This window comes from Dendrobates tinctorius, unplaced genomic scaffold, assembly GCF_039654945.1.
Source record: "Dendrobates tinctorius isolate UK_male_01 unplaced genomic scaffold, ASM3965494v1 ptg000016l, whole genome shotgun sequence".
NCBI classification, from domain to species: Eukaryota; Metazoa; Chordata; class Amphibia; order Anura; family Dendrobatidae; genus Dendrobates; species Dendrobates tinctorius.
Genome location: NW_027361684.1, coordinates 5,117,409 through 5,362,475, shown reverse-complemented (window position 1 = coordinate 5,362,475; position 245,067 = coordinate 5,117,409). Strand labels below are relative to the sequence as shown.

Below are 245,067 nucleotides of genomic sequence, written 5' to 3'. Positions count from 1 at the left end.
GGCATGCCAGGCATGTCTCACTCCACAAGAAGAAACATTACGCCTTAGATTCTTGATAAAGAGATACTGAGTGTGCCCGTGTATGAAAAAAGTAACATGGCAAATATCTGAGTTTGTAATGTGGATCCTACAGGGATCAGTGATGGTTGCAAGCTTCATTATGGCACTATACCAGTTAGATGCAGGGCACTGCAGGACGCCATATTGTTAAATACTGTTTTAAATAGGGCGCAGGATTTCTTTCGTCATATGAAACACTGGAATGCACTATCGGTTGTCTACTTATGACAATCCCCTTTTAGTTAGAAGGCCTTTCTGACGATAATCTGAATACAGGGTGTTTCAATACAGGGATCACCAAAGATCAGCTCTGAAAACCTGGCTGCAAATGTTGAATTCATATACGGCACCCCTATAGGATAAATGATGCATTACACATTATTATAGGCTGTATCTGTAGGGTATAACATGGATGGAGATCACAGCGTATTTTTCCCTCTGGAGGGAAATATATATGCAGTTGTGCTTAAAAGTTTACATACCCCAGAAGAATTTTTGCTTTCTTGGCCTTTTTCAGAGAATATGAATGATAACCCCCAAACTTTTTCTCCACTCATGGTTAGTGGTTAGGTGAAGCCATTTATTGTCAAACTACTGTGTTTTCACTTTTTAATTTCATTTCAGTAAGGCTTTATTTGAAAATTTGAAATTATAAATACATAGCTGCTTGAAAGTATTCTCCCACACAGGGAAAATTCAAATTTTAATTACAGAAAGAAAAAAAAGAACAAATGCAAATCTAACATGGGGGAAGACAAGACAGAGACAATGGAAGGATAAGACAAAGGGAAGCAAACAGTGAATCTACAGTATGTATTGTGTCAGCACTTTTTAAATCACAATAACAATACAAAACATCTAAATCACCCTGAACAAAAGTTTAGATACCCTGGTAATTTTGGCCTGATAACATGCACAAAGTTGACATAAATGGGTTTGAATGGTTACTAAAGGTAACATCCTCACCTGTGACCTGTTTGCTTGTAATCAGTGTGTGTGCATAAAAGCTGAGTGAGTTTCTGGGATCCAGACAGATTCTTGCATCTTTCATCCAGCCACTGACATTACTGGATTGTGAGTCATGGGGAAAGCAATAGAACTGTCAATGGATCTACAGGAAAAGGTAGTTGAACTGTAAAAAACAGGAAAGGGATACAAAAAGATATCCAAGGAATTGATGCCAGTCAGCAGCGTTTAAACTGTGATCAGGGGCTCTGTAAAAACAAAACCAGTGTCGGGTAGACAAACAAAAATTTTGTCCACAACTGCCAGGAAAATTGTTTGGGATGCAAAGAAAAACCCACAAATATCATCAGCTGAAATACTGGACTATCTGAAAACTAGCCGTGTGGCTGTTTCAAGATGCACAATAAGGAGCCACTAGAAAAAAAATGGGTTGCATGGTCGAGTCGACAGAAGAAAGTCATTAGTGCGCAAATGCCACAAAGTATGTCGCCTACAATACGCAAAACAGCACAGAGACAAGCCTCAAAACTTCTGGAACAAGGTAATTTGGAGTGATGAGACCAAAATTGAACTCATTGCCCACAACCATAAACGCTACATTTGGAGAGAGGTCAACAAGGCCTACGATGAAAGGAACACCATTCCTACTGTAAAGCACGGAGGTGGATCGCTGATGTTTTGGGGATGTGTGAGCTACAAAGGCACAGGAAACTTGGTTCAAGTTGAAGGAAAGATGAATGCAGCACATTATCAGCAAATACTTGAGACAAATTTGCAATCATCAGCCGGGAAGCTGCGCATGGGACATACTTGGACGTTCCAACATGACAACAATCCAAAACATAAGGCCAAATCGACCTGTTATTGGCTACAGCAGAACAAAGTAAAGGTTCTAGAGTGGCCATCTCAGTCTCCTGACCTCAATATCATTGAGCCACTCTGGGACGATTTCAAGCGCGCAGTTCATGCTAGACAGCCCAGGAATTTACAGGAACTGGAGGATTTTTGCCAAGAAGAGTGGGAAGATTTACTGTTTGAGAAAATAAAGAACCTCATCCACAACTACCACAAAAGACTTCAAGCTGTCACTGATGTTATAGGGGGCAATACGCAATATTATGAAATGGAACTTTTGATCAGGGTCATTTGGATGTTTTGGGTTGTCATTATGATTTAAAAAGAGGAAACACAGTAGTTTGACAATAAATGGCTTCACTCAACCACTAACCATGAGTGCAGAAAAAGTTTTGGTGTTATCATTCATATTCTCTGAAAAAAGGCCAAGAAAGCAAAAATTTTGCCAGGGTATGTAAACTTTTGAGTAGAACTGTATGCATGTCCTGAACCTATACTAAAGGGTTGTCCACTACTTTCATATTGATTACTTAGCCTTAGTATATATCAGATTGGTGGGGGTATGAGAGTTTGCACCCCCACCGATTAGTTGTACCGCTTCCAGTGGGAGTCAGATGTGAAGAGCAGAACAACACAGTATGCCTCCACTACAGGAGGCCATCAATATAAAAGTACTGGACAACCCCTTCAAGTAAGTTTCCATAAAGCTTACGAAAGGTTAGTCCTTACATATGGAAAACTCACAAAAAGTTGCCTAGTAACCCTCTGCTAATTTATTAAAAGCAATGCTCAAAGAATACTATCAATCTAAGATCTAATATGGGCCTTTTTCAATGGGAAGAATAAACTTTGAATTTACGTAAGAAACAGATTCAAGTTTCCAAATTCTCACACGGCAGACCTGTGTATCTAGAGAAAAACAGGGTGTATTTCACTGCAAGCAGCACCAGGAATGACCATACTGTATATGTGAGATAATACGATGTAACGTGATAAAATACATGTAATCTGGATTGTATTTGAGACAATATTGTCATAAATAAATAAGCCGATAATATGCAATAAAATGGAGCTTCATAACACAAAAATGTGATAAACGAAGAGAACAGAATGAGTAGAAATCAACTTCAGAGACTAAAGTAACAGTAAGTGCACGTCCCTGATCTGTCCTCTTCCATTATACCCACATATCTAAAAGGAGTAAAACCAATATGACAATATTATGGTCGCCGTTACAGTTCCCAGGAGCTTAGACAATTGCCGTGATAGAAGTGACTGCAGCGCCGTCCCACAGCTCAGTTCACTGAAACAAGATACAATCAGAGGGTGACGGAGATGGAAGCAGGGTGAGTGACAGAAGCACCACCCCCGATGACGATCCTTTTCAGGGCGGTGACAGAAGGTGTTGGGCAGCTCTGCGGTCACTTCTTTCTGCTTCTATCAATGCAAAACTAATAAAACAGATATATATATATTTATACAGGGCGTTATAGGAACTAGATCACCCCTTTAAAGAGAACTTGTCATCAAGATATTATACTCAAAACTAATGGCATAAATGTAAAGGTGCTTTAATGCTGAATAAATCGTTACCTTTCTTTTAGAAATCCATTTTGTTGTTTTAGAGAAATCCATAGATGACATTGTATGCTAATCAGTTGTAAATGCAGTGGCGCAGGCAGTGCACTTACAGCTCTCCTGCCTCTCTTCCTGCTCCCCGCCTTCTGTCTCTAAGGCCGGGATCACACATACGAGAACGTCGGATGAGTCTCGCATCTCAATACCCGGCACTGCCGCTGGCACTCAGGAGCGGAGCATGCGGCTGCATGTCTTTCTATGCAGCCGCATGCTCCGGTCCCGAGTGCCGGTGGCAGTGTCGGGTATTAAGATGCGAAACTCATCTGAGTTTCTCGTATGTGTGATCCCGGTCTAATGCAGTTTTTCCCTTCTGCGTTAGAAGCTCCGGCAGTTTGTCCTTGAGCCTTTCTGCTTTGTTTCCTTCCAGCTTCTCCCCACTTTCCTCTCCATGCAGATTAGCGTAATTTCATCCATTAATGCAGGAAGATTTGTAGACATATTTGAGCAATTTTTGAGAGTAGAAGATCAGCACGAGACATAAAGTGATTGTAATTTGGAAAAGAGACAGTTTCTGTAATAAGGGACGTTACAAAGTTTATTATTTTCACTTACACTGATGATTTCTCAAAACAAAAAAAAAAAAACAATTAAAAATGTAGTGACTATTAAAATACACATTCACAAGCAGCATGGTGGCTCAGTGGTTAGCACTGCAGCGCTGGAGTCCAGGGTTCAAATCCCACCAAGGACAATATTTACAAGGAGTTTGTATGTTCTCCCCATGTTTGTGTGGGTTCTCTCCGGGTTCTCCGGTTTCCTCCCACATTCCAAAAACATACTGATAGGGAATTTAGATTGTGAGCCCCATCGGGGACAGTGATGATAATGTGTGCAAACGGTAAAGCGCTGCGGTACATGTTAGCGCTATATTAAAAAAAATAAAGATTATTATTACAAGCAATAATATTACTATGACCCTGACTGGAGGACATCATTCTGGACAGGAGATCCCTGTTGCCTGAGTTTTTGCTGTCCAGACCAGAAGCGGTGAATAAGAAGCAGGAGGGGCAGTGCAAATAGGACTAAATCTGAAGATCAACGGTCCAGCCGGTCAGTATTCAGTAGACTAGCATCTTTATCCAAACCACCAGTGTGCCTGCACCAGGATAAGGTTAGGTGTGTTGGGGTTTGTTCACACTGAGATTTTGTTACGACGTTTTTGGAGCAGAAACTGAGTGAAAACAAATCCTCCTCAATAAATCAAGATGATAAAAAAAACATAATAACATTTTTTTTTTTTTAGGAAAACATCTCAATTTATTCAGCATCAAGTATGAGCACCACTTGCAGAAATCCTTATAACTATACACCATGGCTGCTATCAATGATGTGATTAATGGCTGCTTGAGGAATGTTCTGCCAAGGGGAATGCACTTGAGCAAATCATCAAGATTCCCTGCTGGCAGCTCCCTTTACAGTTTCACCAATGATGTCCCAGATGTGCTCGATGGGAGACAAGTTCAGAGACGTTGTAGACTGCTCACAATAAAACAAAACACGCAGCCTGACGTTACCGTGCTGAAAAATGACTCCTGGGACACTTTGGAGAAATGGCCGCACCACTGGTTCACAGACCAAATATAACACAAGAGCTGTTGGCCTCAATGGACTGAAGACTAGAGGGCTCTGGCTACCATATATTATGCCACCCCATGCCAATACAAGCAACGCATTAGACCTTTTCATGGCATTGTCCACTAGGTATCCAGATCAATTTCCGGCTATCATTGCGTCTAAATCAAAAGCGGGACTTACAGTGGCGTGTAAAAGTTTGTGCACCCCTGGTCAAAATTACTGTTATTGTTAACAGTTCCTTTGTATTTTAGGCAAAAAAATATAAATATTGTAATTTTTTACATATTAAAAATTACAAAAAGGAAAATGAACCGACGAAGCCCATTATAGTTGATGGAGCAAAACATGATATTAGCAAATCCACAAAGATTCTCAGCATCGGATGTTATACTATAGGTCTGGACAAGACACGGGATGATTGTAATCTGCCGTGTTATCATCATCCTGATAGCAGCCGAGACGTGTCCGTGCGCAGGTTTGTTCATGGCGCTCATACTCAATGCTGAATTCATCGATGTTTGCAGAAACTTATTTCCATTTTTCCTTCATATGCAGATTATTCCCAGGTCTATCCATCCTGTGATTTCCATCCATCTAGGACTTCTCCTTCTTGGTGTTGTAATTTCAATGCTGAAGAGCAAATTTCGAGAATAAGCTTCTAATGGCCATCGTATTCCAATACAGGTTCTCAGCTTAATTTACTATGACTCTACCACCAAGGTCAAGTATAAATGGATGTAGGATTTTGGGCAAAAAACATCTAGGCATGCAAGTTAGAATTCTATAACCACACAATAATTAATGTAAAGGCGTAGTCAGACGGCCATATAAATCGGACCAAGATCAGAACGCAGTGCTCAGACTGGCCTCGGCTCTCTCAACCCGAGTGTGACAGCGGCATAGAAATACCGTATATGAAGCCGTCACGCTAGGGTTGGGAGAGCCACCGATCAGTCCGAGATTCAGCCATCCATATATGAACCTTTATGTTCGGACCAACCATGGACAGCCTGCCTCTGAACTAGCCGTCTCACATATGCCTAGGAAACTGTTAGTTTGGGTCAGGAGACCCACGGTCAGTCCAGTCCAGGCATTGCAGATGGTATAAAGATCGTGAAACATGAGACGTCTGAATTCAATACCTTAAAAGAAAACAAATCTATTTCACAGAGCCATGTCAGACCTGATCCCTTCTGTCTGTGAAATCAGGAGTCTGGGGCTTATAGCTTTTCCGCTGAGAAAGTCAATATGGTGGCACAGGCTGGTCAACCACAGCAACAATCACAGCTCTAATGGATGTCAAAGGGGGGTTGTCCTCAGCTCTGAAGTCCATCAATAAAGCAATGTACCTTGTAGGAGGATCATCAAAGAAATCAATACACTTAATTTTCATGTGAACATAAGGAATGTTTTCTCCAGACTTACGCAGCAGATGTTTAAGCTAAAGGTTTGGCTCCTCTTAGCCCAAGAGCCCATAAATGGACCTTTTCTTACTTTCATACAGATTTTGGATACTGCAGACTTTCTCTGAATTGGCACTGCATTATTCTCATGCTTCAGATTAACCACACTCCTGCTGCAACTTATATTTAGGGCAGAAATGGGTTTAATGATTTTTACAATTGCTTATATAAGAATCTAGCCTCCCAGTACAGTACGTACCTGCACACGCAACCTCCGATTCTCACAAGACCTCCTTCTCTACTCCCCTCTTCCCACAATCACATACACTGGAAAAATCTTGTATCTCCCCTATTCTTGTACTCTCCACCCCAACATATCAGACTCTCGCCTACCATGGAAACCTTCAAAAGGAACCTGAAGACCTACCTCTTCTGACAAGGTTACAACCTGCAGTAACCACCGATCCATCAAACCGCTGCACAACCAGCTCTACCCTCACCTACTGGATCCTCACCCATCCCTTGTAGATTGTGAGCCCTCACGGGCAGGGTCCTCTCTCATCCTGTACCAGTCATGACTTGTATTGTTTAAGATTACGGTACTTTTTTTTAATTATGTACACCCCTCCTCACATGTAAAGCGCCATGGAATAAATGGCGCTATAATACTAATAAATAAGTGAACATATAAAAAAAAAAAAATGGCTATTTGTATGACAAGTAAAATTTGTTGTGCAATGTCTGAGTATACCGATATCCCAAATGGGTTGGAAAACCACTGTTTGGGCTCAGGGCAGGGCTTGGAAGGGAAGGCGCGCCACTTGAATTTTAAAGTGCAAAATTGCGTGATAAAGAGAGCAGATGCCATGTCACTTTTGCAAAGCCCCTACTGTGCCGAAACAAGCTTGAACCACCAGGTGCTTAACAGAAGTTTATAACCTGGAGCCATAAAAATAAATATATTTTTTCACATAAAAATGTTTTTAGCCCCAATTTTTTTTTAAAGAATGTGACAACATTGCAGAAATAGCCCTGACCAAATTTTCAAACCATTTGTGGTATTTGAATGCAGAGTTGTGGGATTATCGTTTTTTGATCCCACCATTACAGACAATGAAAAGTTGTTAATGGCTAATAAATTGCTCAGTAGCACAGATGAACCATCAGAGCACGCTAACCTACATGAGTTGATAATTTTACATAGTTATCTAATCTATTCTAGAGCTTTTGTTAAAGTAGTTTTTGAAACGTCAGAATATAATGCTCGGCATTTGCTTACAACTTGCAGGACATATTGCTTTTGTTCTTCATCTTTTGTCAGAAGGTCGTTAAAGTCGGTTACTTCCTACCTCTTTTAATTTTTCTTTCCTAACTTTTGGATTTACAACCCTAGCGTGCTCTGATGGTTCATCTGTGCTACTGAGCAATTTATTGGCCATTAACAACTTTTCATTGTCTGTAATGGTGGGATCAAAAAACGATAATCCCACCAACTCTGCATTCAAATACCACAAATGGTTCGAAAATTTGGTCAGGGCTATTTCTGCAATGTTGTTGTCACATTCTTTATAGTCTAACAGACTATGCAAAATACCTAAATCTTAAAATACCTCAATTTGGATTTTTTCAAACTTTGAGCGACGAGCGGCACGGGTTAACGTCGTTTGATCGAGCTCAAATTTTGGCTATCTCAATATCTGGAAAGGCGAATCATTTTGTGTGGTCCAGACGGACAAAATTCCGACATCGAGTTTTTGCGGTCACCCTAGTGGACACTGCAGAGCGAAAATTGTAAAACTGCCACTGTAGTGCCCAGCTCATGCTTCTGGAGTCATGGATGTCTTTTTCGGGGCACGAAGCAAATTTGCTTTTCCAGAGCCTATGTAACATGGAAGCCCTCGGTATTTCCGTTAACAGATGACGGACATGAGTGGGGACTTGCTTTTTTTTTTTTTAGATACTGAGTTGAAGATTTTATTGGGAACATTTTATATTGGCGTTTCCATTTAAATCTGAGTGACGCAATTCAGGTGAAACCCCCAAAGGATCCATTCACTATAATGAGGTGGCAGAGTTACTCTAGACTCCATATGGAATCTTTTCAGCATAGTCCTTTTCAAAAGTGCACAAAACTGGTTTACCGCGCTTTTATGCAACCGGACAGATACCGTACCTGGCAGTGAGAGCCAGGTGTCAGCTGTGATGTACACTAAAAACCTGACAGCAATTGAGCGGACAGAGCTCCTGTGCACACAAAACTGCCATGATGTATCAATACATCATAGGTTGGGAAATCCTTCCCTTCCATGACGCATGGATACGTCTAAGGTAGTGAAGAGATTAATTTGCAAAATTCAAGGCGGTAGTTACTGGCATCTGATGGTCTCTGTGCTTTTCACTGGCACAGTCAAAAATAACCTAATTTGCCAAAGAATTAGGTGAATCTTTAGGGGTCTGAAGTTCCTTAAGTAGGAACATAGCATACTATGCAGGTGTAGAGTATATCCCCATGGGGCTTGTAAGAATCACTGAACAGATTGTTTTGGCTTCTGGAATAGGTTCTACAATTGCAAAGCTTTCTCAGTCCAATCGCTGTGGTATCCACAGAAAAGATATAGGTACGGTAAACCAATGATGTCTGGACATGTGGATCCAACCTTGAATAGAAAGATTGTGTGAGGGTAAAATCAATCAGGAATGGGGAATAGACACCTTTAGTAGAGTTTATCATCAAGGATTGGGCAAGTAACAAGACCAAAAAGACCCAAAACACAGCATGAGCCCATGTAGGATACATATGCCAAAGAAAGTGAGTAAGGCCACTTTCACACTTCAGTCTTTTTGCATCAGTCACAATCCGTCGTTTTTAGAAAAAAAAACGGATCCAGAAAATTATTTTGCTGGATTGTTTTTTTTCTCATTGACTTGTATTAGCGACAGATTGTGACGGATGGCCGCACGTTTCGTCCATCATACAACGGATCCGTCAGAAAATCAGTGTCCGTTGGCCAATGGATTCCATTTTTTCAACCGAGCATGCCCAGGAGAATTTCCATTCCTTTAATTTAACCCCAAAAGCCGTTCTGGCACAGAAAAGTCTCATCATATTCCTTTAAAATTCCTGTAGTGGCTACTGCGACGGATCCGTCGAAAAAACGGATCCAATGAATTAGTTTTTTTTACAATCTGCACTGGATCCGTTTTTTCACACTTTGACAGATGGTGACTGATGGCAAAAAGACTGAAGTTTTAAAGAGGCCTTGGGGGGGGGGGGGGGGGGGGGGTTGCATCAGAAGACCTGGCCTCCAGACACTGACCTTGCCCCCCCTCCCAAAAAAAAAAGTTCAGGCTACGGGGTTCAAACTGTAAAGAAGAAGAAGGAAAAAAAAGCAACCAAAAAGTATCCACGGATTTAAGAAAAATGCAAATCTGCAGAAAGAGGTAATTAAATCAATAAGACCAGCCAGGTTCATAGTGTTGGACGTCCCATTTACAAGACAGATTTGCGCATTGCTGGACAAAGGGCACCAGACTGACCCCACTGATGGACATGGGGCTCGCTTGGTTTACATTAGTCATCTTAACAGGAAAGAAGGACACTGGACCAGTTTTAATCTCTGGATTAGAACATCGAGCAACTCTACCTTGTTGCTGCTTTCCCCTTTTGTATAACTTTATTTAAATTTAAGTATATACATATAGCTAGGAATCAATATACTCCGGTCACAGAACTAGCAGCTGAAGATTTTACTAAGCCATAGAGGTCCATACTTGTATGAGGTCGGTATGAGGAGACATCGCTGTAGATTAGCAGTCGGACATATTACTGCATATCTCAGACTTTGCTCTGGATTAACATTTAGTGGAATCATCTGACAAAATACCAGTAACTTCAGTAGCCTATAACAGATTTAATTCAGGGAGGATTACATAACTTTTATAAGTTACTAACAGAACCCAAGTGGAAAGATTCATTTAAAAAGTAACGCTCTAGTCAAATTAATTATTAGGGATGAGTCTTTGAATTCCATTAAAAAGAGTGTTCCTGAAAGGCAGATCCATCCAGCGTGCTTCAGTACACATGCACCATGCCGTATAAGAAAGTCCAGAACAGGACGTACGTAAAGAGGCCCCCGATAAGCCCCCCGGTAAAAAGAGGCCTCCTCGATTTAAAGTATTTGTTCCACCTGCGTCCAGACTTTAGCACCAGCAGCAAGGAGAGGAGGAAAGAGGCAAGGAAGTAGAAGATGAATCCGTACAGGCCTGTGAGGCCTAGAATCCCAGCCGTGGCTCCAGATAGGGCAGAAACCGAGGTTCTGCAGTAGTCGAGGACGGCAGCATTCCCCCTCACTGCGGCTTCACTGATGAACTGCGGACCTTCTCGCTTCAGACCGACTGCAGCCATTGCTGCCAGTGTATGAAGTCCAGCTACAGCTGTGCAAGGAAAGAAGAAAGGATTAGCGCCTTGTCATTAGAAGGAATAGACCACGGCCATGGAGAAATTACTTCAGTACCAAGCTCAAGTTTACATACAGGAAAGCATAGGTCGTCTGCTATGTCCAGCTAAAAGGACAGACCCCGTTGGCAACAACATCAACTGGAGCCCAAAGTTTGACAGTTTGCATGCCTTTTGCCTTATTTAAAGGGGTTGTCCGGTGTTAAGGGACTTTGTCAGGCACTCTGCATCATGATGGCCAAACATTTATATACACCGTCCATTTGCTTGTTTTCCATCTATTCCTTTACATGGGCAGAACTGTCAATCAAAAAGTGGGGGAGGTGGGTTAGAAAAAAAGGGAAAAAACAAAACACATGGGAAGGTGCACTTAAATGTTTGGCCTCTCCATGATGCACCAAGCGAATAGGCTTATGCTTATGCTGACAGATTCTCCTTAACCCCCAAGGGTGGTTTGCACGTTCATGACCGGGCCAATTTTTACAATTCTGACCACTGTCCCTTTATGAGGTAATAACTCTGGAACGCTTCCATGGATCCCGGAGATTCAGACATTGTTTTCTCGTGACATATTGTACTTCATGATAGAGGTTTTTATGCCCTTAAATCACAGAGATACGACACACAAAAAAAACATAATAACTAACATTTCCCACATGTTTACTTTACATCAGCACAATTTTGGAACCAAAATTTTTATTTGTTAGGAAGTTATAAGGGTTAAAAGTTGACCAGCGATTTCTCATTTTTACAACACCATTTTATTTTTAGGACCACATCACATTTGAAGCCACTTTGAGGGGTCTATATGATAGAAAATACCCAAAAGTGACACCATTCTAAAAACTGCACCCCTTAAGGTGCTCAAAACCACATTCAAGAAGTTTATTAACCCTTCAGGTGCTTCACAGGAATTTTTTGAATATTTAAAAAAAAAAAAAAAAATAATGAACATTTAACTTTTTTCACAAAAAAAATACTTAAGGTTCAAATTTTTATTTTACCAAGTGTAAAAGGAGAAATTGGACTGCAAAAGTTATTGTGCAATTTGTCCTGAGTACGCTGATACCTGATATGTCGGGGGAAACCAATGTTTCGGCGCATGGCAGAGCTCAGAAGGGAAGGAGCGCCGTTTGACTTTTTCAATGCAAAATTGGCTGGAATTCAGATCGGACGCCATGTCACATTTCGAGAGCCCTGATGTACCTAAACAGTGGAAACCCCCCACAAGTGACCCCATTTTGGAAACTAGACCCCCCAAAGAACTTATCTAGATATGTGGTGAGAACTTTGAACCCCCAAGGGCTTCACAGAAGTTTATAACGTACAGCTGTACAATTAAAAATTCATATTTTTTTCCACAAAAATGATCTTTTCACCCCCAATTTTTATTTTCCCAAGGGTAACAGGACCCCAAAAGTTATTGTGCAATTTGTCTTGAGTACGCCGATACCCCATATATGGGTGTAAACGACTATTTGGGCGTATGGCAGACTTCGGAAGGGAAGCAGCGCCATTTGACGTTTTTGGCTGGAATTGAGATCGGACACCATGTCGCGTTTGGAAAGCCCCTGATGTACCTAAACAGTGGAAACCCCCACAAGTGACACCATTTTGGAAACTAGACCCCCTAAGGAACTTATCTAGATGTGTGGTGAGCACTTTGAACCCCCCAGTGCTTCACAGAATTTTATAACGACTGGGCGTGAAAATAAAAATATTGTATTTTTTCAACAAACATCTTTTAGTCCCCATTTTTTTTTTTTTTATTTTCCCTAGGGTAACAGGAGAAATTGGACCCCAAAAGTTGTTGTCCAATTTGTCCCGAGTACGCTGACACCCCATATGTGGGAGAAAACTACTGTATGGACACACGTCGGGGCTCGGAAGGGAAGTAGTGACGTTTTGGAATGCAGACTTTGATGGAATGGTCTGCGGGTGTCATGTTGCCTTTGGAGAGCCCCTAATGTACCTAAACAGTGGAAACCGCCACAAATGACCCCATTTTGGAAACTAGACCCCCTAAGGAACTTATCTAGATGTGTGGTGAGCACTTTGAACCCCAGGGGCTTCACAGAAGTTTATAACGCCCGGGCGTGAAAATAAAAAAAATCGTATTTTTTCCACAAACATGATCATTTATTCCCCAATTTTTTTATTTTCCCAAGGGTACCAGGAGAAAATGGACCCTAAAGTTGTTGTCCAATTTGTCCTGAGTACACTGATATCTCATATGTGGGAGAAAACTACTGTATGGACACACGTCGGGGATCGGAAGGGAAGTAGTGACGTTTTGGAATGCAGACTTTGATGGAATGGTCTGCGGGTGTCATGTTGCCTTTGGAGAGCCCCTAATGTACCTAAACAGTGGAAACCGCCACAAATGACCCCATTTTGGAAACTAGACCCCCTAAGGAACTTATCTAGATGTGTGGTGAGCACTTTGAACCCCAGGGGCTTCACAGAAGTTTATAACGCCCGGGCGTGAAAATAAAAAAAATCGTATTTTTTCCACAAACATGATCATTTATTCCCCAATTTTTTTATTTTCCCAAGGGTACCAGGAGAAAATGGACCCTAAAGTTGTTGTCCAATTTGTCCTGAGTACACTGATACCCCATATGTGGGAGAAAACTACTGTATAGGCACACGTCGGGGCTCGGAAGGGAAGTAGTGACGTTTTGGAATGCAGACTTTGATGGAATGGTCTGCAGGTGACATGTTGCCTTTGGAGAGCCCCTGATGTACCTAAACAGTGGAAACCCCCCCCCCCCCCAAATGACACCATTTTGGAAACTAGACCCCCTAAGAAACTTATCTAGATGTGTGCTGAGCACTTTGAACCCCCAAGGACTTCACAAAGGTTTATAACGCCCAGGCGTGAAAATAAAAAGATCATTTTTTTCCCACATAAATGATATTTTTGCTCCCAATTTTTAATTTTCCTAAGGGTAACAGGAGCAATAGGACACCAAAAGTTGTTTTGCAATTTGTCCTGGAGTAGGCGGATACCCCATATGTGGGGGTAAAACACTGTTTGGGCGCATGGCAGAGCTTGGAAGGGAAGGAGCACCATTTGACTTATTCAACGCAGAATTGGCTGGAATTGAGATCAGACGCCATGTTGCGTTTGGAGAGCACCTGATGTGCCCAAACAGTGGAAACCCCCAATTCTAACTCTAACCCTAATCTCAGCCCTAGCCCTAACCCTAATGGGAAAATGGAAATAAATATATTTTTTTATTTTATTATTTTTCTCTAACTAAGGGGGTGATAACGGGGGGTTTGATTTACTATTTATGGCGGTTTTTATGTTTGGCAGCTGTCACACGCTAAAAGACGCTTTTTATTGTAAGAATAGTTTTTGCATCATCACATTTTGAGAGCTATAATTTTTCCATGTTTTGACCAACTGAGTAATGTGAGGTCTTATTTTTTGCGGGACAAGTTGACGTTTTTATCGGTACCATTTTCGGGCATGTGACATTTTCTGATCGCTTTTTATTCCGATTTTTGGGATGCAAAATGAACAAAACCAGCGTTTCATGAATTTCTTTTGGGGGGTGCGCTTACACCGTTCCACCTGCGGTAAAATTGATAAAGCAGTATAATTCTTCGGGTCAGTACGGTTACAGCGATACCTCGTTTAGGTTTTTTTTATGTTTTGGCGCTTTTATGCAATAAAAACAATTTTATATAAAAAAATAATTATTTTTGCATCGCTTTATTCTGTGAGCTATAACATTTTTATTTTTTTCTCTGATGACGCAGTATGCCGGCTCGTTTTTTTGCGGGACAATATGACGTTTTCAGCGGTACCATGGATATTTATATGCGTCTTTTTGATTGCGCGTTATTGCACTTTTTGTTCGGCGGTATGATAAAACATTTTTTGCTTCGTTTTTTAATTTTTTTTTAAGGGGTTTGCTAAAGGGGTTAACTAATGGGACAGTTTTATAGGGCAGGTCGTTACGGACGCGGCGATACCAAATATGTGTACTTTTATTGTTTTTTTTATTATTTCCAAAAAACGAATTAGGGAAATTTTTTTTTTTTTTTTTTTTAAATTTATTTAGCGATTTTTTTAAAATTATTTTTACACTTTTTTTTTTTTTAAACTTTATTAGGTTGTCCCGGGGGGAACATCGCTGTCCTTTGACAGATCGCTGATCTGTCACATCACAGATCACTGTGACAGATCAGCGATCTGTCACAGGCATAGACACAGACTTCCTCATGCCTGCGCTTTGCAGGCACTGAGGAAGCTAGCTCCCTGCAGGCCCCCTGAAGGTCCCCGTCGCCATCTTGGATTCGGGGACCTACAGGGAAGGAAACCCTCGCAGCAGCGCTGCACATTGCTTCCCTGAGCCGCCCACAGCAGCGCACAGAGGGAGCCCCCTCCCTGCCGATGCTTCCCTTTAACCCCCGGTACACCGCGATCGTGTTTGATAGGGTGTGCAAGGGGTTAACGTGTCGGGGGCGGTCCGTGACCGTCCCTGACACTGTGCCGGGTGTCAGCTGTGATAATCAGCTGACACCCGGCCGCGATCAGCGGCGTTCACCACGTGGGCGCTGCTGATCGCTGTGACGTACTATCCCGTCCCTGGGAATTAAGTCCCAGGGCACATGGACGGGATAGTACATCACATGGCAGTAAGGGGCTAAGCTACCAGACTTGCAGTCTTGTGAATCCTCAGACTGCGTGCTGTGAGGATACTCTGATGTCAGGTCATGTGACCACAAGCGTTTGATATGCAATCTTGGCCACAGTTAGACTAGACTTGCGTGGCCTTGATCAAAGCAAGTATATGGAGGGAGGCTTGAAACAGTCTAGTCGGAATGTGGCCAAAAGTATGCAAATAGCTACCCGCTCCACGCAACTGAGAATCCTCACACCACGCATGGTGCACCATGTTAGAATTCACAAGTCTACTTTCAGAGCAACTGCAGACTTGTAGCATAAAACCAGACAACCTATTAAAAGTCAAATTGATCCATCGGGGCACTTCTTAATCCTGTTTCTCAAATGTTTCAGCCCTACTAGTCTCATGAACAAGGTGTAAGATGTGGTGCTAATCCAGCCTTAGAAAAATAGATGCTCTTTTCCAAAGAGACCCACACTCGCTCACAGATCTACTAGTGAGACTAGACTTAAGGTACTGTCACACTTAGCGATGTACCAGCGATCCCGACCAGCGATATGACGCGGTCAGGATCGCTGGTGCATCGCTAAGTGGTCGCTAGTGAGCTGCCACACAGGCAGATCTCACCAGTGACATCGCTGGGGTCGTGGGTCGCTACTTACCTGTCACACCAGGCGATCCTGCGTCCTCCCGCCCGGCTCCACGTGTCGCTCGTCGTCACAGCAGGAAGCGCCGAAGGAAGCTGACGACGAGAAACAGTCCTGGACGTTATCACGCGATCAGCGATAATCAGCGGGGGAGCGGGTCGTAGGTAAGTATCAGACACAGCGATATCGCTAGCAATAGCGCTATAACGTCACAGGTTATAGCGATATTGCTAGCGACATCGCTTAGTGTGACAGTACCTTAAGGGGGTAGAGGATTGCAAACCGGAGCTGTCACCAGATTTCACAAAACAAAGCGCGCACATTAAAGGGAACCCATCAGATAAACTTCCTGTGTTGGGAGTCCAGCTGTTCGCAAAACGCTCATTTTATTATTGGGCAACAAAAACTTCAAAAATGATTATACAGACATTCCGACATGGATTTTCAGAGTAATGACACAGCCTCAGTGTAAGAGGGATACATCCCATGTATTCGACATAAAGGAAGGCCACATACACATTCTGTTCAAACTGTCAGGTATTGGTACTCCTAGACTCAAAGGGTGTGCAAGAAGTGCAAGGGCTGCCAAAAACTAGAAAGAGGGACTGCAATACACCCTGGAAGTAGAGGAAGGATCAGAAAACATTTTTCCCACATTTTTAAAGGAGTGGGACTCCTAGACTGGTAAACCATATGCACAAAGCACAAGGGCTGAAAAAACGCTACACTATTTTTCATTGATGACCTACCCTCCCGATAAGTCATTAGTGTCCGATTAATTCTGACACCCCTGAAGATGAACTGTTTTGTGTCGCAGCAGCCATCCCGAAATACTCACTTGCCGAGCTGCTCTGTCTACTGATGGAGGCCGAGGCAGGGTACTACACAACCGTCTCCTATTGATTTTAATAGCAGGCAGATGTGCAGTACCGGGCCGCGGCCTCCATCAGTAGACAGAGCAGCTCAGCAAGTGAGTATTTTGGGCCGGCTGCTGTGACACAAACAGCTGATCAGTAGTAGTGCCAGGTATCGGACCCTGATCAATGAAATTTTGATGACCAATACTGAGCATGTCATCAATGTAAAAGTAGCCCCTTTCTGACCTCGGGCGCAATAGCACTGCTTTGATGAGGGTTCTGGCGTTGTGCCCGCATCAAAGCTGGGACATGTCAGCTGTTTTAAACAGCTGACATGTGCCCGCAATCACGATCCATCAGCGCCTATTAACTAGTTAAATGTCACTGTCAAACACTGACAGCGGCATTTAACGAGTGCTTCCGGCCACCAGAGGTCTCAGAGTCCTCTATGATTGTTGATGCCGGATTGCTATGAGCACCAACCCAGTGGTCAGCGCTCATAGCAATGCTGTAATTCTGCTACATATAGGCGATCTGCTCATCGCCTCTATGTAGCAGAGCTGATCAAGCTATAGCAGCGTCTAGCCTCCCATGGAGGCTATTGAAGAATGCCAAAATTAAAAAATATGGAAAAAAAAAAAAAAAAAAAATAGATTAAATCACCCCCTTTTTGCCCCATTCAAAACAAAGTATAACCCCCCTAAAAAAAAAAACCCACACATACACATTTGGTATCGCCACGTTCAAAATCGCCCTATCAATAAAATAAGAGGATTAACCCGATCGCTAAACGGTGTAGCGAGAAAAAAAATCAAAACGCCAGAATTAAGTTTTTTTGGTCGCCACGACATTACAATAAAATGCAATAACGGACGATCAAAAGATGGTATCTGCACATAAATGGTATCATTAAAAATGTCAGCTCAGCACGCAAAAAAAAAAAAAAAAAAAAAAAAAAAAAAATCCTCAACCAACCCCAGATCACGAAAAATGGAGATGCTATCAGTATTGGAAAGTGGCGCAATTTATTTATTTTTTTTTTAAAGCAAACTTTGGGATTTTATTTCTCACCACTTAATTAAAAAAGAACCTAGACATGTTTGGTGTCTATGAACGCGTAATGACCTGGAGAATGATAATGGCAGGTCAGTTTTAGCATTTAGTGACTCTAGCAAAAAAGCCAAACAAAAAACATGTGTGAGATTTCATTTTTATTTGCAATTTCACCGCACTAGGAATTTTTTCCCGTTTTTGTGTACACAACATGGTAAAACCAATGAGGTCTTTCAAAACTACAACTCAACCCACAAAAAATAAGCCCTCACATGGCCATATTGACAGAAAAATAAAAAAAGTTATGGCTCTGGGAAGAAGGGGAGCAAAAAACAAAAGCGCAAAACTGAAAAAAGCTGGGGTCATTAAGGGGTTAAGAGCAAGGGTCACATGATGACCCTCTAAAAATCATGAGCAAAGTATTTGGGCATCACTACTCACGATCTCATATCCCTCTACAGGGCGAGAGGCCAGAATCAATAAATGGAAATGTAAAGAGCTTCTTGGAATGTCAGAGTGTAGGATCATTTGCCTCCTGGGACTCTACGTGGTGGGAGGAAGTTTAGGTGAGGATTTTGTTGTCCAGACTTTTAGCTAGAGAGTCTGGACCGAGAGGAAGACAAGGTGGTGCTGGGAGACACTGGAAGCTTTATCTGCTATCAAACCAACCACCTGTACGCACTGTTCTGGCTTCAAGGGTGCTGTCCTGCACAGTGAGACAGGAAGCTAGGTCTCATGGATGAGAATGTTTGTTGTGCTCCTAAAGCAGGCACAGTTTCATCTGGCCCATGGCCTTGGCCTCTGCGTGCTCCATCAGCAGCACATCCACTACCTCCGTACGTGACCACACGCCTTGGACATTTTAAATTAGGTATATAATATATGCCTAAAAACGTTGCAGTATGAAAAGGGAAAAGATAATACGTAGCCCTGAAAATGATTTGTTGTTAGGTTGCAGCAGTATACCCATAGAAGGGCTGTAAGGCAATAAACCCTGCCTATACGCCTCTAATCCAAAATTACCCCTCCTCCACCAGCTATCCCTACACTGAATGCAGGGGATAGCAGTTCAACTTGAGAAAGGACGGTACACAGCTGCCCTGAAAAGGACTTTTGCTTTATGGTGCAGCAGTGGTACAAGTACTGCCTCTATACCGGCTCCAATCCAAGCTCTCCTGCCAAGCCCAACTCTCCCTGATCTGCTTCCAGAGGAGCGTGTGCCGAGTACAAAGTCTTATACAAGACGCAAAGGGCGAGACAACCACAGTAATGCCAGTCAGTAGCCAAAGTGGCTACAACATTACCGGGTATGGCAGGCAATCGCTGAATAGTTATCGGCCAACAGTCACAAAACATGCTGGCCGGGGACTTGTGCATGGCACTCGAGCACCTGCTATACTCCATCGAATACTGAGCAGTGCCGGGCACCCCGATGCTGGATCGGGTAACGATCGCTCAGCACTAGCCTTTAGCAGCTTCTCCAGGTTGTATCGTGCAGTGTAAGCAGCTCTGATGGTGAGGAGCCCCCTGGTCCCTGCAGTAAGACCTCCACGTCCCCTCCATCTGGAGTGACAGCTCTGGCATCCAACCAGGAGCCCACTATAGCCGCCATCCCCAGGGTACACGCCTGCCCGGAGGGGGAGGAAGCCCGGGCGTGCTATTCTTCCTTCACCGCACAGCGCCACGCTAGTCCAGCGGCCGGATCCGGCATTACATCGCCATTTACGGGTAGAACTCGGGCTATAATACCACATGCAACCCATAGTCAGGAGGGCGCTGCTTTTCACATGTGATTCTCATGCTCGATCGCTGCCTGTCCCTTTAATTTCCCCCTTCCTGTGGCCTAATCCCACGACACATCCCCGCCGGTGACACAGGGGACTAATATGTGCACCAGGTAACGTGCGCGCTCTGCCGCCCAGTATACAGCACCTCTGCGGAGGATGCCACACCGTCTGCTGCGCCCTCAGCCTCCTGGTACCGACCGCTCCGGAGCACCAGCCGAACACTACAGCGCGAGCTCCGCCATATTCAGAAGTGACTGGAAATGACCTTTCACCCCGGAAGCTCTTTTACACGACAATGAAGCATTTACCAGCGGCCATATTTGTTGATGGCAGCGTGTTCTAATTTACATAATGAAACGAAATACATGTAGAAATATCCGGGCCGTGTCTAACGAGGTCCCTCCCCACTTATAATCACATTATATCGGGGTGTGGTGTAGACGTAGAGCGGGCGCGAAACTACTGATGGGCGTGGTTCTCAAGCTGCTACCTTGAGCACGTGACTTTTAGCAGAGGGGCGTGGCTAGTCGGATAAGGGCGTGTTGGTCATTAATATTCATGAGCTGGGCGGGTGCGGGTGCGAGGCCCGGGCCGCTTTGTCCAGTTGTGGGTGGTGGCGACGAGTTGCGGAGCGGCCGCGAGGATGTCGTTCATCCCCGGACAGCCGGTCACTGCCGTCGTGGTGAGTTGCACTTTTCCTGCCCGGTGCAGTTTAGTTCGTGAGTGGAGCACAAGTGTCCGGTAACGAGTTCTTGGGGGACTTTCACCTGCAGGATGGCCCCTGGTGATGTCACACGGGCACCGGGGCTCTCCTGGAAAGCTGCTGCTCCTTTCTGCTCTGCACATTGCATTGAGCAGAGAGGGTCAGGTCACTTCTGTGTCTCCTCCTTGTGATACTTGGGTTTTTGTTTTTTTGGCAGCAAAGTTATAAGGAAAGAAATGCCAAAGTTTCTGTCACGAAACAAGAACGCATATAACTTGCTTTGAGTGCAGACGGAGTTTTGTGCCCTGCGGATTTTTCCGTGCAGAATGGAAGAAAACCGCAGGTCAAATGACCTGCATTTTTCCTGCCGATTTCTTCCATTTTTCACGCGGTTTTCATGTGGTTTTTGTGCGGTTTTCCATTGCAGTTTTCCCCCTGCGGATTTGGTGACAGGAGAGATAGAAAACCGCACAAAAGAAGTAAGGCTGTGTGCACACGCTGCGGATTATGTGCGGATTCTGTAAAATCCGCAGGTGAAACCGCAGGTCAAAAGACCTGCGGTTTTACCTGCGGATTGCTCTGCGGTTTTGCCCTGCGGTTTTTCATCTCCTCAATGGAGGAGATGGCAAACCGCAGCAGAATCCGCAGAAAGAATTGACATGTCAATTCTGTCTGCGGATTGAAAACCGCAGATAATCCGCGTGGAAAATTCCGCACCGTCTGCACTGCGGTTTTTGATTCCCATAGGGAATCATGGTACTGTTCACCGCAGCAAAAACTGCTGCGGGTCCGCAGCGGCCAAAACCGCTGCGGAACCGCAGCAAAATCTGCAGCGTGTGCACACAGCCTTACATGCTGCGGATTTTGTACCGCGGAAAAATCCGCAGCGTCTGCACAGCGTTTTTTTTTTCCATTCATTTTAAAGGTACTGTACATCACAATGCGGATATGCAACGTTTCTGCGCGGTAAAATCCGCTGCGGAAACGCTGCAAATCTGCATCGTGTGCACATGGCCTAAAGATGTTGTGTGCGGGGGGGAGGGGCGCGTGTATTAACCCTTTCCCACAGCAGACAATTTTTGTTTTCGTTCTTTACCTTGAGCCACTTTTTTTTTTTGCCCCCCCCCTTCGAAATAGCCGTATAAGGCTGGTTTCACATTAGCGTTTTTTAGCGCAGCGTGCGCGTCCATGCGCATGCGCCATGCTCCCCTATGTTTAACATGGGGGCGCATGGTCTAGCGTTTGTGTGCGTTTTCGTGCGCATAGGTTTTTTTTTTGTTGTGCGTCTAGGCACGCCGGACGCAACCTGTTGCATTTTTGGTCCCTCTAACCTGTGTCAAAAAAACGCATGCGCATGTAATGCACACGGAATGCGCCAAAAAAATCATAGTAGTCTATGGGAACGCAGGCGTGCGCATGGATATGCGCACGCCTGCGTTTAAAATCGCATGTGTTGTAAGAGTTAACATGGCTAGAAACTGGTTAAACTGCATGCGCCTAAAAAAGCAACTGCATGATGCATTAAAAACGCTGATGTGAAAGTAGCCTAAGTTGTCATTTTGAATGTCCCCATTCGTATTACCATATAATGTACTAAAAACTGGAGGTAAAAATCAAAATGATGTAAAGTGTTGGAAAAAAAAAAGTTGCGCCGTTGGTTTTGAGATTTTGTTTTGATGGCATTTTATTGTAAAAAATGACCCAGCGACATGATTCCTTCATTCTTCCAATGTTGCATGACCGCCTTACTGAAAGAGCGGCTACCGGGAGAAAATGAAAATATCTCCTCTTGGGAGCCGCCGGCTTTCAGTCAGGGGAGCGGCCGCTGTAAACACGCCCACACACTTTGACAGCTCATGGCGCAATGAATCTGTCCGGAGCGAGCTGTCAATGTGCCTGGCCACTCACAGTATAGTGATTGATGCTGTGAGCGGTGACTGTAGCCGCTCCGTGCACACACCCATGACTGAAAGCCGGCGGCTCTGGGAGAAGATAAGTGAATTTTTCTTCTGGTACCCACACTTTCAGCAATGTTACCGGGCAGCATTGGAACGCTATTTACCTTAAGGCCGGGGTCAGATGCAACAAACTCGGATGAGTCTCGCACGTCAGTACCCGGCACTCGGATCAGAGCGTTCAGCTTCATGTATTTCTATGCAGCTGAACGCTCCGATCCGAGTTTCGGGTATTGACGTGCGAGACTCATCCAAGCTTCTCTAGCTGCAGGTTAAATCACTTTCTGAGGTTACAGGTTCCATTAAAAAAAAAAAAAAATTGTTTCAATTTTCTGAGACTAATAGCTATTTTTTATTTTTCTATTGATGGAGTTGTGTTGACTTGTTTTCCTGGTGGTGAGCTGACATTTTCATTTTTACTATTTTGGGGTACACTTGATGTTTTGCTTTTTTTTCTTAAGTTTTTTGAGAACAGGTGTAGTGATTACAAAAATAAACAAGTAAAAAATAGTCCTGGGTTTGACAGATCTGTGTGGTGACTGTTTGTTCTGTGCCCCATGAGGGTGCCCGCTGCCAAGCACAAGTATTGCAGTGATATTCTCCATAGCAGCATTTACCATTGCACAGAAGCTGCAGTTTATGCAAGTGTGACAATCCCACAGAGAATAAAGGGTGCATAAATGCTGTGGATCTCCATCTCACCTCTTTTATCAGCGTACACTGTGGATATTTTTTGAAGCATGTGCACAAGATTTATTATGGCGCTTTTACATTTTGTTGGTCCTGTCAGGGGGGGTTTACGTCTGCCCCAACTCCCAAAACAGGATTCAGGCGTGTGCGCCTACGGGGCCATAAACAATGTGTCCGTGCGCTCAAATGTTCATCATTTTCAAGTGGACACCCGGATGCAGTCTACTATGTGTGAGCGTCCACCTCCAGTAGCCTTATATCCCCGACAATGATGAAACGTGAATGGTGGGTCCTAGGTTATCAACGGTGCATAGAGGTGTTAACTGTCATGGAAATATGCATCTAATAAAAAAAAAAAAACTCTTAGTGGCCAGTCTGACAATTGCAAGATTACTATTTTTTTTTTTTTTTTAATTGTGTGATATAAAAAATGTTTCAGATATACTGTACAGCTAACACAGAAACCCGATTGAAATAGGTCATTTTCTGATGATGGCTTCACTTTAAAACCAGATTGGACAAGCCAAGTCCCATTAATTATGAAGTTAATGCAACTTTTTACATTACTTTTTGTTTTCTAAAACTCGTTTGTCTTCATAAGCCATAGATTTCTGGTTTAGTCCTTCAAGGCTCGAGATGGATACCTGTTTTTTCATCTGCTTATCACAGTAGCTCTACATAGACCTTCACAGTACCTAAAGGCTGTCATCCTTTGCATTTCTTAGACTTCTCCTGTGTTGTCCCCGTACTCTGGAATGCTCTTCTTCAGGACACAGACTTGGTTCTCATATTTTTAGTTCTGATCCGCACAAGTATATTGTTTCCTTGTGCGCATGGCTTGATAGCTCTTTGGGATATACATAAAGGATACATTAATGTATCCTATTGATAGTGGTGCACGTTGCATTGGAGTAAGGTTCTGTTCACATCTGTGCCACATGTGGTGGGAGCTAAAAATCTACAGAGCTTTTCCCACCGAGTAAAGGAATAGACCTCATGACCCAGTGCTGGTGGACACTATTGTAAGTCATTGGGGTCTGGCGGTCGTATGCTCAGCAATATTTTCATGAAAAATCCAGAAGAGGACAATCGCCAGATTAGACGTCTTTAGCGTGTATCCCTATAAAGTTTCTTCTATAAAATTGCAACATTAGAACTGATTGTAAACTGAGCAATAACTTCTAATGCAGCTAAGATCTGGTTCCCAAGATATCCCATCGCCTTCCACTGTGGAAACTGGAGATAGCCGAGGTGTGTTGGACGTTCCTATCACAGCTGCATTCCTGAGAGTCTCCGTCAGTTCCTGCCTGAGTCATCCCAGACTTTGACAGCCGCATTTATATAGTTCTTGACGTGTTAGAACACTGTACAGTATGGCTTCTTGTAAATATAGTGAGCGTTAAGGCTGATTCATACGGTAAGAGAAAAGGAAGGGCCTGTCAGCTATCAAATCTGCTTGGAAAACTCCTTCAGAGAGAGATGTGCCCTTCACAGCGACTCTGCTAGAAGGCTATGTTCACACTTTGCGTTTTTGTTGCATTTCTTTTAATGCAAAATGTAAAGGGAATCTGTCACCCTTTTTTTGGACTATCAGCTGCCGGCATTAACATCAGGGGCTTATCTGTAATGCTGTAGATAAGCCCCTGATGTAACCTGAAAGATAAGAAAAACACGTTAGATTATACTCACCGGAGCATATTTCGCCGCAGAAAGAAATGACAGACAACCAGTGTAAACGATAATTTAACTTTTTATTTAAAAAATTTTTTTTTGTAAACTGTTTTTAAAGTTAAAAAAACTTTTTTAATAAAGGTTTGAAACCATAAAAATGGTCATTTTTATTAAAATACACACATAAATTGGTGTAGTGTGGGGTGGAAATACTGCTGGAGGGGCTGCGGGACACTTCGACACTGGGAGTGTGGAGAGAGGACTGGGATCGTGGTGGGGAAGGAACAGTTAGAGGTGAAGGTGTGGAAAAAGCTAGAGAATGGGTGGACATGTGGGAGGCAGAAGAGGTGGTGGGTGGTGGAGTGGAGGGTTGGGCAGGGACTGTAGGAGCAGATGATGTTGTGGGGAAGGAGTTTGGTACTGGGGAGGTTGCTGGTACTGGGGAGGTGGATGGTATGTAATAGGAGGGGGAGGATGGAATGTGGCTGGAGGGGGTGCAGGTGGAGGAACTACTGGGGTGGGAGGAGGAGGTTGGGAGGTAACCTGCTGTAGAGCACCGTGGCACGAATGCATTACATGCATCTGCTGGGTAGGAGAGAGCGTTTCCATGCGCTCCACAACAGACCTGAAAAAGGTGTGGTTTGGCGAAGATCTTGCTTCTGAATGCATGGTTTGCAGAAGTGTCTTCACCTCCAGAATGCTGGAGTTGATCTGCTGAAAGCCTGCGGAGATTTGCATGAAATAAAAAGTGTACCAAAATTTAACTTAAATATTATACTTACACTCTGGTGACCGCCGCGTTGCTGTCGCCGACGACCCTGGGAGGCACTGCGAGACCTCTTGGCCGAGCACCAGATTGGGAAGACTAGAGAAGAAAAGAAAAAAATGTATATGTTTGGATGTTGGCATTTGTTTGCTGTGTGTGGTCTGCAGAACATTGTTTTCTATGTGTTGTGTGTAGTGTGATGTTGTGTTTCTGCGTTTGATGAAAAAATCTTACCAATTGTGAGCCCACTCCAGGTGTCTGTCCACCCCTTCCTTCTTCTAGGAGCTCCTCTTCAGCTTGTGATTCCTGTTTTGAAATAAAAGGCAATGAATAGACATATAATAATCTTTATTTTTATATAGCGCTAACATATTCCGCAGCGCTTTACATTTTGCACACATTATCATCACTGTCCCTGATGAGGCTCACAATCTAAATATATTACAGAGATGATGGATTTTGGAAATAAAAACTTACCGTCAAACGCTGACGATGCGAGGGAGGGCTCCCAGAAGAAGATGTGCTGTCATGTTGCTGGCCAGACTCCATGGCTGTGGGTGGTGGTGCTGCTGCTGCTGCCAGTGCTGCTGCTGCATCTCTTGGGCGGCTGTTGAATAAAGAGAAACAAAGGGCCAATGAATATCTTGATATTCCATGGCCCTAGTTTTGAGGAATGGGGGATTTGATAATTACCGTCTCTCATCTGCTGGTGGACTCCCCTCCCGTTGTTCAGCATGTTCCCTTTGCTGCTCCATTTGGGGTGGTGATGGTGCTGCAGTGGTCTCCTGCCTTCTCCTGCGCCTGGTTCCTGTCTTGGGTGGCATGTTGGGTGTGGCTGAGGGTCCCACTGTCATGCTTTTATATATGTGTGCTGTGGGCAGAGCTACTTGGCATGCTCAGACCCAAAAAACCGGATCCGGCGCATTGCGGCGCTCATAGACTTTCATTGTGTGAAAAAGCCGGAAGCGCCGGAGCCGGTGGGTCCGGCTTTTTTGCCGGAGACAAAAAACGTTACAGTTGCCGTTTTTTCCAGACGCCGGTTTGCGACACATTGCCGGATCCGGCGAAAACCGGACGAAACGCATGGCCATCCGGCGCAAATGCAAGTCAATGGGGGGGAAACCGGATCCGGCATTGCATTTCGCCGGATCCGGTTTTTGTCAAAAGAGCCGGATCGCGAAAACCTGATGTGTGAAAGAGGCCTTACGCAGAACCCTCCCTAATTCTTTACTATATGGGCTACATAAAGTTTGTTCTGGTGGACTCAAGCCATCCTTGCTTTACTCGAGCCAGCCTTGCCGCCACTTATTCATCAGTGTTTGATGCAGGGAAAATGCCTGGTAAGGCTTCTTTCACACTTCAGTCTTTTGGTGTCAGTCAAAATCCGCCCTTTTGAGAAAAAAACGGATCCTTTTTTTTTTTTTTTTTGAGCGGAATCCATTTTTTTTCTCAGACATGCATTGGGGACGGATTGTGATGGATGGCTGTCCGTTTCATCCGTCATTTGACGGATCCGTCGGAATTTCAGCGTCCGTCGTCTGGCTACAACGGACATGGTAACGTTTTTTGTGTGCGTCGAAAAGGCGGACGGTGACGGATCCGTCGCCGTCAATCCTCTGCTAGAATGGACACCTATGGGTGGCGGATCCGTTGCCGTTCGTCATATGACGGAATCCAGTGACTGATTCCGCTTTTGTAATCTGAGAATGCCTGGAAGAGTCTCTCTCACACACACACACGTTACTCACTCTCACTGTCACACTCTCACTCACACATCAGTTTTTTACAATCAGTCACAATCCGTCAAAGTTTGAAAAAAAAGGATCCTGCGCAGATTGTGAAAAACTGATGCAACGGATCAGTTTTTTTACGGATCCATCGTAGCAGCTGTAGGGGTTAAATTAAAGGAATAGAAATTATTGTGGGCATGCTCAGTTTTAAAATACGGAATCTGTCAACGGATTCCGTCTTTTGACGGACAGCGACGGATCCTGCGCCTATAGGCTCCAATGTAGCCAACGACGGATGGCGCTGGATCCGTCGCTGTCCGACTTTTCGACATACACAAAAAACATTACTTTGTCCGTTGTATCCGGCCGACGGACAAAGATTTTGACAGATCCGTCGGAAGACGGATGAAATGTGCTGCCATCCGTCACAAACTGTCGCTAATACAAGTCTATGAGAAAAAAACAGATCCAGCACAATCATTTGCTGGATCCGTTTTTTTTGACAAAACGACGGATTGTGACTGATGGCAAAAAACTGATGTGTGAAAGAGGCCTAAGGCCTCTTTCACACTTCCGTTTTTGACCATCAGTCAAAATCCGACAGGTTTTGAAAAGAACGGATCCGCCATTTTTTTTTTTTGCGGATCCATTTTTTTCCCCCATTGACTTGCATTACTGGCGGATCTTGACGGATGGCCATCCGTTGGAGCCGTTTTTGTGAGGATCCGCCAAATTTTTTGCGGCCGCCGGCATGCCTGGACGGACCTTGCAACGTTTTTTTTGTAGCTGGATCCGTATTTTCCAGTGCGCATGTCCGGAGAAAGGAAGTCAGGGAGAAAATTAACCCTGAAATCCTTTCTGGCAGACGAAAAAATTCTCTCTCATCTACTGTTCGCTGAGGGTGTCAGGCATATTCACACTGTGCCCATTTAACAGACAAAACCTAAGACAGAAATAAAATGAGCATATACCGTGCGATAAATAGTAATAGCACATATAAATAACATAACAAACACTGTTTTTTGATCCAAAAAGTGTAAAAGCCATTCCACCGCAACAAGGTTGGGACAGTCCTATCCTCGAATATTAAAACCGTACCTTGTGTCAGAAGACCTCAATGTAGCTGGGGGGCAGCAGGACCAAGGCCCAACTGTTTAGGCACCCAGCCATGGGAAGCTATGTCAATGAAATGCAAAGCTCAAAAAAGGGGGTGCCCTGTGTAACAAAGTACAAGAAACCACATCAAAACCAAATAAATGAGCCGGAGCATAAGTTGGTTTACATGCAATGTATAAGAGCATGTTCACACTGTGGCCATTTAACAGAAAAACCTAAGATAGAAAGAAAATGGGCATATACCCTGCTGTAAGTAAAAGTCTTTATTTAGATGTAGTATTTACTTACATCAGGGCATATGCTCGTTTTGTTTCTGTCTTAAGGGGGTTTTACACTAAGCGATATCGCTAGCAATATCGCTAAAACGTCACTGGTTTTGTGACGTTATAGCGATATTGCTAGCGATATCGCTAAGTGTGATACTTACCAACGACCGGCTCCCCCGCTGTCCATCGCTGATCGCGCGAGAATGTCCGGCTCCATTTCTCGTCGGGCGCTTCCTGCTGAGACTTCCTGCTGTGATGTCCAGCGACGCGTGGAGGCGGGCGGGAGGACGTCAGGATCGCTGTGTGTGAAAGGTGAGTATCGTGCGCTGCGTCGCTGCTGCATCGCTGTGAGATCTTTCTGTATGAAAGCTCACTAGCGATCATTTAGCGATGAACCAGCTATCCTGACCTGGTCGGATCGCTGGTTGGATCGCTGGTGCATCGCTAAATGTAAAAGGGCCTTTAGGTTTTATCCAATACAATAAGCCAGTCGCCCAAAGTGCCTCATTCTGAGTGGGGTTTACTGATTGAGATATAGAAGAGAGGGACATTTTTGTCCCATTTTGTTCTGAAACTGACACAACTCTGATGGATGTGGGTCACGGACTTTCCGAGCAGTGAGAATGGCCTGATCTCTCTGCAGTGTTTGTCTGGGTGGATTTGTTTATTCTCATCGCCCATGGTTACCTCTCCATAGGTCTGAGCTGTACCTCAGTCACTCCTCTGAGGTAGAGAGCTGTTCAATTTTTTTCCCCATGTATGATTATAATAAACGATGCATGTGGGGATTTTTGTTCTTTTCATCTTTTAACAAAAGGTTTTAGTATCTATATTTTACATGGAATATATATTGTCTAATCGTCTTTGCAGTTTATGCAGCCAATTTTACTTGTACATTGGTTTATAGTATTACCTACGCTTTATGCTTCCAGAATTTCTTGCACTTAAGATGGATTAGTACATAATGACTTATTAGGCCAAGATCACACACTGCATGTTCTAAGAGCTCAGCCATGTACCCCTAGCCTTTCCTCCGCCTCTTCTTCACTGTCCTGTGTCTGGCTGTAAGATAACTGTCTGCAGCACAAGCCTCCTCCTCCTACTGCTTAGAAGTCTTTTATCACATTCAGCAGCAACAGATTGATCAATCCGGATCATGCAGAAAATCCTGCAAGAACAATAGTGTGTATTTTAAACATCCATTTTTAGGGCTGGTGTTCCTTTTTCAAGGCTTTAAAAAAAAAAAAAGAACTGGCCATCATTTTTTTTTTTTTTTTTTTTTTTAAGAAGTGTGTGAAGACAGTCCAACACTTTGGACTAGCTTTTATCAGCAGAATGAATGGGCACCAGCTTTTTTACTGCTTCTTCAGGCACATCTCCCTACACACCACAGTATCTTACACAGCAGCTCAAATTTAGGTTATCGGTGTAAAATACAGATCCTTTTTTTTTTTTTTTTTTTTTTTTTTTAATAAATAAGCCATCCTTGAGTTGGCGTAGCTACAGTCATATGTAAAAGTTTGGGCACCCCTATTAATGTTAACCTTTTTTCTTTATAACAATTTTGGTTTTTGCAACAGCTATTTCAGTTTCATATATCTAATAACTGATGGACTCAGTTATATTTCTGGATTCAAATGAGGTTTATTGTACTAACAGAAAATGTGCAATCTGCATTTAAACAAAATTTGACCGGTGCAAAAGTATGGGCACCCTTACCATTTTCTTGATTTGAACACTCCTAACTACTTTTTACTGACTTCCTGAAGCACTAAATTGGTTTTGTAACCTCATTGAGCTTTGAACTTCATAGCCAGGTGTATCAAATCATGAGAAAAGGTATTTAAGGTGGCCACTTGCAAGTAGTTCTCCTATTTGATTCTCCTATGAAGAGTGGCATCATGGGCTCCTCAAAACAACTCTCAAATGATCTGAAAACAAAGATTATTCAACATAGCTTTTCAGGGGAAGGATACAAAAAGTTGTCTCAGAGATTTAACCTGTCAGTTTCCACTGTGAGGAACATAGTAAGGAAATGGAAGAACACAGGTACAGTTCTTGTTAAGCCCAGAAGTGGCAGGCCAAGAAAAATATCAGAAAGGCAGAGAAGAAGAATGGTGAGAACAGTCAAGGACAATCCACAGACCACCTCCAAAGACCTGCAGCATCATCTTGCTTCAGATGGTGTCACTGTGCATCGGTCAACAATACAGCGCACTTTGCACAAGGAGAAGCTGTATGGGAGAGTGATGCGAAAGAAGCCGTTTCTGCAAGCACGCCACAAACAGAGTCGCCTGAGGTATGCAAAAGCACATTTGGACAAGCCAGTTACATTTTGGAAGAAGGTCCTGTGGACTGATGAAACAAAGATTGAGTTGTTTGGTCATACAAAAAGGCGTTATGCATGCGCTGTATTGTTGACCGATGCACAGTGACACCATCTGCAGCAAGATGATGCTGCAGGGCTTTGGAGGTGGTCTGTGGATTGTCCTTGACTGTTCTCACCATTCTTCTTCTCTGCCTTTCTGATATTTTTCTTGGCCTGCCACTTCTGAGCTTAACAAGAACTGTACCTGTGTTCTTCCATTTCCTTACTATGTTCCTCACAGTGGAAACTGACAGGTTAAATCTCTGAGACAACTTTTTGTATCCTTCCCCCTGAAAAGCTATGTTGAATAATCTTTGTTTTCAGATCATTTGAGAGTTGTTTTGAGGAGCCCATGATGCCACTCTTCATAGGAGAATCAAATAGGAGAACTACTTGCAAGTGGCCACCTTAAATACCTTTTCTCATGATTTGATACACCTGGCTATGAAGTTCAAAGCTCAATGAGGTTACAAAACCAATTTAGTGCTTCAGGAAGTCAGTAAAAAGTAGTTAGGAGTGTTCAAATCAAGAAAATGATAAGGGTGCCCATACTTTTGCACCGGTCAAATTTTGTTTAAATGCAGATTGCACATTTTCTGTTAGTACAATAAACCTCATTTGAATCCAGAAATATAACTGAGTCCATCAGTTATTAGATATATGAAACTGAAATAGCTGTTGCAAAAACCAAAATTGTTATAAAGAAAAAAGGTTAACATTAATAGGGGTGCCCAAACTTTTACATATGACTGTAAGTGTCTTCTTGGTATATGCACCAAAATTTATCATATGGCACTCCCTTGTCTGAAGTTGGCCATACATATTAGATAGCTGTCGATCAGCTGCCAGCTATCTCCTCCATACACAGGCCGAGAGTCCCTGTGTTCACATCGCTCTTTCCAATCAACAGGCGGTGGTTTATCTTGTTGCTGAGCAGAAGATTAAATTCCAACTGTGCAATCCTTATGTTCCCAAATGTAATTTGTCAGGGGGATTTTACCTAATGTGTATTGGGGCCTTAAAGGGATTTTCCCCCAAGAAAAAGTTGATTTTCATCAATAGATCTTAGAATAATAATAATTTCCACAATTGGATGTGTTTAAATAAAATGTTCCTGTGCTGAGATAATCTTATAGATGTGCCCCTGCTGTGTACTGTGTAATGTCTGTGTCTGGCCGTACACGGAGAGCAATAGAGAATATACAGACATTACAGCATGGGATCGCAGTGCTGTACTAACAGATCACTCAGTGCACACAGGCTGCCATATTTGTCAGCAGCGCGTGTCCTATTTACACAGGACGATGCATTACCAAGAACAATGATTTTTTTTTTTTGCACAACACAAAAGATCATTACACCCAATGAAAGATCGTTTTGCTTATTTATCAGGTTATTAGCAGCCTGACACTAAGGCTATGTTCCAATGATGAGCTTTTGGTGAGTTTTTAATGTTGCAGATATTCTGCACCCATTAAGTAAAATAGGTTACTTGCATTTTTTGGAAAATACGCAGCGTAAAAAAAACTCACCAAAAACTCATCATGGGAACATAGCCTAAACGATTATTGTGGCAGGAGCGCTCTTAGGAACCGCTCGTTCACCATAATCTTACAGCTTTAGAATAATTTTTCTGTCTCGCACTTGTCACCAGGATCCCTCTTGTCATTCCTCTCCGTATGAGATCATCCTCTTCACAATACAGTCATTTAGCTAAAAGGCTTGGCCAGGTCCTAAGAACAGAACGGTAGCAGTCTGTGCGCCGTCCAGCAGTTTAATATATGCCGTATCCTGTACTGACAGATGCTATCTATACTACAAAGTGCTGATTTTCTTTTTCTCTTTTCTTAAAGCAAAGAGTTGAAATCCATAAGCTGTGTCAAGGGGAGAACCTGATCCTGGGGTTCAGTATTGGAGGAGGTATAGATCAAGACCCCAGCCAGAACCCATTTTCGGAGGACAAGACAGATAAGGTGAAGATCTGGTACCGTAACCGTGGCTGTTTTTTAAAGGGGTTGTCCGGGCTTTTCACATAATCTCAGTACATATCTGGGCTGCAGAATTATGACAATAAGTAATTTAATTTACTTTCTGTCACTAGTTTGCACGGTTTTCTAGATATTCTGAACAGAACGTCCAAGGGGGGGGTTGTTATGGCATTGAAATGAGAACTAGTCGTAACCTCCTACTCTACTCCAAACATGCCCTCTATAGCAACAACCCCACCCTCCATAGCTACAGGCCCTCCCCGTCCACATGAAGAAGCCCTCATCACACAGTAACAAATCCTCCCCCTCTAGCAGCCTCACTGCAGAGAGCAGAACCACCCAGCTGCTCCTCCCCCAGACACAGGCTGAACAGTGATCTATGGAAAGTGAAACTAGTGAGGAGGGAAAATCATCCTGTATTCTGGGACAGTCTACTCCCATCAGTATTTGTGTCATTAGAGACACAGTGCTCACACATATACTGAACCAAATCTGCTGCTGTGTGAAGACATCAGTGACATCTCATTCACACAGCAGAGGCTTTGTCACACAACAGATTACATCAGTGACTGCCATCCCCTGTGCAGATTAGAAGCTGCAGACCCCCATCACTGGCCATCACACAGTCTGTTCTCACTGCTGCCAGCAGCCTGGGACAGTGAGGGAAGGAATTACTGATAATGAGTTATGTATTGTAGTAATCATGGAGTGGCCCAGACTACAGGACGATTTTCCCTCCTCACTAGTTTCACTTTCCATAGATCACTGTTCAGCGTTAGTGATGGAAAGTTCGGCTCTTTTTGGTGATCCGGCTCATTCGGCTCCGCTCACCATAAAGAGCCGGCTCTTTTTTTAAAATAGAAATCCGTTTTCCACAGTTATTGTTCTACGTCTTTGCCTGTGAAGTGAGGGCCTCATTCTCCCCCCTGTGTGACGCAGTGTAGACTGTTATTCAGCATTGCTGCTTCCTCAGATTGTCAGCTCTTGTGATCAGGCCCCGACTCCTCCTCGGTTGTAGTCTTAACATGTATTGTGGCATTTTTTGTTAATCTCCTTTGTGAATTAGTAAGTGCTGAGATATGTGTTGGTGCACCTGATGCAAACGCAGGTCCGTGCATCCCTATGTTAAGTATAGGGATCTAATCTGGATCAGGATGCATCAGGATTGCTACACATCACAACGCACCGTACCAAAACACTAGTGGGCTGTATCATACCATGCTGGGCTGTATTATACCATGCTGGGGGGCTATATACCAAGCTGTGCTGTATTATACTATGCTGGGGGGGGGCTTTATACCATGCTGGGCTGTATCATACCATGCTGGGAGGGCTATATACCATGCTGGGGGGCTATATACCATGCTGGGCTGTATTATACCATGCTGGGCTGTATTATACCATGCTGGGGGGGCTATATACCATGCTGGGCTGTATCATACCATGCTGGGGGGCTATATACCATGCTGGGGGGGCTATATACCATGCTGGGCTGTATTATACCATGCTGGGGGGGGCTATATACCATGCTGGGCTGTATCATACCATGCTGGGGGGCTATATACCATGCTGGGCTTTATTATACCATGCTGGGGGGGCTATATACTAAGCTGTGCTGTATTATACCATGCTGGGGGGGGGCTATATACCATGCTGGGGGGCTGTATTATACCATGCTGGGGGGCTGTATTATGCCATGCTGGGGGGCTGTATTATACCATGCTGGGGGGCTACATACCTTGCTGGGCTGTATTATACCATGCTGGGGGGGGGCTATTATACCATGCTGGGGGGCTGTATTATACCATGCTGGGGGGCTGTATTATACCATGCTGGGGGGCTGTATTATGCCATGCTGGGGGGCTGTATTATACCATGCTGGGCTGTATTATACCATGCTGGGGGGGCTATATACCATGCTGGGCTGTATCATACCATGCTGGGGGGCTATATACCATGCTGGGCTGTATTATACCATGCTGGGGGGGCTATATACCATGCTGGGCTGTATTATACCATGCTGGGGGGGCTATATACCATGCTGGGGGGGCTATATACCATGCTGGGCTGTATTATACCATGCTGGGGGGGCTATATACCATGCTGGGCTGTATTATACCATGCTGGGGGGGCTATATACCATGCTGGGCTGTATTATACCATGCTGGGGGGGCTATATACCATGCTGAGCTGTATTATACCATGCTGGGGGGCTATATACCATGCTGGGCTGTATTATACCATGCTGGGGGGCTATATACCATGCTGGGCTGTATTATACCATGCTGGGGGGGCTATATACCATGCTGGGCTGTATCATACCATGCTGGGGGGCTATATACTATGCTGGGCTGTATTATACCATGCTGGGGGGCTATATACCATGCTGGGCTGTATTATACCATGCTGGGGGGGCTATATACCATGCTGGGCTGTATTATACCATCTTGGGGGGGCTATATACCATGCTGGGCTGTATTATACCATGCTGGGGGGCTATATACCATGCTGAGCTGTATTATACCATGCTGGGGGCTATATACCATGCTGGGCTGTATTATACCATGCTGGGGGGCTATATACCATGCTGGGCTGTATCATACCATGCTGGGGGGCTATATACCATGCTGGGCTGTATTATACCATGCTGGGGGACTATATACCATGCTGGGCTGTATTATACCATGCTGGGGGGGCTATATACCATGCTGGGCTGTATTATACCATGCTGGGGGGCTATATACCATGCTGGGCTGTATTATACCATGCTGGGGGGGCTATATACCATGCTGGGCTGTATCATACCATGCTGGGGGGGATATATACCATGCTGGGCTGTATCATACCATGCTGGGGGGGCTATATACCATGCTGGGCTGTATTATACCATGCTGGGGGGGCTATATACCATGCTGGGCTGTATTATACCATGCTGGGGGGGCTATATACCATGCTGGGCTGTATTATACCATGCTGGGGGGCTATATACCATGCTGGGCTGTATTATACCATGCTGGGGGGGCTATATACCATGCTGGGCTGTATTATACCATGCTGGGCTGTATTGTACCATGCTGGGGGGGCTATATACCATGCTGGGGGGCTATAAACCATGCTGGGCTGTATTATACCATGCTGGGTTGTATTATACCATTCTGGGAGGGCCATATACCATGCTGGGCTGTATTATACCATGGTGGGTTGTACACCATGTGTTGCTGGGCTAAAGACTATGCGGCTGTGTTATATACCATGGGGGTACATTTTACATTATATTCTATAAGGGGAGGCTGTGTTATATAATATGGGGGGGCTACATTATATTCTATGGGGAGGTGGGCTGTATTATATTCTATTTGGGGCTACATTATATTCTATAGGGGGGCTGTATTATATTATATTCTATGGGGGCTGCATTATATTCTATGGAGGGGCTACATTATACTATATAAGGGGCTGCATTATATCCTATGAGGGGGTTGCCATATATTCTATGGAGGGGCTGCATTATACTATATGGGGGGACTGCATTATATTCTATGGGGGGGATACATTATATTCTATACAGATATTATATCTAGCCCTGCATAGACTCAATATTAGATAACAAATAGCAAATAACTTTGTTGCCCTATGAAGGGGGGGGGCGAAAAATTTCTTGCACAGGGGCCCACTACAGTCTATGTCCGCTCCTGCACTAGTGTGAACGCAGCCCCACTCATGCAGCCCCTAACCAGGAGCCCCCATACATGCTCCCAATACATTTTATTATCATTACCACAGCATAGCACAGGGCACAAGCCCTTCTAGTGAGGCGGGAAAGATCACTGTATGACAGAGCAGCATAGTCTATATTATGTCTGCAGACTGGTCCCATACAGCACATCCCTCGCTTCCGAGCATGCTCAGTGCCGCAAAACGGATCCCTGCACATGGAAGCACATGGATCCGTGTTGTCCTGGATCCGTGCTCCATAGAGCTCCATTTCAATTCCAGACGTGTAGCCGCGGATCCGTGCGTCTCCCTGTGCCTGCGTGTTTTTCAGATGACACAAAACTGCAACAAGTTGCGTTTTTGTGCATCTGATAAAATATGCAGACATGCGGATCTGTGGGAAAACGGTGACATCTGGATGCACACGCAAGTCCCATCCGTCACCACTGATAGTCAGTGGAGACGAAGACGAATCCGTGTGCAGCCATTTTCACACGGATTGCAAAATATGCAAGTGTGAGACCAGCTTACCCTATATAATGATTGGGGCTGGACCGAGATCTCTCCAAAGGTTTTACCTAAAATCACTTTATATTACTTCCCCTACCCTTAGGGCTGATACTCACTAGCGAGAGACTCTGACGATTCTTGTGCGAGTCTCACGCATGAAAACTTGGCACTGCCGCCGTCACTCGGACTGGAGCGTGCGGCTGCATAGAAATACATGTAACCGCACGCTCCGGTCCGAGTGCTGGTGGCAGTGCCAGGTTTTCATGTGTGAGACTTGCACAAGAATCACGTGCGTCTCTCACAAGTGAGTGTAAGCCGTTGGCAGCAACAACTCCCGTCGTGTATCCTCCTCCCTGCAGTGTTGTCCTGAATCCTCCTGGCCCTGCGTTCAACAGGATCGTTACATAGCAGCACTAACGCTGTAACGGATGAGTTAACGCACCCATTGGCCGCAATGATACTAACGCATCCAAAATCGGCCTGATGCGTTACTTCATGACGCACCCACAAATGCTGCAGACCGCGATCCAGGGGGCGTCATGAAGTAACGCATCATGCCGATTTTGGATGCGTTAGTATCATTGCGGCCAATGGGTGCGTTAACTCATTGTTACAGCGTTAGTGCCGCTATGTAACGATCCCATTGAACGCAGGGCCATAAACGCAATGTGAACCTGGCCTAACACTATGAGATGATCTACCAAACAATGTGCGGAGTCTCTCCTCCTACACATACTATATACTGTATGTATACGCCATGGATGAGGAGCCAGTAAAGAGTATCTTTATTTGGGACTAAAGATAACGCACAGGTCATTGCAGATGATGATGATGATGACAAACAATGTGCTGCGTCCCTCCTCTTACACAGTCACACACCATATATGCCATGGAGGAACTGGCAGGATATATTTGGGACTGAAGGGTTAACTCACGTGCATTTATCCACAGCTCCTCCTCTCCTGACCGCTCCTCCTCTCCTGACCGCTCCTCCCCCAGATGAGTCACAGTCAGGATTCAGTGCTTCCAGGCACCAGAAAAAAAACAAACTGCTCATTCACCCTGCAGAGCCGACTCATTTCGTTCACAGCAGGGAGCCGGCTCTTTGTATCGGATCGTTCACGAACGACACATCACTATTCAGCGTGTGTCTGGGGGAGGAGCAGCTGGGTGGCCTGCTCTCTGCACTGAGGCTGCTAGAGGGGGAGGATTTGTTACTGTGTGATGAGGGCTTCTTCATGTGGACGGGGAGGGCCTGTAGCTATGGAGGGTGGGGTTGTTGCTATAGAGGGCATGTTTGGAGAAGAGTAGGAAGTTACGACCAGTTCTCATTTCAATGCCATAACACACCCCGCCTTGGACGTTCTGTTCAGAATATCTAGAAAACCGTGCAAACTAGTGACAAAGTAAATTACTTATTGCCATAATTCTGCAGCCCAGATATGTACTGAGATGTGAAAAGCCCGGACAACCCCTTTAAGTTTTAGGTGGTGACTATTTAATTAGCCTCTTTTACAACATGTCCTGGCCTGTTCTAAAGCCTTTCTCTTCATCGGTATGATGCATTTATGCACTGCCTTTAATTCGGCACACATTGTACACAGATTATGTTTTGCGTTTCCATCGGTGTCTTACACTTCATAGGGGTGACGCATGACACGTGAAGTACTTTTACAGCAGACTTTTATTTTTCACACATGGAATGCCAGCCCAACTCTCCCGCAGTTGCATCCACATATTATGGATCCCTTCAATATAGATAACTGATCTCCAGTCCAATAAATCCATTAATGTGTATAGAAGAGGTAATTCTCTAGAGTGACATGATCACCTGAGAGCTCCCAGCCCTGTCCCTACAAAGCCTACCTTCCTGAGTATGTCCCCCATGCAGCTGACAATATCTTATGTGTGAAAGCAGTATTTTGTGCTTTGCAGAATAAAGTATGTCACTTCTTTCCGCGTTTTTTTTTCCAGCATTTTTCACCAATTGAAAGTAATGGATGGTGAAAAAATGCTGAAAAAACGCAGGTATCAGGTTTTGCTGCGCTTTTTGTGCCAAAACTTTATGAAGTAGCATATAATTTTTTTTGTCACTAAAGTTTATCAGCATGCACAAGAGACAAATGTATCATGACAAAAATGCAAGAAAAAACGAGCAAAACCTGCTTTTTTCTGCAGCTTCTTTACTGCCTAGAGAGCAGATTTTGCTGCTGAAAAAAAAGTTGAAAGAATGCTATGTGTGAACATAGCCTAATGGTGAAATAATGCTTACAGTTCCCCTTCCAATAAAAAAAAAAATAGTTGCTACTTTTCTGTAATGTTCCTGAATGAAGAATTTAACATATAACTCAATGGGTTTCTTGCTTTGAATCCTAGGGCATCTATGTGACGCGAGTGAGTGAAGGAGGACCTGCAGAGGTGGCTGGTCTTCAAATGGGAGACAAAATCATGCAGGTAAGTAGATCATTATTCTGCTGCATCTGCAATAAAGTGTAACCTCCCCAGACGCCGCCCTGAACACCAATGTCTGCTTCTCTCCGGACAACCCATCAAGTAGTTTGGTTCTGCAATAATCGGCACGTCCCTGTCTCTTGTAGGTGAATGGATGGGACATGACCATGGTGACACATGATCAGGCTCGAAAACGTCTCACTAAGAAGAATGAGGAAGTTGTCCGGCTTCTAGTGACCAGGAAATCCCTGCAGGAGACTGTGAGGCAGTCTATGAGGCCATGAAGACCGCTCTGCTACATGGAGCTCGTCATCCTCTAGGTTCCACTAAAGAAGAAGTGATGGGCAATCTTGTATGTATGAGTCGTTGCTGGTCTGAAGATCCCCAAGATCCAGCGTCGGCACATGTTAGTTTGCCTCTCGCCAAGTGATCTGTTCCTATATACATGCTTTACAGGCCGTGTCCTCCTATAATCACTACGTCCAATGCCACAGGCACTCCTAGGTTTCTATAACTCCATTCCTTTCGGTGGACAGTGACCATGCATTATACATTAGTGAGAATGGGGAACTAGAGTCCCTCTATCCCAACTAGACCTTAGCTGCCAGTCCACCATTAACCTCACTTTTTATGATGTCAGACTTAAAGATGCCTTAATTGTTGGTTATAGACTAGAAGGGTGTGGTATATAGCCATTTATTAGCATTTGCCATCAGTCTCGTCTACATGGTTAAAATGTTTCTCCTCCTGTCATATGTTTTTAAAGAGGACCTGTCCGCTTCAGAGATGCCTCTTGTAGTAAATCCTGGAGCCCCTTTTCTTGGAACTCTTTAAGTTGTGCCATTCCCCTGTTATTCCTCTTGTATTAATAAAATGGCAAGCGGGTGTCGCCATCCTGCTTGCCATTGGGGTGTGCCCCTACTCATTTTGGCACTGATAATCTAGTGCTGTAAGTGTCCACTTTGTGGGCAAACAGAATGGTAACAAGCAGTTGTCTATCTGACTTTGTATTTCCCGGAGGAATGGAGCAACGCAGAGCTCTCGGAAAGGTTGCCCCCCTGTTGGCACTTCCTGGGCCATACAAGTATTTACTAAAGCAGAGCTGGCAGATCTTATTAAAGCTATTCTTTTACTAATCCTGGTACTATAAAGAAGTAAGTCCTTTACTAGAAAACGTTGTTGCTACACACAAAGGTGTAAAAACAAATGCAATCCTAGCCCATAGCCGTACATTCACACCTGGTACTACTCTACACTAAAATTATAGATTTTTGTTTGCCATCTTGTCCTAGTCGAACCTCCATTTCCAATTTTAAAGGGGGTCAACACAGAATGACTGTTCAAACCAAGCTCATGGCACCTGCTTGTTTTTCCTCTACCTTCCCCCTTCTCCGGTTTTATAATGCCAAAGCTGTCAAGGAAGAGGTGGGTGGAGATTGAGGGGAAAACAAACAAAATTGGGAAGGTGAATATGAATGATTGACTATTGCATGGTGCCTGGTTTGAACAGTCATTCTGTGCATACAGTCCCTTTAACATTAATTCCACGTTACCACCATAGACCTGTTATGTATGAATGTAAATGCTTAGCTTCACTATGACCAATTATTATCTTACAAAAAGGACCTAGATGGCCCTGACTGATGCTAAATGTTACCCCGTCTGCACAGCTGGCGGCACAAGGGACGGTCTATAACCTCTGTACACGTATACCAAAGACTAACGCCAATCTTCTGCTAATTGTAGTTTATCGTTCTGCCATCACAAAGTAATATTTTGATAATTACGGTTTTGCATAACTTCATGAATTGATCAGGGCATAGTAATATACTAGAACCATTTTATTATTGTATTCCCGTCACCATGTTTATCTGTTTGATTTGTATATTTCTTGCAAAAATTTATAGATTTAATCGGAAAAACTGAACATTCCTCTTTGAAAGCTTTTTTGTGTTTTTTTTTTTTGTCTAATCTGCAAATTTAACACTGAGCCAAAATGTGAATGTACCCTAAAACAAGTGTGTGACCATGCCTTTTCATAACCAGGGGACACGAGAGGATGTTCTGATAGAGGTTTCTGTGGCTGGGGCCTAAATCCTCCAAGAAATCAGCATTTTTTTTTCATGCCATCGTTGATTTTGGTGCTGAATTTAGCCTTGGATGCCTCTCTATTATACATTGCATGAATAAAATCCACTGTAAACTTCCACACCAACAGATGGGGAACATCAGGTAAATTCCTCTTCAAGGATCCGTTTTTAAAAAATCAAGCTCTGAAAGGTATGACCACATGCATCAAATTTCCTGCAGAAAATTTTCTGCAGCAAATGCACAGTGCTTTTTTTGCAGGAAAAAATAAATACAAAAATAGAGTTCCCAGGAAAAAACTCTGAATATTTTTTTTACCCCTATTTTAGACAGCCACAAAACGTGGTGGGATTGCTTTACAAACACAGGCAATCCCCGCATGTTTCGTGGCTAACAACCGCGAAACATGCAGCCGCAGGGACTCGAACATCTCACTCGAGCACCCGCAATACTCTGTGCGTACCCGAGCACACATTGCAAACTCGAATAATGAGCACTGGCGCTGATTTAAAAATCTGCAGCACAAGTCCGTTTCAGCTTCAGATTTTACATGCACAAGTTTAGATGAAAAAGTTGCAGCATTCTCATCCGTTGGGAATATGCACGTAGGGCGAAAGCCGCCTCCAGCATCATCCTAGATCTGAAACGCAGGATCCATCCAATCTATAGTGTCCCTACTCTAATTCCCGTTCCCCCCACAGACTCTGTATACAACCTCATACAGCAGGCCATGGAGTATATGTTGCAAAGGTTGCGCACACACACCAATGTAACCTTACACTACACTGTGTGCCAACTGTACGTAATGTGCCAAAAGCAGGATAGCAGAAAACCACAGATGATATAGGAAAGCTTGTTTTCCTTTTTATGGCAGGAAATATTCTGTATACAACCCACAATGTTCATTAGGAAGTGTGAATGATGGTGTGCATACACATTATGGCTCCATACCGTAGCGTTAAACTTTCCTCAATGGTTTTCAATGCATTCTTGAATGCCATGATGAGTTCTGCACCCATACTTGCCTGGCACAAATCCTACCTGTGATACATGGAGATTTTTAGATATTGACAATTGCAGACTGAGATTGAATAAATCAACTTGGGTTTTCGACTGCAACGCTGCCGTTTTAACAATGTTGTTCCAAAGTCTGTGCGTAGCCCAGGACTAAGCCCAAGCCCTCACTATAAGGCTATGTTTCCACGTTAAGGAAACCCTGCGGAGAGGACGCAGCTCCACCCAAAGCGCTGCCCCCTTTTTCCACGCGCTGTGATTCCGCATATGTTCATTGAACACTTGCAGAATCACCGCGTCCAATACATATTTATGTTGCGGAGACTGAGCGTCTCTGCAAGATAAATGGACATGCTGCAGTCTATAAAGATGGGCCGCATGTCCAGTTAAGCAGGTCTGGCGCCTGCGTGTTTGTACGAATAGTGGAGATGGGATTTCATAAAATCCCCTCCACTATGCTGTAACATCTGGACGCTGCGGCTTTACGCAGCGTCCAATCCGCAGCGTTTCCTGAACGTGGAAACATGCCCTAAGAAACGTCTAATACAAGAAGTGGGCGCTCTAATGCCCTTAGTTACAGAGGACATGAGCTCTCATCTCTGGCAGTGTCATTACAAACATTTCTAGTAGCTATCCTCTTATAGTGCGGAAAGCTCTGGCAATCATAAGCAGGCATCCTCGTACAACCACCACCACAGCTTAGAACAGGCTACTCCTTTGTGAGACATAGGACACTTATCTCTTCACTGTAGAGTGATGACCTTTTCTGGAGCACAGCAGACCCGAGTGTGATTAACTTAACAGCTTTTTTTTTTTTTTTCCCTCTAGCAGTCAATGTGGAGTAGGAGCAGTAGAGCAGATTTGGCAACATTACACTTTCTTTGACCATGCAAATTTGACAATGTGTATTTGGCCTTGCCAGTAAAGCTCATTTGAATTTAAGGGAAGAGCAATTTGATGTGTTTGTAATCAGAATTCACTTCTGCAGTACTGCTCCTCCTCACACACTGACTGTCAGAGATGAGAGCTGAAAGCTAATCACACTCAGGTCTGCTATGCCCCAGCATACGTCATCACTGCAGTGAGGAGAGCTTACTTTGGATTTGATCATCTCTCCCTAGTGTGTTGTTGCCTGCTTATGATTGGTCAGTGTCAGATTTAGGCAGAAGTACACTCCCCCAGTGAAATCTCTCTGGTAATGTCCACTGGGATTTAAGAAAAAAAACCAACTGTTTAGGTGCCAATACTTTGATTTCTAGTATCTCTGCAACATAGAGGCAAAATTTAAAAAATATATATATATTTTGTTCCGCAGCGCCTATTACGTTGTTTCCCGTTCACCATTAAAAATTTGGCGAAAAAGACTGCTTTAAGTGAACTTTTTCCCCTTACATTCCAAGAACCTGAAATAGTCAATGATTTGAAGAACAGGTTTCTTTGCAACTTGCCCAATTTCATGCAATGTGAAATTAGTTTTGTATGTTTGTATATACCGTATCTTTGACTTTCACAGTGCCTTTGATTCTTGCTTAACGGACCTTATCCACAAAATGCCTAATGAATGAACACTCTCAGACCAAAAAAATAGCCATGTTGGCCTTAGCAATTTTTTTAGTGGTTCATAGAAAATGATGAACTCAAAAGGAGAGAGAAAATAAAGGGAACTTCAGATTTGCTGCAGCTTTTTCCATTGCAAATTCTGCAGCAGAGGGTAGGTTCATATTGGGTTTTTTAATCCATGTTCTGGATCAGATTCTGATCAAAGATATCCTGTAACCTTGTAAAAATTGGCCAGGCTTTACTCTTGTCGTATTCCTGCTGCTTCCCGAGTGTTCTATATAGCCACACACTCATGGCCGGAAGTGTTGCTTAAAACAAAGTTGTTTACCCACTATTTTCGAGCCGTATGGCAGGTTTATTGAATAAGGGGGTGGAGAGCATACACGGGTAAACTAAAACCAAGTGCAAAAACTGGCCACTTTTGACCTGGTGACTGGTTCTCTTCAATACGACATGTTTTTATTTTATTTTTTAATGGGGAAAATGCTGCTATTGTACAATAGTGCATTACTGTTTTTTAAGTTTCAAATTTGGGCACTAAAGTAGTCAGGTTTCTGTTGCATCTTTCTTTTTCTGCCAGAAAAATCCTTGTGAAGAACTGTTGCTAGGCCCGGGGCTTCTCAAACCTTTTCTACTGGGGCCTTACCACGCGGATGACTAGTTTTATCCATAGAGTAACGACACCCCCGCTAAGCTCTGCTTCAGCAGCGGTAGGACACAGCGGGCGGCCCGAACATTGCTTAGTGGCTGTGTACTGCCGTTTTCCATCATTCTCCACTGTTCGGTGGGGGGGTTGACCCATAACAATCTCGTATTGACCTCTCTCCACTCACAGATCAGTAATATTTCAGTCTTGGGCCACTTCCAAAACCACTAGGTGGCTTCTCACAGTCCGAGAAGGGCTGGTGTATAGGACACCAGACAAGATGCTTCCGGGGGTTATACGGTTGACTAGCTCTCAATGGCCTGTCCTCACCCGCTGTCGCCTATGGCAAGATTGTCACTGGAGGTGTGGAAGACTACGCTTAGGTATTGCCTTTTGAGCACCTCCTTTAGTTGTCAGCGAACGACATGAGAATACTTATTTTTCTAATACTGTTCATTTAGTATTCCAGTATATCCAGGCATACACGGCGCGCTTCTCTTGTACAGACGTGTACACCTGCCATATAGACAGTGATCATGCTACGGCGGTAACAAAGCTATAATACGGTGTAATGAGCGGCCCGCACTGTGTGACACTCCTTCCTACAATAAGTCAGCTTATCAGCAGATGTGACTTTTTTTCTCGTCGATGGGTTTTCCGTTTTCTATTTGTATAGTGTACAGATGAAACCACTTATTCATGGACACTGTAAATGATGATACTTCTTGAAATGCACTAATTTTGCACTCCTCATCGCTGACCAAACATGTGCCGGGCTCACAATGTGTTAGGCCTAACTAGTAGCTTTTATACTGTTTGTACACATGTCAAATAAATTAAAAACCTGGATTTGTTGTGCATTTTGCTCTTTTTTTCTAATCTAATTCTAATGTTGGATTATCTTTAAAACTAACGTCTAGAAAGCACAGTCTCGTCACCCTCATCGCTCTCGTCAGAATTACTTTTTATCGTCCGTACCAACGTAATCTATACAGGAATTGTCCTGATTATCATTTTCTGTAACTTAACAGCCACTGTTTTTGATAGTGTTCCTTTTCATCAGCAGTCTGCCAGCACTATACGTGCTGGAACTAACCTTTCCTCACTTCCCAGCATGCATTGATTTGGCTATTGTCCTATTCCTTGCTTAATCCAAACAAAGGGGCAAATTCATCAAGGCTTTTGAGCCAGTAAACAAAATGTAAAAACTTTAAAAAGATGCAACAGTGAGTAGTGGAATAATTTAGCAATTTTAGCCAACTTTTTGCCAGTTTGACTAGGGTGGGATGGGGGTGTAGTCAGATTCATCTTTGCCTAGATTTGCATTTCTGGCGCAGCGCATGGAGGCGCACGCCAGTTAATGAATTTGGCACCTCTAGTAAGGGGTGTGCAATGCTTAATAAATTTGGCTGCATTTTGGCGAGATTGGCATAGTGTGAATGTGCACAACCAGTCTTGATGAGTTGGGCCCCATAGTGTTGTTCAACATAAGTGACTTTTTATCCTTCAATGGTTGTAGTTTAGGTTACCAGCCACCTCTGCAGTCTGTCAGCAGTGGCTGGTCTCCTAAGGAGCATAGGGCTCACACGCTTTTTATTATAATACTGGCTGCATAGCGAACTCCTCCAAAGAAAAACATCCCCTGCTTGCAATTTAAGATAAAACAAAATGGTCTTGATTACTTATAGAAGCTTGTAGCATAGAAAAAAAAAACTTAAGACAAATGGTTAATACAACGGTGGCACCGAGAAGACGGGAGTACACAGACCTAATCAACAAAAAAAAAAAAAAGTAAAAACAGACTAAAATAGATATAGGACTGGAAAGATCAATAATCATGTATAATGTTGTTGCATAAGTATATTCAACTAAGTCAATAAATGTGAATGCAGTAATGGATATCAGAGTATAAAGTATACCCACATGAGGTGTCTTATAGAGGTTATACAACAATGGGATCCTGTATGTGCATAGTCAAATATGCCGCACTTCTGCAGATACCAATAATAACCAAGGTAAGACGTAACGAAAGCACACAATAGATCCCACTATTTAATATAAAACATCTAGATACACACAGAAAATTCCATAAGTAAAAATAGCACATCAAAGTACAGAGAATGCATGAAAATTAAACATAATACCTATGCAGTCTGGTCTGTGTGGCACCCACCCCGACGTGCGTTTCAGTATTACACCTTAGTCAGGGGGGACGAACCGGAATACATACATTTTGTACTCTGATATCCGTTACTGTATTCACATTTATTGACTTTGTTGTTGCATATGTATATTCAACTACCTTATATACATTATTGATCTTTTCAGTTCTATCTAGTCTTTTTTTTTTTTTTTTTTTTTTACCTTTTTTTTGTTGATTATTTCTGTGTAGTGTGTGCACCTGTCTTCTCAGTGCCCCCACTGTACCAACCATTTGTCTTAATAAAAGGTTTTTTATATGCTACTGGCTTTCATAATTATTCAAGATTTTTTTTTTTTTTTAAATTAATTTGGTTGTGGTGTCTTTTCTGAATAGTCTTCACAATAAGACATGCCCGGGAAATATATGTATAGTTTATAACTTAGTGATAAGCGAGCACGCCGAAGTAAAGGCCCCGTCACACATAGCGATCTCGCTCGCGAGATCGCTGCTGAGTCACAATTTTTGTGACACAACAGCGATCTCACCAGCGAGATCGCTGTGTGTGACAGCGATCAGCGACCGCCCCCCCTGCCGAGATCGCTGCAGGAAAGGCCAGGACATTTTTTTTGGTCGCTGGTCTCCCGCTGGCCACCACGCATCGCTACGTGTGACAGGCGGGAGACCAGCGAACTGCTGGTAACTAATGTACACATTGGGTATCCAAGGGACGCGTGTTCCTTGGATACCCAATGTGTACATTAGTTAGCAGCTTCCTGCATCAGCGCGCTGGTTACTAACGTGCACAGCGACGCTGGGCGTCGCTGTGCTGATCGCTGGTGAAGCTGTCTGTCTGACAGCTCACCAGCAATCACATAGCGATTCACCAGCGATCCTGACAGATTGATATCGTTGTCAGGATCGCTGGTGAGTCGCTATGTGTGACTCCAGCCTTACTCTATTAGCACACAAGCATGCGCTAACACCTTATCCGCTCGCTCATCACTATTATAATGAATTTCAGTCGGACATATACATTTTGATCTATACATATCATCTGCAATAGTTCAGGTTTGTTGTGCAATTACAAATTAGGAGAGAGCACAGTTCAGATTTGCACTGGAACCATGGAACTGGTCTGAACTGTGAATCATCAGGAGCGCAATGCTCCCAGGAGGCAGGGGAACAGTGCGCTCCTGAAGGTACATGTTAGCAGTTTGTCAGGATTCATATGGTGTCACATGGATTAACAACTGCTCCTTAGAACTGCGTGTAGACGTCTCAGCGCTCGGCATGGGGTCTTACTGTCAGGATAAGTTTTAATGAATTTGCAGCTGAAAAGAAGAATTGGAGGCGGCACTCAATAGCTGCATATAAGGCTAAAATCCCTTGTGATGTCACTCTATGGCGTGTAAAATAAAAATGCAGACTAGTCCAGCTACAGTGTGGAATAAGAGATCGAAATAAGGTTTATATAACCAAACAAAGTTGACCTCCAGACACGTATATGAATGTTTGAATTTAAGAAATATAACAGTAAATAGGTTTCAATGGTTTGAAAAGCAAAACTTTGGTTAATAAATTTGGCAATTTCATTTACAATCTGGATTGAGAGGTATTTGATGTAACAAAAGAATTCTTATAGTAAAATAGCATTTCCCCCTTCTGAAAAGTGCAAGTTTCCATTCTAGTATCAGTCATCTACTCATTGGCCTCTTTTGAAGTTAAAAAAAAAAATACAACCTATAAGATCTACTGCGGCATCGTCCAGGTATTTTAACCTATAAAAACTCATAATATATGTTATAATAAAACTTTTTTTTTTTTTTATTTAGATGTCTGCTCATTGTATGATTTGGACTTCAGGGGTGGCCTTAATTATTGATTGACAGCCTTTACAGTGGCTTATAGAGAATAGTGATGAGCAAACGTACTTGTTAAGGTGTTATCATGCTCGGGTGCTAACCGAGTGACTTTGGCGTGCTTGAAAAATATGTTCATGTCCCGCGGCTGCACGTCTCACGGCTGTTCAACAACCGCATCACGCGCACGGATTACCTGTTTGTTAGGCAATCCCTGCATGTACTGCGGCTATCGAACAGCTGCGAGACATGCAGCCGCGAGGACTCGAGGATATTTTTTTGAGCACGCCAAAGACACTTGGTTAACAAACTAGCATGCTCGCTCTGTAATAATAGAAAACTGTCAATCACTATGACCACCCACTGGACTCTGCCAAGCTATACATTGATCTGTCCAGCTGAAACACTATCTTCAGGCTGTGTGCACACGTTGTGTTTTTTTTTTTGTGTGTGTTTTCCCGCTGCGGAAAACGCACAAAAACCCCGCATCCCATGCAATCCTATGGGATTCCGCAATGCTGTGCTAATGCTGCGAATTTTCCGCTGCTGAATCACATAGTGGAAAAATTCGCAGCATGCTCATTCTTTTTGCAGAATTGCAGCGATTCCACCGCCATAGGGTTGCATTGAAACGCTCACTTTACGCATGGTGGGCATAGCCACATGCGTAAAGTGAGCGCTCAATGTGCGGATGGTACCCGGGGTCTGGAGGAGAGGAGACTCTCCTCCAGGACCTGGGTACCATAATCCTGTAAAGAAGAGAATAAAAATAAAAAATAGACTCACCCTCTGGTGGCCCCCGGAGTCCTTCCCGCCTCTCACCACGCTTTCGGCATCTTCTGGTCCCAGTAATCTCAGTCATCTCAGGTCCTTTGCGCAAAGCATTACTGGAACCGGAAGATGCCGGGAGCGCCACAGAGCAGATCAGGGGCCCGTCGGAAGGTGAGAACAACAATATCTTTTATTTTTTTCTATTTTTTTTTTTTAACATCCTATCTTTTACTATTGATGCTCCTATGCTTGACAAGTGTGACCAACCTGTAAGTAACATTTCCAAGCGATGCTTGGAATGCGCAAGCATTCCGCAAGCCAAAAACGCTTGTTTTTCGCGGGAAAAACGTATGCGAATTCACATGTTTTACCCGCGGCAGGAGTTGCGGAAATTTCCGCATTTCCGAACGTGTGCACATAGATTGAATCTTAAGGCTATCATTGTGGCCACCCCTTGGAATTTTTTTTTTTTTTTTTTTTTTTTACAGAGAGGAAATGGTAGGATGATCCATCATACAGCACAGCATATTTGTCGGCTTCTCGGAGGTCCTGTGGATATGATATGAGAGAAGGGATTTTGAGGTTAACTGCAATCATTGGTTTTTAGTGGAGGTGGGCTATGTGCAGATGGAGATTTGGGTATTGGCTACAAAAATCACTTAAACTGCTAGCCAGATTTGTTCTATTCCTTTTAAATCTTAATCCTTGCCTCGTGGAGAAAAAGGATCTCACTTCTTTGGAGAGGTTTCGGACAGAATCTGCTCCAAACTAAGGAGTCTCCAAATCAAAGGCGGCAAACAACACTATAGGGAAGGGAAAAAAAAAGTAGCCTTATTTTGATTGCCTCCAAATAATTCCAGCAGTATGACATTAGGCTGCATTTACACTGGCAGGTTAGGCCTCTTTCACACTTCCGTTTTTGACAATCAGTCAAGATCTGCCAATTTTTTAAAAAAACGGATCCGCCCTTTTTCTTTGCGGATCTGTTTTTTTTCCCCATTGACTTTAATTATTGGCGGATCCTGACTGATTGCCGTCCGTTGCATCCGTTTTTGTGAGGATCCGCCACAATGTTAGTGTCCGTCAACATCCTCAAAGATTTCCAAACGGACCTTGCAACGTTTTTTTGGCCAGTGGATCCTCCAGACACTGAATTAACCCCAAATTCTGTCTGGGTGCCGGACAAAAAAAAAAATCTCTCTCTCTCGTTCCTTTACATTTCCTCATTTTCAGGATCCGTCTAAAAACGGATCCTGTGCCATCCATTCACATCAGTTGAGAACGGATCCGCTTGTCTGCCTTTTTGGCGGATTTTAACTGATGCAAATAACTGAAGTGTGAAAGAGGCCTTAGCGGCAAGGATGGTTCCTGACAAGTGACTAGTCAAAGGCTGCGTTCACACACAACAGTCACGCTGTGCCTTTGCACAATCATGGAAACTGCTGTTTCACCTGCAAGACTGAGCGATTGTGAAGGGAAACCGTACAAAGACTTTGGCGGCACAAGAGTACTAGGTATAAAAGCCACAACATGACTTGTGAGTGAACGCAGCCCGGCAAGATGGTTAAAATGATCATTTGTAGAATGAAATGATTTTCAAGCTTGCTTAATAATAATTGTTCCGGGCATCACTTCAGTTTTTGCAGAGCGTGCTACCGAGAACAATAGCAGTCTAGATAGGAGGACCGCGTCTGTGCACATAAAGAGGCAAGTAAATGACTGCTGCACGGAGTCTATGTAGCCGATCAGTGGTCGTTTAACGCCGCTCGTTGATTAGTAGGTATGTCCATAGGCTGGCTACACACTTTGTGTTGCAAGCAATGTGATAGAAAGTCACACCAAACAATGTAGGAGCTCAAAAGTATCCATCACAATCCAAGTTTGGTTCAGTAGAATCGTTCCATCTTGGGAAGGTCCACACGCCCGGATTTCCTTACCCATATTATAGCTTACAATTTGCAGCCAGACTGCGTGTCTTGGGACCTGAACAGCGTCATATCTAACCCTGTGGTCATGTAAACCTTCCCTTATTTTTCCAATCACTCATGATTTGTTATATAAGTCACTGGATATAGAGGCTGGTGTGGAATTCAAGTTTTTTCTCAAGTCTTATATAAGTTAAGGCACAACAATCAAGAATAAAAAAAGAAAAAAAAATCCCTTGTAGAAATGGAAAGAGCAACTTGTCCTCTCTTCATTGAACAGGTTGGTATCCTTGTGGCTTTCTGTACAAGCAGTAGTGCTGAGTTATAAATACGATGTCAAAAATAATAGAGAACAGGCCCAAACCAAACTTTGTGGGGTCTCCAAATATTAACTTCCATTCATCTGTTGAAAGAAAAGGGGAAGAATTTTATTGTGACGCGATAGTGTGCTCCTATACAAGGCGCTGTTCACATCCACGTCACAGGCGCCGCTGCAAATTCCATGATACAACAAATATCGCAGAGCGTGGTACGTTCATTTATAAAGAGAAGTCACACTGCAGGTTAAATGGAGCCTAACCGATAGCACTTGAAACTATGAACAGTGCAAGAAGAAAAACGCAAGGTGAAGCGCGGAGAGAAGTGACAAATCCTTATACAATGTCGCATTGGTCAGCGGTAATGTGGTATCTGAATTACGGCTGCAATATGAATGAAGCAAACTTCTGTAAAAAGCAAATCAAGACAGCAAAGATTGAGACAGAGAGACTCATTGCCAGAGAAAGTAAAAATAATCCCAAAATATTCTTTAACTACATAAATAGTAAGAAACTAAAAAATGATAGTGTTGGTCCCCTTAAAAATAGTCTGGGTGAAATGGTGGATGAGGATGAGATAAAAGCCAATATGCTAAATGACTTTTTTTCTACAGTATTTACACAAGAAAATCCCATGACGGATAACATGATCAGTGATAAAAATTATCCATTAAATGTCACCTGCTTAACCCAGCAGGAAGTACGGCGGCGTCTAAAAATCACTATAATTGACAAATCCCCGGGCCCGGATGGGATAAACCCCCGAGTACTGCAGGAATTAAGTACAGTCATAGATAGACCATTATTTTTAATCTTTAAAGATTCCATAATAACAGGGTCTGTACCACAGGACTGGCGTATAGCAAATGTGGTGCCAATATTCAAGAAGGGGACAAAAACTGAACTTGGAAATTATAGGCCAGTAAGTTTAACCTCAACTGTGGGTAAAATCCTGGAGGGTTTTCTAAGAGATACTATACTGGAGTATCTGGAGAAGAATAACCTCATGACCCAATATCAACATGGGTTTACAAGGGACCGTTCCTGTCAGACTAATCTGATAAGCTTTTATGGAGAGGTAAGTTCCGGACTGGACCAAGGGAATGCAGTGGATGTGGTGTACATGGACTTTTCAAAAGCTTTTGATACGGTGCCACACAAAAGGTTGATACATAAAATGAGAACAATGAGGATAGGGGAAAATATGTGTAAGTGGGTTAAGAGCTGGCTCAGGGATAGGAAACAAAGGGTGGTTATTAATGGAGCACACTCGGACTGGGTCACGGTTAGCAGTGGGGTACCACAGGGGTCAGTATTGGGCCCACTTCTTATTAATGACCTGGTAGGGGGCATAGAGAGTAGAATTTCAATATTTGCAGATGACACTAAACTCTGCAGGGTAATCAATACAGAGGAGGACAATTTAATATTACAGGAAGACTATGTAAACTAGAAGCTTGGGCTGATAAATGGAAAATGAGCTTTAATGGGGATAAATGTAAGGTCATGCACTTGGGTAGAACGAACAAGATGTATAATTATGTGCTTAATTGTAAAACACTGGGCAAAACTGTCACTGAAAAAGACCTGGGTGTATGGGTGGACGACAAACTCACATTTAGTGGCCAGTGTCAGGCAGCTGCTGCAAAGGCAAATAAAATAATGGGATGCATTAAAAGAGGCATAGATGTTCATGAGGAGAACATAATTTTATCTCTATATAAGTCACTAGTGCGACCACACTTAGAATACTGTGTGCAGTTCTGGTCTCCGGTGTATAAGAAAGACATAGCTGAACTGGAGCGGGTGCAAAGAAGAGCGACCAAGGTTATTAGGGAACTGGGGGGTCTGCAATACCAAGATAGGTTATTACACTTGGGGTTATTTGGAAAAACGAAGGCTTAGGGGTGATCTTATTACAATGTATAAATATATGCAGGGACAATACCAAGACCTTTCTAATGATCTTTTCTCGTTCGCCTTATTGGGGGACACAGAGACCATGGGTGTATGCTGCTGCCACTAGGAGGCTGACACTATGCACAAAAAAAGGTTAGCCCCTCCTCCGCCGTATACACCCCACCGACCGGCAGGAAGTTCCTCAGTTTAGCTTACTGTCAGTAGGAGGTGGACACGGGTCTTTGATTAGACCCATATCTACCTCGATGTGCGTCGTTTCTTTTCAGGTTTTTCCGGAGGGATACAGTGTGAATAGTCACATCTGTAGTCCCACAAATAGACTATGAGTACGGCGTGTACTGCCACCCCGTATCCTCATAAGTCTACAGCAGGACCAAGACCCCTAACATGGATGTGGCGTTCCAGATGGTCCTCGCTCCCCGTCTCCCACCCACTCGCCTACCAGAGCCGGTCGGTCGGTTGAGGCGCAGGATACTCTCCTTGAAACAGTACGCTGGATGAAACGGATCAGGAGGGTAAGTATGAGACCTGAGTCCCATTCTCCCCTGCGGGTTCCACGCCAGGCCACTCCATGGATTCTTCGGCAGCGGTCGCTGTGACAGTGCTGCGACGCCTCCAGGCGGCCGCTGCAGCTATTTAGGCCCTGGCTGGTTATCGGACAGCTCTTCCCCCCCCCCCCCCCTCTGCCGGGTCCTAGCTGTCCTCAGTAGCAGCCACCGCGGCGGTTCTGCGACGCCTCCGCGCCGCCCTGTGCTGACAGGCGGCCGCCTCTTCTAATCCAGCCCCCGGCTTCATCTGGGGCCTTGTCCGGCGTCGCGGCCACGCCCCCCTTCTCCATTCTCGGGCGGGCTCCCCTCCCGCCCGCTCTAAGCCCGCCCACGGCCTTCTCCCCTCAGGTTGAGCGTCCCGGAGGCGGCGCCGTCCCTCCCACCCTACCATCTTAGCGGGCGGCACCATTTTTATCATCGGCGCCTAGCCCCGCCTACCTCCCTCCTCTGCATCTGCAGGAAAGCGCGCGCTTCCTGCTCGGCTCCTCTCTGGCTGCCGCCATTTTCGCAGCCTGTCAGCCGGACGCTGTTCCCTCAGCCGTGCCCCTGCAAGCCGGACGAACCGTGCATCTCCATTTATTGGAAGCTGCGATAGGACACCGGACCGTGAGTAGCTCTGCATACTGCAGACTGACACCCTCCTCTGCCTCCTGTCCCCAACCTTCCGGCAAGGCTTCAGTGACTGTCCGTCAGTATGTCTAATTCTAAGTCTGACCGCGCTCGTCCCCCTGCCTCCTCTGGCACCTTAGTCAAGTACTTTGCGTGCTCTTCTTGCAATCGCAAACTTCCCTCAGGTCAGTCCACTCCCCTCTGCCTGGATTGTAGCAATCCAATCCAGCCCGACGCCGCTCAGGAGCCATCCATAGCCCCAGTGGTGAGTGAGCCCCCCATGCCGGGCTGGGCCTCCTCTCTATCACAGTCAGTGGCAGACCTCACCAAGGTGTCTCAGTCCCTAGTAGCCGTTCTGGACAAGTTGCCCTTGGGAGCTTCGGCGGGACCCAGCACGTCTCAGGACGTCCCATCTGAGCCAGCCAGCGGCAGTCGCAAGAGGCCCAGGCAGAACCTCCAGGCGGAGTCCTCCCCTCGTCCTACCTCACCCCATAGTCCCCAGCAGTCTCCCTCTCAGGCCTCCTCTCCCGAGTCAGGCGAAGCGCTTTCGGAATCGGAAGGGGTCTTAGAGCTGGATTCGGACCAGGATGCGAACATGAAGGTTACGGTGCAAAACCTCATTGCCGCGATTCACCATACCTTTGACATCGCTGACGCCCCTGCGAAATCCTCAGATCAGGAGGTTTCGTTCAGACGGGCGGAAACACCATGCAGGGTGTTTCCCTTCCATTCTGAGTTTGGAAAGATTTTTACAAAGGAGAGAGCAGATCCGACCAGACGCTTTCAAAGAGGAAAGCGTCTCGGCGTACTGTACCCGTTTGCTAAAGAGCTCACGGACAACTGGGCCGCTTCTCCCTCGGTGGACCCTCCCGCGTCCAGACTTTCTAATAATACGGTCCTTCCGCTGTCAGGTGTGGCGTCTCTAAAAGATTCTAATGATAGGATCATAGAATCTCTAGCAAAATCTGCCTTCGAAGCGGCATCAGCAGCGGTATGTCCAGTCTTTGCTTCTTCTTGGGCAGCAAAGGCCATATCCACTTGGGCAGACGACCTTCGGCAGGGCATTCTGGATAAGGTACGACCAGAGCATTTGGCCGATCTCGCCAATCAGATTTCCCATGTGGGGGATTATCTGCTTTCTGCCTCCCTGGATGCCACATCTTGCGCAGTTCAGGCGTCAAGTAACATCGTGGCAATCCGACGTACAATTTGGCTCAAGGCCTGGCAGGCGGACTTGTCCTCTAAAAAGTCTCTGACCAATCTGCCTTTTCAGGGAGTGCGTCTCTTCGGATCACAATTGGATCAGATTATTAAGGACGCTACCGGAGGTACGAGTTCTCTTCTCCCCTCCAAGCCTCGCAGACCTCCTCCAAGGCGTCAGTTTCGTCCCTTTCGGACTTTCCGCCGTTTCAATACGGCGGAAAACCCTTCCAACCAGCAAAGGCCACAGGCACGTCAGGAAAGAAAGAAGGTTTCCTTCAGGCCCACTCCGTCCTGGCGGTCCCACTCTTCCCAGGGAAGACCGTCCAGATCTAGATCTGGACGGTCTACATCCGCATGACTACCATCGGTCTCCCGTGGGTCCCTTCCAATTGGGAGGTCGACTTCTTTTCTTCAGCGACGTCTGGCTCGCCTCAGTAGAGAACGCTTGGGTCAGAGAGGTTGTATCAACAGGATACAAAATAGAGTTCATTTCTCTTCCACGGGATCGCTTCTTCCAATCCCGTCCGCCGAGGGATCCGGCCTTGGTCCCGGGGTTCTGTTCGGCCATCACCTCTCTTCTCAGTTCCGGGGTGATTGTGCCCGTTCCCGAATCGGAACGCTTCACAGGGTTTTATTCAAACCTGTTTGTGGTGCCGAAAAAGGACGGGGCAGTTCGGCCCATTTTGGATCTCAAGTTACTCAACAAGAGAGTTCGCCTTCGCCACTTCCGGATGGAGTCTGTACGCTCGGTAATTGCTTCCATGGAGGAGCAGGAATTCATGGGTTCCATAGACATCCAAGATGCCTATCTACATGTGCCCATATTTCCCGGACATCAGAAGTTCCTGCGGTTTGCGATTCACCACGAACATTACCAGTTCGTCGCGCTTCCTTTCGGGCTCGCCACCGCTCCCAGAGTCTTCACGAAGATTATGGCGGCGTTGATGGCCTTGTTGAGGATCAGAGGTCTCGTTCTTTTTCCGTACCTCGACGATATCCTGATCAAGGCTCCCTCCTTTCAACAGGCCCGCCTAATTGTGGCGATCGTTCTAGACACCCTGTCCAGTTTTGGGTGGATCGTCAACCGGAAAAAGTCCTGTCTGGTCCCTACTCAACGCCTTGTGTTTCTGGGCCTTCTGTTCGACACTCGTCGGTCAAGGGTATTTCTCCCACAAGACAAGATCCTTTCCCTGCAGCAGGGCGTGCGATCATTACAGATCACACGATTTCCATCCCTCAGGACAGCCATGAGGGTCCTGGGGAAGATGGTGGCGGCGATAGAGGCAGTTCCCTTTGCCCAATTTCACGCCAGGCCACTCCAGCAGGCCATTTTGTCCAGGTGGAACGGGTCGGCTCTGTCTCTGGATCGTCCGGTTCGCCTTTCATGCCGGATCAAGCGGTCTCTCAACTGGTGGTTGACGTCTCCCCTCATTCTCTTGGGGCGGTCTTTTCTTCCCGTTCACTGGCAGATTGTCACTACGGACGCCAGCCTCATCGGCTGGGGTGCAGTGTTCCGCAATCACACTGTTCAGGGTCGATGGTCGACTCAGGAATCAGCTCTGCAGATCAATGTCCTAGAGATACGAGCGATCCATCTAGCTCTCGTCCACTGGGAAAGGCGCCTCAAGGGCCTGCCTGTCAGGATTCAGACAGACAATGCCACAGCGGTGGCGTATATCAACCGCCAAGGGGGGACACGGAGTGTCTCAGCTCTGGCGGAAGTGTCCAGAATTCTTCAATGGGCAGAGACCTTTGTTCCAATGATTTCCGCGGTTCACATTCCCGGCGTGGACAACTGGGCCGCCGATTTCCTCAGCCGCGAGGGTCTCGCGGCAGGGGAATGGTCCCTACATCCGGAGGTGTTTCATCTGCTCTGCCGTCGGTGGGGAACTCCGGATGTAGACCTCATGGCATCTCGCCTCAACAGGAAAGTCCCACAATTCGTGTCCAGGTCTCGGGACCCTCTGGCAGTGGGCGCCGACGCTCTGGCCGTCCCTTGGTCACAGTTCGAGCTCCCCTACCTGTTCCCTCCTCTGCCTCTTCTTCCCAAGTTGTTGAAGAAAATCAAAGCAGAGGGGATTCCAGTCATCCTCATCGCCCCGAATTGGCCCAGAAGGTCTTGGTTCGCGGACATTGTCAACCTTCTCGCGGACGCCCCCTGGAAGCTTCCCGACAGGGCAGATCTGCTGTCTCAAGGCCCGATTTGCCACCCCAATTCTCGGTCGCTCAATTTAACGGCGTGGCTGTTGAGACCGAGGTTTTGAGACGGGCAGGATTCTCTGATCGGGTGATTCATACCATGATCCGCGCCAGAAAGCCTTCTTCTTCGAAGATCTATTACCGTACTTGGAAAGCCTATTTCTCCTGGTGTGAGACCAATGACATCGCGCCCTTGGTTTTTTCGCTCCCTTCTATTCTGGCGTTTCTGCAGGCAGGGCTGGATGCGGGGCTTGCTCTCAGTTCCTTGAAGGGTAAAGTTTCGGCACTGTCCATTTTATTTCAGCAAACGCTGGCCTCCCGGCCCCAGGTCAAAACCTTCCTCCAGGGTGTGGCTCACACGGTTCCTCCGTACCGAGCGCCCGTGGATCCTTGGGATCTTAATTTGGTTCTTCAGGTTCTGCAGGGTCCTCCTTTTGAACCTCTCAGGGACGTTTCCCTTTCCCTCCTTTCTTGGAAAGTGGCCTTTCTGGTGGCCATTACCTCCATCCGGCGCGTGTCGGAATTAGCAGCACTTTCTTGCCGCTCTCCTTTTTTGGTCCTTCATCAGGACAAGGTAGTTCTGCGGCCTCCGCCCTCTTTTCTTCCGAAGGTGGTATCTTCGTTTCACCTCAATGAGGACATTGTTCTGCCATCCTTCTGCCCGAGCCCAGCTCACCCTCGGGAGCGGTCCTTGAACAAGCTGGACCTAGTCAGGGCATTGAGAGTCTATCTAGCCCGGACGACTTCCTTGCGGAAGTCAGACTCTCTGTTCATCATTCCTGACGGGGCGAGGAAAGGTCACCCAGCCTCAAAGGCCACTATTGCGCGCTGGATCAGATCGGCAATTTTGGAGGCATACCGGGTCAAGCATCGAGTGGCCCCTCCAGGGGTCAGAGCGCACTCTACCTGGGCGGTGGGTGCCTCCTGGGCGATGCGCCAGAGCTTCCGCGCTGCAGCTTTGCAAGGCTGCAACGTGGTCATCGGTTCACACCTTTGTGAAATTCTACAGGGTCCACACCTACGCTTCGGCGGACGCCAGCCTAGGTAGAAGGATTCTGCAGGCTGCGGTGGCGAGTCCACTGGCCTGATGGAAGTTTGTTTCCCACCCCAGGGACTGCTTTGGGACGTCCCATGGTCTCTGTGTCCCCCAATAAGGCGAACGAGAAAACAGGATTTTTTGGGTTGCTTACCGTAAAATCTGTTTCTCGGAGCCTTCATTGGGGGACACAGCACCCTCCCATGTTCTACAACTCCTGTTCTTATGTTTGTCGGTTTGTTACAGTTGAGTTGTTTGTTCTGTTCTCAATCTATTCTGTTACTTCTCCTACTGCTTTCTGACTAACTGAGGAACTTCCTGCCGGTCGGTGGGGTGTATACGGCGGAGGAGGGGCTAACCTTTTTTTGTGCATAGTGTCAGCCTCCTAGTGGCAGCAGCATACACCCATGGTCTCTGTGTCCCCCAATGAAGGCTCCGAGAAACAGATTTTACGGTAAGCAACCCAAAAAATCCTGTTTTTACTCTTAGACCTGTGACGGGGACAAGGGGGCATCCTCTACGTCTGGAGGAAAGAAGGTTTAAGCATAATCACAGACGCAGATTCTTTACTATAAGAGCAGTGAGACTATGGAACTCTCTGCCATATGATATTGTAATGAGTGATTCCCTACTAAAATTTAAGAAGGGACTGGATGCCTTTCTTGAAAAGTATATTACAGGGTATATACACTAGTTTCCTTAATATTCCTTGATCCAGGGAACTAGTCTGATTGCTGTAAGTGGAGAATGTGTGAAGCTTACAGTTTGCCACATGGTTTTTTTTTGCCTTCCTCTGGATCAACATGTTAGGGCAGGTTAGGATAGGATATGGGTTGAACTAGATGGACTTAAAGTCTTCCTTCAACCTTAAAAACTATGTTACTATGTAACTTAAGGACCCCATACACATTAGAAAACATCAGCTGAGTATGCCAATAGTTTAATGGGTAGGGGAGGCCTCCCGACCCTTCTATGACAATTGATGTTGGGGAGATAAGGAGCTCAGTCTCTCCTTTTGTTATCGGTAAGATAAGCCGCCAGCAGGATAGTCTGGCAGAAAACACAGGAGCGCTCCGGTGTACGGGGGAGCCGGGAAAGCCATCGTTGGGCCGACAGCTATCTATTGTGTATGGGGCCCCTTAGATCATGAATTAATTTCTCCATCTCCACAGCATTTGCGATCAGATTCTCTCATGCGAGAGAGGATGGGAGCACAGAGCACTGACACTCGGCTCACGCTTGCAGAAGAGCAGGAGCCAAGTGTCATTAGTCCATCGGATGTTATATGCTAACGTAGCTCCGGCCTGAGTGGCTCCTTCACTTCCAGTCAATAATGTCATCCGCTATCCAGCCTGGAGACAAGGCTTCCCCTGCCACATAGGCACAGCTTGATCAGTAAGACTTGCTAACAAGAGGTGAGGGTGGGCTCAGAAAAGATGAGGCAGCAGGACAGCGGGGCAAGTACTGGCAGAGAAACTAGCACCATGTATCACAGAATATGTGGTTCTTGGATCCAGAAGATGAGGGGACAGGTAGCGGCACACCGGGCGATGATCACCCCAAGAAGCAGTGAAGCACCAGGGAAAGCTAAAAAGAAACCCATGAGACACATCAGAGGGAGTTCTGCCTAATGATAGTATGATTTCTGAAAGAAACCATTTGGCATCGGACATCTCCTTTAGGCTGTAATACGACACACAACCTTTAGAACGCAGTGGTGCTGTTTTCAGAAGAATGCAGCCATGTTTCTTCTAACCCTGTTTAACCCATTTTAAGATTATGAAAGGCCCCTACCTGAATAATCACAACGGATTAATGTGTAACCAAAATTCCTTTCAATGCTAAGAGATAACCTGAAGAATAATAAAGTATAATTTGTCTCGCTGGGAGGAAGGCTTGGGTCTTCGAGTACAGAATAAAAGCACTGGGCTTGTGTCATGCTGCAGAGCTGCGATCCATACTGCAGCATTACATGAGATCACTCAGAGGACAGGGTCCAGATCACCGACACTACAATGAGATTCTTCATGCTTACCGTTATTATAGGACTGTAGAAACATCTGGATGATACTGAAGCTGCCACCTGTAAAATCCAGCAGCACATTTCCAATGCTCCAGCCCTCTGTGCTTTTCCGACGGAAATTCATGTAAGCCTGAGGAATACAACAAAAGATTAGAGTTGAGCAAAAATACTTGTACCACCTCGGTAGAACGGCCACCTCGGTAGTCATTGGCAGCCAATCCAAAGCCCTGCAAACCTCCTGTCTGCCAGCATCTCTGGCGCCTCTTCTGACTCGTAGACCTGGTGTAATGCAAGATGTCACACCGAGCCAATAATAAGCAAGACATCAAATCGGGGTGCTTGTGTAATAACAGGATACTAATGGCATCACTGCAGCCACTTAACAAGTGGTCCTTACAAGCCATCGTAATAAGTCCTACCCCAAAATGACGATCTGCCTTTGACCAGTCTGTCCAGTACTTGTCTCATTGTCTCACTGTAGGTTTGAAAAGTATAGGCACATTGACATGGGAGCACCTATATATATATGAGCTTTACCATGTGATAACAGCTGATTTCAGATGATCCAGACCCTAGAGATCATGTAATTTGCCAGTAACATGGCTTTTGGGTCAACATATTTGGACACTTATCTCTCCGCTGACTGCCCCATACACGAACATTTGACTTGGCTGAGTGTTCATAGGTTTCCAATGGGGAGAGTGGAGTGTCTACCAGACACCTACAATGATGGCTTATCTCCTGGGAGAACATAGGGATTGAGTATTTAAATCCAACATGCCCGATCCCTCTCTTCCGAGAAGATCTGCCAGTGTCAGTGTCTCTAGGAAGCCCCATGCACATTAGATGATCATCTGGCTCCACCAACTTTAACCCAATGTTTATGGGTGTCTTTTAGATAATAAGACCGACTATTTTCCAAGATCGCTGGATTTCAAAAGTAAAATTTGCCTTATCGTAGTTCTTACAAAGATGGATGACAGTAATTTCGAAGTCACATCTTACCATTGATATAGTCATACTAGATACTCAACTAAAAGTTTTAAGAACTTGACACTGTTGACAACGCCCAGCTATTTTGTATCATCTGCACTAAGACTACCATTTCTATGGGTAACCTCTATACCTAATTACTGGACAGCAATGTTAGACTGGATCATTTGATCGGTAGGTTACCTGCGGAAAGTATTTCATCAGTGTGATCGCCAGTTTTATATAGGAAAAGCAGAATAAGAACTGGAGCCAGGTCACTTTTCCAGCCACGGCCACAAACAACATGGAAAAGGCAAACAGCCAGGCAACGATCAGAACGATAACCGCTACCTTAGAGACCTTCTGGGCGCCTCGCTGCAAAAATCACAGAAGGATGGAATAAGAACGCCATTTGTGCAGAGCAATGTATTACATACGGGTAGGAGGATTATTGGTAGGAGACATGGTTTAGTAGATAGATTCTTCTTATACACTAGCGTGGCGTCATGTAGAGACCTTTTACAATGTAAGTCTATGGAGCATCGGGACCAAGCTGCAGAGACGTACATTGTAAAAGCGACTTCCGAGCCACACAAAAACCCCTTTGTGATCTGGCAAGTCCAAATTGCAGTCATGCAAGTGTGTAGTGGACCGACGCATCGCAGCTGGACATTGGAGCTGGAGCACGTCTCCATGTAGTCATTTCATGTATGAAACATTTTTTTCCTAATCCCGGTTACTCTTGAGCCTCTCGGTTATATAACCAATGGTAGCGTATTCACTTTTAGATCACGTTAGGCTATATATAAACACATTTATGATGCTGGACCTGCTCAGCTGTCTCAGTAACATTTAACTGGACACCGAAAAATCTGTAGTAACCAGTTGACAAAGAAATTTCAAGTACGTCGGCTAAAATTCATCTCGTCCTGCTTACGTCATAAATACAGCACTGAATTATCGTAACCAGTGTTAGGAGCACCGCGTGCAAGCTAAAGAATACATCGTTGGCATCTACCGGGATTACACCGTTGGGGTAGATCTGGAGAAACTGCTCCTGTAACAAAATAAATACACATCTAGTATTGTGGCTGTAACTGTACATGAGAAATAAATGAACGACACAGAACACGTACCCTGACAAACGGGATCCAGAACAGGCAGACGTTGAAGACACTATATGCAATAAAGCCCGTCAGATTTAATGCCAAGAAGTCGAAGCTCAGACCCACGACACTTAAAGAAGCAGAAAGACATCACAAAATAATATTATATACACTGCTCAAAAAAATAAAGGGAACACTTAAACAACAAAATATAACTCCAAGCAAATCAAACTTCTGTGAAATCAAACTGTCCACTTAGGAAGCAACACGGATTGACAATCAATTTCACATGCTGTTGTGCAAATGGAATAGACAACAGATGGAAATTATTGGCAATTATCAAGACACCCTCAATAAAGGAGTGGTTCTGAAGGTGGGGACCACAGACACACATCTCAGTACCAATGCTTTCTGGCTGATGTTTTGGTCACTTTTGAATGTTGGTTGTGCTTTCACACTCGTGGTAGCATGAGACGGACTCTACAACCCACACAAGTGGCTCAGGTAGTGCAGCTCATCCAGGATGGCACATCAATGAGAGCTGTGGCGAGAAGGTTTGCCGTATTTGTCAGAGGCTGGAAGTGCTACCAGGAGACAGGCCAGTACACCAGGAGACCTGGAGGGGGCCGTAGGAGGGCAACAACCCAGTAGCAGGACCGCTACCTCTGCCTTTGTGCAAGGAGGAACAGGAGGAGCACTGCCAGAGCCCTGCAAAATGGCCTCCAGCAGGCCACAAATGTGCATGTGTCTGCACAAACTGTTAGAAACCGACTCCATGAGGATGGTCTGAGTGCCCGATGTCCACAGATTTGGGTTGTGCTCACAGCCCAACACTGTGCAGGACGCTTGGCACTTGCCACAGAACACCAGGATGGGCAAATTCGCCACTGGCTGCCTGTGCTCTTCACTAGGGTGACCGGATCTCATATGGGGGAAAAATGTCAGAATCTTGTTCGTCTGGACCCCACAAAACGATTCCCCTTTCCAGATATTGAGAAAGCCAAAATTTGAGCTCGATCAAACGACGTTAACCCGTGCCGCTCGTCGCTCAAAGTTTGAAAAAATCCAAATTGAGGTATTTTAAGATTTAGGTATTTTGCATAGTCTGTTAGACTATAAAGAATGTGACAACAACATTGCAGAAATAGCCCTGACCAAATTTTCGAACCATTTGTGGTATTTGAATGCAGAGTTGGTGGGATTATGGCTAATAAATTGCTCAGTAGCACAGATGAACCATCAGAGCACGCTAGGGTTGTAAATCCAAAAGTTAGGAAAGAAAAAATAAAAGAGGTAGGAAGTAACCGACTTTAACGACCTGACAAAAGATGAAGAACAAAAGCAATATGTCCTGCAAGTTGTAAGCAAATGCCGAGCATTATATTCTGACGTTTCAAAAACTACTTTAACAAAAGCTCTAGAATAGATTAGATAACTATGTAAAATTATCAACTCATGTAGGTTAGCGTGCTCTGATGGTTCATCTGTGCTACTGAGCAATTTATTAGCCATTAACAACTTTTCATTGTCTGTAATGGTGGGATCAAAAAACGATAATCCCACCAACTCTGCATTCAAATACCACAAATGGTTCGAAAATTTGGTCAGGGCTATTTCTGCAATGTTGTTGTCACATTCTTTATAGTCTAACAGACTATGCAAAATACCTAAATCTTAAAATACCTCAATTTGGATTTTTTCAAACTTTGAGCGACGAGCGGCACGGGTTAACGTCCGTTTGATCGAGCTCAAATTTTGGCTATCTCAATATCTGGAAAGGGGAATCGTTTTGTGGGGTCCAGACGGACAAAATTCCGACATCGATTTTTTGCGGTCACCCTACTCTTCACAGATGAAAGCAGGTTCACACTGAGCACATGTGACAGACGTGACAGAGTCTGGAGATGCCGTGGAGAGCAATCTGCTGCCTGCAACATCCTTCAGCATGACCGATTTGGCAGTGGGTCAGTAATGGTGTGGGGTGGCCTTTCTTTGGAGGGCCGCACAGTGTTGGGCTGTGAGCACAACCCCCATCTGTGGACGTCGGGCACTTTCCTGAAAGCGGCGATACCATAAGTAAGTGTATTTTTTTTTTTTTAAAGATGTATTACTTTTAAATGGGGGGAAAAGGGAGATGATTTGAAGTTTTATATTTTTTTAATTTTATAACAACTTTCTTTTACTTTCCACTATATGTGTTAGTCCCCTTAAGTGACTTGACCTTGCAACTGTCTGATCGCGTGTACAATACACAGCAATACCACAGTATTGCTGCATACAGTAAATATCACGGTCTCTTCTGAAGCCCTGACATCTCCATAATGACAAGCATGGGCGTCTTCAACAGACCCACAGCTGTCATAACACAGTCATCCTGCCATCACGTAAAATAAAATTAAGTGCAGCCATGCCGCCGCAAAGCTTATGATGCTGTCAGAGTTGGAAAGCAGCATTTAACAGGTTAACAATCATGAGCAGCACTCCGCAGCACTCGCAATTGTAAGGGGCCAGTCCTTGCTGTACCACAAAGCCATCACCTGCTCAGTATAGGGTGAGCTCCACCCCATGAGCCCAATCCAACAAACTCGCTACAGACTTCCACCATACATTTATCGAGGAAGTCGGTACGGGGTTAATCAACAAGAAAATGTAAAAAAAAATAAAAAATCTTGGGTTTTATGTAGCGTCCATGCACGCGACACAGAGACAAGTTTCTGGGGCAGGCTTCGGTACAAGAGAGATAGACATATTGTAAGTAGATCATCACCTTTTCCTTCTAAAGTTTGTAAAAACTTGCGGGTAGAAAGACACAGACCAGGCCAGGAAATATATCCAGCCAATAATCTGCTCGATGACTTCCACTGCCTGGCTGTGGATCACCAGGAACCGTATCCTTGGTCTGGAAACAAAAGAGAAGACAAGAGGTTACATTGTTATTGACATGGGGGGGGAATCAGCGGCATCTCCATGAGGGGATCACACATGACCCAATTCTGAAATATCAGCTGTTGGGTGGCTCAGGGCAATGATGTTGCTCAGTCCGGCAAAGACGTCAATTGTGGCTAAGAAGAGGACAGCCGAGGATCATCGGGTCATAGCTCTTCCGTGCTGGCAAGAAATCCACAAATCTGACCAAAATCTGTACTTTCAATAAATTGGATCCGTCACCAAATTTCACGTTACAAACGCCATACATTAATCTTAGACCTGATAAGGCTGTTTGTTAGGCAATCCCTGCACGTGTTGTGGCTGTCGAACAACCACGAGACATGCAGCCGCAGGGACTCAAACATATTATTCGAGCATGCTCAGATAACACCTTATCCCAGTACATTCACTCATCACTAGTTATCAACATAAGAACCGAATGGTGCAAATAGGTCTCAAAAAATATAACACTTATTAAAGTGATAGATACATAATAAAAACAGGAATTCAAAACAAAAACAAGAAAAACCCCAATGGAGGACCACATGAATGAATACATATGCTGCAAACCAATATATAGCTAAATAGTTAGCCTTCCCAAAGCAAAGTGCCGATAAAGTAGCTGTGAATTCTGCCAAAACAAAACTGTCCAAAATGAATATGTGGGGCATAAGGTGAGTGTATATGTATGCGAAAATCCTCTCTAAGCTTACAAAGAAATGCAAAAGTATAGGACATAGGTCCTCAAGTGGTGGGGACTATAAAAAGTATGATATAAGTACAGTACTTACATAGATAGTAAGAACATGTGGTTCTGCCCCCGACCACATCAGGTCTCAGAGATCCATATAATAATACTAATAATAATGTATGCAGCTATTAATGTGAAATCTGGTGACCAACCTACTTTAAATAATAATTTCTAAAGAAATATTGTCATGGAAAAGACTCACTTTGGGAATGTAACAATACCTATGGGACTCTAATGTTATTATGGAGGTTGTCTCATAATTGTTCTCCAGGGGCACACTGCTCCTTTGCCTCCTGGTTTTCTGGTTGCTGCGTGTGGGGCACTACTGAAGACTGGCATCATGGCTGCACAGCTGCCCAAACGGTGTCCTCTCCAATGGCGGCGTTCCTCTGCAGCATTAGTGGATAGCAGAAATCCGATAGTCAACTTCAGAGCAGCGCTTACAAGCCCTAAAACACAGAGCTTGCAGGTGCTGGACTCTTTGCCTAGGAAAATCGGCCACCTCTAACAGACTGTGGAGGTGGCCAGTAACCCAGCCAACGAGCAGTATGCTATAGAATTAAAAGCTTCTCATCTTTACAAGGAGTTTGCGGTTTTACCCTTTTAACTAGATGACATTAGCCCTTTAATATGGAGTGTGCCACTGTTTTTCGGAAATTAATTTTTATTTAGAAACAGCAGATGTATTTGCAGTCCATGTTTCCAAGTGTCAGCTTAGCCTTACCCAATGCAGGCCTTTCAGCACCCTATCTACCAGTTCCAGGTATGGATGTCACCTAGTCGGAAATCCGAACTTATAGATTAGTACTTTATTAGATATTATTTTGTGAAAATACTATAAGGGTGAACTTTAAGCCAACAGGGGGCATTAAATGACTGCATATACTTTAATAGGTGCACTCACCTATTAGTGTGGGAATTATTGCTCTGCAGATAAGCGGTAACCTGCCCCACATCTTCTGCGATCGCCCCGAAAACAGAATGATCAGAATTTGCCAACAAGATAATCTGAAAGAAAAGAGAAACGGAGAAAATGTAGACGAGATTTACACAGCAACAAAATGTCCTTACATGGTAGTTTGGGACGGGTACACTATAGGGGCACATACGGGAACGCATATGATATAGGAGCACATACATAAGAGGCCGGATATTATACAGGGACACATAAGTGACCAGATGTTATATATGAGCACCTACGGGACCTGATACCCTATAGGAGCACCTACGGGACCTGATACCCTATAGGAGCACCTACGGGACCTGATACACCATAGGAGCAGTTTGGTTAGTGGTGCCTCTTGCTTACTGGTGTTGAAGCCTCTGTGGCCTTTCAGAAATGGTGTGTATATACTGACAGCCCATATAACACTTACATTGCACAAAGGGGACGTCCTTTCACTAAGCATGTGACTTATGAAGATAACTGCTTGCACCAGAAGTTTTTAGGGGCTTCATCGCAAAAGGGGTGAATACATATGTACATGCCATTTTTTTTTTTATTATTTGATCTCAAATTTAATTTCTGCCTATATTTTTCTAACCTCACTTCACCAACTTAGACTATTTAGTGCTGAGGCATCACACACAAATCTGATTACAAAAATATTTAAACCCAGGTTGTATTGTAACAAAATAGGTAAAAAGAAAAGGGGGTGAACACTTTCACAAGCTACTGTATTAGTGGGGCCCCCATAGATCAGACATTTACTAGATATCCAATGTAGCCCTACTGTTCTGAAAGCTATGGACAGATTTCCATTCCCTAAAAGGCAGTTCACATTATGATCTTAAAGTGGTTCTCAAGTACAAACAGATAAGTCTGCGGTCAATCTGCGTGACCTGTGCGCACTGTGGGGATTCTTCGGTTTCCAGCCCGGGACCGGAGGGTAGGTGAGACTTATACATACCCCCCGGCCAGTGGGCGCAGGCTCGCTCTCCATACACTTGCACTGAGCGATGCTGCGCACTGTCTAGTGTTGGGACCGGCCAGATGGGGGGTGTCGATTAAATGGCCCGGCCTCCATACAAGTGTATGTATGCTGTACTTCAATTATGCTTCCGAGTCACCATTTTTATGAAAGGCTTTTTTTTTTTTTTTTTTTTTTAAGTGCAATAAAGTTAAATATAAAAATTTTTTCTCTTTCATAAAGGTGGTCGATAGTCCAGGTGCTCTACTTCTGGATCCATGGAGCAGCACCTTTGAATAATTTGCTGTGCGTTTTCCAAGTGTAGTCACTCGGTGGATGGTAGCATCGCAATGTGAACAGGTCCTTACACCTTTTTCATATACTGCAGTCTGTGATGTTACTTACTCATGTGAGTCTAGAAATGCGAAACTTGGATAATCCTGGAAACAAATTCTAGAATCTGCTTTATCATTTCAAGGTGCATCATCTACGCATCTCACTGGTAGTTTATGTACAGTTTTTCCATCTTCTCACATTTGATGGTGAACAACGTGTTAACAATGATATGCACAAATGAGAAGTGAGAGACCACATGGCTGCATCATCAGCGATCGGTCTCGGCAGTTTCCATGCTCAGCACTTTCGCTTGCATTGGCTTTTTTTTTTTCAATAGGGGTACAACACATACAGCTTGTGACAATCCCGGACGTCATCATCCCCGCATCACAGGTTCAGCTCTGTTCACACTCACATTAGGTAATTACCATGATGAAGCAGAACAACAAAATTACAGACGTGCTTTATTCCTCATGATGGACCCCAACAGAGTTCATTATAGCGAGGTCCATCACGTTTCCGTCATGTTGCCCATCCTCTTATGGGACACACTAGAGCAGTGTATATACAGAAGCCCCAAAAGCCATTGTGATCAGAACCTGAAGATTCCCCGAGCAGCACTAAATAATTGTCTATCAGTTCCTAGTATTGGCACTAAATGTCGCTCTATAAAGGAAGTCCAGTAATGGGTAAACGGCACATAATAAATGTGGTAAAGAAACAGAACAAAGATAAAATGTTGCTCTTTTTCCTTCCTGTTTCAGTCTGGTATCATACTGTGCTTAGCAAATACCTAAGGCCTCTTTCACACATCCGTCTGTCACCATCAGTCAAAATCTGCCGTTTTGCAAAAAAAAACCGGATCCGCCATTTTTCTTGGCGGATCCGTTTTTCTTCCCATTGACTTGCATTATCGGCGGATCTTGATGGATGGTCATCCGTATGATACGATTTTTCACGGATCCGCCTAAATTTTGGCGTCCGCTGAATGACTGGACGGACACTGAAACGTTTTTTTTTGCTGGCCGGGTCTGCATTTGCCCGGAAGAATTGCCTTTGCCGGAAATGTAACCCTAAATCTCGTTTCTCGCTCTCTCTCCTTTTTCCAGGCACGGGTTCCTTTAAAATTCAACCTTACACGGATCCATCAACACAACAATCCGGTGCCACCCGTTTCTTTCAATCCACCTACGGATCCGTTTTCTGCCATTTTAGCGGATTTAGACTGAGCTGAAAAACGGATGTGTGAAACAGGCCTAACATATTGTCAGGCAAAAAAAATATATATATATCAATTACATTTGGTTTAGGGGATGAGTCAGCTGAATATGCTGCACTACATACCCTCCGATCGACACCGGGCTGGGGAGAGCTCCCTTCAGGAACATAGAAGACTAAGAATATGGCTCCGCGCCACTTATTCATCACTCCTATTCTATCCTATATAATAAGGGTTTTGGTGCTGCTTTGTTCACATTTCCGGCTTGTTTGTTGCCTTACAAAAGATGACTTATTCCACAGATCAACCTACAATAAAGCGGCTTGGCACTGACCGGTAAGAGTGCCGGCAGACGGGGATGCCAAAGTCCCCTATGTGACCACCGCTCCCATTCACTGCTCATGGTCATGCACGCACTCTACCACTTTCATACACCGATGGTAGTAAATGGCAAAAGTAGTTACTACAACAGCCACATCAGGGACTTTGAGACCCTTGTTCTCATGATCTCTGTACTTCCCCAATGTATGGCCCCCAGTAATCAAACTATCATTTGTTAGAGGGTCTGCTTGGGTCTTTTACATTGATGGCCTATCCTTAGGATCTGTCATCAATATCTGATCAGTGGGGGAGTGACATCCGGCACCCCCAACAATCAGCCGTTCCCAGTGCCGATACTCAGTCTCAGCTCCGTCAACAGTATAGTGGCCACGGCTGGATAATGCACATCTGCTTCCTATTGATTTTCAGATTTATCGCTTATCGATATGATAGCTAAAGGGGTTGTACGGGATTTTAACATGGATGGCTCATCCTTACTATAGATCATATATCTGATCACTGGATAAATGTTAATAGCTATAAATGTCAACAACTATCCTGTGGTTAGGTGATGAATGTTGCTTAGGGGATATCCCTATAAAACATTATTTATAACCCATCCACAGGATAGATAATAAATGTATGATCGCTGCTGAGCCCCCAACCGATTAAACAAGTCGTAGTGAGCATGTGCGACCAGCGCACATACAGACAGCACATGACGCAGTGGTCGCACATGCTCACTCATTCAGGGAACTTTGGGATCTCATAATCAGTGGGGGTGCCAGAGTACTTTACCCACCCTGTGGAAAGGTGATACTTGTTACTTATGGGACAACCCATTAAAGTAGGCAGGTGCATTAAGATAAATGGGAGTCACGACAAACTTTATAATTTTGAGAGCATCGGTAAATTCAGACACACCAGAGGAGTTTTATCAAAGCAGATTTCCAAATGCACAGTACGCATCCTCTGAATAATGAGAACTGGAATCTGACTGGTTCCTCTAGGATACAATTCTCTCCATGTGTTTGGCAATAAACCCCATAACCGCTGACCCTTCCCGTACGTCTGCACATCACTTACTTCTGCCGGAAGACGGACAACCGTGTTGTTCTTTGAGGAATACGTAATGTTGAAAGTAAAAAGAACCGTTTCATTCAATGGAGAACTGTAAAAATAAAAAATGCTGACATAAAATATCGCTGCGTGCAAAGTTTACGAGCAAAACTATTCAAGCCATCACTATAGTCTGTCTAATAACCCAATCGTTCAAGCAGTGCCCAATACCCAGCGCTCCAGCGAGGGATACTGCCTCTCTAGGTCCCTCACTGGGACAACACATCGGTCTCCTCCAATTAAAAAAATTACTTCATTAAAAGGACTATAATTCATCCCGGCATCTCTATAGATGGATTACATCTGACCACTGCAGTGAGCAGAAGGTTACAAGATTGTGAGGCGCCTCGTGGTCGCCAGTCAGCTGTGATTTTTAAGGAGTAAGATAATATAGATTTTTTAAAAAAATTTGCAGATTTTGGCTTGAGATACACAAGTGTAAAGGTAAAATAACTCTCCCTGTTATCCCTCCTAAAAAAGAAACAACGGACATGAAAACAAAACAAATCTACCACAAAATGTTCCCAGTAAAGTTCTGCATAATAATAATAATTCACAGATCACTCACTCTACAGTAAGGCTCAGGTTTTTCACGCTCCCATTTTCTATGGTCACAACATCTGGGATAGTAATCGTGCTCTCAGCATGGAGCGCGGCCGATGATGGGGGGCTGTCAGCACCTGCAACTCAACAACACGTTCTCAGCGCCACCGTCCAGCAATGACACAATCTGCAGCTATAGGGGGCTGATTCAGGACTACTCACCGACAAATACTAATAACCTGAGTAAGAAGAGGGCGAGTATCATAGACTTTGGATTTCGGCTCACCTCCATGGCTGTACGGCTTGTTCTGAGCTGTGGAGAAGAAATCACCATCACACAGTATTAGAAGCGGACCCCTGACACCCCACCTTCATCTCTACGTCCCCGCTGCTTCTAGAAGACGCTTACATTACAGTGATTCATACTGGACTTAAAGGGGTTGTCCATTACTGGATAACATTTTACCAATGGGCTCAGAGGGGTGGGTAAAAAAAAAAAAAAAAAAAGACTGATCTCCCAGACTAGCGTCACGTCCCACCACTGGAATCAACATCCGGCTACGGAATCACATGAGCGCTGCAGGCAATCATTCGTCGTTGATCAGCTGCACCAGTCACATTTCGTTCGGACCAGGTCCCGGTATCAGCACCCGGCAGATCAAGGCAAGTGCCAAGGCCCACTTGATACAGATTCCCACTGGTAACCTACAACGTACATCCATCATCATCTGTGCACATTACATGTATGAAGCGACTTCAGGGGCTGAGGCTGCTCCAGGCAACGCGGCTTCAGGGGTTGAGGCTGCTCCAGGCAGCCCGGCGTCAGGGGCTGAGCCTGCTCCAGGCAGCCCGGCTTCAGGGGCTGAGCCTGCTCCAGGCAGCCCGGCTTCAGGGGCTGAGCCTGCTCCAGGCAGCGCGGCTTCAGGGGCTGAGCCTGCTCCAGGCAGCGCGGCTTCAGGGGCTGAGCCTGCTCCAGGCAGCGCGGCTTCAGGGGCTGAGGCTGCTCCAGGCAGCGCGGCTTCAGGGGCTGAGGCTGCTCCAGGCAGCGCGGCTTCAGGGGCTGAGGCTGCTCCAGGCAGCGCGGCTTCAGGGGCTGAGGCTGCTCCAGGCAGCGCGGCTTCAGGGGCTGAGGCTGCTCCAGGCAGCGCGGCTTCCGGGGCTGAGGCTGCTCCAGGCAGCGCGGCTTCCGGGGCTGAGGCTGCTCCAGGCAGCGCGGCTTCCGGGGCTGAGGCTGCTCCAGGCAGCGCGGCTTCCGGGGCTGAGGCTGCTCCAGGCAGCGCGGCTTCCGGGGCTGAGGCTGCTCCAGGCAGCGCGGCTTCCGGGGCTGAGGCTGCTCCAGGCAGCGCGGCTTCCGGGGCTGAGGCTGCTCCAGGCAGCGCGGCTTCCGGGGCTGAGCCTGCACCAGGCAGCGCGGCTTCAGGGGCTGAGCCTGCACCAGGCAACGCGGCTTCAGGGGCTGAGCCTGCTCCAGGCAACGCGGCTTCAGGGGCTGAGCCTGCTCCAGGCAGTCCGGCTTCAGGGGCTGAGCCTGCTCCAGGCAGCCCGGCTTCAGGGGCTGAGCCTGCTCCAGGCAGCCCGGCTTCAGGGGCTGAGCCTGCTCCAGGCAGCCCGGCTTCAGGGGCTGAGCCTGCTCCAGGCAGCCCGGCTTCAGGGGCTGAGCCTGCTCCAGGCAGCCCGGCTTCAGGGGCTGAGCCTGCTCCAGGCAGCCCGGCTTCAGGGGCTGAGCCTGCTCCAGGCAGCCCGGCTTCAGGGGCTGAGCCTGCTCCAGGCAGCCCGGCTTCAGGGGCTGAGCCTGCTCCAGGCAGCCCGGCTTCAGGGGCTGAGCCTGCTCCAGGCAGCCCGGCTTCAGGGGCTGAGCCTGCTCCAGGCAACGCGGCTTCAGAGCTGAGCCTGCTCCAGGCAGCGCGGCTTCAGGGACTGAGCCTGCACCAGGCAACACGGCTTCAGTCCCACCAAGGACAACATCTGCAAGGAGTTTGTATGTTCTCCCCGTGTTTGCGTGGGTTTCCTCCGGGTACTCCGGTTTCCTCCCACATTCTAAAGACATACTAATAGGGAATTTAGATTGTGAGCCCCATCGGGGACAGTGATGATAATGTGTGCAAACTGTAAAGCGCTGCGGAATATGTTAGCGCTATATAAAAATAAAGATTATTATTATTCAGAGCTGAGCCTGCTCCAGGCAGCGCGGCTTCAGGGATGAGCCTGCTCCAGGCAGCGCAGCTTCAGGGGCTAAGGCTGCTCCAGGCAGCGCGGCTGGTGGCCGAGTTATGCAACCAGCATCAGTAGTAGCGAGCTTTGATCACAGCAATTTATATAATAATAATAATAATTTTTATTTATATAGCGCCAACATATTCCGCAGCACTTTACAATTAAGCGGGGACATGTACAGACAATAAATTCAATACAAGTTAAGACAATTCAAACAGTGACATTAGGAGTGAGGTCCCTGCTCGCAAGCTTACAATCTACAAGGAAATGGGGGGACACAGTAGGTGAGAAATGCTTGTTAATTCAGGTCTGGCAATTATAATAGGGATTTTCATATAAAGCTGCATGATCCGGTCATCAGCCCGTGTGTTTAAGTGCAATAGACAAGTATCAAGTGCAGTTATCATGTGCATGAAGGGTGTGGAGACAGATGAATAGTAGGGTGCAGATTCAGAATAATATTTGGAAGGAGGGAACAGGGCAAAGTTAGCTTGCTGAGTAGTTGATGTGATAGGCTTCTTTGAAGAGATGGGTTTTCAAAGCGCGCATGAATAGGTCAGGGCTAGGTATCAGTCTGATCATCTGGGGAAGTGCATTCCAGAGAGCTGGAGCAGCACGAGAGAAGTCTTGGAGACGGAGGTGCGAGGTTCGGATTACGGGGGATGTTAGTCTTAGGTCATTTGTAGAACGGAGGGCACGTGTAGGGCGATAGACAGAGATGAGAGAGGAGATATAAGGCGGTGCAGAACAGTGGAGAGCTTTGTGGGTGAGAGAGATGAGTTTATACTGGACCCTGTAGCGAATAGGTAGCCAGTGTAATGACTGGCACAAGATGGAGGCATCGGTGAAGCGGCTGGACAGAAATATGACCCTGGCTGCCGCATTCAAGATGGATTGGAGAGGAGAAAGTTTGGTAAGAGGGAGACCGATCAGAAGAGAGTTGCAGTAGTCCAGACGAGAATGAATAAGAGCGACAGTAAGAGTCTTAGCAGTTTCAAAGGTGAGAAAAGGTCGGATTCTGGAGATGTTTTTAAGATGCAGGTGACAAGAGCGACTGAGTGATCGGATGTACGGAGTAAAGGAAAGTTCAGTGTCGAATATGACCCCAAGACAGCGGGCATGCTGCTTGGGAGTTATGGTTGAACCCTCCAGGGTTATTTCGATGTTAGGTAGAGTGAGGCTAGTAGAGGGGAGAAACACAAGAAGTTCAGTTTTAGAGAGATTTAGTTTCAGATAGAGGGAGGACATGATGCTAGAGACAGCAGACAGACAATCCTTGGTATTTTGAATTAGGGTAGGGGTGATGTCAGGGGAAGAAGTGTATAATTGGGTGTCATCAGCATAGAGATGATACTGGAACCCAAATCTGCTGATTGTTTGTCCAATAGGGGCAGTGTATAAAGAGAAGAGGAGGGGGCCTAGGACTGAGCCCTGCGGGACCCCGATAGTAAGGGGACGAGAAGAGGAAGAGGAGCCGGAAAAAGATACAGTGAAGGAGCGGTCAGAGAGGTAGGAGGAGAACCAGGAGAGGGCTGTGTCCTTGAGGCCTATAGAGCGGAGCATAGTGAGGAGGAGCTGGTGATCCACAGTGTCAAATGCGGCAGAGAGATCCAGGAGAATCAGCAGGGAGCAATGACCTTTCGATTTAGCTGTTATTAAATCATTAGAGACTTTAGTGAGGGCAGTTTCAGTAGAGTGTAAAGAGCGGAAACCAGATTGTAAGGGGTCGAGAAGAGAGTTATCCGAGAGATAGCGGATTAGACGGGAGTGGACCAGGCGTTCCAGGAGTTTAGAGATGAAGGGAAGGTTAGAGACAGGTCTGTAGTTAGCAGTGCAGTTCTGGTCCAGGGATGGCTTTTTAAGTAAAGGGGTTATGATGGCATGTTTAAATGAGGAGGGAAATATACCTGAAGAAAGAGAGAGGTTAAATATTTTAGTCAGGTGAGTGGTGACCACTGGTGAGAGACTGCAGGAGCTGTGAAGGAATAGGGTCACTGTTGCAGGTTGTAGGCCGAGCAGAAGCGAGGAGCTTGGAAACTTCTTCTTCTGAAACAGGCTCAAAGATGTCTAGTGAGCTTGAGGTGCGGCAGGGAAGGGGATCCAGGCACTGAGGAGATAGGGCTGAGATATCCTGATGGATGTGGTTGATTTTTTCTAGGAAATAAGTGGCCAGATCCTCACCGCTGAGGTTGGTGATGGGGGCCTGTACTTTAGGTTTCAGGAGGGAGTTTAAGGTTTCAAAAAGTCGTCTTGGGTTGTTGGATAGTGAGGTGATGAGGGTGGTGAAGTAGGATTGTTTGGCCAGATGAAGGGCAGAGTTATAGGTTTTGAGCATGAACTTATAGTGGATGAAGTCTTCTGCTAAGAGAGATTTTCTCCACTGCCGCTCTGCACACCTCGAGCAGCGCTGAAGAGAGCGTGTTTGCGTTGTGTGCCAGGGCTGCCGTTGTCTGTGTCGGGTCTTTCTGCGTATAGAAGGTGCTGCTTCATCTAGGGCATTCTTCAGTGTATTATTGAAGTGTGACAATGCTATGTCTGGACAGGAGAGGGTGGAGATGGGGGCTAAAGATGTGTGGAGATTTAAGTCAATAGTGACACTGGCATTTAAAGAAGCCCTCCTCCCATCAAAGCTTTTATCCTGTTAGTATATCACAATCATCACATTATATATCACTGTGTACTTACAATTGCTCATTTGGTCTTTCTACCCACCTAATTCTTTTCTCTGCTCTATGTAGAAACAGGAAGTCTCTTGTCCCTGCCTTTATCATTCCCCTCTTCACCTCCTGACCTCAGCCCCCCATAGACTGCGCCCTGTCACTATGGCGGCGGCCATGCACTCACTGTGTCCAGGACACTGACCTGCTCGCCCTCCCGTCCAGCTGTTTCTCAGCAGACCGGCCGCTCCATACACCCCCCGAGTTCCTCAATTGTCAGTAAGCCCCGCCTTCTTCCTTGTTTACCTCGTGACACAGCAGCAGAGGAGGAGCCGGGCTCAGTACTGGCCTTCCGACGCCATTTTTATGAAGTCCCTTTTTTTTCTGTAATTGCATGGTTGAGCTTCAGGAAAATGGCGCCTGTAACCGGGGACAGCGAAGTTTAGTGACGTTCTGGTAATAGTGGGTTGAGCCGCTGTCAGTGTCTGTCTGCCCAGTGCCTTGTGATCCTACAGATGGAGCTCGGGAAGGACTGCGTGGTTCTGGGCATTGATGTGGGCACCAGTTCTGTGAAGGCCGTGTTACTGGAGCCCGCATCCCGGGAGGTGCTGCACGGCCAGAGCCGGGACACGGGAGCCGGGCTGGAGGGCGAGTGTGGAGCCCAGGTGAGGCCGGAGGCGCCAGGGCTTGCTGGGAGTTATAGTCCTTCAGCTGCTGGAGGGTGACAGGTTTATGCATGGCTGTGTTAGGACGTTGCTCCATATGTGACCTGTAACTTGGCCTTCATAGTGCTTTTGCTCAGTGACATGCAAATCTAGCTCTATACAATCTTTTTTTTACTTGGCTTGGTGCATTTTGGGCACAAGATTAAAAATATGGAATTTGTTTCATTAGGTTTTGCTCCGTGTGCCTTTAAAGACTCTTTTTTTTCCCTACACGTTCACCTTTGATGGGGTCTGTGCTCATATATCAGCTGCGAGGAGCCCAGAAAAGGACACATAGGAGTGACAGTCTCCTGCCAGAATGAGCTCGCTGGAGGATTTTCCGTTAACTCATTCTGCAGCTATCAACGTTAAATGGTGCAACATTTGTAATGACTTTAGCAAAGAATATCCGCATTTAGAGTGCGACCGCTGTTTTTAATTTTTACTTCATAAATCAATAATACACATGAAAATAAACAACTTGGTAATTTATATTATCACAGACAATTTGCTTCTTTCTCCTCCTGGACTGGTCTTTTACTCTCAATTCATGGGTAAAATCTGCATTCAATGAAGACAGATTTTCCCATTACTGAGATAGGAGACGACTGTTGGTGCTTTTAAACCTCTATGGAGAAATGAGGCGTTAGAGGCCGACGCAGACATTCTGCTGCAAGCGCTTCTGAAACCACAGTTACAGTTTTCCATAGAATGCTATGAGCACCAACTGTCATCTCAGTAATGGGAAAGTCTGTATGTATTGATGACAGATGTTACCCTTAAATTGAGATCTAGATTATCAATTTGCAGGCATTGTGTTTTGGGGCACTGCCCCTTGTCTGCAAACTGAGATTCTGGCTTGGCTTTTATCCTAAATCATGTGGCAGGACTCGTTAAAGGGTCGACATTGACTTTTAGGATTGCTACTTCCAATAGGTGGCGCTAGAGTTCTCGTCCTCTCTGAAGAGACACTTTGCATCTGGATATTGAGAATTTTGAGAATGAATGATCAGTCTAGGAGAATGGAAATTGTATCATCAAAGAGGAAGAGGACTAGAACTCTAGCGCCACCTATTGGAAGTAGCAATCCTAACAGTCATTATCGCCCCTTGTCACATGACTTAGGCTAACGGCCAAAACAGAATCTCAATTTGTAGATATTGAATTTTGTGGTATTTCCCTTCTTCAGCACAAAGTTCTGATTTGGCTAGGTGAGAGGCTCTGGACTGGATTCCAAGGGGTAACGTTTCTCCTTGTGAAGAGACTTATAAGTCATGCAAGCTCCTCTGCTAAATTACATATGCAAATCGTCTATTTAGATAGAAAGAAAACTAGGACTCTAGTGCCACCTATTCGAATCAGCGATCCTAAACTTTAATTTCCCAGAGGAGCATACATGGCTTATAAGTCTCCTCACTTTGATATGCCAAACTTAGCTTGTGACTCTCCACAAGGTGAAACATTATACTGTGTACTCGAGTATAAGCCGAGACACCTAATTTTGCCACGGAAAACTTGGTAAGCTTATTGACTTGAGTATAAGCCGGGTATGCATTGTCCCATCATCCCTGTCTTGGTATGCGTGGTTCCCCCCGTCGCTGTCCTTGTATCCATGGCTCCTTATCCCCTAACATGTATGCAGGGTTCCTATAAAAAAAATACCATCCTACTTACCTTCCAGCGCGCCCGTCGCTGCATCTCATTCCGGCGCCAGCAGCTCTTCCTGCCGAGCGATAACGTGGCCCCGTGAATATGGGAGTGGAGAGGCGTGAATATTCATTACCTTAGTGAGCGGGGCCAGAAGAGCTGCTGGCGCCGGAACGAACGAGATGCAGCGAGGGCGCACAGGGAAGGTGAGTAGGATGTGTGCTGGAAGCCGGCGGCTGTGGGGGTCTCTGTGCGCGCTATAAGAGAAGTGAATATTCATTTTTTTAGCAGCGGCACAGCTACAGCCGCCGGCTCCTGCCTCTGTGACCTGCCGCTCCCCCGCCAGCTTGTGGGACCAGGCCCGGATTGGCAATATAACTAACCGGGCATTTTCCCGCTGGGCCGCTGTCGCGTGGGCCGCGGGCGGCAGCGCCCGATCATCTGGCCGCTTGCCAGCTGCTGCGGCCACTGTTGCTCCTGCCGCCGGCCCTCTGCGGCGGTGATAGTTTCAAGTTCCTCCCGCACTGCAGGGAGATAAGCCGCCTCGCCCCCCCCCGCCCCTCTCGCCCCCCCCGCCCCTCTCGCCCCCCCCGCCCCTCTCGCCCCCCCCGCCCCTCCCGCCCCCCTCGCCCCCCCCGCCCCCCTCGCCCCCCCCGCCCCCCTCGCCCCCCCCCGCCCCCCTCGCCCCCCCCGCCCCCCTCGCCCCCCCCGCCCCCCTCGCCCCCCCCGCCCCCCTCGCCCCCCTCGCCCCCCTCGCCCCTCTCGCCCCTCCCGCCCCTCTCGCCCCCCTCGCCCCTCTCGCCCCCCTCGCCCCCCTCGCCCCCCCCGCCCCCCTCGCCCCCCCCGCCCCTCTCGCCCCCCCCGCCCCTCTCGCCCCCCCCGCCCCCCTCGCCCCCCCCGCCCCCCTCGCCCCCCCCGCCCCCCTCGCCCCCCCCGCCCCCCCCGCCCCTCTCGCCCCCCCCGCCCCTCTCGCCCCCCCCGCCCCCCCCGCCCCTCTCGCCCCCCCCGCCCCTCTCGCCCCTCTCGCCCCCCCCGCCCCTCTCGCCCCCCCCGCCCCTCTCGCCCCCCCCGCCCCTCTCGCCCCCCTCGCCCCTCTCGCCCCCCTCGCCCCTCCCGCCCCTCTCGCCCCTCCCGCCCCTCTCGCCCCTCTCGCCCCTCCCGCCCCTCCCGCCCCTCTCGCCCCTCCCGCCCCTCTCGCCCCAGCATGAGACCCCCTCCCCCCAGCCACTCACAGCATCGCACTCGCTTGCCTGCTCGCTCTGTTCGCAGGACCTGTGATGAGGTCACAGGAGGGGAGGAGTCAGGGGGGTCACATGATCAGCAGGAGCCTTTGTCCAGACCCCCGATCATGTCACCCCTGACTCCGCCCATCCTGTGACCTCATCACAGGTCCTGTGCGCTCAGCCTTGCCTCTACCGTCTGCAAGACTCTACTTTGCTGTTGTCATGGTGCTGGTTGAGGTATGTATGTGTGGGGTCAGGATTTACAGTGTGGATGTAGCAGAGCTGTGTGTGTACGAGGTGTACGGAGCGGAGCCGTGAGTGTACGAGGTGTACGGAGCGGAGCAGTGTGTACGAGGTGTACGGAGAGGAGCCGCGCGTGTATGAGGTGTACGGAGTGGAGCCGTGTGTACGAGATGTACAGAGCGGAGCCGTGTGTGTGTACGAGGTGTACGGAGCAGAGCCGTGTGTGTGTACGGTACGGAGCGGAGCCATGAGTGTACGAGGTGTACGGAGCGGAGCAGTGTGTACGAGGTGTATGGAGCGGAGCAATGTGTACGAGGTGTACGGAGCGGAGCCGTGTGTGTACGAGGTGTACGGAGCGGAGCAGTGTGTACGAGGTGTATGGAGCGGAGAAGTGTGTACGAGGTGCAAGGAGCGGAGCAGTGTGTACGAGGTGTACGGAGTGGAGCCATGTGTACGAGATGTACAGAGCGGAGCCGTGTGTGTGTACGAGGTGTACGGAGCGGAGCAGTGTGTACGAGGTGTACGGAGCGGAGCAGTGTGTACGAGGTGTACGGAGAGGAGCCGCGCGTGTACGAGGTGTACGGAGTGGAGCCGTGTGTACGAGGTGTACGGAGTGGAGCCGTGTGTGTGTACGAGGTGTACAGAGCAGAGCCGTGTGTGTGTACGAGGTGTACAGAGCAGAGCCGTGTGTGTGTACGAGGTGTACGGAGCGGAGCCGTGTGTGTGTACGAGGTGTACGGAGCGGAGCAGTGTGTACGAGGTGTACGGAGAGGAGCCGCGCGTGTACGAGGTGTACGGAGTGGAGCCGTGTGTACGAGATGTACGGAGCGGAGCCGTGTGTGTGTACGAGGTGTACGGAGCGGAGCCGTGAGTGTACGAGGTGTACGGAGCGGAGCAGTGTGTACGAGGTGTATGGAGTGGAGCAATGTGTACGAGGTGTATGGAGCGGAGCAATGTGTACGAGGTGTATGGAGCGGAGCAATGTGTACGAGGTGTATGGAGCGGAGCAATGTGTACGAGGTGTATGGAGCGGAGCAATGTGTACGAGGTGTATGGAGCGGAGCAATGTGTACGAGGTGTACGGAGCGGAGCAGTGTGTACGAGGTGTACGGAGCGGAGCAGTGTGTACGAGGTGTACGGAGTGGAGCCGTGTGTACGAGATGTACAGAGCGGAGCCGTGAGTGTACGAGGTGTACGGAGCGGAGCAGTGTGTACGAGGTGTATGGAGCGGAGCCGTGAGTGTACGAGGTGTATGGAGCGGAGCAATGTGTACGAGGTGTATGGAGCGGAGGAGTGTGTACGAGGTGTACGGAGCGGAGCAGTGTGTACGAGGTGTACGGAGAGGAGCCGCGCGTGTACGAGGTGTACGGAGAGGAGCCGTGTGTACGAGATGTACGGAGCGGAGCCGTGTGTGTGTACGAGGTGTACGGAGAGGAGCCGTGTGTGTGTACGAGGTGTACGGAGCGGAGCCGTGTGTGTGTACGAGGTGGAGCCGCGCGTGTACGGAGCGGAGCCGTGTGTACGAGGTGTACGGAGCGGAGCCGTGTGTACGAGGTGTACGGAGAGGAGCCGTGCGTGTACGAGGTGTACGGAGAGGAGCCGTGCGTGTACGAGGTGTACGGAGAGGAGCCGCGCGTGTACGAGGTGTACGGAGAGGAGCCGCGCGTGTACGAGGTGTACGGAGAGGAGCCGCGCGTGTACGAGGTGTACGGAGAGGAGCTGTGTGTGTGTACGAGGTGTACGGAACGGAGCCGTGTGTGTGTACGAGGTGTACGGAGAGGAGCCGTGTGTACGAGGTGTACGGAGAGGAGCCGCGCGTGTACGAGGTGTACGGAGAGGAGCCGCGCGTGTACGAGGTGTACGGAGAGGAGCCGTGTGTACGAGGTGTACGGAGAGGAGCCGTGTGTACGAGATGTACGGAGCGGAGCCGTGTGTTTGTACGAGGTGTACGGAGAGGAGCCGCGCATGTACGAGGTGTACGGAGCGGAGCCGCGCGTGTATGAGGTGTATGGAGAGGAGCCACGCGTGTACGAGGTGGACGGAGTGGAGCCGTGTGTATGGAGTGGAGCCATATGTGTACGGGATGTACGGAGCGGAGCCAAGTGTGTACAAAGCATACAAAGCGGGCTTTTCCCACGGACACAGGAGTACACGGCGGAGCCCCGAGGAGCATTTTAAAACACACACATGACGTTCCACCGGAAGTGATGTGCTGGAAGCTGACCGGAAATGAGATAATTTCTTGAGGAGATTGTGACGGAACCAGGAATGCTTCAGATCCATCACCGTGTCCTCCTCCGACAGCGCAGACAGCAGGATCGCCTTGGAATCGGGGATGCCGGCCATGTGAGCGGATCATGATAGGTCCTGCACCGGGAGGCTCAGGTGGGCACTACAATGGGAGCCGGGCTGCTATAGTATCTTTGTAGAATCTTTCTTTATTTCTTTCTCTCTTTTTCTTTCTTTCTCTGTTCTGTCTTTCCCTCATTTTCTTTCTCTCTCTGTTCTTTCTTTCTCTCTCTGTTCTTTCTTTCTCTAATCTTTCTTTTTTCTCTCTCTGTTCTTTCTTCCCCTCTTTCTTTCTTTTTCTTTCCTCTCTGTTCTTTCTTTTCTTTACTTCTTTCTTTCTCTCTCTGTTCTTTCTCTGTCTTTCCCCTCTTTCTTTCTCTCTCTGTTCTTTCTCTGTCTCTCACTGTTCTTTCTTTGTAGCTCACTGTTCTTTCTTTCCCCTTTCTTTCTCGCTCTCTCTGTTTTCTTTTTTCTCTCTCTCTCTGTTTTCTCTCTTCCTTAGTGCCAGTCAGTGTGCCCATAATGCCAGCCACTGTGCCCTCAGTACCAGTCAGTGTGATCAGCAGTGCTAAATGGGTGCGATTAGGTGTGGACATGGGTGTGACTAGTTGTGAAATGGGTGTGACTGGGCGTGGCCAAAATTTGCAGCGGCGCGCTATGCGCGCCGCAGTCTTTGTTCATCTTTCCCTTCTTCAAAAGTTGGGAGGTATGATAGGGGCAGCTATGACAAGGGGGTCTGGTTGCCCAATGGATAGCAGTTCTGCCAGGAATTCTGTAATCATGCATACAAAAGGGGACAGAGATTTGGGAGGAGTACTGTACCTAAAAGCAATAAATAGGACTGAGCTGAAATACTGGGCACAGCTGTGACTACATGTTATATAGTTGTGTTAATCTCCTCTCACTTCTTGTAAACTACAAGTGTACAAAGATATTATATAGTCACCATGTGACTAGTGGGCCTGTGTAACTTCAAATGCCAGGGCTGAATTTTAGTCCCAGTCCGGCCCTGTGTGGGACAATTGACTCATGGAGAAGCCGAGGGGGGGCGTTTTCAGCACAAAAAAGTGTGCTGAAAAACTCGGCTTATACACGAGTATATACGGTACCTTAGACACCAATCTAGCAGCAGAAAGAAACACATCTCTCTGATAAGGTATATTACAAAGTTTCTTATTTTCATGTGTACTAATGATTTATGAAAATAAATTAAAATGACGTTTACGCTTTGGGAAGATTTCTTTAATACCTTAAAGTTGGCCGACCTCTTTATCCTACAGTAGGTTGTGTGCAAATTTAGGTAAATGACAGGGGGGTGGTCCGCTTCTTGCCGGAGACAGGTCCGTCCGTCAGTCCACCTTCCCTACACAACTATAATTTGCTTTTTATACATCTACAATTTTGGGTTTCTTTATACAGTAAAATCCCCGTTTGGATTGCAGCCCAAACACAGACCGTAAAATAGGGTTCTGTGAGCGCCCCCATTACTGTCCCAAAGTCACCGCGGAAACTACCTGCGCCAGCATCTAGGATTCAACATCAGGATTGTCTGCAGCAAATCAGCCGTGTGAGCGCATGCCCATAGCGATCACCTGCAGCAATCATTATGGCACGTCTCCTCAGTATACCAGAAAAGTAAAGTGTGGGAAAATGACTTTAATTTTAGTCAGAGGCAGACACGTTGTTATCAGATTTGGGGCAGCTTACAAATGACAAAGATGTTCTGCAGGAGCTGGGCTACGTGGCCTAATCTAAATTGATAGCATAATAATTAACATTGACATTACTTTATCTGCAGGGAGCGGAGATCAGACAAACACGACCTTTGTCAATTAAAATAATTAAAAAGAACCTGTCACCCCCACAAACACAGATACCGGGGTAATCTGCTGCTGGTGAATAGTGTTTAATGCTGTGCAGCCAGCTTACTGGGGAAGCGGCTACAGGGAGAAAAGGAAGTTTTATTCTCCCTGCAGCCACTCGTCTCCAGTCTTCGGGGCGGTGTAGGGAGCGGATAGAGTCACTGATCACTATACAGTGAGAGCGGCTGTGATCAGTGACTGCAACCGCTCCCTACACCGCCTCGATGACTGGAAGCGAGCGGCTGCAGGGGGGATATAATTTCATTTTGTCCCTTTATACGCTGCTTCGATACCTGGCTAAACAGGATGTAAATGCTATTTACAGTATCTGAAGGTAAATGCCTCTTTTGGAGGTGACAGGTTCCCTTTAAAAATAATAATGATTAGTTGATCTGTCTTAAATTGGACAGTTTTAGGGTTCCCGGCTAGCACAAAATACAACCATAAGGGTATGTGCACACGGGACAATTCTGGAAAAGAAAAAAAAGTACTTATCTGTTCATACCCCTACTATGATGGCGTGCTGTGACTGTCTGTGTGCACACATGTCACATGTATGTGTGGCTTACCATCACTGTAGGGACTGATGGAGACAGTAAGAGCTGTGGGGTACAAATAAGTATTTTTTTATTTTATCATCTTTCTGGCACTTACCATAACCATTTTTTATTTTATTTTTTTTAGATCCTGCACAACCTCTCTAAAATTGTCACTGTTTTACCTTTTCGTTTCAGGGAAAAGAACAAGATGTCTGTCGGATAATTCGTGCTCTAAATGATTGCTTGACGGCTCTACCCAGAGAAAGGCTTCGAAAAGTCTCGCGAATCGGCGTGGCTGGGCAAATGCACGGAGTGTTATTTTGGAAAAATGGTGAAGGTGAAAAAATTAGTTTTTCTCAGCTTAAAGGATTATTCCATAGGTTGAGATAATTTCCTGGACTGAGTAGTTGCCCCCCCTCTCCCCCAACGATCCTGAAATCCAGGAATAGGCCCCCTGTCATGAATGAATGAAGGGGCGAATTCTCCACCTCCGCTCTTTTCATTCTCGTTGGGACGGCTGGATAAAGCGGACTACAAGGCATCCCATAGACAATGGATGAAGTGGAGGTCGAGCTTGTGCTCCTCCTCTCCACCCACAATGGGGCTCAGGGTTCTGGGTTGTTGGAAGTGTTCGATAGGGGATTATTTTTGATTTTGGGAATAATCCTCTAGGAACCTGTGAAATGTTAGTGGATGTGTTAAGTTCTGAAGCACCGGCCTCCTCTGCAATCAGGAAGGGCTTTATGTATCTTTTTTATTATTAGGATGTCATTGGATTAACAGTGAAAATCTCAGGGTCTTTGAGCCAAAAGAAGTGAGCCGACTAGTCACCTGGGAAGATGGACGATGCTCTACAGACTTCTTATCCTCCTTACCGCAGCCGCAGTCCCATCTGAACGTGGCATCAGGCTTCGGCTGCGCTACTATATTCTGGTATTTAAAGAACAGGTAAAATATAACGTTAAGGCGGAAAATATGCTAAATTGAAAAATGTGTCAAAAAGCAATAATTATTTCCATAAGAATGTGAATTGGAACCGTTTAAAGAAACAACAAAAACTTGGAGTGTATACACACATTGTAAAAAATAGATATATAAAAAAAATCTATATTAAATAGTAATACAATTATAGTTAAACGAAATAGACAGAAAAGGGCATATGACCCCAGTAAAAGCACATGGGATCCAAGGCATATAATGAGATAGTAACTAACATCATGGTAGTAAGAAAAAAAAAAAAGGGCATTTTAAGTCATAAAAGTATTACTGCATTTTTTGTCAGCCACATGTAATTGAAAAAAACCTTTAAAACTGGTGTAATGTAATAATCGTGCTGATGCTACTGCGCAGAATTAGAAAACCTATCATGAAAAAGATTCCCCTATGCTGTCATAGTGACAAGACTCATAATCAGGGGAAGCCATGCCTTTAAATGCTTTAGTGCTTACCCATAATGAGAGTGAGGAAATGCTTAGGAGCCGAGCGCACCCCCTTGACGCGCGTTCGTTTGCTTTGTCAAAAAGGGAATCAAGCGTCAGGCTTCAGCTGCACTACGATATTCTGGTATTTAAAGAACAGGTAAAATGTAAAGTTAAGGCGGAAAATATGCAAAATTGAAAAATGTGTCAAAAGGCAATAATTATTTCCATAAGAATGAGAATTAGAACCATAGTTGTTGCAGCTGGCAAATTTTTGATTATAGGCTTGTAAACATGCTTATTGAGTGCGGTAAAGTAATCTTTTTCTGGGTAATTGGTGATTGACTATAGTGAAAGTCTACCTGCCCTTACACAAAACCTGTAGGAAAGCTAGGGCCTGCTGACCTCATCGGTTTCATCCAGTTAAAACTGCTTTACTTGCACATACGACCAGATTGTCATACTCTATAACTTGCCGTTCACACGTTTTGAAATGGCAATTCCTTCTAATCAGTATGCTGTCAGCACTATGGGTGCAGGAACTTTCTTTCCCCTCATTTGCCAGTATGAATTCCTAAATTAACTATCTGAAGTGGACTGCAGCTAAGGCTGATTTCACACTAGCGTTTTTTTACGCTGCGCTGCGTGCGTGCGCATACATGCGCAGTGCGCCCCTATGTTTAACATGGGTGCGCATTGTCTAGCGTTTGTATGCATTTTTGTGCGCATGCGTTTTTTTGCAGTGTGCGCCTATGGACATGCGCACGTCAGCGTTTAAAAATGCATGCGTTTTTAAAGTCAAACTGGTTAAAAGGCATGCGCAACAAATAAGCAAACGCATGCAAAACGCTTGATGCGTTTTTTGTATGCGTTTGGACTGCGCACGCAGCGCAAAAAAACGCTAGTGCGAAAGTAGCCTAACACATGCATTTTAAAGTCAGTGATCTAAACCATTCCTGGGATATCAGAATAGCAAAATCTGCAAACAAAAATCTGAAATAATTTCTTTGTGTAATGACTTCTGGGATTACGGTACTTTTTTTTTTTTTTTTTTTTTTTTTTATCCTCATAGACTTACCCGAGTTTATGATAACCTAGTGTATTACCCACTCACTGCAGGTCAAGCGCTGCTACTCCTGACATGGTAACAGTCAATTAGTATCTAATTCTTTCCTGGGACTTGTTGTACTGGTAAGTTATGAGTATGCACCAAATTGCTTGACTTGCACATGTTTTTATATGGACTACAATAAAGGAAACTTGTAACTTGCAGAATTTGGATCTGGTCCCTTGGAATTCTCCTGGGAATCTGATTTGCTGCTGCAGCCAATCACTGGGCTCAGCAGCTCGTGCTGTCTTCATCAGAGTCTCCTCCGAGCCCAGTGATTGGCTGCAGCGTTCATACTCGCCGTAGTCCTGATGTCACTACTGCAGCCTGTCTACAAAGACAGGAGCAGCAGAGAGACAGCGCTGGGCCTGGAGGAATCTATAACACCTGAGTTCATTATTTTAGGATGGGGACGTAATACTTATTGCCAAAAAAAACCAAAACATTTTAATGCTTTCATATACAGTTGTGGCCAAAAGTATTGACACCCCTGAAATTCTGTCAGATAATACTCCGTTTCTTCCTGTAAATGATTGCAAACACAAATTCTTTGGTATTATTATCTTCATTTAATTTGTCTTAAATGAAAAAACACAAAAGAGAATGAAGCAAAAAGCAAAACATTGATCATTTCACACAAAACTCCAAAAATGGGAGAGACAAAAGTATTGGCACCCTCAGCCTAATACTTTAACTGCGACCAACCGCTTCCGGTAACCATCAATGAGTTTCTTACAATGCTCTGCTGGAATTTTAGACCATTCTTCTTTGGCAAACTGCTCCAGGTCCCTGATATTTGAAGGGTGCCTTCTCCAAACTGACATTTTTAGATCTCTCCACAGGTGTTCTATGGGATTCAGGTCTGGACTCATTGCTGGCCACCTTAGAAGTCTCCAGTGCTTTCTCTCAAGCCATTTTCTAGTGGTTTTTGTAGTGTGTTTTGGGTCATTGTCCTGCTGGAAGACCCCATGACCTCTGAGGGAGACCCAGCTTTCTCACACTGGGCCCTACATTATGCTGCAAAATTTGTTGGTAGTCTTCAGACTTCATAACGCCATGCACACGGTCAAGCAGTCCAGTGCCAGAGGCAGCAAAGCAACCCCAAAACATCAGGGAACCTCCGCCATGTTTGACTGTAGGGACCGTGTTCTTTTCTTTGAATGCCTCTTTTTTTCTCCTGTAAACTTTATGTTGATGCCTTTGCCCAAAAAGCTCTACTTTTGTCTCATCTGACCAGAGAAGATTCTTCCAAAACGTTTTAGGCTTTGTCAGGTAAGTTTTGGCAAACTCCAGCCTGGCTTTTTTATGTCTCTGGGTAAGAAGTGGGGTCTTCCTGGGTCTCCTACCATACAGTCCCTTTTCATTCAGACGCCGACGGATAGTATGGGTTGACACTGTTGTACCCTCGGACTGCAGGGCAGCTTGAACTTGTTTGGATGTTAGTCAAGGTTCTTTATCCAACATCTGCACAATCTTGCGTTGAAATCTCTTGTCAATATTTCTTTTCCGTCCACATCTAGGGAAGTTAGCCACAGTGCCATGGGCTTTAAACTTCTTGATGACACTGCGCACGGTAGACACAGGAACATTCAGGTCTTTGGAGATGGACTTGTAGCCTTGAGATTGCTCATGCTTCCTCACAATTTGGTTTCTCAAGTCCTCAGACAGTTCTTTGGTCTTCTTTCTTATCTCCATGCTCAATGTGGTACACACAAGGACACAGGACAGAGGTTGAGTCAACTTTAATCCATGTCAACCGGCTGCAAGTGTGATTTAGTTATTGCCAACACCTGTTAGGCACCACAGGTAAGTTACAGGTGCTGTTAATTACACAAATTAGAGAAGCATCACATGATTTTTCGCACAGTGCCAATACTTTTGTCCACCCTCTTTTTTATGTTTGGTGTGGAATTATATCCAATTTGGCTTTAGGACAATTCTTTTTGTGTTTTTTCATTTAAGACCAATTAAATGAAGATAATAATACCAAAGAATTTGTGTTTGCAATCATTTTCAGGAAGAAACTGAGTATTATCTGACAGAATTGCAGGGGTGTCAATACTTTTGGCCACAACTGTATATTGGATTGTGTAACTTGAACTGAACCAGAAAATTGACTAATGTGCATGGGAGTCTCCTGACTCTCACATGACCGGTAATGTCCGGGGAGAGAAGCATGTTAGATAAGTCCCAGTACTTGTCTTCCTACAGGAGATGATGTGCCACATTTAGGCTAGTTTCACACTAGCGTTTTTGAGCGCAGCGACGGCCTGCGCACGGCCGCCGCTGAGCCCCGCCCCCCGCCGGTAGCTCCGCCTACCGGCGCATGACGCTGCATGCGCCCTGCGTCCCCTATCTTTATCACTGGGGGCGCAGGCCGTGCGCAGTATGCGTTTGGCGGCGCATGCGTCCTTTTGACGGTGCGCCGACCTGCGCCAAACGCAACCTGCTGCAGTTTGGTTGCGCCGGCGCACCGTCAAAAAGGCGCATGCGCCGCCAAACGCATACTGCGCATGGCCTGCGCCCCCAGTGATGAAGATAGGGGACGCAGGGCGCATGCAGCGTCATGCGCCGGTAGGCGGAGCTACCGGTGGAGGCGGGGCTTAGCGGCGGCTGTGCGCAGGCCGTCGCTGTGCTCAAAAGCGCAAATGTGAAACTAGCCTCAGTGATGAGTGATGAGTGCCAGTGCTCGTTATTCGAGTTTGCCCAGGGTGCTCGGGTATGCACCGTGTATCACAGGTGCTCAAGTGACATCTCCGAGTCCCCTTCGGTCGCAAACACGTGCAATCCCCACTTGTTTTGTGGCTGTCTAACAGATGCGAAACATGCAGCCACGGGGACTCGAACATGTCTCTTGAGCACCCGTGATACTTGGTACATACCGGAGCACCCTGGACAAACTTGAGTAACGAGCACTTGTTCTCATCACTAGCCACAATGTCTTGTTGCTTCACTTTTCACATTGAAAACACATGCATGCTCGTCCAAACATGAGAGTTCATGTGTATGGAGGTCAGGAGACATAGCTATCAGCCCACCACAATTTTAGGTTTATGGCCAACTTTTCTGGAAGTTTTTCCTAGTTCAATAGGATCCCAAGAACATATGCTTGGTCACTCTCCAAGAAAGTACCTTTCCCTGGAAAAGGACGACAAAGCTGTTGGTTGGTGTTGTCTTAAGGTTGGCTCATCTCCTGACTTGTCCCTTCATGTGTTGTACAGGCCTGACTTCCTTCAGCAATATGATGCTGCTGGTACAATCCAGGACTACGTGGTCTCCATGCTGTGCGGCCTCCAGAGACCGGTGATGTCGGTGCAGAATGCCGCTAGTTGGGGCTATTTTAATACCAGGACCAAAACCTGGAACACAGATATGTAAGTAGCGTCTCGTATCTTGTGAGTTTTCCTCTGACCGGTTCCTGTGTTTGTAGACTTCCATTTACAACACCTCTCGGAGTGTGATTATACAGCAGGCAGCCATCCTCGCAGGTCGGGTAATGCCGGAGATTGTATGTGCTACTAACAGTAAAGTACACAGGACAAATTAGGTTAATCTTTGAAATCAATCATGGCATTGATGCTAATTAAGAAAACATCTTATATGAGCAGTGCAGCTTGTAGAAATGGTACTGTGGGATACTTGGGAAAATAATACTGCTATTCAAACAGAAAGGACGTTCTAGAGGTAAAACCAAATGGTATGACAGTGCCGGAGCGAGGACAAGAATAACAATGTGTGTGCACTTATTATGACCAAGGTGTAACCCACCATGCGATTGTGTGACCCCCAGCCATCTTTTTTTTTTTTTTTAATTCGTTTATTGAACTTCAGGACATAAAAAAAATGTACAACATACAATTGGCCTATGGTAATAAACATTTTCCACAGAGCATACATGTTTCCGTCCATTATAGAATATAGAACCAAGAAATTGCACAATATTCTTCACAAAGGGCAGTTGACTATATATCATAAAACATGTATAACAAACAAATTACATAAGCCCTTAACATTATTCGGATAAGGAAATCTAATCAGAAATTCCTAAACTACGACTACCACTACATCAACCTATACTATTCCGCAGCCTAGTATCCTGCAGCATACTATCTCCTATGTGATGTCTCAACCTTGCAGGGTAAGATGAGAGGAGTTCCACCTCCCCCAAATCTTTTCAAATTTACCCGGGCATCCCCTATTTTGGTATAACGTGCGCTCGTATGGAACAATCGAATTCACCAAGTCAATCCAAATTCTAAGGGAGGGGGATAAAGTTCCCATCCACCGTAATGCTAATACCTTCCGTGCCATAAATAACGTCTCACGCAGGAAGACCCCCTTATATCGATCCCAGATCTCCTCATCCCATACCCCAAACAAGCAGACCAGCGGCTCTAGAGGGACCAGGGCCTGTACTAGGGATGACAGTAATGACGTAACCTCTTTCCAGTAATGCAGGACAGTGGGACACTGCCATACCATATGAATAAAATCTGCGTCTGGCGAGTGGCACCGTAAACATTCTGATGATTGGAATCGACCCATCCTAAAAAGTCGTGTCGGAGTCAAGTACGACTGATTAATTATATATAATTGTATCATTCTGTTGTTAACAGATGGTGATACTCCAATCGGGGACTCCAAAATCTCTTCCCACTCCTCGTCCTGTGTATTAGGGATGAGCCGTTCCCACTTTCTCTTGATAGAACTTATGGCAGATTCTGCTCCCGCTGATAGCATGTATGTGTATAAAGAGGAGATGAGACCCTGAGGGCCCTGCGATTTAAGGATTCCTATCAGAGGTAGAGATGAAATAGTACGGCCTACACCTTTTTATCTCACATGAGATTGAAGAGCTGATCTCAGTTGTAAATAGCGGGAAAATTGGGATCTTGGGATATCATGCGTAGTCTGTAATTGCTCAAAGGACCTCAAAGTTCCCCGATCATACAAGTTCCCCATCGATGAAACGTCATGCTGAATCCAAAATTCAGTGGACGGGTGGTTTAGCAATTCTGGAAAATAATCATTATTCCACAGGGGCATTTCGGCTATAAAATCTCCAAACCCAGACACCTTTCTTGATTTGCCTCCATGTTAATCGTGCCAATCGGAGCAAGGGCAGCAGAGGAGGGGCATTAGTTCTTTCTAACTCTAGGAAACCCAGTGGGCAATCAGTTTGTGCAGCATGAAGCAGGTGACTTTCAGAGTTGGGAATGTAGCTACCCGGCATCCAGTTACTTAAAGCTTTAGCTTGCCCAGCCAGATAATACAGGAAAAAATTCGGTAGCGCCGCTCCACCCCCCTTTTTGGGTCTTTGCAAGGTGGCCAATTTAAGTTTGGGCCTAGTTTTCCCCCATATAAAAGATGTGATCTGGGAGTTGAGATTCACAAAGAAAGATCTGGGCACCATCACAGCACTGTGCTGAAGGGAGTAGCTAAGCTTGGGAAGTAATATCATTTTAATCAAGTTAATGCGTCCGGCTACAGACAACGGAAATTTGCTCCAGGATGCAAGTTTAACTTTAACTAATTCCAGCAGTGGGTAGACATTAATTTGTAAATCAAACGCACTATCACGGGATATGTAGACACCCAGATATTTAAAATTGGATACAATAGACAGTGAGGAGAGAGCCCCTAGCTGCGGCATCGGGGCATGAGAAAGGGGTAACAGAGCCGACTTCTCTCAATTTATATATATATAAGCCTCAATATTTGCTGAATCTATCTATAAGGGCTATCACTTGCGGCAAAGTTTCTTCCGCTTCATCCAGGAATACCACCATATCGTCAGCATATAGACCTATAGTGTCCACCCGACCCGCTACATCAATTCCCTTAATACCAGGGGAAGACCTTATACGTATTGCTAGTGCCTCAATCGCAAGAGCGAAGGGCAGGGGAGAGGGGGCAACCCTGACGACTCCCCCTTTGTAATGGAAAAGACTCAGATATAGAGTTATTTACAATGATGCGGGCCTTGGGTTTCATATATAGTATTTTGATCCATTTTATAAGTTTATCACCAAAGCCATATCTTTGCAAGCACGTGGAGAGAAAAGTCCACTCGAGAGTCAAAAGCCTTGGCGGCATCTAACGATGCCAACGCCCATTTGATGTCGGGCATTAGCGAGCTATATTGGACTATTGACTGAACCCATCTGATATTAATGGAGGTGCTCTTACCAGGCATGAAACTCGTTTGATCAGGATATACAAGGTTCAATATAATTGAGTTCAGCTTGGTAGCTAGGATCTTAGTAAAAATTTTATAGTCCACATTCACTAATGAAATAGGACGGTAAGATCCACATTCCAAGGAATCCTTTCCCTCCTTCCCAAGCATTATGATATTAGCCTCATAAAAGGAATCAGGCATAGACTTCCCTTCCCAAATTCCCTGAAATACCTTCACCAAAAGTGGTATCAGTATATCCTGGTATTTCCTATACAATTCAATGGGAAAACCCATCTGGTCCAGGGGCCCTCCCAGACGCCATGTCCTCTATAGCATTTTCTATCTCTTCCGCGGCGAATGCAGCGTCCATAAGGGCTCGCTGTTCAGGATCTAATGTAGGGAATGCCACATCTGATAAATAGTCCAGGCATCCCAAATTATCAGTCACTTTTAGATTCATATAGTGACCTGTAATAGTCATAAAAACAACCAAGTATCTCCACGGTCGAAGACACCAGTAAACCATCCGCCTTACAAATCTGCAGTATTGTATTGGAGGTATTATGTTCGCGCACCAAATAGGCCAAAAACTTACTTGCCTGGTTTCCCAGTTCAAAATAAGATTGACGGGTGAAAAATAATTTACGTTTAGATTTAGTGTCTATGTGCTGGGCGTACAACCTCTGGGCAGCCAACCACTCAATCCTATTGCCACTAGTTTGGTTAGATATATATGTAGCCTCTGAGTCTTTCAATCGTCGCTCCATTTCCTCATCCTCCCTTGAGGTCACCCGCTTAATATAAGAGATCGTGGAGGACAGGCAACCCCTCAAGTATGCCTTAAGGGCATCCCAAAATGAATTAATGTCTTGAGGTTCCGGATGAGACTAGATGAAACAATGCAATTGATCAATCGTTCTATCGGGGGGGTACTATTAACTTCAACCAGAAAGGATTCAACTTCCAGACTATCCCTTTGTTTAATTGTCCATATTTAAGTTTAAGGATTACCGGACTATGGTCTGAGATCCCCCTAGTGCCATGCTCTGTTATCCACCCACATCGCCAGACCGCTGGAACCAAATATGTAATCTATGTGCGACAGAGAGCATTTAGTGGACGAGTGACAGGTATATATATTCTCTAAACTCAGGGTGACGCATCCTGCACAAGTCCAGCCACCCGCCCTCCCCCATAAACAGTGACAGCAAAGTTGTAGTCAGCGAAGGGGCCCCCCCAGTCACTCCATCATCCAATCTCAATTTATCAAGGCAGTTGTTCATAACCATATTGAAATCTCTCATACAAATAACATCCGCATCTGGATAATCCAGGGCAAAACTCATTGCCCTCTGAAGAAGGGACATACTAGCCGGAGGGGGGGTTATAGACACACAGAATTACATATTCCCTGGCGTTTATCAGTGCATGCACAAAAACAAAGCGACCCTCAGGGTCCCTCCAAGTCTCCCTGGCTTCCCATCTAACGTCTCTATGTACCAACAATGAAACCCCTCTCGAGTAGCTGGTATGGAATGCGTGAACAGACCATTGTACCCAAGGCTTCTGCACACACCGAACTGTATTCCTGGTCAAGTGCGTCTCCACCAGGGCCACAATGTGAGGGTGATAATGTCGGACCTGCGAGAAAACATTAATCTTTTTCCGGGGAGTTTTTATACCCCTCACATTCCATGTCGTACAGATCAACTCAGACCCCATGTTTTACTCCGCTCAATATGGGGCACAACATTACCCAGGTAGAATTTAGAGACATCACTTAAAGATGAAAATTGTCGTTGGCTGCGAATCTTACCTAAAAAAAACACATAAAACCACAGCAAAGAAAAAACAAAGTAAATAAGCAACAAACAGTATGGGAGCAGAGTCCTGTACTCCTGTCACGAAGCAAACAAGGGGATACCATCACTGAGCACAATGTCCGGTATTGTTGGTAATTGGACGCATGCGGATAGAGCTCCAATCAGACCATTGATGCAAAGGTATTGACTAGCAATATATGCACTAGGATTCCTTTGCAGCAGACCCCTTGTGGGACCGTAGCCACTCAGTCGCCTCCGCCGGATCCGTGAAAAACAGGGTGGAACCCTCATGAACCACTCGAAGCCTGGCCGGATAAATCATTGAGTACATATCATTCCTCGCCCGGAGGCTCTTTTTAACCTCCATGAACTGTGCCCGTTGTTTCTGGAGTTCCATGGAGAAGTCTGGGAAAATCGAGATCGTGGCGTTGTTGAACTTAATGGGGCTTTTCTGCCGTGCCAAATGCAGAGCTACATCCCTGTCCCTGCAGTTAAGGAGACGTGCCAAAAAAGGTCTAGGTGGGGCTCCAGGAGGAAGAAGCCTAGTGGGGACTCTGTGGGCCCGCTCCACCGCAAATGTTGGAGAGAATTCGTCTCCCAAAGTAGTTTTGAGCCAATCTTCCAGAAATTGCTCCGGGTGTTGACCCTCCGAATGTTCCGGGAGCCCAATAATTCGGATATTATTCCGACGCATTCTGTTCTCCAGGTCGACCGCTTTTTGCCTCCATGCATGCCATCTTCGTTAACTTGGCTTCCATAGGTGTGATGGTATCCTCTACCTGGGACACCCGTGTCTCCACCTCCATAATGCAACAAATATGAACCTAGCACTCAACTTAAAGGTATTTGTAAGGCGATTTATTGTAGTACACGAAAAAAGACGTTTCGGTCAATGTGACCTTCTTCAGTTACGTGTGGTATATAGATTGTGTAGAGCTTATAGGCATCTGTCAGAAAGGACGATGGTGCTTTAGGTATTGAGGAGAATGATCTCTCTAAGGTAATGAGCTTGTCAGTATATAGGAGAGGGGCAAACGTGTGTGTGGACACCGCATCTGGAGGCACGTTTGCCACTCTCCTATATACTGACAAGCTCATTACCTTAGAGAGATCATTCTCCTCAATGCCTAAAGCACCATCGTCCTTTCTGATAGATGCCTATAAGCTCTACACAATCTATATACCACACGTAACTGAAGAAGGTCACATTGACCGAAATGTCTTTTTTCGTGTACTACAATAAACCGCCTTACAAATACCTTTAAGTTGAGTGCTAGGTTCATATTTGTTGCTTTAACGGTTTGGGAACCTAACCTTAGCACCATCTTGAGTTGTGCTCACGGTGTTCTTTCTATCCACCTCCATAATGTGGCCCCTCATGGCTTGCATATCTTGTCGGAGGCGTCCCACCTCAGTGTGCACGTCCTCAATCTTCCCAGTCAGGGATGTCCTGGTTAAGGAGATGGCCTATATGAGTTGTTCAGATGCCTGTTTAAGGGTTAACTCCTCTTGCTCACTCTCCTCCTCGCCTCCAGAAGAGCGGCTTTTACGCTGAGCCTGTGAGGGGTTATTTTTAAGGGGTCTTGAGACGTCAGAATGATCTATTCTAGCATATTCTTTCAGCCGCTCCTGTCCCCTTAGAGCGGCTCATTTTAACAGCAATATGGCACAGCTGGTTATTAAGAACAGTACACTGGGGACCTTTATTATAGGCGCAGCAGGGCTCTCATACAGTGGCAGCAGAGCCCCAAAGGTGACACAGATCTGCACGGTCACGCAGGGAAACAATGTCCGGCTCCAAGCTGCAAACAAGGGCCCTTATAACCCGGGGGGAGGGGGAAGACCACAGCGCCCCACAATACAGCAGCTAGGAAGGGACCTAGGCCCTTAAAGTAATAGCACCAGCAGGCTAGATGACGTAGCAAAGAGGAGGAACGCGGGGCCCAATCTTTCAGGGCACTCACCGCTTATCCTCCTCAGTCCTTGAAGGATATGCGCTCACCCGTCCTTCAGCGCTGCAGCAATGGGGACCAGCACCGCGTCTCAGAGGCAGCGCGTGTGCTTCAAGAATGGCTGCCGCCTCTGCAGGTCCCGCCGGCCGTCCCAGCTTTCAACCGCCGCCAGCACACAGGAGCCCAGCAGCGCTCTCCCATGGGGGTCCAGGAGTGCCCGGCACAAACACCAGGAAGTTAGCTAAAATGTCAGTGAGGGAGCGCGGGGCTCATTTTCCAGAGCTCTCACCACGTCTCCCCTTCTTGTGCCTCCTGAGAAAAGACACGCCGCTCCAGCGGCTCCACGGGGCTAGGATCTGCAAGTCTGTGCCTCCTTCCTGTTGGAGTGCACAGCTAAGATGGCCGCCATCCTCCTCAGGTCCCGCGTCCCCGCCGGTGCCCCCAGTGCCTGGCTCACCGAAGCTGCGGATCACGTCCCCCCCCCGGGCACCGGATGACTCCTAAGGTCAAGGAGAATAAGGTGCGTGGGGTTAAATGCCAGTGAGATTGCTAGAATGGCAGAATGAATAGTAGGATGCGAGGAGCTCCATCTCAGCGCGTCCTGGCTCACTACATCGCCACGCCCCACCCCCAGCCATCTTTGACACACCCATGAAGGAGGAATAAATCACATAGAAACACATGGACATATATTATAACTTCTAAGTACCAGGAGTAAGACATGACTGTGGTGTTATTTGGAGGATGAAGAAGGTAGGGTGTCCAGCTGCTCTAGTGTAGAGAAGACTTGTCTGCAGCGGGGAGGACATTACTGGGGAGAAGCTGCTGCTGGTGAGGAGTTTTATAGAGAAACCATTTATATGGGAGTTCATGTCAGGAGACGCCAGCATCAGCCGGTAATGATGGATGAGAGCAGCCAAATTTTGGGTGCAAACCATCAAAGCGGAGACCCACATAGAAAAATTGGCTCAATAGCCCTTTAAATCGCTGCCTGTGGAGCTTCCTGTTGGTGCTATGTCTGTTCAGGATCCAGGCATCTGTAAAAACCACAAAGTAATTATTATACTACACGTGTGAGTGTGTATATATTATAGTTGCATCTGTAATCCCTATCATGACATCAGTAATAAGAACTGACAACATGGAGGGAGTTTAGTTCCTGATGTCAGGGTTATAGACCATGTGAAATACTACATACGTGCAGAGCAGAAACAAAGGATGGCGAAGAAGATAATGAGGAACGGCAGATCAGCGATCACCGCTCTCGGGGCGTTCTGGACATGTTCCATCCATTCTTGTAGATCAGACGACAAAGTTCTCCGGATCCCTACAACAAACAGTATTCATGTTACCATTAGGCCTGGGCCGCACTGAGACTTTTATCCGTCCTGTGACTGATTTGTACCTTTGGAGGTAAAGCTGCCGTCCACAGGAATACACTGAACTGTGTGCGATCTTGCGGACATGTGACTGAGGACAAGCTCAGTGTCAGCCACACCTTAAGATCTTAGCATAGCTAGCATACTGCAGGTGGGAAAAATAAATAGTTTAAAGCCAAGAGCCCGGTGTAAAAGCTACTTCCCAGAATGCCAAAAAAGAAACACAAATGCGAATATCAGTAGCAATCAAAATTTTTAACCATATACAAACCGGTAAACCAAATAGACCTGTGCAAAGCTGCATAATTCTTCTAGTATTAAATATTAATGATTAATTGTATAATAAATAAGTTAACGGGAACATTTATTATAATGCGTGTAGAAAATTTAATCGAAGGATTGGGAATTTAACTTTCATTTATTAAGTGTAAGTATGTTTATTGTATTAAGCATCTATACTAGGGGGCACAACCTGCGGCATGGGGGCCATTTGCAGTCAGCCATGACATTCTGAGTGGCCACCAGACACTTCCATGAGTGTGGCTCCCTCTTTTGTATTTTAGGCTGTGTGCCCACGTTGCGTTTTTTTAAGCGTTTCCGCAGCGCTTTTAGACAAGCGTTTCTGCTGCGGAAACGATTAAGAAAAGCATCTAATGTAATAGAATGGAAAACGCACATGTTGTGCTAATGGTGCGTTTTTTTCCCCTGCGGAAACGCTTAGCGGAAAAAAGCGCAGCATGTTCATTAATTGTGCGGAATCGCACGCGATTCCGCATACATGCACTGTAATTGCAAAAACGCATAGGAAAACGCATGTCAAAACGCTTGACAATCGCGTCAAAAACGCGTGTCAAAAAGCGCATGCGTTTTCCCTGGCAAGGGCATGCGTTTCTGCTGAGGAAAAAAAACGCTGGAAAAACGCTACGTGGGCACATAGCCTTACATTGGATTAACCATAACTCTCAAATGTAAATAGCATCCTGTGGTCTTTTTTTTTTTTCTTTTTAAAGCTGCCATAGCAGGAGATAAGGGTCCATATTCTCCAGAGAACTGGAATGGAAAATGAAACCCCCGCTTATCAGATAGTTATGACATATACTGTCTTTATGTCTTAAATGAGATTACCCCTTAACATTTTATCAATGTCTTTGTGACTGGTACAATCTGGCAATGCCCTCAGACCTCAAAAAAAGTTGTGCACCCCTGCACTGTAGACTTTAGGGGACATCCATCAAGTACTTTACTCTATAAAACTGATATTAAACAGTTAAAACATTTTTGTCATCACCTATACCACGTTCCAAATTATTATATATATTGGATTTAATTGTCAAAAATATTCAATTTTGTGGTTTTCAAATAAACTCATGGATGGTCTTGTGTCCCAGGGCTCTGGATCACTGAACTCCATCTCAACTAACACCTGTGATAATTAGTTTGCCAGATGAGCCCAATTAAAGGAAAACTAAGAAGGACGTTCTACATTATTAAGTAGGCCACAGGTTTCATGCAATATGGGAAAGAAAAAAAGACCTCTCTACTGATGAAAAGCGTCAAATAGTTCAATGCCTTAGACAAGGTATGAAAACAGATATTTCTCCTTCGTCTCATTGGGGGACACAGATACTGTGGGTGTATGCTTCTGCCGCTAGGAGGCTGACACTGAGTGGAAAAAAAGAGGTTAGCTCCTCCTCTGCAGTATACACCCTCTCCCCTATTGCGGGCGGAAATCAGTTTTTTGCTTAGTGTCCTATGGAGGCACACACAGTCTGGATCTCTCCAGACTTTTTCTAGTTTACTATGAAGATGAGACAGGGGCAACGGACCCTATTGAAAGGGTCCGATCTCCCCAAACCATCAACGGGCGAGCACGCGTTGAGTATCGCCTCCGCTTATACTTTCCCGCACCGAGGGACATATCTGGGACTTTTCCCAGACTTCTATTTTTATTTGTTATTTTATGAAGATAAGACAGGGCAACGCATCCTATTGAAAGGATCCGATTTCCCCAAGCTATCAACGGGCGAGTACATGCGAGTATCCCTCCACGTATCCTTTCCCGCCAGACTTAGCACTGTCCACCCCTAGGTATTGAAACCATGGGCTTGCACAGAGGCACAAGACTAGTCTGTGCGGCCCACACTGCTCCACCAATGCTGGACGGCGGTGCTGCAAGGCGGCGGACGGTCCCTCTCCTCACCCCCTGAAGGGGTTAGATGGAGTTAGGGTGCCTGCACCGTCCTATCTTTTATCAAAGACCCCCTCACATACCTGCGCTCAGGCTGAGAGGATCATCGGTGAGGAGAGGGTCGGGGAGGGCTCCTGCGAAGATTTCGGGCTGGAGCCCACAGCTCGGCGACCACTAGCCCTGCAAGAGAAGGGCTGGATCGTCAGGAGGCAGCCTGGGACAGGGCCGCGCCGGTCAGTAGCGCCATTTTTTGGTACCGCGCCCCCCCCCCCCCCCCCCCCCCGGTCGGGTAGGAGAAAAATTGAGGCCGCGGCTTCGGCCGGAGCTAGGCCGCAGCCGGAAGTTCCACCCAGCATGTCCGAAAAAGCAAAGACGCACGTTCTTTTACGCTGCATGCATCTCTTGTCGGGCTGCGTTTCTGCGGGCGCAGAGCAAGCTTTTATGCGAAGCCTGGGAATCCAAACGCACCCAGGAGTGCCCTCCCCGGCGACCGCGACCAAGGTGTCAAATCCTCCGGAGTGGGCCCGATCACTGTCACAGTACATGGCGTCGCTTATGGACAGTGTCTCGGCGCCTTTAGAGGGAACCTCCACCTCACAGGAGCCTCCGGCCTGCAGGGGCCACTCCCACTCCAGGCAGACCCGGGGGAAATGAATCCACACGGTGTCGCCCAGTCCATCCAGTGCCTTCGGCATCCGTAAGTTCTGCTTCTCGCTCCCCGTCACCAGTGGTTGATAGCAAGCAGACCTCAGATTGCGACTCAGACGAGCCCCTTGACCTGGACACTCCAGGGTCACGTGAAGCAGTGGACAGCCTCATAGAAGCCGTCAATCAAACCCTGGGGATTGAGGATGATCCCGCAGCGGCTACGGGTTATAAAGTGGCATTTAAATGAGTGAAGCGGCCGCACAGAATTTTTTCCTCTCACCCTGAGTTTGAGGACATAGTGCAGCGGCACAGAGAACGTCCAGACCGGCATTTTCTCGGGTTAAAAGGCACTCCAAAAGAGGTATCCGTTTGCTCCGGACCTCCGTAAACAATGGATGGAATCCCCGATAGTGGATCCTCCAGTTTCACGCCTGGCCACTAAGACCCTGTTATCTGTCCCTAGGGTTTGCTCGATTAAAGATTCCACGGACTGCTTTATTGAGAGCCTAGCTCGTTCAGTATATGAGGCGTCAGGGTCTGCACTCGCTCCCTCGTTCGCAGCAATTGGGTAGCTAAGGCCATGTTATCATAGTCAGAAACATTAAACAAGGTCGCGCAGGAGCAGGATCTACCTGCAGAGATCTCGGAGGTCGCAGGTCAGATGGCGATAGCCGGAGACTATGTAATGCATGCGTCTTTGGATGCGGCCAATTGTTCAGCAGTTGCTGCCGCTAATGTAATCTCTATCTGAACAGCCCAATGGTTGAGGACATGGCGGGCCGATTCTACTTCCAAGAAGTCCTTGTCTTCCCTGCCTTATCAGTGCGGCCGCCTATTTGGAGAAAAGTTGGATCAACTTATCTCCGACTCCACAGGAGAAAATAGCGGGTTTCTCCCTCAACAGAAGGTTAAACTGCTTTTTCGTCACCCGGTTCAGGCACGTTTTCGGGCCTTTCGCAGTGCCACCGGCCATTCTAGGCCGAGCATGACTGCATTCGTCAGGGGGCGGCCGCTAAGCAGCCTGAGCCTGGTCCGGGACCCAAATAGGAGACCGGTCCAGAGTCATGCGTTAAAAGACTCCGGGTGGACTACGGGGCCCAATTCCGCCACCTCAGGCCGCCCCAACCAGGATAGGGAGCGTCAGGTCTCAAATAGAGCCAACCCACTGGGGAGAATGTGTGCTCAACAGGCCAGATCGAGGGACCCAGATCCTAGAGATCATCGGCCAAATGACTCGAGGTCTTTACCAGACGACACCAGCAAGGTGGGCGGCCGCCTACTCTGTTTTCGCCACGTCTGGCCCAACATCGCTCACGACGTATGGGTAAAAGAATTGGTGTCCTCAGGTTACAAAATAGAATTTGAAAGCCACAGAACAGAGGAAAAAATCCTCCAATATTTGAGAAAAAAACAAAAACAGGCAGAGATGCTTACCTGTATAGACAGGCCTCAATACAAATGCACTATCAGGGTGCAGCGGACCCAAGTAAAATGGCAACTGCACAGGTGCAATCATACCTAATGAAACAGCCAGCCTACAATCAGGGATTGGCCGTGTGGCACACCAGTGCAAAAAAATAATCCATATGTGGCAGTGTTCACACAGGGAATGCAGAGCATATGGTTCACAGCCTCTAAGTAACACCATATGGGGGGCTGCCCAGTGCTAACTATAATGCATCCCGTGTGAACAGAGGCCACAGTTTACAGAAACATTTGGGCCCAACTGCACCCTGAAAAGATAAAAAATGCACAAAAACATATCAATATATGTAAGGTATTGGTTAATATTATGGCCATAATACGTAAGCTGGCAAACTAACGTCAAAGTTCCTTGTACTTGCCAGTCCTACTCTAACATGAAAACCACAGAACAGAGGAAAAAATCCTCCAATATTTGAGAAAAAAAACAAAAACAGGCAGAGATGCTTACCTGTATAGACAGGCCTCAATACAAATGCACTATCAGGGTGCAGACTCCGGGTAGCCTACGGGGCCCAATTCTGCCACCTCTGGCCGCCCCAACCATGATAGGAGCGTCAGGCCTCATATAGAGCCAACCCACTGGGGAGAATGCGTGCTCAACAGGCCAGATCGAGGGACCCAGATCCTAAGGATCATCGGCCAAATGACTCGAGGTCTTTACCAGACGACACCAGCAAGGTGGGCGGCCGCCTACTCTGTTTTCGCCACGTCTGGGCCAACATCGCTCACGACGCATGGGTAAAAGAATTGGTGTCCTCAGGTTACAAAATAGAATTTGTCAGATACCCGCCAAGGTGGTTTTTTCTTTCCCGACTTCCCAGGGTGGATACCCAGGTAAGGGCTCTATTGGGAGCCATCAAGTCGCTCTTGCACAACGGAGTCAATGTTCCAGTGCCGGAACACGGAAGAGCTCAGGGGTTCTATTTCTACCATTTTGCGGTTCCCAAAAAGGACGGGTCTGTCAGGCCTGTTTTGGACCTGAAGCTTCTGAACAAATTCATCAGGATCAGACATTTCTGGATGGAGTCTCTCCGTTCAGTCATATCGGCCATGGAGCAGTGAGAATACTTGGCCTCAATAGACAACCAGGACGCATTCCTGCATATTCCCATTTTTTCCTCATCAGAGGTTTCTACGCTTCGCCATCAGCGTTCAACATTTTCAGTTCATAGCGCTACCTTTCGGGCTAGCCACAGCTCCCAGAGTGTTCACAAAGGTTATGGCAATTGTCATGGCCACACTGCATTCTCGAGGCATAGTCGTCTTGCCTTATCTGGATGACCTCTTGGTCAAGGGCCGGTCAATACGGGCATGTGAGGAAGGTGGCAACATCACGCTAGATACTCTTGCCTCTTAGATGGTTGGTCAATACAAAGAAATCATCCCTTGTGCCAGCTCAGAGGATCTCCTTCCTAGGAATGATCTTCGACACTTGCCGATGGTTGGTAATTCTTCCTCAGGGAAAGGCGCTAGTCTCCGGCAGGGAGTCCGGACACTACGCCAACCAGTCCCTCCTACCACCCGATCTGGGATGAAGATCCTAGGGAAAATGGTGGCAGCAATGGAAGCGATACCATTCGTCCAGTTCCATCTTCACCCCCTGCAGCACGCCTCGTGTCAGCCTGGGACAAGAATCCTTTCACGCTCGATCGGCGGTTCCAACTGTCCTCTCAAGTCAGGCAGTCGCTTGGATGGTGGATAACCAGTTCCCTCTCTGGCCTAGGGGAAACCTTTCCCTCCAGGTCATGGGCTGATAATGACAATCGACGCCAGTCTCCTCGGTTGGGGAGCGGTGTTTCGCCACCACACAACCCAGGAACGGTGGTCGCCACAGGAGGCATGCCTCCCGATCAGCTTATTGGAGATACGAGCAATTCGGCTAGCTCTACAGAAGTTTCATCACTTTCTAGCAGGCCACCCCATCCGGATTCCATCGGACAACACCACGGCGGTGGTTTACATAATTCTTCAGGGGGGCACCTGCAGCAGAACAGCCATGCGCGAGGTGGGGCACGTTCTTCAGTGGGCCGAAGCAAACCACTCGGTGATTTTGGCTGTCCACATCCCTGACGTGGAAAATTGGGCGGCAGACTTCCTCAGCCGGCAGGGTCTTGCATCCAGAGAGTGGTCTCTACATCCCGAAGTTCTTCAGCAGATTTGTCAACTGTGGGGATCTCCGGATGTGGACCTGATGGCTTCCAGAGTGAATGCCAAGGTGCCCACATATGTCGCTCGGGCCAGGGACCCACAGGCATTCGCGGTGGACGCGCTGGTTCTGCCATGGAACCAGTTTCGCCTCCCATATCTATTTCCCCCACTGCCACTACTCCCGAGAGTCAGCAAAGGGATCAAGATGGAAGGGGGGCCGGCGATTCTGCTGGCCCCAGACTGGCCCCGTCAAGCATGGTACGCAGATCTAATGCAGCTGCTGGCCGACGTTCCTGGGCGCCTGCTAGAGCGCCCAGATCTACCGTCTCGAGGGCCGATGTGCCACCTGAACTCAGGGACCCCATGTTTGACGGCAGGGCCGTTGAATCTTGGATTCTAACCCAGGCAGGGTTCGGGAGCAAGGTGGTCGCTACAATTATTAGCACCCGAAGGCCTGCTTCAGCATGAATTTACCACCACACCTGGAAGGTGTTCTTTGCTTGATGTCGAGGCGCGGTGTTTCTCCGCTGAGATTCTCGATCCCCGACATCTTGGCTTTTTCTCCAGTCGGGCTTAGAGAGCCCGGATAGCTCAGTCGGTAGAGCATTAGACTCGGGCTTGGCCCCAGGTTCCCTCAGGAGACAAATATCGGCCTTATCCGTCCTGTTCCAGCGCAGAATTGCTACCAATTTGCAGCTGAAGACTTTTCATTCAGGGAGTCTCCCACTAGGTACCTCCCTATAAGGCACCTATGGACGCCTGGGACCTTAACATGGTCCTAAGTGTTCTGCAGGAAGCTCCATTTGAACCGCTTCAGAATATCTCTTTGAGGTACCTTACCTGGAAAGTGGTGTTCCTAGTGGCCATCACTTCCATCAGGCGGGCTTCAGAGCTGGTGGCCCTATCCTGTCGAGCTCCGTTCCTCACTCTCCATAAGGATAAGGTGGTGCTCAGACCAGCCCCTCCTTTTCTGCCGAAAGTTGTGTACTCTTTTCACATTAATGAAGATGTTGTTTTGCCTTCATTTTGTCCAGCACCGGTGCGCCATGTGGAAAAGGCTCTTCACACTTTAGACCTGGTAAGAGCCCTCCGGAGGTACGTGTCGCAGACGGCACCCTTTCGTCAGATGGACACACTGTTCGTGCTCCCCGAAGGGCGCAGGAAGGGACTCGCTGCCTCAAAATCGACCATAGCCAGATGGATTCGTTGGACGATTCAGGAGTCCTACCACATTAGAGGCACGCCGATTCCAGCAGGGATCGGAGCGCACTCTACCCGGGCAGGGGGCACCTTTTTGGGCGCTTCGGCACCAGGCTTCGACGGAACAGGTTTGCAAGGCAGCAACCTGGTCCAGCCTGCACGAATTTGCCGAACATTATAATATCCATGCTCAGGCCTCGGCAATTGCGAGCCTGGGTAGAAGGATTCTCCAAGCAACGGTGGTGCACCTTTAAACGAGGTGCATGTAGCTTGGAGCGGTGAGTCAATCTCCCACCCAGGGACTGCTTTAGGACGTCCCACAGTATCTGTGTCCCCCAATGAGATGAAGGAGAAACATGGATTTTTTTGAGTACTCACCGTAAAATACTTTTCTCCGAGACGCTCATTGGGGGACACATCACCCACCCTATTAGCCAGTTGGCTCTTGTTTTAAGTGGATATGTGTTTACCTATTTGATATAAGGGTGGTGTTTCCCTTTGGACATGTTGTACCTGTATTAAGGCTGATTTGTTGTTCTACTGCTTTGGCACCAAACTGATTTCCGCCCGCAATAGGGGCGAGGGTGTATACTGCGGAGGAGGAGCTAACCTCTTTTTTTCACTTAGTGTCAGCCTCCTAGCGGCAGAAGCATACACCCACAGTATCTGTGTCCCCCAATGAGCGTCTCGGAGAAAAGTATTTTACGGTGAGTACTCAGAAAAATCCATGTTTCACAGAAACGTACTGTGAATAGATTTGTGGTTGATACACAGCACAGACGGGTTTGTGCAGATAAAGGTATAATGAGGAAGGTTTCTGCCAGACAAATTAATCGGATTAAGAGAGCAGCTGCTGCAATACCATTGCAAAGCAGCAAACCTGTGTTTGAAGCTGCTGGTTCCTTTGGAGTCATATCAACCTTAAGATGTAGGATCCTCCAGAGACTTGTAGTTGTGCACAGAAAACTAATTTTGAAACAGTGTTGTTTACTGACGAGTACCATGCTACCCTGGATGGTCCAGATGGATGGAGTAGTGGATGGCCATCATGTCTCAACAAGACTGCAATGTTAGCAAGGAGGTGGCAGTCATGTTTTGGGCCGGAATCATGGGGAGAGAGTTGATGGGCCCTTTTAGGGTTCCTGAAGGTGTTGTGAAAATGACCTCTGCAAAGTATATAGAGTTTCTGACTGACCACTTTCTTCCATGGTACAAAAAGAAGAACCGTGCCATCCATAGCAAAATCATCTTCATGCATGACAATGGACCATCTCATGCTGCAATGAATACCTTTGAGTCATTGGTTGCTATGAGCATAAGAGGAGAGAAACTTCCGGTGTGGCCACCATCCTTATTATATTCTTGTTCAATATGGGATTTATACTCTAAGAACCCCTTGGTAAAAACCATGAAAATCGGCGCAAAATAAAAAACAAAAACCCACATCTCTGGATTTGAATATTATACTTACGGTACTCATTTGTATCAGCCATTTATGAAAATCAGAGAAAAAATAGCATTTGCATAATAATTTAGAACGCTGTGTAATTTCACATGAATTTTGTAGCTTTTTCCGCCGGCGACTTTGTGGAGCTTAGTGGGAAGGACGTGGGTTATCATAGCAGAAATGTATTCCAGCCAATTACTTTAGTATAGGAGCAACTGAAAAATGTGCCGTATTTATTAACTGGATGACCCCCAGCACACCCAGGATACAGACTGCCATGTAAAACTCCTGTCTTCATTAATTATCACTCTTATCTTTTATGATGCTGATTCTTACACTGACCTTATATGGCAGATTAATATCGGCAGGTCTGACCAACCATCTAATGTGTATGGCATCATATCTGGGGTAAGAAGGAGATTGGCCATGTTGACTTTCAGGGCTGGATCCCTTCATTCAGTGGAAATGACCCCCCCCCCCATACAGAACACATGTATGATCAGCTGAGCGTGCATGTGTATGGGGCATATCAGGAGAGATAGCGGCCTGATGTTTATGGCTAGCCAACATAGCTTTTACAAAGCTATCACTGAATGTACAAAGAGGACTGGATCTCTAGTGCCTCTTATTGGAAGTAGCAATCCTAAAAGTCAATATTGACCATTTAAAGAGCCTTGACACATGATTTAGAATAAAAGCAAGGTGTTTTGAGGTGTCGCCCCTTGTCAGAGGAGCACTGCCATGACTTATAAGCCTTTTTACACTAGCATGCCAGTGTAAAAGTGAAACCAGAATCTCAATTTGCAGACGTGTTTCAGGGTGTTGACCTTCGTCAGTGCTAAGCATGAGATCGGATTTGGCTGTGTGAGTGGCATCTGACAGGGGCTTCAGGGGTAAGAACCATAAAAATTAGCAACAAAATAAAAAAAAAAAACCCAAAGCTCTGGAACCGTTTGGCAGATTTAAAAAAACAAACAAAACTTAATAGAGCAGCAGGAATAAAATTAGAACTAAAACTGGTCACTTTTGACTCGGTAACAGGGCTTCTTTGAATGTTAAAGTTTGCTACACCTGTAAGTCTTGTTAAACTTGGGGTATCCTTCTAGAAGTAATAACCGCATTCATGCTGGCTTTTCTCTACGACTTCCAGATGCCACTTCCATGTATTGTGTTGTTTTATTTGTTTGTGTTCTTTTTCTGATTCTTTTCTCTGATTTCGTCACTGTTTTGTTTTCCTTTATTAGATTAGAAGCGGGTGGTTTTCCTTTACGTCTCCTCCCGACTGTGGTGGATGCGGGGAGTATAGCAGGGAAGACCTCCTGTGAATGGTGCGGGATCTCTCAGGGGGCAGAAGTTGGCGTTGCTTTGGGAGATTTTCAGTGTTCAGTTTATAGTTCTCTAAAGGAAAGCACGGATGCAGGTAGTAAAATACAGCCATACACTTACTCCACAGCTATAAATCTGGATTTATTCATCATATATGATGTATTGTAGTGTGTACCTGATATAAATAGGCGCTCTGTTTTTGTGAACAAACTATTTAAAAAAGTTATGGCTCTCAGACTATGACAAGCTTAACATCAAAAAAATGCAAAAAACAATGCTAGGACTGCTATTCTTTTTTTTTTTTTTTTTTTTTTTTTTCATCCCTCTTGTAAATGAATGGAATAAAAAGCTGTATGCACCCAAAAATGGGAGCAGCGGAAACTACTGCTTGTTTCACAGAAAATAAACCCTTATATAATGATTCACCCTTGGCTCTCAGAGTATGAGCACGCCAAAACAAATTATTTTTATCAAACAGAGAGAAATATTATACAAAATTACTGTGACATGTTTGGTATCACCATAATAGTGCTGGTGCACAGAATAAAGTTACCGTAACACTGTAGCAAATGAAAAATATAAAATGGCAAAAATCAACAAAAACGCATCCCGCAAAAAAACAATCCCTCGTACCCCTGCATCAATGAAAAAATAAAGAAAATTTTTGCTTCTGCAATGCTATAATTAGAAAAACAGAAAAATGTGTGAAGTTAAGGCCAATTTAGGCTTCACTCTTTATTGAGGTTCCTCGATAAATACAAGTTATCACCTATCCACAGGATGGGTGGGTTGGTGACCAGGGCTGTGAAGTCGGTAAGCCAAACCTCCTCAATTTACATCACACAGACTCCACCAAAATGGGCTCTGACTCCAACGCCACGTCTCCGACTCCTCAGCCCTGCCAGGGCTGTGAAGTCGGTAAGCCAAACCTCTGACTCCTCAATTTCCATGACTCCAACTCCACCGAAATGGGATCTGACTCCACGACTCCAACTCCACAGTCCTGTTGGTGATGACTTCCTGATCGGTGGATGTTCAAACGGGATCATTTATTCCCAGTTACAATTAAGTGGCAGATTGGAAGCCCGACCGCTGCTGCTTTCGCTCTCTACGGGACTGCCATGAATGAATGATTAAAATAAAATAACTCAAGGAAAGTGCAGTATATAAAATTCACCTAAATATCATAGTTATGCACCCATGGAAAATATTAAAAAGACAACTCGGACAAATAAGATAAAACAAACGAAAAAACCGAGGAAAATGTCCAATAATTAAAATTTCTTTATTTTATTATTTAACAAACAAATGTATACATTATATATATAATTAAAATAAATTAATAAGGGGAGGTCAATGCCAAAATGAAGGCACAGCCAGGGGACAGCTGTAAATACTTAGTAAAAATACACCAACAATAATGTCATACAAAATCTAGTGAAAACAAAAATTTATAATTAATGTATAATATATAAATATATAAACATATATATCAAGTGCAAAACTACAGATGATAAGTGCAAGCAAGAAAGAACTGTGTAAAAAAATATATATATATTAAAAAATGTAATATAAAAATAAAACAAATATACAATAAAAAAGATTAATTAATAATAAATAATAAATATATTACCACAAATAAAGTGCAATGTGTTGAAAAAAAGTGAATAAAAAAGTGTACAAAAAATCCCTGTATAAATATGTATATATATACACATATATTTAAGACCAAGTGCTGAAATAATTAATAATAAATAAAAAATAAATGAATAAACTAATAAGCTGCCGCACATAAAGTGCGATGTGCTGCGGTGATGAGGTGATACGATAAATCAGCGCTTATAGTGAAAAATAAATAATAAAAGAAGTGAGCACAATGTGGATACCTTTCTGCTGCTTCTGTCCCCAGGATGTGCCAGCCCCGACGCGCGTTTCGGCGTACCTTCGTCAGGGGCTGACGAAGGTACGCCGAAACGCGCGTCGGGGCTGGCACATCCTGGGGACAGAAGCAGCAGAAAGGTATCCACATTGTGCTCACTTCTTTTATTATTTATTTTTCACTATAAGCGCTGATTTATCGTATCACCTCATCACCGCAGCACATCGCACTTTATGTGCGGCAGCTTATTAGTTTATTCATTTATTTTTTATTTATTATTAATTATTTCAGCACTTGGTCTTAAATATATGTGTATATATACATATTTATACAGGGATTTTTTGTACACTTTTTTATTCACTTTTTTTCAACACATTGCACTTTATTTGTGGTAATATATTTATTATTTATTATTAATTAATCTTTTTTATTGTATATTTGTTTTATTTTTATATTACATTTTTTAATATATATATATTTTTTTACACAGTTCTTTCTTGCTTGCACTTATCTGTAGTTTTGCACTTGATATATATGTTTATATATTTATATATTATACATTAATTATAAATTTTTGTTTTCACTAGATTTTGTATGACATTATTGTTGGTGTATTTTTACTAAGTATTTACAGCTGTCCCCTGGCTGTGCCTTCATTTTGGCATTGACCTCCCCTTATTAATTTATTTTAATTATATATATAATGTATACATTTGTTTGTTAAATAATAAAATAAAGAAATTTTAATTATTGGACATTTTCCTCGGTTTTTTCGTTTGTTTTATCATGAATGAATGATGCTGTGGTCCAGCCCGTGCACTGCCTCTCCACTTTAATAGGGATAAAGTGCCTGTTTCTGACAATCTGTGTGAGTCCGAGCAGTTGAATGTCCATCAATTACCAAGTTAACACCTATTCTGTGGCTAGGTGTTATTTTATATTCATTGGAGAACCCCGTTTAATGAGTTAATGGATTTGGTGCATTTTTCAAATGATGTGCAACATTAAGAGCCTATAACGCCCTAATTGGTAACACGGAGGACCGTGATTGCAGAGAAGCCTAGAGATGAAAAAAGTACTCCAAACAAAACTATTTAAATACTAAATTTTATTGTTTCAAAAAAAGATAAAAACAAATAAGATTGCAGAGACGCCAAACATGCTATACAGGAAAAAACACTGAGCATAACTTGTCAAGAGTAAGTTCTATGTACTCTGCATCCTCAGTTGTACAATAGAAAGAACCCATCTACGGGGGGCGCCTGAAAATTTCGAGGCCCATCCATGAAATCTTTTTTGCATGGTCTTGTTTTGCAATGCAATATGTTATTTAGTTAGTTGAATGGTCTCATGAGCAATTTGGATTTATTTTGATTTTTTTTTTGTTTCCGTTACAGCATTTTAAAGTTGGGTTGCAAGGCTGAATTATGGAAATGGAGAAGTTGGCAAAGTTCACACATCGGCTGTTGCAATGGCTGCAATTCCACCTTCCACCAAGGTGCTTTTTCATCTGTAGCAATAGGTGATAGTCCGAGGGAGCCAAATCAGGGGAATAGGGTGGGTGCTGAAGCAGTTGGAAACCACAGGAGTGAATTGCAGCAGCCGATGTGTGAACTTTTTAAACGATAAAAACAAAATTATAGAGGCGCAAAGCGCTGAATACCGGTTCCTGCAGCAGCAAATGTGGATAAAACCACCTAATTTGTCCTATAGTCAAGATCAATTAGCATACAATAACTATTTGCATTAGCAAGATAAACCGGGAAAGAGGTCTGAACATAAAAGTACGTATATATAGTGAATACACTCTCTCCCCTTCTTGCAGGGAAATGTTGCCATCCAGCAAGTAATTAAAAGCGGTAGCGATAAAGTTAATCTCAATACACACAGAGCGGTACCTTCGTTCCAGCAGAGTGTAGGGTAGTGAAGAAATCCTGGCTCCAAAAGGTCCCAGTATAAAAGCAACAGTACAGACGACAGTCCCGATAAAAAAAACAGGATTCCAAGTCCTTGGAGCGCAGGTTGATACTGTGGATATTGGACGCTGTCCCGGCCGGTGACAGACGTCCACCTTACCGCGTGGCAGCCGCTCATGGACGGCAATGGAAGCGACGCGTGTAGGCTAAGAGCCAGCAAGGTACAACGGCGCCCCGCAGGACCTTGCGTGACATCACGGTCACGTGTAAAGTCACGTGACTGGCTGGAAACGCTGAATAGACCACAATGCTATCTTACGCGTTTTGGAATCGTCTGATTCCTTCCTCAGAGATGGTCCATAAAGATTAGATGAGCGCTTATATACCCACGGTTTCCTGCATCTGTATTCAAACATTAAAAGCAAACAATTCGATCTCACTTTTTAAGCCATTGGGGATTAGTGTGTTCATTTCGAATATCAATCTACTTTCTTCCCTCGACATCTGTTGAATAAAGTTTCCTTTCCTCCAGCTTTTTTTAACCACTCTTATGCCGGTGACTTTGATATTCTTAATGGAGCCTCCATGGTGGGTGAGGAAATGATGGGAGACTACTTTTATGTTCAGACCTCTTTCCCGGTTTATCTTGCTAGCGCAAATAGTTATTGTATGCTAATTGATGCGTGAACTTTGCCAACTTCTCCATTTCCATATTTCAGCCTTGCGACCCAACTTTAAAATGCTGTAACGGAAACAGAAAAAAATCAAAATAAATCCAGATTGCTCATGAGACCATTCAACTAACTAAATAACATATTGCATTGCAAAACAAGACCATGCAAAAAAGATTTCATGGGTGGGTGTTGTGAGTTCATTTTCCCCTTCACCATTGAGGTCTGATGAACTCCCTCTTCTGGTGAAGGAAGGTAGTGAGGCTGATTACCAAGCACCTGGGCAGGATGATGATGACTGGGTGACGGGAATTACTGACTGGATATAAGGCTGCCGACACCCTTCTGCCTTGCTGGTGATCTCTCTGAGGGATTCTAGGAGACCAGTCTGATTCCTGCTCCTCAAAAGCTAAGTTTTCTGCTCTACTTTTTGCATTTGTGTTTTGGATTTGTTTTGCACTGTTTTCCTTGTTTTCTGCCATTCCCTGCTGGGGTGAGCTGAATTCCTTTTTGCTCTGTCTTCAGAAAATACCTGAGTACTGATATAGTCTTTGTGAAGCCTAGCGTCTTCAGGGCTTTTTTCCCTATCAGCTGTTGGCTCTTGTTTTGATAGGGTTTTTGGCGGATTGCAGACAGCAGCTTTTCTATCCTGTCCTATCTAGTTAGCTTGGGCCCCATTATTTGCTCAGCCTATCTTTCTATCTGTGTGAGTGTTTTTTCATCTTGCTTCACCGTCATTATATGTTGGGGGTTGCCTATTGCTTTGGGGTCTGCTCTGGGGCAGTTTAGATTTCCCTTTCTGTCTTTAGCCTATGTAGTTCTCCGGCTGTGATCAAGGGGTCTAGGGCACCGTAGGAACCCCCCACGGCTACTGCTAGTTGTGTTGATAGGTTCAGGGGTCTGCAATCCGATAACTGCCAACTTCTCTGGTTTTCTGGACTTAGCTAGTATTTCTGTTTTTGCCTCCTACGGTGACTCATTCATAACAGAATCACCAGCCATACCGCAGATCCTAGGGTACTCAATAGCAGGAAAGAATTGTAAAAAAAAAAAGTGTGTATATATTTTTCCTCTATATCTCTGAGGCCGTAGGGGAATTTTTTTTTCTCTCAATGGAGATAAAGCAATTGTCTGATCGTGTGGAGCAGCTCGGTGCAGAAGTGCGGGGAATTTCCGCCTACCTTGCTCATTCACATGCTGCTGAACCAAAGATCCCTACTCCTGATGTGTTTTTTGGGGATCGGTCTAAATTTTTGAATTTCAAAAATAATTGTAAATTATTTTTTGTCTTGAAGCCTAACTCGTCAGGGAGCTCCGCGCAGCAGGTTAAAATTGTCATCTCTTTGCTGCGTGGCGATCCCCAGGATTGGGCGTTTTCTTTGAAACCAGATGATCCTATTCTGACTAATGTGAACGCATTTTTTCAAGCCTTGGGGTTGTTGTATGACGAACCTAATGATATTGATCAGGCTGAAAAGACCCTGTTGGCATTGAGCCAGGGTCGAGATTCTGCAGAATTGTACTGTCAAAAATTCCGAAAGTGGGCGGTCCTTACTACCTGGAATGATAATGCCTTGGCAGCTCTCTTTCGGAAAGGGTTTGTCAGAAGCCGTAAAAGATACTATGGTGGGATTTCCTGTTCCCTCTGGTCTTGACGATTCTATGTCATTAGCCATTCAGGTTGATCGGCGTTTACGTGAACGCAGGACTGCACGAGAGGTGTTGCCACCTGTTGAACAAGTGTCTGAACCTATGCAATGTGATAGAGTTTTGTCCAGGGAGCAACGTCAGGAGTTCAGAAGGCGTAATAAGCTGTGTTTTTTTTGTGGAGATGCCTCGCATATTATTTCTGTCTGTCCTAAATGAGAGAAACGTTTTGCACACACGTTTTCTGTGGGTGGTGTTCAACCTAAGTTTCTTCTGGCAATTACTCTAATCTGCTCCCTGTCCACATTTTCCTCCAAGGCTTTTGTGGATTTGGGAGCAGCCCTGAACCTAATGGACTTGGATTTTGCTAAACGTTGTGGATTTCCTATGACACCTCTGCGGACGCCTATCCCTTTGAGGGGGATTGATGCTACTCCTTTGGCGAAAAATAAACTTCAGTTTTGGACCCAGGTGGTAATGCGGGTCGCCCCAGACCATCAAGAAAATTGCAGATTTTTGGTGTTGCATAATTTGCATGATACCATTGTTCTGGGGTTTCCCTGGGTGCAAATTCATAATCCAGTTTTGGATTGGAAATCTGTGTCTGTGGTGAGTTGGGGTTGTCGGTGTGCCCTTAGTGAGGCTCCGTTTTTTTCCACCTCTCCTCAGTCGCATGATGTTCCTGACTATTTGGCGGATTTTTATGATCTATTTAGTGAGAATGAGTCTGCATCTTTGCCTCCTCATAGGAGTTATGACTGTGCAATTGAACTGAGCCCGGGGTGTAAATTTCCCAAGGGTCGGCTCTTCAATTTATCTGTACCCGAGCACGAGGCTATGCGATCCCATATTAAGGAGGCGTTGGAGAAGGGTCATATTAGACCATCCTCTTCACCCTTAGGTGCTGGGTTTTTTTTTTCGTGGCCAAAAAGGATGGTTCATTAAGGCCTTGTATTGATTATCGTGCCCTCAACAAAATTACTATTAAATATCAGTATCTGTTACCCCTGATTTCGGATCTATTCTCCAGAGTTAAAGGTGCTTGCTGGTTTACCAAGCTTGACCTCAGGGGGGCGTATAATCTTATCCACATTAAGCATGGGGATGAATGGAAGACGGCGTTTAATACTCCGGAGGGACATTTTGTGTACCTGGTGATGCCTTTTGGGCTCACTAATGCCCCTTCTGTCTTCCAGTGCTTCATGAACGATATTTTCCGAGACTTTGTGCATAAATTTTTGATTATCTATCTGGATGATATTTTGATCTTCCCCAAGGATTGGGATTCTCATGTGGAACATGTTCGGACTGTGTTCCGGATCTTGAGGGAGAATTCCCTGTATGTCAAAGGATCGAAATGCCTTTTTGGGGTACAGACGATTTCTTTTTTGGGATTTATTTTGTCTCCGTCAACTATTGAAATGAACCCGGCCAAGGTACAGGCCATTTATGATTGGGTTCAGCCCACTTCTTTGAAGACCCTCCAGAAGTTTTTGGGTTTTGCTAGTTTTTATCGGAAATTTATAGCAAAATTTTCTAGTATTGCCAAGCCATTGACTGATCTGACTAAGAAGGGTGCTGATGTGTTGAATTGGTCTCTGGAGGCTGTTTCTTCCTTTTAGGAGCTGAAGCGAAGATTCACTTCTGCCCTGGTTTTGCGGCAACCTGATGTCTCACTCCCGTTCCAGGTAGAGGTGGACGCTTCTGAGATTGGTGCAGGAGCTGTTTTGTCCCAAAAGGATCCTGTAACATCTAAAATGAATCCCTGTGCTTTCTTTTCCCGAAAGTTCTCTCCATCTGAACGTAACTATGATGTGGGGAATCGGGAACTGTTAGCCATGAAATGGGCATTGGAGGAGTGGAGACATTGGTTGGAGGGAGCTAAACATCAAGTCGTGGTCCTCACTGACCACAAGAATTTGATGTACCTGGAGTCGGCCAAACACTTGAACCCTAGACAGGCTAGGTGGGCCTTGTTTTTTACACGTTTTGATTTTGTGGTCTCTTTTCTTCCTGGCACTAAGAATGTCAAGGCTGACGCTCTCTCTAGGAGCTTCTTTGCTGATTCTCCTGTGGTGACCAAGCCTGCTACCATCTTAGGCGAAGGGGTAGTTCTTTCTGCCATCTCGCCCGATTTGAGACGTGCTCTGGAAGAGTTCCAGGAGGACAAACCTGAGCGTTGTCCCAGTGGAAAGTTGTATGTTCCTGACCAGTGGAAGAAGAGAGTGATGTCTGAAGTTCATTGCTCTGCATTGGCTGGTCATCCAGGTATTTTTGGTACTAGAGATCAGGTGAGTCGGTCTTTTTGTTGGCCCGCCTTGTCTCGTGATGTCAGGAATTTTGTGCAGTCCTGTGGGACTTGCTCCCGGTCTAAACCTTGTTCTCGCTCTAGTGGGTTGTTGATGCCTTTGCCGGTTCCCAGGAGGCCATGGACCCATATTTCAATGGATTTCATCTCTGATATGCCTGTCTCTCAGAGAATGACTGTTATTTGGGTGATTTGTGATAGGTTCTCTAAGATGGTTCATCTTGTACCACTCCCTAAGTTGCCATCTTCCTCTGAGTTGGTGCCCCAGGTGGTTCGCTTGCACGGGATTCCTGAGAACATTGTATCTGACAGAGGAGTTCAGTTTGTGTCTAGATTTTGGAGGACTTTCTGTTCCAAGCTGGGAATTCAGTTGTTCCTCTCCTCTGCTTTTCACCCTCAGACCAATGGGCAGACGGAGAGAACAAATCAGACCTTGGAATCGTATTTGAGATGTTTTATTTCCGCTGATCAGGATGATTGGGTTTCATTTTTGCCCTTGGCCGAATTTGCTTTAAATAATAGAGATAGTTCTGCCACTTTGATGTCACCTTTTATTTGTAACTTTGGGTTTCATCCCCGATTTTCTCCAGGGCAGGTGGAGCCTTCTGCCTGCCCAGGTGTTGACACTGTGGTGGAGAGAATGCACCAGATCTGGGACCAAGTGGTGGATAAGTTATCTCTCTCCCAGGAAAACGCCCAGCAGTTTTCCAACCGACATAGGACCATTGGTCCCCAGTTTAAGGTTGGTGATATGGTTTGGTTATCATCAAAAAATATCTCTATGAAGGTGGCTTCTCCTAAGTTTAAGCCTAGATTTATTGGACCTTACAAGATTTTGGAGATTATTAATCCGGTCTCTTTTCGTTTGGCTCTTCCTGTTACATTTAAAATCCATAATGTGTTTCATAAGTCCTTGTTGAAGAGGATTGTTGAACCAGTAGTTCCTGGGGTGGCACCTCCGGACCCTGTATTGGTTGAAGGTAACATGGAATATGAGGTAGAGAAGATACTGGATTCCCGTCTGGCTAGACGGAGACTCCAGTATTTGGTTAAGTGGAAGGGTTATGGTCAGGAGGATAATTCCTGGGTCTCTGCCTCTGATATTCATGCCAAAAGATTGGTGCGTGCCTTTCATCGGGCTCACCCTGATCGCCCTGGTGGCATGGATGAGGGTTCGGTGACCCCTCCTCAAGGGGAAGGTACTGTTGTGAGTTCATTTTCCCCTTCACCATTGAGGTCTGATGAACTCCCTCTTCTGGTGAAGGAAGGTAGTGAGGCTGATTACCAAGCACCTGGGCAGGATGATGATGACTGGGTGACGGAAATTACTGACTGGATATAAGGCTGCCGACGCCCTTCTGCCTTGCTGGTGATCTCTCTGAGGGATTCTATGAGACCAGTCTGATTCCTGCTCCTCAAAAGCTAAGTTTTCTGCTCTACTTTTTGCATTTGTGTTTTGGATTTGTTTTGCACTGTTTTCCTTGTTTTCTGCCATTCCCTGCTGGGGTGAGCTGAATTCCTTTTTGCTCTGTCTTCAGAAAATACCTGAGTACTGATATAGTCTTTGTGAAGCCTAGCGTCTTCAGGGCTTTTTTCCCTATCAGCTGTTGGCTCTTGTTTTGATAGGGTTTTTGGCGGATTGCAGACAGCAGCTTTTCTATCCTGTCCTATCTAGTTAGCTTGGGCCCCATCATTTGCTCAGCCTATCTTTCTATCTGTGTGAGTGTTTTTTCATCTTGCTTCACCGTCATTATATGTTGGGGGCTGCCTATTGCTTTGGGGTCTGCTCTGGGGCAGTTTAGATTTCCCTTTCTGTCTTTAGCCTATGTAGTTCTCCGGCTGTGATCGAGGGGTCTAGGGCACCGTAGGAACCCCCCACGGCTACTGCTAGTTGTGTTGATAGGTTCAGGGGTCTGCAATCCGATAGCTGCCAACTTCTCTGGTTTTCTGGACTTAGCTAGTATTTCTGTTTTTGCCTCCTACGGTGACTCATTCATAACAGGTGGGCCTTGAAGTTTTCAGGCGCCCCTCGTATTATGCGGTAATCTGCACAAGAGAATATCAACACAACCCTATAAAAGTACCACTATTTGTCAAGCAAGCACATTATAGTATGATGAAACATATTGCAAAATTCCTGGTTATATAGTACAAGATGTATAAAAGGTGGTGAACATAGTTACCCAAACTCCAGACAGCTTCAGTGGGACCCCTTAACACGTGTTTCGGCTATTCTTCCTCAGAAGATGCACCCCTCTGTCCATATGGAAAGCTGGTGCCAGCACTGTATACAGTATATGCAGTTAGGTCCAGAAATATTTGGACAGTGTAATAAGTTTTGGCATTTTAACCATTTACCAAAACATAGCCAATATACAGATATATAATTAATATGGGCTTAAGGTGCAGACTCTCGGCTATAATTTTAGAGTATTCACATCCTATTTGGTGTAAGGGTTTAGTAGCTACAGCTCTTTAACATGTAGCAATGGTTGTGTGTAAGTCACCAGATATGAACCCCATCGAGCAGCATTTCACAAGACAAAACTTAGGCCGAAAGACTCACAAACAAACCACAACTGTAGTCAACAGCAGTAAATGCCAACAAAACATCAGAAAAAACGAAACCCAGAGTTTGGCGACGTCCGTGGCTTCCAGATTTCAGGAAGTCATATTTCTGGACCGAACAGTGTGTATGTTCATCCGCAGCCAGGGACCTCTTCTGTGATGGACATGTGGCATGGGGTTATCTTGACGAGACGGACCCAGATAACAGAGTTTGTCTTTTTTCATTCAGTGATTAAATTGTGTTCTTGAAGTGATGACACAAAACACAGATGTAAGTGTCCATGTCAGAATTAGCAGTGTTCTTAATAATGTGGCTGCGTGCCAGAATACCACTTTACTAACCACATCTAATTATTAATTACAGCCCCGAACAATGGATCATCAGTCTGTTCATTTCCAGGATTGTCTCGGGAGCCATGTCTCCATGATTATTTTTTTTTTCCAGGAAATTAGTTAAAAAAATGAAGTGATGTATGGTGGATGAGTGTTCCTTTCTAGCTGGGGTTTTATCTGCTTGTTAGTTTATATGTGTGTTTTTTGGGGGTTTTTTGTAACATTATAGGGTTTCGCCATCGCTATAAAAATTAAACCTTATAGAGCCAGGTGGTGTAAGAAAAAAATCAAACTATACTTATGAACTGCACAGGCACTGGTCCTCCGCCCTCTGAACTTTCCCTCCTGGCATTAACATCCAGCAGGGGATCGTCGCATGACCACTGCAGCCAATCAGCAGGAGCTGCAGCCTTCTCATTACATTCTAACAGAAAAAAATTGGGGCGGAATATGAAGGCTGCTGCTGATTGGCTGCTGTGATCACATGATATTCCCTCAATGGGTGTTAATGCCGGGAGACTGGTGGGGGAGAGTGCATAGTTCAGCAGAGCAGCAACTGCCCCATCGGTGAGTATACTTTTTTTGTTAGTTTGTTTTACGCCACTCTGGGCCCATAAAGTTTAACTTTTAAAGCAGTGAAAAACCCATTTTAAAGAGTTTTTGTTTTCACGTTGACTGATCAGTAGTGCACCGCTCCCCAGGTTCCTGTCTTCCTGCTTGCCAGGGGGCTGTGCACTACTTACGATTGACCGTTCGGGGCAGCGGATGGTGGCACTGTGCTCTTTGATGCTGCTATGTTAGGCAGGTTTGTCTGTGTAGTAATGGAGGAGCACATGAGCACTGAAGTTGCTTGGGTCCAGTTCAGAGCAGAACTTACAGGCTGTATAGCAAGAAGCTAGGAAACCGACGACTTCTGATACTCCATAGGGGTGACCCGTATTCTCAGCAACGAGCAGTAAACTGCAGAATTAAAAATCCCTCCATTCTTGAGAAATTGCAATGTAAATGTAAGTTACTTGTTTTTACATGAATTTTGCAAATTTTATCCATTTATGATTATGAAAAAAACCCTTTATCAGTTATGTAAAAACTTGTATATGTTACTCCTTAGACTGAGCGTTTATCTCTAGTGACTTAAAGGTGCATTCATGTTAGTACAAGTCATCACCTTTTCTACTAGATTGGTGTGTGACTGACCACTAGGACCCCACCGACTGCTAATGCCCCACTCTCATTGAATGGTGGTCACACATGTCGCACCAGTCACTCTCTGTGGAACAGCCCAAGATTGACGAGTTGTACTCCGCTATCTCAGGCCCTCTTACAATTCATTCATAGACATGTTTGTTCCCAATCATTGCCCTGTGTAAACACGCCCAATGATTGGTTGACAAATTTACAAATGTTTCTTTGTCAGATGATCGCATCTTTTGGGCGGGCTTAGAAATTATCATTAGCCGGAATCTAGTCCTCTGGTGCTCAATATGGAAGAACTCGCTGATTCTGCTATATAGGCCTCCATGTCTTACAAATTGTAATATTATTACGGTAAATTATAGCACAATGTAATTTTCACCCGTCGCTTTTTTTTTTCTAAGTTCTGAACATCAGCACTTCTGCTCAACTGACCTTCTCCATGCCGGAGAGATTCCAGCCACAAGACCACCCTGGACCTGCTGAAGCCGTGACATATTTTCCTTACTTCCAGGATCGGTATTTGGCCGTTGCTGCTTCTCTGAATGGAGGAAATGTTTTTGCATCCTTTGTCACCATGTTGGCTCAGTGGACGGCAGAGTTAGGTATGATTTCAGATAATAATAATCTTTATTTTTATATAGCGCTATCATATTCCGCAGCACTTTATATACATCATCATCACTGTCCCCGATGGGGCTCACAATCTAGATTCCCTATCAGTATGTCTTTGGAATGTGTGAGGAAACCGGAGTACCCGTAGGAAACCCACACAAACACAGGGAGAACATACAAACTCTATGCAGATGTTGTTCTTGGTGGGATTTGAGCCCCAGACTCCATCGCTGCAAGGCTGCATTGTAACCACTGAGCATCCGTACTGCGGTCTGTATATCGCAATGTTACACAGAACATGTCGCGTTTTTGTGTGTGTATATATGTATATACATGTATGTGTGTATATATGTATGTGTGTGTATAATATATTTATAATATACACAACGATCCATCAACGCACATTTCGTGTGTATAGTATGTTGCTTTTTTTATACTAATAGGTTACTTAGCCCTTAGGCTATGTGCACACGTAACGGAACTCTCGCGGAATTTCGCATTTAAATTCCTGCAATTTTCCCGCGGAAAAACTAGCGTTTTGCCAGCGTAATTAGCTTGCATTACGCTAGCGTTTTCCAAGCGATCTGTAGCATCGCTTGGAGAACTGATTGACAGGTTGGTCACACTCGTCAAACATTAGTGTTTGACGAGTATGACCAACTTTTTACTATTGAGGCCGCCTATGCAGCATCAGTAGTAAAAGATAGGATGTAAAAGTAATTAAAAAAATAAAAAATATTGTTATTCTTAGCTTCCGGCGTCCCGCGCAGCCTTCCCGCCTTCCCGCCTTCTCCTGGTCCCAGTAATCCTTTGCACGAATGACTGCGAGATGTCACGTTCCCGAGACGTCACCGCGAATGACCGCAAGACGTCGCTCTCCCGTGACGTCATCGCGAACGACCGCGAGACGTCGTTCTCCCGCGAGATTGAGACGTTATCGCCGTCATTCTCGCAAAGGATTACTGGGACCGGGAGCGTGGAAAGAGGCGGGAAGGCTGCGTGGGACGCCGGAAGGTAAGAATAAGAATATTTTTTATTTTAAAATTCTATTTTTTACAGGGATATGGTGCCCAGAGCCCGGAGGACAGTCTCCTCTCCTCCGGACCGTGGGTACCATCCGCAAATGTTCTGCTTTTTTTTCGCATGGTGGGCACTCCTATGTGGGCGGAATCGCCGCGATTTTGCAAATTAATGAGCATGCTGCGTTTTTTTACTGCGAACCGATTCCGCCGTGGAAAAAAATGCAGCATTAGCACAGCATTGCGGAATCCCATAGGAATGCATAGGATGCTTATTTTTCGCATTTTCGCGGCAAAATCGCTTGTTTAAAACCGCCGCAGAAACGCGAAAACAACGCGACGTGTGAACTCAGTTGAATAGAAATGAGTTTGCTTCCCTCTGGACTCTATAATACTAATGTATGACTATTTTAGTTGATGGGATTATCCATGGATGGCACCTCGTTTGTCATACTACTAGTTGTCATTTTAATATACATGTATACATGTATTTTAAACTTTTGTATATTCACTCACAAGTCCTTTTTCTCCAGTTTTTTATCTATTTGCATGGAGTGAGTTTCCTAGGTCGTGTGAATCTTTTCTGCACCCACCGGTGATGCTTCCACCCACACATCCTATGTATCTGGGTCTATGTTTGCTCAAGAATTTGGAGGTGTCTGTGTGAGTTTTTGGCCCTTCATCCAGACAAACACATGTAAGGTCAGATACGGATGTTGGATGAGAGGGCCAGGCTCATAATCTATATTTTAATTCATCGAAATGGTGATTGCTGAGGTTGAAATCAGGGTCCTGTATGGCCAGTGAAGTTCTTCCACGGCAACAGTATTATTTTACGTCTGCTAAATTTACAGTAAGCACAGTGCAGTCAGGCAGGTAGCATTCTCCTGGCATATGCCAAACCCAGACTCCATCCATCAGAATCTTTCCTCTATTCCAGAGTCCAGTGGTGGCGGCGGCTTTACACTACTGCATCTGATTATCAGCAATGTGCTTGGTGGTGTAAGGCTGCATGCAGCTGCTCGGCCATGGAAACCGATGCTATGAAGCTCCTGGCACACTGTTTTTGTGCTGAAGTTAATGCTAGTGGAGATTTGGATTTTGTCGTTATTAAGACCCCTTTATGACCTTTGACGTGTATACATACGTCATAGGTGGCCTCCCCCTGTTTGATGCAGGCTCCGGCGCTGAGCCCTCATGTTTTTCGACACATGACAGCTGATTTCATCAGATGTCACATGTCCCTAACAGCTGCTGGTGAAATTGTGAGTCACCTGTGGCTGTTAATATGTTAAATGCCACTGTCAATCTCCGACAATGGCATTTAACATGGCCACACAGGAAGCGCGTCACTAATTGGCCGATCGGCACCTCTGTCACATGACCATGGGGCTTTGATGGGATGGCATGACAACCGGTGGTCTGCAGGAGACCCCTGTGGTTGTCATTGCCGCTCTGCTTTGAGCTCCATCCCGTGGCCGACGCTCATAGCAGATGATCAATTCAGCTGCACATGTTAGGGCTTCAGCCCTGCTCTGTGTAGCACAAGCAGTCAGACGATCGCAGCTTCGAGTCTCCTAAGGAGACTATTGCAGTAAGTATAAAGCATATAAAAAAAAGTTTTTAAAAATATTTAAAAAATTAAAAACTATAAAAGTTCAAATCACCCCCCCATTCGCCCCATTCAAAATAAAACAATAAAAAAAAACAAAATGCAAGAGATCGTATCTTCACCAAAATGGTATCAATAAAAATGTCAGCTTTGTCCACTTAGAAGATTAAGGTACTGTCACACTAAGCGATCGCACCAGCGATCACGACAACGACACGACCTGGCAGAGATCGTTAGTACATCGCTATATGATCGTTAGTTAGCTTCCAAACGGGAAGATCTCCTAAACGACTCATTAGCGATCTGTATAACGACCTCGGCGATCGTTGGGACCTGTCACACAGCATGTATTGTAAAAGACCAAGACCTCAATAGGCGTGATTGAGCGTAACCTTTTCCACGCCCCTCAGCACAGATTGGTTTTCAGTCACTGTATGGCCTGACTGTTTTATGTCACAGCTCTCGCTTTGTGATTGGACGACCACGTCATAAAAGGACGACGTATTAACGCTCCCTTTCATTGTTCTTGAGCGCTGTTTTGTTTCATACGAATTAACATCAGCCTTCCCTATTGCGTCCTGCCAGCCTTCAGCTATTCATCTCCTGTGATCCATTCTGTGGCGCTGTTGCGTTTGGTCCGGATTTATAGATTCCTTCAGGATCTCAATACTGAATTGTAAGTTAGCCACTTATTTTTTTTATTTTATAATTTAAATTTTTTTTGTCATTTCATTTTTTTAACTTTATGTAATATTTTATATTTATATCTGTCTTTATATACAGTGGCCTTGTTAGTTTTCCTGCCACCGCCCTCCGCTATCACATCTATTGTACATTTTTGTTTCTGCCGCGCCCACCATTACTATTTTTTTTGCAGCTGTGTTACCAGTTGTCGGCCATCTCTGGATTTTTTGGGGGTCAGTCATTTTTGTTCTGCCGCGCCCAGCGTAGCCATTTTTAACCAGCTGTGTTAACAGTTGTCAGCCATCTCTAGAATTTTTTTGGTGCGGAAACATTTGGTTAGTGCCGTGCACACCAGCGCCTTTTTACGCCGCTGTGTAAACTGTTGTTGTCCAGCTGTAATTTTTTTGGGGGGCTGGCTGCCATTTTAGTTTCTGCCGCTCCCACCTCCGCCATTTTATGCAGCTGTGTAAAATGTTGTTGTCCATCACAAATTTTTTGGTTGGGCAGACATTTTTGTTTCTGCCGTGCCCACCTATGCCATTTTATCCACATGTGTAAACCGTTGTTTTCCATCACTCATTTTTTTGTGGGGCAGCCATTTTAGTTTCTGCCGCCCGCGCCCACTTCTGTCATTTTAGGATCCTAGCTGTGTAAGTTTTAGGCTATGTTCGCATTTTAATTTATCATAACTTGCAATAAAACAAATGTTACTAGTTTTGTGCCTTTCTAACATAATCCTTACTTTATTACAGATGGCTGATAAGCTAGAATTCCTGCGGGACTTCATCGAAGTGTACCGCACGATGCCATGCTTATGGCGAATAAAGTCGTCAGATTATAGCAACCGGCAGAAAAAGAAGGAGGCTTACCAAAAGCTCGTGGAGCTTTGTAAAAACCACTACCCCAATGAGCCAGCTGATGAATCATCGGTGAAAAAAAGAATTCAGGCCCTCCGCACAGTTTACCGCAAAGAACTTAACAAAGTCGAGCGTTCAACCAAGTCTGGAGCGGGTTCTGAAGATGTATATGTCCCCAAACTTTGTATTTTGAACTTCTGTCTTTCACAAGGGACCAAGAAGTCCCGAGACAAATGACATGTATGTTGGCACCTGACCCAGTGATCCAGCAGGACTCCCCTGTCGTAGATGTAAGTACCTTTCTTGTTGTACACATCGGTGTGTACATGGCCATTTGGAATAGAATTTATTAATAAATGTGGAAACATTGACACACTAACACACGTTGTCCCTTAACGTACAAATTATTAATGTATCAAAACGTTTGAGGCCTACCTATTTGACATACCGTTGGAGGACAGTTAATAACCATAGATACTATTCCCGTTATCAAAATTGTTGCTATATTTGGCTGTAATAGTGTGAAGCTTTATTTCTTTTGCTTTACATGTATTTTCTGTTCACACAGGGCACTGAAGAGGCAGTAATTTCACCTCCCGTAATGACGCCCGAACAACACAGCATCGCAACACTGCAAGAGGAGGAAACAGTTGAGACACCATCCCCATCTGCACCATCCGCATCTGTGCCGAGGCGACTGACATTTTCAGGTCGCAAAAGAAAGGCCACCACCTCGGATACCCCAGAATTGATAGAACTGGCCAAAAAAGTTCTTACAACACCGCAGAACCTGACCGGCTTTGCCTTCTATGCTAATGAGAAGCTGCCTACACTGGATTCAGTTCAGCGTGTTCATGCTGAAAGGCTTATGCTCGAAGTTTTAAGTCAAGCGGCAATGGGGAAACTGACGGACACGACTGCTTTCATGGACAGATGTCAGAACACCCAATACTCTTGGTCACAGAATCCAGAGACTCTTGAGCCTACAATGAGGAGGGACCATCAGCAGAACCAAAGCCTTGTTCCACCACAATTTTATTACACTCCCCCAAGGCAATGTGGAAATGAAAACGACCTTTATTACCAACAATTGTAGTTCTGCACTTATTGTTTTATATAAATTTGGTTTTCTATATATATATATATATTTTTTTACAATTTGTTTAAGTTTTTTTAATAAAAATATATTTTAAATGAATTGACGTCTGGTTTTCTTTGCTTTGTTTGTTATTTCGACATTGTGGTTGACAACACTACAAAGATGTCCGTACACATGAACATCTTTAACTATAAATAAGATCCAGACACGTATATAATCAGAAAATATAAAAATATTTATTTCTGATATACTTGTATATTATATTTGTAAATTTTTTTTTCAACTTCACAAACAATCGTAGTTAACAAAAGAAACATAAATAAAACAAACCCAAAAAAGATTACTGCCTACTGCCACCCTCTTGTAGGCCCGCCAAGAACCTCTCCAGCATCACTCCGTGCACGTCCATGGCTGCCAGAGTGACAGCCATAGCTGCTCTCATCCGCCGGTGAGATGCCAGCAGTGCTTGTGCTGTGGGGATTTCTGTTGATGAAATGAGAAAACGTAAGCCTGTCAACAATTGAAACACAACAAACAAAAGGTACATGGTTGTTGTTTTTATACTTACGGTTTTGTGGCGGGTCTGTTATCTCTGGTGAGGGGCTAATAGCCCACCCCGAAGCTGTGGCACCAACTGCTATGGGGACATAAAAAAATTATTTGACGCCAACCCTCCACCCTTTCCAAAGACATAAGTTAAAGTTCCCGTTTTTTTCATATTTTCTTGTGAAAAATAATTGCATAACTTACCGGATGGAGAGCCCACACCAATATCCTCGAGTGATGCTGGAGATGCGTTGGCAGCGGGCGAAGGGGTAGGTGGTGACCCTTCTTGATCCCCCGGAGATGCTGGGGCTGTTGTTAGAGCAGCCTGCGATGGCGGGCTTGATGGTGATGGTTGTCCTAGAGATAGGGAAAACAATCCATAGATATCTGCATGTTAAATATAGTTCAGCGACATGTGAAATCATCACCGTTATTTCAACTCCGCTAACAGCTATTGAATAATAACAAGTATACCTGTTCTTCTCCATTTATAAAGTTAGGAGCTTGAATGAATCCTCCGACATCCGTAGATAATTTCTGAAATCCTGCGGATTCTTCTCCTGCAACTCCCTCACTAGATGCATGTGGGTGAATTTGGACCGCTGCTCCAGCCATTCTCTGGTCCACATGCGACGCTTTCGTTTGGAGCGCCTCTCTTCCACCCGCGCCTCTTCTTGTCGATCTCCCTCCATCAGTAAAGCTGCCGCCACAATCACACGCTCTGCGGTGGACATGTACATTATGTGCAACCTGCCCGGTAAAGAAGAGAAAAGTGATTTAGTAAAATGTACCAAAAAAAACAGAAAAAAAAGCGAGCTTTGAAAAGCCTAAAATGGCGGGAGCGAGCGCGGCTGTGAAAAGATTGCTAGCTTTGCAAATGTTATTGAGGATCAAATATTACAAATAGACTACCTCAACTCAAATCTAAAAATAGCAGGGGTGGGCGCGACAAAGGAAAAAGAAACACAGCTGTAGATATAACAAAAAGTGCATTAAGGTTCAAAAATTTACAACAAAAAAAAACAAATGAAAAAAAAAAAAATATGTACCTTGCAAAGGAAATCCAAAATCCAGATGGTAGAAATGAGAGATGTAGCGCAGTTGTGACTCCGACAGGATCCAAAACCAGCCACACACGATACTATCCTCGCAACAACGCACAAAGGACTAGCACCAGAACGTAGGTGTTTTCCACTAAGCGCGCTGGAACAATGGATGGGGGCGCACTTTGACGTTTTCTTTTATTGCTGAGGTGATGTGGCCACCAATCGGAGCAGAGGGGCGTTACAAAAGAAACCTAGTCCCGCCTGCGCCGCTGTCATATATTAGTTGCCAACGAGGTCGCCAGTCGTTCATAAAAGGGGTCAAACACAACGATTCAGGGTCACCAGCGGGACGCCAACGATCAAAATACGATCCTGAACGTTCATGCACGATCAGCGACATCGCAGCGGGGGCCACGTCGCCGCTACATGTCACACACATCGACATCGCCAGCGATGTCGCTGCTGCGTCATAAAATCTGTGTCGCTTTAGCGATATCGCTAGAGATCTCGTTTAGTGTGACATACCCTTTAGGCATCAAATATATCAGCTGATGACTGTGCTACCTCACACTTTTAGTTTTAAAGACCTCTTCTGGGTGGTGCTTACACATAGAGGTATATAAAATGGTATATTGCACAGACAAGAAGAAAAAAAGTGGAACGCTCACGAGGTCTTTCTTGTTGAGATTCCTTTAATCCATCTTAGATGATAATAACATCTCAATCATGGTGCGGTGTGCAGGAGACGGGAGTGAGCAGGTGAACAAGCCTGGAGGATGTTTTTTAGCGCTGTTACTGCACTTCCATGTTCGTAGAAGCGCAGTAATAGCACTAAAAAAAGTCAGTTGTCCGCCAGGCTTGTTCACCTGCTCACTCCCCTGTCTCCTGCACACACCGCACCATGACTAAGATGTTACTATCATCTAAGATGGATTACAGGAATTTCAACAAGAAAGACCTTGTGAGTGCTCCATTTCTTTTCTTGTCTGTGCAAAAATTTAAGCTTGCTGTGTAAAAAAAAAAAAAAAAAAAAAAAAAAAAAAGCCTTCACCCAGCCCCAGATCCCAAAAAATGGAGATGCTGCAGGTCACTGAAAATGGCACCTTTTTTTTTTTCCACAAACTTTTAATTTTATTTTTTTTACCATTTAAGTAAAAAAGAACCTATACAAGTTTGGTATCTACTAACTCGTAATGCCCTGGAGAATTATACTGGCAGGTCATTTTTAGCATTTGGTGAACATGCTTAAAAAAAAAAACCCACCCCCCCCCCAAAAAACAATTTTTTACTGAGCATGTTTGAGCCCCGCCAGGAGAGACACAAGGCTTGAGAGCCCGATCCAGTCTACTGACGGACTACCTGCCTGTGATTCTTGCATACGTTTGGATAACCTACCCGCTACTATCTGTATGAGATACCCTTTATCTACATAGTTCTGACTACAACAAAGTTTTAAAGGGAATCTGTTACCAAGTTTCTGTAACCAGAGAGCAGTATAATGTAGAGACAGAGAAGGGGAATATTCACATCCACCATCATGTTTCCAGTACCATCATCTAATGATGCATAATTTCTATACGTCGGTGAGAGTAACAGGTTCTCTATTAAGAATATTTCTTGGATATTTGAGAAAAGATAAAATTGAAGCTTTTTTGGTAGAAGGAAGCCGGCGATGTACTCTGAGACCTACTTATAACAAGGAAGGAATCTAACACAATTAGATAAGTGCAATCTGGTCTCAAGACGTCTCCCATTTCCTGAACTCATTAGCTTATTTGTTGTGAAGACATTGACTGCATTCTGATATTTTTCTGGATAAAAAAAAGCTTTTCTGTGGGTTTCTATATTTGTGCTTCATTGTCTAAAAGTCAATGAAATTCATGTTCTCTAAATTGGAACTTTTATCTGCAAAACTTAAAGGCGTATTCTCTCCTTAGGGCTCTCGCTCACACTGGCGTATAAACTGGACAACGGCAATCCAATTAATAATCCGATTGCACTCTGATCAGTGTTAAGCGGGTTTTACACTAAGCGATATCGCTAGCAATATCGCTAAAACGTCACTGGTTTTGTGACGTTATAGCGATATTGCTAGTGATATCGCTATGTGTGATACTTACCTCCGACTGCTCCCCCGCTGGTTATCGCTGATCGTGCGAGAATGTCCGGCTCCATTTCTCGTCGGGCGCTTCCTGCTGAGGCTTCCTGCTGTGACGTCCAACGACGCGTGGAGGCGGGCGGGAGGACGCAGGATCGCTGTGTGTGAATGGTAAGTATCGTGCGCTGCTTCGCTGCTGCATCGCTGTGAGATCTTTCTGTATGAAAGCTCACTAGCGATCATTTAGCGATGCACCAGCGATCCTGACCGGGTCGGATCGCTGGTTGGATCGCTGGTGCATCGCTAAATGTAAAAGGGCCTTTACTCAATAAGGCAGCGCAGATCTGCGTATTTTTTTCTAGCATGTATGTGGCACGAGAAAGAAATTGCAGCATGCTGAGACTTCACTCCAAAATCGAACACTGCGAGAAAAGAATCGCACGCCATACAGACCATCAGAGGGGTGCCCGATTTTTATGGATACATTACAGCTCTGTAGCATAGGAGATTGTAAATGGTCCTGTAAAAGATTCATAGCTGATGAATTAAAAAAAAAAAAAAATTACACATCCTTTCACTTTTCTGGGCGAGTTTGAACGAGCCTCAAGTCTGAGTTTCCATCCATTAGCTGTGCCTAGTCAGTTATTATACCCCTGAGCCAGGCACAGCTGTTGCCAAAGTTAGGTACCAGTCCAATGTCCATGACCGGGTACGAAAATTCTGCACGAGTTGTTTTTTCATCCAGTTCTAGAGCCAATGTCTGATGCACCAGATGACTGTACATTACTGAGGGTCCAACTCACTGATGTTGAGAATGAAGAAGTAGTGGCCCTACATCCACTTCAGTTTTTCTCTTCACAGCCAGGTTTGTGGCCCCGTGGTTGTGCAGGGGATGGCATCTTGCCCCATTCCCTTATATGTAGCCCAGATGAAGCATGGACACATAGGGAAGTAACCTATACATTGTGTTGTGCCTAATGCAAGTCCTTTATTCTAATGTATATGGGAGCTTTTAATGAAACTGGGGGGGTGTAAGAAAATGTGTACCTTCTTTTTAATCTTTTTACTTGTTTCTGACACAATCCATCCACAGATTTCGAGGAGTTTAAAAAATCTTTAGCCTTGTCTTTTTCTGTTATCTGGATAGTTATTGGTTATAAAGGACAGAAATATTGAAAATCAAATTTATGAGGAGAAGGATAAGTTATGGTTGGCAAAGTCTTAAGTAGAGAAACCGGATCCCCCTGTGTTACTCCCCAGCTTTCACTGGCAATTAAAGGAGTATTTCCACTGTCTCCTTTAAGTGATGGTAAATCTCTAGGATCTAATCATGAGAATGGAGGAGATACAGTTTTGGGGTAGTCTATCATCCACCCCACTGTTTTTCAGAACCTCTTCTGTAAGCGCTGCTGCATTTTACTCTACTCCAACATTTTTCTTTTATTTTACTGCTGGAGTTGTATCCCTAATGTACGGTAAGTTCTCTGCCTCTAGTAATCTACTTACCAGTCGCCGTCTTCTTCTGCTTTCGGTGCCGCTTTGGTCGTCATCTGCTGTTTGTGACCTACCTGATCGCTCCAATGTTTGCTTGGTGAGCCTGAGATCACTTCTCAATGTAAATCTATGAGAGCCAGAACATTAGCTCTGACTTTCCAGTCGGACAGTAGCTGCGGCCAATAGATGACGGAGTGCAGCCAGAGCGCCACGGGAAAGAGCAGAAGACAGCACTGGCAAGTATAGTGCTAGGGAGAGGGAACATGCTTTATTAATACCACTCCAGCAGACTTATAATGGGATGAAGTCCTACACCAGTGCTATGCTTTTTTTTTTTTTCTTGGGATCAACAATGGTTCTAGAGGTCAGACCCTGGCAATAAATGCCATCACTTTATGAAACTGGAATACCCCTTTAAACTGGTCATACACAAAATATCGGTGTCAGACATCCCTTATTAACAAGCACACTCAGATTATCCACAACTAAGCATTTTTATTGCATCTGGATGAGCCATTGCCAGAGACCTGCGTCTGTACTTCTCTGCGGGAAGAACATATGATCCCACATGTTGAAATCCAACCTACCCTAACCTGGTCGTTATTGGAAAGTCGTTCCACCATACACAATGTATTCCATTTTCTTTTTTGGATTATTGAGTGGGTGACATTACTGATCCCTTTAATCTGACTCTTGATTCTGCATCTGAAGAAACCCCAAGACTCCGTCTCACCTATTTTTTTTCTTTACAGGTCTTGAAACTTCTGACTCCAATATATACTCGAGGGTGATCAGTGCTGCTTTGTCTGTCAATGACACTCATCTTACCATCTGCCCTACTCTCTTTGGAGAGAGGCATTCTCCGGACAGTCGAGCTTCTGTTTCAGATCTGACATCTGCGGACTTGTCGCTTGGCCATGTGACCCGAGCACTGTGCCGTGGCATTATTGACAACATTCATTCCATGCTGCCGTCCCATCGTCTGAGAGAGTCTGGGATTAGGCGAATCATCGGCAGTGGAAGTGCCTTGGCTAAAAACCCTGCCTTAAAGCAAGAGGTGGAGAAAATCTTCCCATTCCCTATAGTGTATGGAAATGATGCGGATGCCGCATTAGGTGCAGCTGTGGCCATGGTTCATCAGTAACTGTTCCCGTTAAATCGAAATCTGTGGTCATAATCGGCCAAGAAAGCAGGGCCATACAGACAGTAATTTCTCGGATGAACCTATTAATTGTCATAGTAAATGATGCAGATAATCATTTTTCTGGTTGTGAGCTTTATATTACTTATTAACATGTATTTTGCAGTTTGAATTTCACAATGGTTAAAACAAAATAATAACTATTTTTATCTTAATGTATTTTTTAGTTTTTTTTAAACATCTTATTTATATGGGCATCACATGGCATGAAAGTTGTGTTGCATGTTAAATTCACATTATAAAGGTGTTATTTTCCAAAATTACGAAAATTCATGTTTGAGTAAGGAGGTTTCCATGCCTGTATGATGGTTAGAAAAAGAAGGAATAGAGATTGAGGAGACATGGGGGGGATCGGCTAGCCAAAACCGCATGGACCAGAGATCATCCCACCGAACGTGCGCTCTCCTTTTACCGTGGGCATAACGCTACTCAGACAACAGAGGGTGAAGATAAACAGTGTGGCAATGCTTTATTGAACCACAAAACAGGCAGATAACGCATAGAACAATCCCAGCAAAATTCCCAAGATGATGCCCTTTACAGAATCTCACCCTTCCGCTGACTCGCTGAGATAAGAGCTTCCAGGGCCGACTACCCCACTTATGACACGCACAGAGAGAAGGTAACGACAAGCTTGGGAAGATGACAGTCCATTCAGGTGCAAGTTCTGTTGACTGGAGGGTCACAACCTGGCTTCTCCGAACATCTCCATGGAGCCAGGCGACTGCTGGGTCTCATTCCTGGCTTTCACAAACGTATTGATGGTTCAGCGATGGTCAGTAGAGTGGATATGTATTCTTCCAGCCATGGTCGAGGTATCCTCAGCTGTCATCCTGTAGAATGACAAATTTGTGTCCCTTGTGATGAAGCCATAATGTCTTTGCTGCAGTCTTGTAGAGCATCTCTGGTTGTTTGGATCTCTTGGATGTCTGGAGGTAACTGTCTGATGTTACAAAAAGATATAACCTCTTTTTATAGTTAACTGTCCTTCACCAGCATTCACTGGTAAAGGGGAAGAATGGTAATCTTTCCTGATATGTTTTGCAAGTCAACAAACTAGCTGGCCTGGACAATGTGTAATTAGCCATCAGCAAGCATCATTGTTCAAGATGAAAGAAGAGTCAACATTTCAGACACTTGGCCAACTGAAGAAAAAACGCATAAGTTCAAAAGACATCCTATAGATAAGTCTATTCCTCCTGGCTTGCTGAAAATAGACGTCTGGTTAATTAAGATAAAATACTGGGTCCCCACCAAAGCTTAATCTACACAAAAGTATGCAGTAAAAAATAACATTATACAAAAACGCTCAAGAAATTAAATAAAAACTTTTTGTGTCTCGAAATTCATTGTTACGTTTGTGAAGAGGTGGAATCACAAAGCCTTTAGTCCGGTTCAGCAGTTCTTACAAAGCATAGACGGGTGTCGTTGGGGCAGCTGGGTTACTAAGTTGGAATTTTGGTAGCAGAAGTAGCCAAACTGGAACAATGCAACTAACTGGAATCGCAGAATAAGGGTCCCGTCACACATAGCGACTCACCAGCGATCCCGACAACGATATCACCTTATCAGGATCGCTGGTGTGTCGCTACATGATCGCTGGTGAGCTGTCAAACAGGCAGATCTCACCAGCGATGAGGACAAGCGACGCACGTCGCTTAGTTACTTGCATTGTATCTTAGTTACCAGCGCACTGATGCAAGGTTCACATCGGGTTTCTAAGTGGCGCGTGGCACTTAGAAACCCGATGTGTACCTTGGTTACCAGCTCCCTGGCATCAGCGCGCTGGTAACTAAGGTACACATCAGGTTTCTAGGCGCCGCGCATCCCTTAGAAACCCGATGTGTACCTTGGTTACCAGCTCCTGCTCGCTGGTCTCCCGCCTGTCACACGCAGCGATGCGTGCTGGCCAGCGGGAGACCAGCGACCCCGAAAATGTCCAGACATTTCAACAACGATCAGCGCTACCCGGCAGGGGGGCTGGTCGCTGATAGCTGTCACACACAGCGATCTCACAAATTAAGAGACCACTTTCAAATGTTCAGTTTGTCTGATTTTTCTCTTTTATAGGTATATTTTTGAGTAAAATGTAAACTATTTTAGTCTATAAACTTCTGACTTTCCTGCAATAAATTTTGATATTTTTTTTTCTGCAAAGGAGAAATGGTCAAAATTAAAAAAAAAAAAAATGTTTTCAGACCTCAAATAATGCTAAGAAAACAAGTTCATAATCATTTAGAAACAACAATACTAAAGTTTTAACTCTGGAAGAGTTCAGAAATCAATATTTTGTGGAATAACCATGATTTTTATTCACGGCTTTCATGCGTCTTGGCATGCTTTCCACCAGTCTTTCAAACTGCTCCTGGCGCAGAAATTTAAGCACTTCTTTGTTTGATGGCTTGTGACTATCCATCTTCCTCTTCATTACATTCCAGAGGTTTTCAATGGGGTTCAGGTCTGGAGAATGGGCTGCCCATGACAGGGTTTTGATGTGGTCATCTCTTAATTTTTGCCAGAGCTGTATGTTTCACACTGGTAACGCCCACTTTAATTTAAAATAAGCTGTGGAGGCAGATTCTCAGCAAGCTCTATGCCCTGCCCATAGATCTTAACCGTTTTTTCACATATTACGAAAAACGTGGATTTCTCTGGAATAAGACAGCAGATTGCAGATAACGTATTATTTTATTCAGCTTCCTATAACCTACATGCCCATATACACAGTGTCACGGGGCAGTTGCGGGGAAACAAGACATGGAACCAGGGCCCCTGAACTGCCCCTCAGGCTAAAGGGGGTGCCCTGACTCTCCTTAACTTGGGAGTACACTTAATGGTAGTGAGGCCCCATCTCCCATTTAGCCGTGAGCTAAACCCCAACCCCCAGGAGGTGAGACAGGGAATAAAGTAAACTGCACCAATAACACAAAAGGAAAAGATAAAACAGACACTACGGGGTTAACGCAACTAAAAAACAAAACTTGGCTTTATCTGCTGCCAATGCTCTCAGCAACAGAGTAAGACACCTGATCAGCATCCAGCAGCATAACCACTGCTCCAGATAACCTGAACCCCCTCTGCACCAGGTAGGTCCAGTCTTCACCAAGGTTAGTTAGCAAATGACCAGTATTACGAACAGTCATCTGCAGCACCAGGTGAGCTTATAAAGGGAAGAGGGAGTAGTTGCCACCTGCTGACTAACTAAACATGTAGTAACACCAGTGGCCACTGGGTGGGGGAAAAAACCCATCAGCAGACCAACTACAGTTGTAGTGACACCAGCGGCTACCGGGGGCAAAACACATTAAACCCCTATGGCCTGAAAGATAAAAAGTTTATAAAAGAGAATCCAGAATCTGACATCCAAAAATGGATCGTGACACACAGCTTACAGGGTTTATCCTACTGACAGATTCCCTTTCAAGTCATTTTGCAAAAATCAAGCCCTCACTCAGGTCCGTCATCTGTTAACTGAAAAATATGTTGCTGGTAGCATAAAGGCTGTGCAAATGGCTCCAGCAAACTATTCTATCATGATCTGTATATCAAAAATCAAATGGCACTCCTTTCTTCTGAGCCCTGTCATGTGGCCAAGCAGTAGTTTCCAGCGACTTTGGGGTATTACTGCATTCAGGAATAGAGCTGAGCGAATTTGTTCGGGTTCCCTCTAATTTGGCAAGCTATAGCGCTTACCGAATAAGCTAGAGAGGTAACCCGGCTTCCTGAATTGCGCCGGGTGAACAGCTGATCGGTGCCGCAGCTGCATGTGTCACAGCATATGCATGGAGAGCCAAACATACATCCTCTCCTTGCATGTGCTGTGACTGTGACACATGCAGCTGTGGCGTGATCCAGGAAGCTGGATTCCCTCTGCCGCTTAGTAAGCGCTATAGCTTGCCGAATATGAGGGAACGCAAACAAATTCTTCCAACTCTATTCAGGAGCGATTGTGTAGCAAAATTGTGTGATCCATTTCCTCCAATTACCCCTTGTGAAATTGAAAACTTTGCCTCTAATATAACAATTTAGTGGTAAAAATGTCCGATCTAATAGGAGCAGCAGCAGAGACTTGCCGATCGACCTGGGGAAAAGGAGTACCGCACGGATTGTTTTTAAACAAACTGCAGCCAGGGTCAACCATTGTCTGAAAGGGAATAACCCCTTTAAGGTTAAAACTGGCTCCATCACTAAGGGGTTAAATTCTAACTATTATTGTGATCGCTGCCGTCTATCATAACTACTGATTCCTACATCTTCAGCAATTATCCAGCTTATTCCTCGTTTGCTTCCGTCACATGTTTCAGCTACTAATATTATTGTGATTTAAGCGAAGCAAAAATGTTTCCACATCATGTTCCCCGGATTGATTGCAAGACCTTAAAAGCCACTTAGTATAACCACAATTACTGTTGGTGGTCACATGATTTGGTAGTAAGTATTAGATCTATTTTCCCTTGACTGTGTGGTCAACTCATCTGTAACTTTCTCAGACATTATCTGTGTCTTGCCCAAGGCACAATTTGCTGTTAACTGTGGTAACTGGACATAAATTAATACTATTTTACTTTAAATTGAGGTCAGAAGTTCTAATTCTACAGAACTATAGTAATAAGCAATACAAATAACTTGTATTATACCACATTACTTGGTTGTTGTTTTGTGTAACTTGAGGTATTATGTATTACATGGCGTTGTACAGCATTGCCTATAGTTTTTTTGTGGTGTTTAAGGTGATTTTTGTTTCAGCCAATTATTTGTTGCTATATCATTTAATTCTGTAATTGTAGGCTTACACAATTATGGGCAGCTCAGTGGTTAGCACTGCAGCCTTGCAGTGCTGCGGTCCTGGGTTCAAATCCCACCAAGGACAACATCTGCAATGAATCTGTATGTGTTTGCGTGGGTTTCCTCCAGGTTCTCTGGTTTCCTTCCACATTCCGAAGACATACTGATAGGGAAGTTAGATGTTGAGCCCCAATGGGAATAGCAATTGTAATGAATGTAAAAAGCTGCAGAATATTATATTGCTATATAAGCAATGAAAAATAATAAGTTTAGCTGTCTACAGAATGGGATTAGAGTCTGGACATTGTCCGAAGAGTTAAGGAAACTGCACTCTGAGAGTTTAGGGTCTTTCATGTTAAGGTCTCGAAATCAGTATTTACTTCTGATTAAGAATATTCAAGGCTTTGGGCAATTCCCACTGAACCCTTTCTTGGTCACGTAATGGATCACATGCCAAGTAACAAGGCATGCAACGGTCATGTGAGGAACACACAGGTGCACATTTGGGAGACCATGAAAGGGTAGTGGAAAAGCAGCTTGCATAACATTTTTTAATTATACATTGCCGAACCTACTGCACTTGTTTCCTCAAAATGAATAAACATCACATCCTAAAACAGGGAGGTCAAAACTCAAACTGACAGAGGGCCAAAATGAAAAACTTGGACAAAGTCATCGGCCAACCTTGAGATTTATGGAAAAAATGTCTACATTTGAGGACATTTTTCCTTATCATATATAAACATGAACCTTTTCATATGGAAAAAACCTTGGGTTGTCCCACAAACAAAGTTAATTTCAATTAATAGATCTTAAGAGTCAGATCACATGACCAGAGCATTGGAAATTTCATTGAGGACAGGGTCGTACATAGAAATCATAGGGCCCCATAGCACAAGTTCTAATTGGGCCCCCCACCCCTCAAGAAAAAAACCTTAATATTCATTGGGTTCACAGAAGAGCATATCTCTCAACTTTTCAGCCCTTACAAAGTGATTTTCCTCCTATTGTAACCCTTTAGATTCCCATTTTATTGCCCCTATAAAGTATGATGCCAACAAAAGTGCCACCCAAGCACAGTATGGTTCCACCGCAGTGAATTCCTTCACAGTACCCGCCAAACACGTATTATGATGACCCTACTGTAATCTCCCCAGAAAAGTATGGTGACCCCCAACACAGTAAGATGCCCTGTGATCCCCACACAGCCCTGCACACAGTATAACAAGCCCCACATAGTCCTCCATACAAAGTAATGGGCTCCACAATCCTTCATACAGAATAATAGACCCCATGTAGTCCTCCCTACCGAATAATGGTTACACATAATCCTCCATACAGAATAATGGGCCCTACACAGTCCTCCATATAGTATAAAGGGCCCGACATTAAAAAAAAAAACTCATTCCCCCACTGCTTAAGTCTCGGCAGCCAGTGCACTGAAGCTCTTCACTGCTCGGCACAGCAGGTGTGAAATGGAGACCTCTTCGTGCCTGTTGCGCTGAGACATCAGACACGTAGGGAGTGTGATTGGGAGGAAGTGGACAGCTTCCCTCTTCCATAATTGCTTTCAACTGTATCGGCATCTGGGGAGGGGACAGTGTCTTTATCCCAGACCAAATATCACCCTGCGGATTTGACATGTATGCCTTAAACTAAGTCAAACTACATAGAGCAGTGTCAGTATATAATAAAGGAGGACACGGTTTAATAAAATACAACGTGAGCCAGTAGGACACTGTGGTAAGGATTGGCTCTATACATGATGGAGGACTCAATGTAATAAGGGACGGAGTTACACATAAGGGAAGAAACTATGTAGGTATAAGGTACAACTCTATGCTTAAGCTAGGACACTGTATATAATAAGGGATGTCACTATGCATAAGTAAGGACACTGTAATATGGGACGGCATTGTACATACCGTAATAGGAGAGGACACTGTACTTCATAAGGAAGGTTGCTTTACAAACAAGACAGTTATTAGTACAGCCCTTCTATTCTCTGGCCATGGGCATCTTATGGATCTTTGAACCTTAGCAGTTGTGAAATTTGCCTCATTATAATCCACTTATAATCCACTTCTTTAAGATCTGAATTTATTTTAGGATCTGATATTTCAACAGAAGAAAATAAGTAGAAGACAAGAGAATGTACAATTGATTTTGTTTGTGGCCCTTTTAGCCATGGTAGTATTTTTTGTTTTTACAAAATTTTAGCAATTTTAACCATTTATAATCACGAGAGTAACCCTTTATGTTATTAGCTGCTGGAGAAAGAAACTCATGAGTCGATTTATTTGCCTGAGATGACATAAGCCTGCCATTTATCGTTAACAGATAGTTGAGTCAAAGAGATGTAAGCACTCAAAAAAAAAATGTGGCTATCAGATTAAAACAAAACAAGTGGATCCCTCGTTCTTAAAGTGGATCCGTCACCAGATTTCACAATACAAACTGCATTCATTGTTAAATAGATCTCTTAGTGCTTATAAGACTGGTGTACTTACTGTGATAACTTTTCAGAGTGACTGACTGTATAGGGTCTCATTAAGGCATCTCCTCTTTCCCCACGATCACCGTCCTCCTGCCCTGCTTCATGTGCATGACGCATCCTACGTTCTCCACACAGCGCCCCCAATCTTGCTCCTGCACAGGCGCACTTTGTTCTATTCTGCTGAGGGTAAAGTCCTGTAATGCGCATGCGCCAGCTGTACTTCTGCATCATCAGCGCTCTTTGGCCTCTCCCAACGAATGCGAATTACAGGACTTTGCTCTGCCCTCAGCAGGACAGAGCAAAGGGCGCCTGTGCAGGAACATGGAGGACACTGTGTGGATGACATAGGCTGCTGTTATGAATGGGTAGCCGAGAAAAAAATAAAAAACAATACAAGCTAAGTCTCAGAAAACCAAAGAGGTTGGTAACTATGCAGACTGCAGACCCCTGATCCTAACACGCAACTAGCAGCAGTCATGGAGCGTTCCTACGGTGGTCCTAGACGCCTCGTCACAACTGGAGAAACTAAATAAGCCTAAAGCAGGAAAAGGGGAAAACTAACTGCCCCAGAGCAGACCCCAAAGGAGAGACAGCCCCCCACATGTATTGACGGTGAAAAAAGTTGAAAACACAAACAAAGGCAGGAAAATAGGCTGAGCAAATGATGGGGCCAGACTAACTAGAAAGGACAGGAAAGGAAAGACTGTCTGCAGTCTGCCAAAAAACCCTACAAAATGTCCAACACAACTGATAGCAAAACCAACCCTGAAGTCACTAGACTTCTCCCACTATATCAGCACTCTGAAATATTCTGAGACAAAGCAAAAAGAGGCCAATCTAATAAGGGACAAAAAAAAGGCAATTTGGCAAATAAGAGTGGAAATTCAGCACAGCCCAGCCGGGCTGGCTGACCACACAAAAAACTGAACAGACCAACAAGAGCAAGTGTGAACATTAGCAAAAAACAAACTTATATTTAGAAGACTGGAACAGAGCTGAGTCCTAGACCTGAGAAGCAGACTGAATAACCAGCAACAGGATAGGGCATCGGCTGTCTTATATCCAGTCTGATACTCCAGAGATCCAATCACTATCTTCCTCACCAGGTGGCAGATCACTACCACTCAAACCAACCTCACCACCTCCCGTCACCACCAGAGGGAGAACGGAAGCGGAACTCTCAACTGGTGGAGCAGAAAATGAGCTCATAACAGGCTGCGTCATGCACATGAAGCAAGGGCAGGAAGATGGCGATTGCGGGAATAGAAGGAGGCGCCAAGCAAGGGTCCGCACGCTATCGGGGAATTACAGAAGATATTTTTTGGGATATGCAGAGGGGATTGGTGACTTCTGGAATTGGGGACTGCTGTAAAAGAGGCAGTAATGGTGGTGGCCTTAGTTTATATGAGAAAACCTGCTGACAGGTTCCTTTTAAACAGTAAAAAATGGACAACACTTGTATGAATCACAAATTGCATCTGAGCTGCTACCTGTTATTTTCACTCGAGTTGCAAGCGGAAACGTCTCCAGTTTTGTTTTGTTTTTATGGACATGTCTCTTAGTATCTGCTGGTGGTATCACTTGGCGAAAGTAGTCAAAATATGAACACTAATGTCAAATCCTATATCTTTAGAAATAAATGCACCAGCTTTGTATACAACTTCATTCTATATAATCGATGGGAAATACTGATTTACAGTAGTCTCTGTTCTTTTATGTGGTTGTGGATATGGATTGAGGTCATATTTCTATAACATGCATGAAATCAGTGTAACTGGGAGAAAGGCGTAGCCCAATCATCAATTCCCTCTATTTATCATCCTAACGAATGCTGGGAGGAAGGTTACTGTCAGGATCGGGGCATTTGCTGCTAAATGTAGAATCCACTTGTGCGGAGCTCCCGGCAAAAGCCTTGATAACTCCTGGGAATAGCACAGTGTACAGGCGCTTCTTCACCCATCACATTGTGCACTGTGAAATATCAGGAGAGACGAGCAATAGCTCAGCCCCATCTATCACCGCACAACATCCTGAGACACTATTGGGATAAGGCTCCGCTCCTGATGGAGACTTGGCACTGACTGCACAGACAGAAGGAAACTCCATGTAGATACAGCAGAGGACTGGGGGCTCAAGAGGCTTAAATAGTAGAAAGTAACTCCACAAGGTAACACTTTAACTTAACTTTAACTTTTTATATTCTATCTGATGTTTAATGGTGTCACTCGGAACAATAGTTCTGCAAAAACCTTATCGTCTACAATTTTCTATTTTAGATATGCATGTATGGCAGTGTAGAGATGTAGCCAGAGCTGTGTTTGTTAATATGGTAAGTCTATATAGTATGACAAGGGCATTATCTGTGTAGAAGAGCTGAGTTTGCACCATATGTAATAAAATGATGTATATGCTAAAAATATATGTATACACTGCAAAAAAAGGAAATAAATATGTAGGTGCCCAATGCTGACCACATGATACAGTATACACACACACATATATATCTACATACATGCATATATACATATAACAGCACTGTACATGCTATAGCATACAGACATATACATTCAATGGCACTGCATGATATAGCATGTTTACATACTGTACGAAGGCACTGTGCATGCTATATCACACAGACATGCATAAATATATACATTCAACAGCACTCTCAGTGCACTGAATGCTGTTTATTTTTTTCCTTTGCCTAAGGCTGGTTTATGATGCAGCAATAAACCTGCACAGACTTTTAAAGGGAAACTCTTCCTGTTTTACCTCCAGACGCATGCAAGTAAGTAGCATTCCCACAATTAGTGTTAGAAATACTGGCAACATTCCCAGCGAGCACGTTTGACTGCTACAGAGGTACTGCATGTGCTGGGTGAAGGTGGCCACAAGCCAGTAAACGACGTCAGACAAAATGGAGGACCTGATTTAAACATTTGGTGCAAGCCCAGCAGCAACAGCTACAGCTTGTGCAATAAGAGACAAGTAAGCTGCTTATGCCGCAGCTACAAATAGCAGCAGATTGATTTGCTCACAGAGACAGTTTGTGAAATGGCGACAGCCCATACTCCAAGGTCAGTTGATGATTCTTCCATCCGGTAGGAGGTAAGGAGAGCCCTGCAGAAAATAACCCCGGGTGACGATATAGAGGCTTTTTTGACCATTTTTGAGTGTCACCAAGAGAGAGGAAGTTCAGCCAGAGCAATTGGCAGAGGTGCTGGCACCATAATTGACGGGGAGAGCCAAAGAAGGCCTACTATAACTTGGCCTTGCAAGACACCAAGCAATGTGCAAGCTAAACACCTAAATTTTGATGCGCTTGGGGGTGATGATGACTTGTCAAGGTGCAGTGGGTCCACCACTGAGTGTATCACTGTGACAAATCGCCTTGCTCCCAAATGTTTGACATACAACATCTGGTCCAAAAATGGTTTCAGCCACAGTCCTACCCATGCACAGATGATAGAGCGAGTGGTGATGGACCAGTTTGTACATTCCCTTCCGAGGCCAATACAGACTTGCCCAGGGTGCTCTCCGATACATTAATGAACTGATCTGACTTTGGGAGGTACCAGGGGGTTGAAGGTTCCTTGGGAAAGCAGCCCACTTTATCCTGGGGGGTCCAAAATGGGGTGGAGCGTCAAGGTCTAAAGGGGCGGAGGACAAAATGGCGAAGGTCTCTGCTAGCACCATTATATGCTGGAAATGTCACGGCCCAGGCCATATAGCAACCCGTTGTCCCCTGACCTCCGAGCAAATGGAATGTAGCCTGGAACACCACTTGTCATACTTTGCATAAATGGTCAGCAGTGTGAACTGTTCACCCAGCGAGAGACCACAAGGTTGTCCCGGAAAGGTAAATGGTTGGCCAGTGACTGGTCTGCTAGAATAAGGGAGTTTGGTGACCCTCATGAGGGCCACACTTCCTCTCCAGCTGATCCCTGGGAAGAAGGTTGGCGTCAGTTGCATTCATGGGAATGCTAAAAACTATCCAGAGGCCAGAGTGCACATTGAAACGTCCCAAAGTACTGAGTCCCACGAGGTCGGCGTCATCCAGGACTCATTGCACGCCATTATCATAGGCTGGGACTTTTTGTTTTGGCACCTGTGGGGGAAGGTGACAGGGCACAGTTGCTCAGATAAGAAATGGGTAAGCCCTAAAGAAGTATCACACCCAGATTCTGACAGGTCTCCCTTCTTTATTACTTGTGGGGAAAGAGGAGGTAGTGTCCCCTGATGCCGACATTCCTGAGCTAGGGGTGACCCATGAAAATGTTGGATCTGCCCAACATAGGGACCTAACTCCAAGGAAAGAATTCAATAATGTAACAATCATAAATGGTATAATGCAGGAGGCAGGGGCTGACACCAGGTTTCCCTTTTTGATGTTGTGTGGATTTATTGTACTGGGTTACGAAAGTGGGAGAAGGGATAGTGGAACAGTTATTGGTACCATGAGCTGGAGGATGTTGGATATGGGCCATTCAGATCTCTTGGGTGGCCATCTGGGTGGTGGACAAAACTCAAGCACATGTCATGCAGAGGTTCTATTGGTCTGGATGTCAACAGGAAATCTTAAAGTATTGGAGGTCCTATCCCACATACGAGCTAACCGCCCCCACCTCTCACTTTTGAAGGCCCCTCTTGTCATTACCCATCGTAGAAGTGCCGTTTGAGAGAATTGCCATGGACTTGGTCGGTCCCCTGTTAAATTGGCTCATGGGCATCAATATATATTGGTCATCTTGGACTATGCTTTGCATTCCCCTGAGAACCTCCTCCGCGTAAAGTATAGCACACGAGTTGGCCTACTTTTTTTTCCAGACAGGGTTATTGAGGGAGATCTTGCCCGACCAATGAACACAGTTTATAAGTAAGGTGATGAGGGAACTGTGTAAGGCCCTGCAAATTACACAACTGAACCATCTCTAGACAGATGGCCTTATGGAAAGAATCAATAAAACATTGAAGAGTATGTTTAGGAAGGCCATAGAAAAGTACAGTAGAGACTGGGACTGTCTCCTACCGTATCTTCAATCTTCTGTATGGGCAACATCCACAGGATCGCTTTAAGATAGCAAAGGAAACCTGGGAAGCCGAAGTCACGCCGCACTGGAGCGTCATCGAGCACATTGCTCAGATTTAGGAAAGGACTATGAAGGTGATGTCCATTGTAAAAGGACATATCCTCCTGGCAAAAGAAACTCCAAGCTAGGGACCAAAACCTGTCAACCAGAGTTTTCAGCTCAACCCCGATGACCAAGTCCTCTTACTAATTCCCACCGTTGAGAGTAAGTTCTTGGCCAAGTGGCAAGGGCCTTATTAGGTGGTGGAATAGCTTGGTGAAGTGAATTACAAGATTCATCAACCGGCAAGAAGTAAGCCATACCAGGTCTACCACGTCAATCTCATCAATCTGTGGCAAGACAGAAAACCTGTTGAAACTCCATGTTTGCAGGTCAAGCCAGACACCGAGGTGAAAGAAGTCGCAATAACGGAAACACTGTTGCAGGCTCAAAATCAGCAGTTTCGGGAATTGCTGCTGCAGAATAGTAACCTGTTCTCGGAATTGCCGAGGTGTTTATATGTATATACAGATCACCTTGGGACCCAAGCATAATCATAGCAGTTCCCATTACCATTGCTGCTAGTGATTATCAATTGAACTAAAATTTATGGTTTTAAATCTATTTACGATAAACATTCTTATTTTTTATATAGACTTGTGGACTTTTGGTTCTCCTTTTTTTGATCATATTATAATTGATCACATTTGATCCCATCACAGAAGAAGTCTCCAGATTCCTCTCTTCTTCTCGTCCGACTACATGCACTACCGACCCCATTCCCTCACATCTCCTCCAGTCTCTCCAGTCGTCACAACTCTCCTAACTACAATATTTAATCTCTCCCTCTCCTCGGGCATTTTCCCAGCCTCCTTCAAACACTCTTATGTTACCCCATTATTAAAGAAACCCGCTCTCGACCCATCCTGCAAAAACAACTACAGACTAGTCTCCAATCTCCCTTTCATCTCTAAACTCTTGGAGCGCCTAGTTTACTCCCGCCTTACCCGTTACCTCTTCACTCACTCCTTCCTAGACCCTTCACAGTCCGGCTTCCGCCCCCTACATTTGACTGAAACTGCACTCATCAAAGTGACCAATGACCTTCTGACAGCAAAATGTAATGGTGAACACTCTCTGCTCATTCTTCTCGACCTTTCTGCAGCTTTCCGAACTCTTGACCACCATCTCCCTCTCTCTAGACTCCAGTCAGTAGGCATTAAAGACACTGCTCTCTCCTGGTTTTCTTGCTATCTTTCTGACCGCTCCTTCAGTGTTTTGTTTGCTGGCTCCACTTAATCTTCACTTCCTCTCACTGTTGGGGTACCTCAGGGCTCAGTCCTTGGCCCCCTTCTCTTCTCTTTATACATGGCCCCAATTGGACAGACCATCAGCAGATTTGGCTTTCAGTACCATCTTTATGCTGATGACACACAACTATACATGTCATCCCCTGATCTTACCTCCACTGTAATACAGAATGCCAGCGACTGTCTGTCCGCAGTCTCCAACATCATGTCCGCCCTCTATCTGAAACTCAACCTAGCTCCAAAACTGAACTACTTCTGCTCCCGCCATCTACTAACCTCCCTAAACCTGACATTTCCCTCTCTGTGGGTGGCACCATAATAATACCCCGGCAACAGGCGTGCTGTCTGGGTATTATGTTTGACACCAATCTCTCCTTCACATCCAATATACAATCTCTTGCCTGCTATTGGCGCTTACAGCTAAAGAACATCTCTAGAATCCACCCTTTTCTCACCATGGAAACAACAAAAACCCTTACTGTCGCCTTGATCCACTACTGTCTGGACTACTGCAACGCTCTATTAATTGGCCTCCCCATTACTCGACTTTCCCCTCTCCAGTCCATACTTAATGCAGCAGCCAGGGTCATCCATCTGGCTAATCGGTACTTGGACACGTCCACTCTTCGCCAGTCCTTACATTGGCTGCCCATTCATTATAGGATCCAATTTACAGTAATTGTTCTCACCCACAAAGCTCTCCACAGTGTGGCACCCCCCTACATCTCCCTCATTTCTGTCTATCGGCCTAACCGACCGCTGCACTCTGCAAACGACTTTCGACAAACCTCTGCACTAATCCGTACCTCCCACTCCCGACTCCAAGACTTCTCCCGTGCTGCACCAATCCTCTGGAATGCTCTACCCCAAGAAATTAGGACTATCCACAATTTGCATAGTTTCAGGCGCTCCCTCAAAACACATTTGTTCAGAGCGGCCTATCACGTTCACTAATCAGTCATTTTATGTGAATGTGTGCATGTGTATCCCATTCACTATCCCCATATATCCCCCACTCCCTCAAGATGGCTGGACCAACAATGTAAATACACACGTGTACTTTGTATCTCCCCCACCTCATTGTAGATTGTAAGCTCTCACGAGCAGGGTTGTCTAATTTTGAATTAATTATTGTATAGTAAACGTTGTTACTTATGACTTGTGTTTTGAAACTGTTAAACTGTAAAGCGCTGCGGAATATGTTGGTGCTATATATAAAGATTATTATTATTAAAAAAAATATGCAGTAGTGTATAATACTTACATCATACTGTACATATCATCATGATAATATTATGTTTTATATATTAATTTGGACCCTGTGGATTTGCCTGGATCTCATTTTGCACATTGAATGGTATTTATAAGGCTGGTTTCACATTAGCGCATTTTCAGCGCGCGCACGGCCGGGGGTAGCTCCGCCCCCGATCCGGCTCTCTGCCCGGCGTGCCCGCCCCTTCCTTGTAGCGCCGCCTCCTAGCGGACAGCGGCGCCTGCGATCGGCGCACCCTATCTTTAGCATAGGGTGCGCCGATCGTGCGCAGGCCGTGCGCTAGTTGCGCTTTGACCTGCGCTGCGCACTTTTGACGGTGCGCCGTGCGCGCCAAAATCCGAAAAGTTAACTCTTTAAGGATGCAGCTGATATCGATCTTTAGTTGTTGCCATTTTGCAACTTTTTAATTTATTTTAACAAAAACTTACTCAGCTGTAATTATTATTTTTTTTTAGTTTCCAAAAAGGGTAGTTTTACTGAGTGTTTTTTTTATTTAGCCAAAGCCATAAGTGAATCTAGCAGGAAGAAGTCGCTTTTTTTTATATTTTCCTTTGTTCTGGAATTGGATCGAAAAACTGCTTAACTTTTTTTGTAGCAGTTTTTTTTTTTTTTAAAGCAAATTCCTGCTGAATACAAATCTGAATATGATTAAAAAATAAGTGAAAAGCTGTTATAGATTATAAGCTTGCGAGCCGAGCCCTCATTCCTCTTGGTATCTGTTTTGATCTATGTGTTTATTGCTATCCTATGCTGTAATGTCTTTTTGTCTGTAGAAGTCCCCTCTATAATGTAAAGTGCTGTGGAATATGTTGGCGCTATAGAAATAAAATTATTATCATTATTATGACGATGTTTTATGGTTTTTTGGGTTTTTGTTTTTCAAACAATGGGCTTTTAAAATATAATGCATAATAATGTAAAGAAGACACGAACCCCTGATAATCACGATACTAGGGCTTCCTTTGTCAACTCTGCAATCAATACTAAATGCCAGAGATATGAGGTATACTGGTGGATGCTGTGAATCGTTACCACCCTCCCATGGTTGAGGCACCAGTGAAGCTACAGTCATGGCCAAAAGTATTGACACCCCTGCAATTCTGTCAGATAATACTCAGTTTCTTCCTGAAAATGATTGCAAACACAAATTCTTTGGTATTATTATCTTCATTTAATTTGTCTTAAATGAAAAAACACAAAAAGAATTGTCCTAAAGCCAAATTGGATATAATTCCACACCAAACATAAAAAAGAGGGTGGACAAAAGTATTGGCACTGTGCGAAAAATCATGTGATGCTTCTCTAATTTGTGTAATTAACAGCACCTGTAACTTACCTGTGGAACCTAACAGATGTTGGCAATAACTAAATCACACTTGCAGCCAGTTGACATGGATTAAAGTTGACTCAACCTCTGTCCTGTGTCCTTGTGTGTACCACATTGAGCATGGAGAAAAGAAAGAAGACCAAAGAACTGTCTGAGGACTTGAGAAACCAAATTGTGAGGAAGCATGAGCAATCTCAAGGCTACAAGTCCATCTCCAAAGACCTGAATGTTCCTGCGTCTACCGTGCGCAGTGTCATCAAGAAATTTAAAGCCCATGGCACTGTGGCTAACCTCCCTAGATGTGGCCGGAAAAGAAAAATTGACAAGAGATTTCAACGCAAGATTGTGCGGATGTTGGATAAAGAACCTTCACTAACATCCAAACAAGTTCAAGCTGCCCTGCAGTCCGAGGGTACAACAGTGTCAACCCGTACTATCCGTCGGCATCTGAATGAAAAGGGACTGTATGGTTGGAGACCCAGGAAGACTCCACTTCTTACCCCGAGACATAAAAAAGCCAGGCTGGAGTTTGCCAAAACTTACCTGAAAAAGCCTAAAACATTTTGGAAGAATGTTCTTTGGTCAGATGAGACAAAAGTAGAGCTTTTAGGGCAAAAGCATCAACATAGAGTTTACAGGAGAAAAAAGAGGCATTCAAAGAAAAGTACACGGTCCCTACAGTCAAACATGGCGGAGGTTCCCTGATGTTTTGGGGTTGCTTTGCTGCCTCTGGCACTGGACTGCTTGACCGTGTGCATGGCATTATGAAGTCAGAAGACTACCAACAAATTTTGCAGCATAATGTAGGGCCCAGTGTGAGAAAGCTGGGTCTACCTCAGAGGTCATGGGTCTTCCAGCAGGACAATAACCCAAAACACACTTCAAAAAGCACTAGAAAATGGTTTGAGAGAAAGCACTGGAGACTTCTAAGGTGGCCAGCAATGAGTCCAGACCTGAATCCCATAGAACACCTGTGGAGAGATCTAAAAATGGCAGTTTGGAGAAGGCACCCTTCAAATATCAGGGACCTGGAGCAGTTTGCCTAAGAAGAATGGTCTAAAATTCCAGCAGAGCATTGTAAGAAACTCATTGATGGTTACCGGAAGCGGTTGGTCGCAGTTATTTTGGCTAAAGGTTGTGCAACCAAGTATTAGGCTGAGGGTGCCAATACTTTTGTCCGGCCCATTTTTGGAGTTTTGTGTGAAATGATCAATGTTTTGCTTCATTCTCTCTTGTGTTTTTTCATTTAAGACAAATTAAATTAAGATAATAATACCAAAGAATTTGTGTTTGCAATCACTTTCATGAAGAAACGGAATATTATCTGACAGAATTGAAGGGGTGTCAATACATATGGCCATGACTGTATGTTGTCAAAATAATTGAAACCCCTTGTCACAACCACATGCCTTTGGAGTAAATAAATAAGGTAGCTCTGTTATCACTAAAGATATAATTTGTAGGACAGGGCGAGGCCAAAAAAAAATCAGTGAATAGGGATAGGCGAACCCGAACTGTAAAGTTCGGGAGTCCTACCGAACACATAGTGTTTGGTCACAAGGTCCCGAACACGGGTTTCCATGGGAAACCAGTGTTACAGTTTGGGTCCAAGGTCGGCTGTAAAAAAAAGCAGAAAATTAATAATAAACATCATAATTATACTTACCTGTACAGCGACGTGTCCTCCAGTCCCGCTGTCTCCCGGCCGCATCTGCTTCTGGGGCCGCTCATTAACTTCCCGCGGTATTCACTGCACTCAGCACATGAATACCTTTGGGAAAGCTAGAATAGGGACCCACCAGTCACCTGGCTCCATGGAGTTCAGAGAAGCCAAGTTGTGACACTCTGGTCACCTGGCCTCGTACCTCAATGGATCTTCAGCTTCCTAAGCTTGTCATTACCTCCTGTCTGTGCATGCCATAGGTGGGGATAGTCGATCCTCAAAGCTCCAGAGTCACAGATGCTATAATTTCGGCTAGTCAACGGAAGGGTGAGACTCTAATTTTGTATCATTTTGGGTATTTTCCTGGGACTGTTCTATATGTTATTGTCTGTTTTGTGGTTCAGTAAAGTATTGACACACTGATTTACCCTCACACTGTTTTGTCTGAATAGTATTATGCCCTAGTCACTGTATAGACAGGAAAATATAAATAAGCACATAGTCATCCTTGAGGTTATAACAGGCAGTGCTAATACATGTAAGTAGATAGGAATGAACCTCTTGCCCATCAAATGATATGCCTAACCGTTACATCGGAGCCCCGACACGCATTTCGCTATGGCTTCCTCGAGGGACAGTGTGTTATGTGCATAGACTAATCTGAAATTATTGAAAATAGAAAGGTCTATATTATTATATGGCGAGACTCGGGAGGGACGGAGCGCTATTTGTCAATAGAGCTCCGTCTCTCCCAAGTCTCGCCCTATGGCTAAGCAGAGTTTATCTACATTCATCAGAAATTGTGGGACAAATTTTGGTTAAATTTTTACCCATTTCCCAGTATGAAAATGTAAAATCTGGAACTAAAACAAAGTTTTGGTGGTAAAAAATGAAATTGTTTTTATTATTCATTGCACCATGGTATAAAATTCTGTGATACACCTGTGGTGTCAATATGATCACTGTACCCCTAGATGAATTCATTGAGAGGTGTAGTTTGTAAAATGGGGTCTCTTATGGGGGAGTTCTGCTGTTCTGGCACCTCAGGGGCTCTGCCAATGTGACAAGGCACCCTCAAACCAGTCCATTAAAATTTACTTCCAATATGGCACTTATTCCCTTTTGCGCTTTGCACTGTGCATCAAAAGTAGTTTTTGACCACATATGGGGTTTCGGCGTACTCAGGAGACATTGTACAATAAATTGTATGGTGTAATTTCTCTTGTTATTCTTGTAAAAATGCTAAATTTGGTGCTAAAAACATTGTTGTGGGAAAAATGATTTTTTTTTTAAATTATTTTCATGGCATCCGCCAATTGTTCCAGCAAATTTTGCATTCAAGAAGTCAAATGGCGCTCCCTTCCTTCCAAGCCCTGCTGTGCACCCAAACAATAGTTTTCCCCCACATATGGGTATCAGCGTACTCAGGAGAAATTGCACAACAAATTGTATGGTGCAATTTCTCCTTTCACCCTTGTATAAATGCAAAATTTGGGGTTAAAAAACATTTTTGTGAGGAAAATGTTTTTTATATTTTCATGGCTCAATGTTATAAACTTCTGTGAAGCACCTGGGGGTTCAAGGTGCTCACCACACATCTAGATAAGTTCCTTGAGGGGTCTAGTTTCCAAACTGGTGCAGTTGTTGGCAGTTTCTACTGTTTAGGCACATCAGGGGCTCTACAAACGTGACATGGCATCTGGTAATTATTCCAGACAGTTTTACATTCAAAAAGTCAAATGCCGCTCCTTCACTTCCAAGCCCTGACGTGTACCCAAACATATGGTTTTCCCCGACATATGGGGTATCGGCATGCTCAGGAGAAATTGCACAACAAGTTTTGTGGTCCATTTTTTCCTGTTATTTTTGCAAAAATAAAAAAAATTGGGTCTAAAGTAAAGTAACATTTTTGTGATAAAAACTTAAATGTTCATTTTTTCTTTCCACATTCCAAAAATTCATGTGAAGCATCTGACGGGTTAATAAACTTCTTGAATGTGGTTGTGATCACCTTGAGGGTTGCAATTTTTAGAATTGTCTCTTTTGGGTATTATCTGTCATATAGACCCCTCAAAGTCACTTCAAATGTGATGTGATCCTTGAAAAATGGTTTGTAAATTTTGTTGGAAAAATGAGAAATCTGTTTTCAGTGTGAGATAGAAGATGGCAGCTGCTACTGATAAGATTCTATGTAGATTGAATGGAGAGGAGGAGGCAGGAGCTCTTCCTCTAGCTCATTAGCATCTTCCTCCTTCTGTCTACATAGAATTGTATCTGTAGCAACTGCCATCGTAGACACTGGAGTATGTTTAGAGCAGATCCTGACCTAAAATATGTAGTCAATGATAGTCCCATGATCACCTATTAGCAGAGGTAGATCTATTGGGGACCAACAGTTGGGGTCCACAGTTTTTACCAACAATCAAAATCAGTAGGTACTTGGATAGAAAGATATTAGGCACCTACAGATGCTTCTAAAGAAGCACTTCGATCAAAGTTTTTATATAAAGTGGGTACGGAAAGTATTTAGACCCCTTTAAATTTTTCACTCTTTTTCATTCCAGCCTTTTGGTAAATTCAAAAAGTTCATTTTTTCTCATTAATGTACACGCTGCACCCCATCTTCACTGAAAAAAAACAGAAATGTAGAAATTTCTGAAAATGTATTAAAATAGAAAAACTGAAATATCACATGGTCATAAGTATTCAGACCCTTTGCTCAGTATTGAGTAGAAGTACCCTTTTGAGCTAGTACAGCCATGAGTCGTCTTGGGAATGATGCAACAAGTTTTTCACACCTGGACTTGGGGATCCTCTGCCATTCTTCCTTGCAGATCCTCTCCAGTTCCATCAGGTTGGATGGTGAACGTTGGTGGACATCCATTTTCAGGTCTCTCCAGAGATGCTCAATTGGGTTTAGGTCAGGGCTCCGGCTGGGCCAGTCAAGAAAGGTCACAGAGTTGTTCTGAAGCCACTCTTTTGTTATTTTAGCTGTGTGCTTAGGGTCACTGTCTTGTTGGAAGGTGAACCTTCAGTCAAGTTTGAGGTCCAGAGCACTCTGGAAGAGGTTTTCATACAAGATATCTCTGTACTTGGCCACATTCAGGTTTTCTTCAATTGCAACCAGTCGTCTGGTCCCTGCAGCTGAAAAACACCTCCATAGCATGTTGCTGCCACCACCATGTTGCACTGTTGGGATTGTATTGGGCAGGTGATGAGCAGTGCCTGGTTTTCGCCACACATACCGCATAGAATTATCACCAAAAAGGTCTATGTTCGTCTCATCAGACCAGAGAATCTTATTTCTCATAGTCTGGGAGTCCTTCATGTGTTTATTTAGCAAACTATGCGGGTTTTCATATGTCTGGCACTGAGGAGAGGCTTCGGTCAGGCCACTCTGCCATAAAGGCCCGACTTTGTGGAACTTTCTCCAATCTCCCTACTGCATCTGTGGAGCTCAGCCACAGTGATCTTGGGGTTCTTCTTTACCTCTCTCGCCAAGGCTCTTCTCCCACAATTGCTCAGTTTAGCTGGACGGCCAGGTCTAGGAATACTTCTGGTGGTCCCAAACTTCTACCATTTAAGGATTATAGAGGCCACTGTGCTCTTAGGGACCTTGAGTAGTGCAGAAATTCTTTTGTAACCTTTGCCAGATCTGTGCCTTACCACAATTCTGTCTCTGAGCTCCTTGGCCAGTTCCTTTTACCTCATGATTCTCATTTGGTCTGACATGCACTGTGAGCTGTGAGGTCTTATATAGACAGGTGTATGCCTGTACAAATCAAGTCCTGTCAGTTTAGTTAAACACAGCTGGACTTCAATGAAGGAGTAGAAGCTGGACTTCAATGAAGGAGTAGAACCATCTCGAGGAGCACAATGAAATGGACAGCATGTGACTTAAATATGAATGTCTGAGCAAAGGGTCTGAATACTTGAGGGCATAGTGTACATTAATGAGAAAAAAATAACTTTTTTTGCATTTATGAAATTTCTGCAATGAAACAGAGTGAAAAATTTAAAGGAGTCTGAATATTTTCCGAACCCACTGTATTGCAGTCATCTTATTATATACCACTGTGTACTTACAATTGCTCATTTTGCCTTTCTACCAAGCTAATTATTCCTTATTCTCTGCTCTATGTAGAAACAGGAAGTCATAGTAATATAGTAACAAAGTTAGCAAGACCGAAAAAAAGACATTTGTCCATCCAGTTCAGCCTATATTCGGTCAGAATAAATCCCCAGATCTACAATATGTCCTTCTAAAGAACCTAGTCACTGTAAGATACAATATTGTTACACTCCAGGAAGACATCCAGGCCTCTCTTGAACCCCTTGACTTAATTCGCCATCACCACCTCCTCAGCAAGGATTCCAGATTCTCACTGCCCTAACAGTAAAGAATCCACTTCTATGTTGGTGGAAAAACCTTCTCTCCTCTAGATGGAGAGAATGCTCCCTTGTGACCGTCACCTTCCTTGGTATAAACACATCCTCAGAGAGATATTTGTATTGTCCCCTTATATACTTATACATGGTTATTAGATTGCCCTTCAGTCGTCTTTTTTCTAGACTAAATAATCCTAATTTTGCTAATCTCTCTGGGTATTGTAGTTCCCCCATCCCTTTTATTAATTTTGTTGCCCTCCTTTGTACTCGCTCTAGTTCCATTATATCCTTCCTGAGCACCGGTGCCCAAAATTGTACACAGTACTCCATGTGCGGTCTAACCAGGGATTTGTACAGAGGCAGTATAATGCTCTCATCATGGGTATCCAGACCTCTTTTAATGCACCCCATGGTCCTATTTTCCTTGGCAGCCGCTGCCTGGCACTGGCTGCTCCAGGTAAGTTTATCATTAACTAGGATCCCCAAGTCCTTCTCCATGTCAGCTTTACCCACTGGTTTCCTGTTCAGTGTGTAATGGTGATATTGATTCCTTCTTCCCATGTGTATAACCTTACATTTATCATTGTTAAACCGCATATGCCACCATTTGGCCCGTTTCTTACTTATCCAGATCCATCTGTAGCAGAATACTATCTTCTCTTGTATTGACTGCTTTGCATAGTTTTGTATCATCTGCAAATATCGTTATTTACTGTGTAAACCTTCTACCAGATCGTTAATAAATATGTTGAAGAGAATAGGTCCCAACACCGACCCCTGCGGTACCCCACTGGTCACAGCGACCCAGTTAGAGAATATACCATTTATAACCACCCTCTGCTATCTATCACTAAGCCAGTTACTTAGCCATTTACACACACATTCCCCCAGACCCAGCATTCTCATTTTTGAGTGACCAATCAAATTTTTATGTGGATTGTGATGCTATCACCTGCCTGTATATAGGCTGATGGTGAGCTATGGTATGTATACATCTGATAAAGAGGATGGATCTTTCTTGAAACATGTAGTGGAATAAAAGGTTTTTATCCTACCAGGACCTGGCTTGTCTCCTCCTTGCAGCGCCCAGTAGATGCCACTTTCCTTCATTGATCCATCTCCGTGCTTTCAGCAGTAGGAGCCTGCGGTTGGTGCAGCAGCAATCCAGGGGTGCTCGCATGTTCATTCCAGTGTTGTGCATGGTGAGCACAACCTCTTTAGGTGAGCAACATTCACGTTGTTCTAATTCACTTGGTTGATCAGTACACACACTGCACTGAGTGCTTTTCTTTGCTTTTCCTACATGTTTTAGCTAGTCAGTTTTTAATCACGTGATGTCATAGACCTAACGTGAGAAGAATTAGCTGGGTAGAAAGGCAAAATGAGCAATTGTAAGTGCACAATGCTATATAATATGATGACTGCAATATATTAAGAAGATAAATACTTTGATGGGAGGAGGAATTAATGCTTCTTTATTTGAATATAATGTATTACTTTTATATAAGCAATTGTTTACTTCTAAATTACAGCAAAAACTATGCACCCTATAATATTATTTTTCATTGTCTTTCTGTAAGCTGAACTACTGGCCTGCCTATGTCTGGTGGAAGGCTTCCATTCCCATATTTTTTTACTTTAGCTTTAGTAATAGGATATTCATGTAATTATGTGATAGCTCAATAGTTCACAAATGCGCGCTTCATGATGAGACTTTTTCTTCTACAGGTGAATGAAAATGAAAAAGATGGGAAGTTCATCCGATCTGGAAGAAACAGACCACACCGAGGACACGAATGCTTCTGCAGATGAGTCTCACAGTGATGACAACAACTTGCAAATTCATGAAATGCACCAACACATCAAATCAAAGCACAACAAGTATGGGATCTTCAGTTCACCGAAAACTAAAGGACGCCGTTTTGGCAAAGGAGACACAGACAGGGAAATGGCTCCTATGGACTCTGTGTATCAGGTAGAAAGCAAGGCTTTGTCTCCGACTGCTAAATTTCATGTCCAATTTGAAAAAGGAAAAGTCTGTAACCAGCTAATCAGGTGTGTATATCTTTTATATAGTTTATTTGTGTGTTTTCTTTGCACCAACTTATTCTGCAATGGTGTACAGACATTGTCATCACCCACATCAGATCGTGTCCCTAAAGGAGCCTTTAGTCAAATTTTGAAGGGAACCTGTTATCAGAATTCATTCCTAGGGAGCACCATATCAGCTTCGTAATCATTTTTCTTATTATTATAGATACTGTACGTGATACAGAAGTTTAGGTCCCCATACAAAGTTGACTAAGGCTGGTTTCACATTAGCGCTTTTGTGCGCAGCGCATCGTGCGCACCCGTGCGCATGCGCACTGCGCACCTATACTTAACATGACGTGCGCATGGTCTTGCGCATACTTGCGTTTTCGTGCGCATGCGTTTTTTTGTCTTTTGCGCCAGGCGCGCCAGACGCAACATGTTGCATTTTTGGTTCCGCCCTGTCTCGTCAAAAAAACGCATGCGCACGCTTGCGCACGGAATGCGCAAAAACACCACATTGGAGCCTATGGGAATGCATGCGTGCGCATGGTCTTGCGCACGCTTGCGTTTTTTTGCGCATGCGTTTTTGAGTTAAACAAGTCTAGAATGTTCTCTAGACAATGGAAAAAACGTCACACTTAAAAACGCATGCGCATAAAAAACGCCAACGCATGCAAAAAACGCATGTAAAACGCAAACAACGCTGCGTTTTTTTTTACACATCAGCGTGCGCATGACGTTAAAAAAACGCGCGTTTGTTTTGCGTTTTTCTTTGCGTTTTTTATGCGCCGCGCAAAAAAACGCTAATGTGAAACTAGCCTAAGGTTGGTCTAACCTGAAGATATGGGTGGAGCGCCCTATGTGTATGGCACCCACCTGACTGTCTCCCCAACTGTTAAGGGCCTGTCACACTAAGCGATATCACTAGCAATATCGCTATAATGTCACAGGTTTTTGTGACGTTATAGCGATATTGCTATGTCTGATACTTACCTCCGACCGCTCCACCGCTGGTTATCGCTGATCTCGCGAGAACGTCCTGGACCGTTTCTCGTCGTCAGCTTCCTGCGGCGCCAACGAGCGACGCGTGGACGCGGGCAGGAGGACGTCAGGATCGCCTCATCTGACAGGTAAGTAGCGACCCCCGCTATGTCGCTGGTGAGATCTGCCTGTGTGGCAGCTCACTAGCTACCACTTAGCGATGCACTGACAATCCTGACTGCGTCATATCGCTGGTGCATCGCTAAGTGTGACAGTACCTTTAGGCGTCAGGTTCCTGCTACTGCACAGCAGGAATCCAGAGCCTTACTTCCAGCGGTCTCCCATACCTCTCCAGCCACAGAGGAGGTTGCTCAGCAAACTCGTCAGTCCAGGCGCTCTGCCCAGACCAGCTCCGTGGGTTTGCTTGCTGCTGCCACCTCTGGCACAGCTATGTCAATACATGCTGCTCAGCAGCGAGATTCTCCAGGGACTAAGTCTCCATGTCAGGCCACTGAGCATGCCCGCGGAGTGATCTCCCATTGGAGATTGAAGGTCATGTGCTCAGGTCCTGCTCCTGTTCGGATTGGCCCATCCGAGAAACCAGGAAGGTCCCGGACGCTCGTGGCTATAAAAGGTTTGCGTGGCCGCTTGGCCATGCGCTAGGAGTGAATGACAGACTATGTGGAGTGAATGATTTATGCACGCATGAATGTCTCTGGTGAATGACTCATTAAGAAACCCCTACCCTTGGTACGCATGTGTTGTGCAGCCTAGCCTGCTAGCGCCCAGGCATAGGCGTAGGTAGGACAGAGGTTGAGTCAGGCATCAGTCCTCACCAGGGACTCGGCACGCCTCAGTGCACGTGCTCCATAGCTAGCGTCTATAGCGGCATTCGCGGCAGCGACGCCGCGCGTTCAGTGGGCCTAGAAGGTCTCTAACCCCGTGTCCTTGGGGTAGAGTTCTGTGGCCGTACACTGTGCGCTCTTTTGGCCGGGCTCTGTGAGCTTAACAGGCTCCGGCATCTACGTTCAGCGGTTGTGCGGCTCTGTGCTTTAACAGAGTTCGCACCTGTTCACATTGGGTGACGTAACCCACATGTGACTGGTTTCACACCGCTTAATTCTTCCGCCATTATTTAGCAGCAGTGTACCACCTCTGCACGGTGGACCCTGGGCTGCGAACGCACCTACTATTATTTTATAATTTGGTGCATTCCGCCAGCCCTAACGCCGACAAGCAGCGTATCTACCGTGGGTGGTGGCAGAGGGAGTCCTGTGCTCACAGGTGACCATCCTGAACTACTGCTACCCTTAAATAAGCGCTCCCATCAATGTTTTTATCTTGTTAATATATTGTACTCATCATATTATACAGCGCTGTGTACTTAAAATTGGTAATTTTACCTTTCTACCCACTAATTCTTCCTTGTTCTCTGCTCTATGTAGAAATAGGAAGTATCTTATCCCTGCAGAAATCATTTGCATCTTCAATTCCCAACCCAGCTGTTCCCACCTCCCCCTGCCATAGACTTTTGCAGTGACTGATGACTCATACAGGGAAAATTGACTTAGAACAGGGATGTCATACTCAAATATACTGAGGCACAGAATTAAAAGCTTGCGCAAAGTCGTGGGCAAACCTTGATATTTATTAAAAAAAAATTCTACAATTAGAAAGTTTTTTCTTATCAGCAAATATAACTATGACCTTTTTCATATGGAAACAAACTTAAATGGGTTGTTCCACGAACAAAGTACATTTTAATTAATAGATCTTAGAATAAAATATTGGGATAATATAATATGTTTTGTAAGAGCAATAAAAAAAAAGTGGTCTAATTAAAATATGTACTAACAAAGGACTAAAAACCTTAAATAATACAGATAAAGGCGCCTCCTCCCAAGCACACTATGATTCCCCCACAGTGAATTCCTCTACAATATTATCCACACGCACGATATGATGACCCTACTGTACTCCAGCTCCCTCATTCCCACTGACAAAGAATGGTAGCCCATCACAGTATAATGGCCACAAAAAAATGCTCCATATAGTGTAATGACCTCACATAGTGCTCCATACAGTATAATGGTCCCACATAGTGCTCCATACAGTATAATGTCCACACACAGTACTCCATACAGTATAATGGGCCCTATATAGTGCTCCATAGAGTATAATGGCCTCACATAGTGCTACATACAGTATAATGGCCCCATAATGTAGTGCTCCATACAGTATAATGACCTCACATAGTGCCCCATACAGTATAATGGCCCCACATACTGCTCCATACAGTATGTACCCACACAGTACACCATACAGTATAATGGACTCTATATAGTGCTTCATGTAGTATATTGGCCTCACATAGTGCTACATACAGTATAATGGCCCCACATAGTGCTCCACACAGTATAATGGCCTCACATAGTGCTCCATACAGTATAATGGCCCCACACAGTGCTTCATAGAGTATAATGGCCCCATATAGTACTTATTTCAGTATTATTGGCCCCATATAGTGTTCCATACAGAAAATGGGCCTCATATTGTGCTCCATACAGTATAATGGCTTCACATAATGCCCCACGCAGTATAAAGGGCCCCACATAGTTCTCCATATAGTATAATGGCCTCATAGTGTTCATAGGGTATAATGAGCTCCATATAGTGCTCCATACAGTATAATGGGCCCACATAGTGCTCCATACAGTATAATAGGCTCCACATTAAGAAAATACTTACCTGTCATGCTGTGCTGGTCTTCGGTAAGTAACGGGGTCCTTAAACGGTCCCTGAAACTGGGACACTAACTATCCATGTACCAGGGGTACTTTTAAAGGTAGAGAGGCCCGAGTTTCCGACCTTACTATGGTCCCGTTAAACCCTGATCTGTCCCCTCCCCCACCCCATGAGGCATGGGACAGAATTGTAAGGTAAATAAGACATAAAGACACAACAGGGATAACAGAAAACCTCTATCATACAAAAGCACTGGCTGACAATAGGGAGGAGGATAGGGACAGGGAGGAATAAACTAAATGGGAACAGGGACCAGGAGATAAACACACGTGTACTCCAGCAAACAGCAGATCACTACTACAACAACTCTACTCCAACCACTCAGCTTTAGCACACAGCACAGGAAGATGAATATTTCACCACAGAGACAAGAAGGTCTATTCATTTTTTATAGGAAGAGGTAATGACCAGATCAGAAGCAGCTGAAATGGAGCTGCATGTTTCAGATCAGCATAGAAAGGATTGTTAACCTCTTTAGCACTAGAGGAAACGACATCCATTTAATATGGGACACAAATTACACCATCTCTAAAGAAGACCTGCAATTCATTCCCCCAAGTGACCGTCTAACTCCAGGTCTTCCAGGGGGATGTGACACCCTCGTGACATCACCTCTGCCTGTTCCCCCACTGCTCCGGTCTCTTCAGACCCTCTACACATCTCAGTACAGCGGGCGCATTGTAATGACTTCAGATGTCAGACTCTGGGAGAATGATGGGAGATGGTGCATCCTCCATCGTTGCTTTCAAATGTACCGGTCGGTACTTAGGATGGCGGTATGGTTGAAAGTGTGATACCTGGCAGGGGATCCGCCCAGTGTTGTGGGCCAAATATACTTTTGGGGAACCACCTGGCGTTGCGGGCATATATAATCACCCTGCGGGCCAGAATTGGCACGTGAACCAGAGTTTGACATATGTGGCTTAGAAGGATTCAGCTATTCAGTTTTTAATCATGTGATGTCAGAGACCTAATAGAAAAGAGAAGAATTAGCTGGGTAGAAGGGCAAAATAAGCAATTGTAAGTGCACAATGCTATATCATGTGATAACTGCAATATATTAGGAGGATATAGTTAAGTTGTGCGGTAAAGCAGGGAGACATGATTTCCCTGCACTGCTGCTTTCCTTTCTGTAGACCACAGGTCACTTTATGCCTCCCGTATACTGAATGTCAGAGTGATGCAGGCACAGAAGCGCCGGCGCGAGCACAGGACATTTGAAGTCCAGTGCGTATGCCGGCACTTTACAGAAGGATTCGTAAGGTTCCTGGATTAGGTGAGTATATTATGTTTTTTTTTAATTGAAATGTGTGAGGGCATCATAAAGTGTGGGGGCATCTTACAAGTCCCCTCATACGATGTAGGCACTACTGTGGGGGCCTCCATAAAGTATGGGGACCATTATATAGCGTAAAACTAATCTAAAGGCCATTTTAAAATTTCGTGCCTGCTGTGGGTGCCGTAATACAATGTGGGGTCTACTTTGGGGGCCATTATACAGTTTGGAGACTACTGTGGGGGCCAGTATACAGGGAACTACTGATTGGTTCATTATACTGTGTATAGGGGAAGCAGTGAGGATTTAGTACTGTGTATAGGGGAGCAATTGGCCCATCATACTGTGTATAGCAGAGCTGTGAGTCTATCATACTGTGTATAGGGGAGCTTTAGGCCCCCCATTCTGTGCATTGGGGAGCTGTGAACCCTTCATACTGTGTACTGTATAGCGGAGCTGTAGGTTCATTATACTGTGTATAGGGGAGCTGTACGCCCATCATACTGTGTATGGGGGAGCTGTGGGCCCACCGTACAGTGTATAGGGGATCTGTGAAGACATTATACTGTGCATAGGGAAGCTTTAGGCCCATCATACTGTGCTTAGGGAAGCTGTGGGCTAATCATATTGTGTATAAGGGAGCTGTGAGGCTATCATACTGTGTGTAGGGGAGCTGTACACCTATCATACTGTGTACAGCAGACCTGGGCAAAGTGCGGCCCGTGGGCCACATCCGGCCCTCTGTCTGTCTCAGTCCAGCCCGCGGACCGAGACAGTCGTGGAGCTGTAAACCAGAGGTCTGAAGGACGCACCGTGCCCCCCGCTGGCTGTCTCCATTTTCTCCCTAGGCGCAGTCAGCATTGGTGGAGGAGGGACCTCCGACCACTTCCTCCACCAATCAGCATGTGAAACAGCTGATGCGATGACGTTATCTCATCACATCAGCTGTGTACCGCCGGAGAGTCAGCGCAGCAGAGGCAGAGAAAAGAGCAGAGCACCAGGGAACAGGACCGAGGTGAGTATGTGGTGGTCATTTTTTATTTTTTATATGTATGAACATGGGGATTCTATGGGGGTGACAGACAACACATGTGGATTCTATGGGGGTGAAATACAGCACATGGGGATTCTATGGGAGTAACATACAACACATGGGGATTCTATGGGGGTGACAGACAGCACACGGGAATTCTATGGGGGTGACATACAGCACATGGTGATTCTATGGGAGTGACAGACAGCACATGGGGATTCTATGGGGGTGACAGACAGCACATGGGGATTCTATGGAGGAGATGTGGTGCCCCTGAGGGTTCAGTCGCCACAGAGGTACTGCACCTCCTCCTGAGGTGTGGTACCCCACCGTCCAGGTAAGGTGGAGACACCTGACCACACTCCAACACCTGCATCCCACACAACACAGTAGTGTAGCAAAGCACCTTTGGTAGCTCCCTGCTTGGGACACGAAGAGTGCTGGGAGGTGGGTGGAGCTTAGTCTGCACAAGAGAGCGGGAGAACATTAGGACAAGGTCAGTCTGACTAAGTCAGTCTGTGAGAGAAGATCCCCTGAGTGGGATGGATTGAAGAAGGTGCTGCAGCAGTCTTCAGTGACCTGAGACTGCTGGCACGGGAAAGAGATATAGAAAGCCTGATTCTCCATAAGAAAGAAAGATTTGTATGGAACGTGAGGAGAAGAAGAGAACTAAGGACTAGGGTCAGAGCAGAGCCCTTCCTCAAGTTCTAAGCGCATGGCCGGGGTCCGGTCCCTGAGGTTGTATGGATACTAATGGTCCCGCAGCAGACACTGGAGGAATAGAAGTTGTCACCACTTTATTCCCACACAAGACTTGGGGGCACAACAGCAACGTGAGTGAGCCGGGACTTGGTAGCAAGGAGTCCCCGAAGCAGGCTACAGCTGTCTGCCGTACAAGTAGAGTTCAAAGGAACACCTTAAAGGAGGAACTTGGGTTTAACACACAACCACAAGTACTTCATTACAAGCGCTAGAAAGGAGACATTCAGAACAGTCATATGTTGGCGGAGTGTTGGAACGGAGTACTTCATCTTGCCTGGAGGTTGGCTGAGCCCCTGACCTGGAGGACACGGTACCGAGGCGGGCACCTGTATGCACAACAGACTGTGAGTAAAGCTTTGGAACTACACACCCTGGTGTCCTCCTCTTATTCCTGCGCCAACCCACTCAGCACTGCTACATCTCTGTGCTTAACACTGCACCATTATTCTCTCCTCACTAGCTCTTCATCTACACTGCCCTGGGACTACGGCCCTACCTGTGGAGGGCCACAACATCATTGCTGCACCACACCATCTGTCCCAGAGGATCTGTCTGCACACCTTCATTGCCGAACACCGCAGGTGGCGTCACGAATCCTCCACTTATAAACTTTAATCATCATCCCCATTATTCTACCCCTTTTACAATGGACGCCCAGGGCCACGGACCGGGTCACAGCTGCCGTGACATCTCCCATTGAAATCCACCGGGCCCGGCTCCGAGTACCCCACGGCCCTGGCACGGGGCGCTCCAGAGACAGACAGTAAAACAGATTCCAGCGCACCCGTCAATGCATTCTGATCTTGGGAGCACGGACTCGCTGTGTCAGGGCATAAACCATCCAAAAGGAAAAAGATGTCCAGCTCAAACAACTTAGTAAAATGGCAAGTTTATTCACCAAACTTCATACATAGAGCATAAAAATCTATGGTACAGTGGCAGACAGATGATGGTGTTGACGCGTTTCTGGAGGCTATGCTCCCTTAACCGCTTTCTGCCATATGACGTACTATCCCGTCCATGTGCCCTGGGACTTATTTCCCAAGGACGGGATAATACGTCATAGCGATCAGCGGCGCTCACGATGTGCTGCGTCGCTCCGAGGGTCCTCCTCCCTGCAGGCCCCTTGATCCAATATGGCTGCGGGGTCCTTCGGGGGGCCTGCAGGGAGGTGGCTTCCTCACGCCTGCTGAAAGCAGGCACGGAGGAAGCCTTGTGCAGCACCTTTCAGATCGCTGATCTGACAGACAGCTGTCTAAACTGTCAGATCAGAGATCTGACATCTTATAGTGATGCCCCCCACCCCGGGACAATATAATAAAGTAAAAAAAAAAAAAAAGTGTAAAAATAATTTATAAAAAAAAAAAATCGCTAAATAAATTTAAAAAAAATAAATATTCCCCAATAAATTCATTTTTTTGGGAATAAAAAAACCCCAAAGCAATAAAAGTACACATATTTAGTATCACCGCGTCCGTAACGACGCGCCCTATAAAACTGTCCCACTAGTTAACCCCTTAAGTTAACCCCCCAAAAAAAAGAAACGAAGCAAAAAACAATTCTGTATCATCATACTGCCGAACAAAAAGTGCAATAACGCGCGATCAAAAAGACGGATATAAATAACCATGGTACCGCTGAAAACGGCATCTTGTCCCGCCAAAAACAAGCCACCACACAGCATCATCAGCCAAAAAATAAAAAAGTTATAGCTCGCAGAATAAAGCGATGCAAAATAATTTTTTTTTATATAAAATTGTTTTCATTGCATAAAAGCGCCAAAACATAAAAAACACATAAATGAGGTATCGCTGTAATCGCACTGACCCAAAGAATAAAACCGCTTTATCAATTTATCAACGGTGTAAACACCCCCCCAAAAGAAGCTCATGAAATGCTGGTTTTTGTTCATTCTTTGTCCCAAAAATCGGAATAAAAAGCGATCAAAAAATGTCACGTGCCCAAAAATGGTACCAATAAAAACATCAACTCGTCCCGCAAAAAATAAGACCCCACATGACTCGGTGGGTCAAAATATGGAAAAATTATAGCTCTGAAAATGTGGTGATGCAAAAACTATTTTTACAATAAAAAGCGTCTTTTAGCGTGTGACAGCCGCCAAATATAAAAACTGCCATAAATAGTAAACCAAACCCCCCATTATCACCCCCTTAGTTAGGGAAAAATAATAAAATAAAAAAAGTATTTATTTCCATTTTCCTGTTAGGGTTAGGGCTGAGATTAGGTTAGTGGTGTGTTGGGGTTAGGGTTGGAGTTACAATTGGGGGGTTTCCACCTTTTGGCACATCAGGGGCTTTCCAAATGCGACATGGCGTCCAATCTCAATTCCAACCAAAAAAGTCAAATGGCGCTGCTTCCCTTCCGAGCTCTGCCATGTGCCCAAATAGTGCTTTACCCCCACATGTGGGGTATCAGCGTACTCAGGACAATTGCACAATAACTTTTAGGGTCCTGTTACCTTTGGGAAAATAAAAATTGGGGGTGGAAAGATCATTTTTGTGGAAAAAATATGATTTTTTTAATTGTATGGCTGTACGTTATAAACTTCTGTGAAGCCCTTGGGGGTCCAAAGTTCTCACCACATATCTAGATAAGTTCCTTGGGAGGGTCTAGTTTCCAAAATGGGGTCACTTGTGGGGGGTTTCCACTGTTTAGGCACATCAGGGGCTCTCGAAATGTGACATGGCGTCCGATCTCAATTCCAGCCAATTTTGCATTGAAAAAGTCAAACGGCGCTCCTTCCCTTCCGAGCTCTGCCATGCGCCCAAACAGTGGTTCCCCCCACATATCAGGTATCAGCGTACTCAGGACAAATTGCACAATATCTTTTGGGGTCCAATTTCTCCTTTTACCCTTGGAAAAATAAAAAAAATTGGACCTGAAGTAATTTTTTTGTGAAAAAAAGTTAAATGTTCATTTTTTTTAAACATTCAAAAAATTCCTGTGAAGCACCTGAAGGGTTAATAAACGTCTTGAATGTGGTTTTGAGCACCTTAAGGGGTGCAGTTTTTAGAATGGTGTCGCTTCTGGGTATTTTCATATAGACTCTTCAAAGTGACTTCAAATGTGATGTGGTCCGTAAAAATAAAATGGTGTTGCAAAAATGAGACATCGCTGGTCAACTTTTAACCCTTATAACTTCCTAACGAAAAAAAATTTTGGTTCCAAAATTGTGCTGATGTAAAGTAAACATGTGGGAAATGTTATTTATTTAGTTTTTTGTGTGCCATATCTCTGTGATTTAAGGACATGAAAATTCAAAGTTGGAAAATTGTGAAATTTTCAACATTTTCACCAAATTTCTGTTTTTTTCCAAATAAACGCAAGTTATATCAATGAAATTTTACCACTAACATGAAGTACAATATGTCACGAGAAAACAATGTCAGAATCACCGAGATCCATGGAAGCATTTCAGAGTTATGACCTCATAAAGGGACAATGGTCAGAATTGTAAAAATTGGCCGGTTATGAACTTGCAAACCACCCTTGGGGGTAAAGGGGTTAATCATGATTCCAAAAAACATATAGTTGTGGCCAAAAGTATTGACACCCCTGCAATTCTCTCAGATAATACTAAGTTTCTTCCTGAAAATGATTGCAAACACAAATTCTTTGGTATTATTATCTTCATTTAATTTGTCTTAAATGAAAAAACACAAAAAGAATTGTCCTAAAGCCAAATTGGATATAATTCCACACCAAACATAAAAAAGAGGGTGAACAAAAGTATTGGCACTGTTTGAAAAATCATGTGATGCTTCTCCAATTTGTGTAATTAACAGCATCTGTAACTTACCTGTGGCACCTAACAGGTGTTGGCAGTAACTAAATCACACTTGCAGCCAGTTGACATGGATTAAAGTTGACTCAACCTCTGTCCTGTGTCCTTGTGTGTACCACATTGAGCATGGAGAAAAGAAAGAAGACCAAAGAACTGTCTGAGGACTTGAAAAACCAAATTGTGAGGAAGCATGAGCAATCTCAAGGCTGCAAGTCCATCTCCAAAAACCTGAATGTTCCTGTGTCTACCGTGCACAGTGTCATCAAGAAGTTTACAGCCCATGGCACTGTGGCTAACCACCCTAGATGTGGACGGAAAAGAAAAATTGACAAGAGATTTCAACGCAAGATTGTGCGGATGTTGGATAAAGAACCTCGACTAACATCCAAACAAGTTCAAGCTGCCCTGCAGTCCGAGGGTACAACAGTGTCAACCCGTACTATCCGTCAGCATCTGAATGAAAAAGGGCTGTATGGTAGGAGACCCAGGAAGACCCCACTTCTTACCCCGAGACATAAAAAAGCCAGGCTGGAGTTTGCCAAAACTTACCTGAAGAAGCCTAAAACGTTTTGGAAGAATGTTCTCTGGTCAGATGAGACAAAAGTAGAGCCTTTTGGGCAAAGGCATCAACATAGAGTTTACAGGAGAAAAAAAGAGGCATTCAAAGAAAAGAACACGGTCCCTACAGTCAAACATGGCGGAGGTTCCCTGATGTTTTGGGGTTGCTTTGCTGCCTCTGGCACTGGACTGCTTGACCGTGTGCATGGCATTATGAAGTCTGAAGACTACCAACAAATTTTGCAGCATAATGTAGGGCCCAGTGGGAGAAAGCTGGGTCTCCCTCTGAGTGTGATGGACTCAGCTCCTGCTGAGCCCATTTTTTGAGTGGACCCTCTGGGTCGTGGCACCCACCCACCGATTGCGAGCTGACCTTGTGAGAATCCACCCCCTATACAGGGAGTGTCAGGGGCAAGACCAAGGGGGTGAGCCACCACGACTGCTGGGACCAGACGGCCGGCTCAGGGGACACTAGACGAGTGTCTGACGACAAGGACGAGCAGGAAGCAAGACGAGACTAGACGTAGGTGCAAGGTATCTTCATTAGAATAACACAGGATCACATATAGAGTAAACAAGCAAAACGTGCAAGGTGCGCGCGTGGGCACGCCAAGGTCCATAACATGGTACGTGCCAGGTGGCACGCCTAGGCACAGGTAATGGCATGATGGCATCGGACTCCGGACTGCTGGCAAACCGACAGGGTCCAGGGATCAGGCTGCAGACATCAGCTCCGGACATCAGGCCGTAGTCATCTGGTTCCGGACCTCTGGCAACGGTCGGCAGGTTCCGGGCATCCGGCAGGCAAACCAGGGTTCAGGCAAGGAGGCATGACAGATATCCAAGCAGGGTGCGTGTTTATGGAACACGCCAAGGTCTAAGGCTAGGTGCGTGTGTAGGGGACACGCCAGGGTTCAAGGCTAAGTGCGTGTTTAGGGGACACGCCAGGGTTCAAGGCTAGGTGCAAGGCAAGGTGCGTGTGTAGGGGACACGCCAGGGTTCAAAGCGAGGTGCGTGTGTAGGGGACACGCCAAGGTTCACAAACGAGACAGGGTGCGTGTGTAGAGCCACGCCAAAGCATAGGATAAGACAGAGTGCGTGTAGAGACACGCCAAGGCACAAGACAGGGTGCGTGTAGAGACACGCCAGGGTCCAAGGTACAAGACGAGAAGATCACAGAAGGCAGAGCAGAAACGCAGGCATCCTGTAGCTCAGAGATGAGGTGAGTGTGCACACTGCTCTAGGGGACATGCAGGACAGCAGACAAAGCATGCGCATGCACATCGCTCCAGGAGTTCTTGAGGCAAACAGACATGGCAGACGTGACACTGAGGTCATGGGTCTTCCAGCAGGACAATGACACAAAACACACTTCAAAAAGCACTAGAAAATGGTTTGAGAGAAAGCACTGGAGACTTCTAAGGTGTCCAGCAACGAGTCCAGACCTGAATCCCATAGAACACCTGTGGAGAGATCTAAAAATGGCAGTTTGGAGAAGGCACCCTTCAAATATCAGGGACCTGGAGCAGTTTGCCAAAGAAGAATGGTCTTAAATTCCAGCAGAGCATTGTAAGAAACTCATTAATGGTTACCGGAAGCGGTTGGTTGCAGTTATTTTGGCTAAAGGTTGTGCAACCAAGTATTAGGCTGAGGGTGCCAATACTTTTGTCTGGCCCATTTTTGGAGTTTTGTGTGAAATGATCAATGTTTTGCTTTTTGCTTCATTCTCTTTTGTGTTTTTTTATTTAAGACAAATTAAATGAAGATAGTAATACCAAAGAATTTGTATACCATTATCCGGTGAGCTCATCGGTGGAATAATCGATTAACAAGATTATGTTGAAATATAGGCACAAAGTAGAAACAGATAAACAGACATTAAACACAATTAAAAAATGTTGGGGGGTTTTCCATGATGTGAAAAAACATTAGGAACACATAAAAGACAGCAGCATAATTATAGTGAAAAGCCTAAGAAAAAAATGTCATACATGAAAAAAGGAAGATGAGATCCCAGATGGGATATAACATGGCAGGAAAGGATTTTTCCCCCCTTTTTTCTTTTTTTATAGCAGAAGAATATATGCCTACTCGCACTTATTTTTACATACCCCAGTATCTAACAAATAACGCATTAAAAACAGACATTTTATTAACATATATTGATAAAAAGCACTGAAGAAATAACTAATAAGTGACTGATTTCCATAAAGAAATAAATTACCTTGGGGCATGATGTTTATTTGATCAGAAAATTAAACACTGTAGATATGAGCAGAATCATGTTGTTAACAAAAGGAAATTTGTTTCCTTTCTGTGTACAAAAAGAATCCTGTGATATAAGAGAAAGAGTTATTTTTAGCTCAAAAAATGTGTTTCCGTTAAATGATATAATTTTTGAAAACATTCAATTACTCCTCTTTCCATATATAACTAAATGCGCAAAAAAGCGCATGTAAAAAACACACGTGAGAAAAATATTTTTTTTCTCAAACAGAGTTGTTTTCCTTTCTATATACAAAAAGAATTGCGAGCAGTATTCATCCCCCAATATGGAAGAATTATTTTTGGCGCAAAGATGTATTTCAATTGAGTGATATAATTTTTTAAAGACATTCAATTGCTACTCTTTCTATATGTAAGTGAATGTGCAAAAAAACACAAGAAAGTTGAGATTTTTCTCCTATTCTCTCAGGCAAATAGGTAACATTCAGTGAAACATAATCTGTGGTTAGATATAGGTAAACCCGTGGTGTAAATGTAAGGACCCTATTTTCCATAAGCTGGTTACATGGGGAAGATAGATTTATTTAATATTTGCTCCCTATAGTAGATGCAAGATCAATTAATTATTAGAAAGACTAAGGAATATAAATTGAATAAAATAATTTAATAGAAAAGCATCATGTCTTTTCTCTTATTCAATCCTGATGGTATTCTGGTATTCAATTTAAAAATCCACCACGCCTCCCTGTTTCTTAAGGTTGTTTCAGTATCCTCTCCTCCAATAGGTTTTAAATATTTTTTCTATCCCATATATTCTCAGTGATTCCAGGTTACCCTGATGACATTCTATAAAGTGTTTAGAAACCTGTGATGTGTTTCTATTCAGGTTGACATTTTCCACATCATATACTGTATGTGCTCTCTAATCCTAGTTTTTAATTGGCGTTTTGAACTGCCGACGTATTTTAAATGATAAGAGCTACATTCATGAAGGAAGCTCTTGTCATTTAAAATACGTGGGCAGTACAAAACGCCAATTAAAAAAACCTATTTGAGGAGGGTATACTGATACTGAGAGGAATCATATCTACAAGATTATCTGGTTTTTCCCACTTAGAGCAATCTTTTTTCAACTGGCTAACACGGTACCAAACCTTATCCAAAAACAAAGAAGATAGTGGCACTCACCGTCCCATAAAATGTCCTTTATTTGGATTTACTTGGACACGCACTGGACGACGGACGTTTCAAGATAATGTGTGCTTCTATAGGACCTGAAGAAGCGCACATTAGCGCGAAACAGCCATCATCCATTGCTTCTCCACTGAGAACTCTCCTACCTCTGGTTTATGTAAATCCAAATAAAGGACATTTTATGGGACGGTGAATGCCACTCTCTTCTTCATTTTTGGATTTGGACATTGCCTAAGTGTTTTTCCCATGGTTGGCACCTGGGATCCCTGAGTCGGTACTGAATTGAAGTCCTGGAATAGAGCAGCTGTGCCGGTTACCTATGTTCAGTTTCAGCATTTATTCATGGTAGCAAACCTTTTTTCTTTTAATTGCAAACTCACAAATCCCCCCAGCGCTCACACTGTGCACTGCGGGGATTCGCCAGTTTCAGACCCGGGAACGGAGGGTTTGTTGAGTTATACATACCTCTGGCAGTGGACACGTCCTCGTTCCATACACTTGTATTGAGCAAGGTCGTGCCCCATCCAGAGACGCGGACGGCCAGTGGGCGTGTCTTACTAGAGGACACAGCCTCACTTCATACAGGTGTTTGGAGAGTGAGGCCATGCCCTCTGGCCAGTAGTATGTATAATTCAATTCATACATACCCTTCGCTTCCGACTCAGAAACCAGCGAATCCCTGCAGTGCACAATGCATGCGCTGGGGGGGATGCGTAAGCCTGCAGTCACACAGAGTGACTGCAGACTTATTGGTTTTGACCGGACAACCACTTTATATTTGTAGGCTTATAGCCTGGGAGGGGCATGTTTGATAACTATTAGGTTCAGGATCTCATCAAAGAAAGGTCATCTTGCTGTAGTTGTAATCAGGGTTACCTGGTTAGGGGCATACTCGAATATTTTGGCCCCTCTGAACCAGATTATGTCGCTGGGAGAGAAGAATTGGGCTGGTTAGATTTCCAATGGCCGATCTTTTTGTTCTGTACGAGAAAAGCTGCTGCTAGAGGAGGCTCTGTCATAGAGAACACACTTGGCCAAGCCTTTCCGTGTATGGGTAACTATGAGGAGATTGTCTTCATCCAGAAGAAAGGTTTGGTCAACAGCAAAGCCGAAGACTGCTGAGTGCAGTGAATACCGCGGGAAGTTAATGAGCGGCCCCAGAAGCAGATGCGGCCGGGAGACAGCGGGACTGGAGGACACGTCACTGTACAGGTAAGTATAATTATGATGTTTATTATTAATTTTCTGCTTTTTTTTACAGCCGACCTTGGACCCAAACTGTAACACTGGTTTCCCATGGAAACCCGTGTTCGGGACCTTGTGACCAAACACTATGTGTTCGGTAGGAGTCCCGAACTTTACAGTTCGGGTTCGCCTATCCCTATTCACTGATTTTTTTTTGGCCTCGCCCTGTCCTACAAATTATATCTTTAGTGATAACAGAGCTACCTTATTTATTTACTCCAAAGGCATGTGGTTGTGACAAGGGGTTTCAATTATTTTGACAACATACAGTCATGGCCAAAAGTATTGACACCCCTTCAATTCTGTCAGATAATATTCCGTTTCTTCATGAAAGTGATTGCAAACACAAATTCTTTGGTATTATTATCTTAATTTAATTTGTCTTAAATGAAAAAACACAAGAGAGAATGAAGCAAAACATTGATCATTTCACACAAAACTCCAAAAATGGGCCGGACAAAAGTATTGGCACCCTCAGCCTAATACTTGGTTGCACAACCTTTAGCCAAAATAACTGCGACCAACCGCTTCCGGTAACCATCAATGAGTTTCTTACAATGCTCTGCTGGAATTTTAGACCATTCTTCTTTGGCAAACTGCTCCAGGTCCCTGATATTTGAAGGGTGCCTTCTCCAAACTGCCATTTTTAGATCTCTCCACAGGTGTTCTATGGGATTCAGGTCTGGACTCATTGCTGGCCACCTTAGAAGTCTCCAGTGCTTTCTCTCAAACCATTTTCTAGTGCTTTTTGAAGTGTGTTTTGGGTTATTGTCCTGCTGGAAGACCCATGACCTCTGAGGTAGACCCAGCTTTCTCACACTGGGCCCTAAATTATGCTGCAAAATTTGTTGGTAGTCTTCTGACTTCATAATGCCATGCACACGGTCAAGCAGTACAGTGGCAGAGGCAGCAAAGCAACCCCAAAACATCAGGGAACCTCCGCCATGTTTGACTGTAGGGACCGTGTACTTTTCTTTGAATGCCTCTTTTTTCTCCTGTAAACTCTATGTTGATGCTTTTGCCCTAAAAGCTCTACTCTTGTCTCATCTGACCAAAGAACATTCTTCCAAAATGTTTTAGGCTTTTTCAGGTAAGTTTTGGCAAACTCCAGCCTGGCTTTTTTATGTCTCGGGGTAAGAAGTGGAGTCTTCCTGGGTCTCCTACCATACAGTCCCTTTTCATTCAGTTGCCGACGGATAGTACGGGTTGACACTGTTGTACTCTCGGACTGCAGGGCAGCTTGAACTTGTTTGGATGTTAGTGGAGGTTCTTTATCCAACATCCGCACAATCTTGCGTTGAAATCTCTTGTCAATTTTTCTTTTCCGGCCACATCTAGGGAGGTTAGCCACAGTGCCATGGGCTTTAAACTTCTTGATGACACTGCGCACGGTAGACACAGGAACATTCAGGTCTTTGGAGATGGACTTGTAGCCTTGAGATTGCTCATGCTTCCTCACAATTTGGTTTCTCAAGTCCTCAGACAGTTCTTTGGTCTTCTTTCTTTTCTCCATGCTCAATGTGGTACACACAAGGACACAGGACAGAGGTTGAGTCAACTTTAATCCATGTCAACCGGCTGCAAGTGTGATTTAGTTATTGCCAACACCTGTTAGGCGCCACAGGTAAGTTACAGGTGCTGTTAATTACACAAATTAGAGAAGCATCACATGATTTTTCGCACAGTGCCAATACTTTTGTCCACCCTCTTTTTTATGTTTGGTGTGGAATTATATCCAATTTGGCTTTAGGACAATTCTTTTTGTGTTTTTTCATTTAAGACAAATTAAATGAAGATAATAATACCAAAGAATTTGTGTTTGCAATCATTTTCAGGAAGAAACTGAGTATTATCTGACAGAATTGCAGCGGTGTCAATACTTTTGGCCATGACTGTATAATGGACATGATGAACAGATAGGTAAATTGTTCCCAAGTAGAACGCTAACAAAGCAATCTCTAGTGTACGCATTATTGGTTCTGTGACTTTTCTATCACAGACAGAGCTCGTCTGTGGAGTCTACAACCAGCTGTCGGGACAGGACATTTAAGCTGTATGACCGGACCCGGATCTTTGATGCTGCCGCATATGGAGACTGTGAAGAGCTCGATGATCTACTGGTTTATTTGCTGCGGACTCAGAAACGCCTTAGTAACAAAGAGTTTAAAGGTAACTAGTTGAGAGTCTTCTTACTTAGAATTGGACTCATGATTAGGATTTATAGGTTACATAAAAAGACATTGTCTAACAAACGGACAATCCTTGAATGTTTTGGGGCTGTCAATCAGCCGTGGGGACACAAATATATTTTTTGAGCACGCCAAAGTCACTCGGTTAGCACCCGAGCATGATAACACCTTATCCAAGGACAATCGCTCATCACTACTCAATACCCGGCACATCTGTGACTATACATATGGCAATCTGGTCATACGGACTAGTTTACACCTTGAAGACTCTACAATTCTCACTGTGCCGGGATTTTGAGGGTCGGATCAACAACTCTCCCACTTTGAGTTACATTTGCCTCAACACATTACTTTTGAGGTTTGTTTCACACATCATTCCCATGGAAAATGGGATTGATGGGAGGTAAGATTCCATATTTTTGCTGAAAGTTTGCAATAGTCTTAATTATTTATAACAATATTATTTGTTACATTTTATTTTTACACTATATCATCCCAATTCATATGAGGAAAAAAATAAATGAATTAAAAATGAATGTTTTGTTTCCCTTATTTCACAGAACCTGACACTGGGAAAACCTGCTTATTAAAGGCAATGTTGAATTTAAGCTATGGCAAAAATGACACCATCCCTTTATTGCTGGACATTGCAGCAAAGACAGACAATCTGAAAGAATTTATTAATTCTGCATATACAGACACGTATTACAGAGGTATGTTCTGCCTGATTCCTGAGTGTACTGTCTGCTTTGTTCTAGGAAAATGCATTACTAAAGTTTGATCAAGAAATACAACATAACACAAGAAATAACCACATATGGATTGGTTATAATTTGCCGTGCCAAAATCTATTTGGGGGTTAGCTGTTTTCGGGATGTAATTCCTTTTAAAGGGAGTCTGTCACCCCATTTTAGCCCTATCAGCTGCCGGCACCACCATCAGGGGCTTATCTACAGCATTCTGTAATGCTGTAGATAAGCCCCCCCCGATGAAACCTGAATGATAAGAAAAATGAGATAGATTATACTCACCCCGGCGTTCAGTCCGGTCCGATGGGTGTCGCCGTCCCGTCCGGCGCCTCCCATCTTCATACGATGATGTCCTCCTCCTTGCTTCTCCCTTGGCTCCTGCGCAGGCATACTTTATCTGCCCTGTTGATGGCAGAGTAGAGTACTGCAGTGCGCAGGAGCTCTCTGACCTTTCCCAGTGCCTGCTCACTGCAGTACTTTACTCTGCCCTCAACAGGGCAGATAAAGTATGCCTGCGCAGGAGCCAAGGGAGAAGCAAGGAGGAGGACATCATCGTATGAAGATGGGAGGCACCTGACCGGACCGAGACACCCACCGCACCCGACTCCGCCCCCCGGTGAGTATAATCTAATGTGTTTTTCTTCTATTTCAGGTTTCATCGGGGGCTTATCTACAGCATTACAGAATGCTGTAGATAAACCCCTGATGGCGGTGGCTGCAGCTTATAGGGCTAAAATGAGGTGACAGATTCCCTTTAATTCTAAGCTATAATTTTATTATGCAGCACTAAAACCCTTAGGGAAGAGTGATACATCAATATAACTTCGACAGGGATTGCAATGCAATGCTCGGACTGGTAGACGGCTCTCCCGACCTCGCGTGTGACAGCTGCATAGAAACACATGCCGTCAAGCTCGGCCAGCCAGTCCGAGCATTACGTTGCAATCCCAGTTTGACTTATACGGCCGTCTGACTCTTCCCTTAGACACAGTGGTCATGTAACAAGTGGTCACCTACAGCTGCATGGTTTTTAAACCTTATACAATACAGCTGCAATGTCTTCCCTGTGAAAACAAAATGTAAAAAAATACCTTGGGGAGCAATTTTTTTTTTAATCTAAATGCATGTTCTTGGGCTAAAAAAAGTGTGCATTTGGGTTTGTCTTTTTTTCAGCTCATTTTCCTTATACAGTGCAGGCTGCAGAATGAGTTAAAAGAGAATCTGTCAGTAGACTCATTCTGAAGGAGAGCTTTAAACTTTTCAATCTGTCTGTTTCTAAATTCCTCTGATGATTTATGATTATACACCACATCAAAATTGAGGTGCAAATTGATATTTTCATAAATCAGCCATGATGCTGCTCATAAAAAGACAGGTAAAACAGTTACAAACGTCAGGATAAGCTCACTGACAGATTATTAGTTATCCTATTCTATAACCAGAAATATGCAGGGAAACAAAGTGTACAAGTTTAGCGTTACAAAATGTTTAATCAAACACATATGAAAATATTTTCAGCCTAAAATGTGCGCACTTAAGTAATACAAAAAATGGCTAAGCACAAAGATTTAGCTGTAAAATGTGTCTGGGTTTCTTGGGAACAGCAATGTGGTGCTATACCAGGCATGGAATTCTTATGTCTCAAGATGAAGCAACATTTTTAAAATAAAACTGATTTTGCCAGATCAAACAGAGAAAATAAAAACTCATTTACTCTGCAATCACAGACAGATCTAAAGCAAAAACATAGTAAATTTTTCCTTCCATGTTACATTGAATTGGTCTAGGAAGGCTTTTAAAGGCAATGATTCTAGAAATAGCACATTAGGGAGCTGCTGTTCAAAGGAAAACTGTCAAAACTCTCAGGTCCGATAACACCATTAACCTACAGATATAAGGTTACTCTGCAGGTTAATAGCATTATGAAGGTGCCCACCACTGTATTGAGAGTGTGGCACCTGGGAGAAAATATACTTTATTTCTCCTGGGAGCCGCCTGCTTTCAGTCATGCAGGCTCGACTACCTTCACCACTCACAGCACTAAGAGCAATGGCTGTAAGCACACCACGGTACTTACAGGCCACTGGCTCTGTACTGATGCACTGCTGTGCCGGCTATCAGTGCCAGGATGTGCTTATGGGCGCATGCTGTGAGCAGTGAGTGTAATTGCTTCGGTTGCGCCTGCATGACTGAAAACCGGCGGCTCCAAGGAGAAATAAAGTTAATTTTCGCCAGGTGCCACACTTTCAGGCCAGCAGTTGGGCATCTTAATAACACTATTAAACTTTAGATTAACTCTGTATCTACTGGTTAATAGCGTTATTGGACCAGATTCCACCATCCTTATTATATGGGTTTGCTTAATCCTGATACTGCATTACTTCTGAGACCTGGGCAGGTAAATTCTGTTGCCTTTTTTTGCTATGCTTATTCTTGAATTTTGGGGGAATTTTAATTCCTCTTACTGTGACTTTTGCTTTTAATTTAGTGTTAGGACTCGCAAGTATGAGGACCCTTGACTTGGGTTACAAGCTTGCGTATTTTGGACAAAATATTGACCAATAACTCATATATTATATTTTTTGCATTTTTTTATATTCAGGGTGCAGCTGAGCCCATCAGTGTTGGCATTGTAAACGTAAACTATGGCGTCTCTCCTTATGGGGTGCACTTACTGTAGATAGTGCTGGGCAGCCCGCTTAATCTAATAGTATGGGCGTCACTAATAGACTGTAAGCTAGACACCACCTGTGTCTGACCAGCTCCCTATAAAAGCCTTTTTTTGTTGGCACGTACTGAACATCGCAATTGATATACATCAACTAAAATAGTTAATTAAACCATCTAAATAGTACCATATTTTTTGGATTACAAGAAGCACTTTTCCCCCCCCAAATTTGGGGGGAAAATGGGGGGTGCATCTTACCGGCCACAGTGAAGCAGGGTCCCAGGGTTGCTGCTGTAGGAGGCAAGAGTGGAGCGTTGCTGCAGGCCGCAGGCTGGGATGAGGGGTGTTTGGATGTGCGACACTGTGGGTGTTCGGTGGTGTGGGGGCTCCGCCAACATTTTGTGAAAGCCCGGAGCCCCAGCACTTCCATGGTTTACTTTGCAGTGGACTCCGAGAAAATGGCTGCCGGGGGCGGCGCATGGGCAGATGGAGATCTTGGCACCAAGATCTCAGGAGATGTGATCTCAGTGCCAAGATCTCCATCTGTGCATGCACCGCGCCCCCGGCAGCCATTTTCCTGGAGTCCACTGCATAGAAAATCATGGAAGTGCAGGGGCTCCAGGCTTTCACAAAATGTCGGCGGAGCCCTCGCACCACCGAACACCCGCAGCTTCGCACATCTGAACACCCCTTCCTTCCAGTCTGGGGTCCGCAGCATCGCCCCATTCATGCCTCCACCAGCAGCAACCCTGGGACCCCGCTTCACCGCAGCCACCCCCCCCAGTAAGCAATAAGACGCATGAATTGTAAGAAGCACCACCAATTTATTAAAAAAAAGTTTTTTTTCCTATTTTTCTCCTCAAAATTTGGGGTGCGTCTTATAATCCGGTGCATCTTAAATGGATGAATGGTAGACCATTCGGAAAATAAACTAGAACCAATAGGAGAACTTAAGATAAGGTTGAAAGGAATATTTTTTAATCATATGTATTTTATGTGTAGAAATATATTGTAGTTTTTCAGTTTTACTACAAGTGCAGGCTCCTCTTTGTATGTAGTGCTATCATATCCACTATTGTTAATAAAGGTATTTTATCCTTTCATCTATGTTCCACACTCTTCTTTAGATCTTAAGTTTGGTGTTCTCCTTTTGGTTCTAAGCCTTTTTTTGTGTGCAATTTTAATACTAAGCAATCATCCCCTCCGTGAATTGGTAGGTTGTAATAAGACAAATTTGCAATAAATAATGTAAATTAGGAGCAGATGTAAAATGCTGACCATCTTGCCTCATTACCTCCATGATATTTGTATGCCATCACTGGACGTATGGGTAGGAGTTGTCTTCATGAGACAACCCTTCTAAAGTTAAATGATATTGTAGCGGTGCTTGAATGACACCGCCGGGCAGAATTCAAATACAGTATAGTAGACGAGGAGGCAGAAACAAAACATCGGCTTTATTGAAAGACAGAGGAATAAATGCCAGAAAATAAAACTAACAGTTCTTTTAATGACAATAGCAATAATAGATACAAGGAGAGATAGCTGGAGCGTGTCACACAAGCTACACTTCAGCTATGGCAATGCAAAGTTACAGCTACTTGGGGAGAACCATCTTGGTTGTGCCATGCGACTCTTTCCTTCTGACATGGTCCTGGTGATCGATCCTGCAGTAAATGGACACTATCTTCTACCTTGAAGCTGATAGTTCATTTTGCACTTTCTAAGAGATAGGTGACCCTTATTGTCCTGTCTCTCTCACAGGCCTGAGTCCTCTCTTCTTCCTGAACAGACACTTCCTGCTTCTTGTTTAAACCAACACACAGCAAGCTGTAGGGGGAAAAGACTAGTCGAAGTGCACACAAATCAGAGACAAGCATCGTCTCTCAAAGTCACAGTTTAATTCACTTCTTGGCAGGGGCTGACCCCCTACAATATTGATGAATTATCTTAAGGTTAAGTCATCAATATCAGCTTAGCGGTTGTCCATCATCTGGCACCAACACCAATAAACTGATATTAGCTCAAGAGAATAGGAGCTCTTATGCAGTACCCTGCAGCAGCTCCTACACATTGAATGAAGCCTCGCAGTGCAGATCCGATCAATGTTTACATTCACAAGAGCTAATAACAGATGATTGGTGGAGGTATGAGGTGTGAAACCCTCACCAATCAGGTATTGATGACCTTTTTTTAAGGTATCAATATCATGTGCTTGGATGAATCTGTTTTATAACTTACTTACTTTTAATACTGGGCACAGATTTGGTGCTCGTGTCAACATGCAATGGACATGGTGAACCATGAGATGGCAATCTAATAGATATGACTGCCTCCTGATGAAAAAAATGGTGACAGAGGCAATGAGTTTCAGTGCTAAATTTGTAACAAGACTCCTCACCTTCCAAACGCCGTTTATATTTCCAGTGTAGCAGAGACCTCTGGACCCCCGAAAGCAGGAAGACTCAAGTGTGGCAGCCATCTCAGCCTTCCCTACAGCTCTGGGAATGCATTCGCATGTACAAGTACATGTCTATGAATGCATTGGTGGAGATAGGAGTGGGCTCAGCAGTTGTGTCTTGGCAATGTAGCTCTTTGATTATAGGATTTGGAGGCATCATGTTTCTCACCTGCTTATATTGTTGCTTGTGGATTTATTTTGGTCATGTGGTTCCACCAGGTCAGACCGCTCTGCATATCGCCATTGAAAGAAGAAACATGAATCTGGTGGAGCTATTGGTTCAACATGGAGCAGATGTCCATGCGAGAGCAGATGGGGAATTCTTCCGGAAAGCCAGAGGAAGAGCCGGCTTCTATTTTGGTAAGGAGCTGTAGCTGGAGATAGAGATCCATCCCTTAGAAGGAGCAATATTGTGAAATATTAGAAAATATATATTATCCAATCTAGAAATTTAAGAAAAATTGTCAATTCAAGAAAATCTGACCACACTCGCATGTCATCCGACTGCGGTCATATTTTTTCCATGGACCCATAGAGTTAAATGGGCGAGTGCCATCAGATTATCGGAGGCAAATCGTGCATGCTGCAAGTTGATCTGAGAAAAAAAATTGGACATGTGTATAGCTCCATAGAATAATATGGGGATGGACGAGTACCACCCATCAAAACAATGGCGGATGGCACTTGTCCAGTTTATACGATGGTGTGAGTGAGCCCTTTGAATAAGTCATTAATATCAGTTAGGCATGGTGGGGGTCCAACTTTCAGTTCCCCAACTGATCAGCCCTCATGGGTTCCACTGAGGCTGTCGGTTGTAGTTAAATCACAACATCACAATCATCACACCATCGAAATGTGTCCTGCTGAGTAGAAGAAGTCACAATCCATAATTCTGACCATGTCACCAGTGTCTCTGCCCATAGAGAGAAAGTTACTCAGTCACAGTAGCATGTGGCAGTGTAACATAGATTGTCATGGAGTGCTAAATGTGTTTATATAGCGTTGCTAGCATTTTATGTAAAAGATAATGAAAACATCTGAACGGAATTTGCATGTCTGTAATCTGTATTTCATTTTTTTACATCCATTTGTCGCTATTTTGAAAAGCATCTTTACAAGCTATGAAAAAGTGAATAAATTGTATACATCTGTTTGGCTAGAGTGCAACACACAGGACCCTCCACTGATCAGTTACTACCAGCACCAGCTACAAATTCTAGAATGCTGCTGAAACACAGAAGCTCCGTCATTAGTGGCCATGTACTGCAGAACCACTCCCCATTCATATAGAAATAGCAGAATTCAAGAATTTTGAGCCGCTGGTAACAGCTGATAGGATAGGCCATCAATATTTGATTGGTGGGGGTGAGCCAAAGGAAAGACCTCACCCCCATCAATCAAATATTGATGAACTATAATACAAAAAATTGGAGTCCGGCTCAACAGAACTGGATTTTCCTTTTCTTTTTCAAAACAAATTCTAGTGCATACAAAAGAAAATTTTCATGGTCGACATGACCCAGTCGACGCGTTTCGACTACACTAAGCTGTCTTACTCATGCAATTCCAAAGAAAAAAAAGAGGGGGTCTCCAGCACCAAAATTAGTGAAAAAAGATAAAACTCACATTTATTAGGAAGGTTTTAAAATCATATTAATAAGCCACCATGACAGGCAAGGCTACCTTACGCGTTTCAGACAGATATTACATGTCCTTAGTCATAGGTATATCTTATCAAAACTAGGAAGCTTAAATAAATGAATACATGAGGAGACTGCAGAGTGAACATCCAGTTTCAGGTAATTAATTAGCTCCACCCTATTCAGACCTAAGCAAGTAATGTTACTAAACAAAGCTAACATATAAATAAGAAATATATGTTTGCAGACATAAATGAATACATGCAAAAACAGCAATAAACCATAAATCACAATAGATGAGTATTGCAAAAAAAAACAAAAAGAAACCCATATTACATTATATATTGCAAATCTGATCTATAATTTAAACCTTTCGGTGCACGAGCATCAAGAAGCAGGATCCATTTAGCCTCAGCTGATAATAGTGCAGCAAACCAATCACCACCTCGCTCCGCTCTGTTAATTCTCTTTATGCCCCTCACGGACAACATAGACAAATCACCTCCATGCACTTCTGAGAAGTGTTTTGATAAACCAGAGCTAGATCTTTTATTGCTATAGCGATCAGTAGTCTCCACAGGGGCAGAAGCAGAAATATGCTCAGCTAATCATTTCTTTAACTTACGTGATGTACAACCAACATAATATTTGCTGCATGCTTCACAGCTAGCTAGATACACTACATAAGTTGTTGAACAGTTTATAAATGTTTTTGTCTTATAAATTTTACCATAATTAATAATACTATACCATAATACCAACCGTTCACACCTTTTTTGGATGTTTTTCTACATGGAGATGATAAGACAGGTTTGATCACCACTTCTTTATATAGAAAACCTGCAAGCGGTAATTCTACATTACATGCTACCAGTTCACACACGGCTAATACCATCCGTAATTTACCTATTGGAGAGTTTGTGAGGGCACGTAGATTGTGTTCGACTGAAATTTCCTTTCATTCAGAATGTGGAGTTATATGTGATAGATTGAAGCAGAGAGGGTACTCTAATAAATCTGTTAAGAGGGCTTTATTTATTGCTACTAAGAAATCAAGATCAGATTTGTTGAGGGATAATGAACCAGGATCAGATGATAAAAATCAGCTTACATTTTCTACCCCATATAGTCTGGATTTTATTAACATAAAAAAGGCTTTTCTTAAATATATACCTATGTTGGAACAGGATCCAATTCTGAAGGAAATTCTGTCAAACGGTGTGAACGTTGTAGCTAGAAAATCCACAAATTTGGGCAATTTGCTATCACCAAGTCTGTATATCACCCCTAGAAGCAGTAATATGTGGCTCAGCACAGTGGGTTCATTTAAGTGTGGTACCTCCAGATGTAATCTGTGCAGATATATGGCTAATTGTAAAGAGTTTTCGGCTAATAATGGTAAAATTTATAAGATAAAAACATTTATAAACTGTTCAACAACTTATGTAGTGTATCTAGCTAGCTGTGAAGCATGCAGCAAATATTATGTTGGTTGTACATCACGTAAGTTAAAGAAACGATTAGCTGAACACTTTCTGCTTCTGCCCCTGTGGAGACTACTGATCACTATAGCAATAAAAGACATAGCTCTGGTTTATCAAAACACTTCTCAGAAGTGCATGGCGGTGATTTATCTACGTTGTCCGTGAGGGGCATAGAGCGAATTAAAAGAGCGGAGCGAGGTGGTGATTGGTTTGCTGCACTATTATCAGCTGAGGCCAAATGGATCCTGCTTCTTGATGCTCGTGCACCGAAAGGTTTAAATTATAGATCAGATTTGCAATATATAATGTAATATGGGTTTTTTGGTTTTTTTTTGCAATACTCATCTATTGTGATTTATGGTTTATTGCTGTTTTTGCATGTATTCATTTATTTAAGCTTCCTAGTTTTGATAAGATATACCTATGACTAAGGACATGTAATATCCGTCTGAAGCGCGTAAGGTAACCTTGCCTGTCATGGTGGTTTATTAATATGATTTTAAAACCTTCCTAATAAATGTGAGTTTTATCTTTTTTCACTAATTTTGGTGCTGGAGACCCCCTCTTTTTTTCTTTGGAATTGGATTTATAGTGCCAGTTAAACCGCACTGGACATCTCCTGGCATCAGACCGCTTATGGACTATATGGACACTGATGTACGGTAGGCTGAATATTTTTTCCTCTTTTTCTGCAGTCTTACTCATGACTCATCAACTATCCTAAGGAAAGATCTCAGTCCTACTAATCAAATATTGATGGCCTATCCTAAGGAAAGACCATCAATAAAAAGTAGTGGCCAAACGCCTTTAAAATGGAACCAGTCACACAGTTGTTTTTTTAACCGACCAGTGTGTCTGTTAAACTAAGTGCATGCCTTATACCAATCGGTTTTCGTGGCTCAGAGATGGCCATTTAAATCTATGGGGGTTTGTTTTTAACTGATCCATTGCCAAATGTCAATGAACGGCAGCATGGTGGCTCAGTGGTTAGCACTGGAGTCCTGGGTTCAGATTCCACCAAGGACAGCAACTGCAAGGAGTCTGCATGTTCTCCCCGTGGGTTTCCTACAGGTTCTCCGGTTTCCTCCCACATTCAAGAAGACAAACTGATAGGAATTTAGATTGTGAGCCCCAATGGGACAGCGATGATCATGTCTGTAAAGCACTGTGGAATATGTTGGCGCTATGTAAATAAAGAGATTATTATTATTACATGTTAAAAATAAAACATACATTTAGGCTATAGTCACATGCAGCTTTTTAGCATTTTTTTGGAGCATTTTTTATGCAAGTTAAAAAGCTGCTTTTTACTGTACCATCAAAAGCGATGAGATATTGCACATTTCATATTCTCATTTGTTTGTTTTTTTTCCTGACTGAATTTGAGAAGCGTTTTTTAAATCTGCAACATTACAATTCTTTCAGCATTTTTTTTTACCCATGGAAAGCAATGAGAAAGGCTGGTTTCACATTTGCGTTTTTTAGCGCTGGAAAAAAACGCATATGTGCGCATGCGATTTTTCCCCTATCTTTAACATGGGTGCGCATACCTGCGCGCTGGTAAGCGCATGTATGCGATTTTCATGCGCTGCGTTTTTTTGGGGTGTGCGTTGGTATTTTCCAGACGCAGCATGTTGCATTTTTTGGCCCTTGAAAAAAGCGCATGCGCACGTATGCGCATGTTTTGCGCTAAAAATGGCCATTATAGCCTATGGATGCGCATACGTGCGCACTGGCATGCGCAGGTATGCGTTTTTTTAGCGCTGCGTTTTTTTGGTGGTGTCCACTTGTTGTCCTAGTTATAATCTTCTAAAGTCAAAAAAAAAAAGTCTATATAAAGGAGGTGCCTGCCAAAACTCTGCCACTACTACACTGACAGATTGAAGAGCAGACAGTCAACCAAGAACCCATTATATCAGCGAAGAATGTGAGTATATTACATTATATGCCTGTCCTTTTAAATTATGTATGTACTAATGATTTTTATTATTTTTACATGCAGTATGTCTTCAGAATCAGAGTATTCCCCATCGCGGCAGGAATTGGCGCAAGCAGACCGTGAGGTGATTATTTTCGTGCATCTGGTAAGTATATCTGCTGCTTCTCCAAATCTCTTATGTTATTTTCAACTTTTTTAAGACATCGTCATCATCATCTTCTGCGGACGGGACTAGTGAGGGCGAAGAGCAGGAGCAGCGAAGCCAAGTCCCGGTGGTGATACGGAATGTAAGTATCAAATGATTTGTAATGTTCTTTATTTTTTATCTTCTATTTTTACTCTTTTTTATGTTTCTTTTTTTGTAACTTTTTATTCAATTTAAATTTGATTATTCTAATGAATGTGTTTTGTCTAGGTTCCACAACGGGATGAAGACGTCTACCTGGATAATGAGCAGCTCATCAGCCTGGTCCAGGAGCGTTCGCCGTTGTGGGACAGCCGTGACCGGCTGCACAAGGACATTGTGGTGACCCGGCGGCTATGGAATGAGGTGGCCGCAGCGTTGATGGATGGCTGGGACAGCGCCACAGCATCCTCCAAAAAGGCGTTTAGTGAGTATTTCCCTGCTCTGTATTGTGCCGCAGTGACTGTTGTCCTTGACGGCACTGTTGGGTTTCGTGCTAGGCATATTCTAGCAGGAAACCCAACAGTGTAATCGGGGTCTACAGTGACTGCTTTGAGTATTGTATTGCTACATTGTGCCGCAGTGACTGTTGTCCTTGACGGCACTGTTGGGTTTCGTGCTAGGCGTATTCTAGCAGGAAACCCAACAGTGTAATCGGGGTCTACAGTGACTGCTTTGAGTATTGTATTGCTACATTGTGCTGCAGTGACTGTTGTCCTTGACGGCACTGTTGGGTTTCGTGCTAGGTGTATTCTAGCAGGAAACCCAACAGTGTCATCGGGGTCTACAGTGACTGCTTTGAGTATTGTATTGCTACATTGTGCCGCAGTGACTGTTGTCCTTGACGGCACTGTTGGGTTTCGTGCTAGGTGTATTCTAGCAGGAAACCCAACAGTGTCATCAGGGTCTACAGTGACTGCTTTGAGTATTGTATTGCTACATTGTGCCGCAGTGACTGTTGTCCTTGACGGCACTGTTGGGTTTCGTGCTAGGTGTATTCTAGCAGGAAACCCAACAGTGTCATCGGGGTCTACAGTGACTGCTTTGAGTATTGTATTGCTACATTGTGCCGCAGTGACTGTTGTCCTTGACGGCACTGTTTTTTTTTATCAACAGTGGACAAAGTCCGAACACGTTGGCGTTCGATCAAGGACCGCTTCAACAGTGATGTTCGTGCTGAGGGCCAGGTTCGCAGTGGATCTGCGTCAAGGACCAGAACTAGATACCGTCACTATCACGCGTTGCAGTTCCTAAGACCGGTCCTTGCCACGAGATCGTAATTATTATAAATTTTGGGTTTTTATTTTTATTAATCTGTGTTTTTCTAATCCACAGCTGATGCTTCTTGTAAAGGCATGGTAGTAATGATTTTCCTTTCTTCAACAGCACCTGGAGCAGCACCCTGCAACCTGGCCCTGGAGCGGTCCTTCCTCGGACGTCCTCTGACCCGTCCCAGCCATCCGACAGCCAGGAAGCACCTTGCAGGTCAACCACACACACAGCTGGTGACCAGGAAGCTGGGCCATCAGGTGTTCCCCTGTCCCAGGTCTCTGCCACTGGTTATGCGGGCACTACCCGCCAGCGGCAGAGGGCCTTGGACAGGAATGTCTTGCCCGAGTTTATGCATTTAAGCGAGACATTTAATTCCAGCCTCAAGTCACTGTCCGACAGAGTTGAAAGCGGTTTTGCACTCATGGAACGTGGTTTTAACCACTTTGAACACCGCTTCAATTCTGTAGAACAGCGCCTTGACCGTCTGGAGGCCGACCTCAACAGACCAGCACACCATTTTTTTAGTAAGATTGAAAAGGGCATGGCGGAACACCTTAGTCCTGATCAACAGCTGAATGTGCTGCAGGCCTGCAACAATGCTTTCTTGCAGGCTATGCAGCATAATCGGTACGGTCAGCAGTCAGTGGTGTCCTTTCCACCTGTGCCACCATTGACTCGCTTCACCTCACTACCGACTTGTGCTGCATACCACTGCACGGACACCTCTATTCAAAGCCAGGACACCCACCGTTACACCACCACAAGTCTGAGTGCAGCTGGTCACTTCACCGACACCACCATGGCAAGCGCTGCTCCTGTCTGGAGCACCACCGCCACTCCCATGCATGCGTGGAGCTCAGCCACCACTAGGCAAACATGGAACAGCCCTGCCGCTACAACAACATGTAGTAGCCCTGCCACCACCACTCTGCAAACCTGGACCATCACTGCCGCCACCAGTCCTCCTGCAAGGACGAGCACTGACAACGAAGAGCAGCAGCAGCAGCCACCTCAGCAGCAGCTCCAGCCTCCTCAGCAGCAGCCACCTCAGCAGCAGCAGCAGCCACCTCAGCAGCAGCAGCCACCTCAGCAGCAGCAACCACCTCAGCAGCAGCAGCCACCTCAGCAGCAGCCGCCACCTCAGCAGCAGCCGCCACCTCAGCAGCAGCCGCCACCTCAGCAGCAGCAGCCGCCACCTCAGCAGCAGCAGCAGCCACACCTGCAGACGGGGGACCTACACTCAATATTTGCCCCTAGTTCAAGGCGAAATCTCTCAAGGCGGGCATTGGGCCAAAGTCGGTCCAGGCACACAAGCCTACGGCGACATGCCATTACAACTAATGTACCTGAACAGATTTCCTCTCCTCCAAGTGTTCCAAGTTTAATTCCCTTAACTGGACTACCTTCCCCCACAAGTTTTGTTGCCCCTTCCCCTCAAACGCCGTCTTCAACAGCAAGTGTTGCATATTCCCTGCACACCCCCAAATTGAAACCATCTGCCCCCAAACGCCGGAAAAAATAATTTTTTGGTTTATTTTTGTGATAAAAAATAAATTTACATTTGTGGTTCACCATTACTAAGTTTCATTAATGTTGTTTGCGCCGCTCACACACACTGATGGGTAAATACATGTTAAAAACCAACCCAAGGCCTAGTATAGTCATATGTGAAATAACACGGACTAGTATAGTCATACCAAGGCCTAGTGTAATAACTCGAGTTTTATCAACTTGGATCTGGTTTCATGAAAAACAAACTTTTGAAACTTGTCTTAAAAATAAGTTTCTTTCTAGTTTCACCAGTTTGTTTTTTGTGAAACAAGATGCTAGTTGTTAAAAATCGAGTTATTACAGTAGGCCTTGGTATGACTATACTAGGCCGTGGTATTTCACATATTACTATACTACTAGCCCCAAGGCCTACTATACTCATATTTGAAATACCACGGCCTAGTGTAGTCATTACAAGGCCTAGTGTAATAACTCTATTTTTACCAACTAGAATCTGGTTTCATGAAAAGCAAACTGTTGGTTTCAAGTTTCACCCGTTTGTTTTTCGTGAAACAAGATCCTAGTTGGCAAAAATTGAGTATGCCTTGTTATGACTATACTAGGCCGTGGTATTTCACATATGACTATACTAGTAGGCCCAAGGCATACTATACTCATATTTGAAATACCACGGCCTAGTATAGTCATTCCAAGGCCTAGTGTAATAACTTGTAAGTTGGAATGGAGCAGATTACATTCATCCACTCAATGCTGACTTGTATTCCCCATGGACTTTCATTGGGGTTGGGTTTTGAGGGTTGTGTTTTGAGAAAATCACATACTTTGTTTTCAACTAGTTGCACAATTTTCTCTTGAAAAAAAATGGTTTCCTGATTCATGGCCTGCAGCTTTGCTCGTTCCAATATATTTCACGCAGCTTTGCTCGTTCCAATATATTTCACGCAGACTAGCAATGCTGCATTTTAACTCATATGTGTATTTACCTGCCCAGGTGTGTGAACATCAAAAAATTCAGTTATACATGGGAAGTTTTTTATTAAATTGGAGTTTAAAAAATATAGTGCACTCAGTAATGGTATCAAATAAGGTTTTTTATTACCATAAACAAACAAAAACATTACACCATTTCATCTTGCCAGTGCACCCGTCCTACATCAGAAATAAAGTAGGCCGCAAATTGGTCCCTCATTTGGCCAACTTCAACGGATGACCTGAGAGTGTGCTGAGTGAATTCAGGCAATGGGTTAGGAGCATCATCGTCCAGTTCAAAGGTCGGGTGCTCTTTAGCCATCACAAAGTTATGTAGAACCACACAGGCCTTCACCACCTCATCGACTGTTTCAAGTTTAAGATTAATGGCCGTGCCCAGAATTCGCCATCTGGAAACAAGAATCCCTAAAGCACACTCGACAGTTCTTCTGGCCCTGGTCAGCCTGTAATTAAATATTTTTTTGGTGTGGTCCAAGTCCCGGCTGGAGTAGGGTTTCAGTAAGTTTCCGCACATTTTAAAAGCCTCATCGCCAACCATTACAAAGGGCAGTGGCGGAGCTTCGGTGTGAGGAAGAGGCCGTGGTATAGGGAAATTAAATTGGTTGCCATACAACCTCCGGCCCATGTCTGAGTTTTTAAAAGCCTGTGAGTCATTACCACGGCCAAATGCTCCAATGTCCACTGCTACAAACATACATCCGGCATCCGCAATCGCAATGAGTACTATTGAAAAGTACTTTTTGTAATTATAGTACTCAGATCCCGTTCTTTGGGGTTTGATGATCCGTATGTGTTTACCATCAACAGCTCCCAAACAGTTGGGAAAATTGCATACTGTCCAGAATTTGTCAGCAATTTCCATCCACTTTTCAGCGGTGGGCAGGGGCATAAATTCTGGGCAAAGAACATTCCAGAGAGCCCGGCAGGTGTCAGCAACAATTCCAGACAAGGTAGAGATTCCAATACGGTACTGGAAGTGTAGTGAAGATAGGGTTTCTCCAGTCGCCAGGAATCTGTGAACAGACAAAGAAGTAAAATTAATATTTATGTATATTATTTTAAAAAACTATAAAATAAAATATTAGTACATTCACGAAAACTAATTACCCACGGTTTTGAATACTAAATTTAAAAAAAAAACATCAGACCGCACCCCTTGGTTTTTAAAACATACCGTAATGTCACCAGTAGCCGTTCCTCAGGAGGAATCGCACGACGGAGCTGTGTGTCCTGTCTCCGGATGGATTGTTGGACACGAGCAAGCAAATCCATGAAACTTTCGTGGGACATCCTGATATAATCTGTAAATTTCTCCGGGTTTGCCTGTAGCTCGCTGTAGAGGGTGTGGTATGCCCCACGGCTCTCCCGGAGTTCAACAATCGGATGTATCCACATACGCCGCCGTCTTCGCTGCCTCTCTCTCTTTGTTCATGGCAAGCAACTGCATACGCCTGAGCCATCGCGATGTCCAAATCCAAGTTGAAGTGAAAACTCTTCCAGCGCAGATCCATGGTCACGAGAAGAATCAAGCAAATGTGAAGAATACTGTAGACAGGGTCTATATATTAACATACCACACCCACAATGAAGTCCCATTGGTCTTGTGTGTTGTTGATTGTTTTTTTTTTCATTTTTGTGGGGTTTTTCCAAAATCTGTAAAAAAACGCAAACGCACAAAAAACGCATACAAACGCGCAAAAACGCTGCGTTTTTTTCCTGCATGCGCATAAAAATGCTTGAAAAAAACGCAGCGTTTGTATGCATTTGTATGCGTTTTTTTAATGCGTTTTTTTGCGGTAAAAACGCGCTGCAAAAAAAAGCAAGTGTGAAACTAGCCAAAGTGAAAAAAAACGCTACAAAAAACACAACAAACATTTTCACGGCATTTTTCACCCCATTTTTTTGTGAATAAAACTAAATTTGTTTATACTTAGACAAATGACACAAATAGTATAAAAAATGCATAAAAAATGAAGTAAAATTGCTGCACAAAAAGCATTTTGAACTCGGTAGTTTTCCTGCCAAAAGAGCAGGTTTTGCCTGCAGAAAAAATGCTGCAAAAACCCTGCGTGTGTACATAGCCTTACTCACCTATTTCCATGCCAATCCCACTGTTCCGGACATGGTTGAAATCGATGCAGTGGTAGATGAGAAGAGTCAGATGGCCGTATAAGGTCACACTAGAGAGGAATACTGAGGAGTGAGAGGCGTTAAAAGCATGCATTACACACGGACCAATGATCCTCTATGGGGCAGCTTCCAACAGCCGTATAATTCTCTTACGTATTCTACGGTCCGTGCCAATCGCAGCATGCTGCGATTGTCAGCGTACTACACCCGTAGTACGCCAATGCAAGTCTATGGGTGCGCAAAAAATACGGATTACACACGGACCACACGTGTGACTTGCGAGAAATACGCAGGTCTTTTGGCAGGTGACAGGAAATGGGCCAATCCATCATCAGGAAGCTTAGACATGCTAATTAGCTCAAAAAGCGCTCCAGACATCCAGGAAGTACGCCTCCACGGAGTCCTGCAGCGTCATGGTGCCATATTTCCTCAATGTGGCGATGCTGATTGTACTAGTGCAGGAGCGGCCACAAATCTGGGACCAACGTGATGCCCATTATGCCAACCGGGCAAGAAAGGAGGCGTCATGGAAGCGCATATGTCACCAGATGTTCCACGATTTTGCTGATCGGCCACGTGAGGAGCAGCAGCAACTGAGTAAGTACAACCCAAAAACTGTTTAAAATTACCTCACATCAAAAGAGGCATTTAGAATCAGGCCCCTCCCCTTCCTGTGCTTGGACTTTTTGCCTCATGAGGCGGGTAGATTTTTATGTGACCCATGGTTTTACACTACCATAATTTGGCCCAGGCCACAAGCTCCTCATCCTCCTAGCCAACCAAGTTATTAAGTGTAGTTACTTGATACCTGAACTATTGTGACCCTGTGTATCTGGCTGGATGGCCCAATTATATATGCCACCCTGGGTAGAAAGCACACCCTAGAAGGCCACATGCCTAGGCTACTGGTAGCAACTTTGACCTAGCAAATATGTGAAATTGAGAATATTTCCTGTCACATTGCAGTGGAAGATGTGATGAGACGCTGGCGCAGCATCCGCGACCAATACAGGCGGGAACATCAGCAGCGGTCCAGGAGTGGTGATGCGGGCCACATAAAGAGGAAATATATCTATTATGACCGCCTCTCCTTCCTCGCTCCAATTCTGGATCTGAGACCGTAAATAAATACCTCACACCACATTACACAGATACTTTACAGGGCCAAAAAAAATTATTTATTTTTGGCTCTGTTCTTTTTCATAACAGAACTCAGTCCAACCTTAGGGAGAGAGAAACTGGCTCAGATACCGAGCCCATCATAGATCCTGGGTCTGTAGGGGAAGAGGTGGCTGGCCCATCTTCTCCCCCTCCAAGAAGCATTGGTGAAGATTCCTCTCAGGAAAACCCAGTGCCTGCACCACATACCCCACCACAAGGACCACATCCACAAGCAGGACCGTCTGCTGCTGCACCATCAGCCATACAGGAGGAGCAGGGCAACATCAGCAGCAGCCCAACTGCCCAGATCCGGGGCTCCCCACAGCCTGCTGGACCATCCCGGCGAGGAAGAAGAAGTCGCCAGATCCCTGCCCAAGATACCCGTACCAATGTTGACACAGGGGTACTGAACTATCTGGCTAGAGTCAATAATGATGATGGCGAGGAGGCATACTCACGCAGCCTGGCCCTTTATCTTCGTGCCCTTTCCCGTGAGGTGAGGCTACATATTCGAGGATGTTTTCAGATCCTGCTTGATGGAAGCACACACCCCAATACCCCATATGAGTTATTTGAATATCTGGAAAGGTGGCAGCTTTCCCCCTGGAATCTGATGCGCCTTAGACACCCCACACACATGCTTGCTCAAGCAGGCTCTGAGGATCCTCAAATACGTGGGCCTACACCTCACCCCTTTCCTCCCCCTACCCAACCTTTCCTACAGCAGCCACATATGTCTGGCTCTAGCCAACCTCACGAATATGGCCACTTGTTGCCACCCAGTGTTGGAAGCTGGTCCCAGGTACCCCAGGTACGACATGGCTGTTTTGGTGGGTATGAGACACGGGCCTACCAGCCCCAACAAGAGGCCCCTCTCCAGTATCACTCTGGCCAGTACCAACCACAATCCCAGGAGGCAGTACACTACCCACATCATGGGCAACAGTATGCCCCCACACAGGGCGATGGCCAAGTTGGGCAAAGTAGCCAGCAGCAAACACAGGCTGGTCTTCCGCCTTCTCCTCCCCTGACCTACCAAAATTTATAATGTTGCCATTTTGGTATTGGCTAATGTTTTTGTGGTTGTTTTGTTTGTCAGAAAATGTTATTTGTTCCCAATTTTCACATCTGCACAAAGGCCAATTTGGCCCATTGCCACATTGATCATAAGGCCATAATATGTTTTTCTAAAAAAAAACAATTCAAAAGTAAACATTTGTCTACTACATTTTATGTCTCTGTCTCAATTCTAAAAAAAGGTGTCAGCATACAAAAATACGCTTACCAATGCAATTAAACAGTCATAGAATCATAAGGGGTTTAAATATATATATTTAGACACACATAAACCAAAAAATTATAACATAGATACAGTATGCTCTTGCCAAGAAGTTTCCGCCTCAGGTGACATAAAGTAATTTGTGAAAATATCATGCACTTTGAGCCCAGAAAGCAGTCTACGTTGAGGGTTGATAGGTGGTCTCACCCTATGCACATTGTCCGACCAACTCACAACACCAGCAGAGGAGGAACTATCATGTATCCTGGTGAAGTTATGAAGAATGACACATGCTTTAATTATTTCATTTACATTTTGTTCACTCAGCTGAATGGCAGACTGGAGTACCCGCCATTTGGCACAAAGAATGCCAAAGGAACACTCCACCAGTCGCTGAGCACGTGATAGGCGCAAGTTAAAAATTTTGCGCCGGTGGTCAAGGTTGTGCCGGGGATATGGCCTCATGACATTGCGCGTTAACTGAAGCGCCTCATCTGCCACAAGGACATAAGGGACTGATTCTTGAGTGGAGCCTGGTAGCTGGCGTGGTGGTGGTAGATCCAACTGGTTGTTGCGTAGCCGCCGACCCATAATAGAAGTATTGAAGACTCGAGAGTCTCCCGTCCTTCCATAGGCCCCAATGTCAACAATTATAAACTTGTATTGAGGGTCGGCCACAGCCAACAATACAACAGAAAAGTATTGTTTATAATTGAAGAATTGGGAGCCAGAGTTCGGCGGCTTACGCACCCGGATATGTTTGCCATCAAGGGCCCCAATACAATTAGGAAACTGGCATTCCTCCTCAAAGTCCCTTGATATCCTCAACCAGTCTTCCATCCTGGGCTGGGGCATGACGAGTTGATGTAGTCTTGACCATATTTGACTACATGTCGAACTGACTATGCCAGAAATGGTAGATCTTCCAATGAGAAACTCATGGTGGAGGGCAGCATAAGACAGGCCAGTGGACAGGAAGCTGAAGAACAGAAATGGAACATTTTAGAATGCTCAAATTAACAAAAGACCAGGTACATACATACCAAACTTGTTAGTGATTCAGATCTACTAACACACATATATTTGGTCGCACAATGACTATGTGATATTCAGTACATATTACACATAACATTCTGATCTGTAAGTTTAAATATATCTGGAATAAGATGAGGACATTAAACTTAGTCCAAAAAGCAAAAAATACATACTTTGGCCAACACATCATGAACATAGAGAATGTGGTTGTGTAGTACATACCGTAATGTGAGTAGAAGTCGCTCCTCTGCAGATATAGCTTTGCGCATCCTTGTGTCCTGAAAGGTTATCCCAGGGCGCACTGTCTCCAAGATTAGATCAAATGTTGCAAGGTTCATGCGACAGTATTGGTAAAATTTTAACGGATGCTCCCGCAGAGAAGAATAGAGGCAGTGAAAATGACCTCTTGTGAGTCGTTGCCTCAAAAGTGGATGGGCCCACATGCGTCTCCTCCTCCGCGGATCCACTATCACTGGGTATTGTTAACCAAAGCGGCGTGACAAAAGCCAGTTGAAGAGAACCTGCTCAGTTGTGTTGAAACTCAGACTGTCTGCCATGTTGCACATACAACACCAAAACACCTAGTCAAGGCAAGGTCACAAATGGACAGAATGGAGGCAGCCACCTGTTCCTGAGCCAGTAAACAGGGTGCAGGCTAATGATTTAAATAGTTTGCAGGCCTCAAAACCGTTAAATGTCCATTTTGCAAGCCTGCGAGAAAATCTCGCCATATGGATGCCATACGGATTACATACGGATGCTGACATGCGCAAAATACGCGACCACACCTTGCTTACAGATGGCATACGGAGCACTATTTAGGGGTCATTCATCCGTATTACGCATGTAAAATACGAACCGTAATTTGCGTCGTTTAGTGTGACCCCGGCCTAACTCGGATGCTCGGACTGGCTGATGGCTCTTCCAACCCAAGCATGACAGCTGCATAGAAATACTGTACATACTTTCATGCTCGGGTTGGGAGAACCGACGGCCATTCCATCCATTCGTTGCGATCCTAGTCCAAGATATACGACCGTCTGTCTTTTTTTTTTTCTAAATAAATATCATCCGGGAAATAAAGGACCATCTGCAGTGGATTTGAAACATTTTTTTTTTTTACTATAAATATTTGAAAAATTTGATCTCATTTTCCCATGGGCCAAATTAAATAACATCATTGTTAATTTCCTCTTCACTTTGATAATGAAAAATAAGATAGAGTAGATCTAATGGTAACTAAGTGCCTAGAATATTTGCTAATTGTTGTTGTTGACAATGTTCCCACCTTTCAGCATTATTGCCCACAAGATTGCACATTATCGTCCATCCATAGTGACCTAATTAGTACCCGCTCTTGTATGTGTGGTCTGCAAGAGTCCTATAAAAGAACTTAATGGAGTAAAAAATAGGTCAAAGTCATAGTTAATTTGATAAAGTGCACAATACTTTATAAAATAGAGTTCCATTGTCTTGTGTGTGAATTCTAACCGTGTCTGCTATTCCTCTTCTTTTCATTATTAGGAGAGCTGCCTTTATCTCTGGCAGCCTGCACCAATCAAATAGATATTGTCCAGTATCTCCTGCAGAACCAGTACTCTCCAGCCAATATTGCTGGCAGGGACTCTTTTGGAAACACGGTGCTTCATGCCTTGGTTGACATTGCGGACAATACGGTAGAAAATACAAAGTTCGTAACCAAAATGTATGGAGAGATTTTGGTTTTGGGAGCACAAATTAAACCATCTTTGAGACTAGAAGAAATTACAAATAAGAAAGGTTTAACTGCACTAACCTTAGCAGCCAAAACGGGGAAAATCGGGGTAAGTGACAAGAAAGATACTCAAGGCTTAATTGCTATATGCAGTTTTCAATGTACCGTAGGTTTTGGTGCCATAATTCGCCGGCAAAAGCTTGTAATGCGCATATACTGCCGTATTCTATACAGAGCCTCAAAACATTGATTTTTATTCAAGCTGCATTGTTACAATGATGGTTTTTGGCTGATTGTATGCAGTGTATGCGTCTTCTTTTTTTGGGTCACAAATTGTTTCAGTGGCCCGTATCAGCTATCACATAATATTTAATAACAACTGTTTATATGCTTTCAGGTGTTTGCCTATATTCTCAGGAGAGAAATAAAGAATCCGGAGTGCAGGCATCTTTCTAGAAAGTTCACTGAATGGGCATATGGCCCGGTCCATTCTTCTCTGTATGATCTTTCTGGTGTAGACACAACAGAAAATAATTCAGTCCTAGAGATCATCGCTTACAGCAGTGAAACACCGGTGAGTTAACTGTAGGAGGGTCAGATCTTTTGGGTTTGGTCAGTGACCCAGAATCCCACTGAAGGGTGGCATAGTGAACCAAGTAACTCAGCTGATTATAAATGGAACAGATTTTACTTAAAAGGAATCTATCAGCAGGTTTTTGTTACCTCATCTAAGAGCAGTCTGATGTAGGAAAAGAGAAGGTGAACATCGCATAAATAAAAATTGGGCTAAATAGGCTCAAAGCATTATTAAACATAAGTACATACATAGAAAAAGTCTCAACCCATGACCCTTTTTTCCTCAAGTTTACATCGCCCCACTTAATAATCAAAAGCCAAAATGTGGACAGCGGGCCTTGCAGTCAAGAAACACCAATGGGCATGGAAGAAGAAAGCCATTACATTATATTAATATATATAATATATACAATATATTACATTGCGACCAATCCTACCTGAAAGCATCCCATCCTAATCCAGGCAAAGTTGTTCAAGTGCACGCCGTCTCGTAACAATAATTCGACTCTGTCACCTTCAAGCTTCCTGTGTCTCACCACCACACCATCCATGGCCTGAATATGTTTTGGCACCTGCCTCTTAGGTAAATGTCTAGCTCTCTACACTCCTCTTGGACTTCTTGGTCATGTTCTTCTAAGGACTATCTCAACCCATACTAAGAAAACCTTTGCAAAAAAATCCCTCAGTCTTATAAGGTCTTGCTTCATTAACGTCAAAAGGTTTACCACTTTTACCTTGCAGAGGTCATTACCTCATGCATGAATTGTAAGTATCACATTACCTGTGTACTGCTTTCTACTTTCCACCTACCTTAGAAGGAATTGCATCCATCAGAGTCCCTTACCCCTTTCCATGACATTATAACCGTATATTACCTAATTTATGACCAACGAGTCAGACAATGGGTCGTTTTTTGCCCAGAAAATGTTTAAATTACCTAGAACAAAAACAAATATGGACTGCAATGGACCTGTAAGAAAAACAGTAAACACACAGATGAAAACTGCTGTGTAAAACTAATAATGTATCCACCTTTTACTAATTCTACTGGGTACCACGTCTAACCATCAGCTCTGGACAAATATAGCCATGGGAGAATTGCGATTTACATCTACCCAGCGTTTTTCCTTCTACTGACCGGCCACAGGAATCTGCCATAGTGGCCACCCCTATTTGAAAAGAATGAGTCCAGAGTTCAGAAGGAATCAGGCCCAGCTTCCTGTGGCCCGACTTAAAAACCGTTGCATATTGATACTGTGTAAATGGCATGTTCTCATTGTGCAAAAGAAAATCATCCCCAAAACCGCCTTGCATTAAATATTCCCACACCAGCATTACTGGACAAAATGTGGACTGCAATACATAAACAGCCATGTACCACAGCACAAAATATCTGTCTTTGATCTCCTACAAATATTTAAAACCTTTCCTACTGTTATAACATCCCCAAACAAATGTCCCTTCATCGAACTTCCATTGTGTGGAAAATGGAAAAACACCCCGAAAATGGCTAAATAATGTGACCGCCCCTGGATCTCTGCATACCATCTCTAGGAAGTATTAGCCTGGACAATATCTGAAAAGATGCTGGACAACGCATATCACAGGCCACCTCTTTGACTGCAAAATACTTAGTCACATTCACAACGCCAGGCAATTTTAACAAGAAAGCAATAACCGCTAAACACTTGGACACTTTGTGGCCAGGTGCTATTGAATGCCTCAAAACCTCTAAATAATCCAGAGTTACTGACAGGAGAGCTGACAAATCCTCGGGAATACCTCCGTTCATGCATGATAGCCAATCACTCCATGCATTGCTATCTGCTCACCATGTTTCTGCAGAGACCAAGTTTTTAATCAAATCAACAGGTTCCTCTTTACCAGGATCCAGAAGACATAATGGTCCCAGAAAATCAGCTGATGGATGAAGCTCCCAGAGAATCTGCATCTGCAAATGGTACAAAGCAACAACAAACAAATTTTGTGAACCTGGAATGGACTTGGCCTTGAACCAAATATTGATTGAAGGCTGTACAGGGCCAAATGTCTCAGCAAAGCCAAGACCAGAGGGGTCAAAGATGTCTGGGAGTTTACAACTAGCACTACTGAACTATTGTCCATCCAGAAACAAATACGTTTATTACTGAGTCCATCCCCGCACAACTCCACCACCAATGCTATTGGAAACAACTCAAGTAAAGTCATATTCCACATTAACCCACTATCACTCCTAGCCCTTTGCACCAATGTATCTCCAAAATTGACTCAAAACTGTCTCCTACCTGCTGCATCTGTTGACATGTCCTGATTCTAAAACATTGATCTACCACTGATTGGAGAAAAACCTTCAAAACTAAACTATCAAATCTTGTTTGATGTGTCGTGTTAATCTCACAACAGAGTGAGGCTGGGAAAAAGCCCAATGTTTCCAGTGATAGACGCTGGGAGAACACCTGACCCATGGGCAAACTTTTCAGGAAAATATTAACAAACCTAGAAGGACCTGTATCTGATACAATTTCACTTTTTTGCACTGTGGACCTGGCTGACATTTATTTCCAGTCTAGGCAACTTGTCTTCCGTTAAGTGGAAAATCATCAATTCCATACCAATTTCAGTGCCCAAAAATCAACCTTATACATGGGCTCTCTGTTTTGTCCTCCACCAACAGAACCCCCGAACTATGCCAACAATCTACCAAAAGTATTTAGCAAGATATAATGTACATGGTATTGGAACCACTGTGTCGTGGACCGAGGAGAGCCTGGAGGGGCATGACTAGGTGAACACCTGACTCTTCTCTAGAGTCTCTGATGGTGTGGTTAAACTTGCCTCCAGATGGAATCAAGGTGCTACTCCCAGTACCGACTTCAGACACACGGCAGCTGACACCCAAAGGAGCAGAAATTTGTAATGGCCAGGAATGGGAAGGGTCAGCTGGTACAGGCACAGCTGATATACAGGAATGGCAGGTGCTAGCAGGTACTGCTGGTATACAGGCAGCATTCGCAGGTGCTGGCACGTACAGCTGGTGTACAAGCAGCCACGGCAGGTGCTGACAGCTGGGATACCTGCAGGCATGGCAATTGCAGTCAGGTATACTAGAACAGGGGACCTGACAATTAGCAAACATGCAGACAAGCAGAGTGAACACATTGATCAGGCACCTACCAATAGGTGAAGGTGCTTTAAATAATAAGTGTCTCTCCGCCATTGGCTGGGGACACTTTCAGACGGTAAGCACTGTCTCTTCAAGAGACAGGGAGCATGCGCGCCCTAAGTGCCATGCCCGCGGATCTGCCAGATGTGTGCAGACACTGGGAAGCCGCAGCAGGAGGAATCGCAGGCCGAGGGCTGGGGTGGTGAGTGAGTGATGGGAATCGCACAAGGATGCAGACACTACAGGAGTACTAACAAACAGATGAGTTCCCAGAGCCCACAGACAAATTTTGTCCAGGCAGTGACTTGCTGATGGAATACTTGTTTTGTTCCTAAGCGTTCACTCTGAAAATTAGCGAAAAAGTTCAAAATAATGGCACAAGATGGAATACCACATTGACAAACACATATCCATGAAATACTCTCCTTCAAGACAACACCACAGCAAATGAAAACATCTAGGATGGATAGGTATTAACCGATGAGCTACTTCCATATCTGACTTTCCCAAAAACCCAAATCAAAACAAATCAAAAATCAAATCAAATTTATTATCGCCAAGTACATATTACATATATACAAGGAATTCTTTGTGGCAAAGAGGCAACATAATATATAACAACAGATACAACAAGTAACATCTAACAAGACAGATACAGTATATAGTCTACACATGACGATTTAATTGTTGAACAGAGAGTGGATAGAAGCTGTTCATATGGCGGTTGGTGCTGCATTTGGGGACTCTGAAGCGACGTCCTGAAGGGAGTAGTTGGAATGAGGAGTGTCCCGGGTGAGAGGGATCGGATGAAATTTTCAATGCGTGGGATCGAATACTCTTATCATAAAGATCCTGGATTTTAGGCAGGGGGGAACCTATAATTCTCTCTGCTGTTCTGAAAGTCCTTTGTAAGCGGAGTTTGTCATGCGCAGTGGCTCCCCCATACCAGACTATCAGAGAGGAACAAATCACAGATCTGATGACAGCATTAAAGAATAAGATCAGCAGATTCTTAGACAAACCATATCTTTTCAGCTGACGCAGGAAGAACATCCTCTGTTGTGCTTTTCTTATAACAGCATCCACGTTTTTCCCCCATTTAAGATCATGAGAGATGATAACACCAAGGAATTTGGTCTCTGTGACCCCAAGAACCACTTCGTCATGGATGTAGATTGGAAGTATCTCATGTTGATCTTTCCTAAAATCCACAACCATCTCAGCAGTTTTTTTAGTGTTGAGTACAAGATTATTGGCTTTATACCAGTCACATATTCTTTCCACCTCACTCCGATACAAGTCTTCAGCATTTCCCCTGATGAGACCAATCAGTGTCATATCATCGGCAAATTTCAAGATTTTTACTGAGTCTGCTGATCGCTAACGTATCGCTACCTGCCTGACCAACAAGCAAAACTGTCCTGCCTGTTGAAAGACGTATGATTAACGACTGTATTCTCTGTAGAAATCCCATAATTGATTCATGCTCCCTGTGGGAAAGATAAATGATGAATCAGACAAAACGTACCCATCTCTTTCGTCGGCATGATCCCTAAGGGGGATACTCAGGTTCTCAAAAGGCGGGTCCAAAAAATACCCACCATCCAACCAAACAAAACTTCTTTTAACAATTTATCCCTTACCAAAGGAATATCATTGCATACTGATTTTAAATTTGAACAAACTGCGGAAACTGACGAAAATTAAAAAGGGATAAAAAAAATCCCTCACAGATTCCCCCCCGGAGTCTCTTTGCCTCCTCCCTCTTGGGGTACCGATCTAACCAAGCGAGAAGTACCTCCCTTTTCACCAATGTTTGTTGCACAAGCAGTGCCCACTTTGGGAATTTGTTTTGATCTGCGGAAACAGTACAAAGCTGTGTGGGTTCCTCGGCAAATCAAACATTAATTTCAGAACTTGTAAGTTGCATAGAATTGGTAGTGCCCCACCAATGATGGTTGTCCAGTAGATGTGACCTTTTTGTGAATGGGATGTTGTGCAGGGTGCCGAGCCAAAATCTGCTATATACCTACATCTGCCTTTGCAGCCCAACCCAGGCCTCGACAAACTAATAAGCAGTGACAAAACACTTCATCTTAGCACCATCAAGCCACGCCACCATGCAGCTTATAGATGCTGAAAAGGGTGCTCATGTTTTGCTCTAAATTTGATATGTAAGCCTTTAGACCTTAAACTAGGTTCCTGGCTACTTCTTGAGAAGTAAGTGGTTTGGACCATGTCTGAAGGAAAGGCACTCACCACTCAGATGACTCTTGTCGTGAGACATTGAGGCTGCGCCAGCCGGGTCCGCACGTTGCACCCTCTGTTGATCAGACCTCCATATGGAAACCCTCTCATGGACCGCATAGAATTTTTTGCTCTAGATAATGCAAGTATGTATAATGCACATGTTCTAGCCTAATAAGAAGCATGCAGTACAGCCCCTTTGACTGTCAACTGTTTCACCACTGCAGTTTAATCTTTTTAGCTTTTCTACCGTGCAGGTAGTTCTGCAATGAAGGCTATCATGTCATCATTAGCGTAATGATGTGAATTGTACATCCATGTTCTACAGAATCGCCATGAAATGTTGCTGGTGGAACCTCTCAACAGATTATTACAAGACAAGTGGGATCGCTTTGTCAAGGTTATCTTCTACTTGAACTTCTTGACATATGTGATATATATCACCATTTTTACCATAGCCGCCTACTACAGACCAGTCGTGGGCAATGTAAGTGCTTTTTTAAATTATTAAATTAACAAATTGTAATGAATATTGGATAGGATTGAGGTGGGATGTGTCATCAGGAAATCACCTATTTGTTTAAATTAGGTTTTCATGTTAAATGTATTTTTAAAGATATTTGATCATGTCTTTTTTATTTTCCATATCATATCAATATTTAATAAATAAATTAATAGAAGTCCAGCAATTATCATACTGGCCCTAAAGGGCCCCATACACATTACTTTATATAAAAGTGTCCCGAACCGACAATTTGAGCAAGACTGGTTGGCAGTACAATGTGCATGGGGGCAGGGGCCTTCCAATTCTCCCCAACTGATGATGTAAGGATTGACAGGTTTTAATCTTTATTAGATTTTATTCTTTTAGTAAAGTAAAAAAGAGCTCTAGCTCACTATAAATGATGTATAATAGCATCTGTGTTGAATTTTTCAGCCTCCGTTCCCTGTAGATAGTAAACTTCGTACCACTGGTGAGGTGATGACTGTGATCGGGGGAATCTATTTCTTTTTAAGAGGGGTAAGTTAATACTGTGAGATCATCTAGATGAGAAATCTGTGAACATGCATTATAAATATAGGAAAAAACATACTTCTAGATGACTACTAGGAACGTTGTATCTATCTATTTATCCTGGTTGTTCAGGCTTGGGACAAAAGTCTGCAGTCATTCTACGCGCACGGTCACAATTACCCGTTATTGCCTGTGCGAGCTGCTGGGTATGTGACCGTTTGTTATCCATTTGCCTTCTTGTGATCACATGCCAACTAGACGCATTTGGCTTTTCTTAATAGAAGAGAATTGAGAGAAACCTACATGTCTAGTTGGCATGTGGCTGCTAGTATACAAATCGCACACATGCTGTCACATAACCATCTGCTCACACTGGCAAGAGCAGGGAATTGTGCAGACACTTGTTCCAAGCCTGGACAACCCTCTTAGATATCAATCAGCATCTAGAAAATAGTCATACCTTCTACATAATCTATCATCTGTCTGTCTATCTATTAGTCTATGGCTCGGTTTGTCTGTCTATCGAAATAAATAGGCAGCACTCCAATTCAAGTTTGTAATAAAAGGAGAGTACTTTACCAATTCATGCCAATGCAATAAAAAAGTAGCCCTACTTCTTCACATACTCGGGCTGCAGTGCTGCCTATTGGTCTCTTTATCTATGGAGTAGATCTTGAGTCGTTGCCCAGGGCCACTGTTCAAAAACGGAAATGTTGGTTGCCATTTTGCATCCATTTTTGCTCTTTTTGTAGCGGATCAGTTTCTTTTAATTGTGAATCCATTACAAGCAAATGAAAACTGGTCACCTGAACAGATAAGGGTAAAATATACATTGTTTGGTTCCTTTAGGTCCAGTATTTCATGCAGAGACATCTGTCCTTGAAGGCACTGCTTGTTGACAGCTACAGTGAAATGCTGTTGTAAGTCCACATTTTTAGACCATTTCTTCTGTTTTGTTGTGCAGTAGGTGAAAAAAATGTTATAGATCAAACCTGGGCAAAGTGTGGCCTGTGGGCCACATTCGGCCACCTGATGTGACACATCAGCGATCTCGCCATCGAGATCGCTGTGTGTGATGGGGATCAGCGACCGGCCCCCCTGCCGGGTATCGCTGATCGTGCAGCATCGGCCAGCACCGTTTTTCGATTGCTGGTCTCCCGCTGGCCAGCGCGCATCACTGCAGCGAGAGACCAGCGATCAGCGACGCTGAACGCTGGTTTCTAATGTAAACATCGGGTATCCAGGAGCCGCGCGGCTCCTAGATACCCGATGTTTACCTTGGAAACCAGTGTGTACGCCGGTTTCCAAGGTAACATCCTTTAAATGGGGTTTTCTGCTTTGGACAATCCTGATAATTAGTGTTCCATTTTACTGCAGCACCTCCACAGGAGACACTGAAAATTACACATTGCTCATTCAAACAATAGGTTGACTATGTAATGCAGGACAGGACAGGTCCTTCATAGCCAGAGACTTTCTTTGTTGCTGCTCTGTGCTCTCTCTCGCCAAAAGATAAGAGCTCTTTACAGAATCACAGAATTCCATAAACGAGTGTATGAAAATGTTTGTTAAAAGAGAATACCTCTGCTTTAATAAAAAGAAGAAAACTACATTTAAACATGCAAAGTGAATTTGATGCTTCCAGAGACCCATTTTAAAGATTTTCAAACTCCTGGATCTTTGTGCTTGGAATATCCAGAAAGCAGATTTAATGGATTTATTTCCCAAATAGTAAATAATCCCCTAGAATAAGAGATCACTTACTGATCACTGGAGGTTTGATCACTGGGACCTCCAGCGATTCTGCTAACGGTGGCTCTGGGACAAGGCAACCAGGCTCTGAAGAGCCCCATCATGAGTGGAGCGGAGGGGGCACATGCTTGATCTCTGCTCCATTCATTGTCTAGGGTACCGTCAGAAATAGTGGGACAGAGTACTCGACTTTTCTTTGGCAGTCCTATAGAAAAGAAATATGAGCACCTTCCCTGCATTCAAGATGAGGCTCTGCAGACCCCATTCTGCAGATACTGTTAGCCAATTGTCCCAGCAGTTGGACCTCCAGTTATCCCTTGGGGTTTGGGGATAACTTACTATTTTGGGAGTAACCCTTTAAGGGATCTGGGAAGTTGAGGTCCTACATGGTGGAGGTACCCAGTAAATTGAACCCCTTCCTATTATCTGACCCTTATAATGTTTTTTTTTTTATATCTTCTCTAGTTTTTGTCAGTCAGTTTTTGTCTTGATGTCCACTTTCTTGTACTTTCTTGGGAGACATGAGTACGTGGCGTTTATGGTCATCTGCTTAGCATTGAGCTGGGTCAATGTGCTATACTTCACCCGAGGCTTCCAGCAGATGGGAATTTACGCAGTGATGATTGAGAAGGTTGGTGACGTTCCTATCCATGTTTGTTGTGTCCACATGGTTAACATTTACCTATATGGATTTAGTAAATGTTAATGACCGCACAATTACCTCTAGACATATGTCCATTTCCTTTTTACATCAGGATGATGGGTGGGTGTGATAGTAATAGACACCTGTCACCAGGATAGCCATCTTTACATTCTTTATTCTTGTAAGATGCCCTAATAATAGTAAATTACTGACTATAGAAAAACTAGATTAAAAACACATGTGACATGCACAAATGTGAACAAGTCGGTCGGACAGTGTTCACACCACCCACTGACTGAAACACAAGAAGAAAACACAGAATGACAAATGTGCAAAAATACTCTGCAGTAAAAAATATAACAGTAGTCAGCAAGTGCTGGTAAAAAGATGATAACAAATACAGGGTATTTAGTCGATACGTTTCTTGCAAAAAATGTATACAAAGCCACTCCACCTCGTCACGGTAACCCTTAACGGAGCAGTCCCTATCTAATGTATTTAAAACCTGAACATATTGTGAGGTAGCGCTGTCATTCACATAGGGGATCACTCACTTGCAGCCACAAAACCAGATCCGGCACGGGTTTTCCATAAAACAATCATAGTCCCTTCGGTTTATTCAGCATCATAAACCATCAAAGCAACAGAAAACAACATATAATCAGCATAGCGTCCATTACAGAGTTTCCCTCTGTTATCCTGTAGTTATATAAGTTATGCACTGCTCAATGCGCAGGCTTTCTAGCCACCAAGTTATCTCACCCTGTCAGGGTTTCCTCATGCTGCTTCACCATGCTGCACACGTTCATTCCCTCCAGGGAACTATCAGGCACACGTCGCCATTACTCACAGCCACTTCACATGCTGTTTAGGCAGGAAGCCCCATCTCAGCGGGACCTTCCACACTGGACCAACCAGGTCCCTGCATTCACCTCATGTGACCTACCCTGGCCACCTTATATGGTCCGTAGCCACGCCCACCGGGTCACATGGCTATGACCTCATCACAGGTCCTTGAACCATTCACACACTTTTATAACAACGTTCTCAAACACACCCCCTGGGTGGGTTTGTAGGTAACTGGGCCTGCCCGTCTCCCCAGTTACCTGGAGACTTCTCACACTTCAACACCTCAGCAATATCATTGCTGATCAACACACACATAAGTCTCCATCCCAGGCCACCCACCTTGAGATATATAACGGTCCTTCAGGATTCTGCCACTCATCCTCTCTCTTGGGACATCCACACAGCGCCCCCTAGCAGACACAGTGGTCTCTACACCACATACCTCCCCCCTCTGTTCAAACTTCTGGGGTTGAACACACAACATTACACCAGGATCTCGAGACTGGGCATTCATTACACCTTGCCCCACAGGTTGAGAGAACCATCTCCATCTGTCATACGGCCTCATTTCTACGTTAGGCCTCCCCCGCCCCCAGCGGTCCAAACATTGGCCTTGATCCTTGGCCCTCCAGTCACAGTCTGTCTGCGTCATCAGACACTGTTTAGTCACCACCCTCTCCCTGTTTGTTCCGTTCCCCGACCAGCTCCCCCAGTTGGTACAGTCATCAGTCTTAGTTAAGCCTACTGATTGAGTCTGACTCATTCAGCGTCTCACAGGAACTACGGTCTTTCAACTTCGTCCTGCCAGTTGAACTACCACTTGTTGACATTCTTCGGCCAGCTGCCATGTCACTTCTTGGAGGAACCCTTCGGGTCCTTACATCTTGGGTTGAAGGCGGCCGCCACCTGGTGTTCCGTACCTCTTTATTGATTCGCCGACGGTCCAGCCTCAACTGCTCAATCTCTTGCAAGTACCCCACTCGATACTCCAAGAGCATCCGAAAGTTTCTCAGGCTTTCCACGGAGCCAACCACCATGACGGGAATCCTACCCTCTTCACTGGATGTCTGGTCTTCATCGTCAGGAGGGCTCCTCACCCTCACCACACCGGAGATATTCACAAGGTCTTGCATTAACTTCCCTAATGTTCCAATGATTATCCCAGTCAAACTTTTGGGTACCGGAGCTACATCTTTCCGCAAACCCAGCCGATCCATAGCCTCCCTTGCTAACTCTAGGCTTCGAGCAGCTTTCATATTACTCCACCTGACCAACTGTTTGGTGTGAAGACATTGCAGATGCATGTTTTTCAGGTCAGCTACCTGCTTTGCTGTGTCTTCCCTGGCTGATACTATCACCAACTGCCGAGTCTCAGGTGTCCAGAGCACCTTACACGCCTTGACCGCCTCTTTAAAAGCCTCATGCACACCTTCCTCAGCACAGGCTTCTTGCATGTCCTCTGATTCATCAATCACAAACTTAAAGGTTGTGGCCTTGCTCTCTTCTTGGCCAGGAGGCTCTGGCTTTACCACGGACACTTCCCTCACTACAGTTGACCCAACCGGGTGACTGTCTTCTTCAGTTCTCAGCTCCTCAATTTCTCGAGATCTCATTTCTTCCCGACCCTCTGCCAAGACGGGCACCGGCAGCTTCGTCCCACCACCAGTTGGACCCAGCCGCTGTACATCTTCGTTCAAGCTCTTCTCCCGCAGAAGACCTTTTACTACTCCTCTGAGTGCTTCCATCTCTTCCCTAAGGGTCTTGTTCACACTTTGCCAGGTGGACAGGTGACCTCTGAGCTCCAAGACTTCTTTCTCAAGCCCCTCCACCCTGTGCTCAGCCATTTGTCTCAGGACTCTTTCTCGTTCGAGATGTTCTTCCACTGTCTCTTTTATTGTCTGTATCTCATGATCTTGTTCTCTTTTGGCCAGCACATGTCGCACCACTACCTCTTTAATTATATTATCAAAGGATACTACTGGGTCAGTCCCGTCAGTCTCATCTCCCAGCCCACCATCCGTCATGTCACGACACGTCAGGTCCATAAGTTGGGCAGATGTACTTCTTCTTCCGGTCAGTTTTACCTCTGACCTGTCCACGTCAGGAGGCGTCACTGTCTCAGTGTCTGCTGGCCCCACAGTCGAAACGTCGCCAGTGTCCTACCATACGTCATTAAACAAAACAAAGTCCCGGCCCCTCTCCAAGGCATAGACTAAGTCTGGTGGTATACCGCCCCCTTGGCACTCAACACTATGGGACGGGTCAAACATTACTCTGTCTACCGCATAGTTCACCATGACCCCATGTTTACAGCGAACCTGGGCCATTTTCTCGGTCAGCCAGAAAGTGAGCGAAATTCCTGTCAGAGTCACCTGACTCTTTGAGTCCAGCCGACCAGAAACTCTTTTCCGGTGCAACATCACAGTACACACCTGCGGCCCATCGTTACTATCCTGAAAGGATATCCCACATTCTGACCAAGTCATACACACACACTGCGGTTCCCCAGACATACCCACTTAGGTACCCAGTGCTGTCATTTCTTCAAACTCGGCCCCTTTCTGGACCACCACCCCACTTTGGGTCGCTGCCCCCTCCTGGGACTCCACCCCTTTTTGGGTTACCACCCCAATTTGGGTCACCGCCCCCTCTGGGACTCCACCTCTTTTTTGGTTACCACCCCAATTTGGGACTCCACCCCCTTTTGGGTTACCACCCCGATTTGGGTCACCGCCCCCTTCTGGGACTCCACCCCCTTTCGGGATCTCCCCATGTCCGTTATACCGGTCTTTTCAAACCACAGTTCACACCACACAGTTTATGTCTCTTACGATACCACACAAGTCCTTGTTGGCACCACCACAGCTCCTGCTGTCACCGATCACCGACATGTCCGGCTGTCGTTCACACACAGCTGCTGGTGTCACCTTTGTAACCCCGCCGAGTTACCGGAAGCCGCTTGTCCCCTTCGTAACCCCGCCAAGTTACAGGAAGCCGCTTGTCACCTTCTTGACTCCCACTGAGCCACCGCAGGCTGAGTTGAGAAAAAAAAAACACAGCACAAAACTCACGTGTCCTGTCCTTGTGCTATTCAGGACGTCCGTCTCCTCTCCTGAGACCGTCCAACACACAGGGCGCACCGGGTGCGATTCAGGGAGCGACCCTCCTCCCAGGGTCTCCCCACACACCAGCCTCACCAGGTCCAGGGGCTCGGCGGGTGCTCTTCAGGACATCTGTCTCCGCCTGAGACTGCCCCAACACCCACGCCTCACCAGGTCCAAGGTCATACCACGTGCTCCAGGGATCCGATTCTTCTCCCAGAACCTCCCAACACTGACCCTCCAGGACCTTGCTCACTGAACCCTCCAGGTACACAGTCTTTCCCACTGACCCAGGTCAGTACAACACGAACACCTGTCCGTTATCTGTGTCGGCCACACAGATGCTCGGGTACGTCTTATCCGCAGAGGCACCCTAGCAATCACCAGTCTCTTTCTCACTGACCTGCTGTCAGTATATCACTCGGCTTTCACAACCGTCAGCCCTCCTGGCTCAGCGTTTCCAGCACTGCACCATGTGCTTTGGAAACCGTTGCTCTTAGCAACCGAATTTTGCAGTCCTCTTCCGTTGCTCCTAGCAACAAGGCTACAACATTGCCCATAGCATTCTCCACCAATTGTGAGGTAGCACTGTCATTCACATAGGGGATCACTTGCTTGCAGCCACAAAACCAGATCCGGCACTTCGCTTTCTGATGTAGGCACGTGGTGTAAGACGGCTCTTTATGTGCATGTCACACAAGAGAGGGGTGGGATCTCCCAAACCATGCATAAGCAAGGAAAAAATGTATTAAAAACACATGTGACATGCACAAATATGAACAAGTCGGTCGGACAGTGTTCACACCACCCACTGACTGAAACACAAGAAGAAAACACAGAATGAGAAATGTGTCTTGTGTGACATGCACATAAAGAGCCGTCTTACACCACGTGCCCACATCAGGAAGAGCCTGTCTGAATCCTGCTCATTTAGACACTGTTCATATGTTCAGGGTTTAAATACATTAGATAGGGACTGCTCCGTTAAGGGTTACCGTGACGAGGTGGAGTAGCTTGGTATACATTTTTTTGCAAAAAACGTATCGACTAAATACCTTGTATTTGTTGTCATCTTTTTACCAGCACTTGCTGACTACTGTTATATTTTTTACTGCAGAGTATTTTTGCACATTTGACATTCTATGTTTTCTTCTTGTGTTATAGAGAAACTAGGTCTGAGCTGAAAAAGTAAATCAATGTGTATGCATAATGTAAATGCATATAAACACATGACCTCTACACAGAGAAAACCAAAAACAAAAAACAAATATCCTATAATAAAAAGTAAAAAATAAATTGCAAAAATTGCATGAAGGTGGTAATAATAATAAGGGTATTTAGTAAACATAATTTTGATCAAAAGAATGTTCAAGCCATCCCGCCACGTCAAGGCAACCCTTGAGGGACAGTCCTAACTCTTGTATTTAAAACCTTCCCACTTGTCAAGTGACGTAAATGTGAATAAGGACCGAGGGACTGAACCACCAGTAATAGCATAGGCCAGACATGATCGATTTCCCAACTCCGAAACAGGGCGGTCACACAGAATGCACATTGAACTAAATGAGAAACTAGGTCTGAGCTGAAAAAGTAAATCAATGTGTATGCAAAATGTAAATACATATAAACACATGGCCTATGCTTTTACTGGGTTGCCTTGATGTGGCCGAATGGCTTGTACATTCTTGTGATCAAAGTTATGTTTACTAAATACCCTTTTTATTATTACTACCTTTATGCAATTTTTGCAGTTTACTTTTTACTGTTCTATTTTAGGATATTTGTTTTTTGTTTTTTGTTTTTAGAAACTGAAAATATGTCAACTTTGAGCTGCTTACATAGAAATGTATATGCCATAGGAAGTTCACACAAATCTATTAAAAATCGTCCAATTTTCATCTGGCAAAACTGGTACATTATTCATTCATATGCCATCCATCCGTATGTCCAGACTTTACTTGTGCATGACATCCATATTGGCAGCCATTATTATACTCTAGCAGTTAATAAAGTTTGCAAGTTTTCGTTATGGGATCTGATTTTGCATCCACAGACTTGAAAAGGTGAGTGTCATCCGAAATTATGGAAGAGACGACTGTATGCTGCAATTTAGTTTTTATTTCTACACATACATTCGGTTCAAAACTCATCTGACCACCACTACTGAATAATATTGGTCCTTATGTTGTCTGTATGAGGTCAGTTATTTAACAAAGTCAGGACTTGGAACGAAAATACATTTGTGTGACTTACCCCTACATAGAGCACGGCGCAGTAAGAAAGTGGGTGCAGCTTAATTGAAGCATTCAGGAAGTCCAGGAATATGTCTCTCCCCCAATAATACGCCTTTACATCCCAAACCTTCTGTTCTGAGAACCTATATCAGATTTATGTGTGATAGATATTATTTTATTTAATTTATCATTATATTTATTATGCAGTTTGACATATTGTTTTAAAATTACATTTACAGCTTCTTTAAATGTGGTAGTGAAACTAACATATTTGTAAAAAAAAAATGGCATAAAGCCACATGTGCGATCCCCCTCTAAAGTGTTATTTACGCCTGTGGGAAGAAAAGTGTTACTCTACAATGTCTCTGGTCTTCCTCTTGGTACATTGACTCTTCTTCTACTATACATTGTCTCCCAAAATGACGAGACGATATCATCCTTCACATAATCTTTTCTGTTTTGCAGATGATACTACGGGATATGCTTCGCTTCATGTTTGTCTATATTCTGTTCCTCATTGGATTTGCAGCAGGTATGAAATACAATTCACTTCTATTTCCTAAGAAATCAGCAATTCTTTTAGCAGGTTATTCTGCGTCAGTGTATACTGGAGACTTTATACAGAGCAATTCACTCGCTACTTTACCCGTAAAAATTTCTGTAACATCTCAAAGAGCCGATCAATCGTACTGAAATTTGGACTGTACATACCTTGGTTCACGAGAAACTGATGTTTTAAAGCAGGTGTTGAAAATGTCCGTCGTTTACATCCAAGCACGCCTACAAGCGCCATTCCATATTGTTGAATGTATTCCGCAGGATGTCTGGGGTCATAGCCTGAATTTCTCACGTTATGTTCTCTAGGAGCACCTGTAATGTTTGTGACTTGTTAGTGTAAACCAACCCTTCAAATGGCCCCAGAGGAAAAAAATCTGGTAATAATGAATTGTTTTCTCTTGATCGGGCCCTTTCAATTCCTGAATGACCGTGACTCGGTATGGTCGAACACAACCTTTCTTGGTGGCTCATTGACATGTGGAATATGACACGTGCATTGATTTACATGGAGATGCCAGAAGTCGCTGTTTCACATCTTGAGTTGTTTCCTCAGATATTTTCGGACATCCTCCATCATGCCTGTCCAGTAATGTTCCTCTATTTCAGCTTATTCATCAATGATAGAATACACGGTTTGGATGGCTGATTTTGACCTCTAAACTTCCTTAGAAACTCCCTTTGGCACCTTTTTTAAGGATTCAGATTTCCAATAAGTTTTCACAAACTGTATCTGTACATTGCTAACAAATGAAGACGGAATTCGGCAGGAATGAAATGCAGGCACCACATATAAACTACCGACACTCAGAAAAGCGTGCAGCAAGTCTATCTCATAGTGGAGATGACCTGTGGAGTGACAAGTCGGCAAAACCACTCGGTGCGAGGATGTTTCTCTTTGCTGTCGCTGAGGTTCATTGCACTCTCAATTCTCATGAACCAAGGTATGTACAGTCAAAATTTCAGTACGATAGATCGTCTTTTAGAAGTTACAGCAATTTTTTCGAGTAAAGTATCAAGTGAATAACTGTGTACAATAAGTCATATAAGGTTCCATTTACAAACGTGATATTACTATAGGGAAGTTTCGCTGCTTATAGATGCTGATGCAGTTATAAAGAAGAGACAATTTTCATATAAAAAGTATCAAAGTTATAATAAGTCAAAATATTGTGATTTCTTTTCGGGATAACGTTCATCAGTCAGAGCTCTTTGCTTAAGAATGCATATCACCATCTTGCACAGATATCTGTATTCAGGGTCAGTAGGAGATAATAGAGAGTTCTCTCTAATATACAGGTGAAATAAAACATCCTGTATTTGATACTTTTTAGATTCAAATTGTCTCTTCAGAGAGGAAGATGACTTGAACTATAGTGTCACCTACTGCAAGTAGTTTGACTTTTAGCATTGCGACTTCCAATAGGTGGCACTAGTGGGCAAGTCCTCTTCCTCTCTGAAGAGACAATTTGCATCTAAATATTTTAAAAAGTTATAGTGAGTCAGAATATTGCGTTGGTTACTTGGCAAATTAACGTTCATCAGTCAGAGAGCTCCTTGCTGCAGAAAGCAGAAATTATTGTAATTCTCCGTCCAATTTGCAGTTGGCAGATTAGTAACGTAATGTGGTAATGCTGGTCACTTTTCCATGTTAGTGCCTACTAAATCTATATTTTAACAGATTTTTCAAATTGTTAAAAAAAAAAAAAACTTTAACAAAAATGAAATTCTCCAATTAAATTCCCGCCACAGCATGGCATCGCATAACAGGTCCTCCCACCAGTTTCCTGTTGACCTGGCTGCAGCCATGATGTCCTGTACACTGCCGTTCAAAAGTTTGGGGTCACCCAGACAATTTTGTGTTTTCCATGAAAACTCATACTTTTATTAATCAAATGAGTTGCCAAATGAATTGAGAATCAAGTCCAGTCATTGACAAGGTTCGAAAAAAAGATTTTTTTTTTAAATTATAATTTTCTCCTTCAAACTTTGCTTTCGTCAAAGAATGCTCCCTTTGCAGCAATTACAGCATTGCAGACCTTTGGCATTCTAGCAGTTAATTTGCTGAGGTAATCTGGAGAAATTTCACCCCATGCTTCCAGAAGCCCCTCCCACATGTTGGTTTGGCTTGATGGGCACTTTTTGCGTACCATACGGTCAATCTGCTCCCACAACAGCTCAATGGGGTTGAGATCTGGTGACTGTGCTGGCCACTCCATTACAGATAGAACACCAGCTTCCTGCTTCTTCCCTAAATAGTTCTTGCATAATTTGGAGGTGTGCATTGGGTCTTTGTCCTGTTGTAGGATGAAATTGGCTCCAATCAAGTGCTGTCCACAGGGTATGGCTTGGCGTTGCAAAATGGAGTGATAGCTTTCCTTATTCAAAATCCCTTTTGCCTTGTACAAATCTCCCACTTTACCAGCACCAAATCAACCCCAGACCATCACATTACCTCCACCATGCTTGACAGATGGCGTCAGGCACTCTTCCAGCATCTTTTCCGTTGTTCAGTGTCTCACAAATGTTCTTCTGTGTGATCCAAACACCTCAAACTTGGACAAACTTGGATTTTTCTGTCCATAACACTTTTTTCCAATCTTCCTCTGTCCAATGTCGGTGTTCTTTTGCCTATATTAATCTTTTCCTTTTATTAGCCAGTCTCAGATATGGCTTTTTCTTTGCCACTCTACCCTGATGGCCAGCATCCCGGAGTCGCCTCTTCACTGTAGACGTTGACACTAGCGTTTTGCGTGTACTATTTAATGAAGCTGCCAGTTGAGGACATGTGAGGCGTCGATTTCTCAAACTACAGACTCTAATGTACTTGTCTTGTTGCTCAGTTGTGCAGCGGGGCCTCCCACTTCTCTTTCTACTCTGGATAGAGCCTGTTTGTGCTCTCCTTTGAAGGGAGTAATACACACAGTTGTAGGAAATCGTCAGTTTCTTGGCAATTTCTCACATACAATAGCCTTCATTTCTAAGAACAAGAATAGACTGTCGAGTTTCACATGAAAGTTCTTTTTTTCTGGCCATTTTGAGAGTTTAATGGACCCAACAAATGTAATGCTCCAGATTCTCAACTAGCTCAAAGGAAGGTCAGGTTTATAGCTTCTTTAATCAGCCAAACTGTTTTCAGCTGTGCTAACATACTTACACAAGGGTTTTCAAGGGTATTCTAACAATCCATTAGCCTTCTTACACAGTTAGCAAACACAAATTACCATAAGAACACTGGAGTGATGGTTGTTGGAATTGGGCCTCTATACACCTTTGAAGATATTGCATTACAAACCAGACGCTTGCAGCTAGAATAGTCATTTAACACATTAACAATGTATAGAGTGTATTTCTGAATCATTTAATGTTAATGTTCATTGGAAGAAACTGTGCTTTTCTTTCAAAAATAAGGACATTTCTAAGTGACCCTAAACTTTTGAACGGTAGTGTATATTCTGCATGACTGCTGCAACCGATTGTTGGTCGATTTTTGGCTAAAGAAGCCTCAGGAAAATCCATTTAAAAAAAATTGGCTATGGAGGCTGTGCAGAAGGACAGACTTTAAAATACCTCAGAAGCTTTGCAGCACTGTGTAAGATCTGGTGCATGCGAGAGTTCAGAGGTAGAGGAAGGAGTTACATGAGCCTGCCCGGGAGAGAAGCCCACTGCCAAAATTGCCTATCTGGCATTGGTTAGTATAGCTAGACGAACAATCACTTCAAGGGAGAAATTCTTGTCTTGAAAGTATTTGTTATAATGAACTCAAGAATGCAATAATTATCCATAGAGGCAATGCCATCTCTAGTACTGAGTATATGTCTACTGGCCCAGCTGGTCCCAACTCAAAACAGGCCACCAATATCTATATGTATATTTATTGCACTAAAAGTTGTCACTAGAATTGGAAGCTGAACAGCTCCCAGTAAAAATATATTTTAAAGTAGCGCTTCTACAAAAAGTTCTCGTTGACGTAACTATTGTCTCATGTGCAAAATTTGGACCTGGTCACCATTCTTCCTGTTGGTCAGATGTAGGGCCCTCTGTAGTGTTCTAGATCATAGAATCATAGAATGTTAGAGTTGGAAAGGACCTCCGGGTCATCGTGTCCAACACCCTGCTCAATGCAGGATTCACTAAACCATCTCAGACAGATGTCGGTCCAGCCTTTGTTTGAATACTTCCATTGAAGGAGAACTGACCACCTCTTGTGGCAGCCTGTTCCACTCATTGATCACCCTCACAGTCAAATGCTGTAAAGGCATACTTGTAATAATGTCCCCAACCTAGGCCCCTTCCTTTAATAATGTCCCCCGGTCCCCTTTCTGGTATAATATCCCCTCTTCAAGGCCTCTTACTATAATAATTTCCCTTATCCTGGTCCCTTCCTGTAGCAAGGTCCCCATCCTATAATAATGTCCATCATCCTGGACCCCTCCTTGGTATAATGATCTCCATCCTAGGCCCCATTCTGGTAAAATGACCCCATCAACGGGTCCCTTCCTGGTATAATTACCCCCATTCTCATATAATGACCCCTACCCTGGACCGCTTTCTGGTATAATGACCCCCATCCTATGCCCCTTCCTTGTATAAATGAACGCCATCCTGGTATAATGATGTCAATCCTGGACCCCATTCAGGTATAACGACCCCCATCCTAGTCCCCTTCCTGGTATAAGGACCACTATCCTGGACACCAGTCTGGTATAATGACCCCCTTCATGACCTCTTCCTGGTATAAAGACCCCCATTTTGGTATAATGACCCCCAACTTGGACCCCATTCTGATATAATGACCCCCATCCCGGCCCCTTCCTTGTATAATGACCTTCATCCTGAACCCCATTCTGGTTTAATGACCCCCACCCTGCCCCCTTCCTAATATATCTGTTCTGTTTTCCAAAGCATAAAAAATAAATAATTCTTCTTACCTTCCTTTGTTCCCCCGATGTGCGGCATCCTCTTCTGTAGCCTCTAGCTAACTTCAGTGTTCCGGTGCAAGCAGTACATGACATCACTGCCATGCGCCGCCAGTGACTTGCACACCAGCTGCCAGCTGCCTGCCTCTGACGGGCTGGCAGCGTGTATTGTAGTGCAGGGAGCCGGAGAGTCCCAGTGCTGTAAGACAATTTAGCAGAATGTATTTCCTCAGACGTACATTCCGCTACCATCGATGGCCCCCTTCCCACACCGGCCCAGTCGCACCCTCTGCGACAGCGATCTTTATGCCCCTGGTTGTACCCTTACCCTACTTATGGTAAGAAGGTCTTTCACAGGGGTTACAAACAACTCTGTGGCTCCCGTGAGGGTTATCACAATTTTCCTTGGAATGATTATTATATGTTTCCTTATTAAGGTCCTTTTATATGGGCCGATGATCAACCAAGCTTGCATTCATATGACTGTTCATTCTTGATTATTGACCGATGTAAACAGAACAGTGATAAATAAATCATGTTTCATCTACCTGTCTGCCTATCTAGATATATTGAGAGTATTTTCTGTTTCTGTCATGTCTGGCAGCCTTGGTAACACTTATTGAAGATGGAGATGGTAGGAATGAGAATAGCACCTGTTATGCCAAACGTTGCTGTAAAGCTGATCCGGCATCATATAACAGTTTATATTACACATCTCAAGAACTCTTCAAGTTTGCCATCGGAATGGGAGATATCGAGTTCACTGAGAACTACAAGTACAAGACTATCTTTATCTTCCTGCTCATTACCTATGTCATACTCACCTACATCCTTCTGCTGAACATGCTTATAGCGCTCATGGGGGAGACGGTAAGCAAGATCGCTCAGGAGAGCAAAGGCATCTGGAAGTTACAGGTACTTTCACTCCCAAGATATACATTTTCCTAAATTAAATATTTACTTAATTCATTGTTAAGATGTGGTTTCCGTAAAGGTTTTTTTTTCTCACGTGACACATTAATGTCTGTAAAGCCCTTTGGTCTTAATTTTTAAATGTGAGCTTGGTCCCATGATAGATCTCCTTGTGGGTAGACAGTAAGCACCACCATGTTTATCAGACATCCTGATGATGGGACCAGTGTTGCCTGTGACATCAGCCTAAAGATCTAAACTGAACCTTGCATTTTGATGTTGAATGAGCAGACTATAAGTGATTCTGTATTGCACCTTGGTTTCAAATGTTCAAACCCTTTAATAATGACTGTCAATACTGCTTTTTACTGACCTGAGAAATAAGAGAATAGCATGCCCCGATGGGTGAAAATTCTAGCTGACACCCTACTGCATTCACCACATTCGTTGTTGACACCGATCATGGCCATTGGTGCTGTCAGTAAAGACAGCGTCATCTAGATGTTTAACAGAGGGAAAAAGGATCCCTTTTTAACTTCCATATCATCCAAGGCCAAGTGCATTGAACAAGACTGGATACGTCTAGTCGGAATGTGGCCGGATGTATGAAAATCGCACACTAGCAGTCACAAGATTGCCCGCTCAAAGCGCCGGTACTGGGGAATCCTCACAGCTCACAGAGTAAGCGATGGTAGGGTAAAGTGACATAAAGTGACTGAAGTGCACACGTTGCTGATTTGCCTGTGGAATTTTCTACGCAGATTTTTCCTCTCTTGGCAGGAAATACAGTTAAAAAATCCGCTCGTTTTTGATGAGGATTTTCATGCGTTTTTAATGCGGCTTTGTATGCATTTTTGAAAGCTAAATAAAGATCTATATTTTTTAACAAAAAAAAAAGAATTGTGATGTCATTTTCTTTGTCCTACCTCTTCTTTTACATACTCCATTGAATACCATAATATCATCAAATACCATGTTCACATATAATGTTTACACACCCAAAACAAATGTAAGTGAATATCTATAGATAGATAGATGGATATATCTATAGATAGATATATACCTATAGATAGATATATTTATAGATAAAAAGATATATAATACCAAGGCCAATGTTTATTAAGGAACATAATAAAATGGTACAAAAGAGTTAAAAAAAGACACACACACAAAATGTGTATTAAATGCAATATCTATTTAATTAAAAAAAGGGGAAAAAAATTGCATGGGCTCCCGCGCAATTTTCAAAACCAGAACAGGGAAAGCCAGCAACTGGGGGCCGATGTTTATAGCCTAGGAAGGGGGTAATACCCATGGATCTTCCCAGGCTATTAATATCAGCCCACAGCTGTACAATTAGCCTTTACTGGCTAATAGGGGAGCCCCAAAAAAATGACATGGGGTCCCCCTATAATTAATAGACAGAAAAGGCTGTGGGCTGATATTATTAGCCTAGGAAGGGGCCATGGATATTGCCCCCCCCGGCTACAAACACCAGCTCTCAGCAGCCCTAGCAATGGCACATCTCTAAGATGTGCCAATTCCGGGACTTAGCCTCTCTCTTTACACTGACCTGTAGCAGTGGCATATGGGTTAATAGTTGTGGGGTTGATGTCACCTTTGTATTGTAAGGTCTCATCAAGCCCATGGCTTAGTAATGGAGAGGTGTCAATAAGACACCTATCCATTACTAATCCTATAGTTGTTAAGGAGTTAAATAAAGACACAGCCAGTATAAAGTATGCTAATGATATAAAACACAACACAGTTTACCATCTTTATTATACGCCTAATTCCTGCGACGCCCTCGATCACCTGCAAAAAAGTAAAATAATAAACCAACACAAATACTCCCTGTTCCGACGTAATCCATTTAATAACGAGTGTTCCACGACGATCTCCCTATAGAGCAGTCACATCAGGAGATGTATCTGCTCTACAGGGCCTCCGATGACACACTGACCGGAGATAATCCTCCCGCAGTGTAGTTCATTAGAGTTCTTGCTCTCACTTTACGGCACCACTGCTGTGTGAAAATTTTCTCACACAGCAGTGCCGCAAGTGACAGGATGAACTCCGGTGACCTCTAGGCAGCGAAGTGATGCACAGCGGGAGGATTATCTCCGGTCACTGTACACCAGAGCCTGTTGTGAGTTCATTTTCCCCTTCACCATTGAGGTCTGATGAACTCCCTCTTCTGGTGAAGGAAGGTAGTGAGGCTGATTACCAAGCAGCTGGGCAGGATGATGATGACTGGGTGACGGGAATTACTGACTGGATATAAGGCAGCCGACGCCCTTCTGCCTTGCTGGTGATCTTCCTGAGGGATTCTAGGAGACCAGTCTGATTCCTGCTCCTCAAAAGCTAAGTTTTCTGTTCTACTTTTGCATTTGTGTTTTGGTTTTGTTTTGCATTGTTTTCCTTGATTTCTGCCATTCCCTGCAGGGGTGAGCTGAATTCCTTTTTGCTCTGTCTTCAGAAAATACCTGAGTACTGATATAGTCTTTTTGAAGCCTAGCGTCTTCAGGGATTTTTTCCCTATCAGCTGTTGGCTCTTGTTTTGATAGGGTTTTGGCGGATTACAGACAGCAGCTTTTCTATCCTGTCCTATCTAGTTAGCTTGGGCCCCATCATTTGCTCAGCCTATCTTTCTATCTGTGTGAGTGTTTTTTCATCTTGCTTCACCGTCATTATATGTTGGGGGCTGCCTATTGCTTTGGGGTCTGCTCTGGGGCAGTTTAGATTTCCCTTTCTGTCTTTAGGCTATGTAGTTCTCCGGCTGTGATCGAGGGGTCAAGGGCACCGTAGGAACCCCCCACGGCTACTGCTAGTTGTTGTTGATAGGTTCAGGGGTCTGCAATCCGATAGCTGCCAACTTCTCTGGTTTTCTGGACTTAGCTAGTATTTTTGTTTTTGCCTCCTACGGTGACTCATTCATAACAAGAGCCCCTGTAGAGCGGTCACATCTCCTGATGTGACTGCTCTATAGGGCAGATCATCGTGGGATAATTATTATTAAATGGATTACGTCAGAACAGGGAGTATACTGTTGGTTTATTATTTTATTTTTTTCGCAGGTGATCGAGGGCATCGGGGATTAGCTGTATGGTGAATATGTGTACTGTATGTGTGTATGTGTTTTCCTTTTTTTTTTTTTTTTTTTTTTACACTATTCAACAAAGTAGCCGGATGATGAGACTACTACTGTCCCATCATCGGCTAATGCTGCCACTGTAGCAGACACAGCCGGATGGGACTAATAGTCCCATCGGACAATGCCTGCCTGCACACATACTCACACACACACAGCCGCGCACACACTCGCAGACACACGCACACACAGATACCCGTACACAGCCCCGCAGACACACACACATAGCCTCGCAGACACCCACACACACAGACACCTGCACACAGACCCTCACATCTTTCCCACACACACATAGTTTCCACCCACACACACAGTCTCCACCCACACACTCTTCCTCCTCCCGGTCTGCAGCGTTTTTCACATGCAACTCTGCAGAAAACCGCAAATCTTTTTACACCTGCGATTTTGCTGCGGATTTGACTGACTCAATGGTAGTCAATGGGTGCAGAAACGCTGGAGATCCGCAAAAACAATTTACATGCTGCAGAAAATAAAATACTGCAAATCCGCACATATTTTTCCACAGCATGTGCACAGCTGTTCTGAATTTCCCATAGACTAACATTGGTTGTGCGCTACACTGCGGATTTAATGCAATTCCGTGTGTCCATAAATGCTGCGGATCCGCATCAAAATCTGCAACGTGTGTACATAGCCTAAGGCTGGACAACCCCTATAATTTTTTTTTTTTTTTCTAGAGAGCAATAACTATTCTTGATATAGAAAAAAGTTTGCTGAACTACTTCACAAACAGATACCGGTCTGGAAAATCTGTGCTGGTGGGACTGACACCTGATGGAAAGGAGGATTACAGATGTTGCTTCAGGTAACAGAATTAGAGGCCACATAAATTAATAATATCATGTTGCATATTGTAGTTTGGAGGAAGCAGGCTCCAGATCCCAAATTTTACACCGGAGAAGGAGTGGATGTGGTCAGCAACGAGTAGACAGCGGGGCCATCAAGCAAGAAAGCGGCAGAAATTGCTGTTCATCTGCTGAATTGGTTTGTTATCCCGGACAATCAAAGGGCATATTTCTATGTGGCCAATGTTTATGAAAAGACTGAAGAAGAGAAATAAGTTTTAAATTATAAATTGATTATACTTTCAGCTCCGTTTCAGGGTAGATTTCAGAAAATTATGCTTCAAGGAATTGGGTTGAAATAAATCAAATGAAGGAAAAGCTGAGGATATAGATGGGATGGGGAGGGACAAAGATCAAAAGAGAAAATCAAATGATGGAAATAAAGGAGCATAGTCTGGGTTTGAGTAAAAGCAGGTGTGCCGTAACCCAAAGATAAGAAAGGGAATAAGTTTATTGCCATGGTGTATGTGGGCTGTTCATGGTTGCTTTACAGTATCTACAGGCAGTGTTGGACTGGAGTGAGAGCTCACTAGTGACAATTACTCTGGGGGTTCACACCGGCTACATACAAATATTACAAAACCCTCATTCACAAATTTACCTCTGTATAATAATTAATTGGGTAGTTTGTTAAGTGAAAGATGAGAGGCTGCCCTTGTCTGTACATAGCAAATTAGGCGTATTATGCCAACTACTGCTTATATAGGGGGTGAGGGGCCCACCAGGAAATTCACCTGTTTCCCGGTGGGCCAGTCCAAGCCTTACATATGGATATTTGGCCAAACATTCAACCATATGGGGGTTAGGTGGAAAAGCTGTTAACCAAATTAACCATACATGTGTATCGTGAGTCAGCGAAACGAGCATTACGGCTATTGTAACTGTTTCTGTACCTTTAGACATGTTCAGAGCACTAAAAATAAACTATATACATGATCAAGTACTACACGAAAACAGTATTTGAATAAGTTTGCTAACAAAAATAAAATAACAGTATTTCTAACTCAACTGAAAAGGGAACGTCACATTATGTCACATTATTAATATTACATTAATGTCACATTATCTTGTGGTTCTATTCCACCCATGAGATTTTCTGGAATATCACAACTCGTGTATATTTTTATATTTTTCTTTTTATCTGTTAAATATTTTCCATTGTTTTCTGTGATAATTATGCATCATGTGCTTGTTACTGGCAGAGTTGATGAAGTTAACTGGACCAAATGGAACACAAACTTAGGGATAATCAACGAAGACCCTGGAAATTCTGGGGTCATGAAGAATAATCTAAATAATGCTTCAATCCGGATGGCCAGAGGTAAGGGTGTAATGTCCTGGTACAACATACCATGTGGCAATTAGATGCTTCAGCTTCACCATTAGCAGAACGTTCTTCTTACTGGAATGTAGTACAAGAAGTTCTGCTACCAAACCAATGGGGATTACTCGAAATGTCTTTTAAAGTTATTTTCCCTTCTCTAAGATCTGCTCATATATGACTCAAAATCTTAAATGGAACCAAAATAGAAATCCGTTGTTAGATTTGGATAGCATTCTCTACGTACAGTTAAATACAATTATTTTTTCACTATGAGAATTAGACCGGTAATAGGGGTTGTTCTGGTTTAGGTAAACCATTTTCACATTTAGTATTAGAGAATTCTGAGTTAATAAAGGGGACTCTTTATCTCAACCCGAGTGGTGACTGCAGAAAGCCAACATGTTACCCCCTTATGGCTATGCAGAGCCTTAATCTATACAAAATTATATTAAGAAAGTAATTACTATGGCACTCGGGATGTCTTTGGATTCTTTGAATACAGCATAAAGCTGGCAATACATATGAGATAGCTGTTGGCCAAAAACCATCTGTTCAGCCGTTTATCCCGAGTTCCGCATAAACCTGAGCACTTGGCTTGAACGATCATCAGAGAGGCTGTCAAAAGCGTATCTCCCTTTAAAGTAGAAGGACTGAAAACTGGAATTCTACAGGCCCCCATATACATTATAGGAGTTCGGTCGACAGATGGTGTTTGGGGAAGAAAAGATTCAGCAGGCCGATTATGGACTTCCTATCCTTTAATTCTCTAAGAGATGGACTGCCACAGGAGATGTCTAGTAGCGGCTCTCTCATAGAGAAAAAAGGAGCACTTGACAGTGTGAGTGCTTCTCTATATGGCGGAGTTGGTCGACATAGCTGCCGGCCGAACCATCAGATGAACCATCATTTGGCCGAAAGCTTTCTAAAGTTTATGGGGGGTTTAATTGTCCAATCCTTCTCTTCTGCACCACCATCTGTTGGGAGAGAGATAAGAGGAACCATATATATAAGATGATAGACCCCTTTCTGGTTTGGCTGACTTTAAAATATCTTTCATAAGTCATAGTACAGCGGTTCACTGGATCTTAGATGCGCAATCTGTCCTATCAACCTTCAAAATTTTCTCCACTACTCAGTGACATCATTAATAAGGATTTTCTCATCCTTCTATTCTTAGCGAAAACATGGAAGACCTTTGTGCCACATATAAGAGAATTCAGCATCAAAGGAAAAAGAGCTAAAGAGCCCGGGGAGACCGGTGTACCGCTGCAACCTATATCTGAGGGTATGACGGAACAGGAAACATATGAGGACGGGACAGCGAAGCCACTGTAGACTGGAAAGGCCAAATGGTACATCATCCAGTGTGACGGGGTCTTACTTTTAGCTTGATTACACCCAGGCAAATTACAGACTAATTACCACAGGTCACCAATATAACTAATGGGCTCTCAAAGCAGAATGTCAAATTTTTGTTTCACTAATGGAAATAAACTACTTATCATTGTTTTATCCCTACTGCAATAAAGAGATTATACTATCAGGTTAAAATCAATAGGAGCTGTGGTGGGTCCTTTTTTCTGCTCCTATCCTGCAAATTACATATAGAGATAACAGAGAGGTAGACTTTATGTTCGGGGAAGGGAAGCCATTGTACAATGGTAGATGTAGTTGGGACGCCCTCACACCCAGGGCTGTGGGGTACTTGGTACCGGGCCCGGTGGATATCAGTGGAAGTTGTCACGGTAGCTGTGACCCGGCCCGTGGCCCTGGGCGGGCGCCCATTGTAAATGTTCAGTATGAATGAATAAGTCGTGACGCCACCTGTGGTGTTTGGCAATGTAGATGCTAGGCCGACACTGCAGACAGATCCTCTGGGACAGATGGTGTGGTGCAGCAGTGATGGTATAGCCCTGCACAGGCAGGGCTGTTGTCCCAGAGCAGAGTAGATACAGTTGTGGCCAAAAGTATTGACACCCCTGCAATTCTGTCAGATAATACTCAGTTTCTTCCTGAAAATGATTGCAAACACAAATTCTTTGGTATTATTATCTTCATTTAATTTGTCTTAAATGAAAAAACACAAAAGAGAATGAAGCAAAAAGCAAAACATTGATCATTTCACACAAAACTCCAAAAATGGGCCAGACAAAAGTATTGGCACCCTCAGCCTAATACTTGGTTGCACAACCTTTAGCCAAAATAACTGCGACCATCCGCTTCCAGTAACCATCAATGAGATTCTTACAATGCTCTGCTGGAATTTTAGACCATTCTTCTTTGGCAAACTGCTCCAGGTCCCTGATATTTGAAGGGTGCCTTCTCCAAACTGCCATTTTTAGATCTCTCCACAGGTGTTCTATGGGATTCAGGTCTGGAGTCATTGCTGGCCATTAGAAGTCTCCAGTGCTTTCTCTCAAACCATTTTCTACTGCTTTTGGAAGTGTGTTTTGGGTCATTGTCCTGCTGGAAGACCCTTGACCTCTGAGGGAGACCCAGCTTTCTCACACTGGGCCCTACATTATGCTGCAAAATTTGTTGGTATTCTTCAAACTTCATAATGCCATGCACACGGTCAAGCAGTCCAGTGCCAGAGGCAGCAAAGCAACCCCAAAACATCAGGGAACCTCCGCCATGTTTGACTGTAGGGACCGTGTTCTTTTCTTTGAATGCCTCTTTTTTTCTCCTGTAAACTCTATGTTGATGCCTTTGCCCAAAAAGCTCTACTTTTGTCTCATCTGACCAGAGAACATTCTTCCAAAACGTTTTAGGCTTTTTCAGGTAAGTTTCGGCAAACTCCAGCCTGGCTTTTTTATGTCTCGGGGTAAGAAGTGGGGTCTTCCTGGGTCTCCTACCATACAGTCCCTTTTCATTCAGAAGCCGACGGATAGTACGGGTTGACACTGTTGTACCCTCGGAATGCAGAGCAGCTTGAACTTGTTTGGATGTTAGTCGAGGTTCTTTATCCAACATCCGCACAATCTTGCGTTGAAATCTCTTGTCAATTTTTCTTTTCCGTCCACATCTAGGGAGGTTAACCACAGTGCCATGGGCTTTAAACTTCTTGATGACACTGCGCACAGTAGACACAGGAACATTCTGGTCTTTGGAGATGGACTTGTAGCCTTTCTTTTCTCCATGCTCACTGTGGTACACACAAGGACACAGGACAGAGGTTGAGTCAACTTTAATCCATGTCAACTGACTGCAAGTGTGATTTAGTTATTGCCAACACCTGTTAGGTGCCACAGGTAAGTTACAGGTGCTGTTAATTACACAAATTAGAGAAGCATCACATGATTTTTCGTACAGTGCCAATACTTTTGTCCACCCTCTTTTTTATGTTTGGTGTGGAATTATATCCAATTTGGCTTTAGGACAATTCTTTTTGTGTTTTTTCATTTAAGACAAATTAAATGAAGATAATAATACCAAAGAATTTGTGTTTGCAATCATTTTCAGGAAGAAACTGAGTATTATCTGACAGATTTGCAGGGGTGTCAATACTTTTGGCCACAACTGTATGGTGACACCTAGGTGGTGTAGTGTCAGGCGCAGGAGATGTAGCAGTGACAGGCAGGTTGACGCTGGAATAAGTGGAGGACACCAGGGCATGTAGTTCCAAAGCTTTACTCACAGTCTGTTGTACAAACAGGTGCCCGCTTCCGTGCCGTGTTCTCCGGGTCTGGGACTCAGTCAACCCCCAGGCCAGATGGAATACTCCTTTCCAACACTCCGCCAACTTGTGCCTTTCTGAATGTCTTAGAACTTCTAGGAAGGGTCTCTTCTCACCCACGTCTTCTGTTCTCTTTTACTCCTCACGTTCCGTACTAATCCTTTCTTTCTATGGAGAGTCAAGCTTTCAGTCTATGTTGCTTTCTCTTTCTCTCTTTCCCGTGCCAGCAGACCCAGATCACTGGGATCTGCTCCAGCACTTCCATCCATCTATCCATCTCTCTAGGGATCTTCTTCTCCAACCAACTACTGACTAATTCGCTTAAACTCTTCCCGCTCCTTGAAATGTAATCTAACGCCACCCACCTCCCAGCACGTTTTGTGTTCCAAGCAGGCAGCCACCAATGGGTGCTTTGCTATACTCCAAGCAGGGAGCCGCCGAAGGTGCTTTGCTTGACTAATTTGTGGTGTGGGGTGCTGGTGTTGGAGTGTGGTCAGGAGTTTCCACCTTACCTGGATGGTGGGGCATCACACCTCAGGAGGAGGTGTAGTACCTCTGTGGCGACTGAGCCTCAGGGGCGCCACATACCCCCCCGTTAAACACAGCACGTCCGCGGGCTGCAAGGCAAACAAAGTTGACAAACACGGGAACATACAAAATTTTTGGCAATGCTTAGTAAACAGTTCTTATCTAATCTTTACAATGTGAGAGGCACTCATTCTTGAACGTTGCAAACAATTCTTAATTAACTATCTAAAGTCTTAATTCAAAAGTGCAAGTTTCTTCATCATCTTTCCTTTTTCAAATTTCTACTTTTCTGTCATTAGCTTAAAGTGATAACCGTTGATACCTGGTTCACCACCTACATTTTCTAAATCTCCATTCTTTATTCAAATCTCTCATCTCTTTATTAAAACATTCCTACGTCTTATATAAAAGCTATCATAAGACAAATTATCAAATACTTCATATTAAAACTTTCAATAATTCTTGTAAGTGCTGGACACCGCTCCCAGCCGGGATCTCTTGCAGTGTCCTTTGATTGGAGTCATGCTCCAGATGAGGTAGACCTTATCTTCGCAAAATGTCTATGTAAAACCAAGAGAGGGCACCTAAAGAGGTGCAACTATTTACAAACACAGTTCCGGATCATTCAGCGTCCATGATCTCCACAGTTCCAAATTAAGAAATGCTGTCAATCAAACTGGGCAACAAAAGTGCGAACAGAAAAACATGAAGAACAAAATTAGAAAAAAGGCACAACGGTGCAAATACCTTCCTGGGCAACAAAGTTAGTTATTTTGCAGGTTCTGGCTAGTTGTCCCCTCCTGGGGTACTGGAAGCTGTTGACTTGGGCTGCTGCTTCCAGGGAAGGACTTCTTGATGATCTCTTCCTGCTGCTGGATGGACATGAGATGAAGTGGTGGTGACACCTGGGGGTACATATACCTTCTTTCCTGTATAGGTTGCCAGTAGCTCTTCAGATATGCGGCGGATATTCATAGCATACCACCCTCTCAACTCCTCATGCCGGGTGAAAGTCACGTAGTCCCCTGGCTGCAGGTCTCTAGCGGGGTGCCCCTTCCTCAGGTGCGACTCCACATCCTGCCGATTAAAGAATAGGTCGCTGATCCTTTTGGGGTCTGCAATGAACCCAAAGCCTCTCTCGTGGTTCACATTTAGGACTTGCCCCCAACCAGTTGCATCCCGGGGACCATAATGACCAGCACGGACCTTCTCCTTCCGGTCCAGGTCTGGACCCAACACAGCCAGTCTCCGCTGTTCCCTCTCCCTCTGCTCCGCTGCCAGTTGGCGGAGGGTTTGCTGACAATATGACTCCGTCTCCTCTTCCTCCTCCCGGGACCTGCTTTTACCCATGGTGTGCAAGGGTGCCGCCGCCGGGGGTTCGGATGTCTCCCCCCCAGGGTTCAGCGTCCCGGTCCCAGACGGTGGACAGCTGCAGGGATATCCACTGGAATGGCTGGTCCGGGTGCCGGCGGTGGTGCAGATGGCGGCTCCGGGTCCGCAGGGGCCTCCGGTGGGACCTGCGCAGCCACGTCAGGTCCGGGCGGGAGCACGGCCTCGGCTCCCGGGGTCTCCGGTGACTCCTCCGGGCAAGCTGCGACCAGCCATATGGACAGCGTGGATGTGTATACTTGCGCTGCCTGAGGACAGTCCAGCTCAGCGGTGACAGGTACCGTTGGTGAAGGTACCGGGGTGACAGCTGTAACAGCAGGTACCAACTGGAAAGGTACCGGGTCCAGAGGTGCCGGTGGTGTAGGCCCCTCCTGGGCGTGCTGCCTGCTCAACCTCCATAAGGCCTCCTGCCTCAGTCGCAGACGGCACGTCAGCTGGGTTATTTCGTCCTCCAGCTGTTGGCGGTTCATCCCGGAGACGGGGTTGGAGCCTTCAGCCATGGCATTTTTTTCCTACTCCTCCATACCAAGCCAGTACACGAACCCCTCGGGGGGTGGGCCATGTTGCAGTTGTATAGAAGTTTAGACAGGGGAGGCCCAGAACAGTTTGCAGTCTTTTCTTAGGACCACCCATGTTGTCACGCCCTTCTTCACGGCACCAGCGGCCATTTTTAGCGTTCATTTTACAGTCTATCAAATAGGGTCTTCGGCACATCTCAACAAACTTTTAAGTTCAATAAATCATAGGCACACAGAACCCGATGGCATTGGGTCTCGTCATCCTGTTCGTGACGCCAAGTTGGGACGCCCTCACACCCAGGGCTGTGGGGTACTCGGTACCGGGCCCGGTGGATCTCAATGGAAGTTGTCACGGTAGCTGTGACCTGGCCCGTGGCCCTGGTCGCCCATTGTAAATGTTCAGTGTGAATGAATAAGTCGTGACGCCACCTGTGGTGTTCGGCAATGTAGATGTTAGGCCGACGCTGCAGACAGATCCTCTGGGACAGATGGTGTGGTGCAGCAGTGATGGTATAGCCCTCCACAGGCAGGGCTGTTGTCCCAGGTCAGAGTAGATATGGTGACACTTAGGTGGTATAGTGTCAGGCGCAGGGGATGTAGCAGTGCCGGGCAGGTTGACGCTGGAATAAGTGCAGGACACCAGGGCATGTAGTTCCAAAGCTTTACTCACAGTCTGTTCTACAAACAGGTGCCCGCTTCCGTGCCGTGTCCTCCGGGTCTGGGACTCAGTTAACCCCCAGGCCAGATGGAATACTCCTTTCCAACACTCCGCCAACTTGTGCCTTTCTGAACGTCTCCTCTTATAGCGCCTTTAGATGAAGTACTCCTAGTACCATCCATCTATCCCTCTCTCTAGGGATCTTCTTCTCTCTCCAACCAACTACTGACTAACTCGCTTAAACTCTTCCCGCTCCTTGAAATGTAATCTAACTCCACCCACCTCCCAGCACGTTTCGTGTTCCAAGCAGGGAGCCACCAATGGGTGCTTTGCTATACTCCAAGCAGGGAGCCGCCGAAGGTGCTTTGCTACACTACTTTGTGGTGTGGGGTGCTGGTGTTGGAGCGTGGTCAGGAGTTTCCACCTGACCTGGATGGTGGGGCACCACACCACAGGAGGAGGTGTAGTACCTCTGTGGCGACTGAGCCTCAGGGGCGCCACATAATCCATACTGGAAAGTGAAGAGAAAGCATATACCAGCACATACAGTGCTGGCAGGATATTGATGTAGAAGAATGTTTGAACTTGATCAACGTGTTTTCAACCATACTAAGTGTGTATTGAATACAGGGAATTTAGACTGCATTAATGCTATATAGAATATACCGTACTTATAAAATGAAGGTATTTAGTGCTCAAATTGGTCAATTCATGAGGTCCCCCTCCCGGTCACAACAAGGTGTAACTTTCTTTGATGGAGCTGTAAAACTTTTTTTTTTAAATCTGCATCTCCCAGGCTAAAAGCCTAAAAATGTATTGGACAGGAATTAAAGGGAATCTGTCAAGTGATTTTTCCATAGCATACTTATAGCATCCTGAAATATGGCTTAGGCTGCCCTTTTAAAATATGTAACGTTTATTGCTCTACCTTGTCCAATTTGTCTTTTTTTCCTGTTTTTTTGTGTTGTTCCAATACACACAAAGGAAATAAACATGTGTATAACAAAACCTGTGTAATTGCAATAATTTTCTGGGAGAAATACTTCTTTTTCTGGAACAATTTCAAGGGTACCAACACTTTCGGCCATGATGTGTGACGGTCCGGACGTCACTCAGTATAAGAACATAAATTTGCTAGGCTTCTATCTTATAGCTATCCGATGCCTCTGTACATAAGATGAATGGGCCTGACTCCCTAAGGATTCCCTTGGAATGTTGATGCAGCAATCTTTAGAGGTTGATATGAAAATGAATCAATTACTTCCTCTACGTCTTTATTGTTTATATCGACACATTATTCCATGAGGGAAATGCCAGCTCTTTTCTTCTGCCAAGCTGTAACTTTGCCAGAAGAGTTTGAGATGGACGGCGGAGTCACTAGAGACATGGATAAACAGCCTAGCAGACAAAGCATATTACATAAGGCTGTTAGCCATTCCCTATTAAGGTGTTAATAAGAGATGCCTTCTTTGAAGTCTCATTTATCATCAAGAAAGAACATTGTATTACAAAGAACATTTCTGGTTTAGGAGCACCCAAGTCACCATATCCGAACAAGATATGGATTGCAAATTGATTTCAATAGAAAAGTTGTAATACCAATTTCTCCCTGTAGGGTTGCTGCAGGGAAACTTAGTATTTGTGACCAAGATTCTCCTCTGATTACATCCAATGAAACATGATGAGTCCAGGCAAAGGTGGTGAGTGGTATGGTTGTGAACTATGGTACTGTGAAAAAAAACCCCACGGCTAAGCGGTTTATTGATATTGTGAGGTAGCGCTGTCATTCAATTAGGGGATTCTCGCTTAGCTGCCACAAAACCAGATCCAGCACGGGTTTTCATAAAGCAGTATAGTCCATGAGGTTTATTCATCATCATAAACCAAAGCAATATGCAGCAGCATATAAACAGCAGAGCGTCCATTATAGCTCCACTCTGTAAACCCTGTGTTCACACAGGTTGTACAATGTCCAGCATACAGGCTCTCTTAGCCTCGTTTATCTCACCCACATCCGGGTCTCCTCATGGCTCCTTCAGCTTACTGCAGACATTCATTCCCTCCCCTGGGAACTCTCAGACACGTGCAGCCATTCACCACAGCCACTTCACAGGCTGTTAGCCAGGAAGATCCCTCTCAGCGGGACCTTCCACACTGGACCAATCGGGTCCCAGCATTCACCACCTGTGACCTACCCTAGCCACATTAAATGGTTCATAGCCACGCCCACATGGTCACATGACTCTGACCTCATCACAGGTCCTTCAAGCATTTACACACTCTTTCCAACAGTGCTTTAAACATACCCCCTGGGTGGTTTGTAGGTAACCTGGTCCGCCCATCTCTCTAGTTACCTGGAAACTTCTCCCTTACACATTGAAACAACACCTCAGCAATATCATTGCTGAACAACACATAAGTCTCCATCCCACTTTGGGATACATAACGGCCATTCCGTATTCTGCCATTCATCCTTTCTCCTGGGACATCCACACAGCGCCCCCTAGCGGACTCAGTGGTTACTACACCACAAAAGAAATAGTTCAGGGAAATGTTCAGACATGGTGTATGTGAACATATCCTATAGCATCCCTACTACCAACTTACCACATGTGAAACAATGAACTGTCCAGAATGTATTCGAGTACCATGGATGAAGCAGAAGGGAAATTAAAACAGATATACTGATATTATGGAGATTACATTGGTAAAGTAAGTGATATTACGGCACCACTGTTTCAAGAATGAATGGACTGTATAGTGAGATCATACACAGTGGAATTACTTGAAGCTCGTGGGCCCATATAAAATCTCTAACAAGGTCCAAACTAGCACGGGTCTTCTCATGTGTAGGTCACTCAAGACTCCTGGGTACTAGTACAACTGTGGTTCTTGCACCCTCCATAGTGACACCCTGCTTATACCCCTTCGGCAGTGTTCTTCTAAAACTGCCAAAGATCTGAATGAACCATAGCCTGTTCCATATTTACACTCGGTAGGCACACAACTTCCTGGCTGGGTTCACACAGCATTTGGCTACTACATCAACTATGTCTTGTTCCAATAGACTTACACAGCCGAAAATGATGCACAACAGAGCACACAGTGCATGATTGTAGACAATGGCCCTGTTGGCACATATGCCCGAATCTTGCTCTTTGGGGGTTCAGGTGTAAGCACCAACAGAGCCACTGAACATAGGGGCAAACGCTATATGAACCCAGCTGTATTCTCCAGCCATCAAATAATTTTAAATGCCTGAATTCTCTTCTAAAATAATGTAGAATATTTGCTTGGGCTTCTCACAGTATTCTGCACCCTCTGCAATCTTCACATTGTCCATCCTTAAGTGTCCTCTCTCCCTAAGGACGCAGTCAGATGACCGTAAACATGGACGATGATCACATCGCAGTGCACGGACTGGCCGGCAGCTCTACTTACCCGACCGTGACAGCATGTATTTCTGTCCGTCTGACTGTGCCCGTAAAAGAACTGTAGGACATATATACATTAACTTTACTTAAGATCATATATTGTCTAGTAACTTCATGTGTACATTTTCCACTGCAGGTTCCCCACTGTTCCCATAGGTAATTTATAGGTAATTCAATTCCTGACCATTCCCAAAAGCCTCATTTCCACTGGCCGATAATCTGTCAGATTCTAGCGACTCATCGCTCACGATAATTGTGTAATGTCAACGGATTGAGCAACTGAACGATGTGTCCAAAAACGCTTATCCGTCGTACATACAGTTGTTTAGGTGAGGAAAAAAAGATTAAAAGTTTAATACAAATGGAGATTGTTCGCTCGTTCAGTGATTAGACTAGCAAAAAGGAGGAGTGGAACGATCGCGATTCAACCACTTCATTCATGATTCTGCTTCTACTGTATATAATCACTTCTGACATAATTTGCTAATCATGAGTTGTCATCCCTTCAGCCCCCTGTTCATATGATTATCTGTATGTCTACACAAACCCTAGGCTATGTGCACACGTTGAGTAAATGGATGCAAAAATTTCTGCAACGCACCAAATCTGCACAAGCCCTAACAGTGGCAGAAATCTCTGAGCAGTACCAAAGGCTCCATACAGCCCCCATAATTCGGGAAATCAGTGGTGATCCAAGATCAAGGAGGTCGCTTTCAGGATTAGAAGATGATTTGCTCTGCACACTATTTCGATATACCCCACATAAAACCATAGTTGCCTCCATTTAGAAAAAAATTCTAAGGGCACTTTGGCATTTGGTTTATCAGGATGTGGCCTGCCATGATGTGGGGTTTGTCAGAAATCTCTGTCTTTTGTCCCCACTTACATCCTTACAGCTAGTTTAGTACTGAGGAACATTGATCTCAGATGCCATGTAACCTATGCAGTACCTTAGAATGAATTAAACAAATCAGTACAAAAAAAAATCATATTATTTTTTACATTTTTTTGTACTGGTTAACTTAATTCTAGGGTATTGATTTGTCTATATGTGCTCATAGTGTACTTTAGCTAAGTGTTCAGATATTTGTGGGATTTCCATACTTAATAGGTTGTCCTTAAATACCCATTTACAGATAAAACCTCAATTTTTACAAAGTCTTGATATGATTAAAGGGGTATTCCCATCTCCAAGATCCCGTAATAATAATAACAAAAATATTAGCTAATATCTCCAAGTACAAATGTAGTATAGTTCTTCTGATATGCTGTGTAGCTTACCATGTGCAGGGTATTTCAGTAGCTTAGGTATCCATGGTTACAATCACTAATATAATGACAGTTGGTTATTAGTGGTTGTTACCATGGATACCTAAGTTACTGCAATGCCTTGCACATGGTAAGCTAAATAAAGTATCAGAAGAACTATACTACATTTCTAACTGTGAGCATTTGCTAATATTTTTAGTATTATTACACCTACTACATATTGGAATAGGATCTTAGAGATTGAAATACACCTTTAAATCTAGACATTGACATTTTCCAATTCCTAAAATTCAAACCCCAATAATTTAGACACCAAATACCATAATTCAGATCCCAGACCTCTGCTGGTACTTTTTTCACAGATCCTTTATAACCGTTCCTCACAACGTTGCACACTGGATCCTGCGAAGATGTTGTGTATGGGGGCGAGAACCAAGTGGATCCATTCTTAAATGAAGGGACACAACACTCGGCTGAGCAATTCTGCCCTCCATTTTGGCAATCGATGGGTGCCTTAACACCTGCCTTTCAGTAACATATGTCAAAAGTTGCTCTTTTTTTTTTTTTTTTTTTTTTTTTAAATAACACTATGTAACACAGTTTTTGTTCCTGGCTTCCAAGTGTAATATTTCAACTGCTTATGTTTAAAGACTATGGAAAAACGACTACATTCAGCGTAAACTTTGATTTTAGAACTACAGGCCAGAAAAAGTTTGTATTTATTGTGTCAAAGAAACAAAATTATTATATTTTCGTTCATGCAGACTGATAAAAAACAACACTTGCATGGTAAATAGACAAAGACAGTCAAATATCACTCAAAAAGGTTCAGAAATGAGTAGTTTTTCTAGATTTGCCAGTGTACTGCAAATCGCTTTCTTGAAGAAGCCCCCAAATGTAGTGCCCCATCATGTTTTTGTTATACTGTCCTTGGTAACGACGTTCAAAGTCCAATATATCTTGATGAAAGCGCTCGCCTTGTTCCTCTGAGTAAGCTCCCATGTTCTCCTTGAACTTGTCAAGATGAGCGTCAAGGATATGGACTTTGAGAGACATTCTGCATCCCATTATGGCATAATTCTTTATGAGAGTCTGAGCCAACTGCACATAGTTTTCAGCCTTGTGATTACCCAGGAAGCCATGAACCACTGCAACAAAACTGTTCCAAGCTGCTTTATCCGTCCTGTTCAGCAGCTTGGTGAACTTGTCACATTCTATGATCTTCTTGATTTGCGGTTCAACAAAGATACCAGCCTTGACCTTTGCCTAGGACAGCTTTGGAAAGAGATCTTGGACGTACTTGAAAGCTGCTGACTACTTGTCAAGAGCCGTGACAAATTGCTTGATGAGGCCTAACTTGATATGCAGTGGTGGCATCAGCACCTTCAGAGGTTTTTCTATCAATATGGCCATGTGAGGGCTTATTTTTTGCGGGACGAGTTGTACTTTTGAACGACACAATTGGTTGTAGCATGTCGTGTACTCGAAAACAGGAAAAAAATTCCAAGTGTGGTGAAATTGCAAAAAAAGTGCAATCCCACACTTGTTTTTTGCTTGGCTTTTTTGCTAGGTTCACTAAATGCAAAAACTGCCCTGCCATTATCATTCTCCAGGTCATTACGAGTTCATAGACACCAAGCATATCTAGGTTCTCTTTTATGTAGGTGGTGAAAAAAAATTTCCAAAGTTTGCTAAAAAATAAAAAAATTGCACCATTTTCCAAGACCCGCAGCGCCTCCATTTTTCGTGATCTCGGGTTGGGTGAGGGCTTATTTTTTTGTGTGCCGCAGCTGTTTTTAATGATTACCATTTTTGTGCAGATACGTTCTTTTGATCACCCATATTGCATTTTAATGCAATGTCGTGGTGACAAAAAAACCCGTAATTCTGGCATTTTGAAGTTTGTTGCTACGCCGTTTAGCGATCAAATTAATCCTTTTTTTTATTGATAGATCGGGCGACTCTGAACGCGGCAATACCAAATATGTGTATGATTGATTTTTCTGGTGTTTTATTTTGAATGGGGCGAAAGGGGGGTGATTTGAACTTTTATGTCTACTTATATTTTTTTCATATTTTTAAAAACTTTTTTTAAACTTATGGAATGCTTCAATAGTCTCCATGGGAGGCTAGAAGCTGCCATAGCTTGATCGCCTCTGCTACATAAAGGTGATGCTCATATCACCTCTATGTAGCAGAATTACTGTATTGCTGAGTGCCAACCACAGGGTGGCGCTCAAAGCAATCCTGCATCAACAACCATAGAGGTCTCAAGGAGACCTCTGGTTGTTATGCCGATGCACTGATGATCCCCAATCACGTGACAGGGGTCACCGGTGTGCGTATTTCCGGTCCGGCGGCCAGAAGTACTTGTTAAATGCCGCTGTCAGCGTTTGACGCCGGCATTTAACTAAATAGGCACGGATGGATCGAGATTCCACTCGTGCCTATTGCGGGCACATGTCAGCTGTTCAAAACAGCTGACATGTCCCGGCTTTGATGAGGGCTCACCGCCGGAGCCCTCATCAAAGCGGGGAGGGGGGATACTGGCCGCAGACGTACTATTCCGTCCACGGTCCAGTCAGGGATTAAATTGTACTAGATCTAAATCATTGAAATTCTACAAAATAAAGCACTCTAAACGTGCAGCAATTGTTCACCTTACCTTCAAGAGTTTTCTTGTAATATTTGCATGTGAAATGAGGTGCCCAGGACTTGTCTTGATCCCTGACAGGTATGACGAAATATGCCTTGTAGGCCTCGCACATCATACGACATGCTTTCATGGAATACTTTCTCGCTCTTGTCTTTATAAATTGTCCACACACGTAGCAAAATGCATCTGCTGGGCGCAAACAACCTCTTGATGCCATCAAAAACAAATAATTGCTCTTTAACTACTATTCGTTATTCTTTTGCTCAGCAATAATATAAACCGAAACGCTGGTTCGAGTCACCTGTGCTTTTATACTTGTATGACTACTATTGAACAGTCCGAGAATTTTCTAAAAGTTTCTAGAAACTTCTAGATACTTCTGGAAAATTGTAAAAACTTCTGTGCAGTTCTAGCAGTTCAACAATATTCTAGAAGACTACTCAGTATTGAATACGAATCGAGAATTTTCCGGGAAACAGCCAAATTTCAAAATTTCATTGTCCTGATCACAAAAGCAATGTTTTTGTGGAACAACAACTATTTTCTATTTGTTTAAGGCATAATAGGTTAGGAAAACACACTTTGGACCCAGGATAAAAAATAAAAAATTTGTTAAATAGTGTAATTCAGGTTCTTTTTGGTTTCCCATGATTTTCCACACTAGTGCTAGTGTGGGAGGAACGGCCCCCATCGAGTGGCCGGGCCGGAACCAAAGGAGCCGTCATCCGGGTTCCGAGGGAGACTGTTTCCGGGGCACAGGATTCAAGGACGGACCGTTCTGACGGACAGATGGGCTGGGGGAGGGACCAGTATAAAGGAGGCGGGGAATTCCCCGGACGATGAGTCAGCAGACTGGGACAGAGACTGCAGGAGAGCGTGGGAGAGACGGGAAGCTAAAGCGACTAACCAGTGTGAGAGAGGACGCTCACTGAGGACTCCAGAGGGACGGTACCAAGGGGATCGTCCAAGACTTGCTGCCCTGCTCCAGCCCGCGGCCACAGCGGCCCCAGTCCAACCCGCGGCCGTTGCCACCTCCTCCCAGCCCGCAGCTGCGGCCTACCCACGGTCACCCGCGGCTGCTGCCGCCTCTCCTCCGCCCGTGGCTGCGGCTTGTTCCCCGCCGCCCCGTGCTCACCCGTGGCCGCAGCAAGTACAGTGCTGTCGGTGGTCACCACCATCCCGCTCAGGCCCGCAGCAGGGGCCGGGCCTCTGCTGACCGCGGACTTCCCGTCTCAGCTGTTGGCCCCAGTCCGGGGGCTGCGGCCCACCCATCCAAGGACTTCGCCGGGCCCTGTGGGGCCCCAGTGTTGCCTGCGCGCCGGAGGGCGCGAAGACTCCGACAACGCCTCAGCAACTGGGCCCAGCAACTACTACGCCGAAAGACCACCAACCCAAACGGCGAGGGACGTCTGGACAGCAGCTATGTTGACTTTTCAATTAAGGACCCGTAGTCGCCCAAACCGCGGCCCTATAGTGACCGGCTATTGCCGGAAGTAATCGTGTTCTACTCTTTGGTGTTTGCTTGTCTAGAGCCCCTGCGAGGGCAACACGTGTTACCCCTTTTTTTGGGTGTTCAATTCGTGACTGAGGAAAGTTCCCCCAGTCTTATAAAAGTTATTTTAGAAAGCACCAGGTTGTCTCCCGACTCGTCACTGCATCCTGCGTACCTGCAAACACCACACTGTAACATTTGGATGCACATGTGCCGTGTGAGTGCCGGTGTGACAAGCAGCCTGGGCCGTGCATGTTGCTGCACACTACCAGGACAAGCTAGGATACATTCTTCTCTGCTTACAATAGCGCGATGAATCATTCATATAAGCGTGGTATATTCAGCTGTCACGTATATGGGAAGGCACTGTTCTTTCAGGAAGCATGGAACATGACATGATGACAACACAGAAAAGTATTTTATATTTCCACCCTGTCCAAACGATAACAGAATCACAAATTAGTTAAAGTTAAAATTGCTAAACGAAACATATTCTTATGTAATCATATCTTATTGATGATATAATAGCGTGCACTGATTTCAGGTTTGTCAAGTTTATTGAGTTAATTATGGAAACCTTATACAGTATTTAAATGGGATTTGTCACCAAGTTTTTGCTATCTAATCTGAGAGCAGCATAATGTAGAGACAGAGACCCTGATTCCAAAAAATGTCATTTACTGGGCTGTTTATTGTAGTTTAAGTAAAATCAGTGTTTTATCAGCAGGAGATTATCACTAGAGGACTAGTAGTATCGTGCCATGTAGTCCTCCTGCTCTGTGTAACCTCGCCCCCACCACTGATTAGCAGTTTGCTGCTTATGCAATGTAGACAGAAAGCTGCCAATCAGTGGTGTGTTCGGGGTTATACAGAGCTCAGCATTCGGAGAACTGCTAGATTTGCAGCAGAGAAAACGGTGATTTTATCAAGACTGCAGCAAGCAGACCAGAAAGTGACACATCGCTGGGATAAATGTCTCTACATTATGCTGCTCCTCGAAAGGGTAGCAAAAACTTGGTGGCAGATCCCCTGTCACTTCCAGCATTTAAGCCATATCTGTTAGGCAGACAGGAGTAGCAGTACAGGAGGAAAATGAAGCTCTATTTTCTCTGCAGCCTCTCGCTTACAGTAATTCAGGTCGTACAGGGAACTGTTAGTCCTCGCTCATTATGCAGTGAGCATGGCTGTAGTCAGTCCCCGGCACATTGACAGCCTGCTCAACAGTGTGTGTGTGCACGCTGAGCTGGCTGTCAATCAATTTGCCGGGGAGTGATTCCAGTAATGACTGTAATAGCAACCTGCACCGCCCCGATGACTGGATGTGAATGGCTGCAAGGAAAATATAACTTAAAGTATTCATACCCCTTTAAATTTTTCACTCTTTGTTTCATTGCAGCCATTTGGTAAATTCAAAAAAGTTCATTTTTTTCTCATTAATGTACACTCTGCACCCCATCTTCACTGAAAAAAACAGAAATGTACAAATTTTTGCAAATTTATTAAAAAAGAAAAACTGAAATATCACATGGTCATAAGTATTCAGACCCTTTGCTCAGACACTCATATTTAAGTCACATGCTGTCCATTTCCTTGTGATCCTACTTGAGATGGTTCTACTCCTTCATTGGAGTCCAGCTGTGTTTAATTAAACTGATAGGACTTGATTTGTAAAGGCACACACCTGTCTATACAAGCCCTCACAGCTCACAGTGCATGTCAGACCAAATGAGAATCATGAGGTCAAAGGAACTGGCCAAGTAGCTCAGAGACAGAATTGTGGCAAGGCACAGATCTAGCCATGGTTACAAAAGAGTTTCTGCACTACTCAAGGTTCCTAAGAGCACAGTGGCCTCCATAATCCTTAAATGGAAGAAGTTTCAGACCACCAGAAGTGTTCCTAGACCTGGCCATCCAGCCAAACTGAGCAATCGTGGGAGAAGAGCCTTGGTGAGAGAGGTAAAGAAGAACCCCAAGATCACTGTGGCTGAGCTCCACTGATGCAGTAGGGAGATGGGAGAAAGTTTCCCAAAGTCAACTATCACTGCAGCCCTCCATCAGTCGGGCCAATATGGTAGAGTGGCCTGACGGAAGCCTCTCCT

The 245,067-nt window shown here is 44.6% G+C and overlaps 5 protein-coding genes and 1 long non-coding RNA gene across 9 annotated transcripts; 4 read left to right on the top strand and 2 right to left on the bottom strand.

Moving 5' to 3' along the window:
- Positions 1-10,388: 10,388 nt before the first annotated feature.
- On the bottom strand, positions 10,389-20,277 carry EMC6 (ER membrane protein complex subunit 6). 2 transcript variants are annotated; one of them, XM_073565317.1, is made up of 2 exons: positions 20,139-20,277; positions 10,389-10,931 (listed from the first exon to the last, which is right to left on the bottom strand). In XM_073565317.1, the coding sequence occupies exon 2, from the start codon at positions 10,900-10,902 to the stop codon at positions 10,570-10,572; it is 333 nt and encodes a 110-aa protein (XP_073421418.1). In that variant the 5' UTR covers positions 10,903-10,931; positions 20,139-20,277; the 3' UTR covers positions 10,389-10,569. The 2 variants fall into 2 exon arrangements, with proteins under 2 accessions (XP_073421418.1, XP_073421417.1); XM_073565316.1 differs by having other exon boundaries at positions 20,086-20,245.
- Positions 20,278-20,462: 185 nt separating this feature from the next.
- On the top strand, positions 20,463-46,025 carry TAX1BP3 (Tax1 binding protein 3). The gene is made up of 4 exons (XM_073565315.1): positions 20,463-20,622; positions 33,059-33,178; positions 39,794-39,871; positions 40,015-46,025. The coding sequence occupies exons 1-4, from the start codon at positions 20,584-20,586 to the stop codon at positions 40,150-40,152; spliced, it is 375 nt and encodes a 124-aa protein (XP_073421416.1). The 5' UTR covers positions 20,463-20,583; the 3' UTR covers positions 40,153-46,025.
- A 2,730-nt stretch (positions 46,026-48,755) lies between these two features.
- On the bottom strand, positions 48,756-78,134 carry CTNS (cystinosin, lysosomal cystine transporter). 2 transcript variants are annotated; one of them, XM_073565309.1, is made up of 11 exons: positions 78,011-78,134; positions 73,157-73,247; positions 72,960-73,071; positions 72,359-72,443; positions 68,391-68,494; positions 66,575-66,706; positions 63,838-63,937; positions 63,639-63,758; positions 62,906-63,076; positions 61,742-61,859; positions 48,756-52,277 (listed from the first exon to the last, which is right to left on the bottom strand). In XM_073565309.1, exons 2-11 carry the CDS (start codon positions 73,224-73,226, stop codon positions 52,144-52,146), a joined length of 1,146 nt encoding a protein of 381 aa, XP_073421410.1. In that variant the 5' UTR covers positions 73,227-73,247; positions 78,011-78,134; the 3' UTR covers positions 48,756-52,143. The 2 variants fall into 2 exon arrangements, with proteins under 2 accessions (XP_073421410.1, XP_073421411.1); XM_073565310.1 differs by lacking the exon at positions 78,011-78,134 and adding an exon at positions 77,861-77,917.
- Positions 78,135-78,182: 48 nt separating this feature from the next.
- Positions 78,183-135,557, top strand: SHPK (sedoheptulokinase). 2 transcript variants are annotated; one of them, XM_073565307.1, is made up of 7 exons: positions 78,183-78,470; positions 86,508-86,649; positions 87,077-87,260; positions 92,060-92,212; positions 110,534-110,709; positions 123,536-123,736; positions 134,954-135,557. In XM_073565307.1, the coding sequence occupies exons 1-7, from the start codon at positions 78,321-78,323 to the stop codon at positions 135,343-135,345; spliced, it is 1,398 nt and encodes a 465-aa protein (XP_073421408.1). In that variant the 5' UTR covers positions 78,183-78,320; the 3' UTR covers positions 135,346-135,557. The 2 variants fall into 2 exon arrangements, with proteins under 2 accessions (XP_073421408.1, XP_073421409.1); XM_073565308.1 differs by having other exon boundaries at positions 78,239-78,261.
- On the top strand, positions 124,540-131,275 carry LOC141079336 (uncharacterized). The gene is made up of 3 exons (XR_012228312.1): positions 124,540-127,053; positions 127,814-128,208; positions 128,487-131,275. It is a non-coding gene; the product is annotated as an uncharacterized lncRNA (long non-coding RNA).
- A 9,005-nt stretch (positions 135,558-144,562) lies between the features above and the next one.
- Positions 144,563-228,903, top strand: TRPV1 (transient receptor potential cation channel subfamily V member 1). The gene is made up of 16 exons (XM_073565304.1): positions 144,563-144,851; positions 159,444-159,770; positions 177,634-177,803; positions 178,384-178,536; positions 183,921-184,061; positions 199,852-200,150; positions 200,439-200,615; positions 206,356-206,514; positions 206,965-207,048; positions 207,892-207,962; positions 209,260-209,425; positions 216,087-216,153; positions 221,700-222,010; positions 225,857-225,984; positions 227,227-227,345; positions 228,526-228,903. Exons 2-16 carry the CDS (start codon positions 159,448-159,450, stop codon positions 228,681-228,683), a joined length of 2,526 nt encoding a protein of 841 aa, XP_073421405.1. The 5' UTR covers positions 144,563-144,851; positions 159,444-159,447; the 3' UTR covers positions 228,684-228,903.
- The last annotated feature ends 16,164 nt before the right edge of the window (positions 228,904-245,067 follow it).

Excerpts from the sequence above, each read along its gene's own strand:
- TRPV1 (XM_073565304.1), top strand. The coding sequence starts at position 159,448 with ATGAAAATGAAAAAGATGGGAAGTTCATCCGATCTGGAAGAAACAGAC. Across the intron at positions 177,804-178,383 it reads TAGTAACAAAGAGTTTAAAG|AACCTGACACTGGGAAAACC; the intron begins GTAACTAGTTGA and ends CTTATTTCACAG. Across the intron at positions 207,963-209,259 it reads AGCTACAGTGAAATGCTGTT|TTTTTGTCAGTCAGTTTTTG; the intron begins GTAAGTCCACAT and ends TATCTTCTCTAG.
- TAX1BP3 (XM_073565315.1), top strand. The coding sequence starts at position 20,584 with ATGTCGTTCATCCCCGGACAGCCGGTCACTGCCGTCGTG. Across the intron at positions 33,179-39,793 it reads CGGAGGACAAGACAGATAAG|GGCATCTATGTGACGCGAGT; the intron begins GTGAAGATCTGG and ends TTTGAATCCTAG. Across the intron at positions 39,872-40,014 it reads TGGGAGACAAAATCATGCAG|GTGAATGGATGGGACATGAC; the intron begins GTAAGTAGATCA and ends TGTCTCTTGTAG.
- EMC6 (XM_073565317.1), bottom strand. The coding sequence starts at position 10,902 with ATGGCTGCAGTCGGTCTGAAGCGAGAAGGTCCGCAGTTCATCAGTGAA.
- SHPK (XM_073565307.1), top strand. The coding sequence starts at position 78,321 with ATGGAGCTCGGGAAGGACTGCGTGGTTCTGGGCATTGATGTGGGCACC. Across the intron at positions 87,261-92,059 it reads TTCTGGTATTTAAAGAACAG|GCCTGACTTCCTTCAGCAAT; the intron begins GTAAAATATAAC and ends TGTGTTGTACAG. Across the intron at positions 92,213-110,533 it reads AAAACCTGGAACACAGATAT|ATTAGAAGCGGGTGGTTTTC; the intron begins GTAAGTAGCGTC and ends TTCCTTTATTAG.
- CTNS (XM_073565309.1), bottom strand. The coding sequence starts at position 73,226 with ATGGAGGTGAGCCGAAATCCAAAGTCTATGATACTCGCCCTCTTCTTA. Across the intron at positions 72,444-72,959 it reads AACCTGAGCCTTACTGTAGA|TTCTCCATTGAATGAAACGG; the intron begins GTGAGTGATCTG and ends TTATTTTTACAG. Across the intron at positions 52,278-61,741 it reads TCTACAGTCCTATAATAACG|ATGAATGGAAGTTAATATTT; the intron begins GTAAGCATGAAG and ends TTCTTTCAACAG.